This window comes from Colias philodice, chromosome 2 (genome assembly GCF_061535455.1).
Source record: "Colias philodice isolate Cphi_HAF_F1 chromosome 2, ilColPhil1 Martin Lab GWU primary, whole genome shotgun sequence".
NCBI lineage: Eukaryota > Metazoa > Arthropoda > Insecta > Lepidoptera > Pieridae > Colias > Colias philodice.
Window position 1 is genome coordinate 6531341 of NC_143087.1, and position 221048 is coordinate 6752388.

Below are 221048 nucleotides of genomic sequence, written 5' to 3' on the forward strand. Positions count from 1 at the left end.
AATAATTTTTATTTTTCGAAGAGAGAATAATTATTCTTAACGACATATATTTATTGTTTTTAAGTTTATTTTCCCTGGGTGGGAATCGAACCCACGACCTCCAGCTTGGAAGAAAGGAATAAATTATGTTATAAAAAATCTTCAGGATATTTAGAGAAGTGTACAAATACTTAAGCAGTGTGGTTTGTACAAATGGCAGTTCACGCATTGTGGTATTTCGGCACAGCAAGGGGCACACCGTACAACCTGGTGTTTACTTATGCAAAACTTGACAAGTACATTTTGCATTCGTCTTCCCGCATGTGTTTTATATTCGTTTACTCCAGTCGGTCGAGCTCGTAATCGGCGCCGTGTTTGCGAGGGGAATCTCTGCTGACTGAGCCCTACAAATATGTCGTAAGATTTAATAGACATGTAATGGATATCAGGATGACGTTTTAAGGATTTGTGCAAACCGAATATGTCATTTCTTTCCCGTAATTGAAATTTTATTTGCGGGATTCCTGGATAATACCCGTGCCCTTTTCATTTTTTGGATTATTGGCTAAAGGATGACAATTGACGTATTGTTCTCATCAAACTCTACATGTAGGTATACTTATTCGATTTAGGGTTTTATTTGGTTATTAAGTTCTAGATATTAAAGTAAGTTATAAAATTCCTGTTGTGGTTGTAATTGATAAATAGATTTCCAATGACTAAGTGATTTAAATGAATTATACCACCCCTGAGGTGTCCCGGCGGCCGTTGCGTGCTACGCTTCAAGTACTTTAACGCTTAACATCAAAAGATTCATAGAGATATTAAACTAAGACGAGACTAGCTAACTGCCTTGGCTTCGCCTGGCTTAATTTTTTTATTGCTATAGAATGTTTGAGAATCCTTAAAATTAGAGAGAAAAGTATCATTTTCACTATGAATTAAAGTTAAATAAATAAATGACGTGAATACGATACAAAAAATGACTGTAAGAAAAGAGATTTGCACTATTACTTTTTAACTTTTCTAAGTTAGAACATTGAGTTAAGCTAAATAATTGAGTCAGAATATTAGCGCGAGTGATTATCTTCTGGATTATTCGTATTTAAAGGAAATAAATATTAAATTTGCACCGTCGATTTTCCGGAAAAATAAAATATTTCTCATCTTTGATCAGTATCAGGGTTGAATACGAAACGGGTGTGCGCCGCAGGGTGCCACCACAAACGCGATTGTCGGCAAACGAACCGGCACATGCCATTACTACGCCACCTGCCTTCAATGTACTCGTATAACCTGCAAGTTTCTTTGCGTTTGATCTCTCTATACTTGAAACTTATTCTTATGCCTGAAATATAAAGAAAATTAATAACTTTAATATGTATTTATTTACATAGTATTAAGATTTAACAATAAGAAGCAAGGATTGTACCTATGATTGCGGAGAATTCAGATGTAGAGCAATTTTGAATGTAAAAATATATGCTTAAAATATAATAATTTGTATTCCTAAGATGTCCTGTCTAAAGTAGATGAATGTATCATTTGATTGTTTATTCCCTTAAAAATTTTAAATCCTTATATAAAAATAAGTATAACACGAAATTTATATTTTAAAACGAACCAGCACATTCCATTACTACTCCACTATGCCTTCAATGGACTCGTGTAACCTGCAATTGTTTCTTTGCGTTTGATCTCTCTATATTTATAACTTTTTCTTACCTATGCCTGAAATATAAAGAAAATTAATAATCGTTATACCTATGCATTGATTTACTTAGCAGTAAGATTTAACAATAAGAAGCAAGGATTGTATAATTACGGAGAATTCAGATATAGAGCAATATTGAATGTAAAATATGCTTAAATAATTTGAATTCCTAAAATTTCCTGTCTAAAGTAGATGCTTGTATCGTTTAATTGTATCCTTTAAAAATTTCTAATCCTTATAAAAATCTAAGTAGAACACTAAATTAAAAATTATTTTAAAACGAACCGGCTCATGCGGCATGCCATTACTATGCCACCTGCCTTCAATGTACTCCTATAACCTGGAAGTTTTTTTGCGTTTGATCTCTCTATACTTGAAACTTTTCCTTATGCCTGAAATATAAAGAAAGATACTGAATAATTTAAATATGTATTTATTTACATAGCATTAAGATTTAACAATAAGAAGAAGCATTATTACAGTTGTGATTACAGTACTCCCAAACTGATAATGCGCATAGAAAAATTCGCCACTGTTCGGCAACTGTCATATTCCCCGAGCTTCCGAAGACGATATGTATGTAAATGTAGAGTGGTAAAATGTATTTTCTTCATGCATAGTTAATTAGAATTATGATTTTTATTGTTATTTTATGGTAAAAGAGATAAGTAACGAAATTTGTTTCTATAATTCAATGTAAATTAATAGCGAGGATAAGCCACACGATTGCGAATATATATTTGTTGTATTGATTTACTTGGAAAATTCTGTACTTAGAACTACATATTAAAGTGTCTTACTGAAGCTGGCGTGATGATGGATGTATGGAAGATTAAAATAAGACAAAGTTTATATTTAAAAAAATATTTTCAAACACTGGTTTACGTTTAAATTGTAGAAATCTAATGATTAAAATCTCAGTCCAAAGGATTTATAGAATCAGGGATTATCTCTATTTCTGATATTGTAGAATGATCAGAACTTTCATTATGCTCTTATGAACTTTCACTTTCCCCACTGCTATCTGCTACCTGTGTAAATAATCATTTTATCGGAAAATTTAACTTTGAAACAAAACTAAGAAGGGTATGTAACAGCAGCGATAATACGTGCGGTAACCACCAATATATAAAGACGACTGACGGATTTAGAATTTTTTGACTGACAGGCTACCGTCACCTATCACCCGAATTGTTTTCGATTGTGTATGACTCTGAATTGACTCCTATTTCTTTTCAACAAGGTGCAAGATGCAAGTCCATTGTTTAGGGCACTTACGATTCAATGATTCGGGGTGATTCGGGTGTTTCTGGAAATACGATAATTGGCGAAGATCTGCATGAGCATTATTAATTTTGGAGTACTGTACATTATTGTATTATAAACTTTGATTAAGTATTTTTGTATTCTTTAAATGTTAAATTATTAAATAATTTAAAATTATTAAATTATAAATTTAACGATATTATATTCCTATATAAAATTTACATTCTTACGGTGCATTTACATCAACGTCGAATGCTCATTCTAACCCCACTATGTCAAATTTATTAGTGTGAAGGTGTAGAGCATTCTTTCGTTGTTCTTAGTGCGTTCGAAAAGAGTCTATGCAATTTTCTAATTCTGAACAACACTGGATACGAGTTTACACTAAAAGATCACGAAAGAATGCTCTTGCTCTAGCTTTAGCTCTATGTTCGTTTGATGTAAATGCACCGTTAGGTAACACTTAGTATAAATAACAAATCATTTATCTAAAAAAGTAGATTTTCAAAGAGTACCTATGTGTTATCTCTGTCACACACTTGTATTATAAGTTACATACCTACTATTATTGTTTTATATTATTGTAAGTTACATTGTAATGTAATATTATACTCTCTACTCTTACGTGTGATAGTCCTGCACTACCGGGAAGGATGTGATAAGGTTGTTTTGTCTCAGTTGGTTAAGAAACAAGTGTCTATGTGACATCCGGTCAGGTGCCTTATATTTCTTGCTGAATTAACATGTAAAATAGTGAACGAATTGATAAGAGTTGCATTAACTATCTTTTATAATATTATTTTCACTTATAATCTATAAGTAGGTAGTAAAACTGTACGATTGAACAAAACAATAAAAATAGAGCTTTAAAAATGTTAAACGACTGTCTTTTTCTGTTTACCCTTTTTCAGCCCTCAAAAACACCAGGGAGTTTCTTTCAATTCTGTTTTGATTATTTTTTTGTTATAAATAAAATTATGTAGGCTATTCTTGTATTATAACTAAAAATTAATATTTAATACTTGTATCTGACGTGACATTTCTTTAGCGTCATGTTCCGGAAGAAACAACTCGGCCACTGCGGCCTCATTCACGTAAAATACTAAAATAATAAAATATGTTTTTTACATTCGTAACGTTTTGGCTTGCAATATTGTAATTTAAAACAATTTTATGAATTTTTCATATAATAATAATAAGAAAGAAGGAATATTTTATTCATATGATGTAGAAGCAAAAACATAGCAACTACTTTGCGTTGCTACTTTCTCCTTTTTACTTTTAATATTTCTATCTTTCCACACAATGTAATCTATAGCATAATTAATAAATATTATTTCAATAGCAACAATGTATCGCACACTTGGACAATGGAGACGCTCGTTAGGCATCAAGTATCAATAACAATGTACAGTCGGTGTAATCGGGTTACATTCCCAAGGTAAACATTTCATAACATTGGTATCCTTTATGAGTACTAACTTTAATTTATGAATTAAATTATGATAATCTAATGATCACATACGTACTTATATAACATGCTCAATAATTCATAGAAAGTACCTAATCTGGTAAGCGATATTTAGACTATACTATAGCTGTTTTATTTTACTTATTTTCACTGTATAGACATATCACTTTTCTACAATTTTATTATATGTATTGATTAGTTAGAAGCTTTTCTTGGTGTAAGGTTTTAAAAGTCTATCTGAAGTAAAAATGTGTACCTAATCACTAAATAATATAAAACAAAGTCGATTTCCGCTAGGTATATGCCTATCTGTAGAGATATATGCCTATCTGTAGAATTAAAAAAAATGTAATAAACCGGGGTTATAGGTAATAACTAATAAGCTATTTATCAATTTCGAAGTCTGTTTCAAAAACACGAACATAATAGGTTTGCACTTTGCAAGGGTCGCAATCTTATACGATAATAATAATTGAAAATGGCGCGCTACACTTACATAAAAAAGTAAAGAAAGCTTACTTAAAAATATCTATAATACTAAACGAATTAAATCTAATTAAGTTTTTTGCGTCATTTGAAACGTGTCAAGTAAGCCAAAGATAATTGAATAGCAAAGTGTAGGTTTCGTGGTATTAAGGAATAATCCTCAATGACCGTGAGTAATGCCTGCTTATTAACACCGAACTGACTTAACGAAAAATAAACCAGATTAACTATGTAGGTACTAGGTGTTATAAGCGCTTTATACGGTATAACCGTAATTAATTATAATAGACATTTTATAGTAGAACAAAGGTACCTACATGCTCTTGTAAAACCAGAGAACAACTTTTTGCAACAAATGTCTTGTATATGTTTTTAGGAATAAAGTCGTGTGTTGTGTCAAAATGATTCTTGTTAGTAAGTTAAATAGATAAGTGATTAATGGTTTCGTAACAAGGGCTTAATCAACGTGTGGTCAGACAGACGCGGGGTTACCGTGTTCTGAGCGTAGGGCATTTACTGATCAATTGCTTGTTCACATCACAAAACAATTGAGCCCTAATGACTCCTGTATCTACGTTAACTGTATTGGTTTATCTCTTTGATTTTATTCAGTCGTAAAAACTAAAATATTCTGTATGAAACGTGGAATGTAGCTGTAATTTTAAGTAAATTATATGAGTTTCCGTTATACGTCCTATTTATTTAAATGCTAATAAATAATAATCATGAATAATAATTAAAGTGTCTGAATCTCATACCTCCACAATACCACGTTTCACTCGTTTTTACCACGTAAGACATAATATTTAGGATTTTTTCGACTTGATTTTTTATTTACACATCCTTTAGAATTTAGATAGATGTAGAGTTCATAAATGAATCTTTATATAATTAGCTTGTGCATTTCATGTTTCAGAAATTACTTACACGATAAACAGACAGACCAAAGCCTATTGATTATAAAAGTATGTACCTAGGTAATATAAAACAAAAAGAAAGACTGAAATATTACTTCGTATTCATAAATTATTACTTGACAATAATTGCAAATTATACATTATACCCACACTTGCATCAGCAAAATAATGCATTGTTGCGCATTATGTATTTGAAAGTAGTTTATTATTTTTAAAAGATTGCAAAACAATGTCACATGCAGGTAAATATGTCTTAGGGTTATTAACCTGAGATTAATAATAAAATAATAAGTAAATTGGAGAACAAATTTAAGTTTTCAAAAATCATTATGATATATGATACTTATAGATTATGTTATGCTATATGATTATGCTAGCTCTACATTGCATAATACTGATAAATTGTATTAATAAATAATTAAAAAAATGCTAAAAACCATACCTAAGTACGTACAGTCCTATGGAAAACGTTTCAAAGGTATTTGTTAATTTTATTGTCTATTTATCAACGCTGATTGCATTAGTTTAAATTCCATTAAACTTCAGCTTAATCGAGTCTATAAACGACTAGGTAACTGAACAAGGACAGTAAGATTATCCATGTTCTATACATCGGCTTTATTGGACTAACCTTTATACAATCATCGGGTAATGACTTATAATTTATACGCTTAACTCGGAAAGCTTACAACTACGAACATATGTTACTATTACTATAGTAGTTTAAATAACGTACATTTCAAGACGTTGAAAACAATCGTCGTGGATATTAGCTAGTTTATTTCTATACAAAACAGCTTTTTATGTTCTCTTTTCAGAATAATTATAATTATAACTTGGAGGTCAGTGGTGGTTATTACTTTTGATATTAAGTATTTATTTAATCAGTTCTTGATATTTGGTTTATGGATGGATATCAAATTTTTATTTTAATACAATACAACAACTTACCTCGTTTTAATTAATACTCTCAAAACTCCAATTTTTAAATGATACACCTGATTAACGATACAATAGAAGAAGGAAGTGAGATGTTAAGGGTCGGTGTCAGGTCGAATCGTCATTTAGCGTTGGGCGGGAGCCCGCTGACAGTGACGCCTCATTAGTACTGTATTATTAACACAAAAAGCGAGGGGGTGAACACATTATTTATTTTAACGGATGACACTGTATTGTATGTTACTCTCTGATTTTCCTCTATAAATTTGTTTCCCAATTATAAATTGGAGATCATGTCATTCTATCCGTTATCAATCGTGGTTGTCAGTTATTAAAAAAAATCTGGAGCTCTTACAAAACGTGGGTGCTTATCTATCGAATACATTACAACTTACATTTTTTTGTAAGAGTAGTGTAGTTGGCGTATGACCGATATTCAGCGGTTCCCGTACCATAATTTTTTACTTACCTATATCTCCCTACAATCGTTTTATTATTAAGGTCCGCAAACCTTTCCAATAAAAGATGATTTGAACTAAGTTAAGTACGGACTACGGTACAGAACTGTGTTCGAACATTCAAAAATCCTTTATAAATTTTGACAAGTGGAAAGGGTTTTGTCTATGATGTACAACCCTCGAACGCCTGTAGCATAATATCACTACGGTGACGGATAAATTGGCTTCATTTTAGAGAATAACTGGTGTGCATGAATATTTCTGATACAGGATACATAATATGATTTAAATGTATGTTTTGGAAATCAGTCTAATTGAATACAAATATGTTACATAATAACTTACGAGGAAAAGGCAAAGAAGGTCGGCGAAAACGGAAATCGGAAATCTAACGAGCTTAATCCATTACGAAATTATCCTCACAGAGATTTCTAATAAATATAAATATACGTTGGTATTGATGCAGCGAGCGGAGACAATATTTACTGGACCAGGGATCCCTGCCGAACGGAAACTTATAGTTTTCTTGAGGCGCCCGCCGAATAAAATACTGCTGGTGGGGTAATAAATCAGATCGTGTCGCGGTCGCAGCCGGCGTAGAGTCGCCTATGCCGGCCGCCGGCCCATCTCCCGCGCTCTCTGACGCTCGGATACATTTTAATAACGGGACTTCTTTGGCATAAATGGCCACTGACAGGTTTTATTTCAGATCGTATATTACGGCCAGTCGTGCACGTGAACTTTTTATTAATATAGGATTTTGCATGAATTTTCTTTGTCTTCTAAATTCCATTTCTTTTTTGTATTATAAAAAAGAACAGAAAGTATATACTAGGTAATGTAATAAAAAGGTTAGTTCCTAACTTTTTACGTTTTTTTATACTAACAGAAATGTACCTAAGTACACCAAACAGGACTGACAGGCTTTTTTATCTTGGGTCAACTAGGACAAAGCTGGAGCAAGCGTTTTGCAAATTCTTTTTCTTTTTACTTTTTTACAACATTGATTAGTTGTTATGAAAAAATAAACCTAAGTTGTTAAAGACAATTTTTTTCAACTTGCATACAAAATTACCTACATCGAATAATTGCAACCTTGTAAAAAGTTTAAATATTGTTATGAACTATTTATAAGTTATGTAAATACTCAGCATTTTCAGCTCTATTTGTATTTATGTTAATAAAAAGAATATTTCAATAATCGGTGCAATATATCAGCACCTTTAGGAGTAATATGGGCAGTTTTACGGTTGCGCCAGACCACTGTAGTGACCGCGAGGGTGTCAACTCCGCGTAGCAGATGTTTTTTACAAGCTTAAAGCTTCTACATCTTTTATTGTCCTACGAAAATTAGAAATCGTAAAGGAAATCCTGTAAGATAGAAATCTGTACTGATATTGTACTTTTTTATAAGTTATACTTGTAGAGGCGCAGGCATATTCTTAAAGTGAGAGCTTTTCCTCATTAAAGCAACTGGGTTAGAACGACAACAGTATTAGTATTTAGGGACCGGAAAAACATATTATATACTAGAGGTCAGCCCCGGCTTCGCCCGTGGTACATATTTCGCAATAAAAGGTAGCCTATGTCCTTTCTCGGGTATCAAAATATCTCCATACCAAATTTCATGCAAATTGGTTCAGTAGTTTAGGCGTGATTGAGTAACAGACAGACAGACAGAGTTACTTTCGCATTTATAATATTAGTATGGATTATCATTTACTTAGTACATATGTTTTTCTTAGTGTTATATCATAAAGACACAAATAAATGTAAACGAGCAATAAGTTTTTATAGAGTTTTAAAGTTGCGCGTCATAAATCATATTTCAGACTTTCATTCTTGTATGAAACATATGAAAAATCCATATATTTTTATCGTGTTTGACCAAAACCATTACAATAAAAATATTAAAAACCGCATAAGTAAGAGGTGGAGGTCGGCGGCAGTTCGGTGCAAATGTCGCCCCGGACACTTACATTATTCCTCGCTGCCCCTGCCATGCCCGGGAGACTTCGACCCCGCACACATTATCTCAATACTTTAGATAGTCACCGAGACATTCCCGTACCGATCGTTCGGCTAAATGACCGCCCATTTGCCGATATCCGATTAGTCATGATTGTGTTTGTGTTGTACTATAAAAATATAATTCCTTTTAAGCGTTATAGCGATCATCTCGAGCGAAATATAAACCCGCCCCTTGAAAAGGATTGAGCTCTATCAAAGACGGTCATTATAAATGCCGCATAGACGGAGATAGGGATTTTCTTCAAATTTAATCAAACGAAGGTTATCAATTTCATCTTAGGATTATTTTACTTCAATAGTTATGAATAAGAATAATATACATAGATATACGTTGATATTATTGACTTCAATAGGGATATTTATATCCCCGTTTGAATTTAGCTGTTCAATAGACAGTCATTTTACATACCACGCTCACACGATGTATGATTATTATGATTATTATAAAATTACAGTATCTGTTTAATTGAAACATTTCTACGAATGATATCGACCCGGGATAGCGGGTAAACATCGAAGCATGCAACAGGAAACTCGAGCAAATTGCTGATATTTGCTATACGACACTTTGATGACGATAAACGCATTGTTTGAATGGTTGCACCAAAGAGTACTTTTGAATAAAATAATAATATGTTGTATTCATATATGTATATATTTCAATGTGTTTTCTATATTTTTATTGTATTAACACATCTATAAAATATGGAATACATTCTCTAGTTTCGAATGAAGAAAATTTCCATCGAGAAGTTTTCCTACATTTGATGAATGAAACATTAAAAAATGTAGAGCAGCAATGCAAATAATAATTATATTTATATTGTGACAATGCTTGCATTCGTACTTTAATCGAGATCCATTATTGAAAATGTTTAAAACTTTTCTTTTGTATCCATAAAGTTAATAATAGCAAAAAATCGGTGAAAATAATAAAGGCGGAGTAGATACAATGCCATAAAAAGTATCGGATGTAGGATGATACTATCTTTAAAGTTATGGTTTTTATTCGCTAGATACACGTGAGTTTTTACATTTAAATGGATGCAATAAGTTTGCAGTGACAATCAATAGTGCGATTGATGGGAATGGGGAACATCGTTCCGGTCGGTTGTACTTATCGGATGAGCCGATTGGGGAAGATGTTCCGCTTCGTTATACTTGGAAATAATCTTAAGACTTCTACATGCATTTGAGTTTTAAAATAAAACAATACTACATTGCACATGGCATAGTAAATGGCTATCCTGTCTATAGTTCAAGTTTCTTAAATTCTGATCTATTGAAATCCGTTCTAATCAAACTGCCGAGAGATTTGAAATTATTTCATTTACAACTATCTACCAATTTCTATAATTTCATTTCTAATAATTATTTCGTTACATTAGTCACACTTAACGACGTATGGAATCTTTTTGAGCTATTACTGGGACATGCTCCAATGAGCTCTGATCCTATCATTGCGCAATCCGACATGTAAGCCGCCATACATATTCCATAGTTTCAAAGAGAAGGCTAACGCTAAACTTGAACCTTATGCATTGTTCTATAAAGATAATATTGATTTCAAGACGAAGAATGTAGCTCGAAATCTGCAGAAATTTACGTTGATAACCTTCCAGCAAGGAAGTGAAATAGATTTGGGAACTGAAGTAGGGAATTTAATGATAAAAATATCATGTTATTATTTGAACAAAATGGAACCATAGAAATTTATTTTATAAATCCTCCTCTATGGATATTCCTCTTATCCTATACGGATATTATAGTGTTTAACTATTTTTCCTGTTTTCTTTCTTTTGTGAGTTCTTGAAATGTAATACTGAAAGTGCCTAATTTTTAAATGTGATTCTGTTAGTGATAAAATAACAGAAGTAGGTAATATTTTTTAGTAAATTTGAAATCAAAACATACTAATTGAGTTATAAATTGTTATGGTTAATTAAATAAATAACAATTTTTTCAAGCAAATACGCACAAATCACTCGAATCTATTACTTTTTTATTAAGAATCAACTTAAATACAAATCTACAAACTTCCATGTCATTTTTATAGGAAAAATTCCCGGAATCTCATATTATATCCCCAAAGCGCCCGCTTACCGTTAATCCCTTTAGCGAGGGAAAAACTTCAAAAGTTAGTACGGGCGTTGTGGGGTCCTCAATTTTTGATCTCTATTAAATTGTTTCAAATGGTTTAACTTGTCGCGGCTCAATCAGTGCTATAGGAGGGCGCCACACCACACACGGCACACCGTGCCGCTTCATTGACGGTTTACGCTCAATGCTTCGAATACTGATGCTGCATTTCTGAGCTTACGCATCACGCGCAGTAACTTTGAATTTATTCATACAAATTGCGAATATTTTTATTATATTACATTCATTGTTTTAGACCGGAGTTCACTTTTCATTTCTCGTTCATCGTTTACCTAATATTATATAAAAAATAATTTTGGAGAATGACCACGGGTGGTATCGGTAAAATTTTAGTTGTGCCACGTAGGTATTTGTAATATTGTTAATTACTAATTGTATTTATAATGATCTTATGTATCAGTATTAAGTCTTAATTATTCCGGATAAATTTACTTAAATAAAAGTAAAAGTTTTTGTTTTGAAAAATGTATGACCATGTGTTCGTGATATTGTTTTATTGTTAATTCATATTTGTATTTATAATGATCATATTTATTACTATTTAGTTGTAATTATAGCGAATAAATAGAAATAAAAGTAAAAGTTTATGTTTTGAAACATATATCTATCTCTCTTGCAATATTGCTTGCAGTGTTGCTGCTCTCGTATATCTATAGGTACTAGGTAATCTATACTAATATTATAAAGAGGAAAGGTTTGTGTGTATGTATGTATGTATGGTTTTCACGCATAAACTACTGGACCGATTTTGATGAAATTTGGCACAGATAGTCTTTAGACCTTGAGAAAGAACATAGGCTACCTTTTATTGCGAAATATGTACCACGGGCGAAGCCGGGGTGGACCGCTAGTTGAAAATACGATAACAATTACGACGCAACTATTTTCAATTTAATTCGGTAAAATGATTTGCAGACTTTTAAATAATTGCTGATTAAAAAAAATGTATAATGCAAATAGTAACAGTATTTATTACAGTTTACTTTTCACATTTGTCTTGTAAATTAAAATATTACCCATGTAATAAAATGTTAATTAGTTTAAACTCGATAAAATATTTTATTTTTGAAGTGTTGAATTATTTTTATTGTCTATTGTTTTATTTTTACTGTCGCGAACTGCGGCTTATTTACATAAAAACTTTAATCATGTCTAAAATTACTAGCACTGTGACTTTAAATTGAGCTATATTTCATCTTGACACAATAAGTTTGATTGCGATACCCAAGAAGCTTATATCTTATACACTGGAGATTTCGGTATGAACATTTGACGTGTAACAAGAAAATTGTTGTGTTCTATCACTTTCACACCTAACTTGGTATTGCCACTGTTAATACGAAGTTTTCCCAAGGCTATGCTATGTAGGCTAGACTATGTATGCTGTAATATTCTGTGCAAAAGTTTAGTTTTTGTACATGAGTTTGTTGATAAATTGCCAACAACGTCATTCAGAAGCATTGTTGGATGAGACAATTATTATTTATGCTAAATAAAATAAGTATCTGAACCAATTATTAAAAAGCGATATTCCCTGATTATGGGTAGTTACCATAATAAAATTGTAGCAACTCTCACTTTGACAATATGGCATAAGTGTCAAAAAAATTGCGTCGCTTCGAATATTTAAGTTAATATTGTTGCGTATTTAATAAATATACACACCGGCACAATTAGCGGAACAGAAAAAAAAGTGAGACTATGAGATAATAACGCATATTTTTGACGAAAATGTAATTAGACACAAACTAACAAATTGATTAACATCTTTTAACAACGACTTTGAAAAGACTTCGTTATTTTTTATTGAAAAAATAAAGAAATTTGAAATAAGTGAAATTTTTGGATAATTATGAACCATCACAAAAAATAAAAAAAGTATGCATTAAATGATTTAACAATAAAATTAAAGCAAAATTAATATCGAGTGTTTCCCCCTCTTGCTCTGATTACGGTTTTCATTCGTGTGGGCATGCTACAGATTATGTTATCGATGATTTCTTGAGGCAACCGCTCCCACTTCTCAAGTAATGCGTTTTCAAGTTCATTCAGATTGTTGGGGGCTGGCATTCTGGATTTAACCCTTCTTTTTAGCAAGTCCCAGACATGCTCTATTGGATTCATATTGGGGGAATTTGCTGGCCACTGCATCACCGGTATACCTACGTGGCTCAGATATGCCTGTACCGATTGTGCTCTATGAGTACGAGCATTATCTTGCATTAGAATAAAGTCGTCACCAATAAATGGGGCAAATGGTACAACATGTTCTTCTAAAATGTCTCTGATGTATCGATCTGCTGTCATGGTCCCTCCTGTGACTATCACTAACTCCGTGCGAGCTCCCAAACATATCCCTCCCCAAACCATAATCAAGCCGCCACCATAAGCCACTGTGTGTTCAAAATTAGACTGTATGTGGCGTTCTCCTTTGTGTTTCCATATTCGCTGTCTCCCATCGATCTGTTTTAAAAGAACTCTGCACTCATCAGTAAAGAGAACCTGCTGCCATTCGTTCAAATCCCAGACGATGTTCTCGCACATCGGTTTGTGTTCCGCTAATTGTGCCGGTGTGTGTATTTTCCGAATATTAATAATGTATTGCATTGTGAAAAATTGCAGAAGTTTTTGGACACCAAATTCTGGCCTATAATTTCACAGGCAAGTGTATATTTACGTTATTTACAATATTCCTCAATACTCATGCATTTACCTGTTTAGAATCATTTTAATGGCAAAAATCGTCAAATTTATCATCATTTTACTAAGCAATCATGTTAAATAAGTTCTTTTCCTAATACTTTCATCATTTTTCCACAAGTTTTCAACAAACAAATTTAACAAGTAAGGTAACCATGATAATGGGTTTTTACGGATAGCGACGATAATATATTGCTAAACAATATTATGATGAACATTTAGAACACCATTTTAAAAAATTTTATACTAGTAATGAAACAACACACGACATCGGTATTGCACTCACATATTGTGGTTTGTTCTTTTTTACATTGAAATTTATACTTTTTAACCTAATATTTTTTTGTTTTACGTATTTCAGCTTTCCAAAAATGAAATAAAAAGAAATAAATGGCTGTCCATAGTGCCTATCAAGGGTAAAATTTATCAACATGCCAGAATATGCAGTTTGCATTTTAAGCCTGAGGATTACGGTCCAGAAAAAAAATACCTTTTGAAAAGTGCTGTACCTTTTTATTTACCACATTCTTGTTACTGCGTCTCAACTGTTAAAGTAATTTTAATTATATTATAATTAACCACCATGAAACCATTAGTAACCGTAAGTACAGCTCCTGAAAGACATACGAATTTCTGAGAACTGTAATATCGTTACCACACATCAACACTAGCGATGCAACTCTCCCTTTGGAATATTGAAAAGTTTTAGACTGAAGCTTGAGTAACCAAAACGATGTTTTAATGTATGTAGCACTCATTTTAATTAAAAAATCGTAGTATGAGATCAAAAGTTATCAAGCATTATTTAAAACTATCATTCTCTACCAATTAAAATGGTATGTACCTATAAAGATGATAATTATTCATGTAAGTTGACCAGTAATATTATAATATAAATACTGTTAAAAATATATGTCGTTATTATTTATAGACCATGATTTTTAGTTTTTTTTATTTCGAAAAATCCTGAATATACAAACCAGTGTGGTCACCCACAGAAAGAGACAAAAAACAACACTGACGTCATTCAAGGTTATATTTTCTTGTGACAAGTTAATGGTCATAGTGCAATCTCCAGTGTATTAGATATAAGCTTCTTGGCGATACCAAGTGCCATAGATTAGAAGATGTCACTTGGGTAATCTCCTTTGAATTGGTGTTCAAAATAAGTAATTTATAATTAAATGCTGTGTAATCAGTAGCATTAATGCATAACCTACCCTACCTAGGTATGCAAAATATAGAACAGCAATTAATATTTTATCTGTAATATTATTGCCTATGACCATAAATCGTAGATAGTTACAGGAGGTAGAGGGTCGGGCGCATCACAGCAAAACTGATTTATTCACTGGTGATATTTTATAGCGCAGTTTGTTCCGGCCGTTATTGTATTAGGGCGGCAGTTGGAACAAGGTAGGTACTGAAATCACTTTCCAAAAAAACTTGAAATTTTAAAATATTGATATAATAATGAACGTCATAATGGTTGATTATACGAATATACTAAATAACTTATTTTAATAGCACTGTTTAAAGTGTATCATTTTAAGAATAAGTGCCACAACCCGCGCTCAATAAAAATAATATCAGATTGTCCCCCAATTTTGAAAATTGCGTGAAATTAAATTTAAAATATACTTTTATCCCTCTGGAGTCTGACAAATAGCCGGGAGCGGCGGCGCGATTTAGTCACGCTGTAATTGGTTTTTTAATGCGGCATTCGCGAAGTACCACCTTCCGCTTTATCAAGTGAATACATTATCAAATCGTTAGGTCGCGGTCGGCTCGACCCCCGCGCCATGAATAAGAATCAAAAGCGTTGTTCAACCTCACACGCCGCGTCACACCGATTGCGTTGGAGGGTTGAAATTAGTAAAACCCCAGCTCCTCTATTTCAACGTTTTAACGGTTAATAAATACAAATTAAACAATAATGGTTATTGTTGCGGTGTATAGGGAATGTATAATATTGTGCGTTGGTCGTTTTTGTGCATTGTGTGTTTTTATATTGCATTTATTATATTATTTAGTGATTATATTTTAAGTAATTTAACAAATGTCTTAATTTATACAAATTGCTTACGAAATGGGAGAAGAGTGTTCTACATTCTACGAATCGTAGATACTTGCTTTTTCCGTGGTAGATGAAACAATATTGTTTCCAATTTATTGAAGGAAAGTAGTTTCTATATTCGTGTCTATATAAAATACTCACAAAGTGACGCTTCGCATAAATTTTCACCCAAGTCACGTTCTATGCGAGGTCCGTTCAATCCCATGTCATACCTGTGTCTTACAACGACACTTGCGATTATATTGATATCCAGTCGATGGATAGCGTGTATCAGAATTGTTTTATTTTGTCAGTTTATTTATTTCATTCTGGGTATAACTCTATGTCATACAATATCCTGCTAAAAAAATATAGCTATACTTTCTCAGAATATTCCTAAAGTACTTTTTATTCAATAATAAATACTATGTAAGATAAAAACATAATGCTACAGATTGTATGTTGTATGTTCCATTTTGTACATAAATTGCGAATCCGATGGTCAAAATACCATTTCCACTTATTTGTATCGTATGTGGGACTGTTTTATTACAAAAAGTGGAAAACAAGTAAAAAGCGTGGCAGAACTATTATCCTTCACATAAAGATGTCTAATAGAGCTGCATGGGGAGGGAATCTCGGTTTCGTTTAAAGTTTATCTTCGTGGTTAAGTGCCCCATTCGCGTGCAAACGAGCGCGTACTTAAAAAATAATAAAAACCCTTCAGCTTTTATGAACAACTCAATGAAGGAACTAATATCCGTGGCTAAAAAAAACTGTACATACTCAAAAAGGTCATTATTATATTGAATGAATTACAATCCTAGCCAGACATCAAGATGACATTGTTAGTAAACCGATGGGATTTTTACGTCAACATAGGGTAGATAGTTATTCTGTGTGCAGAAATCATTGGTCAACCAGTTGTAGTGTCCCGAGCAAATACGAACTAACTAACCGTTACCTAACTTGACACCTTCCCTAGAAAACGTACAACGGTTTTAAATTGTTTACAGAAGAGCCGAGTAGGTTATAGGTATCTAAAGAATCTCAATCACCGAGCATACAAAACAAATCAATAGTAATTATCATACTTTACACATCCCAATGTATTAAAAAAGTATTTAAACAGGTGTCGGCAACGTTCATAAAAGATCTCGTGGAAAATCAAATAAGATAAATATCCTTTTAAACGGGGACGCTCCCGTATATCCTTTATATCGTTTCAGTGTGACTCGCGTCTATATAGTTAGCGCGGCACACGGGGAAAAATGAAATATAGAGGCAATCCAAATAGATTGTTATCTACCCACGTGTTTACCGGCGGGCGCCGCGGCACGTTCGCGCTAACAAGCGCCCTTTGCCTTTAAAACACGGAGATGAGCTCGTGGTGACAGGACGAGGCCCTTAGCACTCCCCTGGACCGTGATAATAGTGCAGGTGACAGGTGTCCAGTTTTTTGCTAAGCTGAAAGTTCAATCTATTCAATCGTTAAGCGCAATTTAAGTACATTGGTATTGTTTTATAGAGCCTAATACAATGATTAATATAGGTGGTTAATATAGGACATTTGTAAGTAATACACCATAGTAAAACTATAATGTGTAGTTAGTTACTTAGTAGTAGAATCACCGAATATAGTCCCCTTGGGGAGTTTTAAAATAGTAAGCTATAAAGATAATTACTCAAATACCCTCATAAAAAAATCTTATTATGTATTTGCTGATCGATCGCACATCTGCTAGGTACACGTTAAGGTGCAATGTATTTTTATGATAGACGATTTTTCATGTCTTATAAAATATCAAAAAAACTATAACCAACTTACACAACAAACTACTTACTACTAGTTTACAATAAAATACTATCAAAATAATTGATACGCCCGAGCACATAAATTTCTCACTGTACAAAATAAAAGATTCTATTAATTTCCTAATGAACACAAGGTCGTAAAATTTATACGAGATATTTCCGCAGTATTAATTCAGTGGCCGCAGCTAAAACTATAAACGGCTGTAGCCATGTATCATATCGGGGCGGTCATTGATTCGCTATCGGATAACGGTGACTTATAGCTTGGACCGTGGACCCTCGCGTCTCGGGCCCATTACCTTTGGCAGCTAAGATTCTACTATGACATCGTTCTATACAATTTTAATTCCCAATCATTCTTAGCCATTTCACCGCTAATTAGCTGTAAACCTAATCTTTTTACACCCCATTATCTATCACATTAATTACTACGTAGGTACCTCATATCCGAATATGTACAGTGAAACTTGGTTAAGTGGGACCTGGATAAGTGAGAAACCTCCATAACTGGAACTCATGCTGAGGTCCCAACACTTTGGCACTGAATTACCTCTGTTAGTGGGACGAGGTAAACCTCTATATCTGGGATTTGTTCTTTCGATTTATCATCATAGTTACCTCTATAACTGAGACAGCGAGTAAATTTTATATGCATAAACTTCTGTAACTGAGATAACATTGTTTGTTTACTCATTCTTATTCAACCCACAAATTCCACACGTAATTCCAAGTACGTAAGTATAAATTTTGAGCTTCAATTACCTTCAGTTTTAGTTTCGCTTTACTACCATACAGATGTTTATTTGAAAAATGTCAAAACGAAAGCTACAATCGTTATCACCCCTCTGTAAATGAGACAGATATTTATTTATACCTGTATATCTGAGACACTGGGTAAGTGGAATACCTCTATAAGTGAAACGACATTGCAGGTCCCTTGATGTCTCACTTAACCAGGTTTCACTGTATGTGTTTTGCACATTTAAAACACACAGCTAATAATAATTCATGATTATTTTCCTTTTTATGATAAAATCTATTCTTGGAAATGTGTATAAAATATTGTTATTTTCCTTTTTATGATAAAATCTATTCTTGGAAATGTGTATAAAATATTTACAGTAACGTTCTTGTAAAGTAATGATAAAAATAATACTCCAATAATTAAGTAACAGTGATAAGAGAATTATAAATTACCATAAACATAATCCTAGGTGCGGGTGACGGCGCGGCGACGTAAAGATAGCGGTAAGATGCTTAGGTAAATTAACTAAACGTCCCACCGCCGTAGAGCTACGCGCCCATCGTAGCAATGTGCGTAGGCGTACTACACGCTGCTTGTCAAACGTAGCCTTTACGTAGCTAGTAGTAATTTAGTGTGATTTTTTTTTAATTTACATAAATTATGATCATTTTTTAGATATTTTAACAAAACTCAATAATATCTTCATTTATTTTAAATGGAGAAATATTAAAAGGTTAAAAAAACTTCCTTATAGTTTTAGCACAAAAAATTAAAGTGTTTTACCGGTTTGCAGGTATCCAAATAAAGAAATTTAGACAGCTACAAATGTACGATGGGCGTGACAAAGAGTATAAGCAGTGATTGGATTAGGTTCGTGTTCTATTGACGAGACCCTTGGGACCTCCGGCGAGCCCACGGCGATGCATTGACACGACGACTAATAACACGGACGACTACTGCCAATATAAATAAAATGTAGCAGTAAAGCTTATTCGCTCGTAGGACATATAAAACTCCAAATGAAACTACTCCGTTTTTTATTATGAGTAGCAATGACGACCCTCGTAAAATGTATCTGTAACAAAATGTCATCGGAAAGTTATGTTGTTCAAACGAGTACGTCCGATAAATATATCTTTTATTTCGATAGTTGATCAGCTGTTAGTGTCCACTGTAACTGAAGCTATTTAAAGAAATTATTAGGTGCAATTACGGAACTTGTTGTGCGTGATTGGAATTCATGTGGAGTGTGGGGCGAGGGTCCGACGACAAATTCTTACAAATTAATACATCTATCTCGGGTACTACTCGCGACCGACCACGATACGCACAGAATATTTATTATTGTCTCCTAACGCAATCTACTGATACTCAAAACATTGACATCAAATGGTTCCGATAGAATCTCTAATAAAAATCTGGTTGTTGAAAGTTAATACAAAAATATTGTATCTGTTATAACTTGAAATATGTCTTTTGTTTTACTGCAACATTACAACTTTATTTTTACAATTTTTATACAATCAATAAATGTTGATATTTTTATACTTACAATGAAATATACTCGTAGATGTATGTAAGAGAATTCGTTTTAAGTAAAGAATAGTATCTTTGAAGTGTAACAGAAGTGTTTTGTTGATAATGTCATAACCCAGCGGGGAATTTCATTTCTAATCTGCACGTATAATCTGCAGCATCAGCGTTGGTATGACGCTCGCTTCACACTCGTTGTTTCGAGAGCAATCGAGGCGCCAATAAAAAAGGCGATCGTCGCCCCGAGCCCGACACCGACTTATTTACAGAACACCCTGCCATCGCTATTTATTTTATTGACTGCCATTTGCTCTGACTTTTATGGCTACCTACTTTCCGGATAAAACAACATCAGGTAAAGATCGGTCATCGGTATCTGCAGGAAAAATTATGTCCCGTGGCCCGACCCTTACGTTTAAAATAATAACAAAATTGAAAATAGATTCAATTTGATCTCTACATTCTTATTTAATTTTTATATTAAATTATAAAGTATAGCTGACTCTATGATTTAATATGAATATAGTTTTAATTTACCAGACTATTGTAAGTACTAAAGTCTAAATTACTACCTCATAGAGGTAATTACGCTACAGTTTTACTACATAATATTTTTTTGTCTATTTTTGTTCTAATTAGAATTGAGTTAAACAAAAATATTATAAGATTATATTACATGATTAATCAAACAGGTACGAAAAAGAGTCCAGCAACTGGTTATGATAGCAACCCCATTCTCTACACATCATTGCATCGGTCCGCAGATTTATTTGCATGCGGGTGGCTGACCAGGATCCATTATAGCCATTATGCGTATATCTGATCAACCAGCACAAGAATTATGGCTATTTTTTGTCTCTAATATAATTCTATAAAGAAATAAAACTTGGACATTATTGAAATTACATGACAACACAGGGCTGGATGGGTTATGATTTCCGTAATAATTCTTATGTGGGGGGTGGTTATAGACAGTGTCCAATTGGTAAATGGCTAAAATATTTCCTGTAGAGTTATAAAAATGCCTGAATCTATTGTTGGGACAAATGAAATAAATTAATTTACTAGTCATTCATTAAACAAATTTAAACTGTATTTGCATACATGTACAATAATAAATTTTTTAATAAACAGTTTTTAAATAATACAAAAAACAAATTACGATGAACAGTGACATAATAAAAAAATAATATAAATATTCGAGCAGATAAATGGTTATTCATGCTCTATACGGAAAACTCCTCAAACTTATGTTAAAGCTGAAAGTTTTCTTGGCAAATGGCTATATATTTTCTGCATTCAGATTTATTCTCCGCGCTCTGACGCCGCTCATTCCTTCAATACTGATAATGAACAGGGCGGAACTATAAATCTACTTAGTCGCTAAACTTGGGCAATGAAGAAGAGTCAACAAAGTTAAATAAACATTGTGCCTTTAGCTCGTTTCCCGCTAGACAGTCGGTTCATCCGTATTATGTAGCCGTCCTTCCGTGTGCCATTTGAACCTGCTTAGTGAGGTTTCCGCTTAAGCGTATTAATCTGAAATTAGGTCACAGTTTAACACCGTAGTGTTAAGTAAAGGTCAGTGCACGCTACTGTAGGTTTTGTAGAACGTTTATCGCTAATGGTCAATTCGGGAAGTGAAATTATTGCAAATGTAATAAAATGGCATGAAGCAAAGTCTTTTCTTTTTTCAAAATTAATAATTAATTTCAGTCATCAATTAGTGTGTAAGAAAATTTGCTTCACTTCTTTGTTATTAAAAAAATGGAAAATTAACAAATGTTTTATTATATGTATAACGAAGCGATGATAGATAAAAACAAATCAGATAGCCGACTATAAAATAAGATTGTACAATAGAAAGGAGACAAATGAAGGAAATAAAGTTGCATAGGGCGGCCCAACATCGACAGTCTCTGATTTATAGCGGAGCCCGACTATAACTACATTTTGTAGTCACAGCTTTGCTTGGCTAAACAAATAAACGGGCAAAATATCATTAATAAACATTAGAAACTGTTAATTTAATTGTTTTAAATATCTAATTAAGTACTATTGATGTATTATGTGTGACGATATTTTAAGGGAGAGTAAACCTTGTAATCTCTCTATCAATCTTTAAAACTTACCTACAGCTATCCAGAAGACATAATAATTATTTAAATTAAATAAAGAGTCGACTAGAACTGTTCGAATAGACTTAATGCCTCATAAATATATTTGCAGCATAGTTTCCTTGCTGTAGATTAGCTAGCTCCTGCTTTTTGTTTGAATCAATAAAAAAATAACACGATATTTATAATCCCAGCGACTTAAACAAGCATAAAATTTAACCCATCTTTGCAGAGGACACATAATCGGCCGTTAGCGTTCGTTGACCGTGGTAAATCTCTTGTAATCCGTAGCAGAACAAATATAGTTGAGAGGCAGATAAGGTGCGTCCGGCCGCGGGGTGCTAATGTGCCATTTGTATGATGATGTGGACACTGGAGTGGCCGCTCCCTTGGGCATGCTCTTTAATGTTCTTCTGGTTTGGGAATATTCCCGAATATACTTAAATGCAGTTTAATAGTCCCACGATGGACGATTAATATTTTAATCAGTTTTCGAAAATAGCATTTTAAAACGTTTCAGGTTTTATTTCAATTTAAACTAGCAGCTAAAATATTTGCAAAAAATATCATAAAAACGAGCAGACAGTGTAAACAATGGCCGCAATATGTGGTGTTTGTTTTAAAAAATGAACGGTAGCGGTCAGTTCATTTACATAGTAAACGGCGCTTAGAATGGACCGTCACGTGCGTTCCCAAGACTCGCTCTGCTATCAAAGACAGTGTACGTACGTACCTAACTGGAATATCAACATATGCTAGCTACTGAATTTAGCTGAGTACACATTATTTACTTACAAAAATATCGGGTTAGATTTTCACGATATTTGCTTTAGACGATTAGGGGAATAAGAGACCACCACTCAAAATCGATATACATATATATAATATTTGAAATTTCGTGGTCTTTTTTTAAATACAACTTCGTTTTGATAATTGTTTTTATGCCCTTAAAACTTAAGTACATAAATCATAATCTAAATGATTATCTTGAACAGTAAGACAAATTAATGATAATATTAAATAATAAGCCTCATAAAAACAATGCATTCTCATGAAAGTTCGTCATCATCAAGCAATGTACATTATATTATTATCTATCTTACTTAATTAATAAAAATAGAAAATTAATTAAAACTAATAACTACATATTATACTTATAATAGCTTACCTAAATACTAACTACGATTTTTCATAGGTAGGCATTTAAAATATAAATTAATCGAAGTAAGTAGACTTTTTAAAATAAAATATTGATACTTAATAGTGAAAAGTCTATAGTGAATGAGTTGGCATTTTAAACATGTCATTAGCGGTTATCACTTCATTCCAGATGAAAAATCTTTAACAGCCTCCGACCGCACTCATGTACGCATTAATGATTTATTAATTTTCACCATCGTTAAATATGCTAGGAGTCTGCATAATCAGCTTATAATCAATAATAGGCCTCCTGTTACAGAACATTTTTGATAAAAAAATAATTTATAAAATCTTCGACCGTAAATAAAAGTACCTAATGTTAGTTTTGTTAAATTAAAATGTTTTTTTTTACTAATTGATTACGTATGATTTAATTAAATTAGCATGAAATATGTTGTTTTTCATGAAAGTAGTTACATATTAAGAATTTTATAATGAAAAGTCCAAATGTTGTGATTTCAAGAGCCTTAACCGGACTTAACCAGTTACCTACTTTTTATATAAAATTGCAGGAAAATTCTGTAGCTCTACCGACTCTAGCCTATTCGTGTCGGGTGCGTACCTACACCCCGCTACGCTCGCGCTGGAGTGCGACTGCCGAGTCAGCAGCACGGCCGATCGATATTCATCTCAGCCAGCCTACTGAATGGCTGTTGTTCTTGCAAATTGTAGGTTTCAATTATGTGGTTAAGTATAGAAAATTAATGAAATATTGTATATCAGGTACGGTAAATGAGCAAGGCAGCTCGGAAACACTTTGAACGCTTGCAGCGATACTTGTATTTTTTTTTATAAATTTATAAACTTTGTAGATTCTAAAAAAAAATGATGATTTAACATTATAATATTCTACGTTCTGTTCTATTGTAAATGTTCACTATCGCGCCTCGTATCCAGCCATATCACAACAAAGAAATAGGTAATGAAGTCTGTTTAAAATGCCAACCATTTTTTTAAAGAACTTTCAGAAATTCAGATTACTAACAAATTATAAGAACCTGCATGGAGTCAAGTAGTTGCAAAGAAAATTGAATATTATTATCTTATACCAACTTTACTAATTACATTTAGGTATTTTAGGTTTGTATAATCTTTCTAGTGATCAGTAAAGTCAAGAATTTTATTTTATAGAGAAAGTAGAATAGTAGTAAATGTTGAAGTACTAAGGTCGTTGGAAACCAAAAGATAAAGACGTAAGTAGGTACCTTAGGTTATCCGTTGACCGTTGATCTACCAGCATAAGAGTACCTACTCTGAATTATTGCTCAGAATACTCAGAAAATAAAATAGATAGATAGTTTTATAGAGAATTAATAGAGAAATAGTTTGTTATTAAACGTAGAAATCGTAATAGTGATCAGTGGTTATGACCTGTATGACTATAATATACCTAATGCAACACTTTAAACGGTTGGCCGTCAAAAACTGTCAAACCCATTAGAAGCAAGTTTTTATTTTTATCTTAAAAAAAGAAATTCTACGAAGTTTGGTGAAAACTGCACACGTTATTCCCAAAAAATAAATGTTTTAAATCATACATATAAATTACAATGTGTATACATAGTGCCCCAAATACATTGTAATTCATATGATTTAAAACATTTATTTTTGCTCCTTATTACAACTTACTATCAAAAAAGCATCAATCGAAAATCCTCGCGTCAAAATAAAAGCTTTTTCCAAAAAGTCGGGGAGCCTTTTGTTCGTTGAAATATCTACTTTCTGATGGTGAAAAAAATTTATTATATTATGTAGGTATAATTATTATAGTAAATGTTCTTAGAAAAATATTTATCTTTAGTACGTCGTACGTCTTGTACGAGTAGTAAAGGATACTTAAAAATTTAATCAATTTTTGAGTCTCTTTCTATATTTATAGCCCTTTAAAAAATATATTATGTAGTAGATAGCCGCTCGGGCCACTTGTCCTGCCTCGCCCGTGCTGGCAGGACAAGCGGCTACCTACTATTATATATTTTTTTATAAATTTCTAAAGTCGTCCCTATACGATAATGCAGCGTGACATACGTTACGTGGTGGTCAATGGTCATGCATGAACGATGGTTTAGATCGTTTATTATAATGAATAAATTATAAACAGCTATTTTAATATAGTTACATACTTATCTAAATCCGAATAAATGAAACGGAAATAAAAGAACGAAAATACTAATTAGTAGATATTTTTTTACTAATTACTTAAGTATATTTATAATATTATATATTATAATATTATGTACATATACCTCTTAGCAATAATATTATTTATACTTACGAATATGAAGGACCTTATAAATAATAATATGGTCTCAATACAATATCTTATTAGTGCACACTGCACAATTAATCACAATGATGGTCAAGAGATTTACAAATATTATTACACTCGGGTTTCATTAGGTAATCTTCAACTGAAACAATATTAAATTAATGGAAAATCAAAGCATAAATTTAATTATGTAACGGAAATAAAATATTAGTATACCTATATAAATGAATGTAACTATGTTAGAAAGTAGGTAAGTAGGTACTTCTTGTCCAAAACTCATTATGAGAAATAAATTGAAAAATGAATATTACTTATAATAATAACTACCTTATTTATACACGAATGTTTGGAAGATATATATTTGTACAATTAACTAATAACAGCCCATTAACAAAATAACTATTTACTTACTTAATTGAACATAATCACTAACTTTTGCGTATTATTTTTTTATCTACCTACGACTATTTTTATTTCCCGCCCAATGTTACGAATGCGTTCACAGATCAGAAATTGCCTTTCAAAACCACTTCAAAACAAATAAAGCATAGAAATTTTTAGGAGATGTGCTGTGATACGTATAAATATCAATTTTAGTTTTAGATTAAAATACTTTTATAAAAATTATACGACACAAAATGTTTATTGTTTAACTATTTGTAAATTCGATAATCTCGATTTTAAGGCAGCACCAATCAGTCAGCTTTTATGTCATAATGTAAAAAAAAGATGCAAACTGTCACGACTGTCACTATAATGTCAAAATACTGTGATGGCTTGATTGTTTGTTTTTAAGAAAATTTTTATTAGAAAGTGATATGAAAGTGTAGAAAATAAGTTTAAAATAATTTCTTATTAACCGCAATATATTAATATAATAAATGTATTCCTTTTTGGTATTAGTGTGGAATAATACCATAATATAGTTGTTAGCCTTGAAGTAGATGTCATCTAAATGAGCCTTGTTTATTTTACATTTTAGTGTTATTAGTCGTAATTTCACGATTATATGGCTCTGATGTTTGACTTATGGTTTGCAAAAATATTAAAGAGGCATGTTTTACCCACGAATTCGGAAGAAAGGTGCAAGTTTAGTAGTTCTCAGTTGGACTTGCTTGGCAGTGTTGTGTGCCGCGTCCACAGCTCCTTGCGACAAAACTCGTAGAGTTTTCACAGATCCCAGTGGTATTATTACCGATGGACCCAGCAATTCAAACTATACGCAAGTAAGTGTACAGTTTTCGATGGAAAGTTCCAATCTAAGAACATTTTTCTAATGATATTATTTTGTACAGGACTCACATTGCGAATGGCTCATTAAGGCATCTAACAAATCTCAATACATTACACTGAGCTTTATTCGCATGGGAACAGAATGTTCCTATGATTATGTATTTGTATATGATGGGGATTCTTTTGATGCTCCATTGCTGGGAAGTTTTAGTGGAAAAACCGAACCGCAGAATGTTACAGCTTCAAGTGGCTATGTGAGTATTTATGAGAGATGTATAACAAATGTGTCAAAGTCTTCACACTGAAACAAATCACAACCTTTTCAGATGTTAATACTCTTGTATAGTGATACAAATTATGTTTTGGATGGTTTTCGAGCCACATATGCCATACACAACTGTCCAAATAATTGTACGGGTAGAGGCCTGTGTTTGTCCAACAAATGCTTTTGTGTTGGAACGTGGGGCGGTCCAGACTGCAGTGTTGAATTGTGTCCTAATGGCTGCTCAGGAAATGGACAATGTAAAGGAGACAGATGTTTATGCAAAAGAGGGTAAGTTGAAATAATTTAGTGTTTCATATTTTTCAATAACTGTCCTATTAGATGTAGGTTTGAAGTCCATGATTTTGATGGATGACAGCTGCTTCTGAAACTAAAATTCAAATGTGATTGAATGATGAATCAAAAAAACTGTTTTTTTATTAAAAAAGAAAGTAAATATGTATATTTAATAGAATAACACTTCTTGTACTTAATATGTACATTGAAGTTAACCAATAAACTTTATTCTGATTAACATCTTTGCTATAAAAATAAACAATGGTAAAAAAATAAAAGTCTTTAATTCTGAATGTTTGTGCAAAGTAATTTGCATACATACTCGTCATCATAACCAAATAAATATCTTTTTATACTCGTATGAATTCAAAATATGGTCCTGTGAATTTTTATGCCTGTATTCATTATGCTACTTGTTGTCATAGTATACATGGATTCAAAATGTCGTATGTAAATATAGCTATATATCTGTTATAGCCATCATTATGATGTCAATTATGCATTCATTGTATACTCTTATCTAAATTGCAATTATGAAGCAGGTCATTTATATAAACTTTTTGTATTGTGTATAAGAATCTGATACCATTATATCCTCTTGATATAAAAATATAACATAAATTATTTTTATAACCTGTTTGATCTGAATCACAGACAATGCAAATTTAATTCAATATTTATTAAGAAGAACTATAAGATTATAATTATTTGTTCTTTTATAATCAACTTAATATATAATAATATATGACTTCATAAACTATAAAATATAATAAGTTGTGTTTTGAAATAAGGGGAATAAAAGTTTATACTAGTATTTGAATCTTTTTTTTATTTCATTAAAAGACTATAGATAAAGCCTGGTTTTAAATATTTTAGATACTCCGGGGAATCCTGTTCACTCAAAAGCAATGACAAAGATGGCAATAGCTGGCACTGGCTCTCGCACACTGAAAGTGGTATGACTAAACGTGCGGCACACACTGTCGTGTATGTGAACCACACAGACTCTCTATATGTGTTTGGAGGATATGATCTGAATAGAGTATTGGCAGTTTTGGAAGTATACAAGTAAGTAGATATTTACGATCAATAATTATGATGTCTTATCATTGATATGATGAAGTATTATGATGTCTAGATGGTTGTATTGATTGATGCATTGTAAAATCAGTAGGGTCAGATGATAACAATTTCTTTATAATCAGTCTATTTGGGCCCCCCTGGACAGTCTTGGGGATTATAAACTACCTATTTTTTTGTTCACAAAATTTCACCAAATAGAACAATAGTTCGGTTAATTGTAAATACATATCTGTCTTGTTTGGCTTATCTGATACCTGCCCTAGTACAGCAAGTCATAGTTATTATGTACTAGCTTTCCACCCGCAGCTTCGCCCGCGCAGTCAAAGAAAAACCCGCATAGTTCCCGTTCCCGTGGGATTTCCGGGATAAAACCTATCCTATTTCCCGGGATAAAAAGTAGCCTATGTTCTTTCTCGGATATCAAAATATCTCTATACCAAATTTCATGCAAATTGGTTCAGTAGTTAAGGTGTGATTGAGTAACAGACAGACAGACAGAGTTACTTTCGCATTTATAATATTAGTATGGATTGATGTAAAATAATATTTATTCGTGTCGTTGGAAAAAAGGAAAATAAAAATAGTTATGTAACAGTTGTTGTTGTCAATCTGTACAAGGTAATGCGCCACGCGATGTTCCGGTCTAATAGACGTGTATATTATGAGACATTTGGCTCATATCTAGTTATCTATGTAAAATTACGGGTCTATTAAATCGACTAGATATAATAGATAGAAATAAGCAGAAAATAGTTTTAGCATTGGAATTTAAGGCCTTTTCTCATCTTACTAACTTAATTACAATGTGGTTGGATCACGATATTAGTATTCAATATTCATTATATTACTTATTAAAAGAGCACCAATCTTCGCAATCCGATACGGGATCACTTAGGTTTTTAGCATAGAGATCTAGAGAGATGCCAATCGCTTGCGCTGAGTACGAAACCGTGTCTCATAAAAAATTTACGCTGCACACAACTGCAGTAAACAAAATCAAAACAATACTTCGCGTTGTGTGCGTGTCATCACACAAAAATATGAGAGCGACTATTCGTTCGCACACTAGATTGTAAGTGACGTACGTATACAGCACCGCTACAGTTTGTTCTCTTTTTGTACATATTGCTGCGACACCGGCCCCGCCCCCTAACCATATCTCCCTTTAGTTTCTGTGATCTGTGGTTTTTAGCGTTATCGCGCTAGTGCTTTAAATCGTGAGGGTTAAATAAATTTTACTTTAATAAATTTCTCTCAAAAATTACGAAGATTTTCTTAGTAAATTAAAATTGTTTCTACTTCATTGTAATTTGTAAGTAATCGATTTAATGCCGATGAGTCACCCTTGACCCTGTAAGGAGCGAGGACAGCGCTGGTAAATCATAACTTTTTTTAATCGATTTCTGTGTAATAATAAAGATTAAAGCAACAAGCAGAAAAAGTATATTTTTCAATCATTTTTCTTCGACATATTCGTAACGCTACCTATTCATTAGTTACGGTGCAGTAGGTAATAATTTGCTCATTTTCCAATATAAAACTGCAACTTGTTATTATTATTGTTACTAGGTACATAACTTTTTTCCTGCACAAGTCTCTAATTTAATGATATTGCAGATTTTCTACTAGTCAATGGTATGATGAAAACGGAAAAGTTTTGCGTAGATATCCTACAAATGAAGAAATTGATAAGTCGTTATTAACTTTATTTACCAAGGTGAGTAAGGTCAGCTATTCTGATAATACAAGTGCATTGGAATAATGTAGTATTCATTATAATCTGGATTTAGAATTTTTTTTGTTTTATATAAATATATTATTATAAATTTATAATAATGAATGTGTCTGCGTAATCACATCACTGAACCGATTTCGATTGAATTTTATACAGCCACAGGGATAGAACAGACCTTGGGAAAGGTCCATGGCAACTCTTGCTATTAAATAAAGGTTCGAAGTATGTATCGCTTATACCTACGCGATGTGTAATAAAATAAAAGTGCAGGCGAGCGAAGCCATGGGACAAAAGCTTAAAGAGTTTAAAACTGTTATTTACAATGTGGCCTTTTTATTATTGACTGTATGTTTTAACTGTACCCATATCATATCGAACATAATAATTTATATTGATGTTTGGTAGCCACTGGGTTACTGATATGTAATTCCATGTGAATTAATGGTTTAATTAGAGGTTAAAGCATTTATATCAGACGAGTCGAGAATTTATTTCCGTACATACAGGTACTTGGCTGGATGTCAACGTTAAAACTTGTTTACCTTTGTTATATCGATTTAACTTCAATGATAAAATTTATAAAAGAAATGAGTTTTCATTTTGTTATTAGTTATAACTTATGAAAATATATTTAAGTATGGATTAGAATATTTATCTTGAATTTTTTTGGTTTGAGTTCCGCGTCACGGTCGTTTTTTCTATTCCTTATTTTTTTCAAATATGCATTAAATGTCATAAAACTTAAAATAATATTAGCATTATTCTTCGTTATGATGTGGGTATACATTTTAGACACAATACCGTTTTTCAATGCCAAAGAGCTAAAGTAGGTACGCTAAATATATTAGAAAAAAAAGTAAGATTTAGCTAGTTTTGATATCAGTCGTCATTTTCGTTTATAAATATTTCAGGGAAATATAGATGGCAGCTGGCAAATAGGAAATAGAAGTTCTTTATTTAACTTACTTTTAACATCTTTTTCCCACCATGACAAGACGGCTTTACCAATCATGTACTCCCATTCACCCACGCCATATTCTGAAAGTTACCTGCAGTTTACGGATCGTCCAGAATTCGTGAGCCTTAAATCAAACAACTATACTAAACCTGAACCACGATATGGGCACTCTGCATGTGCCTTTGGCAATGGTTTCATTTTATATGGAGGAAAGCTCTCTGATGGCAGCTTGTCTTCGGAATTATGGTATTATGATGTGATCGAAAATATATGGACTTTGAGAGCTGTTAATTCCTCATTCACACCACCTGGTTTGACTCGACATACTTTAACTACTGTTAAGGATGAATTGTATCTGTTCGGCGGAAGTACTGTTGATGGTGAATTTTCCTCTAGGTAAAGAAGTATTCCTATTATTTTTTTACCGTGCGGATGTTATTGGCTTTTTTTATTAATGTGATTCTATTTCAGTTTATATAAAATAAAAATGGGAGAGCCGAGTACGGAGTCCTGGGAAAGAGTTCAAGTCCGCGGTGGGAAAGAATTGGACGTGCGGGTGGTTGCACATACTGCTGTGTACCATGAACCTTCCAATTCTATTTTAGTTTATGGCGGAGTTGTCGCCAGTGTTGCTAGGTAAGGATAAGGACATTATATAATTGTAACACATAATGTATTTGTAACCATTTTCTTAATTTTCTACTTTTTGCAGGTTTTCTAAGCTCTCGGACAGAATGTTTACTTTCGATTTAGACCATAAACATTGGAGTGAAATTCACTACCCACGTGCTCATTTGCGGGACACATACGTGCCCCGTGAAAGGGCTTTTCATACAGCAACTATAATAGGTAATATCAATATCAATAAATGAAACCGTTTAGTTATGTAGTCGGATTATAAATGATTTTTTTTTTACTTTTTTCTAGGGAATTATTTGGTCGTCTTTGGAGGATATTCGCATCGTCACAACAGAGAGGAAATCTGTTATGATGGACAAATGTATTTATACCATCTTGGATGCCATGCTTGGATTCCGCTAGACGTTTTGGGCAAAACTCGAAAGTATTATCCAAAGAAACAAGGCGTTTTCGCGCACGCAGCTGCATTGAAACCACCCGCTACCTTACTCATAGTTGGTGGATACCACGGCAATGTCAACGGTCAGTTTAAACAAATACTAGATTTGATCAAAATTATTAATTTTTTACCTTTCATTATAACATCATCAAAGTATAACGAAACCCTAACAAAAGTTACGATCAAATAAACTAAAGTTTGTAAAGATATTAAAAATGAACGAGTTTAGTATCTACGATAAACAAAGTCTTGAGAAATATGCGAAATACTTCGTAATAAAAATGCTCTCAGTTCTACAATTTGTACATTGTTATTTATCTGATTTCATATTCCATAGAAGTTTCTATGCTGCGTTGTTGTGAGGTGCATAAATTTACATTATTGCTGTTCGGAGTTTATTTCAATGACACTTTTAATTAGCTTCTTGTGATCTAGGTAATACACGTTCTTGCATTAGCATATTAATATTTTAAAATGTTTTTGTATGATTTAATTTGTAAAAGACTATTCGGAAACACTTGTAAAATTTTACATAATTATAAAATGTTTGAGTAGGTAACTCGATAATAATTGCGGGAGTAAGTAAAAGATCGAGAAATGCGTCTTATCTTCTATAACTGTACGTGTAACATAGCGAAACATGTTATACGACCATTACACATTTTGTCGTAAAAGAAAAGCCTTTATAAAGTTATGAGCTGTTTTTCGTTTAAAATAAGCGTTTTGGTCTTTCTATTATTTATGTATGATTTTTAGGCGATCTCCTTGCTTATGTGGTACCCAGTTGGCACGCAGGCATTACTAACAAGGATCCAGAGTCGGCTTGTCCTCGACATAAGACTCAGCCTGAATGCCTTGCTGATCCAGAATGTGGATGGTGTTCAGCTGATGATGTGAGTAAAATAAAAGTTCAACTGTTTAGTAAAAAAAGAGCATCTTCACATCTTCTTCTTGATAAAAAAAAATTGACTTAATCAATAAACATTTCAGATTTGTTATGGAAGGACCATAGGTTCTAACTGTACAACAAACTTACAATCGATTCGTTGTGGTGGAATATGTCCAGCTCTTGGAGATTGTCAATCCTGTCTAATTCATGGGCCACCATTAGATAAAAATAGTTCACGCTCTCCTCTCTTATCAGTCAGCACTAAATTAGGCTTATATCAATGCAGCTGGTGTGTACAAAATGCACGCTGTCATCATAAAGATGGTAAGTTTAAAGTCACATCTGAACATTTTTGTACATTTTAACCGACTTTCGTTGCATATAATCTAATCGCTTGTTATAGATAATTACGGTGTGTGCGGGGAAGATACTCCTTCCGAAAATCCAGGTTGGTGGGGAACAACGGGTACCGAAGTCACTACTCCAGATGAATGCAAAATATTAGATAAACGACCAGGCTTAACCTTTCTTAGATATCAGCAACCGGCTGATTGGAATCATCCTGATGCCGTAACAGTAGTAAACGCAACCACAGTGGATTGGGGAGCCGGAGGCGGCAGTAACAATATTATAGCTGGAGCAAGCGAAACTCGACTTAAAGGATGGTTACATATACCTCAATATTGGAATGGAACTGGTGAAACACTCCAAGTCTGCGCGGGCCATGCGAACTTGACGGTCACTCTTGGTGACAAACTCGATCTTGTTGCAAATATTACTGGATATCCATCTATATGTGCTCCCGTCGATTGGCCTATATTAAGTCCTGGTCGGCTTTCAGTTGATATGCATGCTAACGATTCACTTCATACAGGTCTTTATCCATCTCATTATCATGCCAAAATGGAATTACTTCACAATAAGTCGCAAGAAAGCGCTAAGGTAAATTATAAATCGAGTTATTACTTTGTCAAATTTTAATGAAAATACTATACGTATAATATATATAATTTCTAATATTTTCCTTTCTTTCAGGTTTTCACATTTGAATTTTTAGAACCATTCTCTGATGGGAAATGCTCAAACTACGATAACTGCTTGTTATGTCTATCCGATGCCGCGTGCGGTTGGTGCGAGTTGACGAATCGATGCGAACCTAGAAACGTAGATGAACAGGTCACTTGTACCTTAGATAATGAGTGGCGATACTTGACATTGCAACCAGCGGCGTGTCCGAATTGTTCAAATTATATAAGTTGCGAGCGTTGCGTATCGGGGAACTACTGTGAATGGTGGGCAGACGAAGCGCGGTGTGCTCGGCGAGGAAGGGCCAGCGGAGCCATCGTGGACGCGTCCGAGTGTCCGGCGCCGTGCCGCATGCGCCTCGACTGCGAACACTGTCTCGATGAACGAGGACGCTGCGTTTGGTGTGAAGCCACTCGCCAGTGCTTCAGCTTCAGCGTATACACTAGCGAGTACCAGTTCGGCCTATGCCGCGAATGGCTCGATCGGGCATCATCTCCGACCGACGATGTTAATAAAAAAACTAGCCAGTGCAAATCGTGTCAAGCACATGTACAATGCGCAACGTGCTTGAGGAGCATGGGATGTGGCTGGTGTCATTCTTACGAAAATCCTATAAATGGCGTTTGTACGGAAGGTGACTTTACTCGATCTCATATAGACTGTGCTTCACTGCTGAATGTTACTTCTACAGATGCAGGATGGGCCTATGCACAATGTCCGGACGTTGACGAGTGTGGGCTCGGGCTTCATGATTGCCATGAGCATGCGGTGTGCAACAATACGCACGGATCGTATACTTGTAAATGTAAACAGGGTTATATAGGGGACGGACGTAAAAGTTGTATGCGAACATGTTACAACAATTGTATTCACGGATATTGTCTTGGTGCCCCGCAGTACAAATGCAAATGTGATTTAGGATGGACAGGTGCAGACTGTTCGATTAATTGTGGATGCCATAATCATTCCTTTTGTAAGACAGGAGTTGGGCGATGTGATGAGTGCCAAGATTGGACAGAGGGTGAGTTTTGTGAATCATGTAAGCCCGGAAGCCATGGTAATGCAACAACCGGACAGGGATGTCGCCGATGTGACTGTAATGACCACGGAGACGAGTCACGTGGTATCTGCGATGTCACTACTGGTGAGTGTATATGTAAAGATAATACCGAAGGACAAAATTGTGAACGATGTAAACCCAAGTTTTATGGTGATCCCAGACATGGCGGCAGATGTTACTATCAATGTGAACCAAGGGGCATGCTAAAAGCTAACGAAACCGAAGGTATTGGTTCACATAAAACTGACCCGGATATTACGAGTATAGGCCCAACGAAAGAGTGTTTGTGGATAATATCAGCGGAGGAAATAAGAGATGCAATTATTCAATTTACCGTAAATTCTTCTACTTTAAATGTGCCATGTGATCAGAATGCGGTATATGTTTATGATGGTTTAGGTGGAGTACCTGATTTAAGTAATAATCAACAAAGCCAATTATTGGGAGTATTTTGTAACGGAGCATCGTCTGGGGTAGTAGAAGCTCGTAGTGGAAACTTGACTGTTCACTACAAACAGAGTCAGCCCGATCAAGGGTTCGAAGGCGTATATCAAGTGTTAGCATGTGATGGTCACTGTACTTGGCCACGTGTATGCAATAAGAGGCACTGCATATGTCGAGAGGGTTTTGGCGGATTTGATTGTAATATAGAAATATGTCGAAATAACTGCAGTAGACATCTTAATGGTGGAGTGTGCGATATGAACTACGGGCGTTGCCTTTGTAATGAAGGTTATGGAGGAGACGATTGTTCATTAAAACTAGACAAAAGCCAGTTAGTATTTACAGAGCTATTTGATTCAGATTTTCTATCGGATGGATTAGATCATCTTCGAAAAACTTTACCTCGTTTTGGCCATAGTTTAGTAGCTGATAGACGTGGGCTGTGGATGTTTGGAGGATATTCTTTGTCGCACGGACCTTTGAATGATATACGATTTTATGATACCAAAAACAACACTTGGATGCAAGTAACTGTCGAAGCTACACCAGATGCAAAAATGCCAGAAGGGAGATACTTTCATGCTGCTGAAATTTACCATTCGAAACAAAATATATACATATATGGTGGATTGAGTTTACAAGAAAAAACAGGCCAAAATAAAACCTTACGCGACTTTTGGCAATTTAGTTTAAAAGATCAAAGATGGAGTAACATAAAAAATAAAGAAGAGCAGCCACCGCCGCTTGCCGGACATTCATTAACATTACAAAAATACCAGGATTACGAAAGTTTAGTACTTGTGGGTGGGTTTTCGTTGGAGGAAGGTTTCATGTCTGACATGTGGGAATTTGATTTGGATAATAAAAAATGGATTAAAATAAACTGTGAGGGTTATAAGCCGGAAGGTATAATTGGCCACAGTACTGTCTATCATGCACCTTCGCAAAGTCTGTATATATTTGGAGGAATTTTGTATAGTTACAATGGCACAATGATTTCTAACAAATTGTTTTCATTCCATTATCCTACTAAAAAGTGGAGCGAATTACCAACATTTCCAGGTCTTAACGTATTTGAAAACTTACCTCGACCTACTTTTTTACATTCCGCTGTTACGACAAATGATTACATGATTGTATTTGGAGGACGAACTATACCGGATAAACGATCTAATTCACTAATTGCATATGTCTATAGTTGTAACCAATGGGTTAAACTTTCAAAGGGTTTGTATATTAATTACCTTGTCATTATTTGTTAAATCCTTTGACGTCTTTGCTAAAATATCTTATTATTCCAGGTCCATCAGTATTAGATCATCCCCCTCCACGCACTATAGCTCATGCGATGGCAATCGATTTGGAATCTGAAAATGATTGGAACGTATACATAGTTGGTGGTTGGACGGGCAGCGCAAATTGCCAAGTTACAAGAATAACATTACCTGAAGATTTGTGTTCGTTATGGAGCTCGAGCAAAATAGAGTGTCGAAGCCATATGGGATGCAGTTTTTGTAGTACTGGAGAGTATACAAAGTGTTATTCCGTGGATAAACCGGGATGTGAAGGCAGCGATAGAGTGTCGACTAATGCTGGCGCAGCGTGTGATTACGATTTAGTAGCAAGAAGACCATGTGAAAACTTTACGACTTGCACATCTTGTCTTGCTGCTTGGCCAATGTATCCTGAGGAAAAACCGGCTTGCAGATGGTGTGAAACTTGCGCTGCGGGAGTTGGTATGTAGTATGACAAAAAAAAATTACCTATTTAAATTACTTTTTGGTTGTATTTTTTTTTATTGTTCAAATTTTTTAGGGGAATGTGTACCTACCGATGAATCATGTACAAGTATGAAATGCAACGCTGGAACAACGTACATAAGCGACGTTGATCAATGTCCTGAATTAAGATGTGTGGCGTCAGATTGCGAAAAATGTGTTTCCAGTCAATGTTCTTGGACGAGGCTAGCTAATAGAGATGGTATGGCTAGTAATTTTTTTTTCCGATGTTGATAACTATTTAATATGTAGAAATAATCAATTTATGTCTTATGTTATATTTTAAGGTCAATTAACGCGGATAACGTCAGATTCTACAGAACTTTATAACTGGACTTGCATATTAACGGAAGAACAGGGTCGCACAAGTATTCGCTCCTTATCAACAAAATTGGGACATTCATATTTTGGTTCTAATAGAGATGAGTGTCCTAGCCGATGTCATCTATATGATGATTGTCAATCATGTTTGAGTTCCGATGGTGCTGAGGGAGGATTCTCTGAATGTCACTGGGCTAGCTATCTTGGCACGTGTATCTCACCGGCCTATCAACCCTTGTATTGCGCGGGAGGCGTTTGCGGATTAGTTTTAACGAAAGCTGATAAGAATAAATGTCCAGCGCCGTGTGGGACTTTCGATCAATGTTCAGAATGTTTACATCACTCGCACTGTGGTTGGTGTGCTATCGAGGGTGAGAACGGTGAAGGAGTTTGTACTGAAGGGTCTATAGATTCGCCCTTGGATTATTCAACTCGCACTACATGTGCTGCAGTCTATTCGAATGTGCGCGAAACGAATGGTACAAACGATACATTCTCATGGCATTACACTCGATGTCCACCTGAAAATGAGTGTGAGAATAATCATCATCAATGTAAAGCAGATTCAGAGGTGAGAATATCAATGTATTATTTATCTATAACTTTAATGAATGAAATAACAGGTTCTATTTGGAATTGACAGTTTGAAAGATTAAATTTCAGACCTGCAACATCTTCACAAACGTACTTGTGGTGATCTCTCGATACTGGCTGAGCCACCAGTACGTTTGCCCGCTTTTTTATAAAAAAATATATAATCCTTGACGATATTTATTAGCCGTTTTATATGTATATTCTCAAGAATGAATGTATTCCCAGGTGTGTCGAGACTTGCCAACCGGCTACGAGTGTCTTTGCGGCGAGGGCCACAAGCGCGTGGGCGGTGTGTGTGCGGCTGTGTGCTCGCAGGGCTGCGTGCGCGGGGCCTGCGTGCAGCCCAACGTGTGTCGGTGTGACTTCGGCTATGTGGGCGCCAACTGCACCATACAGTGCCAGTGCAATGGACACTCGCATTGTGAGGGACCGGATAAGCTGGATAAGTGTATCGAGTGTCATAATAATACGATTGTAAGTGTGTTTTGTTTATGTGCATTTTCTTATTGCAAGATTAATTCAGTTTTTCATACTATCAGCTTTAATTTATAGCATGTTGATTAACCGTAAAGGCAGTAATATTATGGAACTAATGCATTTAAATTATTAATCAATTTACAAATTGATTTTAAATAAAATTACATGAAAAGAGTACCAAAATTTAATTTTTACTAAATTTCAAGAATACTAATAAATTTTTTGAAATTGTAGGGTAGTCAATGTGAGAAATGTAAACCAAACTTCGTCGGCGATCCAACTGACAACGGGCAATGTATCCCATGTTCTGTGTATTGTCACGGGCACACGTCGACGTGCACGAACGATGACGTATCGCTGACGTCACGTGACGTGAGTGGGTCGGATCTAGAGGACTATTATAGAGATGGGGCGTCTTCAACAAAGGCTCGGTGCGTGAGATGCGCTAACAATACCGACGGGCCTCGGTGTGAACGGTGCATAGAAGGATATTTTAGAGGTTCCGAAGATTTCAGAGATGATTGTCGACCGTAAGAACGTTATTTTTTTTGTTGTCTAACTGTAAACAAGCTTTAAATTTATAGATTATGACTTTTACAGTTAATCTTATGTGTGTTTTATCCAATCACAATAAACAATTCATACTTATAAATAATAACATTTTTCAACAGATGTGAATGTCACGGCCACGGCGACACTTGCGACCCGGTCACAGGAGAAAAATGTAATTGTGGCAACAATACAGAGAGTGATGTCTCGTGCCAAACCACTTCCTCTAGCAAGAACTCTGCTCAGGAATGCTGGCGTTATCAATGTGTCAAGTGCAAGGATCTTTATATGGGCGACCCCAGGAATGGCCACCAGTGTTATAAGACAATCAATATTGAGAACAAGATCTGCTTTGATGGCAAGTCAATTGGTTAGTTTGAAAAAGGTTTTTTGGTTATAATAATTTCTATCATAATAAAAGACACATGTCTTAATATAAAGTATATTTAAGTTATTTATTAGTTTCATATGAAAATAATTTTCTTTTCAGATGAATGTAAAATCAAACCGCGCCCCCTATACCCGGGACAAACAGTGTTTGTTGCAGTTAATCCTCGATACATGAACGTAGATATACGTGTAATTGTGGATGTAACGCAAGGGGCCGTTGATTTGTACATGAGTCCCAATGATAGCTCCTTTGTAGTATCTGTTAACTCGTCAACTGGTGCACACGCCGTTGAGTTGGACTCCAGTTACTATAAACACGATCTATTTCGCAAAATGCCGTCTTTCGATGATCACGTTCCCAAAAAGTCTAAAGTATCGTGGTACTATGATAAGATAGAGTATGCCCTCGCAGATTACACTGCTAAAGATTTAGCGACGTACGTGACAGTGGACAAGAGAAATGTACTATTGCGTGTCAGGAATCTCCGCAACCGCCTTGTACTGACTTTGCCGCAGAACATCCACGACTTGACCCACACTAAGTTCTATATCATAGTCCGAGCGAGAAACACCGAAGAGGGCGCAGCGAGCTTCGGAATTGTATTCTTTAGACAAGATCAACTGCACATTGATTTGTTCGTGTTCTTCTCAGTTTTCTTCTCGTGTTTCTTTTTGTTTCTGGCGGCCTGCGTAGTGGCGTGGAAAGCGAAACAAGCAGCAGACGTTCGGAGAGCGAGAAGGCGGCACGTAGTGGAGGTTTGTACTTATAATTATTCAGATCTTGATGTTGATAAATTTTATACATACCTTCATTACTTTAATTGTTTTGATATTAAATTATTTGTTTAAAAATACAATGTACAAAAAACATTTATTATATCAATTAATAAAAAAATAAGGGTTGCCTTTTTTATTACGTAAATTCATCCCGTATAATAACAAAAAACTACGTTATTTAGTATTTTTGAAGGATTTTCCATATATGTATTTATTAGATTAGAAGAAACATAATATATCCTGGCAAAAATGAAATAAAATACCTAGTAGGTCCAACCAGTGAATGATTTAATCAATTTCTCGTAACCAGATGCTGCACATGGCCAAGCGTCCGTTCGCGGGCGTGGTGGTGCTGGTGGCGGGCGGGCGGCGCCGCGCCGACGTGCAGCCCGTCGCCATCGAGCCCACCGCCGACGGACGCGCTGCCGTCACCTCCGTGCTCGTCAGGTATGTAGTGTTATTGATATTTTACGATAAATGGAGATTGTGAGATACGATAATAATAAAAAATTAAAAAAATGTTTGTTGGAAACCGACTAGTCATAAATTAGTAGGCGAATGAATCTTCCTATATGCAACAAAATTTTAGGGTGTTATGTATCTATTTAATGACTATATTATAAAAGTTTCATTTTTTTTAACTGATTCCAATAATGGCACGTTTTACGCTCCACTATTCATTTCTACATTGGTACAGTACAGTTATTTTAACAACGCCACCCATGCACGGCATCCTGGGTATTTCTGCCAACATTTTCGCATGTTAAATATGAAAACTATTAAAAACATACACAAATCCCTAGATTGCCAGGTGGGTCCCGCGCGCCAGTACGCATGGCGCTCGCGTCAGCGCTGGTGCTGGTGACGCGCGCGCCCGCACCGCGCCCGCGCCCGCGCCGCCCGCTCTAACACCCGCGCCACCTAGCGCCATACACACATTGTTACCAAAATGATCGCCATATCTTATCATAAACACCACAAACAAACTATTGCAGCTACATTTTTAATTTTTTGATTCAGTGTATTATAATTTATATAAAAATTTTAATATTTAGTAAATAGCGTGCTTTAAATTCGAAACATCATTCGTTAAATGCAACTACGCTAAACGACTTTAGAATAATTATTTACGTCGTAATTTTTGTATATTTGGAAGAAAGGAAAATTTTTATTGATTTTTATTAGCAAATTATTTGAGATCTTATATATAATCCAGTAGATGACTGGAATTAAAGCTGCTCATTATATATTATGGTAATATTTAAGTGTAGTGTAATTGTAGTAGCGGTATTGTTTAAATCGTGTTGTTGTAATCTGTATACAAAATATATATTATTATTGACGATGGCGTCGATAGTGGAAATATAAGATTGGAAAACAATATAAAACAATTATAGTAAAGTACCATAACAGATCCAATACACAGAGCCAAAGGAATCAAACTGAGCGTGAGTTTACGCGGGTTGTGAATAGCCAATAGTAGCGAATACTGTTGTGTTGTTTATTTCGAAATTTTATTATGCCATGTTGGATAACATAAATATTATGTTATGGCTTGTTATTGCTACACATATATATTAGTCTTAATCTGCATGCCTTATCTATACTTTTAATTTTCATTGTAGGTATTCAATTTAGCGGTATTTTTTATTTATTTTTAAGTTTGAGAATCTCTTATACTTTTTATGATTGCCCACTGCAGCTTTGCACAACTTACACTTTTTTTTTAAATATCAGAGTTTAGTTCGTCTATATAATATAAGAATCCCAAGTCTTCTGAATATTATGTCAATAGGTAGATAATAGTAAGAGAAAGACAAAAAACTATTCATTGATTGCACAATTCAATAAAAATAATTAACATATGAGAATGTGATTAATATGAATGCATGTAAAATAAAAATTTATTTCATATAGTAGTGAAATTTAAAAGAAATCCAGATTAAACATGGTAAGTTTTTATCTAAACACAAAATTAATGTTATACTATTTTAATTGAATCGTGAATAGCAGCTTAGCATAAACATTTACCATGTAATTGCTCATAAGTAATTGGCAGTATTGTGTAAATGAATTAATAATGTAGTATATTTTAAGTAGATTAATAATAATCAAATATGTAAGTGGAAATAACTACTAGATGTTATGTAAGAGAGTACTGATATTATATGTATTAAGTTGTTTGTGATCAGAAATATATGAATACCTAAGAAAGGTATTGTTCTATCGAGTCCATGAAACATTCCAATTGTATATCTTTGTATATAATAAAAATTTACATTAAATGTATAATTACCCAAATGTATTAACATTGGCAGGCAATTGAAGCTTTAAGTATATTAAACTAAGAAATCTATTTGCTCATTATTTTATTTTTAAATTGAAATTCAGTTTCATACTGCATTTATATTTAATTCTACAATTTAAACTTTTTAATTTTTTTTTCTCCTTTTTTATTGACTGCAATTATGTTTTCTGATTTATATAAAAATATACCTATAAATTTTTATTTGCATAATAGGGTTGGGATTTTATGTAATTAAAAATAATTGTATCATAAAAGCGGGTGAATTTTAGGTGTAATTTTATTTGTACAGCTTATAGTTTTCACAAAGGAAAAGTTACACAAGTACAATAATAACATAATCCGTAGTTCAGCCGTCTTTGTGAAAACCTATATTTTATTTTTCTTTGTATAGCTATGCATGTATTATAATAATTTATTAGATCTGAAACTGCTTGTCTGTTAATGTCAAATATATTATAATTGATATGAGTGTTGTTGTGTAAAAAAATAAAAATCTACTCAAATATAATACTTGCTCAAAAATCTTTTGCAATATGTGTTTTCGTAGTTTTCATTTGTGGTGTCGAAATTAATTGGCTGTTTTCAGTTATTAATTAATCTAGAATATAATTGAAGCATTTCTAATGTAAAAGACATTTTCCATAGTTCACTGCACATTCTTGCAATTAAGACACAATGATGTACTAGTAACATTTACTACAATGTGCATTTGTTGTTTTGTTCTGTAAAGCCATGACAGTGAAAGCAGTCATGATGTTCAGGTAAATGATCTATTAGCAGTATTATCTAAGCAATATGTATTTTTTGGTTAAAATGTTTATAAATAAAATATACTGTTGGTTGGTATATAAGTGGTTTTATTGATTAAACAAATTACAAGCTCATAAATTATTGATCCTTTTGTGTGAGTAAATGTGTTTTAATTTTCTGCAGTAGTTCCTTTTTCACAGTATCTGGAACTAAAGCCCTTGCCCTTGGTGTAACTCTCGAGACGAGCATATCAAAAGTGATGTTGTTGCTTTCGTTTTCCTTCACAGCATCCCGGCATAACATTCTTACTTGATCTCGCCATCCACACTCTATCAATCGTTTTCTCAGTAATTCCTTAAACCTAAAAAAATAAATAGACAAGAATCAAATCAGTGCCTTTCACTAACCAGAGATTAAATTTAAATCTGTGAAGAACAATCAGCTCAATTTACAACTCAGTACAAATACATTTATTAGTTTGATTTCTTTGTGCTATACCTATAGGTAGAAGATTATATTAAAACATTATAGGCATTATATTAGTTTCCATACATCCATGAACTTTGACATAAAATGAAAAATCCTACTAATATTATAAACACAAAAGATGGTATTTCTTTAGAAATTTGCGGCACGAATTAAGGGGGGGGAGGGGAGGGAAAGGGAGGGGGGAGGTAAGGGGAGACCCCCTATAAAGTGGGGGGGTGAGGAAACCCCCCCTTCTATTTTTTTTAAATTTTTTTTGAGATTATATTTATACTAGCTTACCGCCCGCGGCTTCGCCCGCTTTGACTTATACCTAATAAATTATATACTAAAACCTTCCTCTTGAATCACTACACTTTCTATTAAAAAAAAACCGCATCAAAATCCGTTGGGTAGTTTGAAAGATTTAAGCATACAAAGGGACATAGGGATAGAGAAAGTGACTTTGTTTTATACTATGTAGTGATGTAGTTAGAAATATAACGAAGATTATGGGCTTTCTTGACTGCTCCGGCGCTGCAGAACGTGGCGCTTGCCCCCGTGTACCTCGTTGCAGGCAGGAGTCTTCACTCGCCTTCGTAGCTTCGGCTTTTTGGTCGCCTTTGGCGACCAGCCTCAGCCACTCCGGCTCGCTTGACTCTGCCTGCTCCTCAGCACACGCGGGCGCCACGCTCCTCCGCGCCTCCGACTTTTTTAATACACTCTAGTGTATGACAGACAAGTACCACGTGGAATCGGGGTGGACAGATTCGGTTCTGTGATTAACAATTTGTGTGCAATATACATACAATAAAAACATTTTTTTTAAATAATTATTTATCCAAATCTTGTATACATGTTTGATACAATTTACAATGGCAATGAATGGATCCATTTTATTTTTTTCCACCCATCGTCTCCACATATTCTATAATATTATCACCGAAGTTTGCTGGGTGGTTATAGTTATCTTTTTTATAAAATCTTTTTACAACATGCCACTGGGACTCAAAAGGGTCAGAGGCAACAAATGGGTTGTCTGGGTCTGAGTGATTAACTTTTTTATGAACATACCCTTAGATTACAAAATAAAAAACATACCCATATTGCCCCAAAAAATATGCTCGCCAATAACCCGTATGAATTGTTGTCCCCTCAGCAACATGCTTTTAAATGAACTATGGTTTTTAATATGTACATTAAGACATTTGTTATCTCTTTCAAACACAATTCTTGTAGTTTTGTCAATGTAACTCAAACAATTTTGAACATAATCTCAAAAATGAAAAACAAGATTTCTCTGTAATTACACGTTTCCGCACGAAAAGCCGCTAATGTATGTTTCGGGGCATCAATATCGATCGATAAAAATTAAAATCGCGCCGAAATTCGTGCCGCACGTTTCTAAAGTCAACCCCAAAAGATTGTAAGGATGTGTGGCATCGTGATAATCTTTGATGTACCTAAATACAGCTGGTTGGATTTGGTACTGAGATACAATACTTTTTATCCAGTTGACACTCGAGTGTAGTTATGAAGCTTTTAAATGCGATTCTTTTTAAACTTGCTTCACCATCTCAAAGAAATCAATACAGGCGGTACCTACTTATTCATACCGTTAGTGTTATGCGCTGATTGCAGTATCATATTTTAACATAACAATATTTCAGGTACTACTTTCTACATAAAAAGTTTGAGATATTTCACCGTAGACATACGTTAAATTATAATAAAGAAAATAAAAGTTAACATTACATACCTTTCGCGATCACCGCTAAGAATTAATCTTTGATGTGCAATTGTATTGTTAACAGTCATTTCTAGAAATTTTTAGAAAACAGATAGTTTAATTCAGGTGTTAATTATTAATTTTGAAATTCTTGCCTCTTTGTCGGTATTTCAATTATTTTTCTACGGATTTATTGATTCCTGCTGTGTTTTGTTTATTTGCGGACTTTGCGAATCAATTTTTCGTAAAACGTTTGACATAGAACCGTATGTTGACATTGACATTTGACAGCAGCTCGGAATTATCGTTTGGATGCAAGGTTTTTTGATGCAAAAGATTTTATAATATTCAACATCAAATCGATCTTACACGACATGTAAATTGTAATTTATTATGTTAAACATTAATTGTTTATTATACACTTCAAATAACACGAAAAGCCATCAAAATAGTCGTTGACATTGTGGGAGTAGTCGTAGAGCATGCATGACCTGTGTACTATACTAACTTGAGCACTAATTGGGCCAGCTCGCACCGGGAAAGGTGCGAGCTGGCCCAACCCCCACAAAAGGTCGGCATCTAATATCCATTCCATCTATGCCTCTAATCCATTCGTTTATCCTTTCACCTTTAATTAAGGCAAAGCATATATAAAGAGGTTTTACTTCTATATACCTATTGGGGGAGAGATAATATTTAACGGCCGACAGGCGGTAGGGTTTAAGATTATTATAAATAAAAAACTAAGAAAATAATAATAAAATTAATGTTATGATGAAACATAAACCAGAAATTACATTTTCTTGAATATTTGTAACACTTGTTGGGATTCACTGTTACTAAGTAATTAAATTAAGATATACTCAGCAGCAGTTATTTTACAACGCAGTGTAGAGGGTGGATGTGTTTAAAAATGAATCTCCACTTTGTGTTCTTCCAAGTTGTATTTGCACAGTTGATAACGGATATAAATGTATGTATCAATAATATCTGAGCGGATAGAACTAAGTATTTGAGTCAAACAACTTTTATCGTATTTAAATTATGTATCTTAGACTGATATTTTTAAATGATTAAAACTTTATTCAGGCTAGACAATTCAGAGTAACCGATCAAGTATTCTTTGATATACAAAGTGAAGAGAAGCCAATAGGTAGAATAGTTATTGGATTGTTTGGGGACTTGGCACCAAAAGCGGTGAAAAACTTTAAAGTACTTGCCACCAAAGGCATTAACGGAAAATCATACAAGGGCACGAGTTTTAATCGCATTATTAAACGTTTTATGATTCAAGGTAAGTATTTAAACCTTAGCTTAGATTGCTATGGGACCGTAGCAATTTGTTGCATTGAAGCTATTCACAATTAGGGCACTTCGAAATTTGAATTATTGTATTGTTTTTAATTCAATCTTTAAAATTACGGGACAAACGAAAAAAAAAAAACAATTACTTAAAATAATAATTTCACCAAATTTTTAACTTGGTGAATAGATAGAAATGGTAATTTTTACAAAAAAATTTTTTCAGGAGGTGATGTTGTTTCCGATGATGGAAATGGATCAATTAGCATTTATGGTGAAGTATTTGATGATGAGAATTTGGATACCCAGCATAAAATAGCTGGATTTGTTTCCATGGCTAATAAAGGTGAGTTTGTATTTGCGTAATATCCTGTAAATAATGCAACGTTAATTAATCTTTTTGATATTTTATTTATTGCCAGTTATAATAATATTATCATTATAGGTAAAAATACGAATGGATGCCAGTTCATCATAACAACTAAAGGCACACCATGGCTGGATGGTTTGCATACAGTTATTGGAAAAGTAGGTGTAATACCATCTAATTATTTTATAAATAAAAAATGACTAAATTTTTCGTTTACATTATAAGTATATTATCAACTAATAAGTAAGATAGGTACTTTTTAAATGTGGTATCTACATAGTTACCTATTACTAGCTGTTCCCCGCGGTTTCACCCGCATTGCTCCGCTACTCTTATCATCATGATGATAATATACATATTATAGCCTATAGCCTACCTCGATAAATGGGCTATCTAACACCGAAATAATTGTTCAAATCGGACCAGTAGTTCCTGAGAATAAGCGCGTTCAAACAGACAAACTCTTAAGCTCTTAAGCTTTATAATATTAAGTACCTTATTCAAAAGAAAATTCGTAGACCGTGTGTATACTTTGCTTTGAAAATTTCATTTAAATACATACCTAGTAAAATAAACTGTAGATAGTCTTCTATTTTATTCGTTTAACATTTGAATGTATTATATTTTAGGTCGTTGATGGTCAAGATTTAGTGCATGTGATAGAGCACACGCCCACAGATATAGATGATCGTCCAACGATGCGTGTATACATAGCGGACTGTGGCCTACTGCCTACGCAACCGTTTTATATATCAGATGACCCATATGAGTAAGTATCGTATCTAATATCTAATACTTCTAATACTAATATTATAAAGAGGAAAGGTTTGTATGTATGTATGTATGTATGGTTTTCACGCATAAACTACTGGACCCATTTTGATGAACAGACAATCTTTAGACCCTGAGAAAGAACATAGGCTACCTTTTATTGCGAAATATGTACCATGGGCGAAGCCGGGGCGGACCGCTAGTTATAAAAAAAAAAAAATTATAGTCATAATTTTATAGGTTGATTGGGTGAAAGTTTATTATTTACTATTGATGACTTTGATATGGTTAGGATGACGATAGAGGTATAAAAATGTTGAAGTGCACGTGCAATTATATACTAATACCATCTAATACTAGCGGTCCGCCCCGGCTTCGCCCGTGGTACATATGAAAAATAGATGTTGGCCGATTCTCAGACTTACCCGATATGCACAGAAAATTTCATGAGAATCGGTCCACCCGTTTCGGAGGAGTAGGTATGCAGATTGCAGACTAACATTGTGACACGAGAATTTTATATATAAGAGATTTCACCAAAGATAACATAATTTAAAATCAAAATATGTATATTCGCTACTGTGTAACCCCGCTCCTGCGATTAAAAGAACGAAGTACGCTGACACGAATAATTGTATCTATATATAAAAAAGTATATTATGTACGCTTGTATTGCATAGGTACTAATTGCACGAAAGCTCAAATATACCTAAAATGAGGATAATAACAATGATTGTTTCTTGTTTCAGCTTATGGGCTTGGATAAAGGCTACTGCGGTTCCACTTACGATGTCCTTCTCTATACTTGGCTTCTTCCATTGGATAATATCAAAATTAGATTTTTAATTTAAATAAAATATAAAAGAGTAATTTTATAAGTTCTTCCTAAAACCTTCAAGTACCTAGTTATGGTTACAGACAATATTCTGAAAGTAAAAATGTACCTACACATTTTAAATATATAATTTCAATAAAACAATAGGTGGCTTGATTGTGATGTTTTTATTTTCATTTCAATTCAGCTTATATCTAGAGTTATTTACATTAATATTATTTATATTAATTATGATCTATTATTCTTATAATAGTACAGAAATATAGTTTAAAGATTCATAAACCTTTTAAAAGGTAGAGCTAGGAATGCGATAGCATTATACATAGGTATACACATTAAATATAATAAATGCGAAGTAATTTTATTTTCTTTATTTCTTGTAAATATTTTATAAGTATATAGTTTACTTAGCAGTTTCTATATTTGTATATAATTTCTGCATTTAATACGTCTTGTTTCGTCATATGATGAAGAAAATGCTATAAATTACAATCTAAAGCTGCCATGTAACGATATGTGACAGTATTTTTCAGGAGCATGTGTACAGAGGTGAGGCATTATATAAATTCCAAGTTTATAAGTACACTAAATAAATATATAAAAATAAAAATCCTGTACAATTCAACACGGAATATCTGTGACTAGGTATAGAAGAAACGGAAGACTAAGTTTGTTTTTATACATATTTTTAATTAGTACAAGTATGATAATTATTAGTACCTACTTAATAATATTAATTATATCACAAGAAATGATTGCTTAATGCGTATCATCCGCGTAACATTTTATATATTTTTTTTCAAAATATTTTCTCATGAAGATTATTTTTTGGGACGAGCCACTGTTAATTTTTACTGTTTTTTTCATTACGTATAATCGTGCAGTCTTGAGCACCAGTATCTATCGAAAATATCGAAATGTTTTATGGTTGTTCTAGAGTTGCTAGTATAACTACAATTCGTACCTACTAGCAGTAGAGCTAGCACATGTCCGAGGAAATGTGTGGTCGCAGTGCAACTGCACTATTCTTATTACCTAATAGCTCAACTGAACTGAGCTACTACGAATCGCACTGTTAGTTTTGGTGAAGGGTGTGCTGCGTACACGTTGGATGTTTACTAGCACTACAATTATTACGCGATGAGGTGTTGTAGGTCGCAGCGGACAGTACTTAACATCATATCAGTGCACTAGCGCTAGCCCGTTATAACACTAAATATATTCCGTCGATGACGTACAGCGTGCAACGCGATGGCAACACGCGTATGTGTCATAAAAACAATACATAAAAACAACATTTATTAGGTATTTATTCAAATTCAATTTTTTTTATTTTTTATTGATTGTTTTTGTGCCTAATAGGCGGAGATGTTAAGAGGAGTACAATTGGTATAGTTCTTAACATCGGACCAGTAACGCTAGAGCAAATCCCACTATAACACTAAATACAGGCGAGTGTGTGTACGCGGCATCAAGCGCGCGGGGCGGAGGAGGTGTACAGTTAGAGCGGCCGTACACGGGCAGCTCGAGCAGTTAACTCAGGCCCCGGAATCACAGACACAATAGAAAATCTATTGTGTCGTGGACCGATCGGGCCGTTCGGGGCTCAATGGGTTAACGGCTGAGTGACGTACACGGACTGTTCGAGCGGTCGGTCGTTCACTGCTATCGCTGCAAACTGCGCAGTTGACGGCTTGAGCCTTGAAGCGGTCGCGACGGCTCGAGCAGTCCGTGTACGGCAGTCAATGAATGTCTATAGTTCACCGCGTGGTCGCGGCTTCAAGCCGTCGGTCTCAACTTCTTGAAGCGATCCGTGTACTTAATACTGTCCGTAATAACAGTGCCCACGATACAGGCTCGCCTAGTGTGGGTAGGTACCTACTATAGGGAATCTTTTTAATAAACATAGATTAAGCCAATATGTGTAAAGCGAGCAACGTCAATCTAAGTGTATCTATGTAAAAACTAAGGTGGTAAATGTTAAAAATATGTACTTAATGACGTTTCAAAAGTGCTTCTAGAAGAAGTCTAATTGAATAAATAAATGTTTGAGTTTGAGTTTGAAAACATTTGATTTATAAATAAATATATTTTTCATTTTTTTCATTTTTCATACTATAATTGTTAGCATTTCAGCAGTAGCGCTAGCGCCAATCCGACTACAACACTAAGTACAGGGGACTGCGCATGCGCGGCATCAGGCGCGGGTGTGGGGGCAGCGTCGGGCGCGCGCTGCGGGGCCAGTGCGCCGCACGCGCGCGCACACGACGCCCACGCGCGGCACACGTCGCACGCGCTGCTCGATACCGCGCGGAAGAACATGCGCGCGCGGTGGCCTGAGGGTCAAGTAGTGTTATGATAAATAGTGAAATCAGAATTAAATAATAATAGTTTAAAAAAAACTAAAAAACACGCTTTTTATAGAAAACCGAACTAAAAAAATAGAAATTTTTTATCAAATTAGTGTATTGTCATCGGTCCTCAATAAATCTACAAAGTTTGAACGAAATCTGGCCGTTTAAAGTGGGTCAAAATCGCGCCCAAAGAAGTCGGTTACAAACATACAAACATACAGGTGAAGCTAATATAAAGCGTGTAAATAAAGACGGGTTGCACTCCGCGAGTGCCGGCAGAAGTGAAAACTTGATTATTAACACTGAGCATGTTTGATATTTTGGAATGGTATCCGTCTTACGCTTTTTCGATCAGGTCACGTGTCCTGACGCGAGTTTAAGATTTTATACCCATTACAGAAAAAGTGCTCAACGCCGCTAAAGAAGTTTTCACTTCAAAAAGCTATCTGACTGTGTGTTCTATCCTATTAATGATTTCTTCTATCACTTTTATTTGACCACCAGGTTGTGAAGAAGAGATCGCTGCCGTAGCGATAAAACCAGCTCTTGTGCTCAACTGTTACTTTTTTTTATATCTATACTTTTTTTACATATTATTTTGATGCACAATAAAGTATTTTTGTTTGTTAAATTTTAGAAAAAATGGACAAATATTATATTGTCTAAAAAAAGCTTTAAAACGAATTTAACCATGGACCTGCTTGTACATGAAATAAAAACCGTCCTCAAACAGAAGTATACTCACTCGAATCATACAAGTCCATCAGTGTGGCCCATCCAGGCCGTTGCCTAGCAACCGGCAGTGCTCGTGGCGCGGCCAATGTAGCACATCGTTCACCGCGAGATGCACGTAACCAAGCCACTACACGTGCTCCACCCGCTCGTAACCGCGCGCCCACTATGTGACGAGCAGCCTGAAACAACAAAATACTTTACATACGATATAAATAAAAAAAATAATCGTTAATAATTTTAATTGAACAATGATGGAAAAACAAAAAAAATATTTTGTGGGTAGTTGTCAAAAACAACTCAGTTAAAAAATATTCTTATAAGTTTTCTAATCATATAGATTGCACGTTCATGTGTTCTACCTGCGATTCTTGCCCAACAGTCGTTATAAGTAGTACATTCAGTCTATGATACAAATGTGTTTAGTTTATCAATAATTATAATGTGGCTGCAATCTAAAATCAACTTACCGTAAGTTCAGTTATAGTGTTAATATCGGCAAGGTAGCCCGACGGCAGCTGCACTGTGAGGAGTGTTAAACCACTCTCTGTTTCATTTCCAACTGGCACGAATCTACAAAATAAAGTAAAAATACATATCATAAGTATGAATAATTATGAGAAAATTTAATACGAAAAACATAATTCAGCACAGATCGACAACAAAACCAAATTTTTAGATGTGATATGGAAAATTGCAGCAATTAGGACCTTTTTTTAATAGGATATTAGAGAAATAAGGTATCCTTAAATTTTTAGACAAATCCTATAAACCTGGGAACTTACCCAATACAAATAGAGAGCTGCAAACGATCCTTAGTAGAAACTTGGTCTACTCTCGGGTCAAGGGTGTATCTGGGCCAAGCAGCTGTCACGTTGGTGCTGCCTTTAGCACTGAGCCCTACTACTGCGAGCCCTCGCCCTTCTGTTATCGCACTCGCTGATCTGATGTTGCGTATCTAAAGATTAGTAAACACTATTTTATTTCATAGTAAAGACAATAAAAATAATTGGAAAAACAGATGATATTATACATCCGTCCAGTATAACATATAGAGGACACAGCTATATGAGTGATGGTTGTGAATGATAATCCGAAATATGGGATATCATTCAATACAGAAGTAAATAACAATAAGTTGTTGCTCATTTAGCACATAACAATTATGTAGCGAATAAATTACAATGAACGCTACAGGTGCTTGTTCCAAATCTTAAATGGTTTTCCTTGACGAAAGTTACTTACCAATTGCGTTTGTATGATAAGGGCATTATCACTGTCGATGTTAAACTGGCGAGGTTCTTCGAAGCCAGTCACATTCACTGCCACCCTCAACTTTGTGGACGTTTTTATCGCTTCAGCAAATTGTGCCAGTGCATCCAACTGTAAATTTCGACAAAACCTTTATATCAGTAATGGGAATGCAATCATATCAATAGTATCAAATAATAATATTGCCGAAGATTTTTGGATAATATGCCGTCCAAAAGCGAATTTATATAATGGAAAATGATAGATATTTCAATAATTCATCAGAAAGGGTATGAAAAAAAAAAACAATTTTAACTGAAGATAATGCGATACTTACAACATCAGGATCCTGATCGCGAGGGTCTAAAGCCTGTAGAAGGTATCTAGCTACTGGAACACCTTCTTCCACCAGCCTGGAGTTCAACATGGCGCGGAGAGCCCACGCTGCTGTTGACGCTTCCAAACTGTTGCCTTTTAGCCAAGGGTTTCTCCATTCAGAACCGGGTAGCTTGCGAGACCAAAATAGTGCGGATGCTGGAAAAAAATGATTCATTTGATTGTTGAGTTTTTCAAAAGATTTCTGGTTAATAAAAAAGATTTTGATTTCTTTTTCAAGATTTCTGAATCTCGGAAATTATACGGAATTTTAATGGAAACGTTGTTGGAGAAAAGGTAGAACACTTCTTCTAGATCTACATCATTGATTATTTATCAATATTATTCTGACAAATTTTAAAGTTTTTTTATTAAATATTAAAAATTTGTGATAGAATCCTTTGTCTTCCTTGTGGTCAATCGAGGTTCCTAGCTTATTGTGTACAACAGTTCATCATACCAGTAGTATTAGAGTATCTATCCATAAGTTCTAAAGCTCGCGTGGCTTGCGGGTGTCTTGCAGCAGCTAGTGCAGCGGCTGCTAATGCAAGTGTCTGTGCGTCCAACTCATCGGTGAGGTGACGTGCTATGTAGTCCACACCTTTGTTTATCGCGTTCTTGTAGAGGACTTCGCTGCCCTGTTGAAAGTATATATGTATTTGTAATTATATTTTAATTTATTTGGTTTAATGTGAATTCTGTGTGGTAAATTCTGTTTGGTTGTATATTAATATAAATATGTTCTGGTATTGCCATGAAATGAATAAATATTCAATTAATTGAAATTCAAACGAAATTATGTAAAACAATGCAAGTTTCACTATGCATATCAATCATCACTAACATAAGCATAGTGAAACTTGTGAAGGTGAGGACGCTCAATAACAAAAAAGAATTCTCACGCACGATGTTTCACGTTGCATTTCTCGTTTTACAGAACAGCAATCACGCGGTGAAATAAGTTCTCTTGACGAAAACACACCATGCTAGCTTGCACTATGGTGAAGATACCACACCATGCTTTCTTTACTTTTACCGAGCAATGCGTAGAAATCGGTTAAAACACAAACAAACCACCTAGCCACATAACATACCTTAGTATCAAGCAGTGCGATCAGCGCATGCGCAGTGAGCGCATATGTCTGTAACGCGGGTGCATTGCGTCGCGGCGCGGGCGGTGCGGGCCAAGCGCCGTCCGCGCCTTGTGCTGCTGCGAGCCAACGAGCTGCTCCACCGGCAGCCGGGGCTACTGGCACGTAGCGGCTCGAGCGGGACAGCCAGCGAGCTGCTGTTGCTGTCATACTGGAATAGTGACTTTATGTGAGTCTTCAGTGCTGATATTTAAGTCTTCTTTGCATGTACAGTATACACCCTTATTAATTGAAAGGAAATTGCTGTATAGGTGTTGTGAAGGTGATTTTTGAAAACATTTAAATAATTATGTATTTAAGGTATGCTTTGGCAATCAATAGTAGTTAGTAAATGCTTCGAACCATTTTGTTTAATTTTTTTTACAACTAGCTGTTGCCCGCAGCTTCGCTTGCGTGGAAAAGATAAATTTTCATGGTATAAGTTTCCATCCCCTATTGTACCCCTTTAGGGGATGAATTTTCTAAAATCCTTTCTTAGGGGACGCCTACGTTATGACATCTACCTGCATGCCAAATTTCAGCCCGATACGTCCAGTGGTTTGGGCTGTGCGTTGATAGATCACTATATCAATCAACTTTGAGTTTTATATATATAGATAAATCATTAACAAAAATAAAACTAAACAATTCAAATATTTCGAAAAATTACATTATTTTTTTATTATTGATAGACTTTATTACTTACAAGACATCTGACTCAGCATCTTCTCCTGTTTCTTGCGAGAAAGATCCGTCTGGTTTGCGGAAAGCCATCAATCTTTGGTATCCAAACGAAGCTTGAGCACGCGCTTCTTTGGATATCGTTATTTCATCGCCTTGCTCTGTCTCCTAAAAATATTGAGATTTAATATGGTAGATCTATTTAATTAAGAGAGCGAGATAGTGGGAGCTTCCAACGTTACAAAGGAGTTGGCCATATGTTTCTAGAAGCTTTCAAAAACGCAGCAGTTATGATTTTAGGAGACGCGAAAAGAACAAAACAGAGAACAGAAGCGACACTCCCAACAAATTAGCTTACCTGAAGATAGTCCAGCAGTATGCAAGCTCTAGCCAATGGCCGTAACGCATACGCAGCATCAGCGGCAACAGTGGCCGGAACTTTCAACGCACGGAAGGAGTTAGCCATTAGATCTCCAGCTGCTTCCAAAGATACAGCAGCGACTCTTGTTCCGAGTGCAGGAGATAGAGATATATTAGCGCGGGCTATTCCACGTCTAGCGTCGAGGAGAGACCATGACCAGACTTCTTCTTGGTAGCCGTCCTGTGTGAGGATAATTTACACATTTAAATATAAAAGAAGGTTTCTTTTAGAGGTTGCCTATGAATTTACAGTACATAAATTGCTAGAAAATTATACAGTGGGTAAATTTTGAAAAAGATAAATAATGTGATGTTCAAGTTGATAAATGAATGAGTATACGAAAAATTTTCAATTTCTGACACAATTTAAAGCAACATTTTTAACGAGCAAATTAATTCAAAGTACCTTAACATCAATAGTTCTAAACAGAGAAGCGGAAACGCCATTCCCAGTGGCCTCAACGATAACAGGCGCTTCCCCAACACGCACGACGCTGACCAAAAACGCAGTACTTGCTGAACCACGCGCTGGTACTGTTAGACGTAGACGACGGAATAATTCGATTTCTGGAAATAAGAAAAAAAGTTAAGTCCCACCCACATTTCCACGTAATTTACATTTCTTTAAGGAAAAGTTAAAATATTGAACTCACTTTTCGTAGACTCGATCGTATTTTCCAAGGGTTCGAATTCGAAGTATTGGTCGGAGTTGTGGAATGTGATTTCAATAGACGTGTCCACAGATAGGGAACTTTTCAACGTGACTACAGCAGCTAAGGTTTCTCCCTTTTGTAGTGTTTCGGGTAATTCAGCTGTTATTGTCAATGGGACTGTGGTAGTGAATTGTTGTGGAGGTGCAAGACCCAGACCTAAGGTAGGATGTATAGCGAATGCTCCTACAGACCAACTGCCGGGGGTCAATGGTGACCAACCCTCCCTGGAACCTTTGCCATCGTCTCTGAAAATATTTTTTATTGTTAGCTAGCTATTGTTATTGTTAAAAAAATCATATTATTTAAGTATTTGTTTATAGACCTAAGTTGAAATAAGAATTTTCAAATATCGAAAAAAAAAAATCGATGACTGTTTCGTTTCCAAGCTATATCTTAATTCTTAGTATCGATTTTGATAAATATTAGAATGTCTTTTTGATAGAGCTAAAATTGGTGATGAAGATTAGTGGGAAGAATTGCTGCCATTCGAAAACAAGATTTGGAGTATACATATAGTAAAAAGGTTGAAAATGTTGAAAAATAAATAATAATCACCCGATAGACAGATTGTTGAACATCCACGTGTTGTGCGCACTGGCGGCGAGGTGCAGGCGCGGGGAGGGCGGGGTGGGAACGCGGCTGAACGCGTACGGGCCAGCACTTGGCGCTCGTGTACCCGTTTCTATTGCTTCTGGTTCTGTATAAAAGTCCCCTTTAATTTGATGGTGCATTCACATTTTCGTGCGAATAGGTGATTAGAGAGGTGGATAGCGACACACATATGTAAACAGTGCAGTGTGCACTCGCTTTCCCTTGAGATTCGTGTTTAGAGAAGTTTTTCGAATGTAATCAAAGGGAAGACGAATGTGTGAACAGTGGTACACGTGACACGTCGATACGAATACGAAAAGAACATGAAAACAACTTCTATAATCTATAATTTCGGTTTATTAAACGATCAACAAAAATTAGAAAACGTCGTGTCTTTAATGAACGCACTTTACTTAAATATCAAGGGAATAATAAATAAATAAAAAATAGTACCTTGTACATTACTGGTAACAATACCATCAGTTAAAATTACCACACCAGCGTTCTGTAAGAAAAGAAAGATTGAAATTAATATAGCTACATATTACACACAAATACATAATGTACAAACTTTTCTCAACATAAACTTACTACTCATCATTGAATTTAATAGCATACTTACATGGAAAACATCCGCAGTAGAGCGACCGCCCAAATCGAAACCCATTCCCGGTAATGTGTCTTCGTTTTTGAAAATGGAGTGCTTTATACCAATGAAACTCTCCACTTCTCGTTCGATCTGTCATATAAATATCAATAACCCATAAGTACACGTTAAAGTGTAGGTTCTGAATACCTACCATCCATCTTCTTGGAAATTTTACAGTGCCAACCCCTTAAGTATTCTACTATAAGTTCTTTAAGTGCCTGTTACGAAATATGTAGTTAAAAGAATTTGGAAACACACTCATTTTCATAGAATAATGGCACTCTAAAACTGCATTATAAAAAGTATCATGTAGGTTCTGGATACCACCATTTTCCTGGAACCAAACTCACCGTATGCATATCCAGCCCACTTCCCAACGGATCAGCAAGGCCACTAGCGATAGCTTTCACATCGCTTCCGAGTAACCCAGCCTGGGAACCAGGCTCTCCCGTCACACGGAACTCGACCAAACCGTTGGGTCGGAATACTGAACTCGAAGATACGGGAGTAACTGTCACCTATAAAAATAAAATAAATATAATTCATAGGGTATAAACGAAATAATAAAAAGAGATCTTCTATTTTCTGATCTTTGCATCAGAATTAGAAGCATTCAGTTGATAGCAATACCCTTTTTGAACAGATTTTTTGGTTATGGCAGAATTTTCAGAATATAGAATCTGGGCTGTGGCCTGTGAACAATTATAGCTATGGTGAAGGTATGGCCTTTTGAGTATTGAATGATAGAGCAAAGGAAGTTTAACATTTTGCAACTTAACAAAGTAACGTTTGCGTAACGTAAGTAAACATCTTTGAAATTTCACCTCAAAAAAAAAATCTACCTATAAAACTTACCTTATTCTGCAGCAGTTTATCATTAGGCACATATACAGCGGCAGCAAGCAGCCGATCAGCGGAGTCCAATCGTGGGTACCACGCTAGTAACGTGCAACCTGGCGCCATGGCTGATGATACTGGTATAGTAATGTCTATTGTACGGAGAGGTGGGTTGAGCTGGAAGAAAATCGTTCAGATTTATTGGTTTGGGTAAATTGCACGGGTTTGGTTCTGTTACCATTTCTGATATTTTTAAATTTATTCAGGGTAATTCCAAGAACATAGATATAATAGCGATTGAATGAATTACATTTTTAATATGTAAATACGAATTTATATTATACGATTCACATTAAAAAATTCATCTTAACTCTCACTAAACTTAAACGTATGTACATCGGATATCCTGTAATTACGTAAGCAGCAATTAGCTGAACTATGCAGCAGGCTATCGAAATGCTATTCAGATTATTTTTTTAAATAATTATTTTTTGTTTACTCCAATTTGCATATACTTTAAATCCAAAAACTTACCTCTAGCGATTTAGCGACGACAATATCGCCTCTTCCAATAACAACATAATGAATAATGTCCATAGGCTCTGTGGCTACTATCTTCGCATGTATTTTGTCATCTACTGAAGTATGACTTGATAGAACTTCTATAGTTATGTATTGTCCACCAGGTGATAGACTTTTTTGAACGTTCACTATACGCTCTGATACCTCTTTGTATTTAATCTGTAAAAATCATCATAATCAAAGAAAATTTTCTTTTACAATAAATTATCATCATAACTAGTTACCATAGTTTCGAAAAAATTGAAATAAAAATTCCAGAAACTAAAAAATATTAAATTTCAAATATGTCAAGTAATTAATTATTAATTAAGATCGAATAGAGCAATTATTCATTTCAATTACACATTTGGCCGTCAAAATGGCTCTATATGTTGTTCATTATTGACCTCTTTAATAAATAAATAAATTCATTTGATTTATTTCGATCTCTACAGCACTTACCACAATATTAAGGGTCGAATTAGTGTGAGCAATATCAGGTGTTATAGAGTACATAGCGAATCCATTCTTGAGAGCAATATTGGTGACGTTAACTGGAGCGCCATCATCCCATAGTCTTTCCACGGAGACATCGTCTGATACGTCTAATGTATGCCCAGTTGAATTTACCAGTTCAATCTGTAGAGAAAACATAAGTTTAAATCTCTGTCTCTACATAGCGTTATTTTTATTTTATGACTTAATAGTCTAGAAAATTTTTTATTGTGCTGAGTCGTATTGAGCATAAATATGGGCTTTTTGTAAATTATTAGACATACCGAAGAGCAGCTAAGTAGGTATATTAAAGACGGTTGTTAATTCGTAGAAAATGAAACTAATGTGTGATGTAAAAATAAATCTTAGATCACTTACTTGGACATTAAAAGGCAGCCTCGGCTTGAAATAGTCAGGTGCTGTGATTTTCAATCGATAAGGAGTACGTAACAGCAATATCCTCGTAGATACATTTTGTTTTATTAATGTATCTTTTTCCTCTAGTACAGCCTCAACTACTAGTGGTCTTGCGGCGTCCTCGGCTAGATCGAGGTCAGTCTTCAAGTTAAAGGGAACTATGGCATTGCCATTGAAGTCGATCACTTTACGAGCGGGGTTTGAAAATACAGGCTGTAGAAGGTTCGAGAAGAACACTGCGTATGCAGATATTGTGAGTTCTCCTGTAACGGGGAGTCCGTTGAAATGTCTGTAAAGGAGGATGTTTGTCATTCATAAATCTATAAGATTTTAAATACGTTTTCTTGGGAATCACACAACTTGCAGATTGCTTTAGTTTTCGTGGTAATTAATGATCGTATTTTGATAGGGTCAATGTTTAAAGCAAAAATTTGGCCTTACGACGAAGATTGGAATAGATACAAATCTCTATTGTAGGAGTGATGAACATCTTGTTAATAAGAAGTTTTAAAAATTGTAAGAAGTTATCTAGGTAAAGAGTTTTTAGTTTAAGAAAATTTTAAGTCCCATTACTTACTTTGCTGTAAGGTTTATATTGAAAGAACCTTCACTGAATAATACCTCTTTTGGTATATCCATATCCATTTGAAATTTGGGCAGAACATAATCTGCGATCATAATATGCTTCGAGTATTTTTGACCCCGGACTTCCACCTGAACCAAATAATAATTATTATAATATTTTGTCGGTAAACGCACTTGCGAAATGAAGGTTATTAAGATAGAATGTATGCGAGGTAACGATTACCGTAAAAACGGAGGTTATTGTCTATTGATATTGATCTGGATTCTTTTAATACTTTTAGTTCATTTTATTGGATTATTATTTTATCTTCACTCTTCAATCTTCAATGACAATAAAACTTTTGTTAACATTTTTTCGATTCCGTTTTTCAACTTTAGTAACAATTACCAAACAATAACAAAGGAATATTAGCATACTTGTGTTGGAGTATCTTTTAATTAACACTTACAAAACAAATATTTCGTAATTTACCTGTACGGTCCATTGCCCCAAAGCAGGTTCGTCTGCGAGCACGAGTTCCCCACTAAACACTCCCCTGTCCAAAGCTACACCGGCCCATTGCCTCACAGGAGACCCTCCAGTATCCAATATACTAACATCAACAGCATTCGACAGCGGCAACAGGTACCTACAACAGGTCAACGACCGTCTCGTAATACTTTGTAATCATACGCAATCTCATGCGTGCGAACGCAAGTACCGCTGATCGTATCGAAAACGAAAGTTTTTGTTGAGACCAAATTTGTTACGTAAGTTAAGTAGAACTAGATCGATCTATTCAATTAAATTACGTCGAGACGGTAAGAAATTCTTCTTTACTTCTCTTTTATCTAGTTATCAAAATGGTATATTTTTTTTCAGTGGAATCTTATTTGATAATTTGACTTTCTTACGTTAACAATTCTTAACAAAAACGTGTTTTGCGTTTTCACCTCATGTTTCATAATGAACAAGCAGTGGTACGTAAAGATGTAAGGATTACTATTACATACATTCGATTGAACTGTTTAAACACTGGAACAATAAAATATCCAACAACTTACTTGTCTAAAGCAATAACTCTAAAGTTAAGAGTGTCGCCAGGCTGGTACGCTTTTTTGTCTGTTTGTACGAAAATGCAAAAACTGCGAGGTTGGTACACCAAGGGTGCTGACGATGAGAACTGAGGTCCCGATGTTGATCTGGCGACCAGCTTATATTTACCGGGCCCAGGGTCATTGATCTACAAAAGACGTTACTTTCTTAGAATAAAGTTGAAATTACTTTCACCGAGTTACATTAGATTAGCCATTTTAATTATTTTCTGTACATAATTAAATGGCATGTATTATCCCACATTTGTCTTAATGAACACAACTTAAGGGGATAATTATTATTATTATTTAACCATGAAATAGAAAAACATTTTGAATTTCTTTTTACTCGTTGCTGTCAAACCTTATTAGATACGTTGTTTACCATTATTTTAGCCATTTTGCAGTAGTCGAGAGAGTTTTCTAATATTCATAATCGTTTGAAAAACAAAGCTCTACTATAATTATTAATGTTATAGTAGAATTCAATAGTGCATAGACCATCAATTACTCATTTACTCGTCGTCAAGTGATGTCACGACTGGTTTTAAATATAGGTTCTATTTATTACTCATTTCGTACTGAACCTATCAGTAGGTGTTTATAGTTTATACTTAGTCATACAATTATATTTCCCATGTTTATATTGATAAAAATAAGTCAATGTTAAAATACATAGAACACGCATATTTTCATTTCGTTTTTTTTTAAATTAATTAAGTAACGTAGGTACTTACTTCTATATTTATAAGTTTGGAAGTAGCAGCCGGGATCTGAACCTCTCTCCCTTGTGTAAATTGTTCTCCTGTCGATCTCTTCCCCTCTACGGCCACATACAAGTTATGTGCCCGAGATCCTCCTGCTATTGATACTTTATACGAGCTATGTGGCCGAAGTATACGCGGCCCTAATACACTCACACTGAAAATAAATAGTTTTCTAATATATGTAGGAATCTAACTATGCTTTCTCGTAATTTTATAATTATAGCATTTTTGAATTGAATAATTTATGGAAGTAAAATAAATGTTATAAAACAGTATTTTTAATTGCTATATGTAATTTATGCAAACAATGATTTAATGAGATAGGTACATAATAAACTTATTATATTATGCATGTTAATTAGCCACTTGCTGGTTGTTTATTCTACTAATATCTAAGAGTAACTATATATTATTATAGTTTACTTATATATATATAGTCTAAGACTAAGATAGATCGACGTGTGAATTAAGAAATTCGCAAAGGCGTTCAACGTAATTGTTTTTGCATCAAGATGGAAACACGAAGCCATAGTAAAGTATACTCGTAAACCATAATTTAATGTGTGTACGAGTGAAACGCCGCGAGATGCAATATTCAGTTTAGCCATTTTCATAAATTGACGGGTAATTTATTTTGTACTTACCATTGTACTATCGTAGAGGTACTCAATATTGCCAACACAGTGTACATAAATATTCTGAGCAATATCATTCTGAAATGGAAAATATTATTTGGTTGATTTTCAATAAATTTTATTTCGTTGGTCTGAATGACTCTACATATTTTGTGTTGGTGATCTTATTTATATTTGTAAATTTGTGGCTAATTCAAATAAATAAATATTCAAAGTAAATAATATAAATAAATACCTAGTTTTGATTTGATTTTATAAATAAAATGAATGTAAAAAGAATCACAAGTAGTTTAATTAATTAGTACGCGCCTAGTCAATGTGCGCTAATTTAGGAACAGGATACTTTCAATTTATTATTTAAGTTTGAAGACTTCTAGTACTTATGTGTATTTGTATATATTTAATCTATATTTATCTCTACTTCTTATTCTTCATTGTAAATACGAAGTCGAAAACACATAGGTAGAGTCGTAACTATGTGGCGTAACTACCTGAGAGCGTACGCATAGGAGTAAAAACTAGCCGGTTAAGATTTTTGAAACAGAAAATGACGTAAAAGAATTTAAAAGGTTATATTAATATCCTTCTTCAATAGTGTATGTTTGAGAAGATTTATAAATCAAGGAATTTTTACTTCCTTCATCCTTGCTAGAGCGAGTGCCTTGTCCTAGCTCTACCAAAAGTCACACAATCGGCATATCGCCAGCAGGACGCAAAAATTAGGGTAGTTATAAAAAATAGGGGAATTTTAAATTTAAAATAACCGTAATCTAGTTTTCTAAGATTGTATTGATTACAAGTAAAAATATCGCGCTATGTGTCTTTAAGTGATTGTGAGTAAAGTATTATTTTGTACATAAAGTAGGTAAACAATAGAAAACATATGCGATGTGTGGGCTATTAAATATCCATTGAATGTATGTTTATAGTTTCTACATATTGAGCTCACCGTCCTTGTGTCCCCAACCATCTGACTCACCGAATAAATATTAAATCTATTGCGTCGGCGGAACAGCCTTTTTACCTTATATGGTATATGTGTACTTGATAATTTTATTCTCAGAATTAAGTTATCGTTCTAAAGATTCATTGAAGTTAAAGTGTAGTGCAAGTTATAAGTATCATTGCCCAGAACTTTCTCTTGTAGCATGGTAACTTATATCTCGGAGCAGAAATATCAATGTTATGTACAATTGTATATATAATCGTGATAGAGTCATTTAAAAATATCCTTTGTCTCTAAACAAAACTACTTCGCATATTTGTTTTAAATATTTGCATTTAAATTACTTAAGTCCACTGTAAACAAAATAACACGAAATCCAAACTTACGTGAATTATATTCATGAAAATCCAATGTATTCGCTCGATTAAAACGTCACTATTATCACTATACTTAATACTATATCACAGACGGTTTCTATCGAATACACATATTTTTGCTCGAAATATTATATCGTCGGTCGATGAGGCCGCAAGATGTAGTATCACAGAGTAACTGAGCGCGCGCGCAGTGCAAGCGGCAAGCGCGTAAGGCGCGGGTGGGGAGCCGAGAAGCCTTGCGAAAATTCGTCGTCACAATATACTGCACCTACACCATTATATCGTAAAGTATGTGGGAAAACATTGCCTATACTACCTGTTATGTTGGTCAGTAGTATTTCCTGTATGAATACAATGCAGGCGTTGAAAATTTATAATTTAAGGCTGTGCTGTTACACACTTAGGTAAGGTGTATGCTACATTACAGGCACATATTATTATTAAGATGTTGCTCTATCTTATAATTTTAAGTGGGCTGGGCAATGGGTCTTTACTTTATTATACCAGGAGAATAAATTGTGGTTTAAAAAGTATATTAAAAATGTATATTAGTGTTAAACAGTTCTTTTAGGCGAGTATTGTTGAAGTCGATAGTAAATAATCGTCGAGATCGCTTTGCTCTACCCGTAACTTCTAAGGCTGCGTATATTTTATTGATCAAAAATATCAGACTGCAAATTCAATTTTCCTTTTTTTATACATTTTGTTTCCAAATGTGCAACACATTTACAGTTATCTGCTTTATGACGCAATTACCTGTATCACTCCAAGCTATCAATGGTGCCTACCTACAACGGCGTCATGTCTTTAGACGATCTACGGCACCGCATTGCATTCCTTGAAACTTGTTTTATGTAAGTAGTACAATAGATGCAATACAGCCATACGTAAAAGACACAACTTGCATACTTTATTTTTATACCCAGTTTGAAAAAATATGTTTTTCTCTAAAAGAAGAAATTAGTGCACTGTGCATCTTATTGTGTAAGATACACATTCTTAACACTACCTATTAAATAATGTTTTTAGGGTGACCTTTAAAACATGAGATTTGACTTGCGATTCTAAATTTGGAAACTCGTTTTTAACTTATGCGCAGACCTGAAGATAGCTACGTAAACAGGTTCTCCTACACTTTTTTTATTGATTTTGCAATCAATTGTCAACCTCAATATTTGAATGAAATCAAACCATGTTACATCTTACTTAATTATTCTGAATTCGTTGTACATATAATATTGAAAAGAAAAGGCTTTATTAACTTTTATATTTTAAATAATATTTATCACATACAAGGCAATTTAATATTTTAATCAGCAAGAAACGAATCAATAGGACATATATTTGTAGGGAGCGGCTCTTCTGTTTTACACACTTCATGCAGAGGTTCAACAGAATTATTATCAGTACGATGGAGATGAGCAGCCAAAGTCGCGTTATCAGCTATAGCGGCCTGTAAGGCTCTTTCAAGACGGGCACTTGTGCTTCTCTCAGCTTCTAATGCAGCTTTAGTTTCTTCGAGAATGTTTTGGTCAACGTGTGTATCGTATTCCTTATTCCTTTTTTCTTGGACATCGGACAGTTTGCATCGAAGTTCACTAAGAATAACCTTCAGACGCATAATTTCAGCTGCAGGGCAAAAAAGAGATTTTTGTTGAATTTTAATCACACAAAAAGTGTTAGGCCAGTCTACAGACTGGCCTTACTACGACGACGACTCACTACGACGGCCTAATTATTAGGTGAGGCTACAGCCTCACCTAATAATTTATAAAGATAGATATTTGATTAATGATTTTTAGGATTAACATAAAATTATTAACTCAATGTAAGTAATAACTGTCGAATCAGCCGTGATGAATTTTCTTAGATCTACGTTTAATTTATTTTGATAGATTAGGCTGGATACGCGGAAGATACAAAGGAAAAATTCGTTTGTCGGTTTCGATGAACGTGATTATCTCGAAATTGAAGATTGATTTTTCTGTTGAGCAATCTATTTATCTAGGAAGGTTACATAACATCACATTAGAAGTAGTTTAGTTTTCAATAGCATTGAAAATGTAAAGAAAATTATGTTGAAATAATGTGCAACATTAAAGATTTCTTGTGAAATTTTTAAAAATATAAAAATATTAATAACCATTAGCATTATGCAATTCCCGATTAGTATCCTGTAGTTCAGCAGCAGCAAGACGCCGTTCCCGCGCGTGTGCGGCTGCGGCCAAGCGCGCTCGCTCACGCAGCTCCGAGCCCGCGCTAGCGCATCGCTCCACGCGACGTAACTCGTTCTCCAAGCGACTTACCTCTCTATGGCGTACGGAATAAGAAGCCTTATAATAAATATCGGTTGAAATACTAATATCGTATCTCCTATCTATTTGTATCATGTAGAATTTTTCAAATCGGACCAGTAGTTTCGATTGTAACAAACAAACAAACTCTTCAGCTTTATAATATGTATTAGTAATTTATACAGTTAAAAAATATAGCTCTCCATATAGACAGAAGTATTGAGTACCTACTCATAATACTTTTACTCGACTATGTAGAGCAGACTGTGCAAAGCTCCTGTAAAGAAAATTCACAGGATTTCTGCACTTTCAGTCTTCATATGTCACAGTAATCTAGCAAAGATTAACTTGTACTTTTTCATTATTAATATAACACCTTATTATTTTATTACTTTACCAATAAACCTAAGAAAATCTATAATTTTTTTTCCGCACGCATCCATGCCACTAAATTATTTATTACGTATAATGAAAAAACCGTTTGTCGTGAGCGTGCCAGTATGCAGTCATTTGGCACGTTTTGAGTCACTAATGGACTTTCCTCAAAATTTCAATGGAGCATTAATTATACCAATTGTAATTTAACGCTTTCTTTCTAGCTCTCTACTAACTTTTTCACATTCGCACTTATAAACACATTTCCAATTGGCAATTACTTACTAGATAATATTAATTAAGATTATTACACGATAGAGTCTTCAGTTCTTCATTTTTTTTAAGTTTAAAAATAGATATTAATTTGAATAGGGTGAAACTATTTTTGTTTAATTATTTACAATACCTGCGGGCATCTGCAGTAGCAGTATGTGTTTGTTCTTGCAGTTCTATGTACTGGCGTTGTAATGCAACGTAGGATGACTGAAGAGGTCTCAATTGTTGCAGTTCTTTTTCAAGTACAGCTATGTTTTCGCTCATCTCAGAACATTGTTCCTCGAAAAGCATCCGTGTACGTTCCTAAAAACAACTTGAATAACTTGCTTTACGGTTTGTTCCAGTTCTAGAGTACTTTTGTTTAATTTCTTAGAATGAGAATTGTGAATTCTTTGTAGGCGCAAAAAATAAACATGTCTTATATTGTGTGGGTTAAATAAGTTTAATTGCTTAGTTTAAAAAATCATATTAATTTCTAAATACTAAATACTATATTAAAATTATGTGTTGTAAGTAGTAAATTTTAGTGTATTATTATTTATTAGTAGTAATTTTTAATTTATTATAGTGGCTATGAATGGATCAATGGATGGCAAAATCGAATTGAAAGCGCAAAAGACGTTGTTGTTTCTGTACCTCTCCCATGTTATAGCAGTATGCACTATGCACCCAATTATACGTGGAATACATTATTATATTACATTTAAGTACCCTTAAACCATCACATTAAAAAAAAAACATGAAGAAGTTGGTCTCATACCGCAACATCTAACTGAACTTTAACGTGATTTAGGTTATCCTGTATGGTATTCAATGCTTGTGCTGCCTGAGCAGCACCCGCGGTGGCAGCGGCGGCATTAGCCTGCATATTTGCTGCGGCTTTCTCAGCTATATCGCGAGCTGCTTCGGCAGCTTCGGCACGAGCCGCTTCGGTGCGAAGTGCTTCTCTTAGTCGAGATTCAGATATCTAGTTGAATTATTTCGTATGAAATAAGCGAATTAATATTTTTTTGCAAAATTAATAATTCCAATGTTCAAACACATTTTTTACATGGGTAAAAAAGTGTGATTTATTATAAAGAGTATTATTTGATTGATTACGTTAAACTAGTTTATCCAAATATAGTTATCATAATTTATTATAACATGATAAATTATACATAATATAATCTTTATATGAAATCAAATACAGACCGTTAATAGTTGAAATTCTCCCACCAATTCAGTAAATTGTTTTTCAAACATATCTAATTCTGTTGAATTCACTCCCATCTTAAGTATATTATATTAAATAATCACGTACTATATAACAATTAAATTTGCAAGCAATACTATGTAATAATTAAATTAAATACAAATAATTGCATACAAGCTTATATACATTAATTTGTTCCCTGTTTCATTCGTTGCGTTGGCGCGAAAACTTTTCGTGGTCACAGAATAAATATAAAAAAAAGTAAATTAGGCATAGGTACATAATATGTGTTCAGCCAAATCGAGAGCCAAATCGTAAAGCATTATTTTTGTAAATAAATTAAAAAAAAAATACCTTTATCAAATTGATAATAAACTTCAATTTAAATACAATATTTTCTAGACAATACGAAAATAGCATCAAACAAAATTATGAGGTTATAAAATGTTTAATCAATCTCCCTTGCAAAAATATTCTCCACCTCGTGCTTCTAACGAGATCAATTCAGGTTTTGTACGTAATTGAAATCTGTCAATTATTACGCCCTCTTGATAAGAACAGGCAATGAGAGGAATATTAAAAAAGGGAGATTGTTATTTTTTCCCTGGTCGTGAACAGTATAAAAAGAGCGGGAAATTTTCTAACATCGCATTTTCACCGCAGACGCATCTTTGGCAAGAAGGGTGAGATAATATATTATTATTATCAGTTTGCATTATTATTTTTAAATTTTTGAATAAGCATAACAAACAAAAACATTAAAAATTATCGTTCTTCCCGTTTCTACATTTGATATACCTATTATAGGCGCTACATAAATTTTAGGCACGACCTTTGAGGTAGATAATATTACTACGTATAGAGAGGACACCACGAACAAAATCTGTGCGACAAGCGCGGCGGTGCGGGACGCGGGTAGGTCGTATGCGAAGATTATTCCTTTGCATTTTGCTGTAGGTATTATTTGTGCAATATCTCAGCACACATGAAGGCATTTTGAACATTGCCTCTAACTCGTGTTACAAAGAGTGTAATAGCGATGCCCTCTCTAGCACGTAGTACACAGTAACTCAATGGGTACCTACGACCGTTGCTGTTTGTTTTCTGTGTGGTTTTCTGTTTTACAATAGGTATAAAAATATTGTATCTATGTCTATTTAAGAAAAGTATCTATGTCTATATATTCCGTTTATAAAAAAAATTGTGGGTCTGAACAAGCTCTATAAGATTTTCATTTCAGACATTCCCAGTGAAACAAAAAGAAATTCACTTTTTTAAATCTTTGAATTGTTCGTTGTACTCAATAATGATGAACAAAAATTAACCTTTATATTGTATTTTTTAAATTTTCGGAAAACGGCTCATAGAAAATGCTAGTCGACGATAATTTTAAACTGCCCTAAACTACAAGTAATGAAAAGTAAAGAATGTCTGTAAAGTATCTAAATAATGGTCAAAATTCAGCTAGTTCAGTTCCCATTCATTTAAAAATGACCCTATATAAATATAAATTACATTTTAAGCAACTCCTGTCTTCTATATTGAATATTGTATAGTTCAAACCAATCGAACTGCCTTTGTGATTTTTAGGTAGGTTTACCGTTTACGAAAAGATAATTTAATGATTTATTCCCCTAGTTTATATACCTCATCTCAGACACGAATTAAAATTATGATAAAACTCAAAAATAAACTTAGTTAACAAATTTTTTGTTTAGTTTCAGATAAACAACAAAAATGCGTTTATTAACGATAGTAGCGTTGGTTTTGAGCGTGGCGATAGTGATATCCATGCGATGCTGCACTGGGGCCAGCGTCAGAGGCCTTCAGGTTCGCGAAGATGAAGACGAGCTCAGACCACGCCGAGTATACCGCAACTATGGTCTCAGGAACCAGTATGACGCCTTCGACGACTACGGACACCTCAGATTTGGACGCTCCGAAGACTGACAGACACGTCACCATTCACATCGCAATTATCATAAACATAAAGGACTTCGATTAAATTAACGCAATTAACTTATGTCTAGTATTTAAATATCTATGGCTGGTATGATATTTAATATCTTTGTATAATAAATTAGAAGTAGGGGAGACCGGGTACAAAAGTAACGGTGGGTCGAAAGTAACAAATGCTCTCTAGATTTATCCAATGGGCGAACACCGCTTAGCCTCTGTCAGGCGATAGCCGAGAGCGCCCCCCTTAATTGTATTCATTCGCCGCGTGCGCCACGCGCTGTTAGGCTGTGTGACAGGACGCTACGTGTTTTCACGAATCAAAAGTAAGATTTTCGACATTTTTTTATTAAACGTTTACGTAGTCTTAAAAGGATGATAGAAATCTGAATGTTTGCCTATCCATTCTTGAATAGAGTAATTGTACATTGCTCATAATCATTTTTATGTAGCACGTTCCGTTTTAAAGTTTTGTTGCACGTCTTGGCAAAAATATAGACGGGTACAAAAGTAACATAGCCCTATGGGTACAAAAGTAACATGATATTTTTGTCCCATTATGATTATGTATATTTTTATGTACATATTTATTTCAACAGAATGCCGCGACAACGCATTAGAACTACTGATCGAGGAATTACCGACACGGCTGAAGAGCATTTTGAAAGATGAAGCAACAATTAGAGGCCTTGCAAAAATATAATAATATTTGCCATGTAACATTATATAGATTTATAAAAAAAATAAAAGCCGGTAATACTAGTGCAGCTACATTGCGTCGATCGAGATTTACTAATAACAAGTAAATTAATCTACGTGACTATTTAATCGAGTGCTCTGCAGTTTATTTTCAGTTATCTCCATCAACGAGAATAATGTGAATAATTTTTTGATAACCTTGCTGAGGTATTGGGAAAGGTACCAATTTGAGCCAAAAGATATTTGGAATATGGACGAGACAGGGGTGACCACTGTCCAAAAACCTAGCAAAATTGTAGATTAAAAAGGGGTTAAACAAGTAGGTGCCATAACCTTAGCAGAGCCTGGAAAAATAGTAACTGTTGCTGTTGTCATTAATGCTCTAGGAGAACACATTCCGCTTTTTTCGTATTGCCGAGGGTCTTGATAGTTGTGCTGGAGCTGGGAATGCTAGTGGATGGATGCAGGATGCAGAATTTTTAATTATAAAAAGAATGATTCCCTTAATTAATCTCATTACTTGAACTTCGAATATTTTTTATCGATTGTTTTGTATTATATTTGTAAGTATTATATTTAAAATACAAAAGTTGATATGTGTTATTAATACAAAGTCTTTAAACAAATAATTTGTTGATTTACCATCATAATATTGTATTAATCCATCAGTCCTCGGAATCACAGACACAATAGAAAATCTATTGTGTCGCGCCCCGATCGGGGCTTACGGTGGTCAATGGGTTAATTACCAACCCCTTTGTCTTGTTACTTTCGACCCACGACGTGTTACTTTCGACCTGCTTACGAGGTCGAAAGTAACAACTTACGATTTTTTTTTTAAATTTACTTTATTAATATAAAACACTACATAATATAATAAATTGAGTTGCTAGTGTAAAGAATATAAACTAAATTTATATATGGTTATATTAATTTAGTGATAACAGTAACACCCAGTCAGAAATCAAGGTACAAGTACAAAGTGTTACTTTTGTACCCGGTCTCCCCTATTTCGCATCCTGTTATTATGAATGTTACGTCATTCGTAATCAATAAATATTTAAATTAATGTTTTGTTTTATTGCGTAAACCTGATAGTCCTTGTGTGGCACCCGATTTCATTGCGATTATTAATGGCAAAACCGAGTTGAGAGACGAGCTGTACTTGCACCCTAAGTGCCATATCACACTAGCGGATTGCGAGCGGTTTCAAAGCGGAGCGGGTGCGCAACGAATACGTTGCGGGCGCGCAACGAACACGCCGCGGTTGCGCAGCGAATTCGTTGCGGACGCGTCATTTTGTATACTCTCGCACAAAAGCCAGCCCTTCCGCCTTGCCTAACTTCCATTCAATATTTCCATCGTTTCTGTAGCACTCAATTTTTTAACCGTACTGTGGAAATGCACTTACTTAACAGTTAACTAAAGATGTAATAACAACTGGAGTTGTTAAAAAAAGGTGCTATAAAATTGAATTACTAGGACTTTTAGAATGTACCATACATTCCAAAAGTATGTAACGACTGACCAGTATAATCTCTCCCATAGCAACGTATGTTATAAAGAGATTTTGTGAACCTAATTATGAGCAAAGTGATAGTGAGTTGCTGGTTGCTTGATAAAATTTTCTATTCACTGCTATTTATCTAATAATAAGATAGCCCTGTTTTAGTTAAGGAGCTTTAACATTTATTTCACTAATGAACTTTCTTAATGAGCAATTAAGTTATCTGATTGCATTTCGACCAAGATTTAATAGATAAAACAATACCCTAAACATTAACATGTTATGAAACTCGTAAAAAATAATGATCTCATAATTATTATACTATCACAAGTTATAAGTAACAACCAGCACGGATTCCATTTTGTTAATGAGTGTACATGACTGCGACGTAAACGTTGCGCATCTGCCACGCGTCCGCAACGAATTCGCTGCGCAACCGCAACGTATTCGTTGCGCACCCGCTCCGCTTTGAAACCGCTCGCAATCCGCTAGTGTGATATGTCACTTTATGTTACAATCATCATTAGGTCTCTGCTGGTGAAAATCTCATCTGAGCCCTCGTTTGGAAAAAAATATTGAACAAACATCTTATTTTTGAGAGACGACTTTATGAATAATTTTGTAGTTAGTCATTTCATTTTTTTTGTTAATTAATAGGTTATTGAAAGGAATAAGTAAGTACCTAAAACTAAAGGAGAGGTAGATAAGTGGGCGGAATTCATTTTTTTAATAGTGATAAAAGAATGATCTCCATAGATATCTAGGTTTTAGGAATGGTAAAAAAATAAAACAGTACACTAAAGACATTAAATGAATTTATTATAACCAATAAATACATTTTACAACAATAATTATTATAATTAGTGTTAAATTAAACTTATAACTGGGTTTCGTTGTGTACTTATAACACTGGTGTAACATTATCTACGATAAGAACACTGTTAAGGCGTATTTATAATATTCGATTCCATATAATATTTTCTCGAAACTTTCTGCATTGTCACTCATGACTATTATTTTAAAGGAACCTTTGCAAATGCGTTGTATTTATGGAGGCAGATAAAAGTTATTTCGTTGTACTATTGACAAAGCTTAATATATGCGCCACAAATAATAACCAAACACATTACAACATCCATGCATACTTATATCGTATCGTAATTATAATTGACATAAACTATTTATGCTTACATAAGCTCTATTTGAATAATTTGGATGAAAGCTAACATGTATGAAATTAGGCACGTGTCATATCACCACTATGTTAAACAATAATGAGACTAGTTAGTTTTTCTAACCTACAATTTATTAATACATAATATACCTTAGTTGTAGATGATTCATTAACTACATTATAATAAACAGTAAATTGTACTTGGTGAATATGAAGCGTATTCAAATTAAATCTTTGATAACATTTTATCAATAATCCACAAAAACCCAAGTTCATAAAATTACCGTTATATATTAATATAAATAAAAGTGGAATAATTTTTATAAATTAATAAAATATGTTTTATTTTCTTTCCTCATGTTATGAATATTAATTGTGTTTAACACTTCTTTACAGTGAGTATTAGCCAGCAACAGCCAATGGACTAATAACTGAAAAAAATTGCATTTTTGATTCCGTTTTTTCTGCTTTATATGATGTCTCGCTTCTGCGTGTTACCGAGCAAAGCCTGAAAAAAAAACAAATTGTTTAAAACTATTTTACAAAAAACGACATAAGTAATATTATACAAAGAGAAAATAACATAATATCTTTTTCATTCGAATGCTCATTCAATATTATAATTGTCGTACAATACGTATGTGTAATTGCTGCTATATATTATTACCTTGTTCACGAAATTAACGATAGCAGTAGCGGGTTGTTCCGGCTCTAGTTCAGCGAACACGTGGCACTGGTTGTCCGCTCCAGACGTAGAACGAGCCACGAAAGCGAAGATACGCCTGTGTACAAGAAGTAATTTATTAGAAACTCGCATTTTTTTATCATCGTAAAGAGATAAAGGAACAAGGTTTTCCAATGTTTTTAACGTTCTACATGAGAGCAGAAAAAAAATTTCTTTACGTAGTTTCCAACACGTTAGAACTAAAACACAAGGTTTTAACTTGAAAGATTACAATTAACGTTTAACATAGTGTATACAGTTTTTGCAGAACTTACTTCTCGCCTTGTTTTCCATTATCCACGTAAGTGTACCGCCTCTCGTCAGGGTCCAGGCCGGCGTAAGAAACCATGTTGGATGGGTAGTGTCGCCTGAAGAACAGTTTCCGAGCTGAGTCCGTTAATGTTATACCACCTCCGAAGACTTTGAAGTGGACCACATGTGCTAACCCCTGTAAAGAATGACATATTTTAGTTTATATTTATAAACTAACTAGATTTCCGCCCGCGGCTTCGCCCGCGTTTTCAAAGGAAAACCCGCATAGTTTCTGTTCCCGTGGGATTTCCGGGATAAAACCTATCCTATGTGTTAATCCAAGTTACCCTCTATATGTGTGCTAAATTTCATTGTAATCGGTTCAGTAGTTTTTACGTGAACGAGTAACAAACATCCATACATCCATACATCCATACAAACTTTCGCCTTTATAATAGTATTAAGATTACTTAGAAAATAATTGATAAAATAAAATTTTTATTGATTCGATTGCCTATTCTTTTAAATAATTTTATGTACCTACTTATTAAGTGGGTACCTGCGATACTATTTCTACTTACCATATTTTACAGTGGAGTTTCGAGATACCATTATACATAGGTATGTGGGAAATGTGTCTTATCGCTAAAACATGCATTAATTTTATTTGACAAAAAAATTGAGAAGGCATCCTCAGAAGTCAGAACTAAGTATATTTATGTTACTACTGATAGTATACATTACCTTTTTCTGTAAGATATTCTGTACAGCGCGTTTAACAGCGGCTGGTCCAGTCAGGGCTTCTGTATTTTCGGATCCCAAGAGGAGCACATTGCAAGCCGCACCCGTCGCGAGCAAAGCGCGAGCGGCCGCGTTCACACTGCCACCAGTCCAAGGATCTCTGATAAAAATATTATGTCATGTTAAAATCATTGGTAATGAATATCTAAAGACTATTGAATGCGTAAAATGAATAAGTTGTGTTTAATGTCTGTCATGAGGTAAAAAGGAGTCGCTAGGAAACTTGTATTGAAGCAATAACTTAACAACTTACTAGTTTAAGATAATAACCATTAACGCTGTAATAAACAATACATTTTTCATACTGTTTTCGTAAACCTGTCGATTTGATATTATTATACTATATCTGTTTTCTCACCTATCAGGCAGTTTAAGTGGTACAGGCAGAGCCAATGGCGTAACAGTATGCTGGTACACGAGCGCTGAGAGCGATCCGAACACGGGCTCGTCGGGGCAACCACGCAACCGCACACCACGCGCGGTCGGCTCCACGAGGAAGTGCCGCACGCCGCCCGCGCCTCCCGCGCGCACTGCTAGCCCGAACGCGCCCGGGAACGAGTTCGAGTCGCGCACTATGAACGCACCCTCTTCTAGCTGAAGAAGCGCGGTAACGGCTGTTGGGACAGGTGAAAGATTAAAAAGTGGCACGATGGAAGACATGCGGTGAACGATCAAAAAGTATCACTTAAAAACTTTATTCATATACATATTTGTTTATATTCCTAAAATATCAAGTACAAAGAAGACAATGAGTCTACAAATTCCTATGCGGTACATTTTTTTTCGTAAGGTAAAACTATTCCACTTAACTATTATTTATTTATTTATTTATTATTTTATTTAACATAGTTAGCTGAAGTTGAATAATATCACTGCCAAATATTTTTTTATACTTAGCAAATGTAAGTAATTGAGATTTCATTAAAGTGTGGCCATAGATAACACCGATTTTGTTCATCAAAATATCGTGGGTATAAGATCACTCACCGTCATCCCGTGATATGTTAGGCTTGTACCAGTAGTGGCTGGTATCTCGCGCGAACCGCACGCGGTCTGGCGCCACGTGCTGCAGCTCGGAACCGCTGAGGCTGGAGCGCCGCGACCCGTTGCTGCCGTTAAACGTCCGGTATTCAGACTCCGGGCTGCCTTCACGATCTTTCCTGTTGTTAAATAATTATGATAAACCGTTATACCACAGATAATTTAATACTATAGCAATAGTCATGTACAGTCCAATAGGGAAAGATCTGGTATCTCTAATCATTGGAATAAGTTAAAAGAAGTCGGGAATACTGTTTATTAATACGTTGTTTATATTTATAAGTATACTAGCGGTCCGCCCCGGCTTCGCCCGTGGTACATATTTCGCAATAAAAAGTAGCCATTGTCCTTTCTCGGGTATCAAAATATCTCCATACCAAATTTCATGCAAATTGGTTCAGTAGTTTAAGCATGATTGAGTAATAGACAGACAGACAGAGTTACTTTCGCATTTATAATATTAGTATGGATTTCTTTATTAAAATATATTTAACTGCTTTCCAAACCGGTGGTAAATTATTATTATTCTGTATTTTGACGATCCAAAAGTTTGTTGAATAAAGGTTTGAATTTGAGTCTACCAAATTTTAGACTAGTTATTGCCTAAGTACATTGACTTGGTATTTTATATTCATCTAATTTGGTTCATGATAAATACTTAATAACATGATAAATAATTTTTAGATATATGTAATATAACGACAGTACCTTGCAGATGGTGGGGAGCGGGGAGGTCTCGCGGATAGCGACGGGGTAGGCGTGGGGGGGTACGGCGTGCGCGGGTGCGTGGGGAACGCGGGCGTGCCGGCGCGTGACTCTGCGCGGGATTCCGCGCGCGACCAGCTCTCTGTTCGCTCACGGATCTACGGAATAACGTAACTTTTAAGAACAATTGCTTGCCATGAATATTGCTAAATTTGCCAGTAATAGTGTTTTCCAAGTTCTCTTAAATTAATTTACATATTTTAGCAATTACTGCAAAACAAAACTGAAGTCTGAACTTCAAATATATTTTACTGTACATATTTAACATAGTGTTATAAAATATATAATTTATATTCCTTAGCTTAGCTTTTTACTTACGGTGGAATCATTATGAGGGGGCTCTGCAAGAGACAAGAGACCGGGCGCGGTGGTGCTCGTCGGTGTACTGCTCGTACTCCACTCACGCATTGTCATCTTTTCATACATGAACTTTCTAGATGAGGTCCTGCAATGTTTTAAGAGTTGAACATTGCATGTACAATTAAATTACAATAAATACTTTTATCCAATTTTATTAACTACGACTGGATCTCTTGTTTGGTAAAGTCAATAGTGTAATGAAACTAATTTTTTTGTGGAATAAGACATTTAGAAATGGTTTATAATCGTAACATTTTTGCTTTTTCTTCAAACTATGGTAGTTTTAATTAAATTTTACCTGTCTGGAGCTTGAGGGCTGATGCTGTCTGTTCGGTGGATCGTGCGTGTGTTCACGTGCAAGGGGACGCTGAAGTCATCGTCGTCGTCTGCAAACGCCGTGGTATCGCTCGTGTATCCGTCCACACTGAAATGTTAGTAGAGATGGAGCTTTGAAAAGATCTTCAATTTAAGAATTATTTTGTTAATCAAACTGAAAATATCTTTGTCTAGATTTGGGTGGAATTCCAGGTGAAAACAATTTATCGATAAATGTTCTTATCTCGGTTAAGGTCAAACAAGATTTTGAGAACATACATTATTATTATTTTCATAGCTTATCGTATAACTCATGAACACTACAAAGTAAAATAAATTACCGGTGACTAGCGGACCGTCGCACATGTCTTGAAGGAGCGTCCCACTCTAACGGCAGTCGAGCGACTCTTTCTCTTGCCTCCTTCCTTTCCCTTAACTTTTGCTGTTGCCTTTGAAGCCATGTGAGACCCGAGTTAAATTCGACTCCACTCTCTGATCTTCTTGGTTCCCGACTACGAGAGCTCTCATGCCATCCGATCGTGCTTGTCGACCGCCATGTGTCATTGTCTTGTATTTTTCGCGCACTGCTTGGTGGCCGTTCTATTCTTTCCGCATCGCCGTTCATCCATCTAATGATAAAATTAGAAGAATTAGTAATTTTATTGCATTTCTTATTTTCAATAAGATCTTAAAGGTCACCAATGATTAATTCTCCATCTCATTACTCTAAAATACGATTAGCTTTTCATTAAAGCCTCACGGCTCAAAAAGCTTTAAATATAAAGTTTTAAATATGCGTTTATTGTTTACGAACATAGGATACAGATGTAAAGTTTACACATAAGTTTACGTTAGGAAATGTGTTTAGGCGTAGGTACCAACATCAGTCGCTTGCGGTGCGACAGTCGACCGTTTATGGCGACGATTATCTCGAAATAGCAACTTGTTTGGGTCACAGTAACGACGCAATCACACGCCATCAAACAGAGTCCAAATTGTTAGTGAAAACAAGTTATGACCGTCATAGTTGTAGGCAATAGCTTTTATTGTGTAGACCTTAACGAAACTATAATAAAACGTGGCAAGAATGATACAAATATGTATTACGGAAGTTGAATTGGAATCACATAATAAATATGTCTGAAAAGTGAAGGTTGTGGGTGGTAAGGTAAATATTGTGGCAGATCCATAACAAGTAAAAAATAATCAAAATAAGTACCTACCAAGAATAACGACATCAACGTCAGTTATATGGCGTTATCTATAAAAGCTCTTATGCAGCGAAGTGCGAACATCGCTTAGTAAGTGTATCAAATACAAATACCTGTACTATAAGCACTACATGTACAGGTAATGTAGCAGAACGACTGACCTAATAAATCTAACCCACTCCTAATATAATTATTAGTGTTTCCGTTTGAATGAAAGCTGACAAATATTTTTGATAATAATACATATTATATTGGTGATTTGATGAAAAATAGGGACGTTAGATTTTTTTGTTTTTTTTTTTTTAATGTAAGAGCATGATATATGGTATGCACAGTTCTTTATCATAAGCTCATTTGTAAATCCATCTAAAATATTTGTTTATACGTTTTTTTCATTTCGTAATATCACTACTATTAGGTACATGGATGTGATTAGTTAATATTTTATGTGTATAGCAATGATAGATCACGAACAATATGGATAAATAACAATATAACATAGAATTGTTTCATAATAGATATCTGATAAGATAATGAAAGTGATAAAATAATAACAAGTGATAATATTGGATTGCTGAGTAGACCGTTATTTTCTTTGATAAATCAATATTACAATAAATAGTTAATCATTACGAGGTTAACAAATCTATGGATTTATAGCTGGCTGAAACTTGAATTGGAAGAAAATACTAATAATGTATTTTTTTATATGTAGGTATATCGTATTAGTTAGTATTGTTGCGATAAAGGAATATTGTATCATTATCGACTCGACACTTAACCACACCCCGGACACTCCATACAAAATGATCGTTTTGACAGTCACACCGTAGAGACTGCAAATGTGTGTGTTAACGCTTTATGGTTGGCACATTTGTGACTAGCGTAAAAAAATTCTTGTTTTTCTGATGAAATACATCCGTAAACAGCACAATATCTAACCATTTTCTACGAAAAACGATAATCACAAATCCAAAACAATAAAATTACTTTAAGTCAATTTGATTAATGTTGTCAATCTTCGTTGCGTATCGTCCTTGCAGAAAAATATGGCCCATTTTATGTCTGATCGCGCGGGGGTGAGGTAAGTTTAATTTTGGCGGGAGGCGGAGAGTGTCCGTTCTGTAGCGTTTAGCTACTATTATGTATTCTGTGACTTAACGCCAACCAAATGACAATTGACTCGATCGGAATTGTTTTCCATAACAGCAACAAATATAAACACTATAATATATTTTTTGGATATGTAATTAACTCCTATTGTGACTTGATGACTGCTTTTAAAATGTTGCAATTATTCCTCCACTTTTTGTAATCATAATATTATATTTAATGACATTATAAGTTGAATCTTTCGTTAATACTTATTTAATGGATTTTATGTTATTATTTCAAATGATATCTTGTGATAAGCCGGTGCCAATGACATTTCAAGCTTGCAAGTTGCATCACCACTAATTAGAGAACAGACCCGCATTATAAGTAACACAAGCTTAAGATGAATTATTGCAATGGTAAATTACTCATATATCTATTTGTGATACGAATCCTAATCCTAATACTATTATAAAGGCGAAAGTTTGTATGTATGGATGTTTGTTACTCTTTCACGCAAATACTACTGAACCGATTACAATGAAATTAAGCACACATATAGAGAGTAACTTGGATAGGTTTTATCCCGGAAATCCCACGGGAACGGGTTTTTCTTTGAAAAAGCGGGCGAAGCAGCGGGCGGAAAGCTAGTTTTACATAATTTTGTATTGTTATTCAAATATAATATATATGTTTGTCTAATGCCGATAAAATTATCAAAATGCATCCCTATGTTTTTCTTTAGTCCTCTAGGTCTAGAAAGGTCTAGAAGTTTACAGTCTACGTAGTCAAAAAAAGTATGTGTAACGGGTGACAATTTTAGTGATAAATCGTGTTTTTCAGTTTTTTTTCGTGATCGTGAGCTTTTTTCGCTTTTACTTTAATGTTACGATATTTTATCCTATTCAGAGCTTAAATTTCCTGTATCTATATCAGTATATATGTATTCATTTCAAGAGCGACAAAATAGTTTCATTGGGATATAAACGCTTGTTATTCAATCAACACCCACAAGACAAGTGCTTCCCACACAGTAAATTATCGAGGAAATCAACTAATAGTTCGCAAAAAAAGGAAAAACAGTACCTACCTACTATATCCCTTTTTAATTTTAATAGTTAAATATAACGAAGTATGTTCATTCTCATCGTAACTCAAATTGAGTGGCTACAAATACAATTAATAAGACATAAAGATATATAGCACTTGGGCTTGTGGTGTAATAGCCGAGATTGCTCATGGGATATTTTATTACCCTTCTTCATTGACAACAAAGTGGGTCGACCGTAACGCGACTAAATAAATGAACCAATCGCTCAGTGTTAGTGCGGTGTTCAGTAATTGTAAATAACTGATGTTCCAGTGTGAAACAATGTTCCCACGAGAAATCTATGTCCAGCAACGACATAAATATATGGCTTTTCGCTTGAGCAATTAACGCCAAAAAGTAGAGTTTATAAAGCTTGTATTTTGCTAGCGTTGTCGATATTGTGAAGGTTAAAGTTTTGCTATAAATACATTGTAAATAGTGGAGTCTTAAATGTAAACACAGCACATGGGCAGTGGGCGCAGGCGCGCGGCCTCCACGCCTACAACAGGAACACATGTTTATAAGGCAGAACAAATGCGCGTTCTTTTAATTATTATTCACCACTAATTTACTATTCAGCTCGAACGAAACAAAGGTTATTATAATATATAGTGGACGATATGATGTCATTATTTAGTTATTTCTACTACTTTTGTTAATGGCAATGTAAATTTTCTATTACTTATAATGAATATTGTAATTTCCATTTTCGTAATTTTATTCAAACAGATCAATTCAAAGATTAAATATTTAGGCTAATATATTGAATGAACTAAGAAAATAAAAGATAAGATAAGATGAGGCCGAAATGTATGAAATAATTGAATAAACTACTTTTTAATTACAATATATTATGTACATATATCTATTTATTACTAACCTTCCATTTGTCAAAGGCGAAGCAGGTTGAGGAACTGATGGGGTAGTGGTCGTCGTGGTGACATCCTCATAAGTCAATTTTCGAAGCGTCCGTGGTGACAGAGGAGTTCGAGGTGAAGGGTCGGGGGTAATAGTCCGTTCATCATCATCATCTTCTATGGGTTGGTATCCCCGATCACTGCCCAAGGCTCGCCGCACGAGCTCGGGGCTGGCGAGGCGGTTGGACGCCCGAAGCATGCCGGGGCGGAGGCCGGGTGCTCCGTAAGTAAATGGCGCGGAGTCGGTGCGCGCGTGGTACGGTATGTCGGGTGCACGGTCAACCGTCGACTGCGGCGTGGCCGGCGGCGGGTCAGGTAGCGCGCTCACGGTACGTAACATGTCCCCTAGAAGCGCGTCCAGCTCATCGGGCGGACTGGGGGCGGCCCGCCGGCCCGCCGACGAGATGCCGGAGTCCATAGAGGCGCTGAGCGGCGAGGAAGGGCCGCCGCCCGCGCGCACTACGGTCGCGTAGATAGATCCGTCGAGAGGGCCGAATGTGTGAGCCGCTTCTGTGCCGTCCCCCGCTTCACCTCCAGAGCCTTCCGCACTGCCGTTATTGTCGCCTGTTGAAATGTTATTACGTGAACATAAAGTAATCAAACAACTGATAGCACAACGTTATCATGCAGATGGATTTACGTGTCGACGGCGCGGCGGTAGTGCGTTATATGTACTGAGTACGATTAAACACTAATTCAATCACAACGACATTGTGTCTCTGCACATGTGACTCTATGAGGAATAACTTGTGTTTGACTTGTGCGTGTACTACAATAAAACTTGATTACTAACGACTACATAGATACTAAGATAAATGAGACAGACACTCATTAACTGTATATTAGTGGTATCGAGCCGTGGCACATTTACGCACGCAACGAGACCCGGACCGTAACCATAAATGGACTAAGTTTGCTTCCCGTTACATGTATCCCTCTCGTCACCGTTGTCTCGCGGAATGCTAGAAAGAAGTCTCCTTATTCAGCGAATATAGAATACGGACTTGCTTGAAATAGATTTAGTGATGAATGATTCTTAGATTCATAATATAATTCATTACAACAGTGTCCATGTTTGAACGTAAAAATATTAAATAATACTGTTCACAATGAATTAATATTCCCTCGAGTCATAAATATGTTTCTCTATAATCAATTTTAGCTTAGCCTTCTTATTACATTAACGAGCAGATTTGGAACTTAAATGATTATCAAGGCAATGTGGCAACTCTCGGTTCAAGGTGATATGATGTCGCCTAACAAGGAAGCTTTTCGAAACTTCGTACTTATATGGTATTCCATAACGCAACAGCGTACTATTTATTCTTACAACCATTCTTAGCTAATCTGCATTTGTTTGAGATTATTATATTTACGTTTAATTTAATTTGAAAAACTGTAATAGGTTTAACCTATAAAGGTTAAACATTAAGGTGTCAATAAAATGTTTTAAAAGTGGATTTAAAAATGTTAATACTTTCTCTCTTAAAAAGGTATGCAGAGGTCGGCCGGAACTTAACAATGAGTTCTGGGAACAGCCGTGTGATTCTGTAAGACTTCATTCTAAACTTCGAATCTGAATCCGCTGTGAGTTTCTTGATTGGCATTCTTAAAACTCGGTTGATAATTCGAATCTACACTAGCGCTACTCTTGCGAGCGTGTTTGCGAGTTGAACTATATTGAACTCGAGATTTTGACAGATAAAGTATGAGATGACATAAAAAGTGGCATTCTTTAAGGTAATTCCACCGTGAGCTCGACGCTCACTTCGCACTCAAACCCGGTTCAAAGTGTCAAATTATAAGTAGGGTCAACCGGGGCAATTGCAACTATGGGGCAATTGCAACTACTTATCATAACTCATTTATTAGAGTTGTTGTAATATATCGCCATCTATGATTCAATAACTCAACGACTAATAAATCTTACAAATAATAGATGGCGCCACTACGATGAAAACTATTTGATTTATAGGCCATTTTGTCAAACCGCCATTTTGAAGTTGGTGTGCGTAAAAACAGGTGTCGGGTTTTGCAGACAAAAAAATTGTTTAGGAGTGATTTTTTGCAGGTGTTTTTGATTGGACACGATTATCACAAGCCGTAAGTTATTTCATTTATATTTTAAGTGCGTTAGTTGACTCTATTTTGTGTTATTGATGCAGTTACATTTGCCCCATGAAAATTTCACTATGGGGTTATTGCAACTGTGAGGTTAGTTACAATAGCCCCTTATATTTTTGTATGAAACTAAAAACACTAGTGATGTGACAGTGTCGATATTTTTAATTTATTATTTATCCTTCTTGGTAGTCAAAATATACTTTCTTTATGATTAATTAAAGAAGAACCATCGATTTTTTTTTCGATATTATACCCAGAGACGGGTTCGTAAGTAAAATTCAAATTAGATAAAACCAGCGTGGTTAAAGAATATAACTAAAAACGAGGTCGTCTTTTTTGCCTCTAAATATTTTAAACAATAGTTGTATGATGAGAAACATCTAAATCATAAAATTAGGTAGACATGTTTAATGTTTAACTACCGAGCAGTGAATGAACGTGTAAAACAAATGATCAATAAACTGAATTCTAATTGAATGCTAAATTATTTATTTATTTATTATTGCTTAACATATTAATGCTGCAGGCCGTAACGGCATGTTGCAGTCAAAGTAGTAAGTGTTTATTACTATACTTCAATGGTATTTCAGATGGTGAGGAATTACAAACGCAAAAAAGAAGTTGGCTACTCGCAAGATGATCTTATGAAAGCATTGGAAGCTGTGCGTAGTAAAAAATTAAATAGTTATGCAGCCGCTGCAGAGTATGGGGTGCCGAGATCAACTATTGTACATCGTATATATGGAACGAGAGGTGCTAAAATGCCGAAACCTGGCAGACCAGGTGTATTTTCCAAAGAAATGGAACAAAAAATTGCAAATTACTTTTAAAATTACTGTTAAAACTGTATATTCCTGAAAAATGTGATTGCTGTGTAAGATTTTTTATAAAGAGACTAGAGACTTAAATGTTGTTAAAACTTTATATTCCTGAAAAATGTGATTGCTGTGTAAGATTTTTTATTCCTGAAAAATGTGATTGCTGTGTAAGATTTTTTATAAAGAGACTAGAGACTTAAATGTTGTTAAAACTTTATATTCCTGAAAAATGTGATTGCTGTGTGTTAGATTTATTAGAGACTTACATATTGTTAAAACCTTATAGGTATTCTTAAAAAAATGATTGTTGTGTACGATTTTTTTGTAGAGACTGTTAAATAAGTAAGCCAGGGTATTATTTTAGATGATAAGAATTTGTTTTTTTCATTGTTTACGAAACCAAAGTTGTGAATCTCTTATGTAAAACTAAGTAGGATAGTTCTGTGATTGTCCAAGTAATTTTTAATAAACGGTTGATTAACTAATAAACGTATTTTGTTTGGTTTACGTTTATAACAATACTAGATTTCCGCCCGCGGCTTTGCCCGCGTTTTCAAAGGAAAACCCGCATAGTTCCCGTCCTCGTGGGATTTCCGGGATAAAACCTACCCTATGTGTTAATCCAAGTTACCCTCTATATGTGTGCTAAATTTCATTGTAATCGGTTCAGTAGTTTTTACGTGAAAGAGTAACAAACATCCATACATCCATACAAACTTTCGCCTTTATAATATTAATAGGATTTAACACAAAGAATATTATTTGTTTTGACCAAAAACTAAAATTGACTTAGTAGGTAGGGGCATTGTAATTTTTTTTTGTTGCGATTTAAAGTGGTAAATCAAAGTACCTACATGAGTTTTTCCTCTAAATAATGCGGCGCCATCTACGATCGCAACGTTATTGTAGCAATAGTTCCCTTATACACAATAGTACGATACAAATCACACGCAGAATAATAAAAAAATATCGATGAATAAGTTTTTTGCATTCCCCACACTAATTCTCTAACAAATAGTTGCATTTGCCCCACATTTAGAAAAATAAGATTTTTCCTGAAAACTCGTCCTTGCTACACGGTAATCCAGTTCAAAATCCTATGAATAACATGAAATCTCATAAATATATTCTATATTCGTTGTTTTATATGAAATAGAAGAAGAGCTATGGCAGTTAGTTGCATTTACCCCCGACATGGGGTTAATGTAACTTTTTCTACCAATTTTAGGAAATATTCTCACTACCAGTTATTTATAAGACTACTGTATTGCTTGTTTGGTTTAAAATAATCTTGAATAAATACAAAAAACAATAAATGGGTCAAATAAATGACCAAATATAAAAGGAGATAACTGCAACCGATCAAACTTGAGACTTGTTATTTTTTAGTTGCATTTGCCCCGGTTGACTATATCTATTTTACGAGTGAAAATAGAAGAAATCATAGTTAGATAGTGTTTATATAAAGTTTTTAAAGTGAATAAGTGCCTACCTAATTAAGCGATAACGATGGCAAGAATGTTTTTGTATAAATCTATATTAGAAGAAGCTCACGCTTTGGATAAACTAGAAAAGCGTCGACAATCTACCAAAATTCGAAGTTTATCTTTATTAACCCGAGATGACGACTATGTGAGCGTGTATAGATTGTCAAAGGAGTTAATTGACCAACTGGAGTATGAGTTACTGCCTCTGATAAAGCCCACAAAACGTCTAGGAAAAGGACTTTCAATTCGTGTAAAAGTAAGTTTATTTTACTAAGTACCTATAAAGTTAATTTTGTAAGTATTTACACAGTTTATAGCGGAAAGATTTGTAACCAAGCATACCATACCTAATTTAAGAAAAACACTTCATATTAAGGAGTATTTTATTCCCTTTGTGGATTCCCCGCTAGCTGTACTCATATATATGTTTTCATGTTAGTCTAAGGTACCTATAGTTATAATATTGGTATTCTATTCAGCATGAAAATAACCAAATTGGTCCCTTTGTTGTTTTGACTAGATCCAGGTAAAGTAGGTATTTATTTTTTTATTGATTTATTGTTTCAGATATTATGCACCTTGTCATTCTTGGCTAATGGCAGTTATCAGAAAATTATTAAAGAAAACATAAGAACCTATTTATCGCAACCATCAGCATCTCGTTGCATAAATGAAGTAGTGGAAGCTCTGAATAATCCGGCCATAGTAAGAAAATATATAAGGTTTCCTCAAAATATACAAGAAAGACAAATGTTAAAAGAAAGGTTAGTAGGTATAATATATTATAATTAAAGTGACCCTTTGATTTTTTTACATTTTTACAAATTACAGGTTCTACAAAAAGTTTGGCTTTCCAGCAGCTCTTGGGTGTATTGATGGCACTCTGGTGGCAATGAAAAAACCAGCAGAGAATGAAGAACGTTTCTACTGCCGCAAAGGCTACCATGCAAGAAATGTGCAATTGGTAAAATGGATTTCAATGTTGTAATCAATTATCATTAGGTATTCAATTATCTTTATTATATTTTTTTTTTCAGATTACAGATGCAGATTTAAATATTTTAAATGTGGATCCAACTTATGGTGGAGCTACTCATGATAGCTTCATTTTTAATTATGGTGTTATAAAAGAACACTTAGAGGCATTAACAAATGCTGGTGAAGAAGTTGTTTTGCTCGGTAAGTTAATCCCTCCCTGCCCCTACTTCAGAATATAAGCCTAATTACTAGGTATAAAAACTACATAGTTATGTTTTTTTTCAGGTGATTCAGGATATGCTCAGCGCGCCTTCCTTATGACACCAATTAGTGGCGCTGAAGATAATTCCCCAGAAGCTTATTATAATGAGCGTCATTTAACTGCTCGTAATTCAGTAGAGAGAACAATAGGCCTCCTAAAAGGACGATTTAGGTGCTTATTAGTGCACAGAGTGCTCAACTATCATCCAGACGTAGTTGCAAAAATAGTTATCGCATGTTGTGTTTTGCACAACATGTGCAATCGCGCAGGAATGCCGGCATTCACAATTTCGGAAGAAGAGCGACTAGAAGAGCTTCAAACAATTGCTGAAGTTCAAAGGAGGCAAACTAGGGATTTGCCATCTAACACCGATTTAGCTCTAGGGCAATTACATAGGCGAAACATAGTGAATAGGCTTTGGCGTTCACGTCATAATTAATTTGATCCTGGCAGCTCAGCAGCAGCACTTATTTGTAATCTTTAACTTCTTCTATCCACGTGTTAGGATATGATTCATCTATTTTATTCCTGATAGTTTTTTTATTTTATTGTGTTCGTTTTGCCTTAGCTAAGCTTTTACTCTCTTTGTTCAGATTTGTTAGTTTGTAAGACAATATAGAAGTAACCCAGCTTTATAGCTTTCTTTTTATACAGATTTTTCCATACTCCTTGTTTGTGAATGTGAGAACATAGTAGGTCGTGTGTTTATATATATTTCTTCTTTTGTAGTGCTAATTTTCGTAAGGACTTTCCCCTTATTACCAGACCTACGTTTTTCTCACATATCTAAGTACCTATTCAAAATTTGTAACAATCAGTTTGTAAAACTATACCATATTTTAAAAGAGTAACCATGGAGTTTCTTGCCGGTTCTTCTCCATGGAATCGACCAACCCGAACCGAGCACCTAAGTGAAATAAAAATATTCGATTTTGATTTTGGTGTTGTTTATTGTATGTATTCTGTGGTGTGTGAGGCGGGTCTTTCAATAAAACTGCGCTAGTATTCGTTAAAAGTGTTTAATTTAAATATTAAAAAAACTTACAGAACTTAAAGTAAGATTTTTAGTTTTTAAAAAACTAAAAATCTTACTTTAAAAACTAAAAATCATACTTTAAAAACTAAAAATCTTACTTTAAAAACTAAAAATCTTACTTTAAAAACTAAAAATCTTACTTTAAAAACTAAAAATCATACTTTAAAAACTAAAAATCTTACTTTAAAAACTAAAAATCTTACTTTAAAAACTAAAAATCTTACTTTAAAAACTAAAACACGACTCATACTGCTACACCCTATCTCTATTTTTGGCCTCTGCCAATGCTTGCAGCCCTTTCCCGACTGCAGCCACAGCTTCAGCTAAAATTTTATCCCTCTCTGCACTCCTCTCCAGAAAGGACTGTAAGATCTGTGATGTGATCAGACCAATACTATAATCAGACATTTATTTAAAGAAATTATAAAAAATTGCTGTTATTAAATACACATGTATTTTTTAAACTACATTAAAATCTCCATTTCCTTATTATTCAAAGTCAAGTATTGAGTAAAATTACGTAAAATTAAAATAAGATATTTATGAAATCAAGGAACACACTTGAAACCAAGATTATCGCATATTTTAAGTGGTTTGCTTTATGGAATGTTAAGTGGTTCTAACATGTAAAAAAAGCACTGCTAACCTTGGTCCACTGTTTGTAGGTTTTGATGGTGCCACCTATACTATTGAGGCGCACGGCTAGTTCCTCCCACTGGCGTCGACTTCGCTCTCTGGCATTTTGAGTTCTCAAGAAACCCTTCGCCATGCCAGGGTTTCTTTCCATAAACTCTATCAGAGTTTCAACCTGAGCCGACGATGGGTGAGAGGAACGTGTTTCATTTGGATTTTGGACTGAAACATTATTGTTGGATTAGAAAACAAAATAAACATTTCTTTAATTAATATTATTTTTGAACTTTACAACAAGAAATATAAACTTACTTCATGATTATTTCACAATAATTAACGGCACTGAACGATAAAAAAACAAACAAAATGCAAACAAAACAATGCAAGGACGAGATGAAAATATTGTCCACAGATTAATAATGATGTTGGCTGTCAGTAATTTTGGTAAGCATAGATTATATTCACGACACGAATTTAGAGTTTTCTGTTTATTTTTTACTTATTAGCTGCCTCAAATTCCTTAAAATAATAGATTGTAATTTAAACATCATATTTAGCTAAAATTCTGTGTCAAAAACTGATAAAATAAAAAACCGATAAATGTCGAATTACATTTTGTCGAGTGTGGTAGTCACTAGTACAGTATTGGTCGCTTTGGAGCTCACTTCACTTCGCAAGTGATTAGGTGATGCTTACAGAATGCAAAATCAAGGTCATTTTGAACCTTATGCGAAGTGAGAGTGAATAGCGACGTGATATGCGAGTTGTTGTCTGAATTTTACAGAATCGACGTGCAGTGTATCTAGAGAACAAATATGTAGAGCAAAAATCATGCAATAATATAAGAAGAGAAAAAAATATATGAATGAAATAGATTCCCTTATTTTTATGAATAGAACTATTTAAAGAGAGAAAAATAGAATCTTTTACTCTCATTTTACTTCGTTGTACCTCACAACAAGCTGAGAAATGAAACTAAACGTGAACATGTCAATAGCGCAATTAGCATAAAGAAATCAACGTCAACATGATGACCGTATTATGGAATACGTAGTTATTTCTGTGATGTCAACGAAAATAAATCGAACTGAGTTGAGAGGGCTACTGTTACGAAAGCGGATAGCCGCAGGAAGAGGATGCTGCCGATGTGCCTGACGCCAAAATGTACGCTCCAATTACGTCACATTGCAAAACAAACTAATTTTATTCTTAATTAGACAAAAAAATTTTAACATTCATAAAAACTCGCAAAAAGTGAAGGTTTGCATAATAAACATTCTTCGAACGAGTTCTTTTAATAAGCTGTTAAAAATCTGGTTTTTTGAATATTGATTATTATTGATGTTTGCTCCAATAAAACAGCGGATGTGTAAATTTTTAGAAAATGTTCTTGTTTTATTTGCTAGAGTTTGAATTTGTTTTTTGTAAATTAAATGTAGCGTCCAAATATTTATATTTACTCCTTTTATGATATCTATACAATGCTATCAAAGAGATAAAGGTACTACAAATCACGAAATGTATTTGTAAAATTGATAAATACAAGAACTGGGCCGGTGTGAAGGTGAACGCTTGCTCGTGACGGCTCCCAATGATGTCATCGCGCCTCTACCTCCTGTTTCTACGAACCTCTAAGCACCATATTATTATTCAACCTTATCCACCAGGTTATCTTATACGTTGCCGAACTTAGCTTGAAATTGCAACCTGTTTGAGGCTTTTACCTTTTTTAGTCATTTAAAATATGATGGAGTTTATGGCTTATGAGAAACTTTAAAACATTTGCTCAGGTTTATACCTATCGATTGAATATAAAAGACATGTCGTGATCTAATGTGTAATATTCTATGTTAATTAACGTTAAGTAAGTTATGGCAAAAAATCACAATGCCCTTGTGTTTACCGAGGAATTTTATTTTATTAGATAATCGATACTTTCAATCGATCAATCAGAAGAGTATTAATGTTTATGGAACGGTTGTCGGTTTAAGTGTAGTTTCGTTCTATTTTAAGTTCCAAATAATTTCCATCGTAACATTAAACACAATAAATAACTAAAGTATTACTCACAGAAATTTCATGAGTCTTGTCATATCTTACATATTTTGATAACAGAAACACATTCCCATTGACCGAAAGCACATATTGAAAGCGAAAGTGGCTCTTAAATACGCGAGTTGACACTTAGCACTAACATATACGAGTGTAGGCACACGTGCGCGGTCGGTGCACATGCAGTATTGACTGATTGAAAGATTTAATGAGTTGGATAATATCTTGATAAACTCGTTTCTGAAGCATTTATTTATGATAAAAATGAATACAGCGTCCGTTATTTCATATTACGAGAACATATTTTATCTATAACAGCAACTAAATAAAACCGGCCAAGTGCGAGTCGGGCTCGCGCACAAAGGGTTCCGTAGCAGCAAATATAATAAATTACAGTTAAATCAACCTATCTCAAAAACTATAAGAGATACTTTGATCAAACCAAAAATCGTTGAAAGAGTTAATTAGCATGCATCACCTCTATTTTTTTTTGAATTTTATACCCCGTAGTTATAAAAATAGAGGGGGGGGGACATACTTTTTACGACTTTGAGAGCTGATATCTCAAAAACCGTTCACTTTAAGAAAAATGTTTTTTAGAAAACTTTATATCATTTTAAAAGACCTTTCCATTGATACCCCACACGGGTATGTACATCGAAAAAAAAAATTTCATCCCTCAGTTACATGTATGGGGGGCCCCACCCCCAATTCTTTTTTTTACTATTTAGTGTCATATTTTTGTAGCGGTTCATACAACACATATTCCCATCAAATTTCATCACTGTAGTACTTATAGTTTCCGAGTAAATCGGCTGTGACAGACGGACAGACGGACAGACGGACAGACGGACATGACGAAACTATAAGGGTTCCGTTTTTGCCATTTTGGCTACGGAACCCTAAAAAGAAAGCGAACGCGCGTTCGTGTAATAGCGGATAATTTGGGTTTACTAGGCAAATTATTTTTGTTTTATCATTCTACTTATGCACATGCCCAGTAAGAATGTTACATAGTTTTGTGTATGTGGAATAATAAAAGATTTAAAACCCACGTTAACATTGTGGATAAGATTAATTTATTGCCGGTTGTGTGAGTTCAAACTAAGTGATGTGATGTTTTACGTCAGTAATGTATAATTCAAAACAAGTACAGCTCTGTCGAAGAGCATGAGTGGTTGGTTTTATGTGATCATTAAGATTTAGATGTTTGGTTGGCCATGATGTGAAGGAAAATACGATTATAAATAACTGTTGACAATTGGAAACATGATTTTAGTACCTAACTAAAATATTTTCAACGCAACACAACTTAAATGTATTGTAGTGTTGTAACTGGTGTTTATATTTATTTAACAAACACGATTAATTGAATACCTACTGTATGTATAGATTAACACTTGAGTACACTTATGAACAATTACTTTTAATCGTGTGAGACACAGTGTAATGGTCAATGATCTTTCTTGATTTGAATCGAATTGGTTTGGAGCGTTACAAATGGGACAGTTTGAGGGCTCGTGATGACCGGCGAGAGGACATCAATCACTAATTCTTCACGGTGCTCAATTATCCACCACGGTGTTAGTTTACAACGACCCGTGATCTAATTGAACATTGACATAGAACTTTGTCCATAACTAATAGTTACGATAACGTGAGTACATATTTGACACACGCATTCGACTTCTATGAATACCAATGCTAGAGCCCGCATTGTTTGTAGTTATTTAATAGGAATTAATAAGAGACTCACCTATTGGTTATTCAATCCAAAAATTGTTTAGCGAACTTTTTATATGTTTTCGTGATAAGACAAGGCGCGGATTTTAATGAAGTGGGCAACCGGTTCGAAATGTTGTGTACGACTGGGCGGGCGGCGCGCGGCCGGGCGGTCGAGTCCAAAATAGCTTAGCACCTGCATCGACACCCGACCGCCACCTATACGATAACCGTTTTGTCAACTCACATAATGACACGGTTTCAATGGAACACCGTGGCCGTCGAATATTTGCCAAATTATAATTAACGTGTAAATTAACGTTTCAAAATTCTGTTAAAATTACCTAACACCCAATTAATTTTATTTTATTATGTTATATATTTTGTTTTCAAAACGAAATTGTCTTTTATACCGATGTTCTCTTTGAAATAAATAGAAAAACCATCCTTTTATCATTAATAAGCGTTCTGTATGTAGATCAATGTTATTTAAAACTAAAGTTATGCGATGTTTTATCGTTTAGTTAATTAGGTGAAGGCGAAACGTTAAATTGACAGTGTAAATAAACTTAGGTACCGATAGACGCGCCCGAATAGTATCTATGCATGATAGATTCCATTTATACACCAAAGAAATTCTTTACTAAATCGTTTACATTAATTGGATAATTTCATATTAAATCATATAATATTTGTTTACGAAGAGTATGTCAATACTCAAATACTTTATCATTCTTGGTTGCAAGTACGTATACATAGATCGTACCTACTAGAATATAGAGCATATTAAATTATGTACCTATTTACAAAATCATAAACATTCCGAAATTATTTTATTAAGTATAATAAACATGTTTTATATGGTAGATTCATAAAATAGATAGCTAATAAAACCTCTAAGCATCTCATTAAGTTGAAGGAACAAAAAGGTAGTTGAGATTTATATCGTCACAAGAGAAAAGAACTTGTTTGTTAAAAAATAAAAAGCTACCATCTAAAACTCACAAAAAGTCGGATACGAAGTCGTAGAATCAAAATATAAAAAATAGGAATTTATTAAATATAAGTTTACATTTCGCATTAGAAATTATTGCTTTTGTCAAGCTATTATACTTTCAAATTCAATAAAGTAGATAAATGTGTAACATTTATGTACCGGATAACATTTATCTTAGAATATTACGAATAAATGTCGGGCTGAATCTGCCCTAAATTAGTTTTTATAGATCATATATATTTTACATTATTGATTTCTTATGTTCTTTTAAATTATACAAAGAATATAAATGTTATACTTTACATAATAAACTTACGTGCTCTATAGAAAGTTTGTAATTTCTATTAAGATGACGATTATTCAAATCCTCGGATATTTATATCCTTCGGATGACTTCGAAGAAAGTGTAGGTACGTTTGGTAAATAAAATTGGTGGCCCGTTTTTCAAAAAAATTGTAAAAAAAATATTAATAGAAAGAACTATACGTTTTTTCAATGAAAACTAAACATTAACAATTTATAAAAATACTAGCTTCCTGGCCGCGGCTTTCCTTCTTTGACTCATACTCTTTTTAAGTAGCTTATATTCTATCCTAAGATCTAGTTGAAGACTACCTTTGTTCAAATTTATTATTTAGTATTGAATGAAAAATAGATCCAAGTAGTTAGGCAGAAAAGCATCACAGATACGCAGATAGAGTTGATTTCGCATTTAAATTATAATAATGAATAAACGACTAAACTACTACTATAAGATCATGATATTCTTTTCCTGTCCTGTAAATTATCATCAAAGTTACCATTCACCAAATAAAAATATGTTTAAAAATTAAATTTCAACGATGAAGAACATGAATAACAAAGGTAGAGATTGTCTAATCTAAAAATGAACGCCCCTCCACTAAACTTAATTGTTTCAATGTGTGAGGACAAATAATTATTGAACCACTTTATATGTGTGCGCGCGTCGATTCTACTGCAAACTTTGACACTCGCGCACTGATTTGTCAACTAATCGGGCGATCAGTTCAGGTGCCTAGCATTGTATGGCGGGGAGAGCGCGCTATGTACGGAATGACACGTCCGTTCTGTCGTGCATCGCGTCATTTATGCACTAGTTGGCCAACTGGTCCTGTCGTTCGGGCATGGACGGGACTGGAGGACTGAACGACCAATGAGGCAGACCAATTTGTGTGTATTGCGTCTATACAGGTACTTTGAATGTGAGCGTAAACACAGTGGAGGGGCGTTCATTTTTAGATTAGACAATCTCTACGCATTTGGTACGCATAGATGTTAAACTGTAATCGAAGGGTCATGAAAGTGTTTTAACTTTGATCTTAAATGTCAAGTTAAATGTCAAAAACCTTTATCAAATAGTTTGTAAGTCAAGAATTCGAGGTCTTTTTCTTAATATTATTAGGGAATCTAAACGAAGTCAATCGATGCTTTTATGTATTAGATTTCTTGTCGACCGCTTGATTCAATCCATGAATTTAAAAATTTATATTTAAACTTTATCATAACAATTGGGTTAACGATAAGACATTCTTTGAATTTGCTAAATCATACATCTTTTATAATACATTAAAAAGCTTAGGTACTAACTGTGTATGTAAATCAAGACGAGACTAATAGACTATGAATTTTTATTATTAAATAAAAATACATCTTTTTAATAAATTCTTAGAAGTTAACACATTCATATAACATTAGTTGAAATGTCCATACAGAAACTTAAAAGCGAAAAGTAGAAGAGATTCAATTGCTGAGGTGAGTCGAGATAGCCTAGTGGCTTTAGGCATCGCTACAGTAAATAGAAAAAACGACTTAAAATACCGCGCTGCAATCACCGTTTCTCTATTTCATTCAATATTTCAAATTTATAACTAATCATACCTGGTCCATCATCAGTGATCGCAGACAAGGGCCGCAAATGTTCCAACGAATCCGCTCTTGCGAGCGCATCAGGCGCGGCGCGGAGAGGCGCGGCGGGGGTCGGGGCCGGAGCCGCTCCCCCCGCGCCCTCCCCCCGCGCGAACACTAGCTCCACCGCACCGTCGCTGGGGAACGACGGGTCTAGGAAAATAAATATATGTCATAGAAAATCTAATGGACATTCTGATGTAACTGATTTTGAAATTATTTCTATAGTTACGAAAAATTGATATCGATCGCCTTTCGTAAGATTATTTTACAGGTTGTATTAGACATTTTAGTGGTATTTATTTAATTTTGGCTGTGACTAGATAACTTTCCTTACTTTCAAGGTCAGTTATTCATGAAAATATTAATATTGAATAGTTAATAAGCTTGACACTGCCAGCATTTCATATTTTATTAAAATGTTTTTTTTTTATATAAATGCATTAGGTATAAAAAAGGGTTAAGTTCAACATCAGTCTAATTACAATTTTTATTAATCGCTAGTACTTATTATAGGTATTTACTACACGTAGAAAATATGAAATAAGTGCACAGCACTTCGCAAGCGTGTATAAATTACAAGGTGACAGTTTGTACAATGTTTCTATTATAACAATTATCTGAATAGAAATAAGCTTTGTTAGATTGTGTTAATATTAATTTGTAAAGATATTCTGTGCGACATGTGCTTGGAAATTGTGTCTTATGCTTTTACAAGTAAGAGCGATTTCAAAAACAATCCGGACAAAATTACTCTATGAGTAGCAAATAATTTTGTTACGTAGAAGCAATTTTACCCAGAACGTTCAAAACGCGCTCTTATGTGTTATAGTTACCATGCAGAGCGTGGTCTAGCTGTAGCTTAGTGAAGGAGAGCGTGTGGTCGGCGACGGCGCAGGTGTGGAACTGACACGCGAACACGAGGTGCCGGGGCGCGGCGTGCGCGTGCGCGGGCCGGCGGTACGCGCGGACCAGCACGTCGCCGCGCAGGGCAAGTCGCCCCACGCCTACCGTCCAACCACCGCCGTTTACCATGTACAGTCCTAGGGAATATTTACAAAAGGCTTTCTCACTGTGGACTGAAATTCTGGTGAAAGGCGATATGATAAATTAATGTTTAAAAAGTCCAGGGACATAATATTTATAAATTTGATAATAGGTAATCATTAATTATGGCAATTAATTGGTAATCTCTAAATGAATTGTACAATGCGATAGACTAGATTCTAGAACATATAAGTGTAATAGGGTGCTGTCTAGTAAAGGAAAGACCCGATAGTTTTTAACCGTGCTCTATATCTACAGTTAGTGACATTAAAATGTGAATATAATATATAGTATAGGAGTAATATAGGTATGTAGAGCTTTTACCTGAAGTATAAACGCAGGTGTAGTTTTCGTAGATCTTTAGGAAGGCGATGGTAGGAGTGGATGGAGCTGCGAGTGAGCCCGCAACACTGACGTGAGTCAAGTGGAGAGGTGCTGAATTCACCCGAATCTGACCAGCCAACAGGCCCGCAAATGTGTCGATGTATCTAAATTGAAAAAAAAAAATATCTCTATGAATAAAAACTGCTAACAGTCAGTTATTGATACGTACGTACGTAATAAGTGGAAGATAGCGAGCTGATACTTTATTAAGATTTAATTTTATATTTTTAACATAGCATGATATAAAGTTGAATAAATATGATAAGATTTAATGGTCGATAGTTGTAAGAATTGAGGTCGTTGTGTATCTTCTCTCTTTAGAAAAATGCTGGGCAAATTTGCTAAAATGTAATTAAATTACTGATGAAATTACCTAACTCACTGCTATAGCATTATACTAAGATAAATATCTGGATTTTCCACAAATAATAAAAATAACACATACCGTTTGTTAGAAGGCAGCGTGAAGACGGGCACGCGGTCGTCGAGGTAGCGCCGCATCGCGTACCGGTCGAGCGCGTGCTCCGGCGCGCCGCATATAGCTGAGTAGTGCATGTACGCGGCTACCAGGACTCCCAGGCGTTCGCGGTTACCCCTAGAAATTAATACTTCGTAAACATTTTGAAATAATACTTTTTTGATCATAACAGAAAGCTCTATCATGTATTTGTTTACTTTTGTATTATAAACATAAAAAATCTATTATTTATTTTTGACGGAGAGAAAATTTGCGTAGTATGTTTTTGAAATTATAATAAAATTGCAAAAGTATATATCAAACATAAATCCTTCATGAAGTACAATTAATGAGAGAATAGATCTGTTCATTCGAACTAAAACTAAATTAAAAACATCATCATCATCATAATATTATGACAAACATAAGGGAAAAAGAAACGGTTATTTATATATTTTATTGTCATCTACTATTGCGTCACAATAATAGTGCGGTTAATGAATCATCGTTTATATGCAGATTATCCGAGGAGTGAAATAATATATTTAACATTTGCATACATTGAAAACATTAAGCGCAACAGTTATCTATTGTTTCACCCACATTCATTTACTAGTCACTCATCAAGAACTATGACGAGCAAAATATATTTGTTCGTGAAACTTCAAGAATCATCTACATATGCAATTTTATTTACTAACCTCTTGCCACTATGAAAACTTTTTTTATCAGACATAAAAACAGCTTGGGAAATATTTATAGTACCTACCTACTAGCATTATTTTTATATACAATATTGTTATATGAAAAATATATTTTTCAATTTGTATTTTTAAATACTTAACCCTGTAACATTTCGGTACTAGCGGGTAGAAAAATAATTATTCTTCTGCACTTAACACGGACACATATGAACGGACCTTAACCATATAAATGACAATTTAAAAAAAAAAAAAATCCTACGAACAAAATAATCAAAAAACGTAATTACCAAGCGAGTAATATAGCGACATTCTTAGGATGTGCAGCGAGCCAGCTCTCTATATGCTTGCAGGCCGCACAGAGCCGTTCGAGCGGCGGTGCCAGGTCGCCCGGCCAGCCGAGCGAACGGGCCCGCCCGAAGACGCTGCGTGCTGTGCGCGCGTCGCCTGCTGCGTCCCCACTCACTTCGAACACCTGGAATGTTTATATGGTAAATAATAATAATATATTTTTTAATTAGTTACCCGTTGTAAAGATATATCACCAAAAAATTATGAATGCGTAAGATGATAGGAAATGTCTACGCCATTATTGTTTTTGCATTGGTGAAGACGGTGGAGATATAAAATTATTATTGCTCTTTTTAGATAAAAACATGTTATATCTAGGTAAAGTGTAATCAGCTTTGTTAATATTGCTAAAAATAAATAATTGGAATTTTATAATATCTGTATCGATTGCCTTACATCGATTTATTAGCCAAAAGGTATTCGTGTAAATATTTTTTATCTTATTTATTTATTTATTTATTTATTTATTAGAAAACAAAAATTCACATTTATTTAAAACAATTTTGCGATGCGAAACCTTACGAGGTTTGTAGCAACGCTCACAGTCGCATAAACACCGTTTGTTATTCGCAAGGAAGACAAAAGATGTGACTACATAAACCGGTTCCTTATCTATTCATGACATACAAATACAGGGTGTTCATTACAATGTTGTTTTTTATGTTTATTTTATTGTTTTAATTAATTCGAGAAAATATCTTTTGTATATTATTTTGTAGTTTTTAATATTAACATCCTTCTTGACTTTTTGTGGCATAGAATTAAGTATAGTGGGTAATAAGAAATTAGCCGTACGCTTCCCATAAAGATTGTGTACTTGAGGAATAATTAATTTATTATTAGTTATTTGTCTGGTAGCAAACTGATGCGAAATGGGATTTTGAAAGTTTATGTTATGAAATTGTTCTATGAGAAAAATCTTTTGAAACATTTGTCTTATTGGCAGTACATTACAATAGCTAAATAGTTCGAGAGGTTTATCTTTAAACTTGTTTTTAATATTAATAGGTACAATTTTTTTTATTAGTCTTAGTTGTAAATTTGTGATTCTGTCAATGTAAGTATTAAATGTACGTCCATAACTTGTGATACCATATTGTATTATTGATTCTGCCAATGATCTATAGATACCGAGAAGAATTTTGTATGGTACTTTATTTCTGATGATATATAATTTTGAGAGTATGGCCCTAAGTTTATCACACAGATAGTCTATATGATGGTTCCAATTAAATCTGTTATCAACAATCAGTCCTAAGTAAGTATAATAAGGCACTTGGTCCACACATTCACACGAGCAGTCCGGGTTATAATATGTACCTTTGTGAAGACATACGTGATTGTGTGCCGTGATTTTAAAATTATTAAAGTTTTTCAAATGACTCGAGTGTACATGTACTATTTTTGTTTTCTTAACATTTATGACAAGACCCGCATCGTGCGACCACATTAGGATACGCGTAAAATCTTCCTGTAACTGTTGAGCTGCAGTATTAATATTTTTGTCTGAGGCTATTAGACAGGTGTCATCAGCATATTGATAGATAGAACAGTGGTTGATGATATGTTCCATATCATTTACATACGCCAAGTACAATAAAGGTCCTAACACCGAGCCCTGTGCTGTACCCTCGGTGATGGTCATTTCATTGCTCATTTCATCGCCTACTTTAACACGAAATTTTCTATTAGCAAGATAATCTTTAAACCATCCCAGAAGAGGTCCACGGATACCGGAGTTGTCTAGTTTGTGTATAAGAGTGTCATGCCTGAGTGTATCGAATGCCCTACTATAATCGATAAATAATAGCAGTACATGTTTTTTGTTATCGAGACATGAGTTTACTTCATCTGTAAATTTTGACAAAAGTTGTGAAGTTGACTTACACGGTTGAAATCCAAATTGAGAGACAGATAAAATTTTATTTTCGGCATAGAAATTCTGCATTTGTTCGGCTATAAATTTTTCCACGATTTTGTCTAATACCGGAAGAATGGTAATCGGGCGATAGTTTTCATACTCACTTCGCGTACCCTTTTTGTGAATAGGTCGGATTATTCCAGTTTTTAACTCTAAAGGATATTTAGCATTAACAATAGATGCATTAATAAATTTAACTATAATATCTACGATTTTAGTGCATATATTTTTTATGTCAATACATCGAATGTTGTCGAATCCGGGAGCTTTATTGATATTAAGTTTTTTAATTATATTACATACTTTATCTCTGTTAGCTTTTTTAAGTAGCATTGATTTATTTTGTGGATAATAATAATCATTTTCACATAATAGACGCTTATTGCATTTAGGAATGATTTTTTTAATAGTATAATAAAATTCTTGTGCAAAATTATTAGCAATTGTTTTAATGTCTATGTTATTTTTATGAAATGCTTTTAAGATACAGTTGTCTATTGAATTTTTGCAGCGACCTGTTAATGAATTCAAAATTTGCCATAAAGCGTGACTATTGTTGTAGTTTTGATTAATTTGATTATGATAGTAATTATTTCTTGATTTTTCTATGAATTTACGCGTTTTATTACGTAATTTATTGTATTTTAATCGAAGTATTTTATTAGTCGGGTCATTTTTCCAGTCAATAAAAGATAAATCTTTTTTTTCACACATAGTTTTTATGGTGCTAGTAATCCAAGGATCTTTGTTTCTTTTACTTGATGTTGAAATTATTTGTTCAAATTGTGATTGATTATAACAATTTTGGATGGTATTTTTTAAGTTATCATATAATTTATATGGACACTCTGTATTCGTAAAATCATCCCAGCTAATATGATCAAGCAAATTATTAAGTTTATTGTTATCTATTTTTCGAATGACTTTAACGTCACCCTGTACATGTGCTAATGATTGTCCAATGCACGACAATACGATCATACGGTGATCAGCCATTGCAGTGCCGAGCACGCCCGAGTACAGGTCTAACAATTGCGTCCTTACAAAAATGTGATCGATTACGCTACGCGTTATTATTTGGTTTCTTATTTCAATTCTTGTATAATCGGTTATAACACTTGTTAGACCGCACTCGGCCATGCTATTTATGTAAAAATCTTGAATGTTACCCTTTATTTTTATATCTATGTTCATGTCTCCTATAACAAAAATATCTAAGTGTTTAAAAGGTTTACTAGATAAAAGATCCTTTATCTCCCTTACGAACAAGTATTTACTTTCGTTGGGTGGCCTATATATTGCACAAATTGTTGCAACGTATTTGTGATTAGTCGTTAAATGACCTATGATTGATTCACAGTGATTTAAAGTGTGATGTTTGAATGTAAATACGTGAACGTTCCGTATGTATATTATAATACCGCCACCTTTTTTATTCTTACGTAACTTTTTGTGCATTATATAGCCATTTACATTGAACATATTTGCAATATTATCTTTAATGTTTACTTCAGTTAATATGAGAATATCTATTGGTGAACATGAACTGTTTATTAATTCTAAAACATAACAAAAATTTTTAATTAGTGATCTTACATTTATATGGACTAAATTTAACTTAAATTGAGATTTCGCTAACGATGGAACATTTTTACAAAATGAGTTATATGTACTACAATTAAAAAGTTCTAAATTATTGCTTGGGATATTCGACTGAACTATGGTGACCTACATAAAATACTATATCTATTACCGCCGATGATGTGCTGGTGCTGCCTGGTTGAGGAGATTTTCAATGTCTGTTTCGCTTCTGATCACAATAGGTTTATTATTCTCTGATTTACGGATTAATATATTCCCATTCTGGAACCACACATATTTATAATTTGGTGTTAATTTTTGCTTAGCTTGCCACAGCAGGGTTTTATTCGCTTTAGTTAGGGCTTTGCGTACTATCACTTTGGTTTTAGCTGCTGGTACTGCTTCATCACATACCACCTGTCCCACAAGTACCTCTCTGCGTCTGGAAGCACGTACCCACAAATTACATAATTCCTCCTGTTTGAACTCCAGTTGAATACATCCATCCTGTCCGTTTCTTCCTTCCAGGCGCTTCACGTTGGAGATTCCTTCTTTGGTTAGATTTAGGTTATCAGCTAACTTGTTACATAAGTCATTAAGGTCTTCATTAGGACGAGACGGAATGTTGGCAACTTCTATGACGGTATCCAGACGCTGCTGTTCCATATAACGCACGTGTTGTTTTAATGCATTTATTTCTAGATCGAGGTGTGATTTTTCGTTTTTGAGGTTAGTATATTTTTTCTCTAGCTCTTTTATTTGTTTATTTTGGGCTTCAACAGTTCTTGTAAGTTCGTCGATTTTGTCACAGCAGAAGCTTAACGATGTTTCGATGGGCTGAAGCTCCTTCTTAAGTATTCTTTTCATTTCTAAAGTAATATCTTTTAGTAATATCTTTTAGACTTAAAGTAATATCTGAATTATGATATTAGTAATAAGGTCTATCTAAATTATCACTTCAGTTAACAAATCTATTATCGACAACAAAATATTTACCATGAAATGTTCGCCGTGTTTGTTGGACAGCATGTGCGCGGCCTGCGCTTCCGCCTGCGCATCCCTGTGGGGCAGGTGTAAGGCCAGCATTCGTTCCGCCACATAGCAGAGGTCGAGCCGCGACGCCGCGGCCGGCCCACTGCCGCCTGAGTAACTTATTGAACGAGGACCACCCTGAAAATTATTCATACGTCATTTATTATTTTGAAAATATGTTGTAACTAAAAAAGAAAATAAATACTTATAAATCACATACTACATCGTATTCACTATTAGCCAAAATAAATGTTACTTAATTAACAAGTTCGCAGAATGATTTATGAAATATTTTTTTGGTCTGCACTTATAGAATCGTAGCGATCATATTGTTGAATGAAGTTTTAGTTAAGTAACTACAAGTTCATCGGCACAAAAGTGTTAACTACTTTAAGGTAATATTATACGAACTTTAAATTTAAAACTTTTCTTTACTCAAGTACAATGTTTATTTAGTAGATCAAACACCCAACATCGTAGGCGCGACATAGCTAAACTCCGTGAAAGTGACACAAACTGCGCGTGGGCGCTCAGTAAACGCAATGCGACGCCTCTACTAAGTTCATTCTGCCGTTAATCCAATCGTTTTGACTCTACTACAAAAGTAACATCTACAAATATAATCGCCTAAACTGGATCACAGTTTATAATCATGTATTTTACGATAAGCTTCTTTAATATGCTAAGCTCCATATAAAAACGGATATTCGTGGCGTTGCTAGTAGTAATGGCTACTGTAATGGTTTCCTTTGTCCCAAATTGACAAACATGCATTGTCCGAAACATTGGGCAACCTTAGTTAAGAACTACACAATAGTAAAGATAAAGTAAAAAGTGCTTACGTATTCTCTTGCGAAAGTCGGTGCTCCAGGTGTGGCTGGGGCGCTGACTGCTCTAGTCTGAAACAATATAAGATAAGAATACTCAATGAAATTGTAATACTTATTAGTCCGTTGATATCATTAGAGACAAGGTCACTTGTTAATAGGTTTTAAATGTAGAGTTTTTTAGAAGTAATTTAATCCGCATCACTTTTTTGTGTAAACTGGCGCCGACATCTGACAGTCGGTATTTTAATATCTTCAAATTCGATAGAAGCACAGCTATAGAAGCGTGATTTAATAATTGTCTATTTTTAAAGATTTTCACAATTTCACATACATACGTTATATTGCCACAACTAATTGGTTAATTAATGAAGAAAGTAAGCTTTTTTGATTAATTAATATTTACGTAACGCTTTTTAGTGAAAATAAATTTCACTTTATATTTATAAAACTTTGGCATATTGCCATGAAGGGAACATAATCGGGTATATTGGTAGGGTCAGTTTGATAAATGATAGCTAGGTGTGGCCTAAGTGATTATTGCAGCTTTACCAAGGGTTTAGCTGCTAATTATTTTTACTGCAATAGAGCATTGTTACTTATCGTTATGTACGCAACCAAAATTTATCTTTCGCGTAAAGCCTTCTTGTTAAATTAACAATAAACTGAATGCTTTAACAGTTTCAAAACTTTATTAAAACTGAGTAACATAAAACAGAAAATAGCTTATAAATTATTGAACTCTAGCTTTTTATCGTGATTTACTGCAAGTAAACGTGAAAATAATATGAAGTACATCTTTTATATTTCATAAACGTAACTCCATCCGTTACAGTAAAATCGTGCACTTGGATCTTAAATCACGTAAATAATTACGTAAGCACCTTCATTATTGTTTTTCCTGTGTGTTGTATGTAAATGAGGCACGTATTGCGTTTCAAACCCGCCGTATTGTGCACAGCAATCCCTAGGAATTGGTTTAATCTTATCATTGAGCAGATCTCAGCGGAGCTCGCGTGGAATGCGCCTGGCTGCATACTACACATATCGTCTCAAACGTAATATTATATTTGCACTCTTGATTGCAATAATCAATAGTGAAATGAGACATTCTGAATATGCGTGTTTATTATTTATTTGTGTATCAAAATGCTAACTATTCTAATCATACTCTAATCGACATTATCACAAGTACTATAATAGACCATATATATTTTGTGTTATCATAAATTAATACATTTTAATTTGAAACTTATTACAAAAATGACTCTACCACTTAAACTGAACATTGGCTCTATTAAACTCAATTCAATATATTACCTGTATACCTATGTCGTGTTATCATAAATACATTTACAAACGCAAGTAGGTACAGCATATAACCCTTATGACTCTCAAACATGCGTAACAACATTGGCTCTATCAGACTCTATATGAACATCGACGAATGCTATTGAATAGTCAATAGACCTAAACAAAGAGAAGAACTGAAGAGTAACAAGCCACACACCGTCATCACGTGCTTATGTTTGCGGTGTCCCCGGTCCGGCTCCCGCTGCAGGTGGAACGCCGCTCGCCACAGTGCGAACGCGAGGCGGTGCAGCGCGCGCGCAGCGTCGCCTTCCTCGCATGATCGCGGTATTCGACGCATACTTTATCACTTCCCGTATAACACTTCATCTTTTACATTGTTTGGAGATGTGGAGTTTGAGTGAGGATAAAAAGTTTTATAGAAAATTTTATAATTCACTATTTTTAACACTTAAATTGACTCTTTTTCAATTGCATCAATTTTTATTTAAGTAAATATTAGGTTTATTTTTGCCTAATTAAAAACATAAATGTATATTGATGATTGTGTAGCAACATAATAAAATGTATCGGGGCTGTTATCGAAAGGAAATGTACGAAATTGGAGGGACAGGACTTCCGTAGTAAGGGGCATGCGCTCCTGCACTGCGACACTTTATACACCGCACGCATGTATTGTATCTCAATACGTACAAACTTTTACTTGACTGTTATCTTTGAATAAGTTCTGTATTATATTTTCAGAATAGTTTTTTAGCCTGACATGAACTAAAATTATTCTTTGCAATTAATATTTGAATCTTTGCTTCCTGAAAATTTCTATAGAACTCTTAAAAAAAAACCAAATGCAATCGTTTTAAAGAGGATTTTTAACACTATTCATACTCAAAGCTAATTATATCCCCCCGTATAACCCTGACCTTTCTAAACTTCGTCTGACATACGAGGGTTAACAACCTTGGGGGTGGGGCTCATCTAAATAAAATATCGTCAAATCTATGAAAGTGAGCGGTCACTGAATGTTCCGTCTCTTAGATCCTTTCATTGCGCCCCAGCTGTTTATGTTTTTCTATTTGTCCTGTCGATAAAAGTACGGATGGCTCAGTGTTCAGTTTCTCATATCTCACATGCATTACGCCTTTCGTTTATTTTTAGTGACGCATGTTTCTTTTACTACTCTTAAAACCTTGAAACGTTATACTGAGAAGTGAAATATGTTCTTATAATATCCATTAAAGATTAGTCAAAAATAGAAGCAATAAAATATTAACTGGTTCACGCTTCCAATATATCTTATACAAGGTGGACCAAAAGAAGTCATCCGATGTTGTTTGGCTCTCATTTTTTTTCTAAATGAAAAACTTCGATTCTGTTTTTTGATTATGTTTATTTGAACCTTTAAAATTTTATTGGTTAAGTCGAGAAGATGATATCGGCCAAATGGGCGCCGTCACAATTGATTGCCATACGGGCTCGTTTTATGGCATTTCTCATCACTTCAGCGAGAACTTCGGGCGACAAATTCTCGCACTCATGTCTAATGTTGTCCTTGAGGTCTCAGCCTTGTTCATGTAAACACGGGACTTCAAAAAAACCCCACAAAAAAGTCTGGAACGGTTAAATCGGGCGATCTTTCGGGCCAGTGCAAATCGCTAAAATGAGAGATGAGGCGACCCGGGAAAGCCGCCCTCAGAATATCGGTTGTGGCTCGCGCAGTGTATGCCGTTGCTCCGTCCTGTTGGAACCACATATTCTCCAGTCCTAATTCGTCCAATTGCGGCAGAAAAAAACTCAGTCAACATGGCCCTATAGCGTGCACCGTGCCCGTAGCATGTTTCTGGCGACAGCTCGACATCCTCGGCAACAGCGGCGATATTCTCGGCAGAACGGGCGCTCCGGGGCCGGCCACTCTTGGCAACGTCTCGTGTGGTCCCATACTCTTCAAGGTTGGTGGCCAAACGGCGCAGTGTTTGCGCAGTCAGTGTCGGACGGCCGGGGAATCGGCGACGAATTGTTACGCAAAAAAGTTGACACGATTATTCCGCGTTATTGGGTACTGTATCGCTCCATGGCTTGTTCACTTGCTTTCACTTGTATTCTACATCTGTCCAGTACACAAATGTCAAAACAGATTTGACATTGGCGGCCATTTGCAAAAATGAGAGCATCTTCCAATAGGGTGATTTCTTTTGGCCCACCTTGTATAAGATTTTTGTATCGTACGTATCTCTATATACAATTTCAAGCATTTACGATTTATTATGATAACTATATTCATTATATTTGCACAATTCAAGTGGCACATGTAATTTGCATGCGACTCAGGCTATCAAGAATGGTATATCTTATCAAATGTAATCTTAGTGCTTCATTCTCTTGTCTTAATTGTCTCAGACATTTCTACATGAGATAATAAAATAAAATTAAAGACATATTAACTAAATCACATATTCTCCTTTAAATTTTATTCAGAAACAAAAAAAACTAGAAGAAGTTTCAGGACGCACTAAACTTTAAAATATTTCAGATTTTTGGTATTTGAATTTAAGTTTAAAACTTAAAACACAATTTTTAGAAGGGATTTATACGAAAAATTTAACAATGGATCACACCACTTTACGATGCACTTTATACAATTTTCGTTTACATAAAAAACTTCGTGTAAATCCGTCACAGTTCAGGATAAAAGACAATGTGGCGCAGGAACCAGCGCGGCTCCGGAAGGCAGCACGGGCACTGGCGAGGCGTCTGCAGCGCACCGCCGTCTCGCCGCCGCTCTGACGCCGCGCGTTACTAGGCAACCGTCATCTTATTTTCGCACCCCACGGTACTTTTCAAAGAGTTTACTATTGCATTACAAACATAAGCTCAGTAATTATGGCCTTAATGACTTCGCGTAGTTATGTTTTTTACTGTTAGTCGATGAGTATTGCGATTTGTAATATTATTTTAACACACATGTAATTGGTATGCAATGCAACCTTGAGCGATCTAACCCAATTTCTTGCAAGAAACTTAACGCCTGATTTTGTCATAATATTATCTTCAATAGTAAAGCATGTAATAAAAATTATTCTTTCCTAATTTCCTTTTTCTGCGTTAAAATGTCAATATCTAATACTTGTACACAATTTAAATATGTAATTGAAAATTTGAAACTTAAATTGATATAGATCACGCTGCACTTTGTTGAACCGAACAGAGCCCAATATTCACAGAATTCAAAGGTAAAAAGATAACATTACGTAACTGCTATAGTTCATTCACAAATTGAGGGCGGCGCGGGGCGCGGGCACTTCCGTAAACACACGCGCGTGCTCCCGCGGGCCGCGGCTAGCATCGGACGTAGGGCTACTAACTAATAAATTACCAATTAGCTTACTAAATTGTATTGTTGCATAACTGCCCAAAGGTGCAGGACGTATTTTTATTTATTATGTAGAGTCACATGTATTATACGAATAAGTAGGAGTCATTTTTGAAATTTTCGATTATTATTTGTACTTGCCAGATCGCGTGTGTCTTAATTGTTTAGTCAGTGTAATTATCATATCAAAAATAAATTAAATAGTAATATGACATTAATTTATATTAAAATGGACATCTTCTTTCATTTTTGGTAGAAAAAACAAAATTAATTTGTAGTTAGTGTAACTCTTAACTACGGTAGCTAATAAAGTTCCCTTAATAATTACTCTAAGTTAAGCGTATTTATTATTGCTCTACTATTGTCTTTGTTTTTGTTATATTATCGTAAGCTGGCAACCATGTCGGTATCCCAGCTGGGTTGCTTGAATAACAATTATAATTAGTTGCCCTGAATTACATAAATTAAACAGTAACTGTTTGAGCGTTCAATGTTCCTATACTGTTATCTATAAACCAATATGATCAGATGAAAGCAATTAAAATTAAAGAGTTTATTCATATATTTTTAGTGTTTAAGAATCGAATTGTATGTTTGATAGGTATGTAACTACTTATTTAGATGAACTCCTTGAAAACAAAAATCTATTACCTACGACAAGAATTTTACTTTACCTCGGGCCATTTCAATCAATATTCTTATTATTTCGATTATTCGGAACAAATTACATACCTATGCAGAATCAAAATAAACATCTTATATTCTTATAAGCCTATGTTCAAGTTAAATAACCGACTTGCACGTAGAAATCATTCGAGACTTTTATCGAGCACAAATCGAATCAATAAAAATAGCTATTAGGACTTCCTAACACTATTTAATTTCTTATAAATATACAGAGAAATTTCTCACGGCTCGGGCCTATCTCCGATGCCCACCTAAGTAAAAGGGCAACTCGTGTATGCCAATCACGTATCTCATTCGATCAGTTTGCCGAAGGCTGTTCTGGCGTATATAACTTTATATGTCAACTCATACTTTCGTCGTAATTCTAACGAACCGTATTAACTACTCCATAATTTATCAAGTCAAAGGCTATAGACGGAGCAATTAATTCGTCAGGGAACTTTCTAGATGCATTGAGATACAAAACTGATTGAAACGCTATCACGGAAAAATATGCAATTTATATACGATTTCAAATGACCCTTAGCATTGCTAATTGACGCTTTCGTGATATAAAGTCTAGTGTTGCTGCTTAAGTAGATCTTAAATTTAAATTTGTACCTAAGCAGTAAGCACCCCTGTTATATTATTTACCAGTAGATAGATTTGCCCCTATACTTTTAATTAATTATTCAACATTTATACATATTTCAACATAACAATATTATTAAAAATATAATGTAACTGGCATATCCTTTAAAGCAAATACTACCAAAACCGTGAGATAGAAAAGTAAATATAAAATTATTTAAAAGGCGTAATGTTCCGGAACACATTTTAGTCTAAATATTTACACGATCTGAAACCATACCAACATATGTATTTTGAAGTAGTTCAACTGGTTCTTTATTTTATTAAGGAACAAAATACAAATGTTTAGTTATTTTGTAAGCATATATATTTTCAACTGTTAGTATGAGAAGAGAATTACACTGAATGTAGCTTACAATTATTTCGCAGTCCAATATAGTAGGTACAAAATAATGCTCTTTACTATTTAACTTAATCTATTAATATATTAAATTGAATGTCATATGATGATGTGTGTTGAATACCAACTTGTCGATTAGATTATCATGTGGTTTTTTTAATAGGAGCTTTTTTAAGCTTTTGGTATTTATTATGTAACTAGCGGTCCGCCCCGGCTTCGGCCGTGGTTCATATTTCGCAATAAAAGGTAGCCTATGTTCTTTCTCAGGGTCTAAAGATTATCTGTGCCAAATTTCATCAAAATCGGTCCAGTAGTTTATGCGTGAAAACCATACATACATAATTACAAACCTTTCTTCTTTATAATACATATTAGTATAGATATCATTTATATTAATCATCTCTCAGAAGATTTTGCATGATATCGATGATATATTTTGTAGGTACCTAATATTATGATAACATTTGATTTAAATATTAAACGACGACGTATGTGTGTGATCTTCACTACATAGTATAAAACAAAGTCGCTTTCTCTGTACCTATGTCCCTATGTATGCTTAAATCTTTAAAACTACGCAACGGATTTTGATGAGGTTTTTTTTAGTAGAAAGATTGATTCAAGAGGAAGGTTTTAGTATATAATTAAATATTAATTATGTATTGGACAAAGTGGGCGAAGCCGCGGGCGGAAAGCTAGTATCTTATAAAGTGTGATTTTGATTTTGCCTTGCGTATGCAAGGCAAATAAATAAAAATATTGCATTCTTATTAAATATATTGCATTTTGCATTATTGCATTTTGCATTGCATTCTTAATAAATATTGCATTCTTATTAAATATATTTGAACAGGAAATATCGTGTCTATATTTAAACGTTTAAAAACGTGAGTGATATCATCGGTTTTTACATCTGTTTTATGATTTCCTAAAATATGAAGAAATGCTATGGCGCCTTGGGATATTAAAATGATATCGAGGTATACCGTGAGAAAGGTTCGCGATTTGCTCAGGCCAGATCTCTTATCCCGCCTCCGCGGCCCCTTTGATAACCAGTTTTTGTCTATAACAATTTGTTTTAATCACGCCTATTGATCCATATCGAAAGTCCGAATTTATTTTTTTCAATGCAACTACAAATTTTAAAACGTTAAAACATTTTAAATTTATTTGAAGCTGTAAAGATAATGTTCATGTTTTTAGTCTATTTAGATAGGTACCTGGATACTCTAGGGAAAAATTTTCGTTAATAACTTCGTAAAGTTCGTAATATCATAAATTGAATTAAATACATCGTAAAGAGGAGGAGAAAACTTACGACGCAGAGAGATAGATACAATACAAAACAAGAAAAAAAAACAGAATTATTTAACATCAAGAACTAAGCAAATATCGTGTTATTATTACGAAATATAAAAATATCCGAAATTCGAAAACTATTTTGCCTAATAAATCATACATTGTATAAACCAGGCGCTACCTTGCTGAAAAATGGTTGTCAAGTATTACACTGTAGTCATTATTCAACCGAAAGTTTTACGACACAGCCATTGTTTGGGTGTCGAAATTTATTTATAGTGACGTGGCTAACAGGGAGAGTGTAGACCCATCGATGACACCTGATGCGATGAATATCTTTGCTTTATACCACGGGTGGTCCCGTCTAGGGCATGCAGAACCGAGTCCGGTTCCAAGTTTCTGAAACCCGGTTCCAAATCGAGCTCAGAACCGGGTAGAACCGGGTTACCCGGTTCTTTTATAATACTTCGGAAAAAAATACGAAATTAAACAAAAGTAACTGTAAAAGTACCTGATAGGCCGTTTATTTTACGCGGCTTGTGACTTATTTTATTAAATTAATAAAGAAACAAAATTTCAATACTTCTCTTTATTTATCAGTCTTATAAAAGTACCATGTTATCATTATATCACATATAAACTTAAACCTTATTCATTAACTGCAAACTGTAAAGCAAAAAACCGGCCAAGTGCGAGTTGGACTCGCGCTCCGAGGGCTCCGAACAAACCTATTTTTTATAATGTAACTTTAAAATTTATGTTTCTAGCAATTTTTCCTTTATCTGTGTTATAAGACGTTACTTTTACCAAATTTAAAGGCTCTGTGTTCATGAAAAGTACCCAACTGTAGGTTTTGAGTCCCATGCGATTGTCGAAATTTGCGAAAATTTTCAGCATTTACGGCTATATCTTTTGATGCGTTGGCTTGTGAATTTGACTTTTTCACATAAAAGGGACTGAAGACTTGAGTATTCGATATATAAATTTCAGCTTGATACCAAAAACAAAAACATGACTGGATCAATATAATGAAACAGTAAAATCAACAGCTTTTCAAATTCACGACAAATCTAATAAAAATATTTCTGTAGCCTAATTTTTGTCATTTTCGAAGCCTATTTTTTTTTTTGGTAATACAACCGTAGGAAACTTATAGCATCTAAGGTTAGACAACCAATCATGGCCACGCTTGAGGCGTGGCACGAAAATTCGCGATGCACGTGAGTCTGACGTTGCCAGATACAATAAATTTGTTAAAATAATGCAGCAAAATATAAATAATACTTTATATTTTAATATTTTGGTCGGAACCGGGAGAACCGGGTTTTATACTATTCAGACCCGGTTCTCAAGATCATCAAAAAACCCGGGTTTACCCGGGTTTTTCGGAACCGGGTAAACCCGGGTGCATGCCCTAGTCCCGTCATATCGCGAACACTAAGGCGATCCTCACACTGCCCCGCATCATGCTGCATGTTGCGTGACTGCGTGTTTAACGTTACTTGTAAGTATCTCCGTTTGTATAGAAAACACGCACAGTCCAACACACTGAAAATGCAACCACGCGCGTTCATGCGGGTCACGCGCATACACGCGGAGAAACATGCACACCCGCGCGTAGATGCGGGGCGAGACGCAAGGTATGGCACACCGAATCCCGCAGTGCCGCGCGTGATTTTGAATGTCCGTGAAAATGGATCTCGATATCGATCGATTTATTAACAAATGACCCATTTAAAGATCTTGTTTGTAAATAAGGATACCCAGTATCTTCTATAGGCACGATTTCTTTTAATTTGACCGTACAAAAACCAAACAGTTAGTATAATGGCAGCGTCCTGAATGAGTTCCACACTATTAACCATTTTTATCAAAACTATCGTGATGCTCACACCACAGAGAACGGCGAATAAATGATTAATGAGAGCCGCCGCGCCGCGCCGTGCGTGAATCTACAAATGCACCTACGCGCGTGAGTGCGCAAAAAACCCGCACGATGATGCGGATCTGCACTCCCGCAGGAACGCGCGTAGGTGCTTCGACATGCAACATGCAGCGTGATGCGGGGCAGTGTGAGGATCGCCTAACGAATTGTAAATATCAACTCCCGTTTGTTTTATCTGATTTATAAGTATTAGCATTATAAAGGTTTATTGGACATATTGCAGGAAATCATTAATACTAAATACAGTACGGTCATCAATTTTGAACCAATGGCATTGAATAAATATTAGAATGTTAAATAGCTTAATAATAAATCGTTTAATTATTCACAATGTCAGCCATAAAACAAATGTCAACAATTATAAATAGGTACCTAATATTTAATTGAAATAAACACAAACATCTACACTGATCATAAAGTCGTAGCAATATGCGGTTTCAATAAGCGCACCGTAAGTAATAACACATATCTAATTAGATTCAGTGTAATGAGAACTCGTCCTTGGTATTTACTATGCAAATATATTTAAAACTAGAAAATGCCAATCATAGATTACCGGATTATTTATACTTTAGGTAGATGTAAGAATAATGAGATCATCTCTATAAATGAATAGGTAATAAAATATCTATACACTTTGCCTCGCAGACGACCCTGGCAGACCTCTGTAGCGTTTAAATTATAAACATTGTAATAGCGATACTTGTTCCCCAGAATATATAAACACAGTTATATAATGGCCACTGAATATTTATCTAGCAAATATGTTAGATTTCTAGAAGTATTTTACTATTTAAGTCACACCTCTGTGTGTCAATGTATTTTAAGTACGATTGTTTTGCAACAGTAAAGGCATTTGCTAAGTCGTATTGCCTCACTCTTCATTGAAAGTAAGTAGCCGGTTTGTATGACACTAGAATTAAAATGTGTCCTTTAAATTGGTTTGAGCTTCTTGTATGCTGTTTATATCCTTATACGGCAAAACACAAATTATCTTCTCAAATACCTGTTTAAACCGTCTACCAAATAGCTAACAAAATCGTCTTAACACTAGCAATTGTAGTCTTTAATGCAAGGTATTTAAGATTTCAGTTTTCGTATAACGGAGATAGTAGGTGTAGGCAGAATTCACTTACTCTTTGACCTTCACTCGCATCCTAAATTATTCAGCCCCGTCTTCAGATGCTGAAACAAACTCTTATTTTCCTTCGTATCTTTTATTCATTTTACTCGTGTAGCGCTGATTTATTGCGCTTTATTTTATGTGACAATATGTTTTGCTCACATGTAGATATCTCTCTTATATATAAAATTCTCGTGTCACAATGTTAGTCTGCATACTCCTCCGAAACGGGTGGACCGATTCTCATGAAATTTTCTGTGCATATCGGGTAAGTCTGAGAATCGGCCAACATCTATTTTTCATATGTACCACGGGCGAAGCCGGGGCGGGCCGCTAGTAAAAATATATAATTCACATTAAGAAAGTAGAGACCCTATCTGAGTGCAATTATTAGTTTATATATTTGATGGCCATGATATAAATTTAAATATACATTATTATAATATATAACTTTACATGACTTTAAACCATGGGAAAATACATAAAGAATGATAAGATATTTACGTATAAGGATTTGGCAACCGTCAATTACATAGAGCGACTTTTTTATACCATGTAGCCTTTAGTTACATACATTTATGATACATTACTCCATTTACCATGTATGAATAGGTCCGCTAATAGGCACATTAGCGCATCGGAAGAAGGTCTTCAGTCGGCCATCAGTTACTCATAGACACAATTACCCCATTACTCGAATGTATGGGGTCATCGTGATGAATGTGATTCCCGCAAATCAATAATAATGACGTTGAAAGATATTTATTTGTTGCTGTAGAATCATCACCTCATATTAACATATAAGATAGAGTACTTATTACAATCTACATAATGTGATCAGCTAAAAATAAAATATTAAGCGTAAAACATTTTCAGAGCCACATGTTGTTCTTAATCTTTGGCCACTTAAAACGAACTTTTGGGTCATTATTCTTTCAAGAATAAAAATAAATGATTCACTTAACATGGCGAATTAAATTGTCTGCGTTGATATTTATCAGTGTCTCGTAAATTGGGAATGATCTGATTGTCCGTGTCTCACACGAAGTGGGATTATATCTTATGTTTGAAAAATAACATTTTCCTTTTTAACTTCTCAAAATATTACCTTCCTCATTATATGTATATCTATGAATTATTAACTGATATATATTATATATCTATGAATTATTAACTGATAGTCCGATATGAAACGCAGTAGAGTCTAGTGCTAAAATTTTCAATCATATATTTCTCGCTTTGATTCAAAATAGCAACGATTACAAACATAATAATATGTATTTCGATATTTATATGACTTACTTATTCACATAAAATTTATATGCTGTGCACGACGTTAAACATATCATTAGTACGATTTTATCACTCCTGCTGCATTATAAAAACACAAGCGCATAAATAAATGACATCATTGCATAACGTTGTATGTTAGAGTGCGAATAAAACATCGTCTTCCTTTTTTGTTGCATAGATTAATTAAAATGTATTTAGCAAAATGGTACTCATTATTTCTACAATTCTTAGCGATTGAATCTGGCGCTTCTAAAAATCACAATATGTGCTGAGTATTAGTGAATAAATATATCGAAAGATACGTCTTCCAGAGCAATAACCGAGGGTCAAGTCACTAGCTCTGAGTTTAAGGTACATTAGTGAACCAGCGGGAAGTAGAAAATCAAAGCTCGCCAGCACACTGCATACCGCAGCGGCCCTGGACTTGTCGATTATTATTTACGATCAGTTAACGCAAATCTGAGCTCTGAATGGTTAGTTCCTGCAGAATAATGTGTACTCACACAAGCTCACCATTTCTGTATAATGGACATTCCATTGAATTGATTTATTTCACGCTGTATTTCATCATTCGTATGTTATATTCGATTTTCCAAAGGTTAAAGACGTGTGAAGCCTTAAAACAATGAAGATAAGTAAACATTACATGTTGTAACTTTCTTTAATTACTGTTTCGCATACGATACCTATCAATTACCTGTAGCTTAACTGAAAGAATGTACACAATCAAAACTCATATACGTAAGTCAAACTTAAAAAAAAACGCTTTACAATAATTCCGAATAGAATTATCCGAATTTCCCAATTAAACTTTATACATAGTATATGTATTACAATATGTCGTTGCAACTTACCGTAATTGTGTCGTAAATGCCGTTCTGGTCATCTCTTTGTGGTTCGCGTATGGTGACGGCTCCCTGCTTCGTGGGCTCCGTCCGCACGGGCGGTGGGGACACAGGCAGGGGATCCCCATTGCGTGACCAGGTCCGATGGATTTGCCAACTGGTGTCCGAAAATCTTGCTTTGTCCTGTACCAAAATAGATTCAATTTAAATAAATATTAATAAAATATTAAAGCTAGGATTGTATTACCTACTCTCTTTTTTATTTTAGCATTTAACATATTTGTAATTACATGGGTAATTGTAGGTTGTTGACCTAATTAAGGCAATATCAAATAGCTATTATGATCGGAATTCAATAAGGATTCATTATTAGATTCCTCGTCCCGTCCCATTCAAATATTTTACCTACAGCATATTGCATTCAAATGGTAATTATTTCTTGCTCATTCAAAGGTGCTATTTAGTTGTGTAAATAACTAATTTCTTTTAGTGAAAACACCTCTTGTCTGAACATTAGACCGTCGCAAATTGAGTTAGTGTAAAAAGCGAAGTGTATAATTAGAGATACTATTAGCGAGTGTCATGAGCTCTCCCAAACCCTCACGACTAACAAACGCTTTCATATCCGTGTTAAAATGATAATGAACACCATTCTCCAATTGTTTCGATGTTAGACACGCAATTCTGTTAGTGGCACACCTAGAAAACATTGATCTCCGTACAGATGGAGGAATCTGGCGTGAGTCCATGACTCCCACATTGAGTTATGATCTCAGATCGATCACGTCTCAAGATGTCCTTAATTTCCTTGTCACGTTCCGACGGTAAGCTTGCACTTCTTTGTACAACAAGATGTGACCAACTCATTTGACCTTAATATAAGATTCTAAATTAACCTAATATCATGGAAATATTACAAGAATATGCTTCAATCCTTGCTTTATAAAACATGTTATATAAAAAAATTGATGGATAAATATAAATATGAAATCATTTTCTATTTCATTGCCCATTATGTACCAATTGTGTAATGTAAGGAAAAAAGTTAATACCTACCTATATTGTGAGGAACAATAGCAATTTATGTAGATATTAAGAGCGACATATGTATATAATTATATAAGTTTTTAAAATTTATTTAAATATCAAAATTACATTGTTGTTCAATATACCTATATATAGCTTATAGCCAAATAATGCCGCACGTGTACATTTGCTGTTTCATATTATGGGATAAATATTTCAAAATTTACTTATCTTTAAAAACATTGTTGCATAAATATAGTGCTTCGATTTACTATTTTTGAGATAAGATAGTATGTATGATACGGTGCATCGTTTGCAAGTGCTTTAAAATCTAAAAGATAACGTAAAACAAATTGTATGTTAAATATATGCGAGCTAGGATAGAGCTGTGTAGGATTGACCTAATGAATGTAAAATTATATAATTGATAAAGTTGATAATTGAATCATTGTTTTCTCTAGCATATTCTACACCATAAACGCTCTTAACTTAGCTGATTGGATTTGTATGGAATTGGTTTTGGTTAAACCCTAGGTTTTACATGACAAGCTTTTATCGCGATCTGCAATATTCCAATAGGACAAAGGAAGTTGTACATTTTTCATGTAACACATTTTTGGCTATCATATTACGAACCTCGTGTATTATAAGATAAATGATTTTGTTACAATAATTATAACCTTTGCATGTATACATTTCGCAAATGCTTAGTTTATTCAGTTTATGGAATTCCATTTCGCTTTAAATCTAAGCCTTAAATTTTTCTTTGATCCTATAAAAGTTTATTGGGAATGAGAAAATTATTTCATATATTTATAACAAATACACGAACGTAAGGGCTATTTCTCACATATGAGCGTAAATGCGTGGGTGTGTACTGTATACATGCACTTAACATTTCTTTCCTACTTTCAGCGTGTTTCCGTGAGATTATCCATTTTATATGAACAAATAAACGTTATTTTTTATAGTTACTATGAAGTTTTGTATAACAATATGATTCCATGCATGAATGTGTTAATATTATACAATCGTCATTAGACCTTTAAAATAAAAATAGTTGGTCCGAGTTATATCAATATGATAGGTGTCAATGTTGTATATCATTGCAATTTTTAGTTAATTTAATATATGGTTAGGAATGTGTAATCATTAACCATAATATAATCTTTTCAGGTATGAATAAGCTCACAAATCTCACTTTACAATAGATAGAAATATAGATAAGATTAGTAGTAGTTGAGTATTAAGCAGTAAAGCAGATTTTTCAATCATTAGCATTTATGCTGAATATTTAAATAATTTATTTATCCTATAATTTAATAAGTATTTCACTTAAACAACGTGAAAGTTCTATTTACACATTTCAAAGAGAATTATGTTAATTAACTTTCTTTGTTAAAATTTGTGTTCACTTAAATTATAATGATAAGATAAAATGTTTGAAGATTTAAAATTGAAAATCATTCTTGTTTACTTGGGAGTGGGGAAATTGTGTGCGTTAGTGAGAGTGAGAATTTAAATTACTTTTCAACCACTCTTAAAAGTTGGTTTGCATACGTAAACTGATTAAATAAATATGAATTTATTTATGTATCTGTCTAGTCATCACGAGAAATAACCAAAAAACATAAATATGCGAGGTCGAAATTACATTAGTGTTTACAATAAGCTGACTTATAATTATACGTTTAAGAATGTAAACATGTATAGAAAACCTGATAAGAAATAGACTATGGAGTTACACTGAGGTGCTGTATTAACACGAGGTGTTATTCGTAGAAAACTATTCAATGTAAGGTAAGTAAACTCGTAAAATATGAACGGATGCACTGTAACTTATTTGCCTCGTAAATTTAAATTTAAACATAGAGTAATAAAATAGGTTTGTGCTAAACAAATCTGTGGATACTGAATTATATCTTTTATGGATTTTTAGATTTCTAGAATTCTTTCTTCTCTTTTTTCTATGCCTGGGTAATATAAATAATATCCTTCCGGTTGCCTGTTCAATATCAAGTACCTATATATTTGTGCCGGCTTATTTCCGAAAAGCCTGGATTGAAATTGTTAATTTTCCAGATGCTTCATAGATATAAGTAAAGGCGATATTTATAAAAATGAATAACGGTAGAGTCACAGATTAGTAAATAGCAGTAGCTACGTATGTAGAGCGCGGCGCAGGAGGTAATCCTAGATAAGCGGAAGATGTCGCGGGTGTCAGTGGATTTACGCTCTACTGAATAAACTTGCGATAGGTTTAAGAACCTATTTAAGCATATTATTTAACATATTATAATGTAATCTTCTATCAAAAGGGCTTACAGGTTAGTTGCCAAAAGCATTGTGTAATAAGTTATAAACACATAAATATAAGTTTTGGCAGCTTATCCGTCTTCTACCGTCCATAATCAAACAGGAGAAAGTGAGAAAACCTTTGGCAGCCAAATAAATATCGGTGTACGATACTGCTATCAAGGTCTAGTTATACTTTCAGTTTTCACACGTTCTTCAGTGTGTTTACGCTACTGATAAACGATATCATTTAAAGCAGATTAAACACAAACATCGCTAATAGAGCACGTTGCACAAACAAGGGGCCAAGGACAATTGGTCAGCCCGTACTAGAAACACGATTACTGCTATTGATATGAACGCTCTTGGTCCCCTTGTTTTTGCTTCCCGTCCGGTTTCTTATTGCTTTTGCCCTTGAATTCCTTCGGTAATACGAAACATTTTTATATAAATATAACCTTTATGTCGATCAATATTTATGTTTCTGCATTTAACGTTTTGTTTTAACGGTGTTTTTTTTTTCCAACCGATGAATTATAATTCTGAAATAGGTACTCTAGGCTCCTTTTAAACGTTTTATACCATAGAAACTACAAGTGCCTACCACCAAAATTTTATGGATATTGAACAATCATTGTATAATCGAGCCAATTTAATATGCAACATTTGACGTCTATCAATTTTATCTTCATAGGGTGGTAACCTGCTTATAAACATCGATTAAAGTGAATTAATCGATACGGGCTTGAAACATTTGTCAATCGAACTTGAAACACATGTCAATAATTTATGATGATTTTTATTCCCAAGTAATCAATGCATTCGATTCTAATTGTCAGATTTCGATTTTTAAAGTAACGTCTCTGGTATTTAAAAAGAAAAAAGGTTTATTGACACAAAATTGTAGCGACGTCAGTTTTTTAAATCAAAAATTGTTTACTATATTTAGAATGGTTTATCAGTAAAGTCAAATTCTAAAATTACTTGTATCGGTCATTATTATTATAAATATGTAATCGTAATTGAAAAAAGTTAAGCAAATGTGCAGTTCTAACAAAACGAAATATCATATTATTCTATGTCGTCGTTACTAGGTTACGTTGTTGAATTTTGTTGAACTGTCAAATGTTGCCTATTAAAATGGCTCTACTATAGTAATTAATTCTGAAGATGACAGTTGAATTCCAATAAGGTTTACCGATTGCTGAAAAGTAAATTTTTGCATCCATAAGCTACTTAAAATAATAATGTTGTAAACTTTACTAATAGTGAACAAAAAATCATCCTCAATGTAAATTATGCTAACGATTTCGCGAAAAAAGCAAGAGCGGCGCGGCGGAGCGACGCGTGTAGCGGACTTTGATAAGATAACCTTGCCTTTCAATTTATTTCGTACAACGACCGAAGTAATAACGCGTTACGTTGACGAAAACTTCTAATGATTAAGATAATATATATTTAACAGCATAGTAGCAGTTAATGTATAATAACGAAGCATTAAAACTATTAATTAGAGGTGTTAGGTAGGTACTCCCGACCCAGGTAATGTTTGCTGAAACTAATCGTCCACGAATGAGCAATCATTTGTTCAGTTCATGAGCGTTGCTAAACATAGTCGAGATAATATTGCAATTTATATGATAAGCTTCGTATGTTTTTATTTCATAGTTTTCCTTCCTTAGCGCTCGCTCTATTATAAAATAGGTACCTCATCTTCAAAAGGATCCTCCGTGCGGGAAACTCGTTTCTGTTTATTTTCGCTGAATGACAGCCTCCTCTTGAATAGCTTCATCTCAGTTATTGTGACAGCCGTTGGCGCCCGCAAGTCACGGTTTACATTGGGATGCGACTTATTGTTGTTTTAATCCATCACTTATTTAAATAAGACGAATACATTGATGCATGTTTAACTCCGTTACAGTGTATGTTATCACTATGTGTTATTCATAATAGTAAGTGTACATTTTCACAAAACCTCAAAAGCGAATTCGCGTCATTCAATGAAGGTAAACAATGGTTTGAATAGTTGCGCTTGCGGCTTGCCGATGCCATAGAGCGGAAGGTGCGCCGCAGAGTGCGGTCAGGTCGCGCGCCAGCCGCGCACTGCTCGGGGCTCATGCTCGTGACACGCGCCTCTACGCTACGTCATGTCACCTTTGCGCCAAGACAACACATCCACTCACCCCACTACTTCACCCGAAATGCTAACATCAATCAACACCGACGTCCATCTAACCCTCTTTTGTTAACTTTTCGATAGCATTACCTAGTCTCATTAATCCATAGAAAATATTATAGCGACGACTGATTGATGAACGGTTCGGTGACACGCTGATTTTGTTTTCTTTTTGAATCGTTATAAAATTCCACGCTATCTTTCATTGTACACAAAAATACGCTGAATCGAGGGTACTTTTAATTACTTTCAGTGTTTTGAAACTCAATAGTATTTCATTAGCTAAATTTGTAGAGCTGTAATCAATTACGTGACTCGATTGCATTAAAGGGAATACAGCTTCCGTTGTGATTGTAAACAAATTTCTAAAACCGGAGTACTAATAGCGGAATAACAAACCTTGCGTCAATCTTATTTAACAATTTATGAAAACAAACACAGTCCGCAAATTTACTAGTAGTTTACGGATACAAGTTACTTCTGAGTTAACGCAGAAAATGTAGAGTCGCGAATATTCTATAGTAATAACGAATGAGCATTAAAAACTATGGGTAGGATTTAAATCGTTGATCTACTGGAATTCATATTATACGAACTCTACACAATACAAATATAATTAACAAGTTTTACTTGATTAACTGCAGCGTTGACTCTACAAAAACTTAAAATATTTGCTAATGAAGAGCGAAGTCTAGAGATACTTGTGACACCAGATCCGGACTTGGAATTTATCAACTGCATTATATTTTGTTAATAGGTCTCATAGACTAAATTTCTGAGAAAGAATTGGGAGATACAGACACTAACACGAGAATTTGAAAGAGTCGTTGGATTTCTTTTTTTTTATTAATTATGAAATAAATTGATGCAACCTTGACTTTATTTAACATTTTGATATTCAAAATAAATAAATCCACTTTATTGTAATGACGATTAAAAAATCAATGATCACTTTTTTCATATACTTAAACGGTTTACCTATATCTGGGCACCCATCTATTAATTTCTTACTTCAAACTTAAAAAGATAACATTATTTCATTTCTATGAAATATAAAACGTAAATAACGTTTTAGTTGTTTTTATTGTTTGTTTAAAGCTTAAACAGGAAACGGAGCGTACCGTACAGTTCGGAATGCGGCATGAAGGCGGTGTGAAACCGGCATGTTTGGACTGTGATTAACGTCTCCAAATCCTTGCTATAACTTCAGTACTTATCACATAAAACTTATTCATCATGCAAATTTATAAAATAGTACCAATCAACCGCAATACTAACTGAACTGAATATAAAATATTTTCATTTATAAACGTTTTATTGAGTTAAAGTTGAATTACGTTCCTGACCTTTAGAATACCTGCAGTAATATTCATGAAAGCTTTTTGATGGAAAACATTTCATGATATAAAATAAATGTCATCTTTTATCTAGTCAGCCGGAATATTTTCAAGTCCTCTTTTTGTAGTAGCGAGCTCAAACGTTTTAAACTAAATAAAGTACTTACATTGTTTTGTAAACGTGCGAGTATTTCCGCAGAATTGGCCGGGTCCGACAGCTGTATTGCATCTGATACCTATAAAAAAACAATAACAATTAATACCAATATTTTGAAATATTATACCTATACTTAGTATCTTATAAAAATCAAATCTTTACGCTTAAAATTTATCCTTAGTTTAATTTTTCTTCCTAATTAAATTAAAATTTTAAATGTACAATATTTTTTTAAACGTTTACTACAAAACATCAAATTTCCAAACAACATATTCAAAGAAGTATGAAATCCATAACGTGTTAATTATTTCCAATTTAAGAAAAAATCGTACGTACTATGTATTAAACTGAAACCGTCGCTATTAAGCTTACAATTTTCGGTAAAGGCTACAGTTTAGATGAAACTGACAAAATATCTAGCAACACAGAATCGCACAAAGGGTGATTTCAGCGAGTGAAATAGGTCAATAGGTCCCCGATGAGAAACTGGGGAAACAGGGGGATAATCCAAGCTCCACTTTATTTCTTCAAGCCTCGAATAACTGACAAAGTGCTCAAGTTTTTATGTCTATTGCGGTCCTTCAACAACATTATACCCAATGAAGTAAATGATGCCTTCCTGTCCATAAAATACAATACATTTGCCTCGCCAAGCGAGAATAGGATCAAGGTAGTAAATTAGTGCCTGGCTGCGGGCCAGAGTGAAACTAGACTGAGAATAAATATTTTAAGTTCAAGAACGAACGATTATTAGCACTGTCAATGTTAGTTTAAGTAAATTATATGATATCGTTTAAGTATATAGATACATTGTAGTCGACGTATTTTGTAACACTCATTTGTCTTGTCTATTTTGTAACACTCATTTGTTTTTTTCTGTGGTTATGCTTTCAAAATACATTACTGAAGAATAAACGTAAATATCTAAAATATGAAGTCCTATATAAGCTAATTATCGTAGATATAAAAGGAGAAAGTGATAATCGAATTCACAAAATGGGTTTATCGGTGTCTGTGCAGCTCCGCGTCGCCCACCTTGGGGCTGTAATTTGTGGTTATTGTCTTCGCGATATTTCCCTACATTTGCCGACAAATTATTGTGGTGCTTTATGGATGTAGAACAAATTGACATTTGAAAGTATGCATTTAGCCATTTGCATGTGCACGACGAGGAATGGCACGATTTTATTGAGATATTATTATGGGAGTATTATCGTATGTACTTATTATAGTTAATTAAAGCTTATTCTGACTTGACTTTACTAAGGTTGTTGGTTAACATTTTATGTGCAATTCAAATCTTGTAGTTCTTTTTTATGCATGAATTAGCCATAATATGTAAAATAGTCATATGTAAAGAAATTAGCCATATACATAATTATGTACCATATACATATATACTAAGGAATCAAAATCTTCGTTTGTAGGAACATCCGTAGAAAAAAAACATGTTTTCCATTATCATGGCCATGGCCTTCTGGGTAATCTTTCTATAGAAGATTTGAAAATTTTAATATTGATGTCAGATATATGATAAAGCCAGTTTGTTTCTGCCCTAGATCTAAAAAATGATCTCTTTCTTGTCACGAAGGAAGAAAGGTACATTAGAAGGATATTACAATACAGTGCAACCTTAATATAACGTACCTCAATATAACGATTTCCTCGATTTAACAAATTTTTCGTATTCCCCTTGAATTGTCCATAAGATTCAATATAAAATATCCCTTTACATTACGAACATTTTTTGCGAACAACCTCTTTATAACGAATTTTTAACTATCAAGAAAAGTATAAATACCTCTAATTAACGAATTTCGTCAACCCAAAACCTTTATATAAAGTTCCAACCAATGTAATGATTCATCTCATAGTAGGTATGTGATTCATGTCGCGACAGGTTTCGACATGCTTTTGTTCGTAAAACGATCATTTTTGTTTAAATTTAAATTGGAAAGTAATGTGAACACTGCTGCTCGTCACTATTGTTATAGATTCAAGTTGAAATGGATCAGAAACGTAAAAGACCTCTTTGTAACGAATTTTAGACCAACCTAACCTCAACATAACGAACCTCAGTTCAACGAATTACTTGATATAACGAATATTTATTTGTTCCCTTCAGATTTGTTATATCGAGGTTGCACTGTATTAAAGATATTATTTTGTAATTGACATAAAGGCCGGTTCAATGACTACAACGATGACTATATTATATCCAACAATAAGAATCACACACAAATGGTGCTAATGCATTCACTGTCCGACCGCTATGATTGAAATATCTAGATTTCTATTGAAACAACAAACAAGTAGGAAATTTGAAAACATACTTGTAGGCGAACAAAACATAAAGTTTATTTAAAGTTCAAACGGAGGCTGTCGAAATATTTAGGTAAGGCATATATCATAGTCGCGTTTTCTCAGAAGACGTTAAAGCGTTTAATTTCATTGAATTGCGTCGTTAATTTCCCCGAATCGTGATGTATCTCGCGCTAATCATTCCATACGTTATTAGGTCGACCTCATTTGGAATGCTTTGTAAATTTTTGAGTTTATGTGTCTTTATAATTTAGGCAAGATGTTGTATCCACGTGCCGCAATGCCGTAAAAATAAACTTCGCGTACCACACCCTGTCGTGGCGGAGCTTCAAGCGGCCCCATTCGTGCCTGATCGAATGCAGACCACCACTTATCCATGTTTATTAGGTCAATCAGGAAATCGCAAAGCTAATGCTCCATCGTTTATTTTCATAGGCAGTTTCTTAACGCTCTCGTAGTTGCAATCGAATAAGAAACATTCATTGATGAAAGAGTATTTTTGAGGAAGTTACTGTTAATATTCATCGGCACGCGGTTAAGTATAGAAGATATACTCGTAATACTAGAGCCCTAATTTTAGTTTACGTCAATCAAATCGTTCGTGAAATGAGAAAGCAATTTAAGTGTTCAGTGGTGGGTGCCGGGGTCCTATTAACTGTCAACCGGTTGAAGTATAATTTGCAAACACGTTATTAATTACGAGGCGCGGTGGTCTCTTATCAAGGAACAACGATTATGGCACGCTGAGCAGTTTTGACATACCAATTTCGTAACTAAAGCTTAGCTTAGAAATTATGTGTGTTATTCTAGCCGAGCAAAATTAATACCTATTCATTGTAAGGATATACTTTTGTTGTTACCAAAACTTGATTGCTTTAAAGTTTAGAAATTAAACATCAGAAAATACTAAGCTTTAAAGTTAGTAATAATCCTTACAACTACGGAGTCAAGTTTAGTGTTGCATAAAGCGGGACAGAATAAAGATCATTAACTTTTGTTTTTGCTTGTACCTACCGACGCCAACGTCTCAATTAAAAGACATCTTGATGTGTTACGAAACAAGTAGGTACATTCTCTCAATTTGCACGCATCGCGACAAATTGTGAAGGGATTGACCAAAATATTTTCATTATGAATTGTGAAATTAAAGATCGTTTCACTTATTATCAGGATCCGTTCTCATTTCCTGTGGCCAACTTGAGATGCTACTGATGAGATAGCCTTTATAAAAATTTATAATGTACGAGCTGCTTAAAATATTTATTGCTATCATTCTTGCAGCGATCAGTGATGATTAAATTAATTGCATTTATATTAGGTATACAATCGATTTTAAACTTATGAGCAGCAGACTGGGTATTTTTCTTTATTCTAACAACAAAACTAGTCGTACATTCAATATTATAGTTAAAAATTATGTAGGTGTATGTAGCCGCTCACTAACAAGAATGTAACTATAGTGTACTGTGTAATTTTACGAGACTTAATTTTACGACGTCGGTGACACACGCAAGAGCTTGGTCAGTAGCTTCTCGCGCGTCACCGATATCGAATGTCTCTATGTCATCAACAGAGGGAATTTTATGTTATTCAGGAATTAAATATAGACATTTTTAATTTAATAACCAGCACTTATTTTTAAGTAAATAGCATTCTAACAAAATAAATGTTCAAAAATTGAAGGATATATTTTCGTTTTTACTATTATATTTTGAGGGTACTTTACAAAAAAAGAGCGTGTGCGCCGAGCCTACGCGTCAGGAGTCAAACTTCCTTGGCAGGATTCAAAAATACCTTCGCCAATATTCAATTATATTATATTCATTCATATTAATTATATTAAATTATTTTCATAAAACTAAAAGAAGAAGACGAAATTAATTGAACTTTTGCACTTAGTAACACCTATTATAGCTAGACAGGCTAGGCTTGCGGCTCGCGGCGGTGACAGACGTGCGAGCGAAGGCGGGCTACGAGTAAAATTTCAAACATGTTGGATCGTCAACGAACTTACTCGACGGTTTTTAAGTACGCGTACTTGGGGTGACACACGAGCGAAAAAGGTCGTCGAGCCACAAGTTCGCGTACTTACTCGTACGTCTGTCACCCCTATTACGCAATAATATCATAGAGTTATTTGTAGAGCCAAATGTTTTCCTATTGTAGAAATGATATCATTATAAGGTCAATTATTTTCACATTTACTACTTCGCGTAATTGGTAAGATAATTTAGTTTATTATTCGTGGTAGAAGCAAGAAAGTGAAAAGCAACAAATCTAACATTGCAAACAAATAGGTGAATAGAAATAAAAATGCAATGAGAAGCTATAGGTACATTAAATTGTAATTTCAGCAATGTTCATTTTCCATTTTAAAATAGCTATAATATCTAATGTAATTATCGTATTGGCTATAGGGGGTTAAAAAAGGTCAAAGAGCTAACGATAAAAAAGTAACAACATTCGATGTTATCATCCATTCAATCTCGTTATCGCGTCATAGTTATTTGATTTAATCGAGCAAGAAATTGCTTGTCAGATATCGATTAGCACGAACCTAGCAGCATGCGAAATTCTGATGGAATATTTAGACGCGGCTTATTTCGTCGAACAGAATCAATGTTAGATCGTTAGTAAATGAATAACCTTCTAGTTCCGGGTTAGCCGTACTGTTATATTCAACTCGTGGTAAGTTTAAGTAGGTACTTGCGTCGCGTGTAGCAAGTTGCAAAACAAATTTGTAGCAGAATTTATAGTCATGAAAGACTTTAAATAACGTGAAAGAATTGGGTAGCAAATATAAAACGTTAAAAATAGAGCATAGCTTCCAGCTATACTTTTAATTACTTTAACGAGGTCTTCAACCAAGTACCGTATCGTACTCACACACTAAAGGAAATAAAATACAAAATATTATCATTAAAAGCTAACATAAGATGTCCAACAAAGAAACAACATAACCAACGAATACCACAGACATCGTAAAATATTGCGGTAGATATAAATAAATACCGGCTGTCTCCATCTTATGGATTTATCTTGCAAAATGTATCTCCTATCTGTTTCTTTTTACTTTCACCGCTACAAATCGGAATTTAAATCAAATGTACGATGAGAAGTGTCGGCGTTTGTCACATACGAGGATGCTGCATTTTATACAATCTTCAATACTCGATGGATGACCCAATTGGTATTGGATTAAGAGATCATGGCATCATGTAAATAAATTGCTTTCTGTTAAGGATTAACGTCAAAAAACCTTATTATTGAGTTCATATTAAAATAAAACATATTCCTGGAAAATACAGAAGGTAGGTATAAACTATAGCCCGTGTATTTTTGGATAAGCACTGAATTTTTAAATGTTGTTACTAGGTCTACTTGTGTTAATTGACGCTTTAGTAATTTATAAAATTATAAACCGGTTTAAGCACATCTTTACTGTGTAGGTGTGTAGGTACCTAGGTCCACCTAATAATGTCGTCTTGTTTGTGTTGGTTTTGAAGAGACAAAAGAATAATTTTACCATCTGTTATTAAATAGTTGATGTCATGCATGCTTGAAAGTTATTAGTTTATAGTTTATACATATATATATATTTTCCTTTTCTCAAAGTCATGTTTGAGAATCTTCCTGCGGTTAACTCAGCGGAGCTAAGCCGTCGCCTAAGGTACACTATATTTGCCAAGTGGAAAGCAAACAACGCTTCTCATTAAAACGTTTGTACCTATTGTATTGTTGTTTGTTTCACCTTTGTTTTAGTTTCAGAATTCTGAAGAAAATTCAGAGTATATTTTGAAAAATAATGATTTAATCCTCTCGGTGTAGAGATAGTTATGTTATAGACATAACTGAGTATAAATTATCAAAAATTGTTTTTATTTTTATTTATATTAGATAACAATTGTACCTAAAACTAATATTTAATGTACATTATAATTTAGTAGGTTTTTATCAATTTAATTATAATTTTTAACTTTTAATATTTTAACATCTTTTATTCATTTCCATTTCATTAATATCTATATTCGTATGTTAAGTTATATTAATATATCTAGAAGATGAGTATAATAAAGAAAGTGAGCTGTACCAATCAATCCCTAAAATAACATATAGCCAATGATCGACAACATTGATTTAGGAAAAATAAATAACACTAGAATCCGAATTGGGGCGCTCTGGTTTGGTAAATTGGCGAACTGATGTGTCCGGAGGGGAGAACGTAAATACTTGGAATAACTAAAACAAGTTCATTAAACTGCGGTTACTATATTCCTGTACAGCCCTTGAGCAAATTCCTTTGTGGCGCACCACGTAACTTGCAGAATATTATGCTTAAATTCATGACTCAGAAAATCTGTTTGAAGTCCCAAAGCCTACGTTATAATGTCAAATGATAACATTTAAATCATATCTGAGTGTTTACATTTTGTCTGTATAGTAACGAAACTGAATATTTAAAGATATTATACTTATATTACGTCATTCACTTTTTAGGGTTCCGTAGCCAAAATGGCAAAAACGGAACCCTTATAGTTTCGTCATGTCCGTCTGTCCGTCTGTCCGTCTGTCCGTCTGTCACAGCCGATTTACTCGGAAACTATAAGTACTACAGTGATGAAATTTGATGGGAATATGTGTTGTATGAACCGCTACAAAAATATGACACTAAATAGTAAAAAAAAGAATTGGGGGTGGGGCCCCCCATACATGTAACTGAGGGATGAAATTTTTTTTTTCGATGTACATACCCGTGTGGGGTATCAATGGAAAGGTCTTTTAAAATGATATAAAGTTTTCTAAAAAACATTTTTCTTAAAGTGAACGGTTTTTGAGATATCAGCTCTCAAAGTCGTAAAAAGTATGTCCCCCCCCCTCTATTTTTATAACTACGGGGTATAAAATTCTAAAAAAAATAGAGGTGATGCATGCTAATTAACTCTTTCAACGATTTTTGGTTTGATCAAAGTATCTCTTATAGTTTTTGAGATAGGTTGATTTAACTGTAATTTATTATATTTGCTGCTACGGAACCCTTTGTGCGCGAGCCCGACTCGCACTTGGCCGGTTTTTTTTTACGATTATTGTGAGCGACTTTTTAACATAGGTATTCAATTTTATTCCATGTTCAGTAAGTCATAAACTATCTCACAATATCACTTTACATGTTTTATGTAAAGTGATACTGAAAGCAATATATTTAATGAAATTGTCGTTCGTGTGCAAAATGTAGATTTACATTGATATATTTTTACTGCATACTTATTATTTCTACTTCATAAAAAAATGAAAATAATTGGCGTTTTCAATATGGGACCTAGTTAACTATATAAATTAGATAACTTGTAAACTTTTTTTACCAATATGTTCAACGTACATCGACCGGACATGTACACGAAACAATTCGCTGCGCAACATGTACTCGTTCAATACTCATCTATAAGTACGTAGTCTCAATACAATAAAACGTCGCTGCTTTATTCCCAGTTTTCAATAGGAACGGACCTACACCTACGATTGTATTGTACAATAACGCTGTTATTGTCCACGCTTAATCCTGATTTATAGCTACACGAATGCTAGTTAGTATTTAGTCATTTCGAAAGCTGCAATTATTTATTCAAATCGCAAGCTCAACCGATCATTAGTAAAGCGGTAAATAAAATTACCATTCATTCATTTAATATCGTCCCTGTCGCGTTTGGATCTTCAAGTGACACAATAAGATGTTTTCATAATAATTGAAAATATTAAAAACTCTACATTTATAAATTTAATTATAATATATTGGCAACATGCTATCGATAAAATCCGCATAATATAAGAAGTGACAAAAAAAGGTAAGTTTTTATTAAGTGTCGTATGAGAGATTTTCTGATTTATATCCATGGGCTAGGATCCCGCGTACCGTCATATAAGAATAACCGCTTGCACCGGTGCCAGTGTCATATGACCCGCGTATTTCAAAGTCGAGTCGTGCTGTTGTGATTTTATTTGTGGGCAAAGTAAATTCCTTCGCCTATTGTGGTGTATTGAACTAACTGCCAATGCATAGTTTAATCATGTTAGAAACGTACATACGAGATTTTCTCAGGAATGTCATTAATAATAACCATTATTATGCGATTGAAATATTTTGTTTTATCATCATTTATTAATTTAGAAGTATGCACACAGTATGTTTCAAATTCGTATACAATAACTTTTTATGTCATACTCAAATAGCAGTAGGTAGATGTTATTTTTAAGAAATATGAGACAAAAATAAAACATTCAATGGGTTTGATCTCGACGATATCAAATACTAAAATCTTCATGTCAAGTCATAAAAGGTAGTTAATAAAAAACTGGTTTTATTACACCATCTTTAATTTTTGTTTTTCAATAATGATTTATATATATTTACCAAATGACCACAATGTAATAAAATAAGTGCATTATTGGTTCAGATAATAATAAGAATATGAGGATAATCCCAGAGAGTTATGAAAGAATTCACATAGAGCTAGTTATAACTTTTAATGTAGTAATAATGTGGGAGAGATAACAAGAATGGTTGAAACGGTTCATTTTACTTTTTTATTACTTTGGTTGGATAAAAACTTCATGCTAATGTGTAGCTACTAGCTGCCCGGTCGAGGGGATGACACTTATATAGATAACAAAGCAATTAAGTCTATAGTTTTGAAATTCGTTTCTTTTCTTATAGCGTAATATCTTCACACAATTTTAAGACACATAATGAATACATAATTAATACTATTTCAAAAACTACCGAAGTATTTTATAATTTCATGAGTCCCGTAAAATATACATACCCTTAAGTTTGAACTTCCTGAAGAACTTGTCATGGTGCTGCTATTACTAAACCGCTTATTAGTATTCATTATAAGGTTACGTAAGCTTTAACTCCGTCCTTATTAAATGTTTTTAAGGAACCTCCTTGGCGACACCAAAACTTTTACAATATCTCTCATAACATCATAAACTTTATTTTATTTTCTCACATCAAAACAATAATTTATTTTACTTAACACAACAAAATAATAAACACTACAGTTCACAATTTGCTCACTGTTTAAAAAACCTTTTTATGTTTTGTTTTAATAGTTCCGGCTTTATTTAAATATTTTAGAGCTAGGTACACCTGCGTTATGAAATGGCATACGTGACTCAGGAAGGCGGCTAACGATAAAACACAACACAACACTCTTATCGCTTAAAATCGTCATTGCCAATACGTATCAGGGTATATTTATTAGGTATTAGGACTACGATAAGATCGGCATAGCCTTGAAAGCAAACTTGTATTATTTTGCATAATATATTTATGTAGCGTGGCAGTTGGTTTAGTAGCGGAAGTAGTCATAGAGCGCTTAGCTTAAGAACTATCCTTGGCATAATAAAAGCAATTTAATAACTTATAAGGTTTTTTGTTAAATAGATTCTTATCCGAATTATTAAAAACACGCTCCTTGAAAATAAACTTTCTAGCGGTTATTTTTCTACAAAAACTAGCAATAAACTTTTTTACTAGATATCTAACATTAAAAGTTCGTTGACATTTTCTATACCGACGATTTTAACGCACGCCTAACAAAAATGATAATTTTAAGGAATTATTTTAAGAGCAAATGTTGCAACAATTTCAAAATATGTGCTACGAGTGTAATAAATATTTGTATACATATACAAGTGTTTTAGTAATCACAAAGCGCACTGTTTAGAATTTAGATACAAACTATATAATTGCCATATAAAGTGTCCAATTGAAACTGTCCGGAATTCAGCTATTGCTTAGACTGCTAGAGCAACGGCCCACAGTTAGAATTATTTATAGAGCAAATGCAAAACGTCTATAAGGGGCTTTCAGTCGAAAGCACGCGAAGATGCGATTTCGCGTGCGCGTTTGCGAGACGGCGCGCGCGGCGGCACTGTCAGAGTCGCCGGCTTCGCAAGATCGAGACGCTGTCGAGCGCCGGCTGGCCCCTAGCCTCCAGTTGGACCGCGTCCACTCCGCAGAACGTTGCACCTGACTCCGCGGAACCTAACTATCACCGATACAATCCATATCGTACAAGCATTTGCGTGCCTGCACGCCTTTGCTCTTACCCTACTTTATCGGTCGTCTTGCATGCAAAATTGTACTACATTAACAGCGAAACGACAGAACTGGATCCACGGCACTTAAACGTATTTTCATGAAACTTTTTTAATTGTACGATAAGTGTCAATGTGTATTTAAATACTTGGTATACGATATTTGCATAATTGCTTGTGCGTGCTAAAGTAATGATTAAGAAATAAGTAAGTTAAAATAACGACTCTGAATGATGACTTCATACTAAGTATATTGTTTAATTTAATGTTTTTTTTTATTAATCAGAGATCTAAATACTGAATCAATTAATACGTCTTATTCCTATGTTTTTATTTCTTCTTCGCATCTGGCTGACTAAAATATTAATGATGTCATCAAATTTTAGTAATGAGATTGATAACATCGTTATGAACTCTACATTAATTTTATAAGAACACAAAATACCGGTAATGCAACAATGTTCAATTAATAACCCGGTGTCATCGTATATTCATCATTTTACTTCCGAGAATAACATTCGGGTGCCTTTCTTGGTAATCAGGCGTTCCATTTGCTTGTCACTCCCGCGGCCATCCTGACTTGGCCCTCCCACGGCTTCCACCCGCAATTGCAAATTACTTTTATACGAAATTTTTCTCTTGAAATTTTCATAAGCAAGTCATTTAAATATTATGTACGCATTTATGTGTGAAATATACATTTATTTCAATATATAGCTAAATTATGATGTTCACTAGGTAGGTAAAGCAAATTTAAAATGATAGAGTTTATTAAAATTTTATCACCAACGTCGTGTTTAGTACTTTAGTAGCGCTCTATGAATCCCCTTAATAACAATAATCTACATTCTTTCTATCCCACAACACTTAAACTTGATGACTAATACGTGAACACAACAAACATTAAATTTATCCAATCACATGTCGTACTCCTACATTTATACACTTTAATTTACGACCATTTTACGGTTTGATTTACATGTAAAAGTATGTAACGGTTATTTAAGTGATTTTCGTGCTTACGGTCACATAGGTCATTTATAAATATTATTAGTAGTATATAATAAAAAATCATAAATGAATAAAATATTTATATGTTTATCAATTTTTCCGACAAATAGATTTTTTTAATATTCCTATTGCTTATTGGTAGGAAAATTATTTAATAGTATTACTCTCTCCAATACGCATATAAATATATTGCAGTTCATGTTGAATTTATTAATATTCTACTCACATGAATTCATAGATCCAACTATCAGTGGTGATTAAATAAATATATGTAAAATGTGGTTTTAAATAAAAATTGGAAATGTTGATGGCTTATATAGGCTTATAATATATTTTCATCATTTATTGTCTATTGTCAATTTTTGTGTTATATTTTTATATTTCGAAATTCAAATCAGAAAGAAAAAGGGAATACATATATACTACACATAAACAAATATTAATTAAAATGTGCATCAAGACAAGATTTATTTCGTGACATTTATATAAAATTACGTGAATCTGTCAAGAACAGATAAATCTTCGATAACAAGACACAATTTGTTATAAAATATTCGAACACAATGTAGGTTTTGTTAAATAAAGTGTCCAATTTCGACTAGTTGGTAAACAATGAAATCGTGACCGGAGGCGGTACAGATTGCCATCAATACTTACTGTACTAACAGTATACACAATTGTATATTAAATTATTTTAATAATATATTTATTAAGTTTGGAATATACACAAAGTATTTTTAACCTCAATGTTGTAACTTTTAAATAGGAACTAAATACTTAGGTATATTATGAGCAGAATGGATAATATGCTTTAGGCTCTCCCCATCAATCGCTTACTTTTTATAATATGTACTTAGATTCATTTAAGATTATTTGCCGTATCATCCATGATTTCAATTTAATGATAATAAATTGATAAATGAAATGCCTATAGGCGTTGTTGTAATTCAAAATACATATTATGAATTATAATCTGGAATAATAGTAAAACAAAATATTCTAACGCGACTTTCTGATGATGATCTTAAAGCTATTCACAAGTTCCTCTTTGCTAAAAGAATTCAATTATAAAAGTTGCTAAATACATAGCTTTAAAAGCTTCGATTTTGTAGAGATTTCTCAGCGCGCCATCTATGAAATATTAATGTAAAGCGCTAAAGTGGCATCTGGAACATTGCGCAAACGACGACTTTAATAACAATAAAGTATGAAGCGAATTAGCACCAGATGGCGCTAACTGATTCTTTTTAATAGAGTTATAGAGCTGGTAGAGCCAAAGATTCGAAATCGTTATATACGTAGTAAAAAAGTTTAAACTTTGGATACGTACCTTACTCTCGCATGTTGTATGACAAACATATTTGCAAACTGAAACAATAAAATTAGGGCTAATTAGAGAACTGAATGAAGAGTGCAACATAATTACATAATTATTTTATGATTTATAATATTCCAAATATAAAATAATAATATTAAAAACTGTCATTTATCCTTAGCAAGAAGAACTTTCCCGTAATTTCTCCCCTCAAAATTATATGTAATAAATATTGTAGAGCTTTGAAATGAATTATAATAAAATAATTACTTCTACAATTTATAAATGTCTCACCTCTGCAACATGATCCGTTGTGTACTGGCTGATGACACCAATGACAGGGCCTGGGCTTTTTAAACGTCTTACTTCGAAACGCGTGAGTTTGAGCCACTCCTTCCTTCTGTAAAACAAAAGCCTTGCGTTAATTGAAGCAAAAATTAATGTTATGAGAGAAAATGAAAGTTTAGTTATGAATTAACTAAAAGTCTTATCATAACTAAACTAACCAAATAGAAGCACTGCGCATAAAGACGCATACTTGTTTAGATTAACACAAAGTGGTATGGCACGCGTTTGGCATTAGCCGGCACACCGTCCGGCTCTTACCTGCTCCGAGCTGTCCCTTCGCTGGACCCATAATGGACGCACAATGGACGTAGCAGTGGGAGGCGGTCACGCGAGCCCATTCATGCTATGCGTACGCATTCTTTTCGACTTCTTTCAAATTACCGTATAAACTGTTATATGTGTTTTCTAGTTTCTTGTCATTCTATCGTTAGTTGTCTACACATATCGTTAATTTTAAATTTAAATTAACGGATTTTTAAACATTGTTTAAAAAAATATAATTCATAGGCATTTCAATTCTACAAAATTATTATTGATGAATTTGTAAGAATTAAGAAATAGGCATGACGACAGTATCCATAAATGATCGTATTAGTGTTTTTAAGGGAAAATGTATAATAAATAAATTAAATATAGCGACTTAGAAATCTTAAAAACATGAAGATTAATGAGATTATCAATAAAATAAAACATTGAAATTCTGAAGTTCGCCATTTTGACTAAAACACGCGTGACGTCACGCATAAGTAAACAACTCACGTCAGATGTATTTTGTTGTTATGAATATGTTGAGAATACGCATTTTTATTTATTTTCTTTTGTTTCACGTATGCTTTATCGACTCAGAACAGAAATATAATTGCGAATTCACGAATACATGGTTCGGGATTCTCCGCGCCAACTTTATACAATAATTTATTATTATTTTTTCGCTTGAAATAATTACTAACACATTTTTGAGCATTATTTTTATGTGGATTCACACTGCAATACTGCACACCACTTATAAACTTTGTAATTCGTTTCTATAACACATATTAAATAAAGACTTTTTTAATTTTCTTCGCAATGCGTACAAATAATTACGTATTTACCAAAGTTTGACGTCACGCCTACGCCATGACACCTGCGAGCTGTTTTGGCACAGATATTAAATATTTTTTGAAAAATGGCTTTAATCTTCGTTAAATTTAAGTATATTACCGAAATATAGGGTTTTTCTTGTATAGTAAACGTATACACACATTATGGAAGAGAATTTCAAAATCTTTCGTCATGCCTATTGTAGTGCTAAGTGCTAGTCATTGTGTTAAGACTAATTTAATTGACAGAACAATGACTTGTAAAGTTAAATGATATCTTTCAAAACGTCTGTTTATAACCTAATCAATTAAGTTAATTTGTATTCAATAGTACTACTTTTAGTTCCCGATCTTATCTCTGCGGATTGTGTTAGCTAGCGCTGGTTAATAAATTGTATCTGACATGTTGGATTTATCGTCCACCACTATTAAATGCTAACCTTTGTACACAACATATAGAGTTCTTCGTAATTCTTATTATACTTTCAAAGTTTCGTTTCACTTCTCGAAATAAGTGGAGGTAAAAGGGTGGGCATACCACGTTTGAGTATTCACAGTACTCTTTTATGTCCAATTATAGTTCACTGACGTCATGATTTGGTACAGGCGCCGCGGCCGGCGCGAAGATAATGGCGCCATTTGCAGAGCAGTTGATATGGTTTCTGGCTTTGAATTTAAGTATTAAATGCGCCATATGCGCGAGAAACGCTTCAGCCTAAAGCTGTTCCAGTAACAATGTTTCCATACCGTATCGTGTAAAAAAATACGAATGCTAAGGCATGCAATACATCGGATGTAGTTTAAGCACGTGTGTTGTAAATTTTGCACCTGCCGGCGCTTACATTTCAGAAGGCCTGTTGGCACCCGTCCTAAAGGAACATCAACAAAAAAGATGCATCTTCCACGGCAGCAACCGAACACAATGACATAATAAAGTCATCACACGCGGCCCATTAGCCGAATCAAATTTCATTGAACAGCTGGCCCCTTCGAATTGAACAATAAACCAAATGTTTCCAACTTTTATACTCGATAAGTAATTAATTTACTTTGATATAACTAACACTACCGTAACATAATATCTGTTCTATTAACTATTCTGTGATAATATTAAAGTCTAAATGTATTGTTAATTTACAATTTACAATTTTAAGTACTTATTCTTAACACTGAATACCTAGTACATAACTACCTATTAACAATTTAGTATAGTAGAAGTAAACAAAAACGAAACCCCATATGCTCAAACAAAACTAATATTTATTAAAAAAAAAGGAGGTGCCGGATTTATCAGGTATTTTAAAACGTCTTTCTTTTGTCAATTTAAATAAGATTTATATATCCGCGGTGATATATTCCGTGCCAGTAATAACAAGCATCAGTATTCCTATAAAAACAACGATCAGAGGTATTGCCGGAACTTTTATACTATATAAGATATTCTGTCATTAGGTACTTAATTGGGCTATGTTTACTAGTAATTACACAATAATTATTAATAAAACGGAAAACAGATACCTACTTACGTAAAATATTGTAATAAAACCGTACAGGGTACGACGCTTCATTATGCCTCTGAAAATAGCGTGTCTCTATAGTATAAACTTTATAATGAAAACGAAAAGAAGTTTTATCGTAAGCACTAACTATAACATAAATAAAAACGGGAAGCGACACACACTGATATAACCCTCATGTTGTGTCAGACAAGAACTACATACTTATTATTATTTTCTTTGTTTTTAAATAAAATGTCGGAACAATACAATTAAAAGCTATCAGAATAACACAATTTATCGCTATCACATTAAAGAGAAAGACATAAAAAATTTCTTGCATAATTATTCACTTCCGATGGCAGCTAATTTTGAGTTAATTAATGCATTACACCCGATAAGCTATGACACTGTTTCTCTACATCACTGAACTAATTTCGTGTTATCATACGAGTAGTAAGTTGCTTTCGTAAGCTTCGTTGTGCGTGTGGTAATCATTTAATAACTTTCCAAGCTACGTGACAATACAATTTTAAGAAATTTTGGAAATGTCATTCATTCATACGCGGCTTCTTTGTATATAAACGGCGGAACGTGAGCGGAATTTTATGGAAGGGCCTTAGAAGTTAGATGCGTGTCAAATAAAAATTGTATCACGTATCGATACTCGTGCGAACACGGTGCATCAACAAACAAACTTTTACATTGTAATCAAGGATGTTTCTCAGTAATGAGTAACATAATATCCATTTTATGTAATTTTATATATATATATATATATATATACAGTTACGTGACAGTAATGAATACAAATGTTATAAGGTCTTGACTTCTAAAAATCTTCAGGTTTATATCAATTAAAATGGCTATGCATTTGTGTCAATACGAAGTTAAATGAATTAAAATTGTATCGGCATTAGGTCATTTTACACATATTTTTCAATCAGAATTCAGAACCTAATTATTATGCATACTGTTCAAAGTTAGACGACACTGTGTCTCGTTACTTAATATGAACTTAAAGGTAATCAAAATAATATAAAATGAAAAGCACGAAATGATTTGCAAACCAACAACTTAACGTTGATTGGTCGGCTATTCATAGATTATGATAATAATGCAATAAATTATGACAAAGTTTCACTTCGTAGAAAATTATGGGTGTCGTAGATCTAAGAAATAAAGTGCGCGTACATTTCAGGACACTAAGTAGACAAAAGGTGATTAATATTCTAGAAGGAATCTTAATTAATACTTTCAATTAGAAGGGTTTCCTTTAGCGATTTGTTATATGCTAATTGGATAAAGTTATACATATATGATTATTGCATAAAGGTAGACAGTAGATTCCTAAATATCAGTGCCTCAATCCTCTGATTTTCTGTGTCTAGTTAAAGATACGATTCGATTTATGAGCTAGTTAACATAATAATAATTCTTAGGTAGGCAGTTCATAATATAGATATATGAACATGTTTATTATTACATCTTTGGAAATCACTGCAAATTTTCTTATCAACCGATATAAATTGCGTTAACTAATTTCGTAATCGACCGACGTAGCAGAGTGGCGCAGTGGAAGCGTGCTGGGCCCATAACCCAGAGGTCCGTGGATCGAAACCACGCTCTGCTAAAACTTTTTTTACATTTTTAAGTAATAAGGATTTTTATGTTTATTACTTGCTTCTTAATTTATAACCCTAGCGTATTATTAACTGCAGACTTTATATACATATAATCGGGGCAGGTATGGTATTGATTTAATAGTCTTACCCTAGGTAAGCAATGATGATGAGCGGCACTCCCTGCTTTATACGAGGGGCGACCCATCCTTGGGGAAGACGAAGATTGCGTGCAGGAAATGTATAAAACAATATTACATACTTTATTTTGTGATATAGGGTCCTACAGGCTACAATACTTGTACAATATAGGTAGTGATAGTCAATAATATTAATATATTATTTTAATAGGATATCTATGATATAATAGGTAGGTACCAGTTTTAGTCAACTACTGGTTATACATAGTTATTAAAACCTTTTTTGTGAATTTGTATCATTAGTAAAATTATTATTCTTGAGGAAAATCATTCATCAAGCATAATATTTAATTTTGGAATTTCTCTACATTTATTTCCTCATTTGTTTTGTAAACAGACGTAACAAAGATGCAACGTAGAAAATAGATAATAAATTAAACCAATAGTCATTAACTTTTATAAAGCTTTGCATGTCTAAAAGCCGGAAAGTTGTATAACATTATATTGATCAACTCGCATGTCCAGTGTCCCCAGTCCCCGCCGAACTACGGCCCCTCGCGTCCCATATAAAATACAAATTAACAACTGTTTGCTCGCTGCATATTTCCACAGAACAATTTATTTCTTCGTATTTTATATATTGAAATAGAAATGTGATTTTTACTATGAAAAAATTATTTGTGAATTCTAATAAAGCGTTGGATGTAATTAGATTTTTTATTTGCTCATAGAGCTCATTTGTATTTTAATTAAGCGAAATACAAGTGTCTTTTATGCGAAGACCTAAAAGAATAGTGTACATTGAAATAATTATTATAACACGAAATTCCAAAGGTAATGAACCTACTATTCCTACAGTATAAAATATTCCAAGTATCTAATTATAGGCGTTTAAAAACATGTTTGAATATTCATGTTTTATTATCGTGATAACATTGGAATAACTAACTCGCTTACAGTTGTCACGACTATTGTATTGGTGTCAATAGATTTATTAGTTTAGTCCAAACAGGGGAATGGGGAAAGTTATAACCTAACTGCTTTCATCCTTTATACGTGCGCAGTTAACCAAGATATCCATAATTAGGAGTACAAAACTATTTTAATGTAAATAATGTAATGCAAACCTTACCAGTAGAACCGTTAGTAATTTTGCATACGGATTTAACTATGCCGTACTCGATAGAACAAAATAATTCGATACTGAGGATTCCAAGACGCACAGACTGGTGTCTTTACAATTTATGCCATATGTATGAACACGTGTTCTTTCAATTATGCCAGAGAAACGCCGCGCTGTACATAAGTATTTTTAGCATAACATATTTATAATCAGAATTCTTTGGTCATAACGCAACTTGGTTATGATTTAAAATGTTTATGGCGATTAAAGACCACACATGTGGTGTTTCGTTTCGTAATCGTAAAATTGTTTGAAAATACCTACCCACCGAAACAATACCGTTACAAAGAATTATTTCAGTTGTATACATTTCATCTCACATGTGGCTTTAAATATATGTTACTACATATTATAAACGAGCCCGGCCTATTCGAGTAAAGTTTTAATCAAAATTCAATTAATCTTCGTTAAGAGTTGCATTTCATGGAGTACCTATTTCAATTAAATTAAATCTTGACTTATACGGGCCGATTGTAAGACGCAAACCGCAGCTTAATCACGCAGACGGACGTTTGAATTGTAAGGAATGTATAGATCAATGCCATATAGTATATACATAATATAAAACATGAAAAATGTGGGATTTTGTGAACAAAAAAGCAGCATTTGTTTGTTCTTGAAATGGGAGCAAAATCGTTGTATGTACAAGGCTGGTTCGCGGCTTTGTTTGTATAATGTTGAAACTTCAATGACGTCATGCTTACACACGCGTATAACATGGCAGATACTTACGCAACTTGATAGAGAAGCCTACATTAAAACATAATTTACGGATTCAATGCTCGTCAACTGCCCTACTAGATGTTTTGCATATAAACGCAGCGCAATGCATTTAAATGCATTATATTCATTTATGGTATTTTCTAGAAAGACGATACTACTCGAAAGTGTTTATTTTCAGATACATAACTATTTTCTCAATTATAGCATTGAATAAGATAACTAGATAATAATTTGAATGATAATATTCTTAAACTTATCTTATTTTTAGTGTTATAAGTAAGTAGAATGTTGCCTTTCTACTAAACACTTTTTAAAGCTCGTATGATTTTAAATTCCATACATCAAAGTGAGTGTACAAAGTCTAACCGCGAGCTTAAATGGCCAACACATCATGTTCATTTATGCACCGCATTGACAACTTGATGGCTTTGCGTGTCATCGATTGGAGTGAATGAAGAGTGGTGGTGAGAGAATGGTCGGTCGTGGGTCGAGTCCGCGTCACGGTTGTCAGACCGACGATGCTCTAATTAATCAGCGGTTTCCCCATTTCACCGTTATAAAGCACGAGCTTAATAGACGTTTTGAAATACTTTAAAGATTTTTAATTGAACGTTGAATGTGTAACACGTTTTACTTTATTTGCATGAGCCAAAGATTTCAATTTTCAATACAGCAGTTGACTACCCTAGCGAGACAATTTTACAGCTTCTATTTTAATTAAAAATGTTCACTTTTAAATTTTAATTAAAAAGGTCGCCCTGCTTTTTCTTTCAAGAAATACATATAATTTAAATATCTATTAATTCGTTAATAAAAATAAGTCTTATAGGGCTTTTTGTGATTGAGATTTTATATATGTATTTTCATTATAGACTAGCGGTCCGCCCCGGCTTCGCCCGTGGTACATGTTTACGTTTTCTCTACATAAGAACCATCCTCGTACTTCAAGGAATATAATAAAAAAGAATTATCGAAATCGGTTCAGCCGTTCTCGAGTTATGCGCTTACCAACACATTTTGCGATTCATTTTTAAATATAAGATATAAATATCATTTATAGTTAGTAGCAATACTTTTATTTTATTAAAGTGAAACTTTTATTACATCGTCTCAAACTTTTTGGTCTGTGTAGCGCATGTCGCGTGTATCGCGGCTGCCGAGTAGGTATACCTACTCGGCAGCCGACCGTCACGCGACATGCGCTACACAAAGCAGTGTTCGGAACCGTTCGAACAGTTTCACTTTTACCGTGGTTTCATAAAACCACACAACATTTTTTTTTTATTTGTGCTTGTTAACTAAATGTAAGAAAATTTAATTGATTTATATAAATACATTCAATTATGTCTTATTTATACTGGGATAGCCATGAATATGTTATTCTCATTCATTGTTATAGAAATAGTCAATAGTAAGCCGAAGATTAAGTGAGACCTCCCACGAGGTAAATCGAAGATTGACGCCAGAATATCATCCGTGATTTATAGGAAGCCAGTAATATTGTAAAGCCAATCTGATTATATTTTTTTTTATTTTACCTACTTTGGATTTCGTGATAAGGATGAAATTAAAAGCAAGTGCTTTGATTCAATTTCTTTAAATTTATCACTGTAGGAAACTGCCTTCAAAGTTCAATGGGTTTTCACATAGGTTTTCTCTTTTCAATTATACCATACGTTTTGCTCGTAGGTCCATTATACCTATATATAGTGCTTTCGGTAAATAATGCAGCCCTCAAAATCTAAATGCATTCACACTAAAAAATGTTCGCATTAAAACACAATATCATACAAATTGTAATAATTCATTCGCATTTTGACTTGCAACAGTAAACTTTTAATTTGTGTTACCTCTTGACATAAGCATACGGGTTAAATTGTTTGCTAGAAAAATAGTCAAGGGGTATTTTGCGGTGGCATTGTGTCGAACTAAAGTCTCATAAATCATGTTGCAGCACTCGAACTTATGAACGGTGTACACCAGGTGGTCGGTTCTATTTAAGCATCACTGTTTATGTTCCAATAAAGGAGTACATTTTATTTTATGACTTTCATTGGAACAGATTTCGATTCATGGTACGCAGCGTTTAAATTTCAATAAGGCACTACTTGCTATGTATAGCTGGTTTTTATGTTCTATAATCTATGGTGTGATATCACGAAGAGCCGAAATGTTCAACAAATTGTTGTAATAAGAAGCAATATGAGTGTAGTCTCATTCAGAAAAGGCTAACAGCGGTGGGGGGACAGCTGGCTGGCATGTTTCGCGAAGCGTGATATTTTTTGCACGGACCTAATGTATTGTGGTCACAGTTTAAATTTCAGTAATGAAACTTTACCTTGGAAATTTAAAACTTCGGGTGGATGTCCTTACAATTAACAAATACTGACATACCTTTCAAATGTTCTTTGATGTTTTGTTTTATTGTTTTGGTACGTGTAAAATATATTTTGCCTTATATTTAGCCTTATTTGAAAGATTGGAATAAAATTTAAAATTTGTACACGTGATTATATATGGTCAATCATTACAGGGTAATTGAAAGCAAGTACAGATAGCGCCACAGACATATATTAAGGATAGCGCATTATATCGCGATCGTAATGAAAGCGAACGCCGCGCCGCTCCTGTTGCGCTCATTAGAGGCATAGCTAACTACCTGTGTTGCCCCTCTGCGCTTCCGGTCAACGCTCAACACACTCTTTAGGCAGTTCCTGCTTTGTGCAACTTCCGCTTTTTATCATGATTTCACATATAACTATCTGAATAATAAATGGCAAAAATGAACTACATAATGGTATAAAAACTGTAGATCTCTTAAAGGTACATCCGCTGAGCTCACCATGAACTTTGCAGCAGAATAATAAGCTAAAATAACTTTACTCTTAAAATATCAGTATGACTAATCTTGACTTTCAGCGTCTGCGCAGAGGACTTAAAATCACTTTAAACCATAAGGAACACAGATTGACAAAGGGGTTTGTCACTCATCAGAATGTTTATTAATCTCATTCCCAGCGCACTGAGCAGGCACAAGAGCCGCTCCCGCAGGAATCTGCCGTAAATCATCGCATATATCCGTCTAAAAGGTCGCACCGCGGTTCAACTAATAACCCAACCACTTCTTGCTGTATATTCCCTTACAAATGAGCATGCTCGTACTCACAATTGATAATAAATTCTTTATAGTGAACATGGCAGATATTAATACAGTAGAACTCCAATTATCCCAATTAATGGGGACCGGGACCCATTCGGATAATCAAATATTCGGATAATCGGATTTAAAAAAATATTGCCATTGGAGAGAATAAAAGCTACGTTTTGATATTGCACTATTTTTTTATTGAATTAAATGAAAGAAACATGAAATTTTCACATGTTTTAAATATTTTTGCAATCATTTTTCTTATTTCCTCTAGTGACAACCTCATACTGTCCATCCTCTCCATATTCTTGTTAGGGGAAGAATAATAGTGCACTTATTAGTAATAATAGTGCGATTCGGATAGTCGGAGTTCGGATAATTGGAGTTCTACTGTACTATATAATTATTCATTTTAATTGCCCCGCATATATTTTTAACACCTAGATATAATCATCCAATAAAAACTTTTCCAAAAGCCGTCTCAATCGCTGCGTTATCAAAACTATGACATAATAATGTTACAGTTAGATGGAAATCGAAAAGAATGAACAGTATTGTTCGATCAAAACTAAGGGATCATTACGTAGAATCATCAAAAGTACCGCACGGTTAACCAACCTTTTGTTCGCGCTTCTCGGAGCGCATGCGCATCTCTACACATGCTCTTAATTAATTTATAAATTATGTTCTATGCCAGAATGATAGCGCACAACAACTGTGCTCTTATTATTTTTAAAGTGAGCATACTTATGATATACTTATTGGAAACGGCTTGTAGAGCTACAATGGGGAAAAATTTCCTAGCATTAGCTACCTTTATTATTATGTAAATTTTACTAATTATTATTTAACTTTTCGTCAATATCTAAAAAAATAGTTAACAAAAAGTGCAACAGTTGACAGTGAACTTAACGTTAGTGTGAAGAGGCGTCGGCGGTCAATCAGGCCGGGAGTGGGCGGTGCACTTGTTCTTGCGCAACCATTCGGTGCCCTCAGGCCTCAGGTCCCGATCACCGATGCGCTGCGCATGTGACAACGCTCCGAACTCGCCTAGCACATTAGTATTCTACCGTTAACTCCACTTACTATGGTGACCTCATGATGTTGTACATACAAAACAATAGACAAATAACAGCACATTGCACGTTTGACAAGTGAAACAAAAAGAATTCATTTTAATCAAAACAACAATTTGCTTCTTTGTTGCCAAGAGGGAAAAGGTTTAATTCTGTGGTTTAATGTGTGTCACGGAATTTTTAATTTTCCTTCGAAACGTTTAAAATAGGTATACTTGAAGAACTAAAAGTTATAATGCTAACAATAACTACATAATATTATATGCGATGCAGAAATTACGAGGTAGTTATTATTACATTTTGCGTTATAATGTAGGAATTATCAATGTATTTATCGCAACTAGGTGCATAAGTTATATAATTATCGCTATCTCCTTGACACTTGCCTGCTGTTGAAGAACATTAAAATTCTGTAGTTAAAACGTGTTAAAACTTTTTGATTTAAACGCATTTAGGTTTAGCTACCTGCTAGAAAAATTTGTTACAAAATTTCAAGGAAAATTTGTTACATACAGCAACAGCACAGCAATTAGCCTTTACTGACATATCGTAGAATTAAATTAACAACGCTTTAATGATTATAAAAATTCTTGATATTTTTTATATCATTCCTTCTGCTGTATACCTACTAATATTGCAATAATTTATAATTTTGTAGGTACTAACTTCTAATTTTTAAGAGAAAATTTTCAAATAGGTAACTAATTTATGAGAATTATCGGAAAATCGCTTCATAGATATAATTTAATCGTTATTTAATGAATTAAATTTAATATATATAGGTAGCTACTGGGTTCATTGTACTTGAATACATTTCCACTTAATAGTACCTACTAAGATAAATACCTACTTATAGTAGAACGTAGATCAAATCTTCATAATTAAGGCTGTGTATATATATTTATTCCATTCGATAATTATATCCAATAATAAAAAAAAGGTTATTATTGGATATTTATCTAAGCTATTATATGATTTCTACTCATTCGTTTTTATGAATATTTCCATAATTTATAGCAGCTATAAAATAATCAGGACTGGCATCGTGCAGTTTCCTCACGATAGCATCTAACTACCTTACAGTGATTGGCCTACGTCACCTGCACTGTCACGTAATCTCTCATAAAACACCGCTCTTCATTATTATCCCATCATGGACACCGCCATACATGTCATAACGCCCTATGTGTACTTAACATGCAACGCAAAACATGCTGCATTTTATGACACAATTACACGTATAAATATAGCAACAAATGTTCGTAAAAATAAATCTACTTAACGGTTTTCATGTAAAACTAAGATAGATTAGATAATTATTTAAATATGTAGTTAGATAGTGAAAACTGCAACTGTTTGTTTATTATCAATGGCGGTTCCTATATTTAGATCTAGCACGTTCTAATAGTATATTGAGATGATACTCTTTGAAATAAATGAAAAGTGATTAGTATACTGTGTAACGTTATAATAATAAGTACACAAATAAGACAAATCGTGATCATTATAAAAAGCCCTTAAGAATTTCTTACGCATGATGCGATGTTCACATTATTTTATTATTTAACAATGATTTCCCGCTCTACAAAATAATTTTCATTATTTCAACCTAAGATTTCAACTATATATCAGAATATCATTGAAGCATATTCCGATGAAAATTTAATGAATAGAAGGAAAACTGTCATCGGCTATTTTAACTTCGATAAGTACTTTCGTTTACGAGTTGCAGTTGGACAATTATTCCTCATTGCCTTCATTAAAACGGTTACATTCGTGGGAAATTGCAGATATCCTTTCGCGTTCTTATGAAAAGTAGTTTTCTGGATGATACCAAAGAATATATTGTGTGAGACGGCTTTTTAACAGGCATTAATTTACTTCTTATAAGTTTATACCTGTAGTTAAGATAAGTAAACTAATATTTTTTATGTTAAGATCGACATAAAATGCTCTATAATTCACCATCACAAGTAAAATATAGAATATAGGATGTCAATATTTTTATAAATATAAAAGAGCATATGATACCTGAAGAAGGAGATGCAGCGGACCACTGACTCTGCACGCGGGCGGAGGAGATTCGTATCCCCAAAAACAATTCCAAGGCATCTTTGCTCATTTTAACAGATAGATAGCTTGAACTTATCCACGCCAAATTAACTTATTAAGGCTCCATCGTTAATGTATCGAATTGGTAGCCCAATTTTGGTATGAGATACGACCAGTCTACAGCACGGGCGCCTTGTAACTGCGCTTGAGGTACCTACACGGTTAACTCGGTTCAGCTGATACCGCTTCCCTCAATTATCATAGAACAATTTTGTTGTTGTTTTTTTTTTCTTTTATTTATCTTTTCTGAATTGATGCACATTCAAATAATAGAAAGACCAAACGTGCCCATGATAATAGATACCTTTCCTCTGGTTCACGTGAGGTAAACTGTCGTAAATCTTTCTTTGTATGTTTGGTCAGACAGTAGAGTTCGTATAGAATTATTTTGAACAAAAAGTAAAGGAAGTGCCTCAACTACAGGCAACCTTTTAGGCACTTTTATTATTCAAACATATTCGTATACTTACTAGAAAACCAGGCGAACTGCGATTCATTGCTAAAATATTTTTATTTATTCATCGTATTTATTTTATTTATTTATAAATAAACTTTATTGCACACAAACAGAAAATACAAATTTTACTTAATAGGAGGACATTTGACAAAAGGCGGCTTTATTGCTAGTGCTACAAGCAATTTCTTTTAAGCAACCCATACGATAATATTTATAATTGTAAGTACCTAACTATGATTTCTTATACATACGATTTTTTTTACTAAAAGAAATAAAATTATACAGGTCGGACCATAACTCTACGGCCGCTTAGAACTAATAAAGATATATATGCCAGTCGGTTTACTTTTATCGAAGTTATCCCTTAACGACATGCCTAAATTTTTATGGATTTAACATTAACAAGCATATAACCCTCTAAATCCATTACACATTATGACCGAAACTAATAATGTTTGACTCACTTTATCTAATAACGATTGTTCTCTCAATACAAAGTATCCTGGATTATGTAGGATGCGGTGTCGGTTAGTATTGAAACAAATAAATACTGTTGATATTTATTATTATTGATTTTAACTGTGTACACTATACCTGTTTATTAGTTTTTTATTTAATAAGACGAGGTCAAATTTATTTAACCTAACAATAAAAAACGAATTACAGATAGATGCCACAGTAGATACCCTGAATACAAGAAAAGATAAAACAAACTTTTATTTTTATTTCTAAAATTTAAAATTTGAAGAGCTTTTGTTATTTAAAAATAGCAGATTTTTTTAATTAACTGAACAAAAGTTCTTGAATTGACTCTACATACTACCTAGAGTTTATTCAATTCTTCAATACAATATTTTATAAATTTACATTCACGTGAATAAATTATTTCATTGTAAGTAAAAATATGTAATAAAAATTAATATAATATGTACAATTAATAGGTAGGTAAGGCATATAATTTTATAGTAAAATACTTTTCTACATCCAACACAAAAAAACATAATACATAATTTGGTCTATATATGCCATAAATTAATATTTACAAAAGTTCATTGTGGTTTAATAGTTTTTGACTACTTTTAATACAACAAACCTGGGGCAATGATTGAGGAGGTGTACTGGTATCGTCCGAGCGCTGTTGATCCCGAGACCAGGGACAAGTCCAGGGCATCTTCCTAATTGTATTACACACAAATAACCGGGATAACTGCGCGAGAACTCAAAAAATCCCAAGAATTCATGAGAAGTTTAAAATATTTGATCCTTCGAGACGCGCGCGGCAATTCATCGAGGTAGGGGACTACAAGCAGGACAGTGGGACACGGGACGAACGCGCGTGCGAACGGAGAGGCATTTCGGTCGGGACTACGCCGCGCCGGCCCGGGCTCGCGCATCTACGCACAACCCCGTAACCAGCTGTTCATAACAATAAATAAGTGAAATGCTTTTGACTTATCACATTATATTATATTATATTTTATACACGTATAAAGCGAGAGAGATGGCAAATGTTCATCATAAATATACTTCCAATTAGCTATCTATTGTAGAGGAAATATGTAGGTGCATAAGTAATTAATATTGTTTTTTTGAAAATTCCGCTGAAAACTAGAAACTTTGATCATGTTATCAAAAGAATTTATGATACCTAACTACCTATATGAATGTGTGTAATTATTAATATAATCTACTTTTATGTACATAGCGGAACAACCATTATTGTTATTACTTATTACTCATAGTTAACTATATTTCGAATAATTGTAGTGTTTCAAAATAATATTGTGAAAAAATACAGACTATATTATTCAAATGATATTGTTTGAACAACTGTATCGTTGTTAAGCTATGCTTGCGTCATTTTAAATTAAAAGCTCTCTGTAAGTATGAAGTTGATTAGTTAATGTATTGTACAATGGCTTATGAGAATCAGAGATTGATATGAGCGGAAATTAGCTTAAGATAATGGAGTTAGCCTGTAACACACAGTGTAAGAGTCATTTATGGCATTATGCATGTATAGAGACGCAATCTAAAGCAATAGAAGTGTTAAGGTGATGAATGAATTTTTCTAACATTTACGGCCCTTTTTAAACCTTCGTAATTTTTATATTATTAAAGTTGTCGTGATGAAAATTCTTGACAAGAAAGTTCAATAGTAACACAATACGTCTACCGTTTTAGAAACATGATTCCATGATATTTTCTCGATAGAAAAAAAATACAAAGTTGTCATTATTATTTTTTTTTAATCTCTGGCATCTTCGAAATAACAAACGTAAAGTTACGACTTTTTAGATATTAACTATAAAATATACAACCTATACGTCTACCGATTTAGAATTTTGAAATATGCGATGGTTTTGAAATAAACAAGAAATACTTGAAATTAGCGCGCGACCAGCCAATATAGCGAGAGCCGCCCTGTACCTTCCTACCCCGATCGCTGCACGAGTCATTCCCGCTACGGCCGTCACACGGGGAACTTGTGTCGCTCGCGCAATCGTAAAAAAGGGTGACAACACGATAAGACAAAATGAGACAAATGGGGACAATAAAGAAAATAAGAAGAAGAAACATAAAGGTTGGAGGAAAAAGAATGCTTACAATTGGAACAAATTAATGAAGTAAGTTGGTTTTATTTTAAATTTGATGATAATTGTATTATAGACGATGTTTGATATGTACCCCTGTTTTAAGTACATAACGAATGTGTAAGATTTTTTCATTTATAGCATAGATAATCTTTTCAGAAATCCGGAATCCAGAAGGAAAATAAACCCACAGATTGTTCACAATGTGAACCCACTCCTTCGTAAGTACCTTTATTCAGTCAAAAATGTATGTTATCAACGCTCTACTTTTTTTTATCGCATGATTCCATTTTTAGCAAAAAGCAACAAAGTGCAAAGAAATAAAAAATCATGGTGAACTTAGTGGAAGTATGGTGGATGTATTAAGGAACAGGAGCTCATTGGAGTAGTATTATATTTAAAAAAAATACGAAAAAATTTCAAGAATTACATTTCTTAGTAGGTGGTAGATAAGTATGTTGTACATATAAAGAATTTGATGTTGATATTTATTTCATTTATACTTACTACACCTGTGCGGGAAATTGCTTAGTACTAAAACAGGTTTATATTCATATTTACATAGTAATGTGAGTTTTCATTTCGAAAAATTTTGTGTAAGTATATTAAATTGAGTTCCTGGGTGATCTGGAAACACAATTGGGCCCGGAAGATGGCGCTGCAGTCACTCCTCCTAATCACATGAACCGATTTGGATGAATATTTGTGTGCACATTTCATTGTTGTGGGATGATTGGTTGATTCGTTTTCACATTAGCTAATATTATGTATTTTTGTTGTAAACTTAATGTTTATAATACATTATTATTGGTATAAATAAGCCAGTGTTCGTCTCACATTGCTGTACCTGCCTACCTACCCTACCAGGGCCTAACTTTGTTCTGGCTATTTTATTTTGATTATTTGTTATGAATAATTACAATTATAATAGAGTGCAAAAAATAAATACATGCGTCAATATATTTTGTGTTTTTTTTAAACAATTTTTTTATTTAAAAAAATATCATTCCGACCGCGGCTTTGCCCGCGTGGAATTAGGTTATATCGTGAATCCTGTTTTATCCCACAGAAGTGTTCAGTTCGGATAAAAAGTATCCTATGTGTAAATCCAGGCAATTAGCTATATTTTATCAAAATTGGTAATGTAGTCTTGACGTGATTAAGTAACAACTAACAAAAAAATATACAAATTAACATCCAACGTTTCGCATCAGTTTTACTGTATTAGTGATATCTTCCACTCTTGACTTTGACTGAGAAGAATTAGGGTTTATAACTTCTTTCAGAAATAGTACCTTTCATTTCTGGGCATGATGTAATATCTACGTCAGCATCAAATTCTATCTAAATCCATTCAGTAGTCCGCGTTATTGAGTACCATTTCATTATTTCAGAGTAACAATATTTTTTGTTATTTTAAAGATTATTTATAACCTGTATTATTTTGTAATAAAGTAAACATTACGAAATAATAATAATTATTAATAATGTCTAAGTAGTTGTTAAAAAGAAGATTATTTGTTTATAAGCAAGAAAATAAAACCAATAAATCAACAATTAAATAAATGTATAACAATATTATAACTGTATGACGACTCCATACATGTTTGTCCCGAGTCGGCCAGCGGCAGCGCGTCGAGTTTGCAAGAATGACTTCGCGCACACCCGCGTTCGCGATAGCGAACTATTAGACTCCGCCCGCCAAGCAGTGGATTTTTTTTTGTGTATCGTCTTAAATAGTCCCTATTTTTTAAATAATTTTCTCCGAAAGTATTTTTTCGGAGATGGTTTTAATTAATTGCATACATCCCGTGCTACTTGGCACTTGCGATACCAAAATAACAATGACGCTTGACACCAAAATATCCTTTGGTACATCTTAGATAGCAAATTAATTTAAAAATATTATGGATACTTAATAAGGTCAATTTAAGAAACAAATACACCATACCTAGGTATATGCATTAGTTTACAGTAAATAGAATTATTTTACTAATTTTTTGTACAATCATTACGTCACAACGGCTGAATAAATATATTATTACTAATTGTAATAACATAAGTAATACAAAAGCCATAAAAGAATAATAAAAAAATTTGCAAATAAAATTTGGTTTAATGCTCTAAGATAAAATTCGAACCCACTCCAATTTTAAGAAGAGCACTCTAGAAAAGGGGTCTACATAAATATTATATGTGACATTGTAAATTATACTATGTATAATATTCTCTGACATGCAGACCGGATTCAATTTTTCAACCGACTTCTGAAAAATGTTTTTTTTTTTTTTTTTGTAGACTACTCTAAGATCATCGAAAAAAAATACCTTAGAAAAATAGTTTAGTTCATCACAACCCTATTATTTTTGCTCTCCTGTTAATAAAAAAGAGCAAATCATCACTTTTGAAACACCCTTGAGCAATAGGCGCAAATTAAAATATCAATGTGGTACATATGTTGCAGGCAGATTGTATTATTTCGCCATTTAAGAGTCCTAATACAAAATTGCGCTGGACGAAAGCTAGTATTTTTACGTTTGAACGCGATCATCGTGTAGTCGAGTAGCAAAGGCTGAAAGCGCTCAAAGTGGAAACATTATAGGACCTTATTATCTCGGTATCGTCTACTCCACCAATTCTAATCTAGTATCGTGGGCTTCCCGACTACTACGCGCGGGAAAAACGTACTTTAGTAATTTTGTGTCTGACGGAGCAGCGCAACACGTCCTACTCCCTAAAGCGCGGAGCGCGGTCTGCCCGCTGCCGTAACAGCGTAAAGCGTTTGCGATCCCGTATATAATCGAAAATTCTAGAGAACTTTAAAATATTCCATTACTTTCATAAATCATATAATATGTATTTTTTTGATTGCAAATTTTTAAGCATAAATCTATCATTTAATGTGTATTTTTTATTTATTTTTTACTCTGTTGTATGTTATAAAAATTCGACGCCAAATACACATAAAATTTCATCAAAGTAAGGCTATTTTAACTTAGATTTTCTTTGAATTTTTGAATAAAAGTACTTAAATTGCCTCGAGCATATTTTAGGATGTCTCAGTGTCTTTACTGTCGTATATTTTATAAGAAAACTTCTTCTTTTAAATTCCGTGTAAACTACAAAGACACGAACGTCCCGCATGGAAAAAATTGAAACACCTCTCAGGTTATTGGCTATTAAACAAACTGGACAATGAATATCAATAAATTGTCTGGAACATATTTTAGATATTGAATGAATCTTTAATTTAAGATATTATAACACATTGTTACTAATTTAGTTTCGTTAAACGTGCTCCTAAAGAATTACAGAAACAAGTCAAAATCACTCTAAAATCGATAAGGATTCTTAAGTACATCAGAATTTTTTCGTTTGGATAAGGGGGTGGATTAGGTTAGGTTCATGTTTTTAAAACTACATAGAAGTAGGAGCCCCACAAAGTGGGGCTCCGTCGGCTCGCGACCGTCTTTTTGTAGAATTTTGGAAAAAGTAAATCCTCAGCATATTACAAAATGCCGAGCATTTGTAAACTGCGAGATTATACAATTTGCCTGCGACTCATACATTCTTAAAGATTTTTTAAATTGTTATCAAAAATATAGACTACGTTGTTAATTTGTCTGTAGGAAGTAGGTAGTCTCAAAAAGACTTTTATCAATAGGTAGACAAGAGATAAAATTAATCACAAACTACTATTATGAAATTGTTTTGGAACAGGCGTTTAAATTTAATAGAATTAAGACGATAATGATGGAGGACGAGGAGGCAATGATTGATTAAATTCTTTCTTAAATGGTAAAATAATGATTACTAGGTAATAATTGTTTGCCCTGACTACAATCATTTAGATTTTAGATGTACAAATTATTAAAAATTGATATCTTAATCCAAGTGGAAATAATTAATGTATCCATCAAAATCCGTTCTAATGTTCTAGAGTTAGCGGCGAACCACTGCCTTCAGAACGGCTAGTTAGTTACAACTAACACTTTTTAAATATATTATTATAGATGGAGAGGTATGGATTCAAGCTAGTTTGATTATTATTAACACTATCTTGTAGATGTATTGTTTAACCGTTAACTTGTCTGGCTGTATAATATATGATATATCCTCATATACATGACCAGCATTTCAATGTTATTATTTGAAAAATTAAGTTTATTAAATGCTTTTAAATATGTACATACTTGAAATATATCCGATAAAATAAGTGTTTTGTATCGTAAAATACCACACACTTTGCGATTGTTTACTATGAGCTTCCGTACCTAGGTAGATACATTCGACAATGAAACACTGTGTGATATTATTGATGTAGAGCACAGCTCTATATTTGATACTTACGTAAATGCTAATTGCCTCTAATTGTGAATTCAGCTTCAATAAAGTACCTACACTAAATGAATCGACGAGGTCAAATTAGAAGTTACATTTTAACCTACCTATATAAAATAATATATATGAGTAGATACAGTCTAACGTATGCAGAAAGTTGCAATTTTTTTACGTATTATCTTATTTACAGCCTATCTATAGCAGATTATGCAAATTCAAGCCAGGTATTTCGGGTTTGTTCATCCAAACATTTCGTTTAGTTAGAAGGAAATGGGGCGATGTTATAAATATTTAGCCTCTAGTCTGTATTTGAAAAATAAGATTCTGAAAAATTCGATAGATATATCCGTAGGTATTTTCTTAATCTACAATCTATAGTACTTAGGACTATTATATTAATATCTTATTGGACTAAAACAATTTTTTTAAACCATCAAGTGTATGATTTCATGTTAGATGTACACATCTTCTGCGTAAACGATCTGTATCTATGTTACGCGCCCTTCGCACAACTGCGTGAAATTGTCAGAACAAAATTTGAACGATATTGTGATAATTATTCTACTTGCTGTACGTAGTTCTAAAAGTCAGCTTTATATGTATAAACGTCAAAGATACTAGGTAGTGCTTATGTAATAAAGGCATAGATAATTTTATAAATTTTCCATTTCATGTAAACTGCATTTAAAACATTTTCCACATAAATAATTACTAGTCTCATGGTCATGTGACATGTCCGTGAGCTATTAGGTATTATTTGGGTATTATATGTCCGATAGAATAGGTATCTTTTTATTATGCGTACAAAACATACAAAGGAAAAATACTTTGACACAAATAATAGTAAATAAACCAAAAAATAATAATTTAAAATAATTTTATTCTTATGTACCTATACAGTTTAAAGTATTTTCTGTTTACCGTTTTTTTTTTACATAATTCTTACAGAATGTTAATATTTTAGTTTCTTAGATAAAACAAAAAAAAATATCTTCATAGGTATACAATATACATACCTCTTTTGATTCGCGTCTTTTCGAGAACCATCTTCGAAAACATTTCACAATCATTATGTTAAATCTTCTTATTAACCTGGATATCCACAAAATGACACAGGAAGTTGATATAACTCCTATTAGCCAGCAAATACCCATCGCGAATATCCATATTTTTCCACAGAAATGACTCGATGTTTATACACAGACACAACTTTAGCTCAACTGAAGGAGCCGGTATAATTAGTGACCCCACGATGTACGAGTGAACATTGCACTACCTATTGTTACAAATAATTAACATTTTGTACCTAATGGTCTATGATAATCCGATAAATATATCTGCAAGGAATTGTTTCAATTATTTATTTTTTATAAAACTAAGTTTTCGTGTTTTACTTCACGGTTAGTAATTTATATAGGTCAACATTCTGTAGAACACAAAGACGCGTATGTAGTTTATTATATCTTACGACAAAAGTTAATTTTTTAGTGTAACATCATACTATTTCCTTTAGTATTCTTGCATAAAATAATCTTACTTATAATACATTGTGGTGTATGTATCTTAAAAATTAAACCAATAAATAATTGGGATTTTTGGGATATAGGATATGTCAACAAGGACTGACTTTTAAAATAGATATTAAAAGAAACAACTGTTATTTAGATATTAATATATTTTCGAATCTAAAATGTACAAAAAAATACAACTTAAATGTAATGTACTTAAAACGCCTGTTTAATCAATGAATAAAATTATGTTTTTCGATTCGAATACATGGTTATAAAGTAGTGTCGGCTAGTAATTGACAATTACCATCGTAAATGAATCGGAACGAGCTACTAGGAACAAAAAATGTAAGCCACGCGTTTATTCTGGTTGAAAAGTTGGGAGCGCCACCAATTTTCGCTTCACATAATCGAATTCACAAACAATAAATTCGTTTAATTAATATCAGGGTGGTTGCGTTAAAATTAAAAGACATAGTATGCAGTCATATAGCTACGCAAATTTTGTTGTATGTTTAGTAAGAGATAAACATAACGACCTATATCGAATTTATTATTTAATCAACCATCACTTTAATAACAACTTTGGTTGTGTATTCTAGTCGTAAAAATATAATGTACTTTAGCTATTTACAATTTATAAACATACATACAATGCTTTGAAAAGCACAGCAACACAAAAGAGCTCTTAACTAACATATGAAGAACTAAATAACACAGACATAACTGCCACCCGCAAAAAAGATTACTGCGTACGAAAACGACTAGTTATATTCAACACTAAATAAAGTTTTAGTCCATTTAAGACTGGGTATTACTATATATGTTAAAGCTGACAAATATAACCCACCCGTAAGTCTGTGTTTGACACAAATATTTTTTATTTCATATTACAATAAAGCACGTAATGACAATAATCCTTTCTGCTGCTGGCTCATAATATCGTTAAAGTTTTTCGAAAAACATAATTAGTTTTAGTTTTATAACGTTATCTACAGCAGATTGTTACATCTAAATGAATATACACAATACAATACCCCTGTTCACAGACGACAGGCCAAGACCCGAGGCATGATTTTATACAAAAAATAAAATCAATACTGTACGGGATTTCTTATACCTCATCGTGTTAGCAACTGTCATCTTACTATAAATATTTATCACACATCATCTACAGAGGAATTACATAAAAATTGGAAATACAAGATGCTTATAAAAGTATTACTTTATAAAGATGTTGAGAAAATGTGAATAATAGTTACACTAATTATGTTTTCCATTTGAAACAAAGATTCCCGTACCCATCAATGTTTCTTATAACGTGTGGCCTTTCACCACGAGTCCCTTTCCACAGAGTAATTTGTCGTTTAAATTAATCACAATTATCACATTTCAAATACAGTCCAATTATTTTTGCTGTAACATTTGGATGGAAACTTTGGACCCTATTTGTTTAATTTTCCATTATTATGTTCATTACTCTGTGCGACGGGACACATATATACCAATCTTTATGCAAAAATAATCGTTATTCCAATTCTTTCCTTACATAAAATTCCGAATTATACAACATTTCGAAATACATAGACAAATTTTCTTTTCAATTTAAATATATATTTAAATCTATCATGCCTTAATCGACAAACTTCTAAGAATTCTGAAATGACAATAAATCTTAAAATTACAACAATAGATACATTTTATCGGAATATTAGCCAAATTTACAAAAGAATACACTACAACGGAAGATTCAACATTGAAGTACAAATCGGTCTCAACACTTGCACAGCATTCTTCTCTTGCCTAAATATTTCGGTTTGTCGGAGTAGCTCGTACAATTTATCCTCTTTGTATTTATGGATCTCGATTTCTCATGAGGTATTAAATCCATTACACAAAGATAAACATCATTTATCTTCTTAATTACATACTTTGCATATGAGTTATATTTCTTATCATAAAGGCCAATTTAACAATTTAATTTTTATATATCAAAATATTTATATAGGAATATTTCTTCGTTGATGATTTTTAAAACCCATCTCTAGCCACTGACTATCCCTCCTACTTTTGGTGTTACTTAGCTATTAATTATATTATAATTTATAAGTTAATGCGTTATATTCGAAACCACCTATGGGGCCCTGAAGATGCATCACTAGATCCAGCTCTTTAAGTTTAAGAAATTAAAATAACAACAGGGAAAATAATAATTAATCCATGTTTTACATACAATTAATTAAGAAATCATTTTTGCTTATCATTTTTTAAAGTAAAATAACAACGACGTTGATACTTAAAATATGAGAAAATTGTACTGATACAATTTCAATTAAAAAAAAATTGTTAACGAAATGTCCATGCAATCCAATCCAATCCACGCAAAGTTCAAATGCTACATTGAAATGGGTAATGTATCTGTTCAAGTTGGATATTATATAACATTATTTGTCGTAACAATATATTAAAAAAATATTGCGTCTATTTATATAAAGCATACGCTATCTTAACATTATCACCAATTGTTGCTGTATCCATGTTACTTATTTAAAGGCCAAGTATTTTGTTTAAAATTTATTAGAAATGCCGTTAACATTGTAGTGCATTTGAGTTCACCAATTTTATATCTACTGTATTTATATACAATTTTATTGATGTCTATTTCATATAATTTATACCGTTTATAAAGTTGACATTGGAAAAATACTTTTATATCCTTATATTTCAGGCACCCAGAGTGTATCATATATTTAAAACCTGTGGAAACCGTTATTATGAATGGACGTGTTCTCAACAGTTTTAATTCTTTTAACTATTTCGTTATAAACATGTAAAAAATATCTTTTCTCGACCACATTAACATTGTTATAGATGTAACATTAAAAATGAAAAGATAGTATTTAATGTAGCATTTTACAGTGTGTATTTGGATACACGTTTACTATGTACATGATGAAGGTAAGAAATACCAAAATCTCAAATGTAGCAGTAATCGAGTTCATGTAGAAAGCTAGCAACGTCACTTGTACTCTCTAGACTCGGGTTATTTCATATTGGACGAGACACCAGGCACGTCTCCCGTTAAGACATAATGGAATGAAATGTTATATTGCTACGTTAATCGGACATTATAAAGCTTTATCTCACTATCAAAAATGCTAGTCACATCATTATGTCCTCGATGACGAATAAGATTGGTCAGTAGCCTAGTTTATCAGAACTATTATACTTTTTAGGTATAAAAATATTAATATAAGTATTTATTTTTTTATTTAGCTTACTTCTTCATTTTGGTTTATTGGGTATTCTACTAGTTATTTGTACGTTCATCTTTAGGTAGGTATTATAATACATCACATTTTAATTCATATACTATAAACTATGGGTGGTAAGATCTGTATATTGCTACTTAGATACTCTGATGTATCGATGTTATACATTCTTTACGGAAACAGAATATTACATTTTTAGAATAAGTCAAAAACAAGGAGATAAAATAGACAAAAAATGTTTCTTTAGAGTCAAGATTTTCATAGAAGTGAAAACTGTTATAGGGCCACATGTAATTCTGCCTGAATTATTTTAGCTTCTTATTTATGGCTATTGGATTCGAAAACCAGACGGGACACAATCCAGACGAACCTTACCAATCATGAAAGCAGTGAGTTTAAGCGAAATGAAACAGGCATCAAGTCCTTAGATGAATATTTAAACACTTAGGTAATGGAACACCGCCTATGCTTTTTATACAGATTTCATCATAGCACATTGCTATTACAAACGATAAACTGTAATATGAATATTATAAAAAGCACTTGCAATATCTAATTAAGTGAATAATTTTGAGCTCTCATTCTACTGCCATGGTCCCAATCGCACCGTATCAAAAAATCGTGAATGGACTTCTGTTACTCCTATAAACATTCGTTCACATAACACTTTACATCTTGAATCTTAAAACATGTACAAGCTACATTGTGCGACTCTAACTTTAAAGTGTGAATGGTGAATTGTAACGTCGGTAATTATGTTATTCGATAAGCACATTCTCAACAATCACGCTGGTACTAAGGTAATGACAGCAAGGAAAGTTTCTGCGCACATTCTTAAATCAATACAGGCGAGATTGCCTTGACAAATGTTTCCTTATATCGAGTTAAGTCTAATTACAAAGTAAGTAATAAAATATGCTTCTATCATAGGCAAGTGTTCTAGCTGTTAGACCGCATCCAGTTCACCACTATGCGGCATTGTGCTCAACTTGTAAAACTTTCGAGGTGACACGAAAAGGTAAGTTTAAACAATTGTTTTTGGTACATAAAAATATTGAATATAACACATTTACAAAACTTGGAAGATTTTTCTTTTTATTAATGATATCAAATAAGATTTACACAAATTGAGCACACGTTGAATCGGTAGTCCATTAACTACTACCTGCATATTGACAAAGTCCCTATTCTAACTAAATAATAAAAGTAGCTAAGTGTATTTATTGGTGTTAATTACATCTACTGAATAATATTACATTAGAAGTACTTTAAAAATGAAATATATAATTTTTATAATATTATATTTCATATTTTTGTGTTTCCAAAAAAAAACTCATATGTTACTAAAATTTATTTCATTATATCAGCAATATAAATAAATGAAAAAAATATTTAACTCTCGTCAAATATTGAGGTAGCAGGAGTATTTGTATTCAATTTAAATAATGCCTGGCGGCCGGCAGTGGACTTATCTTATTCCAAATATCTAAAACTCAAATGCTCTCATGAAGTCTAACTAAATAATTTTATTTAAATTACAAATGAGAGGGAATTGATTCGTTAATAATAAAAGTTTAAGTTTTGTTAATCTAGACACCAACATAGGACTTCGATACGCTGTTTATCATTTCGTGCGAAATATCCACCAATATTATAAAATTGCAATGGAATATCTAATTTATGCATTATCGCTGTACTCGTACCAAAAAAGAAGCAAGACAATGTTATCAAGTGCAGGTATTTAAAATTTGATAAAACTTTCAAAAAAAAGATAAAAATGAATTCTAAAATTACAATAATATTATATCATAAGAAACACAAGGATATATTAACAAAATATTTACACTAAAGCAACAGCTATAATTTAACAACGCTTTATTTACACAATGAAACTGTCCTCGGACTCTATGCGTCCAAAGTAATGTCTATAAAATATAACAATCGAATATGTCAAATAATAATGAATATCATAATAATGTTAAAAATATATTTTCCAAATACGGGTAAACATCAAAATAGATTTTAAATCGAACATTTCAGACCGGCATAGAGTCGGAGGCTCGACGCATTCAACCCATCCAATACTACAACTTATTTTGTCATAACAGGTAACATCTGACTTTCATACTATAATACATAACGTTTACAACGCCAAAAAAATATGTTTATTCGTATTTAATATTGCACGCGGGACGTCCGTCGCATCGCGGGGCTGGAGATCCGGACGAGGGACCGAGCGGGTCGCGCTCTACTGCTTCGCAGGGAGTCACCGTCGCGTCTCTCGGGGGACCGTAACGACTAAAACTATACATAGATACGGATATCTAAGGATCGACATCGACGAGCTCTCACAGAGCTCGCTCGAGCGAAGAACATCACTAGCGCCACTACACTGCGTACGAGCGCACGGAATCTAAGTATCGGACGCATCGGCCGCGGGGCGAGCGATGCGTAAATGCAAAGTGCGCGGGCCCTTAGCGGCGCGTCACTGCGACAGCAGCTTCTGCAGCAGCGACGCCTTGCCCGGGCCCGCGCCCGCCGCGCGCGCCTCATCACCGCCCGCCGCCGCCCGCCCCGCCCCCGCCGACCCCGCCGGCCCCGCCGACCCCGCCGACCCCGCCGACCCCGCCTCCGTAATACTCTGTCGACACACCAAACACCATCAATGCGTGCTCTCAACACGTTCCACCTCTCAGTCTGCGCAATCGTTGCGTACACTTATTTGACCCAATGTTTTTAATAAAAACACAATGATTTTTTTTATTATCTGGTAGTATCAAATGAGCAGGAAGTAAACATTTAAATTAGTGAGGTCGCAGAAGATTTAGATTAGGGAGGTTTTTCTGCACAAAATAAATTTGTTTAAAGTTATAGCAAATTGGAAAGAAACCACGTACGATAGAAGTCGACATCTTCGTGGACTTTTAAATTATTTCGTACATTATGTCTCATAAGTTTAACTGAAAAGAATTTACGTGAATCATTAATGTACTTAATATTTAGTGAAATAAAATGGGAATGAAAAGCTAGTAATTAGTAAAATTCATTTAAAAAGAGATAACACACGTGTCATTGTGAGCAATGAAAGCGTGCTTTATAAGCATTAAAAAGAAGATCTGGTCGAAGGACATTACTATTATTTTTGGAAAAAAACTTATCTAGATGTCGTTTGACATTCAGGACATTTTGACGTCATATTGCTTTTGCTTATTTTATATTGATTTCGGTCTTAAAATATATTATATTTAACATGCATTGGTATTTATTCATTATAGTAAAATAGCACTCGATAAACGAAATAATTCGTATGCTATAATATCATTTCAGAAGCCAAACAAAAGCAATCTATTTGCAAAATACAAAAAATCTTTTTAAACTACAGTCCTGTAGAAAACCTTCACCAACTGCGCATGCGAATTACCCCATTTCCTTTATTAAGCTGAAATTTTATTAAAGACCTAAAAAGCGTATGACTGTATTAAAAATATACTAATATATTTATTCTATATATTCAAGTAGTAAAAACTAGTATGAGGAATAATAATTGTCACATCACAAAAGCTTCATTAATAAACGTTAGAAATGCGCCAATCATAGCGTTGCGACTGTACCAAAAAAGGTAACAAACCAAACGATTCGCTGCATAAAAATCTACATCGGCTAACGTTGGCACATTTCTGTAATCAGCCTATTTAAATCAAAATGATCGTTCGACAACACACGCAGCAGAGCAGACTCAATATGTAATAATCATAATTATGTACTCTACGAAAAATAATGAAACCTATAGAAAAGTAGTGTTGAGTGACTAAATGATTGAATCTCGCTGGTCACGTCCCACGCTTACCGGTGTGCTCTGTTGCGACTCCCACGTGTTTGTCGACGCCGAAGTCGCTCGGCCCCCCACCACACTGCCGCCACCTACGTACGTACACACGGGTACATTGGCAGTGACTAACCCTTCTTGTGCTTATTGTTCATCGACAAAATATTCATAGTACGGTATCCAACTTGTCGCCGTAACATCCAAATGTCAAGAGCATTTGTATAAACAAATAAAAGTAACTATTTCCATTTAATGTGTGATAAATCATTGGGAGTTACAAATTTTATGAAACGCGATTACTATTATATTCACCAGAATAATTTGTAAACGAATTTAATTTTGTATAAAAAATCTAGAAGGTATAGTACGGCTCATATGTATGTGATTAGTTAGTTAAATGTGAAATGGTAAGCGAAAAATTTAGGTTCGTGTTACAAATACTGTACAGACTTAAGTTAGGTTTTCCTGCCTGTATTTCTATAATTATTAAAGATTTAAATACTTAATGAAGGTAGCATTGTAATGCAGCTGTTTACTTTTGAGGTCTTTTAAGCATGGTATAATTGTGTTCTCATACTTATAAATTATTACACGTGAAAAGATATGCGATGTTTATTCTTTGTTCATTACTTCAATAATAGTAAATTTAAAATAAAGTAAACATAAAAGCCTAATATAGCTTCATTTGTTGAATATAATTATTAGGCTGCTTGCTTCATATTTCACACAGTATAATGAACATAAATTTTAATTAGTTTGGCCTCTGAAATTAATAAGATAACACGATGCATAATACAAGGCCGTCGGATAAAACGTTATTGACAACACTAATAAAGTATTAGAGACATTAAAATAAGTGTAAATGTGAAGCGTTAATAAAGTAAAAAAATATTTAAATTTTATACAGAATTGTTTAAACGTATTAAAACAGTTTCATAATTTGATGGATGACTGGAAAATATGAGTAAACCCTTATTAAATACATTTCATTACTTTGTTAATATGTACTTGTTAGTCACATGTTATCACCATCCAATCATCACAAGTATCGTCGACAATGTGCAAATTAGCTATAAAACTATAATACTGTTAAGCTACCAATTGCTAGTGACATTAACTCGAGTCCTCTCCAAAAATAATAAATATTGACAATGTACATTACACTTAAAAGTGCTAAAACTTAAAAATAAAAAAAAACATCAAAATATCATACCAGTAAGTACTTTTATACCATAACATCCTCTCTATAATGTGGTGTATTATAAATTGTGCTTTAGATTAATGCGGGTATATGAAACATACGGGGCGATCGATCGTATCGAGGGTACAGGGGGCGAGAGCAAGATACGATAGCACGATATGGGGTGTACCAACCTGGGGCGGACATGTCGAAGGTGAGCAGCGGGTCGAGGTCGGGCGCGTGCACGGCGTGCAGGTCGGGGCGGGCCGAGCGCGCGCCCACCACCGCGCGCAGCTCGTTGCGCACGTACTCCGACGTGCCGCCCGCGCCGCCCGCACCGCCCGCGCCTCCCCCCATATCTATATTTATTCAATCATTTCTTATTATTATCAGTTCTGCAATACTTCCCACATTAGTACTAGAAGTAGTACGCATAAAAATTTAAAATACATAACATAAATACGTATATGTAAATGAATAATAGAATATTTAATTAAAAAATTGTGAAATTGTCACAATTGAAACATTCCCGAGTACAGACTGATCCAAAAAAGTAAATTTTTTAGCTTTCGTATGCGATGCATCATATTTATAATTGTCGAATAATAAATTGAAGAAGTATAGTTGTAGTAGCGATAGTTCGAGCATTATCATGCAAAATGTCATTCAAAAATCGTTTTCTAAGGTTTTATTTATCTACATTCTCTTACCTTTCCAATTAAAAGTTGAAAAAACAAAACTTATATCTTTAACCACCAAAACCCAAAATAATAGCGTCTCAAATATTATAAAAATATAAGATATCATAGTGCATTCACAATCACATAGTGCTAAGTATTATAAATTTAAATGTACACAGACCGTAAAGCCCCAGAGATTTGTTCAGTTAAAAAAATACTTACTAGAATGTGCATTTTCTATTGGATTCTATAACTCTTCAACTACAATTAATTAACCGACACCTCACTAATTATTTTGTTTTATAACAGCATTAAATGCATTTATCAGGGTTTTGTTGGGAAAATATTTTGATTTAAAAAGTATAATTAATAATGTTAAGATAATTAAAAGTAAAAGCGGTTTTATAAGCTAATAGTATTAACCTATAAATTTACGTATAAAAAAGAAAAGCTAAAAACTATACAGTATTAGTTAATTTGATTTAGGTAATACAGGTAGTATTTCTAAAAAGGATTACTTAAGGGCTTGGTCTAGTAGTGCAAACAAATGCATCCTGTCATCCTATATGTAAATAATACAAATGTACTAAGGGAAAGTTGCTCCACTTAATTTTTAAAAATTAAATCATTCGTATAATTTAATATTCGTAATAAGTACCAAAAATGACAATTTGAAACAATTTTCGTGAAAATTACACCGGGTGATTTTTTTTTATCAGTACTTACACAAAATTTGCGAATACTTTCTATTGATATCTTCAACTTCATGTTTATATAACTGATCAACTTTTACAAAGAAATTTGGACGAAATATAAAAAAAAATAAGCTTTCCATACAAAATGCAGAACTCTATACATTTTTTTCGACCTAAGTTTCTTAGTGAAAGTTGTTCAGTTTAACTAATAAAACGGATAAACAAATTTTGTTTATAATAAAAAAAAATTAATGTTTGTGTTAAATGAAAACAAAAGATTTCTGACTAGCTTCCGCCCGCGACTCCGTCCGCGCGGATGTCAGTCTTCGCGTCTTCTACAGATTTATTATATTATGTATAATATATAGATTTATATTGATAAACCTAATAAATCTTTTGCTAGCATTCTGATGCTTTATCGGTTGCACTGGATTTATCTCTTTTTTTTCAATCGCTTGAATGATATAGGATGGGTCCTTGATGGGCATCGAATGCTGAAGTCTCGAATCAATCAATTCTGACAGTAGGCAATTTATGTAAAATCCAATAATGGTCCATCATTTTATTTTGCCTAAACGTTACATACTTTTTTATATATTCTATTTTATATATTCTATTTTTAACGAATGATTCACTCCAGTCCAAACAGCAAATAAGCAGACTTCTGCTTCTGCAACGTTTAGTTGTCCCTGAATTTGGAAAAAATAGTCATGATTCTTATCTATGACAAAAGTGTTATTTTTTGCATTGTATTTCAAATATTAAATTTTTTTTTAACCGCATCTTCCGCATTCATGTCTTTTGCCGGAATTAGACATTTAACTTCTACTAGTCCCATTTTCCCTTTTTGATATGGGCGTGTATAAAGTAAATTTTTTAGATATTTCTCGTTATACTTTTAAAAAGTTATTATTGTCATTTTGCTCATTAGGTAAAGTAATTTCGATATCAGTTTTAAGTTTTTTGATACCTGCAATAATAACGTCATAATCGCCTGCACATACTTATCGATTACACCCTGTATACAATCCACCATCCACATCCATAATGTTTTCCTGTCCTCCTCTCCTTTACGCTGTTCACCGATACATTTTAAATGAGTAAATCTGCTACCACTGAAGGATGTTTCATTGTGATCAGCAAATTTTCACCACTGTTGTCGATTATTTGTTTTTCATTTTTAATCAGCAATTGGGAATCATCAGTTTTGTTTTTTGCAGATTGGTGATGTACCCTAACAATACGTCGAAAAGGGAAAGCATCAACGAATTATCGTTTTCGTCCTCTTTTTTTATTCTTCGCGTCTCTGTTACTTCTGTTTGTTTAGTTCTCAACCCCACTGAATTTTGATGATGTGATGATAATCCATTCGTTTTAATATTGGTACTTAGAGTTTTTTGGTAGTTTTGTAGTTAGACTAAACTAGAAATGGTGGACTAAATTTGTTAGCGCGTCTGTAAGATCAGAATATAAAACCAACATCCTGTATTTAAGTTACAAAATTAATAATCAAACAACATGACGCTACGTTGAAAATGACTAGAAGAAAAAATTGAAACACCTCGGATCAATTTTGGAGTAAACAAATCATTTTCCTCGTATGGGGATTTCCCCGGATGAACTTGGGAACTTCAAGTTCTCAATACAAGTTTATATTATATTTCATATTTCTCAAACGAAAAATAAACATTTTTGGAACTTCAAAAAAATTATATTATAAGAAAATTTATGAGCTTACTTTAGTTTTAAAGAAATATACATCCCTTTACTGACACCCCGTAAAATAAAGAAATTGTTGCCAATAGATTTGAAATTAAACCAAATAGATTGCAAAGGTGTTGCAATCTATTTGGTTTCATTAACTTTATGTTCGAAGATAATTTTTTTTCTAGTAGTTACACGCGTATTTTTTTCGTTTATTTTCCATATCGAAATCAAATGTTTAAAAATACGAATATTTGCACAAAACTAAGATAAAAATAATCAATTAACAAAAATATTAAATTTAATGAAGTAGAGCAACTTTCACTTCGGTATGAAGGAAAATCGAGCGTAGAGCACACGTCAGAACGCTCCGGCCCAAGGAGCGCTACTAAAGAAATTCGCTAGGATTTTTCCTTATTATTTTAAATATTTTTTTAATATTTAAAGAATTATCAAAATTCAAAAAAAAATTTTTAAAGGATTAATACTCATTGGTCTTCAACCAACTCGAATAAATTAATGGAAAAAATAACTTTTAGCAGTATTTATCAATCGATTTTGTAAGGCAAAAAATGGGAAATTTAATGAATTTATAACGCTCTAATTAAGAAAATCATAAGTTTTTCGGCAATTGTATTCAGCAGTTTTTAATAACGACTATATAAGGATAATAATGCGCTGATCAGATTATGTAAATTGTAATCGGTTGCAACGTAGTGAGTGCACAAACTTAGCTCGAAATGATTTTGGGGGAAAGAGACTTATCTTGAAGGCCTGATTAAGGTAACATAAAGTAACTTTATAAATGTGAAAAAATTCACGCGCATTGCGTATATAACACTAATTGATAAACAAGAAAAAAAAATTCAGTTTATCATTTCATTAGCCGGGAAAAAATTGTCAAATAACTTGTTGAAAACGCAATTTTGCTAGACTGCAGCCTTAATGCACAAAATTTTTCAGAAATTCTTATCCATCTTGAGAAAACTACGGACGTGCTTAGCTTAAATTGTAAAACATGCTCAATAGTATTTGACAGTTAATAACTCGAAACAAATAAAATTTTTATTATAAAATAATGAGCACTCGATGGGTAAGCTATTCTGAGTGCTCAAAGTGTGAATCCAAGTACCGTCCTAAGAAATGGCAATGTATGCAACATACATTGCATCAAAATAAGCAAGATCTACTTTGTACCATTAATTAATAATATAAACATTACAATACCTACCTATTAAAAAGTGTATTTGTTACAGATGATATTATGTTCTTAGAGCGACAAAATGAGAAGATGGGGTGATTAACGAAACTTGCAGCGGGGCATAAGAGTATTCTATACAAAAATCTACAGCTCAATTTCGCGTATGTATTGACAGAGCCGGGCATTATAGCTGTTAAAAATTTGTGTCCACTCCACTACCAAAAAGCAATCTTAATTATCTATAACGTGTTTTTATTTTGTTTGATGCCCATATCTTTAAAATTATTTACAGTCGATATTTTCTCGAAGGCCTCGCTGCTATTTATAATTACAGACCACACATCGAGTCATGAGTCAACACTGGGTGTGTACAGAGAAGCGGCAGCAGAGGTGCCGGCTGTCGGTACTCATGTCTCGGCGCTGGCGGCGGTACTCACATGAGAGGTGGTCGTGCGGCGAGACATGCGGCGCGTGCGGCGTGTGCGGTGGATGCGGCGGGTGCGGCGTGTGCGGCGGGTGCGGCGGGTGCGGCGTGTGCGGGGCCCGCCGCACGTACTCGCCGCAGTACTCGCTCTCCTCATAGTAGCCGCCCACTGCCACACACGCCTATTATAATCCGACCGTCCGTCGACCGCGACGTACGAACCTACCTACTCTGTGGCGCTTCTCGGAGCTAAGAGCGCCCTCGCTTTCCGCGCCCGCATACGTTACGTATGCGACGCGCGTCCTCTAAATTAATTTCGGGCCGCCGTAATTTAAAGGAGCTACGCGTCGGATCTGGGGATTCAAAACTATCTAACTCGCTACCTCTACCCGTCGCATTTACAAAGTATTCTTTGGAAAAAGCCAATATCATGCAATTAGTTTTGTAACTCGTATGACGCTTCGAAAACTCGAGGCTAGTTATATTTTTCGAATCTACGTGGCATGCTGAAGAATTAAGTTACCTGCTTTTACGTCATGCTCTTGGAAATAAAATTGATTAAGTCTATATCTATTTTAAATTAGTATGCGTAAGCGTACTAAAGAAACCTTGGATCAGACTGAGTATAAAAATTATAAGTTCTCAAATAAATGTATAATAACGTACATATAATACAGCTCCTCAACCTATATAAGGCCACCTATATAAACTAAAAATTCTACTGAGTGATATGGTTTTTGATATAAAATCAAACACTTCGGTGTTATAATTATTATAATGGATTGTATACCTAATGTAGTTAATTCAGCTATTGATCATAATCTAAGATAATATTATTTAAATTAACAGCCTCTCGTAGAATTCATACAAATCTGATTAAAATAAAAAATAATGTGGAATCTTTAAAACTATTGAGGCTGATTGAATAGTCAAATAATTATGAACCATACACTGAATGCAATAATTTATTGGTTTAAAAATTGTGATAAGGAGAAATATAAATGACATTTTTTACTGTGATTTTCTATATGTAATTCAGTGTATGTAAAGCATTTGATTTGTTCTAAATACCTATGTAAGGATGCTTATAGACACACGAGGAAATGCACAATACTGAATGCATATTAATGCACTTATAACGACTGACGACCTTTACATACAAGTATTTAAAAAAATTAAATCCAATTTTATTGCAAATTGAACTCTACGGTCATGTATATAAGCATCCGTTTACCGGGGCAGGTACGTAAGCGTGTTGCGGGTAGTTACCGAGATGCGGTCTGGGCGCGCGGTGGTAGGGCTGCGGGGTGACGGGCGTGTGCAGCGCTGCCGCACCGTGTCCGGACACACCGGACACGCCGGACACGCCGGACACGCCGGACACACCGGACACGCCGGACACACCGGACACGCCGGGCCCGTAGCCGCCGCCGGCGTTCTGGAATTCATACAAGTATTATAAGACAGGAGTATGGATATTGTTAACTGCTCTATTTGTAGTATTTTTTATCTAAATGCGAAACAAAATTGTGAAATAGTAAATGTTATCCTAATCAAAATTTCTTAATACAATAAACCAAAGTTATGTGAATCTATTATCACTTACATGAAGTTGCCTACTCAACATGGAGTTTTGTTGAGAGGTTACAATTTTATTTGTACCATAGCTTGAACCCATTTGACCTGAAACAAAACGCAGTTTAGTTTTGAAGCCTTTACGAGCTATAAATAACATAGCACGTAAATTCAATAAAAAATATTGGTATTGAAGTAATTAATGCAGAATCAATTTACTTACTGGTTGGATGATATAAGTGGTGATAATCAGCTCTCGGCAACAAAGTAACATTAGGCGGAGTCGCAGACACGAGAGCGTTAATTGTCGAACCAAGGTCCGTTTGAGGCTGTTCGGCAGCCTGAAAATAATGTTATAATTGTCACTGAGTACTCATTAAACTTATTCTTTCATAGATTATCCAAATAAGTGAGTCGTGACGGTTTTTCGTTGGTATTATGAATAAAATTTCTAGATTTTAAGATACCAAACATACTTTGCGATTATTGATTACATTAAAAAATAAACCCTAAGAATAACAATAGTTAATAAATTATTTATGAGGTTAAGTTTTCTATTCAAATCAACAAATGGAATGAAAATATTTTTTAATTCATTACTATTGTTCACAACAATGTAAAGGTAAGCCACTAGTTATATCAATTAGCACTTCTAATAGAACGATTATTTTAATCGATTTAATAAGCGCATTTATCATGTTCACATAATCATGTAATTAATAAACAACTAGGGTTTCTGGCACACACTTAACAAAGTAAAAAAATTGTAAATCCTAACCTTTAACGTTTTAACAGTTCTATTTGATGAATTTTTGAAGTGAAACTTCTTTAGGCGTGTTGAGAGTAAAATTTCAAGGCCACGTCATGGCAATAGCGTCACGTCATGGAGTAAAGCGACGAAAATCGTGTAAAAGGTATCTTTTGAATCTCGCCAAAGAAGTTTCACTTCTGACACGTGTGCTCAGTACACATGCCCATTTTTTTTTATGTCAGAGCAAGCAAAGGGGCAGGTAATGGTAAGTGGATTTATTTATTTATTTCGTTTAGTCTCACCTCGGGCGAGACGAGCATCTGCTGCGACTCCTGCATGTGCAGCAGGCGCGCGCGGTGCTGCTCGACGAAGGCGCGCGCGCGGGCCGACTGCGCGCTGTCGCCGCGCTGCATGCCGTACAGCGCGCCGTGAGCCACGCCCGCGCCGCTCATCGTGCACGTACCCTGCGTACACACGTATTCCATTACACATAATAATTATAACATTCATTGAATTCATGTAACATACTATAGCTCAACTTCAAAAGCGTGTAGCACATAATTTTCAACTATGTATTTCATTCCATAATATAAAGTTTGCTTAAATTTAGTGATATGACAAAAAAAAATTAGGGAAAAGATGCTGAATAAAGCCCTGTAAAGTGTACCTTAAAAAATCAATTAAGTGTTTGCATTATGTATAGCATTATGTCCTATGGAATTCTACTATGGGGCAGGGCTGCAGATATAGAAACTATATTTATATTACAGAAAAGAGCCATACGCTCTATATATAATTTACGTGCTCGGGACTCACTAAGAGATCTCTTTAAGAATATTGGTATCCTCACTGTACCATCACAGTATATATTTAATAATGTTTTACATGTACACAAAAACGCGGACTTACACACAAAAGTAGGAGATAGATACTGTTTTGGCACAAGGAATAGAAATAAAATTGAAATGCCATTTTATAGGTTAGCTAAAGTTAAAAATTCATTTATGGGCCAAGGTATACGTTTTTACAATAGAATTCCTCATAGTATTAAAGAGTTTAGTAGTGTTAAATTTAAAACTTATTTAAAAAATGTATTAGTTCAGAGAGCCTACTACAGCATTAAGGAATATATGGAAGATGAAAATCCATGGAGGGTTGTCGCGTAAGAATAACAGGACAGTTCTTTGGCATATTATGATAATATATAATATTATGTAGTTAGATGTAAGTAACATGTAATGTAAAATTATATTGTATATGGACATGACTTTAAAAGAGCAACTATGGAGTTTCTTGCCGGTTCTTCTCCATAGATACTGTTTTCCGAATCGGTGGTAAATTTAAAGAATGTAATGACGATTCAAAAGTGCTTCTGGAAGAAGTCTAATTGAATAAATAAATGTTTGACTTTGAGTTTGAGTTTCATTTCCTCAAAAAAAAAAACTTTTTTTTTAAATATACTTACGGGGCTCTGTACAGGATACACAGGCGGAGCGGGGCTTGAAGAGACTGGGCTCTTGCTGACAGTTTCACATTGCATTAGGCTCTGAGTAATGGCATTTATTGCCGCGTTCTTTTCTTTTACGCCCTAGAACAAAGAAGACATTATATAATCACTGAATTTATATCCATTCACAATAATTTGAATTGATACACTTTTTATTTTTATTTTACCTGGTAGTCATTTCTAGTAGGTCGTGTACTATCAAGATCCATTAGGCCGCCGTGTTCAGGCGCATTAGCGCGCTCATTGGTTTCTATGAGTTCATCTAAGATCTCAGAAAGCGTTTTATCACTGTGCGCTTCACTGTCACCGTTGTTGCCACTTTGCAAACGTGTATTGCCCCCTCTGTAAGAAAAATAAAATTTCAATATAATATTTAAATGATTTCAAAAGTTGCATTTTAAGAATTCGTTTGGTATCAATGTAAAAAATATACAGCATGATTCAGCAATTTTGCAGTTTGATAACAACATGATCATTCATTGAAATATGTACTTATTGATATAAATTCATATATATGAGATTATATTATCGCAGACATCCGAACAGCCGTATTATTGAATTTAAAAAATATTCGCTTATTTATTGAACTAAAGTTAATATCTACAAGTACTGATAATAATATAATGAAGTCCAAATAGACATTTTTTTTAATGACAGATTGTCAACCTTTTAATTATAAATACGCTCTTTTCTTGTTTATTTATTATTATTTTTTTTTTAATGTCGACTATTTCATTGATGTTTATGAACTCAAAACGTGCGCTGCACTCACGGCGGCTGCGCGTACACGTGGTGCGGCGCGGGCGCGGCGTAGTGCAGCGGGCCGGCGGGGTGGTGCGGCGCGGGCGGCGCGGGGGGCGGGTAGGCGCCGCGCGCGCCCTGCAGCACCAGCTGCAGGTGGCTCTGCGCGCCCGCGCCGCCGCCCGCGTTCGCCGCCCCCTCTCCGCCGCCGATGCCGCCGTTCACGTTGCCGCCGCGGTTGCTGTGGACAACAGACTCGTTAAGTAATCCAAAAACAATTCTATCACAGTAAGATAAATAAATTTATTGGAAATGGCGTCAAACAGCTCGATACGAAGCGGTGACTTAGCGTATGGCGGAAACAATGAGTGAGCGAGAAACAAATAGGAGAGCCGTCACTTTAAATCCCTTTCTTTATTCAACCGCAGTGCATCTCCCTTTCTCGATCATGCAAAAAGTTGTATCTGTAGTAATACAATATTTATAAAATCGTCAGAATATTCATAGAAAGAGGGCTAATGATAAAAACTAAGTCGATAGCATTTAAGGGCTAAATTCGTATATTATAAATTAATAAAAATATGAATTTTGTACTTTCCCACACTTTCTGTATATGTGCATAATATGATAGAACAATTATTGAGTAATCTTTTACACAATGTTAATATGTACATACATTGTTCATATTATAATTTTATTACACATGTAAGATGCTCGTAATTATCAGATTAATAGTGATGAAACAGATTAATATACTTGAACGCGCTATATTTACACATTGTATATATTTTTTCTTTTTATTAATAACTAGCTGCGCTCCGTGGTTTCACCCGCGTGGCTCCACTCCCGTTGGTCTTAGCGTGATGTTATATAGCCTATAACTTTCCTCGATAAATGAGCTATCTAACACCGAAAGAATTTTTAAAATCGGACCAGTAGTTCCTGAGATTAGCGCGTTCAAACAAACAAACTCTTCAGCTTTATAATATTAGTATAGATGAATTATAATAATTATTAAATAACTTTGATTAAATAAAGACTTTATTATCACTGTTGAATACATTTTCTACAAATTAATTTAAGTTTTGAATTTCAATTTAATAAGTGTTGATATCTAGGTGAAGGTTTTATCGCTATTGAAAATAATAAACAATGTCAACATGTTATTCATATGATATCTCGATTCTTATATTATGTATACTGTATTGTATTGTACACTATACTAGTTTTTCTCTCGAAGCTTCGCCCGCTTTGTCTAACACTTAAAAAATTGTATACTGAAACCTTCCTGAATCACAGACACAATAGAAAATCTATTGTGTCGTGGACCGATCGGGCCGTTCGGGGCTCAATGGGTTAAAAAAATGTATTTATAACACATCAAAACAATTGAAAATATTTGAAATATTTTTTTTAGACATTACCAATGATTCGATTTCAGATTGTAATTTAAATCACACCTAGTTCTAAATTTAAAACAAAAAGAGGAAGCAATTATATAAATTGTTTTTATTTCATATTAATATTTTTCAACTTGTATTATAGTAAAAAAGTAGCACTCACTTGGTGGTCAATATATTAGAGAGCGTGTGCGGGTGTCGTGGCGCGTGCGCGGGGTGGTGCAGCGGGGCGCGCGGGCGCGTGGGCGGGTAGGCGCGCAGGATCGGGTTGGGCAGCGGCAGCGGCGTCGGCGGCGTCGTCTGCTGCCGCGCCAGCAGCGACACCAGGATCTGGTTCTTCTGGCACAGCGAGCTCTTGCCCGAGCCGCTCGTGGCCGGGCTGGCCGCGCTCGGGGACGCGCTCGACGAGCACGCCACCGCGCTCGACGATACCTGCGCGAGGGAACATTACACTTCAATCGTGTATTGGTCTATTGATTTTCTTATTTACTACGATACTTCAAAACGCATGACATTATTTCGAATTTCTTTCTGTGTCTCGGTACGTTTATACTTCACCTTAGGTTGTTTGCACCCAACGACTGTCTATTTGAAGTCTTTTGCTTCTATCAGATGGAACACCTGTCGTACTATTCTCAGCTACGAGATATGCTCAGCGTCAGCTGGTAGTTTAATTGTTATAACAAATATTTCTATATTTTTTATTTAAGAACATAAGGCTTTACCTGCTGATTTTCAGGTGTAGCCCGTTTTGGATTCGTCGCAGCAGCTTTGGACTCCTCAAATTTTCGTTTGATTCCTGCTAGTCTCTCCAGGTACAAATCATTGCCATCTTGAGTTCGGCCGTTACCAGACGGTCCGTTACTGCCCGATAACAGTTGGGTCAATAACGCGCTAGGCTGCGACGTATTGCGGGAATCTGAGGAGTTTCTTCTTTCATCTCCGTCTTCATCAGATTTATCATTCAGTATCTGTGGATGTATTGATATAATTAAAAATATGTATAAAGTAAACATTTTTTTTTTTATTTTAAATAAGTACATGTCTTTTAAATGACGTAGTAACATGGACATTTTGCGTTGGTATGTAAATTAAAAAATAATATTGAGTTCAGTTACCCTTAACAACTGATTATTATGATGCGGCGCCTGTTGAGCTGCATGTGAAGTCGGAGGCTGATGCTGGGCGTGATGTGGCGGGGGCCGCGAGTGCGCCTGCGCACTGTGCAGCGGCGACAGCGCGGACGCCGGGGTGTGCGGCGTGTGCGGCGTCAGCGGCGTGTGCGGCGTGTGCGGGGTGTGCGGCGCCGACGTCTCGCTGCCGGTGGCCTCCTCGTCCTCCTGCTTCAGCAGATCCTTGAGAATACGATTGTTCGTGTTGGGCACGCTGTCGGTCTGCGACGTGCTCTTTTTGCTGAGCAACGTCCGCAATCTGTTAGGTTCCTCTTGCATAGGCGGCGGGTGCGGAGTGAGCGGCGTGAGCGGCGTGTGGGGCGTGAGCGGCGCCGGCGGGCCCTCGCCCGGCGTGGACGGCGCGCGCGGGGTCAGCGGCGCCGCCGACTCTTCGGAGACAGACACCTTCCGCTCTTTACAATCTTCATTCGTCATGTCGCCCATAGAGAAAGACGGAGCCCACGAATCGAGATCGAAATCGTTCATAGAGAACTGGCCTTCCGGGTCGGGGCTCGGGTTGATGGGCGAACGGTACCGCGGATCCGAGACGGACGACTCGCCGTTGACGACGGAAGTCATGAGCGGCCCGCCCAGTGGCGGTCTAGACGGTGCGTCCAACAGATCGACATCGTCGTCGCCGAGAATAGTATTCGTCGACATTATAAAGTCCGGCTCCCCAGCGGTGGGGAAAAGACGCGAATGAGCACTGACTCTGAACCGGGGCGCTTCGTCGCCGATTCGTATATTGAAAGGCTCACTGACCACTAAGGTACCGCCGCGACACACTACCTCTCGAAAGTGTGCGTTTACGATTATGCGATCACTCTTATCGACTAGATCCAAGTAATGAGAACCCACTAAAGAGATAGGAGAGTTTATACAGTTTTCAACTCCGGACAAATCACAAGCTGTAACAATAAAATGAACTCTATAAAAATACATTCTGATAATGCAATTATACTCGATATTTATTGCGGCGTTTTCCTGCTATCATATATTTAATGCAATCTTTTCGCAACAATGAATACATTACTCACATAAAATGTTGAAATTGCAGTCCAATCTGAAGACGATGGTTGGTCCGCCGTCGTTGGAGATAGCGGCCGACTCGCAGCGCCGAATGACGCACATGACGGAGCCGGCCTCCTCCGTGGATGAGCCGCGTACCGGCGCAGCGTGAATTATGCTATCCACGAACCTTTAAAAAACAAACAAGGTTACTTTTTAGAAGACAATGAAAAAAACCGTTACCTACTCAGAAAGTGAGAGTACCATTTAATATATTTTCCTTACAGTATATTAAACGGATCTTACTAGGCAAACTAAATTGTTGTAAAATCATTAATATTCGTAAATTAATTATTTAAAACATAATTATAACATAATATCTATAGCTGATAATAAACACTATCTATTGATAGGTATAACTACTATAATGCTTAAGAACTACAATGATTTCATCAATGTTATATAGCTGTATCAATTTTTATCAAAATATACACAATACAATATGATCGCAAGTGAATAACAATTAATAGACCGGGAGATACTGACACAAAATTTCGAGTCATTTGTAACAGGATGGCGGTTCTACAGGGGTCTTAGTACGCAATGACAAAAAGAAAAACGATGGTGTGAACACTGGTACCGGCGGCTTAGTCGCGTGGGCGTTAGTCGAACTCGTCGTAAAAATAGCGAAAGTCAAACGATTTGTAACACAGAAATTTTAAAATTTACCGATAGCCCATAAAAAGAAGTAGGCGGTAGTGTCATGCCATACTTTTCCGGTGTGACTTATAGCCCGCCATACCGACGCAAATGTGTTGATTTAAAAAAAAACAATTCAACCATTTGTACCAGGCTAACTTTTGCACAGGTAACCATCGTCGTGTAGCCATTTACGAAAATCACCATACCATACTTTTCGGACGATTCCAAATGGTCGCCATACCGCCGAAAATCTGCAAAAATTTTTTTTTTCGCCAAACTTTTTGTACCAGTATTGCATTTGGATTTTTGGAGAGTATTTGATAAAATGTGACCATTATTATATTTGCCATACTTCTAGTAGGGGGAAAAAGTGCTGCCATACTTCATAAATAAATTTATTATTAATTTATAGAAGTGAAGATTTCTACCACCTAGATCTTTGAAATTTTGTATTTATATTTGTTGAACCTCAAACTTATAGGAAAGATTAATGCCATACTGTTACAAATCGTTCAAAATACGAATAAAATCATACAATAAAAAAAAATCTTATACACATTCGCCACCTCCCACAGGTATGGCATTATCACACTTCTATTTATAATCATTCAGGAGTTGTTGAAAAAAAAATTTAGAGTGTTACAAATGGTTCGGCGAAAAAAAAAATTTGCAGATTTTCGGCGGTATGGCGACCATTTGGAATCGTCCGAAAAGTATGGCATGGCGATTTTCGTAAATGGCTGCACGACGATGATTACCTGTGCAAAAGTTAGCCTGGTACAAATGGTTGAATTGTTTTTTTTAAATCAACACATTCGCGTCGGTATGGCGGGCTGTAAGTCACACCGGAAAAGTATGGCATGACACTACCGCCTACTTCTTTTTTATGGGCTATCGGTAAATTCTAAAATTTTTGTGTTACAAATCGTTTGACTTCGCTATTTTTCCGACGAGTTCGACTAACGCCCACGCGACTAAGCCGCCGGTACCAGCGTTCACACCATCGTTTTTCTTTTTGTCATTGCGTACTAAGACCCCTGTAGAACCGCCATCCTGTTACAAATGACTCGAAATTTTGTGTCAGTATCTCCCGGTCTATAATATTTTATGAGACATTTCATTTTTAAAATATTGTGTAATGAAACATTTTGCGAGCATTTATAATAATATGATGCAAGTCTTATCTATGCATAATATTTAATTGATTGATAAATTAAAAACAAAGACTCTGCTAATAAAATGTTTGTTTTATAGATTTAAAAATCTACCGTACCTGGTACCATCGGTCACACCGGAGTCCTTAACAATAAAGCGCGCTTGTATGTTCTGGAACTTATCAGAGTCCGTGGAGCCCCAGGTAAAAGTCTGAATATTCCTCAGCAAAGGTTTAAGTTTTGCATGATCATCTACATGCAACAGCGAGAAAATAGATTTTTTATACAACTCCGTTCTTTCAGTGAGGATTAAGTCCTTAATATTTTCAGTTACACATTCTATTTCCCCTTTCGAGTTGATTTCCATCAAAATCAACCCCAGAACACCCGTGTAATGTTTCACTGCCTGTAATGAGCAAGATGTTTGTGTAAGGGGTGATGCGAAAATATAATGGCATCTATGTAACTAACATTTATGATGTTTTAAAAAAGCTATTACAAAGAAGAAAAAGCACTAACAGAATTATTTTCTTAAACAAGCATTACAAAATGTAAGTGTCAATGTTTTACTAAGCATGACCGTATTGTTTAATCGTATACTTGTGAATCATAACGCTATCTGGACACAATATTATATGAAGTTCAGATAAAAAATTGTAGCTGTATTCAGTAAAAATCTTAATAAGAATGACAAGTTAATCAAATGAAGGGCCACAAGATAAAATAAAATAGCGGAGCGATACATTTTTCTATTACGTGGTAAGAGCCCAAGCGTAATTATTGTTGATCGATGCCGCAAATTATGACGAAAATCAAAATTCAAAGTAGCAAATGTAATGAAATAACTAGAGCGCTTACCTCTATGAGGGTACTGATTTCTGTGTACTGGTATCCGGCTGCTGGCGGCTGTGGCTGGGTAGAGCTGACTTCGCCGGCTTGCACAGGGGACAGGCATTGGTTCACGCGTAGTGGACAATCATTGGGACAATCGCGTCGCCGATTCAACACGTCTTGAATTTGTCGCGTTGCTTCTCTTACAATTCCGTTCTTATCTGGCTGCTTCACTTCAGCTAAACATGTGCCCAACAACTCCTCCAATTGATTTATGACTTCGTTTTCAAGCTCTCTACGTCGTTTCTCGTTGAAGCACTTGTTTCTGAAAGTAAATATTTTTCGTTAATTTCTTAATAACGTGAAAATATAAGTTTCTTCCGAAATAATAATATCTTTCAGCAGAAGACCTCAACAAATGTGCATTTTCTTAAAAACAATCAATACAACATTTAATACAACAAAAGTGAAATAGTATTCCTGTATTATAATATATGAAAGATATCATAGAAAACAATAAACATTATAGTATAAAAAAATATTACAATGTACACAAAATTTGCAGTTTTAAAATTCAAACCATTGTATTTAAAGCTTACATATATGTATAGTATTTAAGCGACTTAACATTTAGCGTGTTAAAAATATATATAATAAAACAATAATACACCATGAACAAATTAATATTCATCTAATTAAAATAATTAAATAAATTTATAAATGAAACTCCACATGCATAAGCAAGACATGTATCTATCTATATACGGCGCATTTATTATAAGAAAAACCTATACACCTCTATGAAATGAATATAGTCTTCGTCCATCCTTTTTCATTTACTTAGATGTATGTATATGATATTCTTGAATCATTAATATGTATTTACAAAAAGCCATCATGTGGAGGAATTTCCCACCTCTTGCGTCTTAAATTGCAACTCCAATATTTAATTGGTTTGCCGGCCTGCTACTACTACTACTTGTAGATACTGTTATCAGAAAAAATGCGTCTTAAAAACGTATCCCTATTACCCACATCTCGACTTAAGCCTTCATACAATCTGAGTTAGTTGGAGGGTTCTTTATTTATATCTGCATCTAAGTATCCGGCATTATAACAAAGGCTGATTTCATGAGGGCGACTCTTAATTATATCCGACGTATTTCAAAACGCAGTCTATGCATGCAATATCAAATAGACAACATCTATAGATCTACTGCACACTAAAGCGACGCTGATTAGTGATAAGTAATATTTTGCGCCTTATCTCTGAATGACATGAACAAATTTCCACCAACCAAATTTTGCTCTTATAATTATTTATGACCTCACATTATTTTTATTATATGTGTTATGTAATTGATATACCTAGTATGTCCTAGGTCCCAAAATATTTTAATAGTCAATCATAATGTAAAACATAAAAACATTATAATGAAGATTAATATATTATATAACTAATGAGTAAAATTGTGTTTATATAATTATGTTTTTCATCCCTATCCCTACAAACATGTAGTATGTTTGTAGTTTGTACTGTAGGTATGTATTTCCTAAATAATTGAGTTAACGAAAATTACTGAATCTAAACTAATTTAAATAATAATTAGTAATCTGATTGGACGATACAAATGCGTTACTAGTGTAGTAATACATAATAGCATTTAAGTAGCTATTGTTTGCGTGATATTTATTTTCTTCTCTCAAGTTATCTTAGTTTGCAGCATTATCTCGTAATAACGCACGCATAAAGAAACAAGATTGTATGAAATTAAGAGTGAAAATAAATCGAAATGTGCCTGCATACATCTTAATTTATTTATAAATGCATGATCATGCGAACGTAGTCATTATATATTAAATTTACTACGATATAACAATTTGTTTTAATAATAGTCATAAAAAAAATAAACTGAAAGGGGAAAGTAATGAACAATCTCGTCGAATTTTATGTTTTCCAATTCGCAAGATACGTACATTTGAGATTGAGGCTGATTGCCAGACTTTTTTCTTATCTTCTTAACTGGCGCAGTCACGCTCATCTTGCCTTGCATCCCCCTCCATGTGTCTCCCAGTTGGAGGTCACAGGATTCAATTCTACAGAAGCAGCAAACAAAATTAGCTATTATTAAATCAGTGTTCTAATGATGGCGGTCATGAATATGATTGATGTAATGATTTTAAATACGAAAATCAAACATTTTCTAACATTACAAACCGATCGAATAAATGCACTTTTTGTATGATTTTAAGCGCTTTGCCCCAAATCTATTGGCCTTGAACGACCGCAGTCTGTACCTAGTAAGTGAGTGATATCGCAAACTATAGAACTTAATATTTGGTAGGTACCTACCTACAGGTATAAAATAAATGAAATACAACTAACGGATGAGCAAATGAGTACGACATTTTGCCATCCAATTTTAATTAAATTCTTATATAGGTAGGTAGTCATAGATTAGTGATAACGCTACATGACAAATTAAAAAAAAGGGAAAATACTACTTAATTTACTATTCGAGTAAACTAAATTGTAGCAGATCTAATAAGCCTTAAAATAAATTCTTAATTTCTTATTTGCAAATAAGGAATGTACTTTATTGGCCAACTCTATATCCTTATACAGACAAATAGTATACTATGAATTTGAGCATAAGAATTGTTTTTGAAATAAAGGCAGTCCAAAGAAATATACCCGAAAGATTTATCTACGCTACCTATAGTCTATAGCCCTAAAGTAACGTATATCTTAATTCTTAACTTGGACGACTCGTATCGAATGCCAAATGAAGAATTGACTGAAGCTTGATGCGAAAGAGGGACAGAGATACCAGTTAAACGACGCCTACCGAGGAGCCCCACAACGCAACCTCACTGCGACGGGCGGACGCGCAACCTTGAAATAATAATGTTCGGAATAACAACGTAACATAAGCGTGACCAGAAATAGGTAGTATTATATCAAATAATTCGCCAAATTGTGAAGTACTCAAGGGCTCCTCAATACAATGACTTACAATGCAATACTAAACAATGAATAACAATAATACGGTTAGGTGTTTTGAGATTACACACAATCATTATTCAATAATGATAACACTGTTAGCGGTTAACTTTGTCAGCTCGATTGACCAGTTAAAATTGACACTGAATCGGTGAAAGTTGATAAGTATCGGAGGTGTTACGCGATCGAAGATTTCGCTTTTTCAATTGTTACTCAACAAGTATTCGTCATGAACCACACAGCCTGCAATGCTAAAGTCGTACTTCATGATGTTTGCCATTTAATTATCAAATACATAAGCAGCTGAAACTATATTAAAACAATACACAAACAGGCTTTAAAGAAGATTAAAATGTAGAGGTAAATTACTTAAAGTGTAGCAAAATAAATGAGTAACTTTAGGCAAGGCCGCGGACTAAACCACCTTGCTTGTTCGATAAAATCTTCTAACAATTATTATTTGGGGTCTTATTATAATTAGTCCATTGAATGAGTCCCTCCAAGGGGGGTCTAGAGTGCGTGAGTTAGTAACGTAAGATGTTTCTTCGGAAACATGTCAAGAGTCCCTAGGTAATAAACATACTAAAACCCCGGGACACTAGGAGGAGCCCCGGAGTGGGGGGAGGGGGACAATGGGTCCATTTTTTCATTTTTCGCTTAAATCTCAAAAACGGTACATGTTAGAGAAAAACTTTCAAGGAAAAGTTGAAAGGCCATAAAATTATCTACAAGTTGTACCTCAATCATTTTTTCCTATATCTTACCGTTTCGGAGTTATACGTAGTAAAAAATGATTTTGGTTCAAACAATTTCCCCATACTACACATCAATCGATCAAAAAATATTTCTTTCTTCCAAAAAACTCAAATGTGCAACTTGTGACCGGTACTGATAGATTGCTCTTAATTAGGTCTATAATTGGTGAAATAAACATATTCCTCCATGGAAGCCTTTAGGAGGAATCGATTGTCAAAATATTATATTAGGGCAGTCTGAGTTACTGAACTTGATCTTTTTATTTTTTTCTTCCAAAAAACTCAAAAGTGCAACTTTTGACCAGTACAGATAGATTGCTCATAATTAGGTCTATCATTGATAAAAATACCAGATTCCACCACGGAGGCGTTTACGGGGAATTGAATTTTATCAGGGTAGTTACGATAGTTGAACTTTTTATTTCTTTTCTTCCAAAAAACTCAAAAGTGCAACTTGTGACCGGTACAGATAGATTTCTCATAATAAGGTCTATCATTGATAAAAATACCAGATTCCACCATGGAGGCGTTTACGGGGAATTGAATTTTATTAGGGTAGTTAGTTAAAAAGTTCAAGCATCGTATCTACCCTAATAAAATTCAATACCTCCTAAACGCCTCCATGGTGGAATCTGGTTTTTTTGTCAATGATAGACCTAATTATGAGCAATCTATCGGTACCGGTCACAAGTTGCACTTTTGAGTTTTTTGGAAGAAAAAAAATAGAAAGTTCAAGTATCGTAACTACCCTAATAAAATTCAATTCCCCGTAAACGCCTCCGTGGTGGAATCTAGTATTTTTATCAATGATAGACCTAATTATGAGCAATCAATCTGTACCGGTTACAAGTTGCACTTTTGAGTTTTTTGGAAGAAAAAAATAAAAAGATCAAGTTCAGTAACTCAAACTGCCCTAATATAATATTTTGACAATCGATTCCTCCTAAAGGCTTCCATGGAGGAATGTGATTATTTTACCAAATATAGACCTAATTAAGAGTAATCTATCAGTACCGGTCACAAGTTGCACTTTTGAGTTTTTTGGAAGAAAAAAATAAAAATATCAAGTTCAGTAACTCAAACTACCCTAATATAATATTTTGACAATCGATTTCTCCTAAAGGCTTCCATGGAGGAATGTGTTTATTTTACCAATTATAGACCTAATTAAGAGCAATCTATCAGTACTGGTCACAAGTTGCACTTTTGAGTTTTTTGGAAGAAAGAAATATTTTTTGATCGATTGAAGTGTAGTATGGGGAAATTGTTTCAGCCAAAATCATTTTTTACTGCGTATAACTCAGAAACGGTAGAATATAGGAAAAAATGATTTAGGTACAACTTGTAGATAATTTTATGGCCTTTCAACTTCTCCTTGAAAGTTTTTCTCTAACATGTACCGTTTTTGAGATTTAAGCGAAAAATGAAAAAATGGACCCATTCTCCCCCTCCCCCCACTCCGGGGCTCCTCCTGGTGTCCCGGGGTTTTAGTATGTGTATTACCTAGGGACTCTTGACATGTTTCCGAAGAAACATTTTACGTTACTAACTCACGCACTCTAGAACTTTTTATTCAATGGACTAAATATTTAGAGCGTGTTATAGTTTTATATCAGATGATCCATTTATTTTCTCTTTGTTTTGTAAAAATAATAAAGGTGTATGGTAGAGATAGAATTTACATCAAATATTACGTAATGCTGTGAATGGTTGGGGTTTTGTCGACATTTTCCTCTGTCGAAATGATTTTCGATATTACAAATATGTACAATAATTTCTGTACGGTTCATTTCAATTTATCAAAATAATCATGGAATGGTCGATCTTTACCAATTGCGATACAAAGTATGGGTTGCGATCACAATATTTTATTTTATCGATGCCTGTGTAGAAAATATAAAAAGGGAAGATTTCTATCAATTGATTATTTCACTTTTTGCTAATATAGCGAGTGCAAAAGAGGATAGAGAATATAAGAAGATAAGTAGATTGGCTACTCCGATGTGTTTGTCGTCATGGTTTTATGATTGTTTGGATATACTTTTTTGTACAAGACTATTTTTGCTGATATTGTAGATAATTGTTTGGTAGGGGCAAAAATGCCTTCCTATTATAGACGTCGATGACAAGTTCAACTACATATTACATGTACATATATGCAAAGTAGAAGATCAATAATTAATCAGAAGCCTACGACGAAATTTGGACAGGATCAGAAAATCAGAATTATAATATCAGCTGCCTCTTTAAGGCATTACTTAAATAATCTATAGTAAATCTATTAGGTAAAATTTAGGTAAAATGTTAGGCTTGTTACTTGGAATGGAATATGTACTTTGTTAACACATAACCATCAACCACATCACTTTATAGGTAAAGGCGATCAGATCGCAGCCGCCAAAGCATCGTTGAAACTTAATTGTAAGAACTCGAGTTGAGCAAGAGATGCTAAGACAGAAAAATACAGATCATACAGATTTCCCAAGATGTAAGCATGACATATGTACCACACCACGCCACCACAAAAAGTAGGATAAGTAAAGGATAAATAAGAGAAATGAAAGAGGAAAATGTGACCAATAAACCATGTAAAAATAAGATAAATTACGTATCAGTTGGCGAGGTAGTTCATCAGTAACAATAAATATGGGCGCTTGTACGACCATAATTGGAAGGCGAATGCTTATTAGATTTAACAGTATTTCTGATTTCATAGATGGCAGGTGTGTAAACCTAAATCTTTAAAACGTTCTAAATACGATTCAAAGAATGATTTATCCCCTCTAATCGATCTATAGGTACTCTTATTCAAACATAGTCTTAATAAGTAAATCACCACCATAAATAGTAATATAAGTACAATTACATGTTACTGGTTATTACTAACAATGTTTATAATCGTTATTAGAAATAAACGTTAATACGTAAACAACAATTCTTATTATATTACCTACATATATCTGATGGTGCTACATTATTGTATGATGATGATGATAAGAGATTATACTTAAGTAATTAGTTTACATTACATAGTTAGATAAAGGCGGACTAAAGTTCCTCATATAGATGATGTTGCAATATGGATCATGAAATGAAATAAATTGAGAAAAACAATGACATGTCCTAAATTACAACATGTTGATGAAATGCTGACTTCTCGTTTCCATATGTTTTATTTAACATAATAACACGATACAATAATTGTTGTAATTTTTCAATTTAACATAATGTTCAATAGTAAACTCTGGTCATTTTTACATTTTTACATTTAATAAAAGGTAGTAGGAATCTCTATTTTAGTTATATCAATATAATTTTCAATTTCTTCGCGTAGGTAAGAGGTATTTTCCAATGTTTTAAATATCCGAGTAGTTACCTACTCTTAATCAGTAACATTAATCTTGTAAAAATAAATGTAAGTATTTGTTTTAGTTGTTTAAAATCATAAATGACTAATATTCTCCATCAACCTTTTCTAAAAGCAAACCACTTGTGGAATCTAAGTAGTTTTCAAGGTATTGCCCATTTACCTTGATAATGTGTTAACGGCAACATCAATGTCGAAAAAGATATCAACAAGCTCTTCAACTTCAGAATCTGGAGTCATTGAAGGTGGCAAGGTCGGAGTATGTGGAACTCCATCAGGGGAGTGATTGACACTCTTGAAGAGCAGGGTTTCTGTCTGGACCATAGGCAACATTGCTACAGGCTCCGCTGAATCTGCTCGCTACCACCACTATCGTGATGAAAGTCACTGTCTATAAGTTTAGATGTAATACACAGTTTGAATCCGCATCCAAACACACACTGCATTGCGCCACGCTCGCCGCGACGCTATATTTCAAAGTTAATAAGCTACCTAATAATCCATTCAATCTTACACTATTCCCTCATATAACATAGTTTAACTCGGAATGTTTTTGCAAAAAAAACGTTTACTGAAGGAAAACGTGCACTAACTTTATTACGCAGCTAATAAAATAATGCAATTCCCTATTGATAGGTGTCTCGTGCGAAACGTTCGCTACAAAACGACGATGAAAGTCAACTGAAAGACGAGACACACATATACATACATCCTTGTCGTTCACTACTTCACAAATTATCAACACGACGCAGCGCGGCGGCGCGATACGACACGCAGCATCGACGGCGCGGGGAGGTTAGTACCAACATACTTGCTGACCGGCTTTACCATATCGCCGCTACAGTCGCTCCCACGTCATAGCTATCTAGCCGTTTCTCTTTCGATCTCACTCACCGAAACGACACTGATCACATCGTCGAGTAAGGTCGAAAACTTACGAGGATAAACGTATTATCAAAATTTCTGATATTAAAGGAACTATATATTTTTTTACTATACATTTATATGTTTCACTTTCCCCTTCACATACCACTACCTCGTCATTCAGTCGACTTACTCGTTGAACAGATTAAAAGCCGATTTATGTCAATTTAATTTATACGATTAATTGAATATATTTAGCGTTATGTACCACTAGCTCCAATCATACATAATATAATTCAGATAATAACAATTTATCGTGTGCAAGCGGACACGAAGATAACTACGCATAGATAGGTGTATATATAGACATGAAAGTGAAATGGAACAGTATTCGTGTCAAGTGCACAATTTAGATAACAAGGTCACTTATTGCATAACTCATTTTAGTGATATTGCCTAGTTTAGCCTAACTTGTGCAAAACGACTATTTTAACGGCACCTACATAAATCTGGTCATTATTTTCTCATTATGACATTAAGGCCCGATTTTTCAATCCTTAGTTAAAACTTACCCGTCCAATAAAGTATTACACGATAATATTAAAATGTCGCCTATAAACTGTCAAAGAAAGACAAGAAGAAAATATTTTTGCTAGTTTAATACGTTATTCGACGAATAAGTTTTAACCAACGATTGAAAAATCAGCCCTTAGAGTAACAATATTAGTATCTTAGAAAAATAGATAAAGTGAAAAAAATCCTACATCAAAAGTAAAACATTTTACCCAAAGATCCGTAAAAAAAAGATAGAGAGAAAAAAAGAGGTACATGTTTTATTTAATAAAATAATATTGTATACATATAACGTTATGAAAATACTCATAAAGATCAGTAAAACAAGTAAAGAAGCATAAGTAGAGGAAGAACGACCGTGCGCGGCATGTGCAGATATCGGTGCAGGCGGCCCCGCAGATCTATGTCAGTGGGTCACGGCAATGACGTGGCACACGGCCGCGGCGAGCCGCGCACTTCATTCTAATTCCGCTTCGCCGGTGTCGGTGTCATCGCTTCCCTAGCTACTTTATTGACTCAATGCGAAGACAATAATAATAATTAATTAACACTTGCTAGCGTTTTAATTGAAATCCAGCAATCGAAGCGGCGGAAACGATAAATGTCCTTATAGGATGAAAAATATTTCAATGTATTGAATCAACATTCCTCGTATTAAAAGTAGAACAACGAGTCATCGAATATACAGAAATTTCCCGTACCAATTCAAGGTTTCTACGGAATTAAGAGGCTGAGTTAAAATGTTCACAAATGACCATTAAATTAATACACATGAACAGTTTTATAGATTTTTTTGTGGCAACAAATCTGTATCAATCTTAGGTATCAATCCTAGCTCTATAAATAAGTATCGCATTCTACAACGTCATATTGCAAATTGCATCAGATTTAATAATTCTTATAATCTGAATTCGTAATTCACTTCATAATGAACAAAATACGCTTGATGTGTTACTTGTATTAACAGAATAAAAATGGGTATCATTTAAGGTTTGTCCTCAAAATAGTAGATCTGTCACCAAAATGTAGTCACCAAACAATGCAAAATCAGTTCCACAATAAATCACCTAAAATCCTGAGATATAAGGTCTAGTACCAAATAAATGTTTTTGTATGTATTATAATAGGTGTAACTTAATAAGTATTTAAGCAAACTAATTTAAAGAGATCACCAATAAATAATAATATGTTACTAGTAAATTTGCATTAAGTTCAAATAAAAAATTAGGGTTGTCATCATCGTTTCAACCAAAAGATTCTGCAACTAGTCTAGTTAAGACTCCCAAGGTTCTAAATTTCCACTGGTAGTATAAATTATATTTAAATATTTTTTTAGCAGAGTAGTAAATAAAACAATTAAAGTCAACATAATCAATATTTATCGTTTAAAATAATTACCAATGAACAATCAGCGCTGGTTTAAAATAGCTGGCTTATGGCTAGCAGAATAGTAGATAAAACACTTAATTAAAGTTAAAATAATCAATATTTATTCTTAAAAATAATAACCACTGAATAATCAGTGCTGGTTTGGATTTGGAAGGGCGCCCCCTTTGATCATTTTTTCATTAAAATTATAAATTGATGTATTAAATTGGTAACGAATACTATTAATTTAATATCTGAACGAAATAAAATGTTACTATTTTATTGGTGACAAAATATCAAATAAAAAGGAGTCGCAGTCAGGGATCGATAATCGATTTATTTGGTGACAGATCTACCATTCTGAGCACAGAGCTATTATTTAAGTAACAAAACTGTTATTATAAGAACGAAGTTTATATTCATGTAATGCAATATAATTTTATTGGTTTTCGATATCTTATTTTACACATATATTAACATTAATTTGATAATTCAAACCTGGGAACTATTTTTGTTTATCTGAGAACGAAAATATTTCGTGGTGATAGATCTATTTATTAGGTGATACAACTTGATGACAAATATAAATTTTGGTGATAGAAAATATAGTTCCCAATAAAAATTCAAATCGGCGTTTAACACCATTAATACAAACTACAAAGCACAACAGATATTATAGATCAGATATATTATGTTTACTTTAATTTTTAAAATTTATTTAGTGAAGTTATTGTGGTACTAATCCACGGAGAGATCTAAAATTTTTCGTTTTTCGCCTTTTAGTCCAGTAATATTAGTAGTAGTTTAGCCTAGAAAGTTTTCTGGTATGTAGTGTGAAAATGAGGGATTTTTAAAATGAAGTACATATTTCTATATTGCCACCTCGTATCTTTCTTCTATTTTACTTTCCCTCTCGCACCGCCACATTGGAAAAAGGCATCGTAACGCAAGTTCATCGTTGCATCGTTTTGTCGATTTAAGAAAAATATCTATGACTAGAGAAAATTTCCAACAATTTCTATTTTAGCAACCTTTTTCATAAAATCTTTACTTTCAGCGTACGAGCGCCGCTGAAAGTTCTATTTACTTCGAATTTTCACGGTATGGTAAAATAGAAGAGTGGGGGAAGAATTTTTCATGTGGTTTCCTCTGTAAAGTTAATCCACTTGTCATGTACAATTCAGAAATTAAGTTCTGGATGCAGATGCTTCGACAAGGAAGAGAGGTATCCAACACAATAAAATCCAGACACATTTTGTCAGATCAATCTGGAAAAAATCGGAATGTGTGTAGGGATCAGTGAAACTTTAGTTAGCATTTCGTTTCGTTCAGATTTGTACGATGTTTATTGCAACAGTTTAAAAAAAAGCGCACATTTATTCAACGAGGTAAAAATCATGAATACGTTCCGTCCTTATTGATTTATAAAGAGTGTATGTAACACGACTATCTCATAACACATATGTATATACATAAATTACATAATAATATATTATAATGATAAATATATTTAACTACTAGTGGTCCGCCCCGGCTTCGCCCGTGGTACCTACATGTTTAAACTATCCTATCTCTCAAGTTGGATTGAACTGCACATGGTGTGCGAATTTTATTATAATCGGTTAAGTGGTTTAGGAGTCAATTGAGGACAAACATTGTGACACGAGATTTATATATATTAAGATTTCAATAACGAATAGCTCGGCGGTATTTTTGGAAAGACATGCCTAATAAATCCTCGTAAATTTTCAATTTTCAGTTGTTATAAAAAATTACAGGTAAACAGATTCGGTAAATATGAATTGAATATTATATTGCACATAAATCTAAAAGTCAGGTTTTTACAAAACAATTGGCGAGCGATTGTAACAAAGTTAACAATATAATCATAATAAACAAATAGGTATCTGAGTAAACTGATGAGGTTCAAACCTCACGAGAGCCTTTGCAATTTGATGAAATGAGACTAGTAATGAGAGTACAAATTGCTTAATATATTGCTCGGGGATCATGTGAGATATTTCCATTTAATTCTCATAATTAACCCATTTTGTGCACATTTATGATAAAATACTGTTTTGAAAATGAAACGAGAGTTTAATTTATTTAACCTATAAACTGAAACTTCTTATTCATAACATAGAAAACATTGGACAAATATTCTGTTCGCCATTTTAAATAAGATTTCGATAAAATTCTCATGAAATTTAGTGTTCGAGTTAGTCACGGCTAATCTCAAATAATTCCCACAGTCACTCTGCACCCTCCTCCGGTTCCACCAACAAACTATGCAAAATACGAATTATGTTATTGTTATATATCTGAATTATATTACATATCTATAAATATCAGTGCTTGGATCTCAACGGCAAATGGCAAAGATGGAAATAAAGAATGATTTGTCTCTAGTTAAAAGATATAGAGGAGTATGAATCGATCATCGAAAATGAAAAAACGTATGAGTATGGACGCATATTTCAGAGTACCTAGCCTAATAATATAATAATGTCGATTAAGGAAAATATTATTTATGAAAACTTGGGCGTTTAGCAGGAAAAAATCTTACGCAAGTCGTACTAGCTAACCGCATCAATGCTAAAACGGTTGTCAATACCAATGTTGCTCAACTGTGAGTAAGTTGTAATACTGGTCTTGGTATTGGTATTACCAACGAGTTCTACGTCACAGCTAAAGATTCAGAAAGATTGATATATATTTAAGTGTACATACGTTTTTACGATCGTAATTTCTAAGTTACGAGAAGTAGTTAGGCGATTTATTCATTACATAAAGAATTATGCAAATTTATAGAGATGCTTACAAGTTAAATGTGATTTATGAAACTATTAAGAAAATTGATCATGGTGTGAATGATTAAATTATCATACAATATCCTGTTATACTGAGACCGCTAATCTAGTAATGAGAGCACTAGTCATTCAACAATATGCCGAGCGTTAAATCCGCTCTGTTCAAAGGGCCATGTTAAAATCCGCTAACTAGTTGGACGTTGAGTGACGCTTGGTAAATCAACGTTCAGCCTAGTTATTCAATTGAATGTCATCATTCGATGAATCCGCTAGTCATTCAATCAAATAGAATATTCAACAATTATTATACTTTAAAACTCTGTAATTCTAAAAATTATTTCTTTTTTAACAAAAGAGTGTTACTTCACGTCGTTATGATAATGATTTAATTGTTTCGTGAAGTAAGAGTTTTCAGCAGTGAAAGGAATCCTCGCAAATGCGTTGCGTCACGTGGGCGGGCGGATCGATTGTGTGGACCAGTGCAAGGGCGCTTGCGTGAAAGCGATGTTTTATTATCGACCAGTAACTTTTCACCTAAGTCTTTTGGGGCAGGTTAGGCCTATTGCTCTGAGGTCAAGGTCACGTTCCTTCCCGCTAAAACGTACATACCTCTTAACTCTTAAGTAATCCGATCACACGATATACAATTTTATATTTTCCATATAGCACTAGTCAAGCGCGTAGTGTTCGACAGCGGTAATCTGTACGTACTAGCATTAAACCTTTTCATTTTAGATGTAAGCGCAATGTCAATGACCTACCACCCTGAAACAGTGTGAATAAACTCGCAATTATTCATCCTCGGAACTAGGTATAATGTGTATTATATTAATTATTATATTAAAAAGACCTGGAAGGCAGTAAAGAGCATATGTAACATTAAAAACAAGACCTCTAATAGCACAGCACTGTTAGCTACATCTACCGACCCCGACGCAAATTTAAATAACATTAACAGCTTCTTTGCTGGTGTGGGAGAGCATCTTGCTGAAAAAACACTACGTCTGTTAAATAAATCCGAAGTCGAGCTGGCTGACATGCTTGATCCGCAGAATGACAATAATTTGTCGGGTAAATCCTTTTTTGCAACGGCAACCGATGAGACTGAAGTGAAAAAGCTAATAAGCAATCTTAAGGAATGTTCAGCACCAGGGTGGGATGGAATCACCAACAAAATACTTAAGCTAACTAAAGATCATGTAGCTTCACCCATTGCTTTTTTGTGTAACCTTAGCATCTCAACCGGAATAGTCCCACTTTCAATGAAAACGGCCGATGTATGCCCAATTTTCAAGTCAGGCGATAACACGATTCCCTCAAATTACCGTCCAATATCACTTCTCACTTCGGTTTCCAAAATTCTAGAAAAAATTATGAATACCAGGCTTCTAAAATATCTCGAAAAGAATCGATTAATATCAGACAACCAGTATGGTTTCCGTAGCCAAAGATCAACAGAAAATGCAGTAACAAATCTTATCGATTTTGTCACCTCTAAATTGGACGATGGATATAAATGTATTGGAGTGTTCCTAGATTTAGCGAAAGCTTTTGATACAGTGTCTAGACGCATTCTTTTAAAAAAGTTGGAATCCTTCGGCATCAGGGGCACTCCTTTAGCGTGGTTTCAATCCTATCTCACTGAACGTAGGCAAAGAACTTGTATAGGTCAAAAGCACAGTAGCTATGACACAATCAACTTTGGCGTACCACAAGGCAGTGTGCTAGCACCGACCCTCTTCATTCTCTACATAAATAGTCTCTGTTCCTTACAGCTACCCAAATCAAAAATCTTCACTTATGCCGATGACACCGCCATCGTCTTCTACGACAAAACCTGGGAAAAAGCGTACGAGGTTGCAAATACTGGTATAAAGCAAGTCTCTAATTGGCTGAATCTCAATCTCCTAACCCTTAACGCAGAAAAAACAAAGGTCATCAATTTCAGCGTTAACAAAAGAAACTCATGCAAACAGCGTCTCGCCATTAAATTTCACTATGGCAACTGCTCACAAAATAACATAATATGCGACTGTCCCACATTCGAAGAAGTTCAAAATATTCGTTATCTTGGAGTCTATGTAGATAACCATCTCAACTGGAAAAAACAAATTGATTATGTCTCAGGTCGCCTACGTAAGCTAATATATATATTTAAAATAATGGGCCAAGTCGCTTCGGACAAACTGCTTAAAATGATCTACTGCTCATTATGCGAATCCATAATCAACTACTGCATTGTAGTATGGGGTGCTGCACATAAAACACACTTAATGAGAGTAGAGCGTTCCCAACGAGCCATACTAAAGGTATCATATAGGAAACCCCGTCGCTACCCAACTGATATCCTCTACCAGGAGACCGGTTGTTGTATGCGAGTGCGACAACTATACATTATGTCGGTCGCTCTTCGGTTTCACAAAACTGCACCATCAAATATGTATGTCCCTTCTCGTTCCCAAAGATGTAGAAAATGGAATAGACCTAAAACTAAACTAAATTTTGGCAAAAAATCATATCTATACATGGGTCCTTTTATTTACGAAAAACTAAATTTAGCAACTAACCTCCTACCCCTGACCAAGAGGCAATGCAAAAAACATATAAAAAATTTCCTTTGTGGCTTGGACTACGAACACACCGAAAACTTCCTCAGACCATTAAAATAATTCTACAAACTCACTCAAGACATTCATCCTATCTCATTCACTCTCAGAAATTTATTCAAATAGCATATTGCATGTATTTTCGTAGTTAAGAATTTACCTCTGTATAAACTGTAAATAGACGTAAGCTGGAAGAGACTATTCTCCACAACACAGGGAATCCTAGTGTGGAGATTAGTGCATTGTATTATCTACAAAATGTTTATGCAACAATAAAGATTTTTGTATTTTTTTTTTTTTTTTTTTTGTATTTAAATATACCAATACTAATTTGGATATTATATTTTCTTCTTATAATGTAATTATTCCCTTTCATACCTATACAAAACTTTCCTTATATTTATATCACCAGATAAAAGTATTCATTATTAAATGATGGAATTAGACTGAATCATAATTTTCTTTATTCATTTAATATATCTGGCTGGGTAGGTACTTTTATTTTCTCTAAAGTCTAAATAGATTTACCTTCGTGAGAATTGCTATAATATAACACCTATGTACATCATGCTATATGAATCGGTAGATTTGAGAAGCAAAATGCGCGAGAAATGTGCGCAAGTACGGTGTAAACAGCCGGTGAAGGGTGCGGGTTTCCTTGGCTCGGGATTGATCGTACCCTTACTGCTCGCTCGACACGCTGAGCCAGCGAGGTCGCCATGGAAACCGCCAGTGCTACTGCCGTCATAGCGTCGCCATGATAACAAAAACTACTTCTCAATTGCTCTTCATTTTCATAAACATGATATTTCCGAAGAATTAGGCCCACACATATTATATCGATCTTTGGAACACGTTCATAGAAAATTATTATAAAGTACTAGGTACTGAGAGAGATAATGTCGCATTCTTATGTAATTGAGTTAAAGAAAGTAAAATTATGTTTTAGGTGAATCGAAAAATTTTCATTAAATTATAATTAGGATAAAATGGAGATGGTGCTTTCTTCTATATCCATTATAAATCATCACCTACCTTGCATTTTCGTTGGCCAGGACTTGCATAAATATGTCATTGACGTGTGTGGCGCCATTCAGCGCCGTATCGTGACGATCCGTGGCTACACCCGATTACCAGCAAACTCCGATGCAAAACTTCTAAAACAATTAAGAATAAATTGGTTATCACAGGTTCAACGACACAAACTCACACTGCCTCCCAATTACCGCTACGAAAATGTACTGTACAATAGATTTTATGCACCAAATTGCATATCATATCTTCACTACGATTATAAAAAGTTCTCCGCCGCGTCTGTCTTTCGATCTGTTCACGATAAACTCAATAACGAAAGTACCTATTTTCATTCTGTTTTCACTGTGATTATCGAGGAAGGTAAGTATATAATTTGTCAAGTTTAAGTACCTACACAACATGGGCGAAACCGCGGGCAGAAAGCTAGTTAAAGAGCTAGTAAGAAAGTCGTGTTAGTTACACTATATTTATAACTTAAGAACGCTGCACCAATTTGAAAGATTTAAAATTAAGGAGAAATAAAATTTTCAAAAACAAAAAAACTGCCTGGGCGGAGTCGCGGCCGGGGCACAGCTCGTTCTTAGTCTTAATATATATAAATCTCGTGTCACAATGTTTGTCCTCAATGGACTCCTAAACCACTTAACCGATTATAATAAAATTCGCACACCATGTGCAGTTCGATCCAACTTGAGAGATAGGATAGTTTAAACATGTAGGTACCACGGGCGAAGCCGGGGCGGACCACTAGTAATATTATAAATGCGAAAGTGTTCTTGTGTGATTGTCTTTCTTTCACGTCACAAGAGAGCGATTTAATGATATGATTTTTGTGTATGGAGTTAATACCTAAGTAAGTCGGGTTAGTATTTATAAAATTTATTAATTTAATAATTTTAGAAATATCTATGCAATGGGAATTTGCTTTGAATATGCGGACAAAGCCGCGAGGCGTAAGTGGTATATATAAAAAAACTAAAGCCTAAAATTATATGTTTCCTCTCCACAACATAGTACATACCTATAAAACAAAGTCGCTTCCCCCTAGTTGTTTGACTATGCTCAGATTTTAAAAACTACAGCAACCTTAGTAAGCAACAGATTTTGATGCGGAGATTTCAGTATGTAACATTAGTGGTGATTTAAAAAGAAACAAGTTCTAATAGTACAAAATATATGTAACTACGTACATATTATATCACTACATAGTATAAAACAAAGTCGATTTCCCTGTCCCTATGTCCCTTTGTACGCTTAAATCTTTGAAACTACGCAACGGATTTTGATGCGGTTTTTTTTAATAGATAGAGTGATTCAAGAGGAAGGTTTATATGTATAATAACATCCATTAAATAGTGGAGAAGTACTGTTATTTTTGAGGTTTCTAAAGTGATGTCGTAAAAAATTACATTTTTTCCGCTTACATTGCAAACGCAGGCTGAACCCTACGAGTTTTATCAAAATAATGTACTAAGTATTATACACATTGAAAAGGTCTATAGAAAAGTCCGCGATGGTATATGTCTATCTCTTATGGATAACCCACAATAACATTTTTTTGTCAATTACTTTTTACGAAAAATAATGGCTAATTTTCGATGCGATTTTAACCAATACAGCATTAATCCTTAACCAATTAAATACCTTGAATACATTGTTCGTTTAATATAGATCTATATGGCCCTTTACACCGTATGATTTAAGTGAATATTTTCGAAGATATTACAGATTTAAAAATTGCGGGACGTAGCGTTTGCGGCGGTACCGGCCGGCCGCCAGGCTATCTATACGAAGTCGGAGCGGGCCGCTGTTTTTAACCGACTTCAAAAAAGGAGGAGGTTCTCAATTCGACAGTATTTTCTTTTTTTGTATATTTGTTACGCGATTACTCGGGCAATTATAAACCGATTTGAATAATTCTTTTTTTATTTGGTAGGTCATACGTCAGAGGTGGTCCCATTGTCACCAGGTCAGGATCTGATGATGGGATCCCGGGAAAATCGAGGGAAACCCTCAAATTTTGAAGGCATATACACTGTTTATCAGAAATTATTTTTGTACATATATAGGTATAGTCTTGAAGTCGGTTTTTGTTTTTTTTCTAAAAATTTACTTTATTATTATATACAACGTTCACAGTTTTTCTGTAGTGTATTTAGTATCAGCATTGCACCCGTGCGAAGCCGGGGCAGGTCGCTAGTATATGTATATAAATAAAATTGTGTTTGTTCCGGCTAATCTCCAAAGGGGCTTGATCGATTTTTTCCGGGATTAGGTAATCCTTACACTGGCTGGAGTAGGTAATCCTTATATCAACAAGCTTAAGCTAATTTTCTTTGAATTCCACCTTAAGAGCACAATTTTCGTTTTATAATTGAAATCTAAATAGATATTTCTTAATTAAATTGTTTAAAACTCTTAAACAACTTGTTCTCTATGTCGATCTATAACTTGAAAATATTCTCAAGTCTCAAATAGTAGGTATTTGCGTGAAAAAGTAACAAACATCCATACATACTCACACGCATTTATAATGTTGAAAGAAAGAAAGAAACATTTTTTTATTGAAGTCTGACAGGTATGAGGTACATTACGCTCGAGGTAACCGTGTTCTAAACGGAAATTCGTAAACGAATGAAATGTATCACTTTGGTAACAAGTAGCCTTTATCACTCTCTAGCCTCCCAACTATCTCCCGATATGAAATCATACAATACATATTATAAAATTTCTCTGTTGCGACGTGAATGAAAGACAAACAAATACACACACTTGTACGCATGTATAATATTAGTTAAAGACTAAAGGTCAATGTTGAAAAAGTTATGGGTCGTTTGAACCACCAGGTGACCTATCTAGAATGATATAAGAGCATAAAATAATAAGATTCAGCACTATGCCGTCACTTGTAAGCTGTCCAACTGAGTGCAGATGAGAATTCGAAGGTACAGGTAGAGTGAGTACATTTTCGTCACATATGTTTGTACGGCATTCTTACCACCGATAGATTCATTAAAAATAATAAGAAAACGCACAGTGCCGTACAAAAATGGTGCGCCACAAAGTCAGAATTTTTGTTTTCCAACAATTACCGGGGTGAATTTGGTCATTTTGTACGGCATCTTTGTCATACTATTTCAATACTGCTTTTAATCCATTATTCCGCAACGCCGTACAAAAATCATTTGCTTTGCATTTATTTTGCAGTATTAATGTTATATTTTTGGATGCTGTAATACATTCAAAAACAACTCAATGTGACCAGCACGAAGATCTTAGTTACTAAGGCCGTGTAAACCGGCCATATGATTTATATTTTATAAATTTTTAATAATAAAACAGTAATTAGAGTATTTCTGTATATTAAATGTATTTTTTTGGAATAATTACATACATGCAAAGCAAGCAATATACGCGTTTTAGACCCCGAAACAATGGCTAGATGTTTTTTTTTTTTAGTTTTAAGGGCAAAATACGAGTTTGTTCGATTTGGGTGAGTGATTCAAAACTGCAAATGCGGTACAAAGCTTTGACACTTTTTCGGTTCTGAGCCACAAAAGAAAAAAACGGAACCTTCTAGGACACTTTGGCCGATTATACTACATATTTTAGATTCTTCATTTTTTACAATCATTTTAAATAAAAACGAAAAAATTGCTCACTATGCGTTGTAGTTACAATCAAATATCAACATCGCGAAATCCTAGTTGTGGCTCTAATGAAAATGCTCGGAGACTGTTGTGGTATTTAAAATGAAGAAAAAGCATGATGCGTTGTGAACTGCATTAATTCGTTTTGGTAACTAAATGCATACCACAATCCCTAACTTTCATATGTGTTCTATATTTCACAATAATTTGAAAATTGCAATAATTTTCCTAAATAACAAACGGAAATCATCTAAATTGTTTTATGTAAAAATGGCTTAGTGTCGCCGCACACGAGCAACGGGCCACAGCCACAAACGCCGCCACGAGAAGCTAGACGCAGCTACAAAAGTAGCTGAAGCGCGCGACAGCCACTTGTGGCCGGTGGTCGCCACTTGTGGTCGGTAGCTGCTATTTTTTTAACCATGCAAATGCAATGCAGTATCCTGTATCATAATGGACTCGGACGAAGAAGGTTTAATTGCGCTGCTTCTGATAAGAAAACGTCGTAGAAGGAGACGAAACCGTAGTTATTGGATACATCCAATTTTAACAAATGTACATAAACGGAATCGCGCGTTCCTAGAAAGTCCCGTTTTTCACTAATCCGTGTGATTTACGAATTATAGGTATATCCATTTCCAATGAGTTGTGTATAATAATGGATTACCTACCTACATTTCCATTAACATAGCTATATAAATGTTAATTATTATCATTACCTAGTTATCTCACTAACTACTTTAAATCTCAAATATGAATATTGTAAAATATATATATTTAAAAATCAAGGATAAATCTGTTTATTGATTAGTTTTAAGTACATATTAACAAATAATTAAGCTATAAAAAGAGCAGGCATTTGAATAACAATGGAAAGATTTTCTATTTTAAAACAATGTGAACATTTTAGTAACAGATAAACACTCCCCATCAGAAATGTCCTCCAGACTCTGCTTATTGCTCATGGTCAAACCTGTATGCATAAAAAATTTTCTAGTGGCAATTGCAAATTTGCCAAAGTGTAAAATTCAAGCAAGTTATTCTGAAACCAGTATGTATTAAATGAAATACATAATATTGTCAGTAAAATTAGCATACCCTGGATAGATTAATTATTTACTATCAAATTACAATGGACAAAAATCTAATTAGATTTATTAATTTAAAGCACTTTTAACAGTATTGTGATCAAGTATTATTTATTTTAACTGCAACATTTTGTAGAATTTAATTGCAAAAATGTAAAAGTAGCTGTTTGTCTGTTTATTCTAAACACCTAGATCACTGAGCCAGCTGACATTGCATAAGTCCAAAGATAGCTTGAGAACCGAGATAGTACATAGGAAAGGTTTGTTCTCAGATAACCAGAACAGGAACTATAAAAGGTTTTCCTTTGAGTTAGCATGCAGTGGCAGAATACTTGTATATATATATATATATATATATATATATATATATATATATATATATATATATATATTTCATTATAATATATGTATCTAACAATAAAATATATAGAAAAACAAATAGAGATTATATGTTTGATAATAATTAAGAGTCATAATAAAATAGGGTATGAAATGCAAAACCGCTAGTGCGAGTCAGTCTCGCAAACTAAGGATTCCTAGTTTTGTACTAATTAGCTAAAAAACAATTACTTACAATAAAAACTTAATCGTTAGCCTATTTATTACCCTGCCCACCGTCCATAAAGTCATTTTTTTATTATTTATGGTTAAAGTGGTAATAGAAATACATAGTTTCTCAAATCACATTTCCTGAGATAAAACCTTGTACAGTAAATTTTAAGTTACTAGAAGTTTATAGTCCAGATTAAAAAATGAATAATAGTATATTCTGTACTAGTAAGCTTGATCTTTTTGACAGACGGGCTAGTGATGGGAAACAGAATATATATCTCATAGTCCATAAAATGCATACTTGTCACTGTGACTAGATGGTGTGGGTGTAGGTATTATGTTTGAAATTCCTTATTGCACTAGATGTATAAAACATTGGGATGATAATCATTGGTGGATAATACAAGAAGTACCTCAATACACAGGGTTATATTTAGACCTCCCACCAAATTTAAATAAGTGGTACAGACCATATAGTTAAGTAAACAACTTTCCAAAAAAAAAACAGTTCAAAAAGTGAAAAAATGTATTCAGTTTTTTTTTTTATTGATATTAGTAACAGTTACTGCCTGATAGTTTTGTTCCATGTGTCCGACCATTGTAGCATTGTACAAGCGTCTATTCTTTTCAGTGTTCCTATTTTAATTTTACTTTGAGGCAATACAAAGTAAAAAAGACCTAATTGAATCTTTAGCGACTTTTGTGTTCCCCCGGAATCACAGACACAATAGAAAATCTATTGTGTCGCGGTCTCATTGGGCCGCTCGGTGGTCAAGGGGTTAATTTTAATCAGAGAAATTTACATAGCTGTCAAAAAGACCCACTTGGGGTATAATTGGTACATACAGTCTGATTATTACAAGAAGCATATATTAAACACATTGTATCAAATTGCATTTAAAAAATTGTAATGCAATTCAGAAAATCTGTATTGAAATATAAAATAAATATCTTTTGAAATGGACTGTTGTCTTGAATGTGATAAATATCTTTTGTATCTAATGATATCAAATTAAAATAAAAGCACCAGTAACTTTTTTTTAAATCTTACTTTGAAGGGGTTTTGTCAACAATTGACAATGTCACCCCTATAGAAACTACACCAGTAAGAGCTAGCGCGCATGAGCAACTTTGTCTCCGCAACTATTTTGTCTCTCCACCCATGGGTTAGTATGAAAGTGCGCGCACGTAGCGACGCAACTCCCCATAAAAATTGATGGGAGAGACAAAATAGTTGCGGAGACAAAGTTGCTCGTGCGCGCTAGCTCTAACTTAATGATAGATTTGGTTTTAAACACTTAAAAGCTCAACACTGAGCTGCCTATTATTATTTTGAATGTAAGGCTCAAAGATATATATATCAATCAATAACAAAACAGTTAAATAGTAGTCAGAAACTAGTTTGACAGGCATTTAGCCCATTTCCCACTAGAGAAAATATGATGTTGGTTTAAAAAAAGACCCAGGTCTATCTTGGTGCTTTTTATTAGTCCTCAATTTTGACAATTTATCCTTATCAAAGTGGACACAAATCCAACAAATCAAATATCATAAAAATCCATTCATCGGTATTTCTTTAGAAATTTGCGGCACGAATTAAGGGGGGGGAGGGGAGGGAAAGGGAGGGGGGAGGTAAGGGGAGACCCCCTATAAAATGGGGGGGTGCGGAAACCCCCCCTTCTATTTTTTTTTATTTTTTTTGAGATTATATTTATACTAGCTTTCCGCCCGCGGCTTCTCCCGCTTCGTCTAAAACATAATAAATTATATACTAAAACCTTCCTCTTGAATCACTCTATCTATTAAAAAAAACTGCATCAAAATCCGTTGCATAGTTTTAAAGATTTAAGCATACATAGGGACATAGGGACAGAGAAAGCGACTTTGTTTTATACCATGTATGTAGTGATGTAGTTAGAAATATATCGAAGATTATGGGCTTTCTTGACTGCTCCGGCGCTGCAGAACGTGGCGCTTGCCCCCGTGTACCTCGTTGCAGGCAGGAGTCTTCACTCGCCTTCGTAGCTTCGGCTTTTTGGTCGCCTTTGGCGACCAGCCTCAGCCACTCCGGCTCGCTTGACTCTGCCTGCTCCTCAGCACACGCGGGCGCCACGCTCCTCCGCGCCTCCGACTTTTTAAATACACTCTAGTGTATGACAGACAAGTACCACGTGGAATCGGGGAGGACAGATTCGGTTCTGTGATTAACAATTTGTGTGCAATATACATACAATAAAAACATTTTTTTAAATAATTATTTATTCAAATCTTGTATACATGTTTGATACAATTTACAATGGCAATGAATGGATCCATTTTATTTTTTCCACCGAGCGTCTCCACATATTCTATAATATTATCACCGAAGTTTGCTGGGTGGTTATAGTTATCTTTTTTAAAAAATCTTTTTACATCATGCCACTGGGACTCAAATGGGTCAGGGGCAACAAATGGGTTGTCTGGGTCTGAGTGATTAACTTTTTTATGAACATATCCATATCCCCAAACAATCATATGCTCGCCATCCATATGAATTGTTGTCCACTCAGCAACATGCTTTTGAATGAACTATGGTTTTTAATATGTACATTAAGACATTTGTTATCTCTTTCAAACACAATTCTTGTAGTTTTGTCAATGTAACTCAAACAATTTTGAACATAATCTCGAAAATTAAAAAAAAAGATTTCTCTGTAATTACACGTTTCCTCACGAAAAGCCGCTAATGTATGTTTCGGGGCATCATTATCGATCGATAAAAATTAAAATCGCGCCGAAATTCGTGCCGCACGTTTCTAAAGTCAACCCCATTCATCCATTAATATAACTAATACAACTTTATTTGAATAGATTGTATTAATTGTTATTTTAATATTTATCTATTTTACTTTATTAGTAGACCAATAGACCTATATGTATGTATGGCCTTCAGTTTTGAAAATAATAATTTATTAAAAATGCAATTACTAATTTCTAGTAAGTGCATAACAGATTAATGAATACTTTAAAAGGCTAAGTTATGTGTTTAATAACTTTATTAGACTATTTTAAAATATTTCCGTAATTTATAGAAAACATGTGTACCATACTAATATTTTCCTTAATTTACGAAAGTTAATAAAAGAATATTATTATAATATGTGACGAATTATATCTTATTGGAATTATGACCATAATATTTCTGTTATGTTCAAGTTTTTGAATGACGTCATAACATTGACAGTCAATATACACCAGTAAACAAAACTAGTAAAATGTGTAGCTTTGTTTTTAAACTATTATATTTGTTTTCGATACAGAGGATATTTTTTGAAGGCGCAGAAAGCATGCGAGTTCAAATTTAAAAACAAAGAGCTCGGTTATTACATCAATTCAAGTGTATCAGGGCTAACTGCGGTCGGTGGTTGACAGTAACTATAACTAAATAACATGGCGGCATCTTGTCGCAGCCGGTCTAAAAGGATATTTTATGGATGTAAAACAATAAACACTTACTTTACCTTATAACAAAAACATTAATTCATAAGAGGAACAGCACAGCAACACTATTTGAAAATATGTTTTAGCTCATATCAAACACTACAGAGTAAAATGACGTAACATTCTCAACCTTCACGGTCGCACAGTACAAACGGCAGGTAGAAGAAATAGTTAATAACGAAATTCAGCAGTCCACCACAACACAAACTTTTGTAATAAACACTTTAACCATAGAATGCACTACGAAGTTTACTAGTAATCCGCCAAGACTATGGCAAAATAAAGGCAACGCGTTTATACTTTATTATTCTGCCAAAGAATAAACGTGACACGCAGTCAAGCAACCTCGTTCACTTTTTTTTTTAATTTTCACAAACTGCGATGTGACTATTGTGGTATGTTATCTTTGACTAATTTTTTCGGATGGTCACATTTATATGCTTATTTTTGTACAAACAATTTAAAATTTATTTTACGAAACGAAGAAAAGACCATGACGATTATTCCGTGATTGATTATTATCAGGGAAAATTAAATTTTGAGATATATAAAATAATAATATGATCAATGCTCAAATTTTTTGTGACTGAAAAAAAAACAAATGCCACTATTAAAAATAAATATTTAAAAAAATATTTTGAAAGACATAATTTATGATTCTGAATAATTTTAATTTTATAACTTTTTGTTAAAGATTTCGAATTTAATTAATGGCGTTGCCCTGGCACCTCCCTTTAGAAGCATTACCGTCGTTCAGAGAAAAAGAACGCCCAATAGAATCGACTTTAATTAAACATTATTGTAATATAAATATTCATGAAAACCCTTGTGAAGAACTGCAAACTGGCCTTATGTGTGAAATAGGTATAAATAATAAAGAACCTGCAACCATACAACGCTTAATTGCAGCTGGAATGACTGTGGCTCGACTAAACATGCGTGACTTAGAACCTGATGCTTGTGGACAAATTATACAAAGTATAAGACAAGCTGTATATAACTACAGTGCTGAATTAGAATACGTTTATCCTTTAGCACTTCTTGTTGATGTAAGAGGACCTGAAATTATCACCGGAGAACTCAAAGGAGGTCCGCAAACTACAGTTGAGTTGAAGGAACAAGAAATGATTAGATTAACAATTGACACTAGTTGGCGAGAGTGCGGTACTGTGGACTGCTTATTTGTTGGCTATGATCATTTGACTGATTTACAAAAGGGTGATTGCATATTTATTGATAGTTTAACGTCTGGTAAAATAAAACTCATAATTGAAGAAGTTGGCGATGACTCAGTTGAATGCAAAATAGCTACAAATGGCATGGTAGGCGCTAAAATGGCTGTTCATATTTCTAAAGTTCCTCATGAATTAGATTTTAAAAGAGGCAATAGATCTCAGGAATCTATTACATATAGTGATTCCTTAGAACAACCGTTTGAACATATGGAAGAACAAATTGCTTTTGCCATAGGATCTGATATCGATGGCATTTTAGTACCAAACGCACAAAATCCGCAAGATATTCGTGCGGTTAGGGAAAGTTTATCTGAAAAGGGAAAACACATACTCGTTTTTGCATGTATCGACTCTGTTTTAGGTTTTGATAGTGTTGATACTTTACTGGCAGAAGCTGATGGTTTATACGTAGATAGATGTATTTTAAGTACTGATTTACCAGTAGAAAAAATATTTATCGCCCAAAAATCAATTTTGGCGAAATGTAATTACGTTGGTAAACCATGTATATTTAAAGCTGTTTTAAATGAACAAATTCCGACACTGTGTGTAAACGATATCGCAAATTTGGTGTTGGATGGGGCTGACGTTCTTGGACTAGAATTACATTATGACTCACCCTTGAAGAAATTGGTACAAAGTTATGATTCTGTAAAAATGGCTGAACATTGTGTTGCAGCAGCGGCAGTTATATGTAGACATGCAGAGAATATAATTTGGCATCCTAAAGTATATGGTATAACTGATCTAATGCAGACTTCTCTTGATGAGCCCACAAAAGCCATAGGTGTCACTGCAGTAGAACTTGCTATGCGTTCCCGTGCTGTTGTCATAATTTGTTTAACAAACTCTGGACGTACCGCGAAAATTCTTTCTCATGCTAAACCTACATGTCCTATAATTGCAGTGACAAGGGCATGTCATACTGCTCGACAGTTAAGATTCTGGCGCGGTGTTCGCGCCATGCATTATTTTGAAGTAGCCAAGAATACATGGTGCTCCGAAGTGGATTCTCGAATTCACGCTGCTCTTGATTACTGTAAAGCGAAGAGATTATTACGTGCAGGAGATCCATACGTTGTAGTAACAGGATCCAGACGCGGTGCTGGTTATTGTGACAACATTAAACTGCTTTATGCGAGTGCTCGGGATACTGTATGTGTAGAATAAAAATTTAGTTTATATAGCGATTTTACTTATATATCTATTATATACTTTTAATATTTTTAAATCTTGTATTGGACTCAGTACCTACCTAATACCTATCATATTATAGTGACAAAGGAGAATGGGCAAATTGGGCCTGAAACTTTGGCTAAGACCAATACACACGAAATATTGTTTTTGTGATGGATCATTATTCATTACACATAACTTACGAAAAAAATAAAATAAAAAAATAAATCAACCGGGTTCTTGTACAGTCAAGGCAAAAAGTTTTATTTATTTGGCTATTATTTTGCGCACAATAACGGTGTTTTTAATTCGAGTGAAGTAAATATAAATCTAAATGTCACTGAAGTGACTGAGTCTAACCACAAAAAACGTCTAACTACGTTGAATTATAATAAACACGGTATCTAGGTACCTGTTACAAAACATAATATTAGTGTATTTCGGTTATTAGAAGGCTTAAGATTAGTACGTATTTGTAAGTGAAAGTGAATTGGAGTAACATAAAGATATTGTCATTGTCTTATAACAGTTATTTATTGCAAAAAATATTATAGGTACACAAAGAAATAAAACTTGATGTGACTGTACAAAAACCCGGTTGATTATTTTTTTATATATATTTTTCCCGTTATGTATGTGTTATGATCTATTATAAAAACAATATCTCATGTGTATTGGTCCAACTCAAGGGTTCAGGCCCAACTTCCATAGTAAAATGCCCATTCTCCTTTGCAATATTTATTTTTGAACTGAACGCAGGTGAAAATGTAAACAGAAACAGCTGGTGTTCGCCATTTGTGTCCTTTGATTCACATTACCAAAATACGATATGAGTCATATTCAAAAAAGTTGTACCTTGTCTCTTATTATGCTGTCCGTAAGGAACAAACCCGCCATAAACCTGTTTTTTTTTCACTTTTGATATTTTTCAATTTCATATAGCTTACTTATTGTTATTGTTTATATAATTAATAATCAATAGCATTTGTTCCTAACAAATAATAAGAGAAATCATCATTTTATTTTGTCATTACCCAATCCATTCCATATATATTTTTAGTGTCCTCCTGTACACACAATTTATAAAACAGCAATTTTGGATTGATTCTCGTATTTATATTCACATTGTAAAGAGGGCACATAAATAATTAGAGTATACAGTATGTTTCAGTGAATAGCATTATAATTACAATTAAATTATAGTAATAAAAATGATTAAAAACATTTTGTCATTAAAAGTGTACACCATTTACTGACATTTATTACTGAGGCGGTTTCTCCTAGCAGCAATTAGTAGATCAATGGCAGATTTTGTAAATATCAGATGGAAACACCGATCCATTTCATAGACAACCTAGAAGTTGGCTGTCATTTTGTTTTCTTGTTACAAATGTTGTTCCAAGTTCCAAGACTGTGCGGAGTAAAAAATATAATACCATTTCGTAACGCAGTTTGAAGGACTAAATGTGAGTATAAAAAACTGATTATCAGTGTTTAGCTCTAAGAAACTAGACATTTTAAGGCAGTAAACTGTGAAAATGAATAACCTTAATACGCGAGACATTTTTACAATTTTTAGGTTGTGTTACACCAATTTACTGACGACCATTTCATGACTTTAGTGACGTCAAGCTCTAAGGCTGCATTTTCACTGGTGTGGAAGTTATCAATTCAAGAAGAGTATGGGATAATGTAGGCATTTTGCTATATTTATATAACAATAGTTTATATTAAATTCTAAACACGTGTGCCAACTTTCATATATGAATGAGTATATTTATGTGTTTGTGCAAATATTTTTCAGAAACTTGAAACTAAATTGAAACAATTTTTTTTTATGGATTTAGTTAGGGAACAGTGCATTAAAATCGGTTCAAAAGTTTCAGATAATATGAACTATTAAACCAAAAAACTACGTAATAATAAGGAAATTGTTAAATATCTTCCTGAACCTTTGAGAAATGGCGATAATTATATATTTGCCAATGATATTGATATAAGAGAAGCGTAATGTCCAACACACTAGTAAAATAACACGTGTTGTAATTGTTTATTTTTTTTTCATTTTTAATTATTAATAAAGTAAATAAATTAAATTTTTTATGTGCTTAATTACCTCTTCCTTATTATTTTAGAAGGTCGAATCGAAAGTTTTTCATATTTTCTTTACCAGAGGTTTTATATTTTTGTTTTATTATATTATTATAAGAACATGAATGCCAAAAGTCAGTGCAAAATAGGTTAGGCTAGAGTTAATAGGCTATTCATTTATTGATGGTCCAGAAATGTCACTGTTGAGTATGCATCTTTACATTTACCATTTCATGACATTTCGTGACAATACCATTTACTAACCATTTCTTGACGTACAACTTTTTTGAATATGACTCATATGAATTTAATAATAATTAATTTAATAAAAGAAAAATATAAGCTTCACTTTCGTTGGAAGAAATACAAAAATCCAAACGATTACGCATCTTTTTCACTGCTTAGAGCTAGAGTAAAAAAACTTCAGGACGAAGCGTACTTAAAATACATTTTACGTTGTCAAAAATCTATAACCACGCCTAAAGAATTCTGGTTACCCATGCAGTATGATTTTCCATGAACGCAACCTTACTGATGGTAACGACATTTGTTCAGCGTTTAGTGAATTTTTTTTATCCGTATTTCAATCCGATGATAATACTGACCCAATTACTACTGTAGACGATTTTGAGCTTGCTGATAGCCTTTGCTCAATCACAATTAAAGATCAGGAGATTATTAAGCTAATTCGGGATTTGGACTATAGAAAGGGAGCCGGGTCGGATGGCATACCGGCTGTCTTCATTAAAAACTATGGAACTAGTCTTAGAACACCTTTACGCATACTCTTCCAACGTTCCATAACCGAAGGAATTTTTCCAGACTTATGGAAAAAGGCTTTAATTGTGCCCATACATAAAAAAGACTCGAAGAAAGATATAACTAACTACAGGGGCATATCACTACTTAATATATTTGCTAAAATGCTGGAAAAAGTAGTATACCAAAAAATCTACACTCATACACTTAAATGTATTCCAACTAAACAACACGGTTTTATTAAATCACGGAACGTTACTACTAACTTATTAGACTTAACACATTACTTAAATAACAGCATGAGTGAAGGAGCACAGGTCGATGTAATTTACACAGATTTCGAGAAGGCATTTGATAGAGTAAGTCATAATGTTCTTATCCGTAAGCTTTATGCGGTGGGTATCAGGGGTGATCTTCTCAGATGGATAGAGTCTTATATCAGGAACCGCAGTCAATCGGTGATTCTAGGAGGGTTTAAATCAGATTTTGTTGATATTACTTCGGGCGTCCCGCAGGGATCGCATCTCGGTCCCTTATTGTATAACATTTATTTATTCGACATTGGTAACTGCTTTGTAAATTCTAATTTCTTACTTTATGCTGATGATAAAAAAATATTCAGAAAAGTCACTTCCTCTTACGATTGTCAATGTATTCAGGATGATTATAATAGATTAAGTGACTATTATAAATTAAATAAAATATCAATTAATATAAAAAAATGCCAAAAAATAAGTTTTACCCGTAATAGAAATAATAATATTATTTGTTTTGATTATAAAATTAATAGTGAATCTATACCTGCTGTTACTTCAGTAAGGGACCTATGTAGGTGTGATTCTGGACGTCAAACTTGCTTATCGTACACACGTGGATTTTATTGTTCATAAAGCCTACAAAAATCTTGGTTTCATCTTGCGACAAGCTGATCCATTTAACGACATTACTTGCTTGAAAGTTCTTTATTTTGCCTACGTACGTAGTGTTCTGGGGTGGGAAGCTGAGAACTGCTGTGTTAGTAGTGGAACACAAGTTAGAGTAGAGTCTCAGCCAGTCCGAGTCATCCGCGTCCCCGTCGACCACCCTGGGAACTGCTACAGCCGCGCCGCCGCGCGACCACTACCTTGAGTTGTAGTTGCTAAGGGATGCAGGGCACCGGGCGATGTTCTGCGCCTTAAAAACAGAACCATGCACCAGAGGGAGGCAACCCGAAACAAACCGAGTCAGGCTGCAGGCTCCAAGGTGGCAGCCCCGCCAGCAGTCTAGGACACAGTGGGCTAATCACCTACTTGTCTGAAATCAAACGATTTATGAAACGAATACAGTGCAAAACCGGACCGATCTTTTACCGACGACCTTTGGCATGAAAAAACGGACACGAATTGCTTTCTGGAATGTGCGAACTCTTTATGACGACAGTAGACTGGTACAAGCAGAACACGAAATGATCAGATATAATTTGCAAATACTAGGGATAAGTGAAGTGCGTAGAAACGGTTTTGGAGAGTTTAGAACACCAAATGGCCTTACTTTTCTCTACTCCGGCAAGGAAGACGAAGACGACGTGCGCGAATACGGGGTAGGATTGCTCCTCTCTGAAACGACGAAAAAGAGCTTGATAGATTGGAAACCGGTCTCCGAAAGAATAATCACCGCGCGTTTTAATTCCAGAGCGCGGAAGATCACGGTAGTACAATGCTACGCCCCAACAAATGTCGCGTCAGAAGAGGATAAGGATGACTTTTATAACGCCCTCCAACAAACCATGAGTAACATACGAAAACAGGACATAGTGATAGTGATGGGAGACCTGAACGCTAAAGTGGGCAACAACAACCTAAACTGTGAAAAGCACATGGGACAGCAAGGGCTTGGTACGCGAAATGACAACGGAGAGCGATTTGTCGAATTCTGCCAGAACCATAACCTAGTTATAGGTGGCACCCTCTTTCCACACAAAGACATCCATAAATACTCATGGCTTTCACCGGACGGAGTGACACGAAACCAGATCGACCATCTGGCAATTAGCCGCACCTGGCGCACTTCTCTCTTGGACGTCCGAAACAGACGAGGTGCTGATATCGACAGCGATCACCTGCTGATGGTAGCTGAAGTCAGATTGAAGCTTGCAACTGTAAACCGAACATCCGGTGCTAGTAAGATGGGACGAAGGTATGACGTGAGCAAACTGAAGGAACCCGAAGTTCGACGAGAGTTTGCATTAGAGCTGCGCAACCGCTTCTCTGGACTTCCTCTGGATACAAATAATATAGATGAGACGTGGAAATTCATCAAGACAGCCTACCAGGAAACAAGCGCTTCTATCCTAGGGCACCGACCAAGAAAGCGTGATGAATGGATTTCTCACTTTACCTGGGATCTAATTGAAACCCGGAGAGAACTGAATCTGAAAATCCAAACATCAACGGATGATAGCGAACGAGCAGACGCCAGAGAAAAGTATCGTCAACTACGTCGAAGTATTTACCGCAGTACCCGAAGAGATAGAAGAAACTGGGCTAATGGTATCGCTGAACAAGCACAGAGAGCCGCTGATGCCGGAAACGTAAGAGACCTATACAATGCCACGAAATCACTTACTGGAAAACGAGGGTATAGAAAACGTGCACTCCGCGATATTGACGGCCGTCTTATCACAACCTCTGAAGGCCAGCTGGCCCGCTGGCGTGAACATTTCAAAAGTGTATTTCATTCATCACCGACGGATCGCCAGGACTCAACGGGTACTACACTCGCATCTCATCTTCTGGACATCAACACGTCTAGCCCCTCAAAGGAGGAAATTAAAATGGCTATTCTCTCCCTAAAGAATAACAAAGCCCCGGGAATCGACCTTCTTACGGCGGAAATGCTAAAAGCGGACATCGAACTCTCCGCCCGAGCACTAACACCTCTTTTGGAGAGAATTTGGACGACGGAAGAATTGCCAGATGAGTGGAACAAGGGCCTGCTTATAACGGTTCCGAAAAAAGGAGATCTCAGCCAATGCGGTAACTGGAGAGGCATCACCCTGCTCTCAACTCCATCCAAAGTGCTCACAAGGATACTATTAAATAGAATAACTAAGGCTGTGGAACCTATCCTTCGGAGGGAGCAGGCAGGCTTTCGCCCTAACCGCTCATGTACGGACCAGATAAACACATTAAGAATCATACTGGAAGAAGCATCAGAATGGCAACGGGAGATCTATCTCACCTTTGTCGACTTTGAAAAGGCTTTTGACACAGTCACGTGGTGTAGTATCTGGTGCCGACTTGAGGAAATAGGCGTTCCAAGCAAGATCATCAACATGCTGAGAGCACTTTATAAAAAATACGCATGCAAGGTGGCACATGACGGGCTTATTTCCGATGATATAGATGTCAGCGCAGGGGTAAGGCAGGGCTGCTTGTTATCTCCTCTGTTGTTTTTAGTTGTTCTGGATGGCATAATGCACAAAGTCAACGACGGAAAGCGACGCGGTATAGAGTGGGGGTTGACCGAGCAACTAGATGACCTTGACTATGCTGACGACCTGTGTCTGCTCAGTCACAAACACGCTGACATGCAATCCAAACTCGACGACCTTCAACGCGAGGCTGCATTATGTGGACTAAAAATTAACACCCTGAAGACGCAAGAAATGCGAACCGAAGGAAGAAATCCACAAGCGCTAACACTAGGATCCCAGCAGATAAAGCGTGTCCAGCAATTTACTTATTTAGGCAGTGTGGTGTCCAATACAGGAGGAACCGAAGAGGACATCGCTGCACGAATTGCCAAAGCAAGGGCAACCTTCGCGCAGCTACGATCCATATGGCAATCGAAGAAGCTAACACGTGGAGTGAAATTTAAAATATTTCGCTCCAACGTAAAAAGTGTCCTATTATATGGTAGTGAAACGTGGAGAGTTACTAAAGCTATCACGCAAAGAATCCAGGTCTTCGTCAACCGATGCCTCCGCCAAATATTACGAATTTACTGGCCCGAGAAAATATCAAACGAACAACTGCTGGAACGCTGCCACGAGACGCTGATTTTGCGCCAAATTTCACGCCGCAAGTGGAAATGGATCGGCCACACTCTCAGAAGAAACACATCGCATATACCCAGGCAAGCCCTGGAGTGGACTCCCCAAGGGAAAAGGAAGCGTGGCCGTCCTAGGCAATCCTGGCGTCGTTCGGTGGCGGCGGAAGCTAAGGCGATTGGGTTGACGTGGCCGGAGGTGAAGAGCGTAGCCCAAGACAGAACGCGATGGCGACGCACTGTGGACGCCCTCTGCCCCACATAGGGGACATAGGACAATAAGTCAAGTAAGTCACGTAGTGTTCTCGAATTTGCAAGTGTGATCTGGCGACCGCAATATAAATGTCACATTAAAAGATTGGAAGCAATACAGAAAATATTTGTGAACAAAATGAATTATAAAACAAAACATTATTCGTTGAATTATGAACAGGCTTGTTCACATTATGGGTTAAATACTTTGGAGGATAGGAGAGATATAATAGACATTATGTTGTTATACGATATCGTGAACAACAAGTTTGACTATTCCACAGCGTTGGAAAATATAAAGTATCTTGTACCCACACAGCGTACTCGCCATACACGCCTATTCCACGTGCCAGCTACATCAACTAATTATTATCTAAAGCGTCTTTAAGCGTCTTATTTACGGTCCATCTTGACGTACGTCCCGCCAAGGTCATACACGATGCACGACGCAAAACGACAGTGAATAGCGTTGACGTACGTCAATAATTATTATTATTATCTTGCTGGATGTGCACGACCAACTTTTCATCCAGCAAGCACCCCCACCACCGCGAACGTCGTGCAGATGGACAGTGAATAGCGCGGACGTACAGCAGATTAGTGTTGCCAACAGAAATTAATGTAAATACTTGGAAACGTGGCCTATTGATATGATTTTTTTGTGATAACTTAGTGAGTACATGAGCAAGCAAGAAACGGTTATTTTTGATTTTTATGTACACAGGAAATCCCAATTATCATTACTTTTGGATCAACCTTGTACACATGGACAGTTTATATTCAGAAGTTATTATTTTAAAAGAACTCCAAGGCGAATTGTTGAATAACACAGATTTTATGCAAAAGTCCACTGCAGAAAAATGGCAATTTATTTAAAAAAATTATCTTGACGAATTTGTTTGTTTAAAAAAAAATGATTAGCTATATACTCTCTGTTCCCGCCACTTTAGCATTTACTGAAAGAGTCTTTTCGGTCATGAATGTGAAGTGGCGCGAAGAGAGAAACCGAGCTTCATTAAAAATTAATTAAAAATGAGCTCTTGAAATATATAAATTTAGATTTGGAATGTTTGGATTCATATAATTCATTTAAAAATAATGAAAAATTCTTAGTTACTGCAAAAAGTACAAAAAAATACATTTTTAAAAATATTTATTTACTCTTTATTTACCTCCTTTAAAATCAGATATACTCTATTTCTTCAAATAAAAGTTGGCAACCCTAGCCATGCTTGATGCGCGCACGATCGTCAGTAGGATACATCCAGCACCGCGGCCTTCAGCCGACGTACGTCGGGGATTGACCGTGAATAAGACGCTTTAAAATGTCACCGCTCCATAGGCTCCCGGACATTTATAATAAAAAATTTTCTTCTGTGGATCCCTTCTGTTTATCGCGTACTAGTTTTAAAAAGCAAATTTTACAATTAATCAATTATACTGAAGCTCAGCTCAAATAATAATATAATACATTAGCTTCACAGAGCAAGTAATATTTAGCTTTTTACACTCACTGCTATTCACTCTCATACACGCACTTTCACACACACACACACACTCATACTCACAATCATATCCTGCTTACCAGGTTTTACATAATATTAAATTAAGTTGGTTTTAATTTATTATGAATTCGAAGATATTTAAAACATTTCCTTCCTTTATAAATACTTATTGGGCTTGATAAATGCTTACTTTACCTACATGAAATTAAAATATTTTCTCTTATCATTTGTAAAATTCTTATACTAGTCTTTGTTCACATACGAATATTATTTTTACTACCTACTGGTGTACCTTTTAATAAATTGGAGTAGCTTAGTATTTATTCATTTCAAAAATTGTATCACTAGCTGTAAGGTACCATATCATAAATAAATAAATAATAATAAATAAATAGCAAGCGAACTGTTAACGCGTGTTCGTTAATATTAAATGCATCATCAGAAATACAGCCATAAGTTTTATGATTTTTTTTTAAGCACAACACTTGTTTTGTTAAAAGGTACCTAATTTCGGTGTAAATCATGGTTTAATCATGTGTTTATTCACACTATAATATCATAACCGGTTTAACCCTTATTCAAACGCGAGCCTGTGGAGGAGCTAACAAAAAAGTAAGATACGTTCCTGGGTAATTTTGGGTCGTAGATTTCAAAAATACACACAAAAAAGGGGTTAGTGGGGGGGAAGTACCCTTTTTTCGGTGGGAAGTATATATCCCGTCATCTGTTCTCTCTTGTAAAAAGTTTGGATAGGTGGGAACTATAGCTCCCAGTGTCCACTCCAGACATCAATATTTTAACACACTAGTTAGTTGCCCTGACTCCACTTGTGAATTTGATGTTATCGTAAAAAATTATAAAGATCAAGTTTTTTAATAAAGGAGGTGAAAGTACTCATCAATGCAAGTTTATTTTACTGAGGGAAGAATTCGGGAATTGAAAAATGAATGACTTCAACATAAAAATGGCATTTTTCTAAAACAAAATGAAAACAATAGGTAAATACTAATGTATTGAGTTAAGATTTCTAATTATCTGATCAGGAAATAACGAATAACAATAAATAAGTTTCTTATACCAACTTAAAAAGATTTTTTAGACACACAGATTTTATATATAGAATTTCCGAATGTCGTGTGCAGTGACGAACACTGGGATGATATCTTCCCACTTAAAGACTTAATTTCAATCGACTCTACCAAGGTATTAACGAAAGATTCTGGGCATATTTTTACGTTTCACGCAACCGTAATATAGTCTAGTTTACATAGCTAGAACTCAAATCTACTTATCTAATTTTATTTGAG

General features: G+C 34.3%; 9 protein-coding genes, 3 long non-coding RNA genes and 1 other non-coding gene across 31 annotated transcripts; 7 read left to right on the top strand and 6 right to left on the bottom strand.

Moving 5' to 3' along the window:
• Positions 1–14012: 14012 nt before the first annotated feature.
• Positions 14013–15059, top strand: LOC149490485 (uncharacterized). The gene is made up of 2 exons (XR_016316864.1): positions 14013–14082; positions 14483–15059. It is a non-coding gene; the product is annotated as an uncharacterized LOC149490485 (long non-coding RNA).
• Positions 15060–26622: 11563 nt separating this feature from the next.
• Megf8 (multiple EGF like domains 8) lies at positions 26623–42517 on the top strand. The gene is made up of 22 exons (XM_089704707.1): positions 26623–27082; positions 27152–27343; positions 27416–27642; positions 28525–28716; positions 30349–30448; positions 31378–31820; positions 31896–32060; positions 32137–32273; positions 32352–32585; positions 33259–33395; positions 33493–33715; positions 33795–34333; positions 34427–37148; positions 37223–37657; positions 37737–37901; positions 37987–38591; positions 38840–39088; positions 39326–39621; positions 39763–40010; positions 40131–40786; positions 41118–41254; positions 41611–42517. Exons 1-22 carry the CDS (start codon positions 26912–26914, stop codon positions 41714–41716), a joined length of 8379 nt encoding a protein of 2792 aa, XP_089560833.1. The 5' UTR covers positions 26623–26911; the 3' UTR covers positions 41717–42517.
• A 1434-nt stretch (positions 42518–43951) lies between these two features.
• Positions 43952–46335, bottom strand: LOC149490487 (enhancer of yellow 2 transcription factor-like). Its single transcript, XM_089704718.1, has 2 exons — positions 46090–46335; positions 43952–44226 (listed from the first exon to the last, which is right to left on the bottom strand). Exons 1-2 carry the CDS (start codon positions 46146–46148, stop codon positions 44004–44006), a joined length of 282 nt encoding a protein of 93 aa, XP_089560844.1. The 5' UTR covers positions 46149–46335; the 3' UTR covers positions 43952–44003.
• Positions 46336–46888: 553 nt separating this feature from the next.
• LOC149490488 (peptidyl-prolyl cis-trans isomerase, rhodopsin-specific isozyme-like) lies at positions 46889–49487 on the top strand. Its single transcript, XM_089704730.1, has 6 exons — positions 46889–47032; positions 47149–47353; positions 47588–47707; positions 47807–47889; positions 48361–48500; positions 49252–49487. Exons 1-6 carry the CDS (start codon positions 46961–46963, stop codon positions 49346–49348), a joined length of 717 nt encoding a protein of 238 aa, XP_089560856.1. The 5' UTR covers positions 46889–46960; the 3' UTR covers positions 49349–49487.
• A 1572-nt stretch (positions 49488–51059) lies between these two features.
• Positions 51060–65094, bottom strand: LOC149490489 (thioester-containing protein 1 allele S3-like). Its single transcript, XM_089704740.1, has 26 exons — positions 64937–65094; positions 63614–63682; positions 62940–63123; positions 62173–62351; positions 61601–61757; positions 61121–61257; positions 60505–60832; positions 60094–60270; positions 59605–59811; positions 59089–59247; positions 58584–58751; positions 58207–58323; positions 58038–58089; positions 57549–57690; positions 56934–57238; positions 56687–56847; positions 56219–56461; positions 55886–56028; positions 55144–55351; positions 54510–54687; positions 54012–54208; positions 53669–53806; positions 53209–53381; positions 52894–52996; positions 52437–52605; positions 51060–51673 (listed from the first exon to the last, which is right to left on the bottom strand). Exons 2-26 carry the CDS (start codon positions 63679–63681, stop codon positions 51462–51464), a joined length of 4305 nt encoding a protein of 1434 aa, XP_089560866.1. The 5' UTR covers position 63682; positions 64937–65094; the 3' UTR covers positions 51060–51461.
• On the top strand, positions 61782–72378 carry LOC149490490 (uncharacterized). 7 transcript variants are annotated; one of them, XR_016316790.1, is made up of 3 exons: positions 69724–69750; positions 70786–71349; positions 71623–72378. XR_016316790.1 is itself a non-coding variant. In XM_089704762.1 (2 exons), the coding sequence occupies exon 2, from the start codon at positions 70805–70807 to the stop codon at positions 71015–71017; it is 213 nt and encodes a 70-aa protein (XP_089560888.1). In that variant the 5' UTR covers positions 61782–61929; positions 70786–70804; the 3' UTR covers positions 71018–71607. The 7 variants fall into 7 exon arrangements, 6 of the variants coding, with proteins under 6 accessions (XP_089560888.1, XP_089560896.1, XP_089560915.1 ...); XM_089704762.1 differs by lacking the exons at positions 69724–69750; positions 71623–72378 and adding an exon at positions 61782–61929 and having other exon boundaries at positions 70786–71607; XM_089704770.1 differs by lacking the exons at positions 69724–69750; positions 71623–72378 and adding an exon at positions 65140–65215 and having other exon boundaries at positions 70786–71607.
• LOC149490491 (uncharacterized) lies at positions 66237–69144 on the bottom strand. The gene is made up of 5 exons (XM_089710937.1): positions 69067–69144; positions 68633–68839; positions 68003–68175; positions 67071–67237; positions 66237–66556 (listed from the first exon to the last, which is right to left on the bottom strand). The coding sequence occupies exons 1-5, from the start codon at positions 69142–69144 to the stop codon at positions 66237–66239; spliced, it is 945 nt and encodes a 314-aa protein (XP_089567063.1).
• A 1649-nt stretch (positions 72379–74027) lies between the features above and the next one.
• On the bottom strand, positions 74028–159438 carry by (focal adhesion protein tensin). Of its 6 annotated transcripts, none has more exons than XM_089704936.1 (23): positions 159228–159438; positions 138184–138289; positions 137905–137942; positions 125152–125220; positions 118160–118333; positions 105326–105382; positions 104448–104621; positions 99889–100073; positions 98886–99035; positions 98381–98544; positions 97846–98052; positions 96983–97162; positions 82938–83538; positions 79003–79290; positions 78645–78770; positions 78305–78419; positions 77930–78084; positions 77168–77340; positions 76539–76794; positions 76124–76280; positions 75403–75575; positions 75071–75185; positions 74028–74911 (listed from the first exon to the last, which is right to left on the bottom strand). In XM_089704936.1, exons 1-23 carry the CDS (start codon positions 159363–159365, stop codon positions 74873–74875), a joined length of 3840 nt encoding a protein of 1279 aa, XP_089561062.1. In that variant the 5' UTR covers positions 159366–159438; the 3' UTR covers positions 74028–74872. The 6 variants fall into 6 exon arrangements, with proteins under 6 accessions (XP_089561062.1, XP_089561055.1, XP_089561078.1 ...); XM_089704929.1 differs by having other exon boundaries at positions 78305–78431; positions 159228–159436; XM_089704952.1 differs by lacking the exon at positions 159228–159438 and adding an exon at positions 152370–152609 and having other exon boundaries at positions 78305–78431.
• On the bottom strand, positions 89862–91104 carry LOC149490493 (uncharacterized). Its single transcript, XR_016316857.1, has 2 exons — positions 90326–91104; positions 89862–90051 (listed from the first exon to the last, which is right to left on the bottom strand). It is a non-coding gene; the product is annotated as an uncharacterized LOC149490493 (long non-coding RNA).
• Positions 142377–142448, top strand: TRNAM-CAU (transfer RNA methionine (anticodon CAU)). The gene has a single exon. It is a non-coding gene; the product is annotated as a tRNA-Met (tRNA).
• LOC149490495 (uncharacterized) lies at positions 153574–154353 on the top strand. Of its 2 annotated transcripts, XR_016317675.1 has the most exons (3): positions 153574–153903; positions 154030–154091; positions 154167–154353. It is a non-coding gene; the product is annotated as an uncharacterized LOC149490495 (long non-coding RNA). The 2 variants fall into 2 exon arrangements; XR_016317674.1 differs by having other exon boundaries at positions 154030–154353.
• A 430-nt stretch (positions 159439–159868) lies between the features above and the next one.
• tai (basic helix-loop-helix family member taiman) lies at positions 159869–209074 on the bottom strand. 7 transcript variants are annotated; one of them, XM_089704836.1, is made up of 19 exons: positions 208715–209074; positions 199925–200046; positions 185520–185639; positions 183570–183867; positions 182831–183117; positions 180885–181045; positions 179794–180755; positions 179401–179646; positions 178839–179107; positions 177307–177516; positions 176702–176876; positions 176493–176615; positions 175330–175491; positions 174500–174617; positions 174308–174384; positions 173971–174139; positions 172715–172870; positions 168192–168356; positions 165661–166912 (listed from the first exon to the last, which is right to left on the bottom strand). In XM_089704836.1, exons 2-19 carry the CDS (start codon positions 199951–199953, stop codon positions 166800–166802), a joined length of 3840 nt encoding a protein of 1279 aa, XP_089560962.1. In that variant the 5' UTR covers positions 199954–200046; positions 208715–209074; the 3' UTR covers positions 165661–166799. The 7 variants fall into 7 exon arrangements, with proteins under 7 accessions (XP_089560943.1, XP_089560978.1, XP_089560962.1 ...); XM_089704817.1 differs by lacking the exons at positions 165661–166912; positions 199925–200046; positions 208715–209074 and adding exons at positions 159869–165632; positions 190832–191632; XM_089704860.1 differs by lacking the exon at positions 185520–185639.
• A 330-nt stretch (positions 209075–209404) lies between these two features.
• On the top strand, positions 209405–211099 carry LOC149490497 (pyruvate kinase-like). Its single transcript, XM_089710957.1, has one exon. It carries the CDS (start codon positions 209405–209407, stop codon positions 211097–211099), a length of 1695 nt encoding a protein of 564 aa, XP_089567083.1.
• Positions 211100–221048: the final 9949 nt, after the last annotated feature.

Excerpts from the sequence above, each read along its gene's own strand:
- Megf8 (XM_089704707.1), top strand. The coding sequence starts at position 26,912 with ATGTTTTACCCACGAATTCGGAAGAAAGGTGCAAGTTTAGTAGTTCTC. Across the intron at positions 32,274-32,351 it reads TCATACAGCAACTATAATAG|GGAATTATTTGGTCGTCTTT; the intron begins GTAATATCAATA and ends ACTTTTTTCTAG. Across the intron at positions 33,396-33,492 it reads GATGGTGTTCAGCTGATGAT|ATTTGTTATGGAAGGACCAT; the intron begins GTGAGTAAAATA and ends TAAACATTTCAG.
- LOC149490487 (XM_089704718.1), bottom strand. The coding sequence starts at position 46,148 with ATGACTGTTAACAATACAATTGCACATCAAAGATTAATTCTTAGCGGT. Across the intron at positions 44,227-46,089 it reads CTTAGCGGTGATCGCGAAAG|GTTTAAGGAATTACTGAGAA; the intron begins GTATGTAATGTT and ends TTATTTTTTTAG.
- LOC149490488 (XM_089704730.1), top strand. The coding sequence starts at position 46,961 with ATGTGTTTAAAAATGAATCTCCACTTTGTGTTCTTCCAAGTTGTATTT. Across the intron at positions 47,354-47,587 it reads TAAACGTTTTATGATTCAAG|GAGGTGATGTTGTTTCCGAT; the intron begins GTAAGTATTTAA and ends AAATTTTTTCAG. Across the intron at positions 48,501-49,251 it reads ATATCAGATGACCCATATGA|CTTATGGGCTTGGATAAAGG; the intron begins GTAAGTATCGTA and ends TTCTTGTTTCAG.
- LOC149490489 (XM_089704740.1), bottom strand. The coding sequence starts at position 63,681 with ATGATATTGCTCAGAATATTTATGTACACTGTGTTGGCAATATTGAGT. Across the intron at positions 53,807-54,011 it reads GCGATCAGGATCCTGATGTT|TTGGATGCACTGGCACAATT; the intron begins GTAAGTATCGCA and ends CGAAATTTACAG. Across the intron at positions 52,606-52,893 it reads ACACTATAACTGAACTTACG|GCTGCTCGTCACATAGTGGG; the intron begins GTAAGTTGATTT and ends TTGTTGTTTCAG.
- LOC149490491 (XM_089710937.1), bottom strand. The coding sequence starts at position 69,144 with ATGGGAGTGAATTCAACAGAATTAGATATGTTTGAAAAACAATTTACT. Across the intron at positions 67,238-68,002 it reads GCTACTGCAGATGCCCGCAG|AGAGGTAAGTCGCTTGGAGA; the intron begins GTATTGTAAATA and ends CGTACGCCATAG. Across the intron at positions 66,557-67,070 it reads GGAATTGCATAATGCTAATG|CTGAAATTATGCGTCTGAAG; the intron begins GTTATTAATATT and ends TTTGCCCTGCAG.
- LOC149490490 (XM_089704762.1), top strand. The coding sequence starts at position 70,805 with ATGCGTTTATTAACGATAGTAGCGTTGGTTTTGAGCGTGGCGATAGTG.
- by (XM_089704929.1), bottom strand. The coding sequence starts at position 159,365 with ATGGGTATTTGCTGGCTAATAGGAGTTATATCAACTTCCTGTGTCATT. Across the intron at positions 97,163-97,845 it reads GCTAGACCACGCTCTGCATG|ACCCGTCGTTCCCCAGCGAC; the intron begins GTAACTATAACA and ends TTATTTTCCTAG. Across the intron at positions 78,771-79,002 it reads CGACGGTCCGCTAGTCACCG|TGTGGACGGATACACGAGCG; the intron begins GTAATTTATTTT and ends CTAACATTTCAG.
- tai (XM_089704810.1), bottom strand. The coding sequence starts at position 191,001 with ATGTTGCCTATGGTCCAGACAGAAACCCTGCTCTTCAAGAGTGTCAAT. Across the intron at positions 183,118-183,569 it reads AAATCAGTACCCTCATAGAG|GCAGTGAAACATTACACGGG; the intron begins GTAAGCGCTCTA and ends TGCTCATTACAG. Across the intron at positions 174,140-174,307 it reads TGTTGAGTAGGCAACTTCAT|AACGCCGGCGGCGGCTACGG; the intron begins GTAAGTGATAAT and ends TATGAATTCCAG.
- LOC149490497 (XM_089710957.1), top strand. The coding sequence starts at position 209,405 with ATGGCGTTGCCCTGGCACCTCCCTTTAGAAGCATTACCGTCGTTCAGA.